The following is a 288358-nucleotide window of genomic DNA, read 5'->3' on the forward strand; positions in this document are numbered from 1 at the left end:
GAAAATAGAGCTAACTCAAAGTAGGGGATTTTAGCCATTTCTTTACATACTTGGAGAGGCTGATGAACCTAGAAGACCCCTTTGCCTGGGTAATGCATAATTTTTTTTGAGTCTCATTTCACTTGGACCTTTAGAAGTGCACCTCCCATACCATCTCCTGAAAGCTTTTATCTTCTGGGTTTGTTTTTTGTCTTTTCTTTCTTCTTTCTTTCTCCTTCTCCTTCTCCTTCTCCTTCTCCTTCTTCCTTCTTCCTTCTTCCTTCTTCTCCTTCTTCTCCTTCTTCTCCTTCTTCTCCTTCTTCTCCTTCTTCTCCTTCTTCTTCTCCTTCTTCTCCTTCTTCTCCTTCTTCTCCTTCTTCTCCTTCTTCTTCTCCTTCTTCTCCTTCTTCTCCTTCTCCTTCTTCTCCTTCTTCTCTTCTCCTTCTTCTCCTTCTTCTCCTTCTTCTTTTCTCCTTCTTCCTCTTCCTCTTCCTCTTCCTCCTCCTCCTCCTCCTCCTCCTTCTTCTTCCTCTTCTTCTTCCTTTCTTCTTCTTCCTTTCTTCTTCTTTCTTCTTTCTTCTTTCTTCTTCTTCTTCTTCTTCTTCTTCTTCTTCTTCTTCTTCTTCTTCTTCTTCTTCTTCTTCCTCTTCTTCTTCTTCCTCTTCTTCTTCTTCCTCTTCCTCTTCTTCTTCTTTCTTCTTCTTCTTCTTTCTTCTTCTTCTCCTTCTTCTCCTTCTTCTCCTTCTTCTCCTCCTTCTCCTCCTTCTCCTCCTTCTCCTCCTTCTCCTCCTTCTCCTCCTTCTCCTTCTTCCTTCTTCTCCTTCTTCTCCTTCTTCTCCTTCTTCTCCTTCTTCTTCTTCTTCCTCTTCCTCTTCCTCTTCCTCTTACTCTTCCTCTTCCTCCTCCTCCTCCTCCTCCTCCTCCTCTTCTTCTTCTTCTTCCTTTCTTCTTCTTTCTTCTTCTTCTTCTTCTTCTTCCTTCTTCCTCTTCCTCCTCCTCCTCTTCTTCTTCTTCTTCACATCAAATAACCAGGTTATGTTTTCACATGAAGCACAAATTCCCAATTAGAATTTCATTTGCTGATTTATCTTGGGACTTTTGTTTACATATTCTCTGTACAAGCATTTGAGCCCTCCCATTTTGATGGTAAAAGAATATACTGGAAAGAGAATTGGAGATGATGGCTGAATTCCCTGGATACCAAAATTTGGTGACTGCAACAAGGGCATGGAAGCTTATTCATATAGCATGCTGGGACTGTGGTATTCTGGAAGATATGGTCCTGAGTCGGGACACAAATGAGAGTGAAATGGCTCAATGATCACTCTGACATTCTGTGGAAGAGTAGGGATGGCCACAAATTTCTTGGTGGGGGCTTAAGAATGCCCTACATCCTTAAAGAAGCTGGCCCTTGGATTCTGAATGGTGGGATTATCTCAGAGAAAAATAGTGACATCCATAAACCCTTAGGATAATTCCAAAATCCCTAGAAAGTCAATTTTCTTGCCAAATGAAATATCTATGGCAAAGGTATAGCAATGTTTGTCACATGTTTGATTTAGTGCCACATGTTCACGAGTTTCACGAGCATTTCATTTTATTTAAAAAAATGGACATCTCTGAATTTTATAGAACTGTTCCTAGGAGGCTGACATGGTATATCCTGCAGTGGATTTCACCAGATTTTAAGATTTCGGTTTGTTTACCTTTTGACAAGTAACTTATTTAAAGATTCATCAAGCCTAAAGAATGTACCAAATATGAAAGCACAAAACTGTTGTTGTTGTTTTTATTTATTTTATTTATTTTTATTTTAAAATAACTTCAAGCTTTTGGAGGAGTTGCTATAGCAATGCAAAGATCTCCCATATATTTTTATTCACTAATTTCTAATATTTTCCCTCATCTACTTTGTCATCCTATTCTCTTTATAGATTCACTTTTTTCTTGAGATAAACTTTTGAGAATAACTCTTGGATATCATGCCCCTTTGCCCCAAAATACTTCCGTATCTTCTTCTTTTTTCTTTTTTTCTTCAATGTAATTCACCAAACCACAGAGTAATTACCTAATTCAGGAAAATTAACATTGACAAAATACTCGTATCCAATATACAATCCACGCACTATTTTCTCAAATTGTCCCACTGTTAGCTTTGATGGCATTTTTTCCCTGTGATCCAAAACTTAATCAAGGATCATGAATTACATTTGGTTTTCATGATTTGCTTTTTTGTTACTATTCCTTAATAACAGCAGCATAACTCATAAGCATACCTAATATACAACCAGGTTGGCTAATAACGTCTTGGTCTGGAGAGAAACTTAAGGGACATACAAAGCTCACTAAATTAATGAGAGTCAGAAAAGGGGATTAAATAACTTCAAAGAATAAATACTTCATTTCAAGATTGATTATTAATTACCATCCTTCATCATAAACTGACAAGGATTTTATACACATAGGCTGAAAAATAAATCTTCTCCCTTGGACAATTTTGAAGAAAAGCTATATGTTCCCTTGAGGACATTAGTACCCATTTCTTGTATGCATTATTGCAATATTGCCCTTTTTCATTTCATTCCCTAGTTTATTTATTTGAATATTTTCCCATAATAACAGGTTGCCAACATTCTGATGTTGTCTAGGGAGGCACCTTAATTGTAATTGGTTACAAATCCATTAGTCACTTAGAAATATTTTAAATGATTTTACTCTCAAAGTACAATTTTGGTAGGAAGATCTTGACCTTTGGAGTCAAAGAGATGTTAAATTCTGGTTCTACCACTCACTAGTGATATTATCTTAGGTCAATTAGTAAATCTTTCTCATTTAGCAATCATTCAACAGGTCATGGTGGCTGTTGATATTTGAGGAGCAATATAACGTGCTACATAATCACATGGGCCCTTGGAGCTCAGCAATCTGGTGTCGAATCACTGTTCAGCACTCACTGGCCTGGGGATTTGGGACAAAATAACCAACCTTTCTAAATTCCAGTTTGTTTATTTGTTTTTATCTGCAAGAAGGAATTAATACTGGTACTTATCTAACTGGGTTATTCTATTAAGGGAAATAATGTTTGTAAAATGCAAAAATGTAAGGTTCCTAGTATATAACAAGTACTCAATACATGTTACTGATCTACTGATGAAGGTTCTGGAATTAAGAACAATATCAATGAAGATAAAGTTTCTTTAGACACTAAAGAAAATATCTTTCTCTTGACCTTGATTTTGTATCTTCTACATGTCCTTTCTCTGTCTTCCTGTGTCCTGTTAAGCTACCCTCAGTTGGGGCCCTGTAACTATGATATACCCATCCCTCCCATCCATTTTTTTTTTTAAATCATTCCCTCAGACACAGGTGAAAATTCATTATCAGAGAAAGACCAAGGTGGAGAAAAATGTGAGCAAAAAACTTGGCTTAGAATTGAGGCTGGAAATTTAAATACATTTAATACCAAAGTGGGGTTAGTTCTAATTAAATGAACTCAACTGCCTTTCACCCCTGAGTTGCCAGTCATCATGATTAATCCTTAAGCTAATAGTCAGGGACAGCATGACTAAGAGAACAACAAACTAAGAGGCTGGTTTCAAATGCAGCATGGGAGCCCACAATGACATTGGTCACCCGGTGATTGATTCAGAGGTTCAGCCCACATGAATTCAGTGAGGATTAGGGGACTTAAAAGCACATGACTTAGCATTTGTGTTCAATGTTCAGTCATCTTGCATTCATGCAACCACAAAATGTCAGAGCTAGAAAAGAACGTAGTGTTCTTCTAGCCCAATAACTTCATTTCACGGAGACATGGAGAAATAGGGTGATGCTTGAAATATCACTAAATTATCAGTGGCAGGGTTTGGCTAAGACCCTCTGTATTTTAACTCCTAGTTCTGTCCTACTGTCTGTGTCCCATGCAGCATTGTAGATGTTTAAATTGATACTTGATTAAAGATATAATATCAAGTGCTATATTTTATTTGTTATATATTTATTCCTTTTATCTAAAAGAAGTTATGTAAAACCCACTGTTGCATTTTGTTTGCAGGTATTTTATTTATTGGAATTTAATCCTTTTGTCTAAAAAAGGGAAAACCTCCAGTGGTAGTTTTTTTAAAAAGCCTTCAAGTAATGCAAATCAGCTTCAATCCCTTGTAGAGCAGAGTGTCTTGATATAGTTACAAAAATTAAAATCCATTATATGTGTTTACTTAACAGTTATCAGAAGTCTACTGTATACAAAATACAGTGGATTGCAAAAGAAATGATGAGCATTAAGTCCTTGTTCTGGCAAACACAATTTTAGGTGCCTTAGAGAGGGTATTTGCTTCATATAAAAATAAAAGATCCTGCTCTTATAGTGATTAAATCTAGGGGAGGAGATGAGAAATATACACAAAATCATGGAACTAAAAGATCAAATGTACGAAGTATGATAAGATGGATGGAATTCCAAGTTAAGCCATAAACATTTAACAAAGAAAAATCTTGGGGTGCCTGGGTGGCTGTCGGTTAAGCATCTGCCTTCAGCTCAGGTTATGATCCCAAGGTCCTGGGATGGAGCCCCGCATCAGGTTCCCTGCTCAGTGGAGAGCCTGCTTCTCCCTCTCCCTCTGCCTGTCACTCTGACTACTTGTGTTCTCTCTCTCTCTCTCTCTGTCAAATAAATAAGTAAATGAATGAATAAATAAATAAAATCTTAAAAAAAGAAAGAAAAGAAAAATCTTAAAATGAATAGTGAATTCATTGAGGTTGGATTTTTTTCAATTAAACTCTTAATTATTTAATAATTATAGGTTTACATGCAGTTGTAAGAAATCATAAAAAGAGATCTGTTGTGCCCTTTACCCAGTTTCCCCCAATGGTAAGATCTTGCAAAACCGTAGTACAATATCACAAACCAGAGCACTGATGTCACTGCAGACAAGATACAGAAATTTCCCATCATCACATAAATCCCTTGTGCTGCTTTTATCGTCATACTTGTGTCTCTGCCACCTTCACTCCAGCCTTAACCCCTAAAATCTGTTCTCCATTTCCTTAATTTTGTCATTTCATAAATCATACAGTATGTACCCTTTGGGGAGGTTTTTTTTTTTCTCAGCATAATTCCATTGAGATTCATCCCAGTTATTGTGTGTAGTGAACTATAATACATGTAAAATATATGGCTGCATTTTACCACTTGTAATGGGAAGTGTCTTGACAGGTCCCAAGATAAATATCTTCGGAGAGTTCACTATTGTTTTTCTTTAATAATTTTGAATAGGGTTAACATGTCTTTTCATCCTCCAGCCAAGTGTGAGGACAGGAAACAATGAAAGGGTGGGTAAGGAGGAGGGGGCTCTGCTGGCAGATACTTCTGGAAGCATAACTGAATCTCCTCTGAAGTTCTGAGTCAGATTCAAGAAAAGAGAAGAAACAATTCTTTCAGCATCCATGGTGGACATTCAACAAAGGCTTGAAGGATACAGGGCAGGACACCGTGGGAGAAAGTATGTCTTGTATTCTTAGACAAAAGCAAACAGGTCGGCAGATTTTTAACACTATGTGTCTTTTTCATCCATCTCCTTTCATGAGTATTTCCCAGAAAGCCCGAGGTCCTCACCCTGCCAAACAGACTGGTTTCTTCCAGCTTCTCCCCCAACCAGATGTTAGGTTGTCTCCACATGACCCTCACTTTTTCTCCACTCCTGCAGATGCTGCATCAGGCTAAGACCATTGTGGCAGTCAGTAGTACTGCTGATCCACCCTGCAGAGTGGCAGGTGCAACCACCGCAGAATACAGTGAAATACCACGGAACCTCACCCAGCCACCCAGAACACCTCGCGGACCAACAGCACCCCCCGCCCCCACCACTGACCACTTAGTTCACTCCAGGCCCTGTTGTAGGTGCACTCAATGAACTATTTCATTGCCTCTTCTCAACAACGACATTAGACTGGAACTACTTTCTTCAACTTGTAGGGAAGAAACTAAGGCTCAGAAAATTTAACTTACATGGCTAGGAAGTAACAGCATCAAAATAGGAAGCCAGGCAGTCTCACCATATAATCCCCCCCATTCTCAAACAATAAAACTAGTACTGAGCATCAAGCCCAGTCCAGCAATCACAAACTGTGCAATATTATTAGCAACATTTAATCTTTTCCTTTGCATTAATGTTCCATGAAAAGTCATTAAGTCATTAATTTTTCAGGTTTCGAATATATATTTTTTTCTTCCTCTTTTTAACATTGAAGTCCAGACCTCTCAGACCTCTCTGTTATATTCCTATTGACCTCTGCTGGCAGAAAGATCCATAAGCTGGGGGTCTTGGTGGCAGGTAACCTCCTAAGACACAGCTGCTGGAGAGGCCCTTCCGTGTCTCTTTTATGCTCATTTTCACACAGGAGCACATGAGGAAGCTGTCTTCTCTGTCATTCAGTGAAATATTCCCCTGCTCCCCTGCGATGTTCAAACAATGGGGTCCATGACTCCAGGGTCCAAGGTCTTCTTCAGCCAAGGGGATTGATTATAGTACTTCCATAACATTTCCAGACTTTTAAGCTACTCTCAGCTGATTTTCAAAGAATTTTATTAAATCTCATCCCCTCCAACAACAAAGGACTACCAGCAGTTTTTAGTCAAATCAAGTCTTAAAGAAAAGGGTGGGAGAGGATATATTTAGATTAAAAATTTTTTTAGAATCAGGTGATAGCTAAGGGAACAATCAAGGTAGGATTGGTAAATAAGGAATGAAAGCACAAGGAGATTGTAGGCATAGATGTTGAAGGGGGAGGAAGAACTGTATTTTATTAGAATGTTGACTCTGGTGATGCTTCTTCATGACGTAAGTCAATGGTTCCCTTCACCCAGAAGCCTCCCTACCGCCCACTTATCTATCACTCTTCTAGTTAGTTGCCCCCCTCTGTATCCCTTAGCATGCTCAGTTGATCTCTCACCTAGAAATTATTGCTCCCAACTGTCACCCTCTGTTTTCCTTGCTTGCTTCACATATCAGAGGGCAAAGTCACAACCTGAAATTGGAGGCTTTGCTTTTATTTCCTATTCCTAGTTCCAGGACTGTGCTTAACACTTATTAGAAGTTCAGATAAAACTTACAGAATGAATTTGTACTCTGACACCCTGGGCTTTTGCAAGCTCTGTTTACACTTCCAGAAAGACACGTCTTCTGTGTAAGTCATATATGTTGCCTTTGCCACGACTCTGGTTTTGGCCATCGGCTCTTCCCAGTCCTCTATGTCTGGGTTTCCACTGTGTGGAAATCAGGGATGAGGGAATAGAGCCCAAGAGGGAACCAGAGTTGCTCAGCATTGCCCGGCTGCAGCTGGAGAAGAATAAGCAGATCAGAAACATGCCCTTCTTTTTTTTTTTTTTTAAGATTTTATTTATTTATTTATTAGAGAGACAGAGCACAAGCAGGAGGAGGGGCAGAGGGAGAGGGAGAAGCAGACTCCCTGCTGAGCAAGGAGCCTGATGTGGGGCTCCCTCCTGGCACTCTGGGATCATGACCTGAGCCGAAGGCAGCTGCTTAACCAACTGAGCCACCCCGCTGTGCCAGAAACCTGCCCTTAACACATGCAGGCACACTGATCCTTCCAAGACATACTACAAAGATTTTGCCCAAGAGAGGTAACTTCAGCATCACACAGACCTGCTTCAAAGAGCCCGCTCCTGCCTCTGAGGTGAATAATTGAGCTACTTTGGGCAGAATAACCATTCTAGGTTTCACTTTCTTCATCTCAGTGAGATGGGGATATGACGGTGAAAACTTTGGAAGGCTGTGAGAATCTATATAAGTAACTAACTCAGCCTGGTTTTCAGCTCACGGTCCCTGATTCATACAAGTTGGCCGGGCAGTCATTAACTACGAAATTATTCATGGCAACTCACATTTTTGCTGCATTTTATATGACATTTTCACACACTTTATTATATTTGCTTCTTGTAACATATCATGAGGTGAGCTGGGAAGATACTGTTATCCCACTGGATATTATCCGAAATCCTAACTTCTAAGAGATTCACTGACTTGTTCAAGTTCACACAGGTAAAGCGTAATGGCACAAAGATTATGCTGAAATCTGACTTTATTACTCCAGGTTCCTAGACAGCACCCTTATAACAATAATTGTTCTTTCTCTTGCCGTACGTTTAAAGTCAGAGCCTGGGGTGCCTGGGTGGCTCCGTCGTTAAGCGTCTGCATTCAACTCAGATGGTGATCCTGGGGTCCTGGGATCGAGCCCCACGTAGGGCTCTCTGCTCTGCAGGAAGCCTACCTCTCCCTCTCCCACTCCCCCTGCTTGTGTTCCCTCTCTCGCTCTCTCTCTCTCTCTCTCTGTCAAATAAATAAATAAAATCTAAAATAAATAAATAAATAAATAAATAAAGTCAGAGCCTGCTGGGGAAGCAGCTTTGGCAGAGGGCAGTAGCTCAGTACTGGGGAAAGAGTAGAAAGGAGGAAGGAAGGAGGTACTCTGCACAGAGACAGGGTGACATTTTCCCTTCACATTGCCCATAAGCAACAAAGGAGAGCTGTGTGGGGTGAGCTCTGCATGGGGAAGGGATACACGTAAGGGATACAGTGCTCAGTGTTACTGGAATGATGACATCGCTCCCTCAGGGATGCTGTTTCCCTTCACAACTCTGACCTCCGAACTCGTATTTGTTTTCGTACCATTTCTAAATAAGTAGAGCGTAGAGCAGGGTGGGTGGGAACAGTGTAAGAATAAAAGGAGCAGACTGAAGAAGCTGTCTGTACATCCATCCCACAGAGATCCCTCTCTATTTGGGGCTTGAGAAGCTGATCACAAATCCCTTCATACCTAAAAGAGGGACGGAAGCTTCAAAAGAAGGTCTGAATGGGGATGGACGTAGAACAATACGGAAATTTCTGGATCTGTCATCCAAATAAATATTAGAAGCAAAATGGCCATTATGAAAGAGCCAAAAAAAAAAAAAAAAAACCCTCCCCCAAATAGGATTTACAACAGCAAGCATTCTAAAAGGTGAAAGCCCTGAATCTTGCCAATCCCGGACCTTGGCATAACTGAAACTGAGAAATCTGTCACAGCATCTCCTCAGGCAGAAAAGGCTGAGGGTAGATGAAAATGTTTAGCTCCAACCTGCCCTTGGGATAATTGCATGTTCCGAACAACATCAAACAAAAAGGCAGCCTGCACTTTATTGGCATGAAGTGCTATTAGGTTGTCAAGAATCCTGTGATCTCCAGCTGCAAGAATAGGCACAAAATGACTCTGCAGAAGATATTAATGGATTGCAGGATATTCTCTTCATTGTTGCATTAGCATTTTTTTTTTCCCTCCAATCATTTTGAGTCACATTCTGGAGGAGAAAAACTAGGTAGGATTTTCCCATAAGGCAGATGGCGCGATTGAAAGAAAGAGTGATTTTGCTGGGCTTATAAATGTCCCATCCGATCTTCTGCTGGTTTATAAGCTTTTTTAGAATCAAACAAATGTCGGCAGCTCTGACATGATTACACCCAGCAGGTAAAAGAGAAGCACTGAAATTATGTCTCTGTAAGTCATCCACATTGCAATTAACTTTGCACAGCTTTGCTGGTTGTGACAGATTGTTTGCTGTAGATTGGAGGAAGAAGTCGGCATAAAATGACTGCAAAGTCAAAATCCTCCCTCTAGAAACAGACAGGATCATTCTGTACCTGCCATAGGCTTCTAAGTGGGAAGGAATCAAGTAAACACTTTAGCCCAGACCTACGATTATATAGATGAAGATACTGGGGGTCCTAGAGGTGAAGGGAAATGGCTGCTATCACACAACTCATTAGCGACAGCATCATTACTAGAATCCAGGATTGCTGATCTGTACGCTGGGATTTTTCCCAGTATCATTGACTTGTGGGACTTGTGCCCCGCCCCCACTCCATTTATATGTTAAGGTCCTAATCCCCTGTACCTCGAAATGTGACTGTACTTGGGGAAATGGCCTTTAAAGAGGTGATTATGTTAAAATGAGGTGAGTAGCGTGGGCCAATACGACAAGTGTCTTAATAATAAGGTATTAGGACACAGACACACACATAGGAAAGACCATGTGAGGACACATCAAGAAGGTGACTGTCTCCAAGCCAAGGAAAAAGGCCTCAGGGGAAACCCAGCGTATTGACATCTTAATCATGGACTTCGGACTCCAGAACTGAAAAAATAAATTTCTGTTGTCGAAGCCACCCAGCGTATGATACTTTGTTATGGTGGACCTAGGAAAGCCACACACAGTCCAAGGGAAACACTTACGCATCATTCTTGCTGTCAGACTTTAGAAGCACAAGCCTAACATCACAGCAATTCTCCTTTGTTATACTTCCAAAGAAGCTAGGCAACTTTTCTCTCATCCTCGAGCTTTCTCAGGAGTCAGAGAGTAATCAGTTGCAGGGGAAACCACATTATATATATCATGTCAAGCTCTCAGAGTGATTCCTTTAAAGCTCCCCCACTTACACCTTCTCACAAACAGTTTTCTCCAAACAAATCTTTCCCCTAACTCCTCCTTAATATCACCCATGCCAACCCTTTTGGTAACTGTAAGAGATTTCCATCATCATATAATTTATTTTTGGTTAGCTCTTTGCAATCTCCCCCTATGGCTTAGTTCCTCCTTTGTAATGCAATAGATACTGAATTTCAGTGATGCCGCTGAAACTTTTGTTCAATTAGATATAAAATTATATCCTTCATGACAAGAGCCTAGGTAGAAATGAAGTCAATTCACAAGGAAAAGTAAAACCAGTGGATGGAAAAGAACAGTCTAGATAGTATTATTCGCAGTCCTGAATTCAGCTATACCTGAGTAGGTTCTAGCTTGGGATAGTTCAGTTAAGTGAGCTGACCTCAAAGCCAGCATTCTTACTCTTTGCTCCCTCATTTTCAAAGTTCCCATTGAAATAAAACAAATCCCACGGATAAGGTGATTATTTTCAAGGGTTTTATTATTGATTGGTTCAGGTCCCTCATCCTGTTATGAAACTGGCCATAGTGGTCACAGCAACTGGGGGCTTGGGTGCCATGGCATGAGCCCAGAGTCTGCATTACTCAGAGGGCTGGGCAGAAATATTCCTTGGAGCACAGGAGACCCGCTGTGTGTAGAAGATTTTCTAAGGAGGGATGGATGGAGACACAAGCAGTCTGAAGTAGGGCAAATGACCAGAGCCAAGAGTCTTTGAGCTTTGACCATTGCAGATTCCCAGATTAATTTTTTTGACCCTTGAACTTCCCAATAATCCAGTGAGTCTTCATGTCTTATCAATACTTTCACTGCAGTATCTTTCATATCCAAACTTGATTCTCCATTCCTATGATCTGTTATATAAGCCTACAGACACTCTCAATAAAACTCTCACTTAGGATTCACTATATTTAAACAAGCACACTTGTTTATGCAATTTTGCATACAATTTATGGGGTTTACTTACCCTTCTAAAATCCATCTGTAGATCTTATAACTTAAGAACCTCTCTCTTATAGTTGGACCTGAGTTGGCTTTCACAATATTGATGGACATCAATATTGCGGCGAACAAGGCGAGCTGAGTTTTTGTATTGTTTATTTTTTTAAAATCTGTGTTTTATTAATTTTATTAAGGGCTTATTATGTGCCAGGAACTATGCAAAACACTGTGATTTTGCATGAGTTGCCTCATTTATTCTTACCACAACCTTCTTTTTAAAAAATATTTCATTTATTTATTTATTTATTTGAGAAAGAGAGAGAGAGATCAGGGAGAGAGGCAGGTGGAGAAGGAGAGAATCTTGAGCAGACCTAGTGCTGATAACGGAGCCCAACACAGGGCTCCATCTCACAACCCTGAGATCATGACCTGAGCTGAAATCAAGAGTCCGACACCCAACAAACTGAGCCACCCAGCGCCCCATACCACAGCCTTCTGAAGTACATACTATTTTTATTCCCACTTTACAGAAAACAGGTGTAGTGTTATGTAAAGTCACAGGCTTCGGCTGACCCTGAACTCAAACTCAGTTCAGTCTCTGAAGGATGACCTTATACTGCCTTTCTTTTTGTACCCTGTTTTCTTCTCCTGTGGCTTTGTCCCGTGAATATTTCCTCAATCCTCCAAATTAGTCAGGTGGGCTACATAATGCTGCAATAACAGAAGAACCTCCAGAGCTCTGTCTTTGCACAGCGAGGACTGATTACTCTTACACAGTCTTGGGTGGGTACTGCAGCCTCCGTACCTCCTATAGCTCCCTCTTCAGAATATGCAACCGTCAAGGTCACCACTTTAAGGGAAAAGGTAGGTGGAAAAGGAACACTAGCTTTTAACAGCCTCTGCCCAGAAGTGATATATTACATATGTAGTCTGGTTTGCAGGTTACAAAATGGTTATTAGCTTTGTAACCCTTGCCATCATCACAGGGAAATGCATTATATTTCAAAGCCAGCTCAAAGAGGTACATTTTCCTAAATATTAAGTAAGCTCAGCCATTTTTTCTGTATAATATTTCCCAATTCTCCCATCACTATAATGCACACCCATAATATACAGATAAAATTACTATCAAAAGGGCTAGAGGAGGAAAGCTTTGGTGATTCTAATTTGGAATTTATCAGCGTTCATTTCTTCTTCTTGTGGGTACCTGGTTTCTTGTGATATATGGCATCTTCAGTCAACCGCAGGGACATCTGTGTGCTTTTGCCAACTTGCTGCAAAACATAACACCTAAACCTGTGAAAAACCACTCCAACGTCCGGCATCTACACATTAAAATAACAAGATTCTATAAATCCTCCAATGCAATTTAGGAAAAAGTGAAGAATCCCTAACTATCTAACTGGACACTAATCGAAACAAGACACTGTACAAAACCCAAGAGTAAAATAAATATAGAAGCTATCAAATGGCCCTACCCTTCAGTAGAAAACACAGGATGTTAGCAAACTGCTTTCCTGGAAAATAAGTGGGAAGAGAAAGGCAAGCTGCAGCTCTGAACATCGTTTGCCCATATTAATCCTGTCAAAAATCATGGGGCGCCTGCATGGCATAGTCGGTTACGTGCCTGACTCTTGGTTTCAGCTCAGGTCATGATCTCAGGGTCATGAGATCTAGCCCCCACTCGGGCTCTGCGCTCGGTGGGGAATCTGCTTGAGATTCTCTCTCTCTCTCCCTCTGCCCCTCCCCTGCTCAAATAAATAAATAAATAAATAAATCTTTAAAAAGAAATCCTGTTAACCATGACAATCCTGTTGGGACATATACCCCCCCAACAACCATATTTTGTTTTGGCTTTATTTTTGCCTTCTCAAACATAATGAATGACAGCTGTATTTATGGAGCTATAAGCATGGCACTAGGTGGGATGTGTGTGTGTTTGTGTATGTGTGTGTGTTTTATACAATTTTTCATCATACTGGTAACATCATGAGGGGATGGAGAATATTATATAGTGAAAGGAACTGAAGCACAAGAAGGGTAAGTTAGTTCTTCAAGGTCATGTGCCTAGTAAGTTATGAAGCTGGTTTTCCAACCCGGAATTGGAATGACTTCGAAGAGTCCCCCTCACCAGGTTAAAAAAGGGGTATGCAAGACGTCCTCCAAAACCTCTTAGCATATTCCACATAGATGTGCCTGACTCTGCTCCACCTAAACCAGTCAAAATGTGGTAGGAATGAGCAATGAGACTGGAAGAACTCACAGAACCTGATAGAGAATGGTAGCTTCCAGGACCTGGAGGGTGGGGGAGATGAGAAGATATTGGTCAAAGGGTACATACTTCCAGTTATAAGATGAAGAAATTCTGGAGATCTAATGTCGAGCGTGGTGACTATTGCTAATATTGCACTGTATACCTGAAATATGCTAAGAGTGTAAATCTGCACTTTCCTCACTATACCAAAAAGGGGGGGGGTAACTATGTGAGGTGATGGATATCTTAACTAACTTGTGGTTATCATTTCACAATATATACATGTATCAAACCTTCACATTATACACCTTAAATGCATGCAGTTTTTATTTTTCAGTGATATCTTAATGAAGCTGAAAAAAAATAATGAGGAGACAGGAACTCCCAGGCTTTCTCTATTCTCATCAGAGTCCTGAATAAGAGTGTGGCCAGGTTACTAAGGATAAAACAGGGTACTCCTTCTACACTTACCTGATTTCACTCCACCAATGATAAATACTCATTTCTTCATTTGTGGGTTTGTTTGTTCATTTAACTCAACTTCTTTTTCTCTTATTGTTTGCCCTATCTGAATGCTCCTCTGTGAACCTCCTCCTCTGTCAAACTTCCACACCCAGACAGACTCACGCTCTAAAGAACCTCCCTGCCCAGTCCTCTGAACAACGAGGACTCCAGACTCACAGCACCACACCCAGCTCCCCAGCTGCTGGGACCACAGCAAGTTTGATGCAAAGACAGAGGCACAAAACCAACTGCCAATAAGACGCTTGCAAAGAATTTCTTCATCAAGAGAGTGCTTTTAATTCAGTTGAAACTTGGCAGATGAGGGAATTGGATTGGAAAGTCTGTAGGCTCGGAAGCAGGAAGCCCGGAGTTCAAATCTTGATTTCATCAGTTCTCATTGTGGGATCTTGACCAAGTTAAGATTAAAGTTGTTTCCTGTAACATGGGGATAAGGATGGTGCCCAACCCATAGGCCGAGAAGTTAAATGAGGAAGGAAAATCCTTAAAACACACGGCAAGCTGCATGCCAATCACTCTTCTAGGTGGTGGGGACACAGCGAGGAATACTGAGAAAGTCTGTGCTCTCACTCTAGGGAGGGAGGCAGAGATGATATAGCAGCAGACAAGTAAATATTATTACACCATTTTGTCTGGTTGTAAGCACTGAGAAAAAACAGAAAGCCGGATAAATGTCTGAGAGTTGCTGTGGGGTAATAGGGTCACTCTTGAGGGGACATGGCATGAGGAACCTGGGGTGACTGCTGACACACTTGCTCCCAGGGAGTGCCACCCCAGACAGGTCTTACCAGCTAGACCCCAAAACTGATGATTCCCCTGGGGAGAAGAGGAGAGAAATCCATAATCGCTATCCCAAAATAAAGTCAAAGTTTGTATCAAGTCTTCTCTGCTCTCTTTTTTCCTGTAAGAAGAAGACTCACCGAAGTCCCTGGATATGTCTGACAGGGCAATCTTGTTTAGCAGATTCCTGAGCAAACTCACTCTTCCATCTAAATTTGTTAGCCTGCAGAGCCCAGAACACTTCCAGGAGGGAAGGGGCTGGAGGCCTGGCCGACTTTGTCATCTCCCACTTGATTCCCATTCTTCGAAGTCAGAGACTCCATGTGGAAACAAACCTGAGCTACCACACTGGTAGGATCATCCTTTTAGGTTGATGGAGAAGGTAGCAGCTTCTACCATTCCCAGGTCTGGCAGCTGGGGTCAGGAAAGCCAACTTGGCCTGCTGCCCTCAAGTGACCTGCTCTTGCGGGTGAGGTAAGAAGCTCTCAAAACAGCAGTATCCAGGGTAAAGGGGTATCTGGTAGCAGTTCCCATGGGCGTCTCATGCCGCACCCACCCTGACAGCTGGCTCCTCACGAGGCTTTCTCACAAGAAGACAATGCCTCTTAATCTTCTCCCTCACTTCCTTCTTTATCTGGGGCATCCTGTCAGGGGTGTTTAGCCTTCAAGGTCCCTTTAGCGAGTCAATTAACACTTCTCCACACTGCCTGGGGCTTTTATTGTTCCACTGCCATGAAGAGACAGCCCTGGACCCATACAATTGCTTCTTGGGGCCCGGCTTCTCACCCTCTTTGCTGTGGTCCCACAACAATCACCTGTTGAATTTGCATCCCAGAGAAGGTGACAGCTCACCCATGTGTAACGAGGCTCGCTCTCTTGGTATAATACTCTTGCAGTTCAATTTTGATGTGCTGAGATTTAGACTCAACAGGACAGAGGCTTGTTTTCAAGTGTCCGCCCTCTTTCTAGTGCCTTGGTCTTGGTTTTTGTGAACTATCCCACGTGCCTCTTGATGAATCAGGGCAGGGGTGTCCGTGTGGCAAGGTGAAGGGTGAATGGCCAGGTTTGGGGAACCCTGCCTGCTCCCTCCAGCTCCAACCAGAATGTCCCCTGTATTGTCTACATACTGAGCTTCAGCAACAAGTTTTTAGCTGAAAATGCGTTATAGAAAAGTGTGAATGCTTCTGGCCTGTACTGATATCCCCCTCTCCTGTTCAACAGGCCTGAAAGTTCCAGACTGGTGTGACTCCGAGTTCCATAGAATCCTTTGCATACCAACCCTGAAACTCAAAATGGAGCCCAAGAGTTTGGCTTTACCCCAGTTTCCTTCATTCAACAGATGGTTATTAAGAAATTATTCTATTCAGGGGAAACTGAGCACGACAGGACACCTTCTGCCAACAAGACAGACTCATAGATCTGCCCTCTTTTCTGTGAACATCTTAATGCTGATTTCCAAGGAGTGGATTCTAGGCCCCCTGCCAAGAGCCCTTCATAGGTCTCTCTCAGGGGGCTTTATGGCTGTCAGACCTGCCTGGACATTGCAGCGTCCCTAAGGCATGCTCCTCATGTTGGATTCTGAAAAAACTCTCAGGGTCACTAAGAGCAACTTGTGACATTATTTAGTAAGTGTAACGCCGAGCAGGTGTTTCTCGCATCCACCAGTAGATTATGATGTTTTAAACTTTCCCATCTCTTGCAACAGAAAGATAGATCCCATAGGAGAGGTAACAAGCGGTCTCATACCACACCGAAATTAGAAGAAAAAAAAAAGGAAATAAAAAAAGAAAGGGAAAGAAGGAAAGATTTAGGGGAACTCCCCCAGGGGAGCCTACAAACATAGTGTCTGACCCTCTGGGCACAGTGGCGAACTCGAGTCTCTCACTGTCAGGAAAACAATATTCCATCCCTCTTCCTGAAGATGTCCCCAGGTTTGAACATAAAACCCAATCCAGCCCAAATGGAGTCCATCCTAAGGCGCCGGGCAGTGAGCCAATAAAGTTTCCTTTTAAGTGGCATCCCTGCCCTTGAAAACAAAAACCAAACCTGACTAATACTCACACTGTCTCTTTTTCTCTCCCAGTCTCTTCCCCTCCCCCCACACTCATAATCAAATAAGACATATCCCCATATTATGTACATACTATTTCCTCTCTCTTGCACTGCCACCAAATGTTTGATATAAACCCCTTTTCAATGTTTTGGCAGCTTCATCTCTGCATAAAAAAAAGAGACAGGGCAGAAGGTGACCTTAATCATCACAATTTACTTCTTTGTTGTCACATGCCCAAGAAAAGAAACACATTCATCCTGGGATAATTCAATACTTTGAAGAATGGCCCAGAAACACAGGTAAAGGCCTCAGTGCCTTTCCAGTCAATGTAGCTACAAGAACTAGGGTGTCCAACTCTTTTTTGGAAGAGAGCTCTAAATGCATCTCACTATTTTGGAATATGTGCAAAATACCTTAAAATGTCTCTCTTTGGATGCCTTGCTCTGGTCTGTTTTGTTTCCTTCCTGTTGTTCTCAGGGAGAACCAGTTCTTTTCTGGAGGTTTTTTTTGTTTTGTTTTGTTTTTGCCACTGATATAAAAATAAAACCAATGATAACAGCTATTGTTCATTAAATTCTGCTAAGCACATCATGGTTTCCTTTAAGCCTTGAAGCTCATGCAAAGAAGTTATTATCTCTATCTTACTGATGAAGGCTGTGGCTGGGGAGCTGGGGGTGGGAATTTGCCCAAAGTCATAGGATGTCCTAGCTGCTAGGAACGAGGGTCTTGAACTAAGCACTTCAAATCTTCACAACATCCCTAGAATAAACGCATGATTAGCAACAGTTTTGTAACTTGTCAAAGTAACAGGCTAAGTGGTAAATTCAGAGCAAAATTAAAACCTAGGTCTTTCTAACTCCCAAACAACTGTGCTCTGACTTCACCATGAAAATTCTCCTATCTCGTCAGCACAAATGTCCTGAGTTTTAGTTCAAAATACATGGTTGCTATGCACAGACCACAATAATAGATTTAGCTTTTTATGGACTTTTGGAAAAGCATTTTTCAAAACATCCTTCAGCATTTGCTGAGGTGTCTGGGTCAGGCCTTGGGCTGGGCAATGCAAGCACGACCGTGATAGAGATGCTCTAAAACTTGCCCAAGTAGTTCATTGCCTACCAGAATGGGGGGTGGGGGGAGAAGACGAAGCAGAGAGTAGATCAGAGAACAAAACACAAAGTCACACCCTTATACAGCACACATTCAGTAAAACAGAGGCGCACTAAACCCTAACACAGAGCTCCCAGCCAAAGCACTATTGACATTTTGGGCTGGATAAGTCTTTGTGGTTGGGATTGCCCTGGGCATTATAGAATGTTTAGCTGTATCTCTGAATTCTACCCACTAAATACCAGCATAATGCTCTCCTTCCCCAGATGTGACAACCAAACGTGTTTCCATACATTGCTAAATGCCCCCTGGTGATAGGAGGTAGGGTAGCCCCCAGTTTGGAATCATGGCCCTAGGGGTACACCATGCAGAGATAAGCAATGAAACCAAATTACAGGTTGTTAATAATGCTGTCTGATTTTTAAATAAGGGCTTATTCCTTGCCAAGTACTTTAGAAACCTGATTATCCTTCCATCCTCATAAAAACCTTTCGATGTGTATACGTTGTCCTGATGGCCATTTTATAGGCTAGGACTAAGACACAAAGACCTTAAGTAATTGGCCCTACCAGCTGCATAATAGTGGTTGGTAGAGCTAGGATTCGAATCCGGGCCTGTCATCTTAATCCATGCACTGAGATATGAACAGCATTTTTTAAGTCTTGCTGGCTCACTCATTTTCTTTACACGGCCACAGACTAAATATAAAACTACCGACATAGGAGAATGAATACTTCTAAGTTTACATGCAGTGTGATTCTTTTGTGGATATTCTACCTTATCCATCCTGGACCTAATTAATCTAGTTTATTTTGGATGATTCAGTTATGGGAGTCATGCCCATATATCTAGGAAAAATACTTTTTAATTCTGAAGAATAGAATCAATTTCATATCTTGGTTTATCTTTTGGCCGTCCAACCACTAACTGTGTGGAGGCCAAAAATCTCTAAAGATAATAAAATATGATTAGCTGAGACTACATATTTCCAGTTATTTTTATTGAAATGAGTTAACAACAGGAAAAACAAAAACAAACAGACCTGGACACTTCCTCTCCCTTAAATAAATACCTGCAAAGGACCCCCAGGATTAGTAGGAAGTTTTCATTTAAATTGCCAACTCTATCACTCAAATATAAGTAAATTTGCTTTAGTTATATTTTCTAGGTATTTCTCAGAAAATTCTAAGTGCAAAATTTCTTTTATGGACAGGGTTTTTAAATAGTCCATTTGCTAGGCTTAGGTAGCTAGAAGATAAGAGTGATCATTTTATGTTCATTCATTTACTCCAGCAGACTGTTAGGATCTACTTCTTGTTTTTCAATTTTTTTTGTCTATCTGTGGTCGAGTAATACATTATCCCAAATCCAGTAAGTAGAAGCACAGCAACAAAGGAATCAGAATGGTCAGTGAAGCTTTATTAAATCAATGCATTTAATTGTGGATTGTTGTCTGTGAAATCAGGACCTGAGGGGAATAAAGCCACCGGGGGTAACATTCTGAGCCAGGGTGGCTAACTCACTCATTCACAATTAGCCTGCTGCATACGAGAAAGGTCAGGGAGAATAAGGACTGTATGTCAGACCCCTGAAAGTCAAATGTACACCCTGGACACAGTGAGACCAGATGCATATCAGGTAGTGTATAGGGACTTGCAATGACTTGATTTAAAAGAGAAATCATCTGTATTGAGGACATCATTTTTATGCCTCACTCAAATTGGCCTTTGTGCCATTTTGGTGGTGATAAAGAGAACCAGATCTGTGAGTTCATGTAATAAATCTCCCCCAAGAGGCAGGGAGTTTGGCCAACTTAAAATGCAAGGCAAGTTATTTTCATGCACTTTAAAATTACACTGGGAACAAGTATTGGAAAACATTGTGCCGATCACAAATTTATGATTTCTACCTTTAATTACTACATAAAGCAAATATAAAATAAAGAACTGATCCGAATGAAATAGCACTATGTGTATTTCACAGGTTTTCACAACTCAGGTTTTCACTAATTCTGATAAGGACTTTCTCCACTCACCACAAATATGTATACCCCATATTAAAGTAGTAAGCTATTTATTTTTATTTTTTTAGATGTTATTTATTTATTTGACAGAGAGAGACACAGCAAGAGAGGGGAGTAGGAGAGGCAGAAGCAGGCTTCCCGCCGAGCAGGGAGCCTGATGCGGGGCTCGATCCCAGGACCCTGGGATCATGGCCTGAGCCGAAGGCAGATGCTTAACAACTGAGCCACCCGGGCGCCCCAAAATAATAAGCTATTTAAATTATAAGCCTAGTGCTTATGTATACACATAGCAAATAATGAGATTCTTTCTCAAACACTTTGTAACTGAGCAAACTTGCTTCTTCAATCTAATTGGGCTGATTCATAATCATCTTTTTAGAGCTATACTTAAATGCTACTTAAAAATTCTTTTTGCCTTAACTTCATAACTGCAATTAAGTCCCCATGTTACACTCTCTTAAAAGCTGCCCATTGGCAGATAGTCCAAGATGACAGAGGAGTAGGGGACCCTAGTTTCATCTGGTCCCCGGAATTCAGCTAGATAGCTATCAAATCATTCTGAACACCTGTGAACTCAATCGGAGATCTAAGAAAAGCATAGCTGCAACTCTACAAATAGGAAACAACCACCTTCTGCAAGGTAGGAGGTGCAGAGAAGTGAATCTGAGGTGATATAAGGGATGATAGACCACGGGGGGGTGGGCGGGGGGGGGGAGAGGTAGGGAGTCTCCATCAGCTGGCTACTGGCAAGTGACATAACAATGGAGCACAAAATCAGACCTTTTAGAAGTCTGCGCAGCGAGGAACGTCTGTGTCTGAAAGATGCTCAGGTGGTGACGTGGGGTGGAATCTAGGTGGGACAGTGTGTTCTCAGGATCACTGGGGTCACAGAAGGAAGAGGGTGCCTGAGTGCGGGCACAGTTCCCAGGCATCCTATAGGGGAAGTCGGCTGCAATCAGTGAACCCAGGAGTGGGCTTTCAGCTCAGGGTTGCCATAAACCTCCAACTGTGGCACGATCGTGCAACTGCTCTGCGAGCAGGGGCCCAACAAGCAGCAAAGTTGGGGAGACCCCCCTTCCTCCCACGGGAGGAGCGGCACAGGTGCTCACCAGAGTCTGCAGGGTTTGGAGAGTCAAAAAGGGGTGGTGTGCCTGAGATACAAATGCTGGGTCACAGGCCAGGTGAGCACGGAGTGCAGATGGAGACCAGACAGGAGTGATTGACTGCCTTTCCCTGAGGGCTCACTGAGGAGCGGGGCCCTGAGCTTTGGGCAGCGGTAGGGTTGGGGGCGGGGGGATTGGGAGGCTGCTATTTTCATTCTCATCCTCTAAAGCTGAGCAGAAAGCCTTCAGGGAAACAAAAGCCACATAGAGCAAACCTGAGCAGATTACTTAGCCTGGCCCCAGGCAAGGGCGGTGCAATTCTGCCTGGGGCAAGACACTGGAGCATCAAAGCAACAGGCCCCTCCCCCAGAAGATCGGCAAGAACAGCCTGCTAAGATGTTTTCCAATCATAGAGAACTGCAAAACTCCAGTGCAAGGGGAATATAGCATATAGAATTCATGTTTTTTTTCCTATGGTTCTTTAGTGTTTCAATTTTAATTTTTTTCTCATTCCTTTCTCAACCCATTTCTTATTTTATCAACTCTTTTAAATCTTTTTAAAATTTTCATTTTTACGGTAACATTCTATCCTTTCATTAAATTTAATTTTATTTTTGTGTATACATTTTTTTAAATATTTTATTTATTTATTTGACAGAGAGACATAGCGAGAGAAGGAACACAAGCAGGGGGAGTGGGAGAGGGAGAAGCAGGCCTCCCGACGAGCAGGGAGCCTGATGCAGGGCTCGATCCGAGGACCCTGGGATCATGACCTGGGCCAAAGGCAGACGCTTAATGACTGAGCCACCCAAGCGCCCCTATATAAGTTTTTCTTTCTTTACAATTTCTGGCTGCAGTTTCTTCTAACAAACAAACCAAAATACACCCAAAATCTAGTGTATGGCTTTGTTCTCTTCACCTATCTGATAATATTCTCTTTTTCTTCTTTTTTTTGTTAAAGCCTTTTTTTAATTTTCATCTTTACAGTTACATTCTATCCTTTCAATGTATTTAATTTTATTTTTGTGTATATATATATTTTTCTTTCTTTACGATTTTGAGATGTAGTTTCTTCTAAAAAATTGACCTAAATACACTCAGGATATAGTGTATTGCTCTGCTCTGTTCACCTGTCTATTTATATTCCTTCCTTTTTTTTTTTTGGTCTTTTAATTTTCATTTTTACAGTTACATTCTATCCTTTCATTATATTTAATTTTATTTTTGTACATATATAAGTTTTTCTTTCTTTACAATTTTCGGTTCTAGTTTTCTAACAAATGGAACAAAACATACACAGGATCCAGTGTATTGCTCTCTTGTGTTCACCTGTCTGATTATATTCTTTTTTTTTTTTTTCCAGTTTCAGGTCTGTTCTGATTTGTTTAGTGTATATGTCTTGGGGTCATTGTTACCATTTTAGTATTTTGTTCTCTCATTCATCTATTCCTCTCTGGATAAAATGACAAGATGGAAAAACTCACCTCAAAAAAGAGAACAAGAGGCAGTACTGACAGCCAGGGACGTAATCAGTATGGACATAAGTAAGATGCCAGAACTAGAGTTCAGAATAACGATTATAAAGACACTAGCTGGGCTTGAAAAAAGCATAGAAGACACTAGAGAATCCCTTTCTGGAGAAATAGAAGAACTAAAATCTAATCAAATTTAAATAAAAAATTCTATTAATGAGATGCAATTAAAAAATGGGGGCTCTAACTGCTAGGATAAATGAGGCAGAAGAGAGAATCAGTGATATAGAAGAGAAAATGATGTCAAATAAAGAAGCTGAGAAAAAGAGAGATAACTACTGGATCACGAGGGGAGAATTCAAGAGATAAGTGAAAACCATAAAGCAAAACAATATTAGAATAATTGGGATCCCAGAAGAGGAAAAAGAGAGAGGGGCAGAAGGTATATTGGAGCAAATTATACCAGAGAACTTCCCTAATCTGGGGAAGGGAACAGGCATTCAAGTCCAGGAGGTACAAAGAACCCCCCTCAAAATCAATAAAAAAAGATCAACACCCTGACATATAATAGTGAAACTTGCAAATCTCAGAGACACAGAGAAAATCCTGAAGGTAGCTTGGGACAAGCAGTCCATAACCTACAAGGGTATAAACATTAGATTGTCAATAGACCTATCCACAGAGGTCTGGCAGGCCAGAAAGGACCGGCATGATATATTCAGTGTGCTAAATGAGAAAATTATGCAGCCAAGAATACTTTATCCAGCTAGGATGTCATTCAAAATAGAAGGAGAGATAAAAAGCTTCCAGGACAAAAAGAAGCTAGAAGAATTTGTGATCACTAACCCACTCTGCAAGAAATATTAAAAGGAGTCCTCTAAGCAAAGAGAGAGCCCAAAAGTAACATAGACTAGAAAGGAACAGAGACAATATACAAAAACAGTGACTTTACAGGCAATACAATGGCACTAAATTCATATCTTTCAATAGTTCCTCTGAATATAAATGGGCTAAATGCCCCAATCAAAAGACACAGGGTATCAGATTGGATAAAAAAGCAAGACCCATCAGTAAACTGTCAGCAAGAGACTCATTTTAGACCCAAAGACACCTCCAGATTTAAAGTGAGGGGGTGGAAAACTATTTATCACGCTAATGGACATCAAAAGAAAGCTGGGGTGGCAATCCTTATATCAGACAAATTAGATTTTAAACCAAAGACTGTAATAAGAGATGAGGAAGGACATTATATTATAATTAAAGGGTCTATCCATTTGTTAGAAAATCTAACAACTGTAAATATTTATGACTCTAACATGGGAGCAGCCAATTATATAAGCCAATTAATAACAAAATTAAAGAAACACATTGATAATAATACAATAATAGTAGGGGACTTTAACAACCCCACTCACTGCATGGACAGATAATCTAAGCAGAAAATCAACAAGGAAACAAGGGCTTTGAATGACACACTTTGAATGACCCGATGGACTTCACAGATGTATTCAAGACATTCCATCCTGGAGCAACAGAATACATATTCTTCTCTAGTGCCCATGGAACATTCTCCAGAATAGATCACATACTGGGTCATAAATCAGGTCTCAACCAGTACCAAAAGACTGGGATCATTCCCTGAATATTTTCAGACCACAGTGCTTTGAAAATGGAACTCCATCACAAGAGGAAATTTGGAAAGAACTCAAATACATGGAGGCTAAAGAGCATCCTACTAAAGAATGAATGGGAGGAAATCAAAGAAGAATTAAAAAAACTCATGGAAACAAATGAAAATGAAAACACAACTGTCCAAAACCTTTGGGATGCAGCAAAGGTGGTCCTAAGAGGGAATTATATAGCAATACAAGCCTTTCTCAAGAAACAAGAAAGGTCTCAAATACACAACCAAACCTTACACCTAAAGGAGCTGGAGAAAGAACAGCAAAGAAAGCCTAAACCCAGCAGGAGAAGAGAAATAATAAAGATCAGAGCAGAAATCAATGAACTAGAAACCAAAAGAACAGTAGAACAGATTAACAAAACTAGGTGCTGGTTCTTTGAAAGAATTAACAAGATTGATAAACCCCTGGCCAGACTTATCAAAAAGAAGAGAGAAAGGACCCAAATAAATAAAATCATGAATGAAAGAGGTGAGATCACAACCAACACCTAAGAAATACAAACAATTATAATATATTATGAGCAACTATATGCCAACAAATTAGGCAATCTGGAAGAAATGGATGCATTCCTAGAGACGTGTAAACTACCAGAACTGAAACAGGAAAAAGAGAAAACCTGAAAAGACCCATAACCGGCAAGGAAATTGAAGCAGTAATCAAAAATCTCCCAACAAACAAGAGCCCAGGGCCAGATGGCTTCCCAGGGGAATTCCACCAAACAATTAAAGAAAATAATACCTATTCTTCCAAAGCTGTTTCAAAAAATAGAAATGGAAGGAAAATTTTCAAACTCTTTTTATAAGGCCAGCATTACCTTGATTCCCAAACCAGACAAAGACCCCACCAAAAAGAATTATAGACCAATATCCCTGATGAACATGGATGCAAAAAATCTCACCAAGATACTAGCCAACAGGATCCAACAGTCCATGCAAAAGATTATTCACCACAATCAAGTGGGATTTATTCCTGGGCTGCAAGGGTAGTTCAACATCCGCAAATCAATCAGTGTGATACAGTACATTAATAAAAGAAAGGACAAGAACCATATGATCCTCTCAATAGATGCAGAAAAAGCATTTGACAAAGTACAGCATCCTTTCTTGATCAAAACTCTTCACAGTCTAGGGATAGAAGGAACACATCTTGATATCATAAAAGCCATTTATGAAAAACCCACAACGAATATCATTCTCAATGGGGAAAAACTGAGAGCCTTTCCCCTAAGGTCAGGAACACGGCAGAGATGGCCATTATCACCACACAGTACTAGAAGTCCTAGCCTCAGCAATAAGACAACAAAAACAAATAAAAGGCATCCGAATCAGCAAAGAAGTCAAACTCTCACTCTTTGCAGATGACATGATACTCTATGTGGAAAAGCCAAAAGACTCTACCCCAAAACTGCCAGAACTCATACAGGAAATCTGCTAAGTGGCAGGATATAAAATCAATGCACAGAAATCAGTTGCATTTCTTATACTAACAATGAGACAGAAGAAAGAGAAATTAAAGAGTAGATCCCATTTACAACTGACCTAAAACCATAAGATACCTAGGAATAAACCTAACCAAAGAGGCAAGGGATCTGTACTCAGAAAAGTATGGAACACTCATGAAAGAAATTGAAGAAGACACAAAGAAATGGAAAAAGTTCCATGCTCATGGATTGGAAGAACAAATATTGTTAAAATGTCTATGCTACCTAGGACAATCTATACATTCAATGCCATCTCTATCAAAATACCATCAACTTTTTTCACAGAGCTGGAACAAATAATCCTAACATTTGTATGGAACCAGAAAAGACCCCAAATAGCTAAAGGAATGTTGAAAAAGAAAACCAAAGCTGGCAGCATCACAATTCCGGACTTCCAGCTCTATTACAAAGCTGTCATCATCAAGACAGTGTGGTACTGGCACAAAAACAGACACACAGATCAATGGAACAGAATAGAGAGCCCAGAAATGGACCCTCAACTCTATGGTCAACTCATCTTCAACAAAGAAGCAAAGAATGTCCAATGGAAAAAAGACAGTCTCTTCAACAAGTGGTGTTGGGAAAATTGGACAGCCACATGCAGAAGAATGAAACTGGACCATTTTCTTATAACATATACAAAAATAGACTCAAAATGGATGAAATACCTAAATGTGAGATAGGAATCCATCAAAATCTTAGAGGAGAACACAGGCAGCAACCTCTGTGGCCTCAGCCACTGCAACTTCTTGTTAGACACATCTCCAAAGGCAAAGGAAACAAAGGCAAATATGAACTATTGGGACTTCATCAAGATAAAAAAAAGCTTTTGCACAGCAAAAGAAACAGTCAACAAAACCAAAAGACAACTGACAGAACGGGAAAAGATATTTGCAAATGTCTTATCAGATAAAGGGCTAGTATCCAAAATCTATAAAGAACTTATCAAACTCAACACCCAAAGAACAAATGATCCAATCAAGAAATGGGCAGAAGACATGAACAGACATTTATCCAAAAAGCCAACAGACACATGAAAAAATGCTCAACATCACTCAGCGTCAGGGATATACAAATCAAAACCACAATGAGATACCACCTCACACCAGTCAGAATGGCTAATTAACAAGTCAGGAAATGACATCTGTTGGCAAGGATGTGGAGAAAGGGGAACCCTCTTATGCTTTTGGTGGGAATGCAAACTGGTGCAGCTTCTCTGGAAAACAGTATGGAGGTTCCTCATTTACCCTATGACCCAGCAATTGCACTACTGGGTATTTACCCCAAGATACAAATGTAGTGATCCAAACAGGCACCTACACCCCAATGTTTATAGCAACAATGTTAACAACAGCCAAACTATGGAAGGAACCCAGATGTCCATCGACAGATGAATGGATAAAGAAGTGGTATATATATATATATATACACACACACACACACACATATATATATTCCATTGTGCATGTAATGGAATATTATGCAGCTATCAAAACAATGAAATCTTGCCATTTGCAATGATGTGGATGGAACTAGAGGGTATTATGCTAAGTGAAATAAGTCAATCAGAAAGATAATTATTATATGATCTCATTGATATGTGGAATTTAAGAAACAAAACAGGATCATAGGGGAAAAGAAAAAAAAAAACACAAGACGAAATCAGAGAGGGAGAAAAACCATAAGAGACTCTTAATCATAGGAAACAAACAGGTTTGCTGGGGTCGGGGGGGATGAGGTAACTGGGTGATGAACATTAAGGAGGGCATGTGATATACGAGCAATGGGTATTATGTAAGACTGATGAATCACTTACCTCTACCTCTGAAACTGGTAATACCTATATGTTAATTAATTGATTTTAAATTAAAAGTATTAAAAAAAGAAAGTCAAAAAAAGCTGCACATTGTCTGCAGAGCATTTATAGTGATTTATAATTTTATATGTGCTTATTTGATATCTCTCTTCCCTATTAATGCCTTATCTACCCTTGTATCTCAAGTCTCCAACACCATAGCAGAGACTCAGTGCACATTCATGAATGAATAACAAATAAATGAGAAGTAGACATGAGAGTGACTATGTGTTCCCTACAAGAAGCAAAGAGCAGCCCCTCGTAAGCCTTTGCTGTATTTTGTTTCTCTTCCAAAAATGTCTGTGATATTTCTTCTTGTATATTTATAATAAGATTCTCTTTTCTGAAGCCAGCTGGAATGAGTCTCTGTTCCTCCCAACAGAAATGTCCTAAGTTACAGCCAGAGAATGGGGCACATTGACATAACAGTCAAAGTGAATAAAATAATAACAAGGTAACATTCTAGCAGGAAACATCAAACGAAAGAAGTAGTCCCCCTGGTATTGTTTATCGTTGCTTCATACAATCTGAAACTGAAACTCTCAACCAAATTTACTTCCTAAATTTAACCCTTTAAAACTGGCCTCTGACTCCACCTGGTGGAGATATAGAAATCTGTGGCAATGAATCCATCCAAAAGAGGAATAAAAGGCAGCAGACTTATTTCATTTCTCAACAAGAAAAGACAGAGACTCAGAAAGTCAAATAGAGGACCTTCTGGAATGTTTTGGCCCACTCAGCGTCCCTGACAATAAACAGGCTAGAACAATCATTCACCTGCTGTTCTCAGCTCAGCTCTGAGAGTCCAGGGACCTGCATGTTCCAGTGTCCCAGTCACTTGCCCCAAGATTCTGGTTAGTTTCTACCAAGAGGAAGTATGGGCAAGAGTTGGGAGAAGGGGTTTGCTTCCTGGTCCAGATTTGGGGGGCACCTTCCAGCAGCAAGAGATAGCCAACACTCCATCATCATCTGATAGCACTTTCCGGCACCCACAGCAATGAGTACCACCAACCTGCTGACTAGCAGCCTCTCAGCAGCCCCAGCACCTGGTTACGTGGTGCTTTGTTGCAGCCTCAGCACTGGCTCAGGCCGACCCCTCCTCCAGGATCCTGGGCTCCGGTGGCCCATTGCCTTCATGCATTCCTTTAGTCAGAGGGATTGTTGCTGGTCCCAGCAGCTACTTAACATAGTTACCTAAGTATAACCAATTTCCTGTATTTGATTCCTCTGTTTGAAAACCTAAAGGCTTGACCCACTTCTGTCTCAAGGCCTGAATATCCTGATTTAGATCAATTTCAGAAAATAAATGAAAATGACCTGGTAAATTAAAAGTTAATTTTTTTAAAAAACCACAGAAGAAACTCAAAGTGGCTTTTTTTTTTTTTACTTTAGAAGTTACAAATAAATTACAGTAAAGACTGGCATGTTTGTGTACATAGACATTTAACTCTTCTAAAATTTTCAACTCAGAGAAAAAAGTACACAAATGAAAAAGGAAATCTCAGATTGAAAAGAGGCTTGCAGTCACTACCTTTGTTCAAGCTTGTTATTAATTCCATTATGTCAGGATCCTCCAAACTATTCTCTCTGCTTTGAGTCTCTCCTCTTTTCAAACCATTCAGCACATTGTTATCAAAGTTATATTTCTAAAGGACAAATGCTATCACTCTCTTCCTTGACCTACTGGTCAACAAAGATTTAAAAAGTAGTTCCTTCTGGGATGTCTGGGTGGCTCAATCAGTTAAACGTCCATCTCTTGATTTTGGCTCAGATCATGATTTCAGAGTACTGAGATCAAGCCCTGCATCAGGCTCCATGCTGGGCGTACAGCCTGCTTGGGATTCTCTCTCTTCCTCTCCCTCTGCCCTTTCCCCCATCCCCTCCCCCCTCTCTCCAAAACAAAGAAAAAAAAGTAGTTACTTCAGGATTAATTAAAGAAATGAATATCGGGCGCCTGGGTGGCTCAGTTGGTTAAGCGACTGCCTTCGGCTCAGGTCATGATCCTGGAGTCCCGGGATCGAGTCCCACATCGGGCTTCCTGCTCAGCAGGGAGTCTGCTTCTCCCTCTGACCCTCTTCCCTCTCGTGCTTTCTATCTCTCATTCTCTCTCTCTCAAATAAATAAATAAAATCTTTAAAAATAAAAAAAAAAAGAAATGAATATCAAAACAGTAGCAGGTATCTGCTAACCTTTAACCTTTCCTAACAATCGTATGATTACTCAATTGCAGCAATTTTAAAAGCAATAGGCTAGATAAACAAAATAGAGAAAAATCAATGAAACCAAGGGTTGGGTCTTTGGGATAAACAACAACAACACTGACAAACCTTTGGCTAGATTGATAAAGAAAAAAAGAGACCAAACTCATATAACCAAAGTCAGAAAAGAAAAAGGGGACATTACCACAGGTTTATAGAAATAAAAAGGATTATTAAGCATACTATGAACAACTGTATACAAACTGGATAACCTAGATGGAACTGGCAAATTCTAGAAACATATTATCTACCAACACTCTATCATGAAGAAATAAAAAATATAAATAGACCTATAACTCGTAAGGAGTTTGAATCAGTAATCAGAAACCTCCTAATGAATAAAAGCCCAGAACCAGATGACTTCACAGGTGAGTTCTACCAAACGTAAAAAAAAAAAAAAATTAACATCAATCTTCCTAAAACTCTTCTAAAATATTGAAGAGGAGGGAGCACTTTCAAATGCACCTTATGAGGTCAGCGTTTCCCTCTTATGAAGACCAGACAAACACATTACAGGAAAAGGAAACAACAGACTAATATCCCTGGTGAATATTGATTTGCAAAATCTTCAAGAAAATACTAGCAAATCAAATTGGACAGCATGTTAAATGCTTTATATAATATAACCAAGTGGGATTTATTCCTAGAACAATGCAAAGCTTGTTCTACACACATAAATAAATCAATGTACTTTACCTATTAAAAGCCACATGATCATTTCAATTCATAAAAAGCATTTGACAAAATTCAACACCCTTTCATGATAAAAAACTACTTAAACTGGGCATAGAAGAAAACGACTTCATGAATGGGGGGGGAATCGGAGGGGGAGACGAACCATGAGAGACGATGGACTGTGAGAAACAAACTGAGGGTTCTAGAGCGGAGGGGGGAGGGAGGATGGGTTAGCCCGGTGATGGGTATTAAAGAGGGCATGTTCTGCATGGAGCACTGGGTGTTATACGCAAACAATGGAACGTGGATCACCACATCAAAAACTAACGATGTATGGTGACTAACATAATGTAATAAAATTAAAAAAAAAAAAGAAGAAAACGACTTCAGCATAATAAAGGCCACAGATGAAAAACTCACATCCAATATTCTACTGATTGGTGGAACACTGAAAAACTTTCCTCTGGGATCAAGAAAAAGACAAAGATGCCCACTATCACCATTTGTTTTCAACACAGTACTAGAAGATCTAGTCAGAGCAATGAGGCAAGAAAAAAGAAATAAAAGACATCCAAGTTGGGAAGGAAGAAGTGAAATTATCTCTGTTCATAGACAACTGGACTTCTATGACTCATATAACTTTATATAACTTTAGTTCATAGTAAAAAAAACAAAGATTCCACAGACGCACACAAACACACACACACACACACATACACGACTGTTAGAAGAAATAATGAATTTAGCTAAGTAGCAGGATACAAAATCAACACACAAACATGAGTTGAATTTCCATACATTAACAATGAACAATCCACACAGAAAATTAAGAAAGCAACTCCATTTAGAGTAGCATCAAAAGGGATAAAATACTTAAGGAAGTGAAGTTCATGGGCTTTTCTACCCCCACCACTGAGTTGTAGCCAGCATCTAATTTTTGGTCTTTAATACTATTGTGGACTGAAGAGGCACAGTGTCCCTTGGAGGACAGCTCTTTCCAAGCCATAGAGAAAGAAGCCAAAAGTCTATGTGGATCTGGATTATACAGTTTTTGCCAAAAATCTACTTACAATGAATTTGGATTTTTTAAAAAGTGTTTCTCACCATTTCTAAACTTAAAGTTTTGTTCCTTCCACACTCTTTCATTCATTTCTCTCTAGAAGTTGACACCCCTGATGACTCTGCCAGTCACCATGAAACACTTATAAAAACATGTGTAAATTTCCCGTGATGCAAAAAAGAAAGAAAGAAAGAACAAAAGAAAAGGAAAAAAACCTCAAAATGAGAGGACTATCAATTAGTGTTGTTGTCTATTTTAAAGTGTACCTTAGGGGCACCTGGGTGGCTCAGCCGGTTAAGCATCTGCCTTTGGCTCAGGTCATGATCTTGGGGTCCTGCAATGGAGCCCTGCACTGGAAGCCTCCTTCTCCCTCTCCCTCTGCCGCTCCCCAGCTTGTGCTTTCTCTCTCGCATACTCTCTCTCAAATAAATAAATAATATCTTTAAATAAATAAATAAAGTGTACATTATTCCTGGAAAAGTATCAAATTTCAGAAACATAAAATTTCATAAAATATATGGTCTTACGGTCTCATGACCTAAGACGGGAGTTTCATCATTGGAAAAGACTCCTCCTACATGGTGGCTCAATTTTGCATCACTTTGGATGTCTTGGGTCCTGCAATTCAACTGAGAATCAACTGTTCAAGAGCAAAGCCTGGAACTCAGCAAGTCAGAGAGAGTATTCTTTTGCTTTAGGATTTGAAAATATTATTTCCACCTTCTGGAAAAATTACTGCAATCTTGGGGAGGTAAAAACATAAGAGCAAAAATAAGAATATAAATATGAAATGAAATCACTAATTAATGCAGGTAAATGTTCTCATCATTACCTTTACAGCTACAGTTGACCCTTGAACCAAGGCAAAGGTAAGGGGCTCCAATCCTCCCTTCCACACTTACAGCACAGTCAAAAATTCTTATATAATTTTAACTCCCCCAAAACTTACCTACTAATAGCCTAGCTGTTGACCAGAAGCCTTACTGATAACACACACAGTTGGTTAACATATTCTGTATGTTATGTGTATTATATACCGTATTCTTACAATAAAGTAAGCTAGAGGGAAAGAATGTTAAGGAAATCATAAGGAAGAGAAAGTACATTTACAGTGCTGTATTGTAACAAACCCACGTAGAAGTGGACCTGCACAGTTCAAATCCGTGTTGTTCAAGGGTCAACTGTATTTTAATTTTACTGTAATATTTGTAATTGGTGTGATATTTTGTGTGTGTTCTCTCTGCTCCTTAAGTTGCTAAAGGCAGTTGAGAGAATTTCATAACTTATGTTTTGATTTTAATTAAATATTTAGGAGAGTAAAATTAAATAAGCTCATAATCATTTAAACATTTGAGATATTCTAACTTTAACTTTATAAGTTGTGATGGATTTTCTTTATAAATAGTATAGAAATATTTAGAAAGATTGTGATCACTCAATGTTTAAGTGAGTGTTAGTAACAGAAAGGTTTGAAGTTTAATGAATTAAGCACTAAACAAAGTAAAAAAGCATGCAGTTTCTATTGTGGTGTTAAGGGATCTATCAACACAGTTGACTCTGTAAATTGCCACACACTGATAGAAGTTGTGTATTATTCATTGGGTTTGGGGGAGGAACCCGTCAACATGTTAGTCTCTCCCTGCACCCACACCATTGATACCAGAAACCAACAGCCCAGTAGGCCTATAACTTCACTTTTATTTGGTTTTTAATATAGCCATGCCTTTTAAATGTTATATTTTTTGTCCTTTGCCCATCGTTGTTATGTATGTGAAGCAGATTGCAGTCATGATGATCTAAGGCCATCTTAACCAGGAATCTCTTACTGGACTTTTAAAATTGAACTGGAAATACATTTTTTATTTTTTTTATTTTTTTTATTTTTTAAAGATTTATTTATTTATTTATTTGACAGAGAGAGAGAGAGACAGTGAGAGAGGGAACACAAGCAGGGGGAGTGGGAGAGGGAGAAGCAGGCTCCCTGCGGAGCAGGGAGCCCCATGCAGGGCTCCATCCCAGGACCCTGGGATCATGACCTGAGCTGAAGGCAGTCGCTTAACAACTGGGCCACCCAGGTGTCCTTGGAAATAACGTTTTTTAGATATCTGTATTTCCTACTTAGTCCCAAGCTTTTTTAGGCTTTAACTTCTTTGTATCTGGAGGCTGTGACACATAGTAAAGTGTTCAGTAAACACATTTGAAGAAATTATGAAGACGGTAACATTTTGTGAATACTAGAAATGCTGGAGAGGACAAACAATCATGCTCATAGATTACTGATGGGTAAGTAAGTTGGTGCAGCTCTTTGGAACTGATGTCAGCCATGTCTTGTAAACGTGTTCATAAGCTTTGACTACACTTAGAGGAATCTGGCCTTAGGTAAAAATTTTTAAAAAAAGGAGGGGGGACAAAACAAAACAAAAAATAACTGGAAACAAACTGCATGTCCACCCTTGGGGAATTGGTTAAATAAATTACAGTTCACCCACTGGATGGAAAATCAACCCTCCATTAAAAATATGTCTTGAGTATCATATAGCAATATGAGAGATTATTTGTGGCCTAAGCTTTTTAAAAAACAGCATTTAAAACAATTATGACAACATTATGAAACGCATGATTAAAAACTGGCAGAAAATAACATCAAAATTGTAACAGTGTTAATTCCATCCGTCTTCCATTTCTCAATTTATATAAAACACGGTTTTGTAAATTGCTGTGCCTTCTGTCCTTAAATTTGCATCAGAATTAGATGCAGTTTTAAACTTGCTATTTCCTGCAACTACATATTTAGTTGCAGGAATTAAACAGAATATACATTTTGGAAAATGTGATGTTTAATCTAGGAACAAATTCTACTTTCGACATTTAGCTCAGAGTAAGCTTAAATCTCAGAGACCCTATTACTTTTGGTAGATCATATTTCTACAAGTTTTGTATACACGGTTAATATAAGTAAATGTTGCAACAGCTTTTTGGAAAATGAGGAGGAAGGGAAAAGAAACACAGAATTGAAACTATAATGAAATAAGGCTCAGACAGACTTAAAAATGTTAATAAGCATCCCAGCCCACGACCACCACCCAAATGAGGGTGAGGCCCTCTTAGATCTTCCAGCCCAGCTAACCTCCAATTTTTCAAATCATCACTATATTTGAAGTCAGTCATGCAGCAGTTTCAGTCTGGAAGAGAGTACTTGTAGTACGCCATAGTGTTAAGTGTTCTTTTATGACCCTGATGATGGAGATTATTTGGTGCAGCCTCAACAGTATGGGCAACTCTGAGATTCTTAGCACAAGCTCGGCAATGCAGAAGACTTCACACCTGCTCTAACTCCATTTCTTCTTGGGTTGGGGTGGTGGAGAACACATTTTCTCCAGAGACCTAATTTCATCTAGGATCCCTGTTAGTCTAAATAGACAGGGGTGATTGTGCAGAAATACATCTAGGGAGTTTGTTAAAAATATAGATTTTAGGGCTCATTCAGCAGAGATTAAGATTGAAAAGATTAAAAAGGTAGAGATTAGAAATGTATATATTTAACAAGCATTTTAAAAAAAAGAGTTATTTATTTTAGAGACAGAACATGCATGTGCATGAGCAGGGAGTAGGAGCAGAGAGAGAGAGGGAGAGAATCTTCAAGCAGATTACCCACTGAGCATGGATCCTGCACAGGACTCTCTCATGACCCTGAGATCATGACCAGAGCCAAAACCAAGAATTGGTCACTCAATAGACTGAACCACCCAGATGCCTATAACATTTCCATTCTTACTAGTAAATCTGTTGAAGGTGATATGTACATCCTATCTGTTGATCAATAGTGTCTCAAACATTTCTCAGAGTAGTCTCGTGCTATACATTGGTCATGAAAATGTTTCCAGTTCAGGGTCCTTCCCTGAACTCATCTAGAATGGTCAGACTGGATTGGATTTCCTGACTTCCCTGACCTTCAGCACCATCCTATTGACTTCATCTTTAAAGCTTTGAAAATTTGTACTGGCTCTGTCATTGTCTTGGTGAAAAATTTTAGTTCCTCTTTTTAAGAAGTATATGATAATCTATTTGTTTCCAATATACCAGACATATCACCAAATCCACACTAGTGTAGTGATTGGTCATGGTTCAGGATAAACTTGACATCTCCACTTAAGAGTGAATTCATCTGAGTCTCAGTCTTCATTTCTGAGCTGATGCCTTGTTGGCTTAAAAGAAGAAAAGATGGCAGCTCTAGATACGTCATCATTGTTTATGCTTCCTTTTCTTTTTCTTTTTTTAAACTTTTTATCCCCTGAGGGCTAAATCAATGCTCATCCATGTCAAATAAATTTGACCACTTGTAACGAATGTGGGTATCCTGATATTGTTGTTTCAGACTCTCAAAAGTTCCTTCTCCTCACCACCTACTTTTCTGGCTTTAACCTATGTCGTTGGATGATTCCTGAAAAAATCCTCACCACATATCATCATCATCATCAACATCAACATTAAGTATTTATTATACACATACTAAGTGACAGATATTTTTCTTAGGACTACAGATTTCATTTTATTACATTTCATCTTCACAATCTCATGAGGTCTGTATATTCCCCCTAATTTATAAGTAAGGAAATTCCATAGTGCCTTTTTTCCTTTCATTCCTTCATCTTCAATCTATATTGAAAATCCCCTCACAGGAAATTCCATATAGGTGCAGCCTGAGGCCTTCGGATTAATTCTTTTCTTAAAATATAGTTAATCTTCTGCTTGTGCATGTAACATATACTTGAGAAATGTGTAATACTGTTGAGTGCATATGGTGTAAGGATAATCCTACTCTCCAAAAGATAAAATATTCTAAAACTATTCAGTCAAGATATATATATATAGTATTCTTCCCCCACAGTGGATCTCCAATGGGTAGCATGTCTTAGTGTGTCACCCATATGAGAGTCAAAGAAAGTTTCTGACTGGCTGAGCCTAAGTCATATGCCTACCCTGTGGCTGCATCAGAATAGAAACAGAGAAGATGTGGCCCTTTTGGCTTCCAGAGGAGAAACTCCTTCCAAACAGGAGTTAACCGCCCCCCAGTGGCACTGTGATGGTTCATTTTCTGTGTCAGCTTGACTGGGTATTCTGGGTGTACCTATGAGGATGTTTCTGGGTGAGATTATATTTAAATTATAGACCAGGGAAAGCAGATTTCCCTCCTTGATGTGAGTGGGACTCATCCAATCAACTGAAGGCTTGACTAGAACAAAAAGCCTGGCCTTCCTGCAAGTAATGGGAACTGATGATTGCCTTGAGCTGGTTGGTTGGTTTTTTCTGCCTTCACGATAGAACCAAAACATTGGCTCTTCCTAGATCTCGAGCCCACCAACTTCCAGACAGGATTAGACCAACAGATCTTCTGGTTCTCAAGCCTGACTCAGACTGTAAATGCATCACTGGCTCTCCTAGGTCCCCAGCTTGATCACTACAGATCTTGGGACTTATCAGTTCCATAATCATGTGCGTCAACACACACACACACACACACACACACACACACACACACACACACACACACACACACACTATTGGTTCTGTTCTGTTTCTCTGGAGAACTCTGATTAATACAGGCATGGGGCTTTAACAGCAGTCAGCCAAAAAGTGTCAAATCTCCACAATAGAATTTTCCATCATTTTGAACCTGCTCTTAAACCTGTTCTTTTCCTTCTCAACTACACACCTCATGGAAGTGCTATAAATAGATCAGGGTTTACCATTTAAGTATCTTTAAAGAAGTCCATTTTTATTTCAGTTGTATTTTTACTTGCCCCACTTCAATTTTCCAATTTGCAACTTTTTAATAAAATAAGATTTTTAAACACCATAGGTTTTATTTTATCTAATTGTTTGATCCCGATTGTACCTGCATTGCCTGGGTCAAATTAAAATGCTGGGATACCGGCAGCGCCACACATTGATGGCTTGTAGTGCTCATTTTTCAACCCTATGACATTTCACTATGAACATGCTAAAGTCAAGGACTTCTGGTGCCCCGTGTCCTTTCCCGTGAGGGACTGAATTCATTCCTCCTTCCCCCACTATAAACCAAGGCTGATGGAAACTGCTATGGGGAGGGGTGGGGCATGGAGGGAGACTTTTCTCCCTCTCTCTCTCTCTCACTAATTCTGCTTCTTTACATGGAAAGCCTTCATTGTACAAATAAAAACAGAATAACAAAGAAATGGGCAGCCCTAAACAACATTAGGACGGAAGCCAAGCTGAATATTTTAACAATCATCAGGTCGTGAGGAGGGCAGGTGTGAGCAGTGAACAAATTTGAAGCCAGATTTGCTCATTACATGAAAGTTTGTCTCTAATCATACAGCCTATCATTTCAACAGCACAGTATAATAGAATATAGCATTTAATCAGAAAGTACTGATTAATATATTAAAGCAATTACTGCAGGGAGAACAGCTCATTTTAATAAAAATTAAAAAAGAGAGAGAGAGAATCAAACCACTGCCGGCCAAATTACTTACCTCCCAGGCACAAGCTACAAGAACAGCTCCATATAGCACCATTTGTCTCTAAAGCAGATGGGAATCCTGCCTCTCCTTCATTTCCAACACCATTTATGAAGAGGATCCATTTATCTCTTCACTGCAATACTGAAGTCTAGAAATGGAAATGCTAAACTTTCATTTCAAGACGTTATAATGTCTTTCTCACATCAAACCCATAGAAATCACAGAAAAAACATTTTAAAGGATATTCGGCCAGGCTGAAAGAATAAAAAGAAGACATCTCCTATAATAGACAAGAAATCGTGAGAAATCCTGGAAATACAAAAGCCCAATAGGCTGGGTTTATAAGAAAACTCATAGCACAAGAAAAGCATGAGAAAGTTCAGCAACAAAGGTGGGAACAGCACCCAGAGGATCCTACATTTCAATTTCAATGTGAGCATTCTTGTCCAGTGTGTCATGGGAAGTTTATGCTTCTCGGAATCTCAACAAAAATCAGTTGAGGAATCAAGGGGAAAAAAGCCCTAATTCTTCTGTAAGCTAAAAATCAACATGGAGGTGTTACTGGTTGTAAGGAATTCACTGATATCTAGTAGAAAGCAAGACATCTGGGGCCTGAACCTTTCTAGGAACATGGACTAAAACATGGAGCAGAGAAGCAGGAATGATTTAACCCAGTCTTGCTGTAGCTCGACTACATTATGTTATAAATGAGTATTCATGGCCCGGTGTGCTAACAGTTATTCTTGTAAATAAAATAATCAATAAGTTTATCTCATGGCACATTTTAACAAATTCGTGAATGGTGTGCCAAAAAATAACAAGTTCGGAAAGAAGTCCTTAAATTAGCACCTTCAACTAGTGAGTCTGTGCAGTCTGTAAACTTCATAGCAGATCTTACTGTTATGTCATTCATAAACTGCCCAATGATATTTTATTGGGAGTGTCTAAATATTTGCTCTCTAAATATTTGCTCTCCACTACAGTTCTTCCTAAATACCTTAAAAGAGTAAATGCAAGGAGGAGAAGATGTAAATATTATTGAAGGATGCTCCCTTGGGAAATCAGAAATTGATCTAATATCTGAATGGGCAAAAACTGTATTGATTTGGACAAAAACCCCAAAATTGTTTAAAAAGGAAATAAGCTTATATGAAACAATGTATATCCTAACACCCAACTTAAAGATGGTTTTGGGTGAGTGAACAAACATCAACGCAGAATAAAAACAATCTTTGTCGCAAAACATTGATCGAGGCAATCGAAGAAGGCAACTAATGCTTTGTGTTTTAAAATTCAAGGATGTGAACTTTTAAACACTAAATATATGTGGCATGTGGTAATCTTTACATTTTTAAATGATTTTTGACGTTTATTTTGTTTTTATGTTGCAGTCTTTCAATGCTAGTCACCAACTAATTCTGAAACTCTATTCTAAAGATCATGGAGAGTGAAATATTAACAATCTAACGAGAACTTTAAAAAAAAAAAAGCTTCGAAAGCTGCCTTGAAAACTGGGAGCTGTATCACAGTTTGAATTTCAGGAATGTCAGTGCAACAAGATTCATCCATATCAAGCGGCTGCTAGAATTCCTAACCCCAATGGAGCTCCGTGCGCCAGACCCCGCATGGAGCGCTGCATGGACTTTAATTCGACCCCCTTTCACAAAGCCTCATGGCAGAAGTGCTATTATTCTCCAAGCTTTCCTGGGGAGGACAATAAGGCTGTGAGATAGTATGTCTTTCCCTAGGTCTCCTGGTTAACTAGTGGCGGATGCCCCCCAACCTTTGGACTCTGGAGCTCATTCGCTTCACCAGGACTCCACAGCCCCTCCCTCCGTGCTGGATGGACAGCCTAGAGCCGGCACCTTGACAAGACTTGGCCTCTGGACTTCAAGAGTCAAACTCTAATGGGGTAAACAGAAGCATACATAAGCAGGAGTAATGATGATGGTGGGAAGGAGGAGGAGGAGGAATAGGCAGAAGGAGGAGCGAGGAGGAAGAGGAAGAAAATGGCGGAGGAGAAGGGGAAGGGGATGAGAAGGAAAAGAAGGTGAAGGAGAAGTTATAAACGCTAGGATAAGGCCACGTAGCCGATGCTGTGCCAAACCCGTCTAACCCAGTGGATGAGACCCGCCCCGCTCCAGTGCCACTACCCTTATTGGTTATCTGCAAGACGAGAAGACCTTTGAGACAACCTCCAAGGCTCATGTGAGGACTACATGATGAACGTCCGCGTGGTGCCCAGAGCTCGCGTTAGCTCGCGTGGTGCCCAGAGCTTGGGGAAGAGTAAGTTAGTCAAGTGGATGGAGAAGATCTGGGAAGATTCCAGCTGAGCCTTGAAACAAGACTTTTTTGAAAAACATAAACAGCAACAACAAAAAAAATCCCTAACTGTATAGTCTAGGTGCAGCCAATAAAGCACCTTCCAGACCGCAGAAGCAACCAGGAAACAAAACAACGAGCAAACCACATCTCAGCTCGGGTGTGCGGATGGATGTGTTGGAGCGAAGTTCACAGAGATTCCAAGAGACACAAAGGTACTGAAGCTGGAAATCTAAGAAACAGCTTGGTGCTAAGGGGAAAAGTGTCCTCAAGTACCTCAGTCCCTGGGGACTAATCAGGGGTTTTCCTTTACCTAAGTGAAAAATCTCTTTCTTGTCTCAGAGAATCCTGGGTTTTTTGTTTTTAATTTCAAATTTGAATTATAGGCCTATGGGACCCCAATGTGCTATACACTTCTTGCTCCTTTCCCTCTGCCTAGAGCACTAGTGTGGTTTAAAAAAAAAAAGCTGAATCAAATGTATAAAATAAAAACAGTAAAATATAAAATAAAGTAAAAATTAAAAGTAGGCTGATAGGCTGTGATGTTGGGTTTGGGGTGAGTTTGTTTGCTGTGTGTTTTCATAGTTAATTAAACGACTCTTCACAAAATCAAGCCGCATCGACAATCTCAGGAAGAAGAAGTAACCTAAAATGTCATAGGGTAATAGTTTCTGTTACTGCATTAATTAGGGTTAACCTCACATAAAACTTAAAAAAAAAAAAAAAGTTTGAGCTCCCCCTTGTGGTAGTATATTTTGAGAGCTGAACTCAAATAACGGTTTTTGGTTTTTGTTTTTTTTGGGGGGGGGCAGGAAAAGCATGAATATGCCTTAGTGAACCAAAAGAAAAATTGCAGTTGTTAAAAGAAGAAAAAAAGCAAAGCTCTGACAAATGGTTTCAGAGTGTACAAAAGAGAACTTTATGTGAAGGACTTATAGTATCAAAAATAGAGTGTATGCTGATGGCCCTTGGACAGCATCCTGCTGACAGATGGAGTGTGCATGTATGTGCTTGTGTGTGTGTGTGTGTGTGTGAATTTGTGCTAATTATTAACTTTAAAATATTTTGGTATGTGACATAAAAATTCAGGTTTCTCGATTCCCTTTTAAAAAAATCGGAAGCTCTGGAAGCCCTGGTTCTGCAATAATTAGCTAGAACTGAATAGTTAAAGCTCCCTAAAGATAAGACAGTCCTTTTTCATTCCAACATATCCCACTAAACAACTTATTGTGTTATTTTCTTGGCCTCTGTTGGAGTCTGGGTTTGTGATCCCTGTTAAAGCAGGAAGTGCATAGCAAAAAAGGCGCCAATGTCCTTGGAAGAGCCAAAAACATGGACTTAAGGGCTCTTCTGGTTCCCAGCTTTGTCACTTCCTGGCTGGGTCACTTTGGGGAAAAACAGTCCCTATCTGGAGGCCTCTGCATTCTTATCATTTCTTATACTCATCCAATCCAATTCCTCTGGGCTTTCTTTTTTCACTAAAGAGAATACGTATGTAGAGCAGGTATGGATTATACTCTACAACACTATTTTTTAAATAATGTTCATTTCTCAAAAACAAGCAAATGATGGTCACACTTCCAACTATCTAGTTCACTGTAATTTAAACTCTTTTTGTGAGGTGCCTCTCACTCCCCAAGAGGGAGTAAAAATCAAAACATTCAAAGAAGGGCCGTCTGGGTGTCCCTTTCTTATCAGCTTTGTCCCCAGCCCAGTGTCACCCTCTCTGACAAGCTCCCCTGGTCACATTTCCTTCATTTTACTTTTCTCTTGGCCATTATCAGTGGCAGATGTTGCTTTGTTCTTTCCAGTTTACTCATGTGTTTATTCGGGGTATTTGTTTGTTTTTTGTAATGGCTTATGGTCTAGATCCTTCTTATGGAAAGGGGGGATTGTGTTCAATTCTGGGTTCTGGAGCCTACTACAGTGCCTGAGGCTAACTGTCCCACAAATATTTATGTACCTTATAGGGTAGTTTCCCAACCTATACTGAAGACTGGTTGATTCTGTATAGTCTCAGATGTTATCCCCAGGGAGAATAGAAAACGGAGAAGAGCTGAGAGTCTTGGAAGTCTAGCTGATGTTATTAAGGAAGACAAAGAGCGATCACTCACAATCAAGGAGGTAACAATTCACTTTGCTGGGCTGTGCACTAGCGGGGGGAAACACTTCTCAGCAGTCAGTGTGACCCTGACCATGAACCCAATGAACCCCAAAGCTAAAAAGGATTCATTGGTTTCATCTAGGAATAACTATGTATCACTTGTGAGTCACAGATTTTTGACATTCATTTTTCATAATTTCTAACTCTGAAGTGGGTTTAAGAATTAAATAATGTTGAAAATTGGGAAGGAAATGTCTTCATTCCTAGGGCCACATGTCTTTTATTAAGTTTTCATAGTTTATCACAGATCAGCATGCATATTAACAGCAAGAAGGTAATCAGTAGCCACGTGACAAACATGTTTAAGAAAAATGAACCACAAATGCTATTGCAAAGTAATAATTTGAGTTTTTTTTAAATCATAGGCTTAGGAAATGGTATGAGTTAGTATTCAGTACTGTCATTGCCTCAAGAATACTATCTCTGTGTCCCAGAAAAGGAAGCTCTGTGATCCCCATTTATATTTCACTGGTTATAAAGCAACTTAAGGCAATACAAAAGTGTCAAAGTATATGTCTGTCAACACTTACTTCCTCCCTCTTTGCTGGGCCCCCTACATCCCCAGACAACCTGGGCAAGACACAACTCTTTGACCTGGCATGTCATTGCTTTCAAGAAACTAATTCTATTCTATTCTATTCTATTCTATTCTATTCTATTCTATTCTATTCTATTCTATTCTATTCTATTCTATTCTATTCTACTTTAGTAATCTCTACACCCAACATGGGGCTCAAACTCACAACTCCAAGATCAAGAGTCGTATGCTTGGACTGAGCCAGCCAGGCTCCCCAAGAAACTTTGATTTTTAAAAGGTTATTATTGCTGTTTAGCTAAAAATCCTTCCTTGGGTCCAAAGGAGGTATTTATTAACATTAAGATCCCAAAGCTACTGCATCCACATGGTACATACACATTAGTACCCTGCAAAGTGCCACATGTTTATGTTTGTTGATCCATAGTTTATGGATCTCTCAGGCTCATTCACCATGAAGCTTGCTCTGTACTCTTACTTTGCTCCTCCAGTCCCTTAAACCAGTATCTGAGAAGTGCCTGTCATGGATGTCTGCCGTGGAGACACCAGAACCCTTTCAAGTGGGTCATCTCCTATGGTCTGCCATATTGATCTGCCAATTGATGGTAGCGCCACAGTGGTGTCATGCTCCATTCGCAGGTGAGCAGAATGTCTCTGCTCCCTTCTAAGTGTTAGGCTTTATCCCCTGGCCACCAGCAGAGCATCACATGTACCCCACTGTCCTGGAGTCCTCCCTCTACCAGCTTGCTCCATCAGATCCAGTCTGCAGTTTCTGTCCATCTCCATTGGACTCTAATCTAATCCATTTGTATTTCTTTTCCCCACTTCCTCAAAGGCAGCATCCCCCACCCCTAACGCAAATCAACTGCTGAAATCAGATGGGTGGGAGCCGCCAGGTCTATCAGCTTATCATAAATTTCCCAGCATGGCTGAAACCCAGCTCTGTGTACAATTTAATTCAAACCATCACAAAAACTTATTTCATCAACAGAATTTTTAGAGCAGCATTTACTATCGAATAGAAAGGGAATGGAGCCACACATGGAAGCCACATGTTGTTTAGAATTTCCTAGTAGCCACATTAAAGAAAGGAAAAAGAAACAAGCGAAAGCAATTTTAGTAATTTAGTTCATTTAGCCAAAAATATGCAAAATAATATCTTTCCCACACTCAATCAAAAGGAAAAAGATATTAATGAGATATTTTGCAGTAGCTTTTCACACAGTCTTCCAAATCAGGGTGAAATTGATGTTTATAGCACATCTCAATTTCCAGCCATGTTGCAAGGGCTTAGTCATCCCATACGGCTGGTCCCTACCTGATGGGGCAGCTCTGGTTTAGAGCACAGGAAGGAATCAGAGACATCACGCTGTGCAACCCCCTTATCTTGCGAATGAGACTGAGAGAGGATGCCGCATTCCTATCAAGTTCAAACAGCTAATCAGTAGTAGAGACAGGACTAGCGCACTGGGGCCCCAATGCTCAATCACAGACATTTTCATTCATTCAATGCTGCTTATGTAGTATTTGCTAAGCCATTCTGCTACTAAAACACACCCCTCTAAAAAATACTAAGAATGTGCCAAAATAATCTGAGCGGGGTTTTTTTGTTTTTTGTTGTTTTTTGTTTGTTTGTGTGTTTTAAGTAACCTCAACACCCAACGTGGAGCTCGAACTCACCACCCTGAGACTGAGTCACATGCTTTATGGACTGAGCCAGCCTGGTGCCCCCGGACAGTTGTTTTTATTGGGTCTGTGAAAGATTGGGTTTTTCCAACTGAGTGAACCTGCTTTGCAACTGGTTTCAGATTAATAGCTCTCTGAATTCGCTCAATTAAAGTCATCCTAATTTTTCAACTAAAACATGACTGACATTTTCAAATAAAAATATTTGATTGACAAGAAAAAGGAGAATTATGGGTAATATTGACCCAACTGTTAACTATGCGCTAAACTGTGCTTCATGCTAAACAGGGCAGGGAGGTTTTCAGCAGCAGCAGCATCTCATGCAATTCCTATAGCAATTTGAACAGAGACGATTATAACCCATTTTAAAGATGAGGTAATTAGGGGCGCCTGGGTGGCTCAGTTGGTTAAGCGACTGCCTTCGGCTCAGGTCATGATCCTGGAGTCCCGGGATCGAGTCCCACATCGGCCTTCCTGCTCAGCAGGGAGTCGGCTTCTCCCTCTGACCCTCTTCCCTCTAGTGCTTTCTATCTCTCATTCTCTCTCTCTCAAATAAATAAATAAAATCTTTAAAAAAAAAAAAAAAAAAGATGAGGTAAGTGAAGCCTAGTGAGGGTAAGTAGTCAGCCTAGGTAAAAAAGTTACTAATGATAACCAGAAAAGCACATGGCCAGTGAATAATGCTCTTAGTCAGGAACAGAACTTGAACTCAAACCTTAGACTCCCTAGTCAGTGCTCTTTACCCCCCCACCCCCACCTGCCTTGCCACATTCAGCCCCCACTGTTAATCTAATAGTCTGTTGAGTTGATATGTATGGAGCCTTTTCTGTGATTCAAAGGCTGAGTATATCCACTGGGTCTTATCTATTACTTCACCAGGGACAAACATTCCCCATGGAACCAACTCATTCCATGTCCCACTGAGATCAGTTGTACTTCCAGCCAATGGCTCCTTCTGCAGTGGGCTAATTTTCTTCTGCTGAGGGTCATGCCTTAGTCACTTATGCAACTTTGAATTCCACTACAAGAATTTGTCAATTCTGAGGCCCATGCCCTTCAGACCTGTTTATCTATCTATTAACTTTTTCAGAGGTATTTTCATATCAGGCATAACAATACCACATTCACAAAACATTTCTCTTAATTAGTGTCATTCAGTTTGACCTGCCTTAATACAGAGACTCATTTCTCAAAATGTGTACTGAAGCCATTTCTTCCGTTTACTTCTATTATCAAATCTGTGCTGTATACTCATATAGGAAAAAGTTTGATCCTAAAAGGGGAAAAAAAAGCATTTTAGGATTTTAGCACTCAACTCAGTCACACTTTCTGTTTCTGTTGACTCACTGGTCCTCGTTTAGCCCATTTATATAATCCCTGCAAAATGCTAACCGTACCTGTAGGGCCTTACGCTCTAATTTATAAGCACATTACATTGCTAATTCCGTGGCTGGATTATATGATAGAGCAAGTAAGCAGGTGTCTAGAGAACAAACAGAGCAGGATTGTTTTTATTTTTTTTAGAAAGAAGCATCTGATTTCAGTATGTGTGTAAGTTTAGTATTTTAAGACTAATCTTGTTTTTATTTAAAAGTAGATATTGGGGATCACCATGATATTTTCAGTATCCCATTCCTATAAAAATTATGACCAGGCTCTGGATGATTCTCATTTCAGTAGTGTTCTCAATTACTTCACAGAGCTTATATGTATGGTCAAGCAGAAAAATTAATTATACCATAACTACAATGATTTAAAACTCCCTAAAAACAAGGATGGCAACCATGGCTGTTGCTGAGCACTGACCACATGCCAGGCATGGTGCTATGTTCTATGCAGGTTTTATCTTTTAATCCCAAGTAGAAACTTTATGGGGTAGGACTCTTATTAACCCCATTTTCAGAGATGAGAAACATGAGGTTTTGAACAATTTCCTTTAAGTCACGTGACATATAGCCATTAAAAAATGTCTTGAAGTAATTTTATGACATGGGAAAATGTTAAATAAGGAAGTAAGATAAAACTAAATATATCTTATGATCCAAAACATTTTATGAAGTCTGTGTGTATATGTGTGTGAATCTGAAGGGAAAAAATGTGCTCAAACACTAACAGCAGTTTTTCTGGATGGTAGAATTGTGTTTTGTTTTGTTTTTTTACTTTTTTATTCTATTCAAAATTTTTAAATTTGCTGTAATGAACATGTCCCTCTATTTAAGTTTTTATTTTTTTTTAAGATTTCTTTATTTATTTGGGAGAGAGAGCTCATGTGCCAGTGGGGGGAGTGGCAGAGGGAGAGGGAAAGGGAGAAGCCTTAAGTAGACTCCCTACTGAGCACAGAGCCAGATGCGGGGCTCAATCCCAGGACCTTAAGATCATGACCTGAGCCGAAATCAAGAGTCAGACACTTAACTGCCTGAGCCACCCAGGCGTCCCTATTATAAGGTTTTATAACCTAACCACAAGGATTTGTATGAAAACTTCTGGGTGTGTATGAAAAAGATGAGTGTTATATAATATCTAAGTCCTCAGAAGAGGTCAAGTATTTCTTATATATATTTTTCCATTATTCATAGTTACTAAGTCACCAAAACCCATCCTGGAAAAGGCAGCTGGACCATCCAAGGCCAAGTATCAAGGCAATCTACTGCCAGAGAACTTTGAGGAAAATAAATCTCATAAAGGGGCTTCAGAACTCCTGTCACCATCACATTATGGCATTTCTTTCTTGCAGGAAGTAAAGACAAAAAGAGCCCATGACTATAGTTCATTAAAAAAAAAATACATTCTTAAGTCTCAATGTCTGTCTTCCAAAAAAATCAAGTGCATACCTGCATTGAGAGCTGAGAACACCTGCCAATCCCATTCTTAAGTCTCTTGTTTTTGAAGCCTGCTTACTTATTCTTTGGGGATATATTTCTTGACACATAAGTTGTGGAGATGCTTTTATCCTTGTACACCAAACAAGGCCAAAGAAATTTATAACTGGATATTATATTTTTGATTCATGTGAGGAAATAAGTCATCAGACTCCCATCTCATTGGTTTCCCCCCAAAGAACTTGGTTTTCCATTGTAGGCTAAACTCCTTTGTTTGCATTCCATTCCCTAAGCATGTGATGCCAATACTGAGGTCCAGTGTTATTTGCCCATCAAAAAATCCTAGCTTTGGAAGAAGGCTGGGAAAGGTGAGGATAACATCTGGATTTTGCTTGGCATTGCACTTGATAGAGAATAAAAGATAGTAAAACTCTTTTCCAATTTCTGACAATGTACTGTAATATCTGTGTCATGGTGAAGAAAGGGACAGTCTTGCCTGAAATGGAAAGGTATCATTGATTTTCCGCAACCTTAAAATGGCTTTGTAAGTTGTAGTATCATTCTAGAAGATTCTGGAAACCAAGAAGATCAATATGTCAGGTGGTACAAAACAGTGGGAGAAAATATAAAGAGCAGGTGAGACTTGGGATACATTATGTTTGATAAACATGTGACACACAGTGCCTGATAAATATTTATCAAATGGATGATGTACCACCTCATGGTGGTTCCTGGTGATCATGTACCTAGTGTAGTCCCAGCATGTATTACAAGCCCACTTCCCCACAATCTACCCATATTCCTTGAGGAAAGGGGCTGGTAGAGCAAAGTGAATTATTGCAAGTTCCAGTAGGGTGGACTAGGTTAAAGGCAGGGTTCCAGCACTCAAGTGTAAGACAGGGAAATGGACCCCAAAATCTCTTCTTATTAACTCATCCACTGAGGAGTGAAGATAGCAAAGGCTGACCCCCTGTGGCAACTAGGGGAACTATACCTCACCATATGATAATACTTGGGTACCAAATACATTTCCAAACCTGGCCAGCATGGTTCTGGTACAGGTAGGGATCCATCAGGATAAGAATTAGGTCAAAGTATTGTTAATATGAACCCCTCGATATGGTTTAAACTATGTACTCCCCGCAGAAGCCAAAGGAGATGATTCTAACCATGTGTCAAAATGCAGTCTTTCAGTTTTCAAAATCGGTGGTGAAGCTCTTCAGAGAAGTAAATTTAGCTTCCACATGTGTTTGCCAGAATTTATTTATTTTTTATTCCCCTCAGAAAAAAAATGAAAGGTGCAGTCTGGCTGGTTGGTTTGTTCATTTGCCTTGTAAAATTTTCCCTATGGCTCTGACCATTATATATAGAAATAATGATATAGAACTAGATCATAGTGATCAGAACCTTCCCGGTACAAGGCTATTCTCAGAATAGTCCTCAGACAACTATGGAAATGGCTTTCACTCTGTCAGATGCTTCTTCATGTGGGACTGTGGAAATATTTGGGGCAGCTCTCTGGAGGCTAAAAGGGTTAAATTTTCTAAAAATGCTTAACTTAAATCAGGTGGGTATTTAGGTGCCATAAAAATCCAACATAATTTTTAGAAAGATTGAAACTTAGAATATCATGCCTGAATTCTTATACCATGAGTATTTTTTCCAAAAGTACAATTGTTTTAAGAAGTACAAACTCAATTATAGAACAAGTAAGTCATGGAGATGCAATGCACAGCATAGGGAATATAGTCAATAGTACTGTTAATAATTGTGTGTGGTGACAGATGGTAACTAGCCTGAAAAAAAAAAAAAAAAGGAAATTACCTTTAGGAGATGACATCCTTGGGGGACGGTTTGTCATCTCTCATCATCTTTGTTATGAAGTAGATCAAGAACAAGGGAGTGTCATCCACATTGTAAACTTGGCAACACATATAAACCAATTCTCTAATCTTATTACTACACAGTATAAAAATGATCCACGTAGAAATAACCATTAGCTTTATTTACTCATGGGCATTATAATCGAATGAGATGATAAGCCCTGCAGAGCAACAGATAATTCCATCTCTGATATCATAGTAACATTTTTCATGCAGATAACAGAAGTTTTTGTTTCACAGTGCAGCTGCTGCAGGTTAAATTGATTCAATTTAATTAACAAGCATTTACTCAGTGCCTACCTGTGGACAGCACTATACTTATGAGGCATACAAAAGAGTTAAAAGGTAGGATCCCTGCCCATAGGGAGCCTCCAATCTGGAGAGGAAAGATGATCCATGCATACAGGAAACAATAAATAACTGTTAAAAGTCACAGGAAAATCTGTATAGATAATAGACTCTGAATTAAAGACATTGGGCCACAAGGAAACCTATCGGGAAGTTGGAGGCCAGTCTGGAAAACTGGACCAAAGGAAGTACATCTTGAATTTGTATCATAGCAAGTGATGAGCACATGGATTGGCAGAGGAACAGGGAGATAGTTTCATGGCCAGATCAAGAGTGAAGAAGGAAAAACTCAAAAACATGGTAACAAAAACCAGCAAGTCAATTGCAGGGAATGGCAAGCAAATTGGCTTAGCTCTGGAAAAGGACACTGTGGGTGAGCAGATGTAATTAAAATCACACAACAAGCCTGGCTGAGGGCACTGATTGCAGCTCTTCGAAGTCCATTCAAACTTCAAATAAGTAATAATGCTTAAACGCATCTATAAACCAAAGCCCCCCCCCCAAAAGTGTATGTTTTTCCAACCTCAACAAAAAACCAAAGACGAATTATGGACTATTAGAATCTAAACTCAGGAGATGTGATCACTGGAGGTCATGATCAGGCAGTGCTGGAGTTGCAATCATGTACAATTGTCTTTTTTTTTTTTTAACTCACAAAAAGGTGGGTTGTCTAAAACCCATGTACCTCCTCAAGCTGAGAGACCTTCAACCCAGGGCTACTTAGCCCCTATTTCCCTTAGGATTTTTCTTTTAAAAAGCCCATTCCTTTTCATACTGAATCCAGCAGCAAATAAAATGTCTTGAGTGTATAGTTGTGGGGGCCCTGGATGGGGAGACAGAAAAAAAATGGAAAACAAGATGTTGGTTTCAAACTGTGAGTTAATGAATAATTACAATGAATACTTTATTAAGATATTTCTGAACTCTGAAGGAAAAAAATGGTGAAATATCTCTGATCCAAGGCAAAGAAAACTAAGGCAGGAGTGTACAAAACAGAAGTCCATATGAGCAAAGTATTTTTAATTAACCCAAAAGGTAAACCAGTAACCTGTATTGCTGAATCAAATCCACTCTTAAACTCAGTTTACTAGAAGAGACCCCAGGGAGATGAGTCAGGGGAGAAAGTGGCGGTGCAGGAGCAAATCCCTTCATTTGGAACAAAATGGAGATCCTCCCAGCTGAACTAGGACTGACAATGCCTTGATTGGCCAGCATGACCTTGACAATCCATGAGGGTTAGAACAGGGGAACAGCAACTTCACAATGCTTGTGTTCTTGCCCTTTACGTGAGTCATTGCTTTTAAGCAGCAAGGTGAGGAGTACTTCTGGGTCCCAGCATGTCTATGAAAGTCACTGGCCACCAGCAGTCGCAGCTGTTCGAGAGAGGGAGAGAGAGAAAAGATGAAGAAGCAAGTGACAATTTAGCTTTCATTGTGCTTAATGTTCTCAAAGAGGTGATCTGAAACCTGTATCTTCCAAATGTGCCCCACATTGCCATAATATTTAGCATTTTTATATTCAAAATATTTCTATATTTCTTATTTTTCAGGAGAGGGAAAGTGAACGTTCTTCTCTTTTTATAATACTTATTAAGTACTGCTTATGTAAATAATATAAAAATGTATTCTGTTTAAATTTTTCCAGTCAAAGAATTCCTTATCGGCCAGTGGGAATTCAGTAGGTATTTACTGGATGACTGTTATGTATAAAGTTCTGTAATAACTTCTGAGGAAACAACTATGAATAAGATAGTATCTGCTTTTACAATAGTTGTATATATTTTTAAGTACAAATTATAGGAAAATATCAAATAAATAGCATGCAATAGGATTTTATCATTACTTAAAACAATAAGCTTTAACTAGAATTCAGATCTTAGAAGTCAAAACTTTTCACTCACTATTCTAAACACTAAATCGATCATGTTAAGTTATAGTCATAATCTAGAGCAAATACAAGAGCAGTGTGGATATGTGTGACGTATCTGCTTCTAACTATGAGATGCCCAAGGGGCTCACTTCGGCTTTAAGGCCACACATAAACTGAGAGTGAAGGGATGGAAAGAGATATTCCATGAAAATGGAAACCAGAAGCAGGTGTAGCTACATTTATTTCAGACAAAATACATGTTAAGCCAAAAACGGTAACAAGAGACACAGAAGGTCATTATGTAATGACTAAAGAAGGCACAAATAAATGGAGAGATAGTTCATGTTAATGGGTTAGAAGAATTAATACTGTGAAAATGTCCATACCACCCAAAGCAATCTACAGATTCAATGCAATCCTTATCAAAATTCCAACGGCATTTTCAAAGAAATAGAAAAAAACAATCCTTATATTGGATGGAACCACAAAAATATCCTAAATAGCCAAAGCAATCTTGAGAGAGAACAAAGCTGGAGACCTCACACATCCTGATCTCAAACTCTACTGCAAAGCTATAGTAATTAAACAGTATGGTGTTGGCATCAAAACAGAAAGTAAGATCACTGGAACAGAATAGAGAAATGAGAAATAAATACATGCATATATGGCCAATTAGTTTTTGACAAGGTACTAAGGTTACACCATGAAGAACAGATATTCTCTTTAATAAATAGTGCTGGGAAAACTGGATATCCACATGCAAAAGAATGAAGATGAACCCTATCTTACAACATACACAAAAATCACCACAAAACGTAAGACCTTAAACCATAAAAGCCCTAGAAGAAAATCTAGGGAAAAATCTACTTGCCCTCGGTCTTGGCGATGATTTTTGTATTTGACACCAAAAACAAAAGCAGCAAAAGCAAAAGTAAACATTAAGCTAAAAAGCTTCTGCACAGCAGAGGAAATCATCAATAAAATGAACAGGCAACCTATGGGATGGGAGAAAATATCTGCAATTTGATAAGGGGTTAATATCCAATATAGACAAGGAAATGATACAACTCAACAACATAAAAACCAAATAACCTAGTTTGAACATGAGCAAAGGACCTGAACAGACATTTATTCAAAGAAGACATACAAATGGTCACTATTTGTACATGAAAAGATGCTCGACATCACTATCAGGGAAGTGCAAACCAAACCACAATGAGATAGCAACTCACACCATTAGGATGTCTATTATCACAAAGGCAACAGACAACCAATGGTGGCGAGGATGTGGAGAAAAGGGAACATTGTGCACTGTTGGTGGGAATGTAAACTGATACAGCCAATATGGAAAACAGTATGAAAGTTCCTCGAGAAATTAAAAATAGAACTATCATATGATCCAGCATCCTACTTCTGGATATATATCCAAGGGAAAGGAAATCACTAATTTGTATTCCCATCCTCATTGCAGCATGGGAGGATGGAAACAACGTAAGAGTCCATCTATGAAGAAATGGATAAAGAAAATGTGATATACGTATAATATCATCATAATATAATAATATAATGATATTCAGCCTTATATAAAAAAAAAAGAAAACCCTGCCATTTACAACAATGTGGCTAAACCTGCCTTTGAAGGCATTATTCGAAGTAAAATAAGTTAGACAGAGGAAGACAAACACTGCACAGTATCACTTATATGTGGAATCTGAAAACAAAAAAAGAAAAAAAAGTCAAAACTCCTGAAAACAGAGAGTAGCATGGTGGTACCCAGGAGCTTGGGGGTGGGGGAAATAGGGAGAGGTTGGTAAAAGGGTACAAATTTTCAGTCATAGGATGAATAAGGTCCGAGACTGTAATGTATAACACAGTGAACTACTGTTGACAATACCGTATTATATAATTGAAATTGGCTAAGTGGGTAGAACTTAAGTCCTTTCAACAAAAAGAAAAAGATAAATATGTGAGCTGATGGACGTGTTAATGAATTCAGTGGTGGGAGTCCTTTCATAATGGATATGCATATCAGCACGCACCTTGTACACTTAAAATATATTACAATTTTACTTGTCGAAGCTGAAAAAATTTAAATGCAATTCAAGAAACAAGTAGATTAGTGATGAAAAAAAATCTAAGTCAAGTGTAATACAAGAACATAGCACTGGAAATTTGCTGCATCCATTCCTATTGGCATTAAGGTCAGCCAACATGGAAGGAGTAGTGTTGAAAGAACCACACAGAAATGGGGCTCAGCCCTGCTCACTTCTAAACTTGGGATAAAACTTGGCCTGTAGCCATCCATATACCACTCTCCTATTCATCTGTGTGGGCTAATGAATTTATTTATTGTTTTTTCCTACTTAAACCAATTTGGGTTGAGTTTTATTACTTACAAGGCGGGGGTGCGGGGAGAGCCCTAGTAATACTAAGAGTTTTAAAGTTAAGAATGAGGGGAAAGTTTGAAAAAATTTTCCTTAAACTTCTTGGGCATCACTTTTCCATGTGGAAAACAGAGCACGTCAGGGATTTTGGCAAATTGGGGTATGCCTTACTGGAATGTTTTTAAAATTAAGGAGGTTACCAAAAAAGAGAGATTAATGACTTAGAAAAGGCTCCAGGAGATCAACAGTGGTGAGTTCAGAAGAGCCTAATGGTATCTTCCCAGTGTGTCCATCTATATATAAAAATGGTCCCAATGAGCAGGAGAGACTCTGCATTTGTGTCTGCTATTTGTTTTTTTTTTTTTCAAGATTTTATTTATTTTTTTGAGAGAGAGAAAGAGAGCATGAGTGGGTGGGGGAGAGCAGAGGGAGAAGCAGACCTGGGCCTTGATCCCAGGACCCTGAGATCATGACCTAGGCAGAAGGCAGACACTCAACCAACTGAGCCACCCAGGTGCCCCTTGTGTCAGCTATTTGTATATGACCATATGGATGTCTTCATCTTCTGTCAATTGCAAAGTCACCTTCCTATTACTACTGCCAAGTTTACATTTCTGGATTTTTCTTTCTCTTGCCTTTCCCCCACTGGAAACCAACCAAGCCTTCTGGATACAATGCCTGAGAGGGTCTCAAAAAGTGAATAGTAAAAATTGTGGAATGACTCGCTTAGGGCAATAATGCCACACCACATCAAATGCCCCATTTGGAGAGAGAGAAAAGAAAAAGAAGGAAGAGCATTTTTTTGTAGGGGAAAAAACTGTCATCATAAACATTTCTCCAACCTGCTCGGGCAGCCGCCATTTTCTTGTTGCGTATTTTGTTCTCCAAAGCTTGCTACATAATACAAAAAGGAGAAAAGAACATGAGGTTTACTGGTATTTCCTATTACTTGCCATTAATGAAGCTAATATGTTAATGAAATAAATTATATCCTACCTGTTTCATCTTCTTTTTTAGATCCAGATTTGCTGCCTTCTGGCCCTTTGCAGTAGCATTGAGATAATAAATGGTCAAGCTACATTTTAAAAAATAATAAGATTTATGGTGTTTTTTAGTTGAAGATTCTTCTTAAATTTACATTCACTAAATCATAGAACGTTGGCACTGGAGTGGACTTTAAGATATTTTCTTTTCTTTCTTTCTTTTTTTTTTTTTAGGTTTGAAGTACACAGAGGTCAAGGAGTACATTCAGGAAAGGTTACTAGGGGCATACCTGGGAAGATGGGACCCAAGGGGGTCCTCTTCCACAGCCCCGCATTCTATCTACCATACCTCACTGCCTAACTGTAGCTCCTTCTTGGAAATGTACTAACATCAGTTGAAATCATAATTAAAAGTAACATTTCAAAGTGACATAAATCTACTGAAGCATAAGGAATGTGTAGAATAAAAAATTGACCTGCTTTAAATTTCCCCCTTTGGCTTTTACAGCAAAGAATATAATTCTCATAGTCATAGTTCACTAACATGGATTTTTTTCCATAGGGTGTATTTCTCCCTTCCTCAAAAAGAAAATGTTTTATAAAGGAATATTCTTGGCTTTTAGTTGACATTTACATTTCTAGAAAGAGCGAATTCCAGCCAAACATTTGTGTAAAAATAAATATGTTCATCTTCACTTAAAGCAAAAACAAACAAACAAAATGCAGTAAAAAAAAAAAAAAGGTAACTGGCATTGCTCTTTGTTGCAAATAACTGGATACTAAACACATTTCTTCTACTCCCCAACCATGCCAGATTATATCCTTTATGAGCCATCTGGTGCTAGCAACACAATTATTGATATGGTTTAGCCGGGTTTGTTTATCTCTTATACGAGTGATGGGAGTTTGAAATTACATACATGAAAGCATTTGGTATGCTATTTGGCATGAAGTAGGTGCTCACTAAATTGTGTGTGTGTGTGTGTGTGTGTGTGTGTGTGTGTGTGTGTGTGTATTATAAGGATATTCTTAGAAAAGTGCCTGGATTTGGAGGATAAACTCAAAGACCTCACAAGTCACTCACAGTTCTGGAATTCTCTAGTCTCCAAAGGAATGAACCTGGCTACAGAGAACAAACCTGAATTCTACTCAGTTACCCAAAAACCACCCAAGCTGATTTAATATGATCCACTGGGGAAATTCAAAAGGCTTATAACATGTAACATTCTCTAATTAAAGGTAATAAAGAGCCAAGCCAATTGCATGAGCCCCATAAACTGGAAGATGAGATCTCGGGATTTGAAAAATCAAATCAGTAATAAACCGAAATGGGTTTTAAATCAGAACCTCAGAACTATAATCAGCCTTGCAGGACATCTATTTGACCTCATATTCTGCCAGCTTTTCTCTACACAGTCTGTGCCAAGGGCTGGCAAACTATAGTCTCCAGGGTAGAAATGACTCCCAGCCTGTTTTGCATGGCCCATGAACTAAGAATGGTTTTTACCTTTTTAAATGGTCATGTAAGTACTTATATAATATTCTCAATTTTGCCTTTTGACCCACACAACCTAATATATCTACGATTTGGCCCTTTAAGAAAAAATGTGCCAACCGTGGGTATAAACCACCCCTGCCAAGTGGCTTCTAGCCTTTCTGTATCTTCCCACTCATCCCAAACTCAGTGTTTGGTGCTTCAGAGGCTTAGGGGGAATAAGAGTCGGGAAATAAGACATGGGGTTTGAATTTACTTATTAGCCGCTTGATTTGGGGCAGATCTTCCAGGCGATATCAATAATGTGATTAATGAGGCCAACCTTTTCAGGTTATTGTGGAAATTAAATGATTAATGTATGGGTGGTGCCTGGGACACAGGCAATGTTAGCTCTCCAGACAGCTTATTAAATCTTTAATTGGTGGCATTAAAACAATGTTGCGCCTTTGCTTAAAAATAAAATAAATAAAAAAATCTGTCTCTCAGTAAGTTAAGACTATAGTCATAAAATCTGACATTAAGTTTTGTTGGGTTTTATTTTTTTAATATAAGATCTCATTGATACTGGAGGAACAAGATGGCAGAGGAGTAGGAGACCTAAATTTCGTTTGGTCCCAGGAACTCAGCTAGATAGGGATCAAACCATTCTGAACACCTACAAACTAAAAAGGAGATCAAAGAAAAGAATAGCAGCAACTCTCTGAACAGAAAAGCAACCACTTTCTGGAAGGTCTCTTCTGATTTGTTTAGTGTATATTTTTCTGGGGTCGTTCTTACTCTGTTAGCTTTTGTTCTCTCATTCATCTATTCTCCTCTGGACAAAATGACAAGATGGAAAAAAATCACCTCGAAAAAAAGAACAAGAGTCAGGACTGACTGCCAGGGACCTAATCAATATGGACATCAGTAAGATGTCAGAACTAGAGTTCAGAATGATGATTATAAAGATACTAGGTGGGCTTGAAAAAAGCATGGAAGATATTAGAGAAACCCTTTCTGGAGAAATAAAAGAACTAAAGTTTAACCAAGTTGAAATCAAAACGGCTATTAATGAGGTGCAATAAAAAATGGAGGCTCTAACTGCTAAGATAAATGAGGCAGAAGAGAGAATTAGTGATATGGAAGACCAAATGATGGAAAATAAAGAAGCTGAGAAAAAGAGAGATAAACAACTGCTGTATCATGAGGGCAGAATTTGAGAGATAAGTGATACCATAAGATGAAACAATATTAGAAAAATTGGGATCCCAGAAGAAGAAGAAAGAGAGAGAGGGGCAGGGAGATATATTGGAGAAAATTATAGCAGAGAACTTCCCTAATTTGAGGAAAGAAACAAGCATCAAAATCCAGGAGGCACAGAGAACCCCCCTCAAAATCAATAAAAATAGGTAAACACCCTGACATCTAATAGTAAAAGTTACAAGTCTCAAAGACAAAGAGAAAATCCTGAACGCAGCTCGGGACAAGAGATCTGTAACCTACAATGGTAGAAACATTAAATTGGCAACAGACCTATCCACAGAGACCCAGCAGGCCAGAAAGGACTGGCATGATATATTCAGAGCACTAAAGGAGAAAAATATGCAGCCAAGAGTACTATATCCAACTAGAATGTCACTGAAAATAGGAGAGATAAAAAGCTTCTAGGACAAACAAAAACTAAAGGAATTTGCAAACACGAAACCAGTCCTACAAGAAATATTGAAAGAGGTCCTCTAAGCAAAGAGAGAGCCTAAAAGTAACATAGACCAGAAAGGAACAGAGACAATATACAGTAACAGTCATCTTACAGGCAATACAATGGCACTAAATTCATCTTTCAATAGTTACCCTGAAGGTAAATGGGATAATTGACCCAATCAAAAGACACAGGCTATCAGACTGGATAAAAAAAACAAGACCCATTGATATACTGTCTGCAAGAGACTTGTTTTAGACCCAAAGACACCTCCAGATTTAAAGTGAGGCAGCGGAAAACCATTTACCATACTAATGGACACCAAAAGAAAGCTGGGGTGGCAATCCTTATATCAGACAAATTAGATTTTAAACCAAAGACTATAATAAGAGATGAGGAAGGACACTATATCCTACTTAAAGGGTCTATCCAACAAGAAGATCTAACAATTGTAAGTATCTATGCCCCTAACATGGGAGCAGCCAATTATATAAGGCAATTAATAACAAAAGCAAAGAAACACATCAACAACAACACAATAATAGTAGGGGACTTTAACCGCCCCTCACTGAAATGGACAGCTCATCTAAGCAAAAGATCAACTTTAAATGACACACTGGACCAAATGGACCTCACAGATATTAACAGAACATTCCACCCCAAAGCAACAGAATACACATTCTTCTCTAGTGCCCATGGAACATTCTCCAGAATAGATCACATCCTAGGTCACAAATCAGGTCTCAACTGGTACCAAAAGACTGGAATCATTCCCTACATCTTTTTGGACCACAATGCTTTGAAACTAGAACTCAATCACAAGAGGAAAGTCGGAAAGAACTCAAATACATAGAGGCTAAAGAGCATCCTACTAAAGAATGAATGGGTCAACCAGGAAATTAAAGAAGAATTAAAAAAATTCATGGAAACAAATGACAATGAAAAATCTTTGGGATACAGCAAAGGCTGTCCTAAGAGGAAAGTATATAGCAATACAAGCCTTTCTCAAGAAACAAGAAAGGTCTCAAATACACAACCTAACCCTACACCTAAAGGAGCTGGAGAAAGGACAGCAAATAAAGCCTAAACGCAGCAGGAGAAGAGAAATAATAAAGATCAGAGCAGAAATCAATGAAATAGAAACCAAAAGAACAGTAGAACAGATCAACGAAACTAAGATCTGGTTCTCTGAAAGAATTAATAAGATTGATAAACCCCTGGCCAGACTTATGAAAAAGGAAAGAGAAATGACCCAAATAAATAAAATCATGAATGAAAGAGGAGAGATCACAACCAACAGCAAAGAAATACAAACAATTATAAGAACATATTATGAGCAACTCTATGCCAGCAAATGAGATAATCTGGAAGAAATGGATGCATTCCTAGACATGTATACTACCAAAACTGAACCAGGAAGAAATAGAAAACCTGAACAGACCTATAACCACTAAGGAAATTGAAGCAGTCATCAAAAATCTCCCAACAAACAAGAGCCCACAGCCATATGGCTTCCTAGGGGAATTCCAGCAAACATTTAAAGAAGAATTAATACCAATCTTCTGAAACTGTTCCAAAAAATAGAAATGGAAGGAAAACTTCCAAACTCGTTTTATGAGGCCACCATTATCTTGATCCCAAAACCAAAGACCCCATCAAAAAGGAGAATTACAGACCAGTATCCCTGATGAACATGGATGCAAAAATTCTCACCAAAATACTAGCCAATAGGATCTAAGAGTACATTAAACGGATTATTCACCACAACCAAGTGGGATTTATCCCTGGGCTGCAAGGATGGTTCAACATCTGAAAATCAATCAACATGATACAATACATTAATAAAAGAAAGAAAAAGAATCATATTCTCTCAATAGATGCAGAAAAAGCGTTTGACAAAGTACAGCATCCTTTCTTGATCAAAACTCTTCAGAGTATAGGGATAGAGGGTACATACCTCAAGATCATAAAAGCCATCTATGGAAAACCCACAATGAATATCATTCTCAATCGGGAAAAACTGAGAGCTTTCCCCCTACGGTCAGGAACGCGGCAGAGATGTCCACTCTCACCACTGCTATTCAACATAGTATTAGAAGTCCTAGCCTCAGCAATCAGACAACAAAAAGAAATAAAAGGCATCCTAATCGGCAAAGAAGTCAAACTCTCACTCTTTGCAGATGAGATGATACTTTATGTGGAAAACCCAAAAGACTCCACCCCAAAACTGCTAGAACTCATACAGGAATTCAGTAAAGTGGCAGGATATAGAATCAATGCACAGAAATCAATGCCATTCCTATACACCAACAACAAGACAGAAGAGAGAGAAATTAAGGAGTCGATCCCATTTACAATTGCACCCAAAACCGTAAGATACCTAGGAATAAATCTAACCAAAGAGGCAAAGAATCTGTACTCAGAAAACTATAAAATACTCCTGAAAGAAATTCAGGAAGACACAAAGAAATGGAAAAACGCTCCATCCTCATGGATTGGAAGAACAAATATTGTGAAGATGTCAATGCTACCTAGAGCAATCTACACATTCAATGCAATCCCCATCAAAATACCATCCACTTTTTTCAAAGAAATGGAACAAATAATCCTAAAATTTGCATGGAACCAGAGAAGACTCCGAATAGCCAGAGGAATGTTGAAAAAGAAAAGCAAAGCTGGTGGCATCACAATTCCAGACTTCAAGCTCTATTACAAAGCTGTCATCATCAAGACAATATGGTACTGGCACAAAAACAGACACACAGATCAATGGGACATAATAGAGAGCCCAGAAATAGACCCTCAACTCTATGGTCAACTAATCTTCGACAAAGCAGGATATTCAGGATTCAGTCTCTTCAACGAATGGTGTTGGGAAAATTGGACAGTCACATGCAGAATGAAACTGGACCATTTTCTTACACCACACACAAAAATAGACTCCAAATGGTTGAAAGACCTCAATGTGAGACAGGAGTCCATCAAAATCCTAAAGGAGAACACAGGCAGCAACCTCTTCGACCTCAGCCGCAGTAACTTCTTAGAAACATCGCCAAAGGCAAGGGAAGCAAGGACAAAAATGAATTATTGGGACTTCATCAAGATAAAAACTTTTGCACAGCAAAAGAAACACTCAACAAGACAAAAAGATAACTGACAGAATGGGAGTAGATATTTGCAAATGACATATCAGATAAAGGGCTAGTATCCAAAATCTATAAGGGACTTATCAAATTCAACACCCAAAGAACAAATAATCCAATCAAGAAATGGGCAGAAGACATGAACAGACATTTTTCCAAAGAAGATATCCAAATGGCCAACAGGCACATGAAAAAGTGCTCAACATCGCTCGGCATCAGGGAAATCCAAATCAAAACCTCAATGAGATACCACCTCACACCAGTGAGAATGGCTAAAATTAACAAGTCAGGAAAGGACAGATGTTGGCGGGGATGTGGAGAAAGGGGAACCCTCCTACACTGTTGGTGGGAATGCAAGCTGGTGCAACCACCCTGGAAAACAGTGTGGAGGTCCTCAAACAGTTGAAAATAGACTACCATATGATCCAGCAATTGCACTACTGGGTATTTACCCCAAAGATACAAATGTAGGGATCCGAAGGGGTATGTGCACCCCGATGTTTATAGCAGCCATGTCCACAATAGCAAAACTATGGAAAGAGCCAAGATATCCATCGACAGATGAATGCATAAAGAAGATGTGGTGTGTGTGTGTATATATATATATATATATATATATATATATATATATATATATATATATAACGGAATATTATGCAGTCATCAAAAGGAATGAAATATTGCCATTTGCAATGACGTGGATGGAACTGGAGGGTATTATGCTGAGCGAAATAAGTCAATCAGAGAAAGACATGTATCATATGACCTCACTGATATGAGGAATTCTTAATCTCAGGAAACAAATTGAGCATTTCTGGAGTGGTGGGGTCGGGAGGGACGAGGTGGCTGGGTGATAGACATTGGGGAGGGTATGTGCTATGGTGAGCGCTGTGGATTGTGTAAGTCTGTTGAATCACAGATCTGTACCTCTGAAACAATACATTATAAGTTAAAAAAAAAAAAGAAGAAGATAGTAGGAAGGGAAAAACGAAGGGGGGGGGAATTGGAGGGGGAGATGAACCATGAGAGACTATGGACTCTGAGAAACAAACTGAGGGTTCTAGATGGGGGGGGGGAGGGGGGATGGGTTAGCCCAGTGATGGGTATTAAGGAGGGCACGTACTGAATGGAGCACTGGGTGTTAGATGCAAACAATGAATCATGGAACACTACATCAAAAACTAATGATGTAATGTATGGTGATTAACATAACATAATAAAATTTTTTTAAAAATCTCACTGGTACCACTAAATGGCTTTGACTTTTAAAAACCGTATAATACTTAACATGGTCCCAGAAGCCACTGTATCATGAAAACTTGGAAAAGAAAAATCACTTCAAGGGCCATCTGGTGAAATAGGCTGCATTTAGCAGGTCATTTTCCAACACATAGGGCCTGGCTATGAGATTCGGAATGTCACCCCCCGATCAAGGTTCTCTAATATATAAAAGTAATCTGCTTTACTCTTTAATTATCCCTGTGGGCTTATTAGCTCGCCCTCAGAAAAGGTGTCACGTGTAAAGAGGTTGGATTTATTGTCAACCTACTATCACCATTTTGTTATACTATACTCTTTCTAACCTAGGGAAAATGCTAACAACTTGGCCCAGAACCCAGTTCCTGTACTTCAAATCACTGGGATTTCTTTCCAGGAGATTTCCTAGTTTTACCTTTTATAAAACAAATCCCACCCTTTGCATCAGCTTTGTTTCTAAAGTGTTTCTGAGGGTGGTTTCATAGTTGCCCTCCTTGACTGAGAGACAGCAGTGGCGGTTCCAGACTTTCTATTTTGGAGGGCCTCAGGGGTTGAAAGGAAGGTCTAGGGCATTTTTTTTTTAAGCTCTTTGAAAGCAAGCATATATTTTTCCTCAGAATGTAACTTTATCTGTTCAAAAGTCAGAAGCCAGTGAAAGTTACATAGGAACAAAAGTCTCCTCCCAAGTTCTCCTTTGGATCTCACCTCTAACGTTTGAAGGGCTAGACTAAGTGACCTTTCCAAGACCCCTCTGGTCCTCTGATTCTATTACCATGGACACACACTTATTGATAGCCTTTCAGGAACAAGGACATGATAATTTTTAAGACCGCTTAAACCCTTAGCCCTAGAATATAGCTGATAGGGCCCCCAGAGGGATTATTAACTTAGAGGCTCATCATTTCTATGTGTTCCCAGCCATCTGCTTTATGGAACAAGAGGGGGGGGCCAGGACATGGCGGGAAGCTCAATGTGCTGATTAGATTTAGCATTTAGCGTTTATGTTTCCCTTGCTTTAGCTGTTTACTGATAATTATTTTGGTTACTTGGGAACAAATCTTATAATCCTAGGCAGGCAAAGACAGATGCAAATGGCTATGAATTACATCCAATAGGATCAGAATATGGCTCATGAATTTCAGCCTCTTACCACCATGTAATCAGCCCTGAATTGGGTGAGGTTACAGCACAACCCTTAGAGAGCGTGAGAAAGTAAAAAAAAAAAAAAGCTGGAACTTAAAAGGAGCCAGGCTTTCTTCATTACAAAGGCCCTTTCTATGAACGGGGAAGCACATACACCATAATCAAAATGATAGCGATGACCAGTCCAGGGTTAGAAAGCTGTCTCAAGATCTTTGCCATCCAGCTTGGGAAATCATGCTCCAGCGTTTCTCCAATGACTTCGAACATCCTATTTTTACCACTGAAAAAAAAGGGGGGGTGGGGAAAAGAAATTTATTTACAACCTACGTAAAAACCACGATTATAGCAAGAAAACAAGGAATCTTTCTCAAACACCACCTAAGTGCTCTTTCAGGTTGGGAACCTAAGGTTTAGCCACAACTCCTGGCACTTTGACCTCTTATTGTCAACGTGGGGGTGAGGTATGAGAAATGCTATCCCAACACGAACACACAGTGGAGCAGTTAGGAATTTAACCACAGCCTTAGGAAAAGACTTTTTAAAGCTGTATTTCTAAGATTTTGCTTGAAATATATTTTATAAATAGCTCATAAGTCTATGCCTCAGCCAGCTGTCCTTGTTGGGGAACACTCCCTTTGGGCTGAATAAATAGTGCTCTCAATTGTTTAATTGGCCTTAGAAATGAGCATAAGGAATAGCTTAATGGAATAAAGTCCACAAATAATCCCATATCTCTCCCATGCAATAGCTGCTATCTCATTTTCCACAGACTTCTTTCATCAGAGTTATTAATAGGTAACCACACTGAATGAGGAGGCCTTTCTGCATTTCTTGTTGACAGGCCCTAAATGACTGCTGGCTCAGTCCCACTGCTAGGAAAAGAAAATGCAAAAAGAAGGAAAATAAGCCTAAAAAGCCAAAGTCCTTAATGGGTTCGTTCTCAGCCCGTTAAGGTAAGAATCAGCTTTTATAAGCTAGAAAAATGAGAGCAGGAAGTCTGTCTTATCTTCATACGTAATATTCAGAATTATAAAGTAATACCCATCATGTCAAGCTATTTTTTCTGTATATGCATATTGATTCTACTATGAAAAGTGGTAATTCTCAGAAAAGAAGATTAGTTTACTTATCACCAAGTGGTATGTATCATCAGAATAAAGGTTGGTATAACACTTAGTATAATAGTCTGGTTTCACTTTTGTTTTTTGATTTTATACATTCTCACCTACTAAATAAACATGAGCCTCAAGTTCCAGATGAGCTTTTTTTTTTTTTTTTTTTTTGCTCCTGATCTAACTAATAATATCTTTCAAAAGACTGAGAGTAACCCCAAGTATCTAGTCAAGAGTTAGTTGCTGGACTGCCGAGGTATAAGTTTTGCTTCACAAATTACAAATCTGCACCCAGCAAAACCTGTATTAAGGGGGAATGTAGCTTGCAGATCATTCAAGATTATATCGAATTATTCCCCTAAGATTTCTTTGTCCTCATCTATTCTAATTGGCCAGGCTTTTCTCCTAGACATGGGGGATATAGCCAGAGTGAGAAGGTAGGCAAGGATGAGAGAAGGTAAGACCATCCACTCTCCCTTCTCCAGGTTGGGCTGAGACTGATGCCTGCATTTAGAATGAGGGGACTGGAATTTTACAAAATGCTCTCTACTCACAAAGGTCTTCTCTGCATCCAACCTGTCCCAAATTCAAAGCCATTAGCATCTCTGGGGATTCTCTCCTTTCCTGGTCTGGTGTCTTACCAGGAGTCCAGCTCTCTTACTTCTGTACAAACTAAAGAAGCATCTACTGATCCCCAGAAATCCTTTTTTTTCTGACAGTTTAGCCCAAGTGTGCCACTTCCCAATATTCCCAGAAGTCCTTACCAGTCTGCTGTGGTTCCACAGTCAAATGAAATGATACTGCACCTAAGTTCCTGTGGGCAGAGCTCCATCCACCCTGGATTAGAATAGTCTATGAGCAGACCTCCAGTGGACTGGGAGCTTCCCAGGACCAGAATCAGTGTCCAGTTTACTCCTACATCTCCTCTAATGCTTAGTGCATAAACAGTCATTATTCATTCATTACTTAAAATTACTGGCCAACACTACTGTGTTTAGACTCACAGAGATGAAAATATTCTATCCCCAACCTCGAGAAGCCAGCTACACTTTAAAAAAAAAAAAAAGCACATAAAGTATAATAGCAAATAAATAATATAATAGCAGCATCACAAAACAAAACATTGTTGTAAAACAAAAATATAAATATAAAAGTGTCACAATTTAATGTAAATGTGCACTTATTGTACGATCTTGGTTATTTTAAAAAGCTGCATAAAATGAAAACCAGAATACAAAATGCCAAAATGTTGAGAGTTGTTATTTAAGATCTTTGGGGTTATGAGTAGTGTTTATTTTCATGTAGAAATGTTTCTATAATTTCAAGGTTTTCTAGGATAAACACATAATACCTTTGCGGTAAGATGAAAATACATAAAAATATAATTACCGTGGTGCTAACAGGGAGAGAATGTGAGAACCTAGAGAATTATAAATTGTTCAGAATTATTAGTGAGGGGTCGGAGGAGAAACATCATGTCAGTCAATGTGGTGGAACATTTAGAGAATTTTCTTCATCTGGACACCAAATAAATAGTTTTTAAATGGTTGAACTGTTTAAGGTAAATCCACTTAATAGCCTATCGGAATAATTTTCTGGAAAATTCACCCTCCCTAGCCAGGTCTTAGGAAACCAGAGCGAGCTAGAATACCTTATCAAATTACTTTACAGAATGGGTCTTCTAAGGTATGGAAGCCACCTTACCTGAAAACATACCTGTACCTGGGAGTGATTAGCCATCACTGTGCCACCCATAAACCTACTTCAAATGCATGTTTGCTGCCCACCCAGGTACCACATAGGGTCAGACTAGACAGGCTGAGCAAACCACCCCAAACTCTGGGTCCCTAAGAAGGCCAAGCCATGAGGCTCCTATTAATACATGCTTTCTCAGCTCATTTCTAGGGCAGAGCAACCCTTTCAAGCTTTTAAGTCCAAACAAAAAAACGAAGCATACATTTTTTTGTTCCAAAATGAGGAAACTGACATGAGAAATAGACTCTTTAAATAAGATAGAGATACCCCTTTCCCAACATGCTACTGAAAATATGTATATTTTCTTGATCTCAAAATAGTGATATATATGCAGTAATTCTGCCTAAGTTTGCCAATTGGGAAACACTTGGTCAAAATCCGTATGTCTCAGATACAGACTAATTTTTTTTCATTAAATTCTTAGTAACTGTGTGTGATATAAAGAGAGGCAAGGGACTTAGGTTCAAAAGGCTAAAATTGCGTGGTCATGGTACATGTCTAGCTCAATAATATTTTTCATAGGAATGCACAGGTGTAACCATCGTCCAGCTCCATGTGCACACTGTGGGGATTCCCTTCCTTTGATACATTTTTCCGGGAAAGATCGACTTGCAACTAGAAAGTTAAAAGCGCCTCTAAAACTCAACCTGGATATTCACTTGTGTGGGTAATTTGCAATCAACTAAAGTCTTTGAACGGCTTATCTGGTGAACTCCCTGCCCTGAGATTCATTAGAGATTTATTAAGACCAAGCTCTTCTTCAAGACTGCAATTTCCTATTTAGTCTCCAGATGTCACTGTCTGCATTATTTATTTTAGCCCACAGTGTGGGGGGTGGTGAGAGATCAGGATTTGTCAACATTAGCTTCCTGAATATGACAAAAACTCCAGTGGTTTCTGCCCTATCAGCTGGCTTAACATTTTCTTTCTTTTTTTTTTCCAGTAAAGCAATAATAACTCAGACTATTATTAGAGTACAAATGCATCTTTTATACTTTGTGAGCAATGAAACTTTTGACTTTAATTTAATAACTTGCATCTGACAGCATGACGAGGAAATTATATGTGGCCATTATCAGCTCATGCTTGTATTCACGTGGCTTTTCATGTTCACATTTCTTTCACTTGGAAAGGAGAAATAAGTCAAATGCATGCTGACCAATGACTCAACAGGCAGATATTCTTGGGGGAGACTTGTGGTAGATTCTTTTTTCTTTCTCTTTCTTTCTTTCACTCTTTCTTCTTCTTCTTTTTTTTTTTTTTTTTTTTTTTAGAGAGAGAGGAGGGCAGAGGGAGAGAGAGAGAAAGAATCTAAAGCAGGCTCCACACCCAGTGCAGAGCCTGAAGCACGCAGGGCTCTATTTCATGACCCTGAGATCGCGACCTGAGCCAAATTCAAGAATCAGACACTTAACCAACTGAGCCACCCAGGTGCCCCATGGCAGATTCATTTCTAAGGCCCTATTAAGGGAATGAAATCTCAATTCCCCAGATCCTGGGGATTTTGCTTTCTTGCTAAGTGTCACAGACAGAACTTGGTCATAGAGAACTGGAGAAAAGTACATTTCAACTTGGATCACAGAGACTTCTTAACTCTTTATTACTGACTTGAGCGATTTTTCCTTGTTATTTTGGGAGACTACACATGCTGAACATCATCCTCAGTTGTTTTACTAGCATGTAGCATTGTGGATTATAAAATGTGTGACCTACTTTATATTCATAATTGTCTAATAATGATCCCATTTCTACGTAGGTCGTGGAATAATCTACTTTTAATTAATTATTTTCTATTGGGCATAACATGGCAATTGCTTCTGATTTCTGGACGTGGGGCCTAGCATCAGGAAAACTTTCACACCCCCATTAGCATAATCAAACCTTGCTCTTTGCTACCTCTTATGGCTGAAATTTATGGTCCATATTTTACCTAGGTAGAGCCCGGGCACACTCAAATCATTTTCCCTTTTATGATTCCCAAATAAGAAAATCGATGGAACTTCCCTAAGAAGCTCCATGTTACCTAATGAGCCTGAATGCCCAAAGAACCACATTTCTACAGACCAAAACGCCATTGTTTGGGAGGGGGACCCACAAAACTCATAGGAGTGACTATTCCTATCTCCACGCCTGGAAGAAAATGACACCCAGGTGGAAGTTCAAAGGCCAGAACCTGAAGGGGCCACAATCAAAAGATGGCGGGAGCGATACAATCATGTACAGGACGGGCATGGTGGACAAGAACAGGATGAGCAGAAGCATGCCCAGGTAGAAGTTATTCGATCTGGAAGCTTTGAAGACCCTGGCCTCAGGAACGTTGCAACACATCACGGCCCAGCACTGGAAGTACATGGAGGTGTGGAGTCGAAGGATATTGATTCCTGGGAGGCTGGGGGCGAAGAAGGAGCCCATCCTGGAAAGAAAAACAGGGTTCTGCTCAATTCCAGTCTTCTCTCCATAACTAAGTCACACAGCACCTGCTGATTTCACATCATGCTTGTTTGCTAAAGGCGGAAAATGGAGGGCCACTTTCAATCCACAAACGCTTTTTTATAAATAAACTTGACTGGCCAATTTCCATCTTCTGTGCACATTTTATCATCTCCCCCATTATCCAGGAATTGCCTACGTGATTCGCTCATAGCAATTATGCTGTTCACTAACTGTATCTGCTCTCATTAATAAATTTAAACTACACCGGAGAAAACAATGTATCACACGTATTAACTTCTCTCTTCTACTTCTCAGATAAACTTAAATCCCCTAATACTCAAATCACTGATTAATAAATCTGGAAATTTAACTTCTTTTTAATAAGTGCCCCTGAAAGCACTCATTCTATTCAAATAAACTGCACATCTGGATTAATTACTTTTCTCATAGCTAATTAATTTTTCCTTAATGGAAGAGAAAAAATTAAAATAAGCTTATCTTTTTTCTGATGCTATTCTTTATTAGCTATGTAGCTATTAAGGTGTTTCTGAGCTGATGTATTTATGCCCAATAGTAGTGTTTTCTCAATAGTCTATAAGAAGCTTTATGTGTTTGAGATGAAAATTCAACACATACATTTAATTTAATTTAATTTAATCTGTTTACTTGCTTACTTCAGCTTGTCCTAGAAATTCACTGCTTTGCACATCTGATTTTTAAAAACTCTTTAAATGCCACTTTTAAACAGGAAGCACTTAGGTGAGGTCACTTTTACTTGCTGGCTTAGTTGGTTATTTCAACAAAATAAATTTCAATTTTCTTTGATGAGAAAATCCATTAACATCATAAAACCATATTAATAGCAATGTATTGGTCCAAAGCCAAAAAGAGGATACATGTGTACTTATTTTAGAAGCATAAGCACAGTCCTATCTTTTAAACTGTCCCAGCTGTAATAAAACCCTCAGCACTTCTAGTTAGGGTCAGCATTTTATACTTCCTGAGTATGTAGAGTAGCTATTTTAACTAATCCAACGCAAATTTGGTATAATATGGGGTGGGGGGGGCGGCAAGGGTGAGTTAGATGAAGAAATTAGTTTCTGCTATTTCCATAACTAAAATTATGCAAGCCAGCAATAAAGGATTTCATTTAAAAGTGGAATCATGCCAAAATTTAGATCATCTTGTTGGTAGGATTTCACGCAACAGATCTGAATGATATTTTAACATATTGAATGGACCAGAGACTCTGAAGGAAGCTAAATGATTTTTTTTTTAATGGCATGAACTTCGGGTGATGATCTAGCCACATAGGTTCATCAACTGTAACACATGTACCACTGTGATTTGGGAAGCCGATAGTAGGGGAGGCTGTGCATGTCGGGGCATGCGGATATATGGGAACACTCTGTACTCTCCACTCAGTTTTTCTGTGAACCCAACACTGCTCTAAAATAGAAATTTTATGAATTAAAAAAAAAGTAAGATGATAGACTTTGGAACAACACGTGGTATCTTTGTTACAGGATAGCAAGAGAGATCCCGGAGCCTCAAGAACGTGAGCAAGTGAGCGAGTGACAGGCCCAGGTTAGGGGCCAGAACTACACAGCGCTATACTACATTCTCAAATGCCAATATTAGTAATGTGAGATGCTTGTGAATCGTTATACTTGCTCATTTCTAAAGGTCAGGCTTGGCCATGTGATTTGTTTTGGCCAACGAAATGGTCATTAAAATGAGGTGTCTTGCTACTGGATGGAGACGTTAAAAGCCCCGTATGGATTCTATTCTCATCTCTCTGCTACCTTGACCGGTGATGTTCCAGATGGACCCTATTTTGCAAGTCTAGGAATCCACGGTGAGAGTAACTTGCAAGAGCAGAGCCCTCTACCAACCCACACTGGGCATGTAGAGAAAACAAGAAGTAAACGTTTCCCTTTGGAAGCCACTAAGACTTGGGGGTTCTGGTCAACTGCTGCACAAGCTAGTTTATCCTCAGACACAATTCTGTACATCATTTAAGACCTAGTCTTGCCTAAAGCCACATATATTTTTACCTCTGTGTATACCTGCATCATTCATCTGTATTCATATACATGTATACATGTATGTATTGCCTCTATAAATACATTTCAGATTTTCAAAATAAATATTGAACAAATGGCTCAAGGAACCATAACCTAGAAAAACAGATCCCAGCACACTGATATCTGCACCTTAATGCTCATCCTGTCTTAGCTCATGACTCACTAATCAGCTCGGCTCACTAAGTCCCTTCCCCAAACTTGAGCCCGTCATCTGTCAGTTAAAGATCATTGTAATACCTTAGCCTTATAAAGTGCTTTTCTTCCAAGAAGATCAAAGCAAATGAAAGCTTCTTTTATTGAGCTCTCCTTATTACTCCAGCGACATGGTACATGTCAGGTAAATTATTCACATTTGATCAACCAAGAAAATGAGGTAGCAGACGGTGACAACCCTAACGAAAGGGTATACAAAGAGACAGTGTTGGAACAACGTCCAAACCCATCTTCTCTCTCACCATGTTCTCTGCTGCCTCTATACCCTGCTACGAGAGAGATGGGATGGGCCTTCATCATTTTAAAATACGATCGAAAAACCTATGCTGTCCATTTTTTTTAAAGATTTTATTTATTTATTTGAGAGAGAGAGAATGAGAGACTGAGAGCACGAGAAGGAAGAGGGTCAGAGGGAGAAGCAGACTCCCTGCTGAGCAGGGAGCCCGATGTGGGACTTGATCCTGGGACTCCAGGATCATGACCTGAGCCGAAGGCAGTCGCTTAACCAACTGAGCCACCCAGCGCCCCAATGCTGTCCATTTTTCAATTAAGCGTGTCATATAAAGGTTTACTGGTCATTTCACCCACTTCATGACAAAATGGATTTTACCTATAAAGTTTCACTTTAACAGCATCATTGTAAATAACCTCCATCCTCCATTAATTAGAAACCCCTAAAGCAATAAATGAATGTCTCCAGTCACAAACCAATGGAATTGAGTGCAAACTTCCCATACTCTTGTGTTTCTGTATGGCGCAACTCAAGCATCGGTTCCTCATGCCTTGTAAAATAGTAGCTTACCAGGTGTGAGTACCCTGTGGCAGGGGAGCCCTACTGCACTTAGAATACACACTCCCCACACCTCGCCCACCACACCGCACCCCCATTCTTCACTAGCTTCCTGGGAGTTTGGAAAAGACCATCTGTACCAAGGGTGGACCCGAAGGTCAAAATAATAGTTCTTCTGCTTCTGAAACTCTGGTAAGTGTATGGTTATCTCTGTACACTCAAAAAAAAAAAAAAAAAAAAAAAAAAAAAAACACCATCACTTTCTAATGTCTTCTTCAGACTAACAAGAAGCAAGACTTGACCAGTATCTATAGGATGAACACCTAGAAAGGGACAGTGCAGTGACAGTGGAGAGATCTCGATAATGGGTCCACCTATGAGAGAACGGGGGAAGATCTGGAGATACTTAAGAATCTCAACACGAGCAATAGTGGACCAAAGAGCTGCAAAATTCTAAGTGAAACCCATCAGTACAGCCATTACAACAGCTTTTCCGATCATGAAAATGAATTTCTAGGCCAATCTGTTGTCTGAGCTAGGAAAGAACAAGACACAGACCCACAGCAGATGTCAGCACAAACAACAGTCACCAGGCCTGAGGGATTTGTGGCATGCTGTAAGGGCCAGGGAGTTTTAAAACTGATACAAGGTGATGGTTTCTCATTGTTCCACATGCCATGTTAGCCATTTTCTGCTGTGACCACAGAATCCCCTCTAGAAAAGGAAAGATCCAGAACTCATAGAAGTTGCTCTCTTTACTCTCTCTGCTGGTGGTCCTAGATGGGGCCACCCTTACTTTCCTCCCGCTTGGAGAATGAAAGATGCAGTCTTTAATGACTCTCTGGACACATGAGCCATAACTTGCAAAATTTAGAAAGTGAGAGGGCAGGAATTAAATTTTTAAACATACGTGATAATGGAGAAGATCATCTTTTTAGAGCCTTTCCTTCATATGTATCGACCTAGGGAGGCACAGGAATTTGACAGGCCCCATTGCAGGACAATGGGGCCCTTGGCTATGGTCTTTATATTACTGAAGCAAGATAATTTTAACATTTGCAGAGAGGTCCAGTCTTGCAACGGTTTAATAATTCAATCCAGCTATGATTGAAGGATTTAAGTAATATATGAAGCTTGTGCAAAACTTGTACAGTTACTGGTCCTTGTACATAGGACAATGGTGTGGTCAGTGGCACAGTGCAATATTAAGCATGTGTTGGTAGGATAAAGAGGCTCAATTGTAACTGCTTGTGGGTTGGGTGTTCTTAGTTAAGACTGACAGATTTCCAAGACCACATGGTTCCCAGATGAATCACATGCTGTGATTCAATTTTTAAACTCCAAACCAGTTCTACTGTATCCGCTCGCCTTAACCTGTCAAGGTTGACAGTGAGAATGCTTTCATTTAATAAAAGATATGACAGCCCTTTGTACATCAAAAGACATAATTCTGATGTGCAAATGGCCTGTGAAACAAGTTACAAAATAAAGAGCGTATTTTTAGCTTGACCTTCCTAAAACATGTGTTTCATCTCTATGAACTACTGGATTTGGTAAAATATTATTTTTAAAAGTAGCAACGAGTTGTCTTCTAAATATACTCAATAATGACAAAATAAAATCAGTTTCTCAGAGGGGCCTTACATTAATTTGTTTCATACGTAACATGCGGTTATGGGATCATTAATGTTTCACTGTTAGACCCTGGCATCAGAGGATATAAAAGTATAAAAAGCCTTCAAATAATCTACAAAGTAGAAATAGACTCCCAGTATTTGATAAAGGAATTCTCTGCAAAACAGGCAGATGCCTTTGAGAACCAAAAGTTAAGATATGAAAAAATATATATATAATATATATATATACTGTATTATATAGTGTATATTATATGTAAAATATATATTCTATATATTCCAAGACATATATACATATATATACAATATATAGTATATATACTATAATATATAGTATACTATATATTATATAGCATACGTATTATATACATATACACATATATATTAGCTTTTCCTAGCAATTCACTTTGCAAAGGCAATTGTTGAGTTAGCCCCAGGCTGTGGACTTCTCAGACACCAGGCTACAGTGCTTTATGCCATAACAATCTTTGAGGCTTTTCTACAAGTGATACACTGTCCAACAGCTGACCTACCAGATCATGCCTTGGTTGAAGATCAGAGCGAGGACATTGCCGCTGATATCAAATTCAGTGTATGAGGGCTATGGAAGACACAGATATTCACTGGATTAGCATATCAACTGGTGAAAATTGAAAGCCAAGTGTTTCAACTTTCTGCATAGGTATGGCTAGGCTCTCAACTGCTTCCTTGCAGCAACAATAGCAGAGTAATCGATATAATAAATAATTAGCGGTAAATAAAACAATAAAGCATGCTTTCTAACATAGCAAGGCTCATTTTCTAAAGCAGTTATTCAATGTTGTGAAAATGTGGACCAGCAGGTTCTCTTTACATGGCTGGGGAAAGAGAAAATTGGAGCAATATTTTAGAAAACTTTGACCGTATAGATTAAAAGCTTAAAAAAAATCTCATTCTCTTTAACCCTGTAAGTCTACCTCTAGGAATTTGTTTTAACAAATTGATCTTAAATGTTGACAAATTTTAACAGAGATGAAACCACCAAAATGTCCAATATTGGTTAAGTAAACATAGTATATCCATACTGTAATATATATTGCACCTAATTACAATCACTGTTTGGAGAATATTTACATACACAGAGAAAACTATGACTTGATGTTAAACAACAAAAATATAAAATTAGACAGTCATTATTTTTATCTATGGAATATGAAATGACGCATAAGGAAAAGACTTCAAAATGACCAACAAAATTAATAGGTGTTATAAGTAGGCGATGGAATATGACTTTTGTTTTCTTCCTTACGTTTGCATATTTTAAAATATTTTTCAAAAAAATGTGAATTTCTTTTACAATAAAATAAATATAGAGAAATACAGTACAAGTTTGAGAAGTTATTCAACTCAATATCCAGTGTTTATCTCCTAGGTAATACCATCCCGCTTAGGGCAGCAACACAAGCCTGTCTTTTTTGGGCAGAGGGGCACCGGTGGGTGTCTGTCCCAGGGTGGCCTGTCCAAAGGCTTCCTTGTGACACATCGGGCAGCCTGGAAGGAAAGTTTCTATCAGTGGGAGTAATGCTACTTAGCAACCACAGTGGAACTGGCTCCTGTTTAAATTGAGATAGACAACAATCAGTCAGGAAACTGACTAACTGGTAGGTCACAAGAGAAAAGAAGAAAAGCAAAATATGTGGACGAAGAGCATCACGACCATGAAAGAGGGACCAAAAAAGGGGCAGGTCCCTCATCCCGTCCCAGATCCTGGCATCTGCCGGTGTGGCTTCACACCATATGGGTGCTTGTAATTACTCCCTCCTCAACACACCCACACAAACACAATGAGGCTGATCTGAGAGTGTCACCGTTCTCAAACCCAAGACCCCTCCCCCCCCCAAAAAAAATATGTGTAAGAAGATGGAACAGTTCTCTGGTTTGGAACCCCGATAAAACCTTCACAGCTTTTGGACTCTTTACCTCAAGAGTTCTTGAAGTCAGGCCTCAATGTCATCATTTTCCCAAAAGATAGCAGTACTCTGGGGAAGGATAAGGGTCATGTGCCCTGTAACAGATTCAGGGCATGAGCAGCAAGAATGGTTCAATAACAAGATAAAATGATGAGATGATACATAATGAAAGAATACATAGCCCTGTTATATTAAGCAGGACAAAGATGACCTAGATGATATACGTTGTGTTTTGCTGGTTTTCCAATGATCTAGAAGCCTAACATTCACAGGATGCGAAGAGGTACGGTTGGCAGTTTTTGTTCTAAAATCACCAATGAAAGCAATGTGTGCCTCGTGGAGAAAAGTAAACTGCTTCTAATCTCTAGAAACGTTAATTTGGAGTCTTTCTCCCGCCACGGGAGGGCTTTGCTGTGGACCACCTCTTCTCTTCCCCTGAAGCCTTGTGAGCTCACAGAACACATATGACAAATGCTCAGCTGGGTGGCCTGTACCATCTGTGGTCTTGGAACAGCTTGTCTCTGTGTCAGATCAAGAGTCAAACCTTCATCTTTGGCCTCTTTAGAATGGTGCCATGATTTAACCCACCAATCTATGTGAAATTAAAAAAAAATTCAACCTTTTAGAAGTATATTTTCTTTACCCTCACAAACATATAAGCTTCTTAAAAGCCATTTGAGATATTTTTATAACTAGGTGACTAGAAAAACACCAAAGACACACTGGGAACCCTTGTTCTCATATTGTGTTTGCAGCAGGGGCAGCCGAAGGAAAATAATTTTTTAAAAAGATTTTATTTATTTATTTGAGAAAGAGCACACATGAGCACAGGTGGAGGGAGGCAGAGGGAGAGAGGGAGAGAGGGAGAGGAAGAAGCCGACTCCCCACTGAGCAGGGAGCCCAATGCAGGACTCAATCCCAGGACCCCGGGATCATACCCTGAGCCGAAGGCAGACGCTCAACCAACTGAGCCACATAGGCGCCCCAGGAATATAATTTTTGATCCACAAATGGACCCAATGCAGAAAATGGGTATAGGGTATCCTTAGTGTACCAAACAGGTTTTTGGTCCAGACACTTGTCAGGGATTCACACCTGAGTACTGGACTTTGCCTTGCCATGTTCTGGTTGGGTGAGCTGGGCCAGTTGCTTATCTTGTCACAGATAAACTGAGGAAATGAACTAGGTCAGTGGTTGTCACACTATGGTCCATGAGCCAAATCTGGACTGCCACCTGTTTTTATAAATAAAGATTTGTTAGAATACAGCTGCATTCATTTGTTTAGGTAGTCTCTGTGGCTGTTTGGCACTAAAACAGGAAAGTTTAATGGTTGGCACAGAGACCATATTGCCCACTGAACACAAACCCCTTGTCCTCTATACTCTACTCACAGTACTTCTGACCCAGATGTACTGACTCCCCATACCAAACAATGCCCCAGTTCTCTGTGGACCTAAGCTGGATGCCCTACCATTTCCCTCAGCTCTGATACTGACTGTCCAGAGTTAGAGCAGACCCCACAGGTTAAGAACTCAGTCCCACAAGACTGCCCCACTTCAAACACCAATCACAAGTTTGGGGTGCCACCTATGCTGAGTGACTGGCTATACATCAGAGAATCCTACGACTCCCTCTTCAGGTTTGATAATTTGCTAGAATAGCTCACAGAACTCTCGAAAACACTTGATTTACTAGGCTACTGGTTTATTTAAAAAATGCAGGATAGGAATAGACAGATGCAAGAGATGCAGAGGGCAAGGTATGAGGAAAAGGGTCCTTTTCCATGTCCTCTCCCAGCACACCACCCTCCAGCACCTCAACATGTTCAGCGACCTGGTTCAGTGAACCCCATAGGTCAGGGAGTCTTATGGAGACTTCATCAGTAAGCATAATCAATAATTAACTCAGTCTCCAGCCCCGCTCCCCTCCCTGGAGGATGGGGGGATGGGGCTGAAAGTTTCAAGCTTCTAATCATGTCTTGCTCTTTCTGGTGACCATTCCCCCATCCTGAAGCGATTCAGAAGCCACCAAGCACTGCCTCATTAGAATAAGCAATGTTCCTATCACCCAGGAAAACCCAAGGAATGTAGGCCTTCTGTATCAGGAACCAGGGTCAAAGACCAAATATTAGAACAAAAGATGATCCTAGCACCTGTGTTGCTTAGACAGTTATAAAAAGATTTAGGAACTCTGGCCAGGAGATGGTAATGGAGACCAAAATATATATTTCTTATTATATCATAATATCCCACCTGCAGAAGTGCAACTGATACTATCCAGCCTTTTACAGAGAAAGTCTGCCAGCTTCTGAACTAGATCATTTCTAAGATCCTTTTCTAATCTAAAATCTGTAATTGGTTGAAAAATTAGACCCAGTTATTAAAGAATTGCTTCTCTGTAAACACTTTAGAAATGCAATTGAATACGGTATGAGTTAAACTCAGAAAATCTCCCTCTAAAAATAAAACAGAAGTAGGAAAGCAAACACACACACACACACAATAAAATTCAATGCTCATTCTTTTAGGGATGGATTTAGTAAAAACATATGAGACTATATTGTATTTTAAAGTTTTAAAAGCAATACTTTAATAATACAAGGGTAAATCATTTTGCAATACCTTTGCTTAATTGCCTCTAAAACATAAAAAAAGCTTAAAGGTAAATGAGCCTTGGGAAAAAATAGGTTTTCTTGAAAACTGAGAAATGAAATGATTCAAATGGGATGCATATAACACTAAGAGTCACTCATCCCTAATAAGCTTTTTAGGCACCAGCAAAAGAAGATCCCATTTGGATACAGGCTGAGGTCTATAATAACTTACTAATAGTCAAGGGATTGAAAATTATCTCATTTTATTTCTGGACCTTTGTTTGTGGTGGGTGAAAGTCAGTCATCTACCCATAGGGAAGACAGAAGGTTGTCGTTGGACTGAAATGCCCAGGAAAACCCATCCACTCTCTGCAAGTTTTGTTATTTGGGAAAGATCATTAACCTTTGGATATTGTGAAATATCTCAGAGAGAATTCTGTCATTGCAACATCCTGTCTGATGTACAAATCTCACTCCCCACACCTGAAATCACTCTGGGTGAATGGTTCTCAAGCATGGTCCCCATGCCAGAAGCCGCATCATCACCTGGGAACTTAGAAAAGTAAATTATCTGGGACCTGCCCCAGCTCCGATGGAATCAGAAACACTGTTTTCACATGCCTTCAGGGGATTCTGGTCTACCCTCAAATTTGAGAACCACTGATCTAGGACAAATCCTAGCTTCACCCACTAGGATGATTCAGCGACTCAGGTCTTTGCACTTCACCCCTTGTTGCCTGCAGGCAGATTCCAACAAATATTCAAGTGGAACTTCAAATCCAGACTGTGCTGTCCCTTTCCCCAAGTTGTCAATCCTTCAGGGACTACTCAAGACTTCTTACTGACCCTTTAGCTTGGCATCTTCCTGCACTGCTAAGTAATATCTTATTCCCAGCTGAAGAACATCATTTATTTCTAATTCTGTATCACAGCCCCTCCTGTAACTCCATTCTATTGCAAGCGACCTATCTAATTTTGGGGTGCTTTGAGTTACAAACACCACAGATTGGCTCATGAATTAGTCATGATTTGACAGAGTTCTTGAAATTTCTAGGGTTAAGCATCACAGTGAAAATTCAACATGACAGAAATCTGGTTGATGGCTTTGAAGTCGATTAGACATGGGTTTGAGTCATAGCTCCATCACTGACCACCTATATGTCTTTGAGCAAATTATTAAACATTCTCTAAGCCTCAGCTTACTGTAAAGTAGGAAAAAATAGTATTTACCTTAGAGCGTTGCTGCTATGAATACATGGAAAAATATATGTATTTTGTAGAAGTTCTGACCTATAATAAACACTACATAAAAATATAATATGATATAATATAATATAATATAATATAATATAATATAATATAATATAATATAATATAATATAGAACCTACTCTTATGGTCTGGCAGTCATATGCCTCTTATTTATGGATAATCTTGAGCCCCTTCATCAGAGCACAGGGAAATCTCTTATATTTTCCATTTATATAAATTTTAAAAAGACCACCTTAAAAATGTAACTTTAAACAAGATGCTGAGGTTTTAATTTGGTTGAACGTATTCTAATCCCATGCCATGTATTCAATTCTATTTCTTCTTAGGTATCTGTTACCTATTTTGTTGATAAATGACAAAGATATTGTCAACACAAATCAAGCTGAAAGTAAAGGCATTCTGTGTTGAGCTACAGCAGGAAACCCAGAGTTTACAAGAGGCTTTAGGGCAGTTATGCTGAATCTGGGTGGTTAAAATCGCTCCTGGGAGAAACCATTCCATTCCCGATGAGTCAGTGAACACTTCAGAAACATTGAGAACTGTCTGCTATGCTTGGAGAAGACTTAGGAAAGATTAACTTACGTTACATGGTCTAACAGCCTGCTCCTAGCCAGTAATTTCCTCACCTCAGTCCATCTTTATAGGTTTGTTGTGATAACACTTTAGCCATAAATTTACAGCTGGAAAAATCTACAGGGTCACTTCTAACGTAATGTACTCTGATACAACCAGTGTATAATTCAGCGTATTTAACATAATGGCTGTGTCCAGAAGGACACTTCATTGCCCTTGTTTATTTGTGAAATAAATACACAAACTGGCTACACAAACTGAGGTAACTCACTTCAATTCACGAGCCCCCAATTTTTCAGATGTGAAATAAAGGATGCATGATTGATTATGTCAAAATTCCACCCAACATTAATATTCCGTGGACTGCTACATCTGACGCTAGAGTCTGCAGAGTTCAGTTTTTACAGAAGCTGTTGTTAAGAAAAGCGAATGGATTTTTTTAAAAAAGGCATGTTCTCTAGGAATGAGAAATTCAACTTAGGGAAAGTTCTCATAAGGAAATAATCTGTGCATGCCACTATAACTTATCTGTGAAGATATTTAACTACATGAATATAAATAAATGTAACCGCAATAATTATTATAATAATTAAAAATTAGGTAAAGTTTTACTGACAGCCAATAAAAATTAAATTATAGTTCATTCATTCATAGAATATCACACTGTCATTTAAAACTGTCATAAAAGAACAGTTAACCAGGCACCTGGGTGGCTCCGTTGGTTAAGCATCTGCCTGTGGCTCAGGTCATGGTCCCAGGGTCCTGGGATCAAGCCCCACATCGGGCTCCCTACTCGGTGAGGAGTCTGCTTATCCCTCTCGCTCTGTCATTCCCCCTGCTCTTGCTCTTTCTCTCTCTCTCAAATAAACAAAATCTTTAAAAACTAAAATCAATTATTTAAAAAAAAGAATAACCTAGGGAAATGGTCACAGGTGAAAAAAGCAGGTAACCAGTCATTAAATATATACTTTTTAATAAAAAAATTTTTAAAGGGTATATTTATAAAAATCTATAATATATAAAAATCTACTGTACTTGTTTATTTACATATAAATAAACACTAATACTATCCGATTCAAATAATCAAAATAAGTAATGCCATTATGGTGAGATTACCTGCGATTCTTATTTTCATATTTAACTTACACTGGATTTTCTGGATTTTTTATAATGAGCTAGTATTATTTTGGGAACTCAGAAAAAATTTTTTTTGGTGGTGGAAATGGACACATTTTTCTTTTTGATTTCTTTGTTTTTAAAGATTTTATTTATTTATTTGACACAGAGAGAGAGATCACAAGTAGGCAGACAGGCAGGCAGAGGGAGAGGGAGAAGCAGACTCCCTGCTGAGCACAGAGCCGGATGCGGGGCTTGATCCCAGGACCCTAGGATCATGACCGGATTGGAAGGCAGACACTTAACTGACTGAGCCATCCAGGTACCCCTTCTTTTTGATTTCTTTTTTTTTAATTAATTTCTTTTTTTTTAAAGATTTTATTTATTTATTTGACAGAGAGAGACACAGTGAGAGAGGAACACAAGCAGGGGGAGTGGGAGAGGGAGAAGCAGGCTTACGGCCGAGCAGGGAGTCCGATGTGGGGCTCGATCCCAGGACCCCGGGATCATGACCTGAGCCGAAGGCAGATGCTTAACGACTGAGCCATCCAGGCGCCCCTTCTTTTTGATTTCTGAAAGGCATCTTAAAAGTATCTTCTCTGCCCATTTCAGGTTCTCCTTTACTTCATGACAGGTATTTCCGGGACTCACATTTTCAATTAGGATGTCCAGGAGAATATCAGAGAAACATTCTCATCAGCCTTTTCTGCTCTGGAACAGCCCCAGCTGAGATTTCTGCATGGAGGCCTGCCCACACTTTGCCCATACCCATTGGGCCCTGTCTTATGTTGGTCCCTCCACCAAGAATCCTTGCTTCCACTGGATCTTTGAAATTCTGATCCTTTCCCAAGACTGGCCCAAGTGCTTCTTCCTCCAACATGTCTTTGGGTCTTGGCCTTTCTGACCTCTCTCTCTCTCTCTCTCTCTTTCTCTGTGTCTTTCTTCCTCCCTCTCCCTCCCTCCCTATTTTCTTCCCTCCCTCCACCCCCAAAGTCATGTAGCCATTGGTTTCTCCTATGGCATTTACATTTTGTGCTCTGTATCGATAAGGAGAGAGCTTGCAGGATTAAAGGGCAGTAGGGAGTGTGAGGAACTAGTGGGCGAATATTCCATCTGTACAGGGCAGTGGTTTCTCACTCCAGCCAATTTCTTCCGAATGGGAATACGGATCGAATGTTGCCAGCCTTTCCAATATGTCAAGAAAAGCAAGAAATCTCTACTTTGTAAAATGTAAAAATTCTAGTTTTAAAATGTGAGCTCATTAAATAAATAAATAAATAAATAAAAACAAACGAAAACACTCTGCAAAGAAAGAAAAATATATCAGCAAGCTGAATCTAGGCAGCAAGCCCAAGTTTGCAATCTCTCCTTAGGCGGACATTTTTACATCTCTGTATCCCCTTATCACCCAGCACAGAGCTTTGCTCTTACTGATTTGCACTTAGTAGGCACTCAGCTGTGTCAGCTATCTACCGGATGGGCCAATGATAATAGGATCCGCATCAAAGTTCCACCACCCACCCTTTACTGTTTAAAATTTGTTTTGATGCTGGGATGCTTTCTGCAGAGCCTTCCAAAAGTAACATGGAAGAAAATTCTCTGTGACCTAAAACAGGAACTTGTCTTTTTTGTCCCTGTACTTTGTACTAACCCAAGAGCCCTGTCAGCACTCAATAAATAATAAATGACAGTCATTTAATTATAGCTATTATACATCCAGGTCATGTTTTATTGACTTCATATTTGAAGCAAAATTTTCTAGCACTTAGGAAGAGAGCAGTAAGGGATAAAAGGCAAGCATAAGCCAGGCAAGGGCCTCAGAGAGAAATGGCAATTTTTATGTCTGCCTCAGAAGAGCTGAATCAGACAAGGAAAATAGAAATGAAACCCAGCCAGCTGAATACCTCATAGCAGGGAATGGGAAAGCAGCGCAACATCATCCTGGATCCATAGCATTACCTCACTGGCGCTCACCAAAGAGCATTATCTAACCACTTTTGGCTCGTCCCATGGGCACTTTCAGCGAGGATGACAGAGATGACCTAATCAAAGGTATGATCTCCAAGTCAGATAGCCAGGCTGAGGATCCAGCCTGGGGTCTTGAAAACTGTTCTGAGCATAGGACTTGTCCAGAGACTAGAGGGCATGGGGCTGGGGAGAGGTCGGCAATAAAGGATACCATTTCCTTAGAGAGGAGAGAAACGTCATTGGCTTGAGATTACTAAACCAGGACAGACTCCATGAGCACTTCCCTGGAAGCAGGCAGAATTCCGCCAATAGATGGCGTTGCCTGGATGGTGCTAGAATGTAGAGGTTTAACACAGAAGCAGACAGTCAGCAGATAATGCCCACCGTGTGACAAGTATAGAGGTCAAGGCTTCTGTTTTCATAGGGTTTTCATTCTAACAGAGGGAGATAGATTATAAGCATGTTTTTAAAAGGAAATGTCAGCTAGTTATACATCATGTGAGGAAAATCAAGGAGGGTGTTGAAGGAGAGAGTCTGGAAGGCTGTATTAGATGGGAAGGTCAGAGAAGAGCTCGAAGATGGTGACATATTAGCAGAGTCCTTAATAATAAAGAAGGCATCAGCCATGCCAAATTCTAGGAATCTGCACCCCTACAGGGAAAAACAGCTAGAGCCAATGCAAGGGTCATCTTGTGTTTGAGCGTAAGAAAGAATTCTACCTGGGGCGCCTGGGTGGCTCAGTTGGTTGGGCGACTGCCTTCGGCTCAGGTCATGATCCCGGAGTCCCGGGATCGAGTCCCACATCGGGCTCCCTGCTCAGTAAGGGAGCCTGCTTCTCCCTCTGACCCTCCCCCCTCTCATGTGCTCTCTCTCTCTCATTCTCTCTCTCAAATAAATAAATAAATCTTTAAAAAAAAAAAAAAAAAGAAAGAATTCTACCATTTACGGATTTTACAAAGCAAGAACAAAAGTGGTAGAAGTTGAGCTCGGAAAGAAAGAAAGAAAGAAAGAAAAAGAAAGAAAGAAAGAAAGAAAGAAAGAAAGAAAGAAAGAAAGAAAGAAAGAAAGAAAGAAAGAAAGAGAGAAAGAGAGAGAGAGAGAGAGAAAGAAAGAGAGAAAGAAAGAGAGAAAGAAAGAGAGAAAGAAAGAGAGAAAGAAAGAGAGAAAGAGAGAAAGAGAGAGAGAGAGAGAGAGAGAGAGAGAGAGAGAGAGAGAGAAAGAAAGAAAGAAAGAAAGAAAGAAAGAAAGAAAGAAAGAAAGAAAGAAAGAAAGAAAGAAAGAAAAAGAAAGAAAGAAAGAGAAAAAAAAAACCCCACAGATCCTATAAGATATCGAAGGCCTTAGAAAGAGATTTGGAATTCATTCTAAGTACTTATTAACCACTGGAGGATTTTAAGCACACGATTACTGTCAACCCAGTACTACAACCCAACTACAGTCATAGTTCCCAAGATGACTGTTACAGTTGCAAAAGAGGGACCGTGGTCACCTGGCAATGTGGAAGACTGCAGAGTGGTGTGTGCTCTGTTGCCTCCCTTGAACTTTGGGGGGTTGTGGGGGGGGACCAGGGGCTGCACACAGAGGGTGAACTGGGAATGGAGTCAACATCAGTGGGGCTCAGAGAAACCTGGGTTCTTGCTGTGGTGCTGGAAGGATGTCAACTTGCCAGAGTTCAGGTCCACCATTGGCCAGACACCTATCAGCACCCTGGGCCTGCCTTGAAACTTCCACAGCTCCCTGCTGTGTCTCTGCTGAGCTCTTATTAGCCTGGGAGCTTTATGAAACGAGCACCATATTTACTAGATCCACTTATCATCCATTGCACTGCACAGTAACTCTCCAGGAGTCTGTTTAGTAGAATTCAAAGGAATCAATAGAACGTGCAGTTGATACTACCCATCTTATCCAGCTTCTGGAAATGTCAGAAAGCTTTATAGGGAGGGGGCTGGCTATGGGTCCCAGATTGAGTTCACCATATTCATGGACAGGTTGAGGTCCACTGCTTTAACCATCCTGTGCTCACTTTACTAGAATATCATAAACCATGACACTCAAGTCTGACACCCTTCTGAATTAAAACGGTACTCACTGGTCTTCACTTATTAACATCTAACAGGTGGTCACTCCTAAATTCTTCTTCTGGCAAAGTGTGTGCAAATGATAAACCACAAAGGAACAATCTGACAAGAGGAAAAATGAGCATCATACTTACATATCCATATTCCAAATCCCAGCACCAGCAATAATTGCAAAACCTCACAAAACATGCCCGGAGAAAGTCTCCAATGAGGATTGTGACATAAGTGGTCAGAACATCAGAAACGGTCAGCCGCACAAATTCCTGTCGAGATATTATCCAGATTAAAAACGAGCATCTCTCCCTTCAAATGACCCTAGTGTCAGCGTCAAGTTTGTTATGCTTCTGCATTGTATTAGCTTAGAAACTGCCATTAATAGTGAAAAAATAGTGAGGCATATCTAGCAAGTGAAGAATGTTTCACCCTTATTTTATTCATCTAAAAGTAATTATCTCCACTTCCAAAACCACTGTATCAAAAGTCTTCTTACCGAGAAACTTTTATAGGCATAACACAAGAAACAAAACCAGGAATATATTGACCACACATATGTTTAAAACTTTAATCTGGCAAACGGCAATGTTTATGAAGTTAAAAGATGAACTTTGAAAAGTACTGGCAGCATCCGTGATACAGGATTAGTTTTTCTAACATACTAAAAATGTTTATAAATCAGCCTGACAATAGATGGGCAATCCAATAAGGAAAGAAGCTGGCAAATGGCACAAATAAGAAATTCACAGAAGGAAATATGCAGTCAATTAAAATGTTGAAAAACATTGAAACCCCACACACAAAAGTGCAAACTAAAACAAAGAGTTGTTGCCTCACAGAAAGATAAATCTTTAAAAATCCAGGCTTCTCCTTATTGGTGAGTGTGGTGAAGTAAACACTACCATAAACTGATGGGGGAATGTTGACCCCCAACAACACTTGGTGGGAAATTTGTGGAAATCCATCACATTTTAAAGTGAGTAGAATATGATCAAGGAAATCCACTTGTAGAAAGGTGTCCCACGAAAGAATGAACACAAGTGCACAGATCTATACATGTGATTATTAAAGTAGGACTTCTTCCAGATAAAAATTGGAAACAATTCAAATATGCTCAGGAGATTAATGAAATAGAACAGTATGTCCACACAATGGAATATCATGAGCTCTTGAAAGAAAAAGAGTACAATAGTGGTTATAGATGCACAACTATGTGAACATACACTAGAAACCACTGAATTGTATATTGTAAATGGGTGGAATGTGTGGTGGATGAATCACACCTCAATAAACTTTAAAAAGTTCTAAAACGCTATGCTCTGATAAGAAACAGATCCTTAAAAATTTACAAGATAGGATATGTGGTATGAACTCATTTGTTAACAAAAATTCCTATGTATATATGCGTATATGTATACATATAGGCATAGAAAGTTCTGGAAAATTAGAAACTGGTTACCTCAGTGGTGTGGACTTAAATTTATGTGCAAAAGGATGTGTGCTGTGGATTAGAGGGAAAGTTCACTATTTCCTCGTGGAACCCCTTTGACAATAAGTGATAAATATTAGAATAGACACATAATTATAAATGTTTGTTGTGATAGTTCTCCTCTGCTCTTCCTTTTCTTTTCCTTCTCAATAATTTATGTCCTAAGACTGAAGACACTGGATATCTCATAACACATATTTTGCCAGAAATACCAGTGTTCTTCTATAATTTCTGACGTCTTTTGGTTTCTATTTCCAGCTACCTATATAATCTCCCCTCTAAAATAACTAGTGAGAAAGAATTTTCTCATGGGGCAAAGGGCATTTGACTAGCTGTCTTTAGATTAGTTTCCAGTCTCATACTTCAGAGCAATGCTTCCTGAACGCCAGATCATCGTTTAGCACCTCCATGATTCTTGATACATCCAAGTACCATATGAAATATAATTTATCTCAGATTTCTTTTAACATTAACATACTTTATTCTTAAAAAATAACCGCGACTATTGTAAATATAATCTGCTATAAATAATAGTTAACTAAAATATACCCATAACCCAAGCAAAAATTATTATAGTAAAACCTTAAAAATACAAATTTAAAAACTTAGCATTAGTTTTTACCAACCGTAGTGCCTGTGACAAGGGCTTGTAGGCTGGCAGTGTATTTTGGGAAATGGTGTCAAAGAACAGGAATGGAGGTTGGGAAGAATGAAACAGAAGGAAGGAAAGCTTTTGCCCAAGAGCATGCTAAAATCTGTCACTACTGGGGCAAGTGAGTCTTATCCTTCTGGGGACCCCACCTGGAAGACTAGAAGCTGTAGAGAATAAGCCTCAGAACTGTCCATGCCAGTGACAGAAGAGAGACATACTGATCCACCAACAACCACTCCCATTAGTCAAAGATGTCCCCATGAGGTATTAACACTCCACTTGATGACAGCAGAGAAACTTTGAAGATAAAGTGAATATGCATACAGCTGTTGAGATGCTGTCAGGTTAACAGCTGCATGCAGAACAGCTGGAGTAAAAGATGGGCCAAGAGAGTGCGAGGTTCCTGCATGATCTGAAAGTCTCTGTATAGTCCGGCTCCTGTCTAGCTCCCCATATTCTTCTGGTATGGCTCATCCCTCTTCTTCACTCCAGCCTCACTGGCTTTCATTCAGACCCTCAATCTCCATACTTCCTCAGGCCACAGGGCCTTTGCATGGGTCTTCACTGCACTCAGTCATTGTTACTTCACCTCTTGACTCAGTTTATACCAATGAATACACACCACTACAGCGTCACTGGTTTAGGAAAGTTTCACTCACCTCACTGACAAGGGCAAGCTTCCCCATAAAAAATTCTCAGATTCCATGTATTTCATTCTTGTAGTGCTTGGCTATCATTGTAAATTTGCAAATTTTGCATAATGACTTAATTAATGGCTTCGTTCCCCCACCCCAAGAAATTGTAGTTTTCACAAGAGCAGGGACCTAGCCCACCTTTGTGCCCATTGGACCTCTAGTATCCAACACGATGCCTGCCACTCAGCTTGCACTCAATAAATATGGAATGAATGGTTGAATGATAGTAAATTCCTGCAGTTATTTCTAGCCATAACTTTTCTCTTCCTGTTCTTATTCTCTTTTTCATTGCCCAGGCAACTTGAGTTCAGATTCTAATAATTAGTATCAGCCAGAGGGAGGCAATGAGGAATATTTTTTGGCTTCCACTACCTTGTCAGAAGGTAAGGTTTTAAAGTCCCCCTCAACTTCCTCAACATTCTCATCCCAATGGTTGAAATCCTACTTTTTCCTAAGCAGCGGTCTGTCATATAAAATACCAGAAAAGGATTGAATGAAGCATTATATGGAAACATAAGAAGATTTATTCACAAACCATAGGAAGAATACAAGGCTTCATAAGAGAGAATCCCCCAACAGTGGCCCAGCCCACCTCAGGGGCACCAATCCCAGTTCCTAGCGTGCTAGTCAGGATGGGAGCACAGTCTCCACACAGGCCCCCTGTGGAGCACCGCGCCCCACACCTCACAACTTTCCACTCGTGACAGTTAGTTATTAAATGCCTGGGCAGCTTTGATCAGTGAACATAAAAGTCATTAGCAGGTAACAGGAACACGACAGTCAAGGGGCATCACAAAGGACCACAGACTCTACATGTCCCATGGCAGGAGTTTAGAGAGTATGCGTTGATGCTGATTATGTTTCTAGGGACAATTCAGCACTTCAGACAGGGATGCATGGGTTAAATCTGGGCTTCTGCCGTTGACTTCCTTTAAGAGCTTGAGCAAATTATTATAGCTTTTCAGGTCACAGCCTCCTCATCTATAAAATAGAGATAGTTGTATGACTTATCTCAAAGGGTAATTTAAAAATTCAAGGAAACAGCGCTGGGCATATTATAGGCATTCAATAAATGTTAGCCACTGTTGTTCTGTTCAGTTGTTGGCTGCTTTCCCTTTCCCCAAAATGCAGACCTCAGTAGATAGCTTTAAATAGCAATCTCCCAAGGGTGGCTTTGCTGCCTAAGCAGCTACATCTTGAGATTCCCTGGAGGGGTAAAGGGGCCACCAAATTATCCTATATTCAGATCAAAGAGAGGTTTGAGTCTTATATCATCCTTGAGGAAACAAAGCAGAGGGAGGACAAGAGGAAACTTCAGGAATGTTCCTATGGAACAATGAATGAGTGTTTGGAGTGTGTCCCCAAGATGACATGCAAATCAGATGCCTTTACTGTTTCTCCCGGAGTCACTTTTTTTAAAAAGACTTTATTTATTTTACTTTAGAGAGAGAGAGAGAGAGCACGTGTGCATGAGTGGGGGGAGGGGCCAAGGGTGAGAGAGAGAGAATCTCAAGCAGACTCGGTCCTCAGTGCAGAGCCTGACTCAGGGCTGGATCTCACCACCAAGAGATCATGACCTGAGCTGAAATCAAGAGTCAGACCCTTAACTGACTGAACCACCCAGGCGCCCCTGGAGTCACTTCTTTTTTAAGTGGTTAAACAAAATGTTTCTAGGTGCATGGATATAGATATTGATCTCTTAAAGACAAAACTTTCCAGTGCTCAGGGTTTTTGTGTCCCTTGTGTTCTCCTTGTCTGCAAGGACTCTACCTCCCTCATCTACATTCTGTTCAGAACCACAACCTCTGGGTCAGCTCCTGCAGACTTTCCCACAAGCGCTGAATGCCCCCTTAGGGAAAGGAAAGTGAAAGAGAAGGGGGAAGTAAGGAGAGATGATGAAGCAAGGAGAAGCACCAAAGATGGGATTTTTTTTTTTTTTTTAAGGACAAGACAAGCAGCAAGGTCTCAAGAAGAATTAAATAAGTGACTTTTCCTTTAAGCCAGTATGTGTAGGACCAACACAGAAGCTTCTGCATAATTGGAGACATAAGTATCCTGCTCAATTGCACTGGCATTCCTACCTAATTAATCACTTTCTCTTCCCCAGAAGTGAGCAGCCTCAATCTTATCCTTGACAGTCCATTCCGTCAAGACTGTTAAAGGGTAGGTGTCATAGCCCACCTGCCAGTCTGCATTCTAGGACATACAGAAGAGAACATCCCAAACTTTCTGAGTTTGTGAAAAAAAATCCTTTTTTCCCCAATTTTTCATTTCTTTCCACTTTAGCTGAAGACTCAAGGAGCAGCCTAGATGTGATAAGACCTGTGTGAAGCACCGTGACCAGACTTCACTTCAAGGAAGGACCCTTGAAACCCAGAAACCAATGTACTCCTGTGCATTCACCTCCTGTACCTGCTGTCACAAATTACCACAAACTTCAGGGCTTAAAACAACACAAATTTATTTTCTTACAGTTCTGGAGGTCAGAAGTCTAAAATCAAGGTGTAGGCATCAGGGAGGAATCTGGGTCCCCACCTTGTTCAGCTTCTAGAGACTGCCAGCGCTCCTAGGCTCACAGCCCCTCTTTGTCCATCTATAAAGCACATCTCTCCAACTGGTTCCACTGTCACGTCTGTTTTTTCTGACTTTGACTCTTTTGTCCCTACTTGTGATTTCATTAGGTCCATCCACATAATCCAGGATAATTTTCCTTCACTTAATCCTATCAGCAAAGTCCATGTTACCATGTAAGGTAACATAGTCAGAGGGATTCCAGAGATTAGGCATGGACATCTTTGAAGGGCCATTACCCCATCTACCATACCTCTCTCCTAAGTAAAGGCAGCCTTCACTTATTTTCATTTCATTTATTATTTCACATATAATATGTTCTATAAACATATATGGAATGTGCATATCTGAAAATTGAGTATTTAATGATATGTAACTGGAAAGGGAGATGCTTATCTGGCCCCTGAAAGCATAAAAATAAAATAAAACAAAATCCTTAATCATACCATACTTTTTGGACATGTGTCTAGCATCACATACGTTGTTCTTATTTTTTTCCCCACAATTAAATATCAGTTGATTGGCTTTAGTTTGATGAGCATCTAATTGAGCATGAGGGCATCTAATGATATCCACATTTGTTTACGTTGCATCAGTTTTATAAGCCTAACACTAACTTTCAATTTTTCCTTTTAGATTATAAAAAATAAGTACACAGCAAAAAATCATTCAAATAATTCCATAAGACCACATTACTGCTGAGACTGAATGTCGTCCAATAGGCAGGCAGATGCATGATGACATATTTAAAAGTATCTGGTCCTCATCGATGAACCCAAGACCAAAATTGGTTTATGAAATGCACAGTAGCAATGTCAATTCTAATCAGATCAAATTAAAGGCTTTTCAAAATAAAAATTGGATCTGTATAGAAATAAGAGATGTAAAATAGTTTATTGTTGTTTTTCCTTATTTGGTTTCCTTTATTGGACAGAAAGCCATGTGAAACATTCTCTCTTTTCTCTGGTAAAATACTAGTAGTCTTGGACTGGGGCCGTTTACATAATCATCATGAAAACAACTAACCTAAAATAGTATTTCCTTTAACACTTAAGGGACAATTATTTGACAAAAATGGACACTGCCGAAATTAGTATTAGTGTGCACTCCCCAAAGAATCTATTTTTTTAATGGAAAACTGGTAGTAATATGTAGAGTTCCATTTAAATATTCACTGGAGCCTGTATCTAAATCTAAGTGCCTTATTATAACACAAATAAAAGATGAACCTCTCCTCACACCATTTGAAAATATCCTTTCTTTATACACAACTGTAAAAAAAAGGTGTAAAAGTAGTATTTACCTCAATAGATGGAGTGAGGACTGCATGAGAGACTACATATGAAATTCATAGCCAGCACCATAGTAAGCCTTCAGTAAATCTTTGGTATTTTTTATGAAGCAATAAAAAAAATAGGCCACACTTATGAAAGACATAATTGATTCTGCTCTTTTTTAATCCATTTATTGTCACACACTTCTGTTGGTGACATTACCTGCCCCACCATTGTTTCCCAGCAGGGTCCTCGAGGTACATCTGCAGGGTGCACAAAAAAAGGTGGCCCAGTGCTATTTCCCGTGAGTGATGCATTGTAGGCCTTGATCATGTTGGCTTCCCAGAGGGTAATATTGGCCTTCACCAGCTTCTCCTCTTCAATCTAGGATGCAAAATGATGGAAGCAAAGATGGAGACAGCACAGAGTTCAGAGGCATTTCCAGCAATCTGGAGACTGGGAATGTAACAACACATTGATGCCAAGAACAGTCCAGATACAAGACTTACCTTGTTGTTAATCTCATCCATCAAGGCAAGAATAAATACATACAAGTTGCCTAAAAGTAGAGCAAAAATGCGTCCCAGTAGCCATTTCAGAGCAATGAGGGGATGGTAGTCTTCCAATTCAGCAAATAAGTCAAACAGTGTTGGACAGAACATCCCCAGGAGGGACATGACCATGTTCATCTACAGGGAGACACAAGGAATTAACTAAGTTAATGGTATTTAAAAAATAATTGCTTTCTTCCAGGATTTTGCAAGATTTCAGCTAGATTTCCTTCATCTTTTATAAGACTGAAGAAGATTATCTTATGCACTTTTAAAATTTGATCTTAATAAGACAACAAAGAAAATATTCAACTCCCCATCTCGAGGTGTGCTTGGATATGAGCTTATGTACGTGCCAGTAATAATAGTCTGTTTCCTAGTATAATGAGGGAAGTAACTTACATCACTCTCTATCCAAAGAACACATATTGTTCTACATGGGAACTGATTGATTCTGATAAGGTGATACACTTTGCAACAAGATTTCCAAAGGAAAGGGAAAATGATCTGCTTGAGGAATGAGGTCCAAACTGGAAATACTAATTTGACAATTACCAGCATATGGGCTAGTCCAATCAGTTGGAATAAATGAGCTCCTTGAGATGGGCTCAGGACTAAATACTGAATTCTGGGGGATACACCCTATTGGGGCAAAAAAAAAAAAAAAAAGGAATGGGTTTATCAAAGAAAACAGGATATTCAGAGAAACAAAAGGAGAACACAAGTCAGGATGTTATCAAAGCCAAGGTAGGAAAGTTCCAGGAAAGAACTGGTTTATAATGCCAGTGGGGGGGCGGGGGGAGGGAGGGAAAGAGAATATGGAGAGTAGCAAATGTATGGTCCATATTTCCTGTCTGGCACCTTTATAATTATAATATTAGGCTAAATTAAATCGGGGAAAAGAATTCAGTGCATGTACTACTTTTGTGATGGGGAAAAAGCCTCCTTAAATGAAAAAAGATTTTGGGTAGCCCTGGCAAGGGCCTTTCCTAAATACCTGGTTCAAACTGTCACCACTAAACATTTCCTATTGCCATTTCTTGATTCCATGTTTTGAATGATTATAACTACCAGACTGTATTGAGAAAATAATTGTCAGTATGGTTTTTCCCATTTTTATTAAGAACATTATATGAGCATGACCAAGAGGAGATAAAAATCAGCATGGCATAATATAAAATCAGCACGATATAATTTCAGTCTAAGGTAAAAACTTGGCAGATCCTGTGCAATCTTTTATAAGGTAAATTTAAATTCTGTTTCATCAAATGTATGAAGTTATTCATGAATCCCCATTACTACCTTTGTTGGCCCTTAGGACTCAGGGTCCCCTAAAATGGTGTTAAACAGACCTTCCATAGAGTGACTCTTCTACCTAATGAAAATCAACTCCCCACCCTCTACTCTGGTTCATTTATACAAAAATATGATCAATATGAACCCTTGGACCAAAGTGGCATGGTAATTTTGACTATTATAGCAATTATCACAACTATAAGGAGAAACTTTGGCAAAAGACTTGATAAATGCTTTGAGGTTCTCCTCTGCTTTAAATAAATAAAATCCCTCTACCTAATGACTTTTTATAGGTTTCTCTGAAATGTCTGTGCTGTTATAGCCTCTTAAATGTATGGTCTCCCGTTTCCAGTATTACCACTTCTGAAATACCTGGAATGTTTTCATTTGGAGCTTTTCATTGTAAATAGGTTATATTTTGTCCAAGATATTTCTAGAAAATTCTATGCTTATACAGACTTTCTGAATCTCTTTGGAATGTTTTCGTTTGGAGCTTTTTGTTGGAAATGGGTTATATTTTGTCCAAGATATTTCTAGAAAATTCTACGCTTATACGGACTTTCTGAACCTCTTTGGTCTGAATCTCTTTGGAAATCTCTTTCTGAGGCTCTGCACAAGTTTCATTGTGGGCAGTCTACACTTCCCACAGCCTCAATCTATACATACCTTGAAAATGGCCAAGTTTAAAATGATGCCACACTATATGCCAGGACATTTTACGGAAGGGAACAGGCCCTAGTGACAACACATAATGATTTCCTTATTCTAAATACCTGAATTTCCTTACTCTCAATATCTGACTTCCTTCCTCTGACCTGCTCAGTGGGCACATATCCGGAAGACACATCACAATCCGATTTAATTCCAGGCAAGCAAAGAGCGGGCCTTCCTCATTTGACTATCTCTTGGAGGGGGAGGAAATAAGGCAAGGGGAGGAGAAGGTGGAAAGTGTGCAGTGAGGCTGCTAGGGAGAGACAGAGAGAATCCCAGACTTGCCAACAGTGGAGGAGGTAATCTGAATGTTTCTGGTGAGATAAACATAGGAACCAAGGACTCTAACATTGCTGTTTCAAAGAATTCGGGCAACAATTGGATCTTTCAGTGACAGACACAGAATCTACAGAGCAAGAAACATAGAGTCATGGAAGGAGTGTGGGCCTTGAAATCAAGATCCTTCAGTTTTAACTCACTCTACTCCACGATTCTGTGACCTGAACACACCGCCCCCTCTCCTGACACTCATTAACCGCATCTGTTAAATATACTGGTTGGAATATATGTGTTCCAATATCTTCCAACTCCAGCTTTACCATAAATTCACAAAATGAAAAACAGACAGGCAGTAGAAAGATCTGGAAATAAGACTGGAATAGAGTGGAAAATGTGAGACAGGGCAGCATGGGCGAAGATAGGAAAAATGTGGCCTTGTTTAACATTGCATCATAGAAGCATAACCCACACAATTTCAAATGTCAGGTTCTAAGCACACAGAAAGCATGCAGAGACGAACTTCATTCTTTTCCCACCACCCAAGGGTGTCAGGATCTTGCTGTGCAAATTCCTGGGATCGCTTCACAGCCCAGAAGATGAGGTATCCACTTCCTCCAAGTGTTAGAAACACGAAGAAGTTAGCAAGAAACCTCAGGAATCGGATCAAGTGGACGTTTTCTTCTACTTGGGCTGCTCTTTCCTCTATGATTGCTTCCTGCACTCAAGCAAAACAGAAAAAAAAAAGTGTATCTGAGCTACAAAAACTAGCACACACTCGGAAAATATTCTTGCAAATAGCCAATGAGGAATGAAAATGCACACTCTATCTGGGATTCCGCAAACCAGGTGGCTATCAGCAGCAAGTGAGAACAAGTGAAGGAAGGGAGAATTCTTACAAACTCTGATGGATCTAATACTAGGACAATCTTCTTTCTAAATTCTCTTCTGATAAAGTCTTTTTTTTTTTTTTTGAAGCTACAAAACAATACCTAAGAGTCATTTTGAATATTGAGCTAGCTTATTCCTGTAAATAATTAGTCAGCATTGTTCTATTATTTAGACTATCCGATTCTGATTACTAATGGTCTCCTGTTTCAAACCAATGGCGGTATTTTTATTACCAAATTTAGAGAAGAAATTGTGCTGTCGTGGGTCATCAGATATTTTCCAATCACAATCAGAACCCTGCCCGGATCCTGGTAGGCAGAAATGATGAGTTAATCTTTCTTTTAATTGTCAGGATACTTCGCTAGCTAAACCGTATGGAATGGCTCTGATTTTAGTCTTAGAAATCCAAAGGCACAGCTCCTGAAGTTGATGTGTTTACCTTAAAGTTCATGGTGATAGAATTGAATTTGTTGTCTGCTGTTTCCGGATTGCCAATCAGGTAGTCCCAGCTTGTGAATACCTTCCAGCTGAAGTTGAATGTATTGTCATCACCACCCCCATCATCCCCAATATTTTTGGTCATCCTGTAAAAACACGGAGTTTAATCTAGCCCCCCGGAAACACAAAGAAAGGGAGAGGGTAGGGAGTAGCAAAATAGTACAATTACAGGTAGCCTGGAGAAGCAATATCCTGAAAGCATGTATTTTCAAACAAAGTTTGTTCTTATGACCAGAAAATAGAAGTTTATCTTTAAATTTTGGTTTTGTTTTAATTTTTTAAACTGTTCATTTTCCAGGTCTTTCAAGATTAAAAGACTATGAAGCATTGATGATTTTTAACAATGAAACTGGTCCTATAAAAATATATATTTTTAATTTGTTTTTCCAAACTCTTTTCTTAGCATCATATACTTGTTTCTTAACCTTTTGCAGGATAAGGCTCTCTTTAAAACTCTGACGAAAACAAATGGGTCCCTCCCCAGGAAAAAAAAAAAACATGTGTATACGCTTAAACTGTTCTAGGCAGCTTTAGCTTATTTCCAGATCCCGCTGCAGCTAGGAATGAACTAACCCAGGGCAGGTCAGGAAACTCCTGCATAGATTCAACTCCCACCCAAGAATCTCTTCCCAAAGAACAGACTGAATGCATGAAATTTCTCCATACTCTATAACTCTCAAACAAAAAGCAAAGTTTTTATACAACCTTCATGCCAATGGGTTACATATATTCTAATCTATATATTTTAATATATATAAATCACTGATTAGAATATATATGTGTGTGTATATATGTACACACACACACACACACACACACACACTTTTTTTTGCTTGGAGAGCTTAAAATGCATTTACTTAAAGTTTATTTCAGTGGTTTGAGATCTATATTCCACTCCACTTCCTTTCTTTTCCCCTTATCACTATAAATAGTAAAATTAAAATTTCATATGATACATATTATAAAATGATCCCATAAGGTTTTGGTTTTTTGAATATTATAGTGATACGGAACCAAAAAGGAAAGAAGCACCATGCCATAAAGCTGAGATTATAGGTTGGCAGGCACCTCTGACATGGCCTACTATTAGCTCCACTCCTTATAGAGGTTTATATATTTTAAATGGGTTAATGGGTTACGAAAAATCACCAAAAATAATTATCCCTTATTTCAGTCTATCATTTTATGCTTTGAAATCAGGTGTTTGCCTGTATCATCATATTTGCCCCTTCTCAACAACTGAGCAAAAGGTCAAGGTAGTTAATATTATTCTCTTTTTACAGATGGGGAAGGTAAGGGTTAGAATTATGAAGTGATTTGCTGGACACTTTCCAGGAGTTAACCACGGAGGTAGGTCAAGGGCTTAGGCTCTCCGACTTCTCTCTGGTGCCCAAGCTAGGACTGTATGAGATATGTTGAATCACATAAAATGCCTTTCTGTAGGTCAAAAGGGGTTGAAATCCAAGATTCCCACTGGTTTAACCGGGGGAGAAAATTACTTATATGATTCATATGCCACCATCCATTTCTGCACTGTCACTGAGCAAAAGGGTAGGGCTTCAAATCAAAATGGATGCTTGACAGATTGAAGTTTTGAATGGAGCTTCCCCGGCAAAACTGTGGGCTGTGGCTACCAGATAAGGGAGAATGAGCTGGGCAAGCAAGTCAGGAAAAGCCAGCATGCGGGAACCGACTAGAAAGAGAGGGGAGTGCTAAAAGAAGGAAGGGAAGATCCCGAAGACAAACTGTGGGATTGTAGCACACTTTTGTTCGGGGACAGCCCTAACACCTATTAAATGTTCCATGGACAGCTCTAGCCCTTGCCCATAGAGGGGAAAAAAAATGCAACTCCCTATGGAAATTCTTCCTTTTTCAAGGAGACTGTAGATTTGAACCACTGTGTCTATGACAAGCAACCTCCGCATACCGTTTGCTTTGCTGGGAGGTTGTAGAAACCAACAGGGTCACTGTAATGGAGCCTCTGCTAAAATGAAAGTCAGGAGGAGCGAGGGGATTGAAAGGGAGGTAGGAAGCAACTCTCTAGAACCTCACAGGATAAGCCCACTACACAAGGGGGAAAAATTACAGTAAGGGCCATACTATACTAAATAGCATGTATTACATTCTTTTTTTTTTTAAGATTTTATTTATTTATTCGACAGAGAGAAAGGACAAGCAGGGGGAGTGGGAGATGGAGAAGCAGGCTCCCTGCTGAGCAAGAAGCGTGATCGGGGAGGATGACCTGGACCCTCAGGCAGAGGTTCTTTCCTGTGATGAAGCAAAAAGCCAATTCACCTTGTTCATGATCCAATAAAAGTGTCAGGACACTGATGGAGGTCTCTCAAGACTTCTAAGCTAGCTCAGAGAATTGGCTCACGGATTATGGAGATTACTCATAGCCCCACAAGCAGGTTTCTGCCCTGTCTTTAAATGGGTTGCTACACATACATTTCAGGCAGGGGGGAAATGAACTGCAGCTTCATCAGTTCTCTGATGAAATTCTTCTCTATGCTCTAATAAATGTTCTTCCAGACAGACCATGATTCTGCAGTTGATCATGATGGTCCCATTGGGGGCCATTCGTTTTCGCTGTCTTATACGGCTGATTTTTTTTTTGGTTGAGTGACTACTCTGGTTCTGTTTTGTTTTTTTAATAAGCAGAGAATAACAGATTCTGCCTATTGAGCTGATTCTGCAACTTGCAAACTTCTCTGCACACAAAAAAAGGGGGGCCAGCAGCTGTTTCCCTGGCTTGTTTGCAATATGGATTCATACCTTGAAGTTTAAAAAGGTGTATCTTCAAAATCTGCTTAAACACAGGGAAGGGGTGCAGCCCAGTGAGATGATCCAAAGGCCTGAGCTTGTGTTCAACCCTTTTGTTTGGGGAATGTCAGAGTCTAACATTAGTGTTGGTATTAAAACTACATTTTATCTCTTACAGACTCAGTATCCTCTAGATATAAAATAGAATAAAAATTACATCCAATTCTTAAATTAACTATACTATTTGATTCCAGAAATCATGGCTCGCTTCCCAAGAGACCGGTGAAACTTACGCTTTAAGGACAACCAGAAAGCTGTATCCGATGCACATGAGCCCCACCAGAAAATAGGAGAGCGGCAGCCTGAAATTCATCCATCCAATTGTTCGTTTATTGTCATAATAGCCATAAAAGAGGACGGAATATTGCGCCAAGCCCTAAAATCCAACAACAAAGCCACTTAGCAGATGCTATGAAGAGCAACTCAAAGAAAAAAGATTGACTTTTAAGAGAAACAACAAAATGGCATTAATTTTCAAACTTGGGAGTTGAGTCCTATTGTTTTTGTTTCGTAGAGCAAATGTTTCAGCTGCCACATTGATTGGCAGCCTCTTGGTTTACTCGAAATTCAGGGACTTCTAAATAGGCCAAATTTTTAACCAAATATAGGCTTGCTGAGCTGTGGAGCCATCACCGTGAAATGCCCATTGATTGAAACATCAAAACACACTTCATGGTGCCATTAGATTTACAATTTTAAGAGCTTGCTTAACATTTGGGGAGGATCTGAAACGTGCTTCCTCAAAGTGTCATGGCAAGTTTCCACCTCCAGTCACCTGAACCACCATTAGATTGATTCTCCTCGAACCACAGAGGCCGTGTCTCAGCTCACATTGAGCAAAGGTGAAGAGCAGGTGAGAGGTCATGGGAACCAAGTCTGCACAACCTTGTAGGCATCAAGACCATTAGAGCATTCTCCCAGAGCAAGCATGTTTATTTGTGCAATTACGTGTTCTTTCCTTAAAATGACCTGCCAGATAATTAGAATTACCATCTCCCAAAGCTTCCTGAGGAGCCCTCTTTATACGGGGAACATTGGCATATTCTGATGCTCTTTCCTCTGTCATGGTCTTCATCTTTCTCTCCTCGAATTCACTGTTTTTCACTCTCAGCTTTGAAGCATGTTTCCCTATTACTACATTTCCACTGCCCTGGCTTCCCTCTGACTTCCTCTCTCTGGCAATAACTTGAAATTACTGTGTTTTGTGAAGTGAGACAATAATAACTTGCCAATGCAAGGCTTCCTCTGGAGATCAAGTGAGTCACCCTTGAGTCTTAGAAAGCCCAATTGGCTACCTTTAACATCATTTATATACAGCCAGGGACTTTAAGGCCCACTACTAAAAAAGTGGGGAGGCAGGGTGGAAGAGAAAGAGGAGAAAATCCCCTGGATGTTAATTCCCAGAAGGAAGATTTAAGAGAACCAATTTAGAAAATTGCCTTAAACGGAGATCATGCCTAGCTCAAAACAGAGGCCAAAAAAGATCTGGAATAATTATTGCTTTAGAAATTTGCAGCAAGTTTATGTTTTAATACTGTGTAAGAATTAGCAGGAAAAATCTCAGAAGAAAGAAAGAAAATCTCAGAAGAGCTCATGGGCTTTGAGTAGGGTCAGGATGGAATGAGGGGGATGAAGGTAAAAACAGAAGTGTTTCCCCACACCACACCTGCCTTTGTCTGCATTTTTTTTTTTTTCAGCTCAAGAAAAAAGAAATCCATGGGGCACCTGGGTGGCTCAGTCATTAAGCGTTTGCCTTCTGCTCAGGTCATGATCCCGGGGTCCTGGGATCGAGCCTCGCATCAGGCTCCCTGCTCTGCGGGAAGCTTGCTTCTCCCTCTCTCACTCCCCCTCCTTGTGTTCTCTCTCTCGCTGTCTCTGTCAAATAAATAAATAAAATCTTAAAAAAAAAAAAAAGAAAGAAATCCTACCCAAAAGAAAAATCTGGGGCTAAAGAACTTGTAGAAACCTCAGACTGGGGAAGCACATGGGCTAATCTCATGCCCCAAATAAAAAACCACATAGGGAGGGATTGGTCAACTGCCCAAGACCCAGAAATCATCCCAGGAGAATAAACATTGGAAGGATTTCCCTCACCCAGTTCAATGACATCTTCTTGTTTCACATTCATCTAGTTAAGGACTCTGCTTCTTCTCAGCTATTTTAAATCCAGTCTCTTTCTACCGTGTCCTAAGGCTTCAGGCTGGTCTTCCTGTCCCAGAGCAACAATAACAGAGTCTGGTAAGTATAGGCACTTGCCTCCTATCTGGTTTAAAGATATCCTAAAGTGTTTATATTTTTCCCCATGAGTACAACACATATCATTTTCCAAACTCCTCTATTTTTCCCTGCAAACGACCCTCACCGCATTTCCTTGCCACTATCCCTGTGCTTGGTGATGATGCAATAACATCAATCAGGACATTTTGTTGAGCATTTAGCATTTGCCAAACACGTTCTCTCATCTCACAGAATCCTTACAAGAACCCTCTGAAGTTGCTTCTGTTAGGGGCAATGGGTTTTCCTCCACTCTTGGTGCTGCCTTGCATGAGGGCAAGACCCATAACTCTAACACTCCCAGCTTCCTTATGCTGTCCCTGGGGAGGAGAAACTTACCTGATAGCACAGCATGAAGGAAGAGATGGGGATGATGCAGGCCACCTCTCTTCTCCCTCCTGAGACAGCACACACTGTGCCCTACCCCAGGGAGCAACCTGTCCTGGGCTGGGGCGGCTGCGTAGAAAGTTCTGGCTGTGAAGCTCACTTGCCCATAGAAAGACGCCACATTCTTTCATTTCAGTTTTAACAATAATAAAAGTGGCATGTTGACCTCCATCTGTCTAATGTTTTGTCTTATTTCTGGTTAGCTCACAACCTGGTTAAACAAGGTAGGGGTGTTATCCACCATGATTCCCCTGCCCAGCAAGACTCAATAGCCTTATTCCCACTTTGCAGGTGAAGAAACTGAGTTTTAGAGAGGTTGAGTAACTTGTGCACACTCACATAGCCAGCAAGTGACAGTCTGAACTTGAACTGGGTCTGTCTGATTCAAATCCATATACTTCATAACTCTATAAGCTCTACTCCTTCTCCCATGCTTTGCCTTCCTCCCCTTGTACCATGCTAATGCCATACCTTCCCAGTGAAACAAAGAAATAAGAAACCCTACCAACTCAGCAGGGCCTTTTGACCTACCCCCCTGGACTGATCCATGGTGGTGCCAGGACCTCTCGAGAAGGACCTGAACACCCCTTCTGAAGATTTCAAAAGGCCTCATCTCCAAGTGCTTAAACATTACAACCTGACATCATTTTCTAGTTCATCATGGCAGCACCGGGATTAAAAGGCGCCTCCAACAAAACAACATGAAAGGAGAAAGTAGATAGATAACAAGCATCTGGTGCACTTGTTAGGTTCATCTGGTGTGTGCACCATTCAATGGCTGGCACTTCATAAATATTAGACAGCAACCCAGAGGGATAAGGTTCCTTTTGGGGGGAATCCTGATGATTTCACAAAGCTTTCTTCAGTTTGCCTACTACTACATGTGCGGTCAAGCGTGTAAATAAAAGAGGCACTACTGAAGAACACAATTTTAAAAAGCTTTATCCAATCCATCTTCGTAGCATATTGAAGGGTGACTTGAAACAGCCCTCCCCTCCCACCCCGCGGGCCCCCCACACTCCACACATCTTTCCCTTTCCCTTAAAACTCCAACAGCAAACATCTGGAAGTGACTAAAATAGCAATGACTCCTAGCCTAGCCAAAGTTCTATTCAGTTTCCATGTCAGTGCTCACGGCTTTCCCTGGGGGAGCACTCTCCCACCCCGAAATCTGTGACAGAGAAGTCACAGTCAGAGCCAAGTTTCAAATGAGCATGAAACATTCCCGTCCAACTCTGGGTTCCATGCTTGCACATCGTCTATTAAGAGTCTAATTTCTGTTTGAGTGCCGCAGCTGGTCTAGTTCACAGTCACCAACACATTTCCCCAAGAAAGAGAATGTTTTGATGATGTCGCTAGGAATCAACTCATGTATTTGTTTATTTAACTAACTTTTTATTGAGAATTGACTATTTGCCAAACATGATACACAGATGGAGAAAGATACCGGATGGCCGAGGACCCTAAAAGTGTTCTGCATGCCAAATGTCCTCTTCATGAGTATCTGTCACCTTAAATTATATTAGAACTCCACCCCTTTGGCGTTTCTCATGATGGCAAATAAACAGTCACTGCGAAACAAGACATTCCATCCCCAGGATGGTAAATGAGTTTCAGTGTCCTTAGCAACTCTTTTCAGTTTGTAGTAACCTCCACACCACTGTTTTGTAAAAAAAAAAAAAAAAAATCTTGAAGTCAAAACTGGTGGGAAAGGAAGATATGATTTCTGACCATGCCTGCTAAGGGCATGTGAAGGGAGAGTGGCACCACACCGTGGGATATGTTCCTACCCTTCTCTGTATTGTTAACAGTCATTTATACCTTAGCTTTAAAGAAAGTTGCAAGTCTGGATGAAAGATAGGACATGGCATCAGTTAATATCTGATAAAGCGGACAGAAGCAAGGCGTGAGAAGGCTAACAACACCCAACACAAACCTCAACTAACTTCACAAGGACGTCAACCAGCCTGGCACCTACGTGTACGCACTGAGATCCAGCTCATGGCCGCCTTCTTTCTCTCCGCCCAGACTCACCAAGCTTCCACCTCATGCTTTGATCACCATCCATTATTTCCTTTCTTTTTTGCTACAACCCAGATCTGGGAGTATGAAACTGACACCCTATGGCTCTTAGCTAGGGAGCATGTAGATTACAAAGAGGAAGACTCTTAGCTAGCCAGCATGTAGATTACAAAGAGGAAACTGGGCTGGGCCTTTAGAGAACTTCCAGTTTTGCATAGCTGGAATTAAGTACCTGTCTACAGGACTGTAGTCCTGAACTCCCACGCTCAAAAAGCCATGAAGTAGACAGTTGCTTTTAGTGCCCATCCATAGATGAGCTCCCTCATGTCTCTGCCTCCTTCCCAGAGAACTCACATTGCTGGTGCCCCACTCCCCTTTCTGGCTTGTGGATACCGTGCTCTCTCCGTCAGGGCTCCCTCTTCTTCTTTTCTTGTCCCTCCAAGAAATGGATATTTTCATGACGTAAGTACCCATGAATAAGCATTAAAGAAAAGAAATTTTTATTAAACATCTACCACGTGCCAGGCATTGTGCTAGTGCTTTACACACACAAAACCTCATTTACTTTTTAACACCAGCCTGCTAGATGGGTAGTAATACTACTATTTTACACACGACAATTAAGAGGCTCAGAGTGGTTGTCTTAATATCTCACAGGTGGTAAGCGGCAGGATTCCGACTCAGGTCTGTCTAAATCCCATGAGTTCTTTTCATTGTGTGACACTGCATTTTAAACTATGCTGGCTTCTTTTTTTTTTTTTTTAATTTTTTTATTGTTATGTTAATCACCATATATTACATCATTAGTTTTTGGCGCAGTGTTCCATGATTCATTGTTTGTGCATAACACCCAGTGCTCCATGCAGAACGTGCCCTCCTCAATGCCCATCACCAGGCTAACCCATCCCCCTACCCCCCTCCCCTCTAGAACCCTCAGTTTGTTGGCTTCTGTAAAGAGCATTTCCATTTGTCTTTTCTGTGCCACGGTCAACAACTGACACTAATGTTGGGAATTCTAGATACTATGCCCAGTGCCCAATACACATCTTATTTCCTTGGGTATCCCACAGAAACCTTGAACTCAAGACGTTCCCCCAAACCTACCTCTTCTTCCTCTCTCAGGGAGTGACATCACCAACCTATCTGTCACCTCAGTCAGAAACCTGGATATTTCATTATCTTCCCACTTTCACCTGTAAGTCACATGCAGTTACTAGCTGAATCCTGTAGTTTCTGCCTCACGGTCATATGTGACGCTGATCTCTTCTGTGTACGCCACTGCCATTCACAGGCCTCTCTTCCTCCGTCTTACACCAAGTCCAACCAAGTCCATCTCATATTCACAAAGAACCTTCTAAAGGGTAACTGACCACACTTCCATCCTACTTCAAAACTTTGTGCTCTCCACTGCCTATAGAATAAAGTCTGACTCCTTAGCAAAAGGAATGAAATTGTCCTCCTTGATTAGATCCCTTTTTGTATGACACACTCATCTTTAAGTATGCCACTCCTTCCCTAAACACCAGCTCTGCTGAAGCGCTCATGGGTATTGAGGGCATGACACCAATTCCTGCCTCCACGCCTTGGTGTGTGCAGGTTCTTCTGCTTGGAATGCTGTTCCCAGCTATCCCCCCCATTTCAGAGTCTAGTTTATTGCTACTCTTCCTTTAAAACCAGTTCAAACAACCTCTGTAAAGCCTTTACTGACCTCTAGACCCGAGCTACTTGTTACGGGGAAATGGTCATTTCCTTCAGATGCACAGAGCTCCACCTCATGAAACACTCCCCAGGCCCTCACTATCCCTCTACTCACTACCTCCCAGGGAAGGTAGAGTGACTTCTCAGATCCGTACTTTTGAATGAATTAGCTACACTTGCCTAGCCCAAATATAACTGCCTTCCTGTAGGACATAAGCTTTCCCAGGATAAGATGGACTAATTTGGAGTCCCATATCAGCAGGGCCATTTGGCTACGAGTCTCGGATTATTTCTCCCATTTGGCCCCCAGTGGTAATGAATGTGAAGTTTTGGTGCCCATCTGCCTCCCCTTTCAAACAAACTATTCAGAACTCATATGGAAAATAGTTATTGCTTTACTGGGTCCTCTCAGGTCTCCAGTAAATGGAACTCCAGTAAAGCGTCACTCAGACTCCTCCCTCCCTTATGCCTTCATGTGCCCAGGACATGTATCTGTTAGCTTGAGATTGTCACATCATAAGACAATTGTTTGTTCGCACATCCAATTAAACCAAAAGGTCTCTGTGGGCAGGGAAAATATATTAGTTATCTTTGTATTCCCAGCATCTCACATTCAATTTATGTTTGTGGAATGACTGAATGAACAGAAAAATTGCTTCTGGTGGTCATTAGCAATCCTCAGTGAGATTACGCTCTTTCAAATTATCATCTAAACCACCTTTTTCTGTTTTTCTTCTCTCTGCTCCCCATTTTAATAGAAGAGAGTAAATCATTCAAGACAGTAACATGATGATAACAATCTTATGTTGGGATTTAATGAATCAAAACACCAAGAAAGTGTCTGAGAGACATTAATACTGCCAAAACTCCTCAATTTTTTCTACTGTCTAAGTGCCTAAAACTCTTAGAAAATAAATTCTCAGTGCTATAAAATGAGCTTCTACATATAGTTTCTTCCCAAATGGGAAAAATGGTCTTTTGTTTCACAAGGTGGAGATTAAAAGCATTATCTTACGGGGCTTTGTTGTTCAATTGACTTCTGGTCTTCTAAATCTGCCTACTAGTCCTTTAAGTAATGAAAAATGAAGCATCATAAATTCATATATGAAGAGAGATGTATCTGGTTATATGGACACAGCCTGTACTTGGAATTACCTTACTTTATCTATCTTAAAAAGTTTTTGAACAAATGAAAATACAAAAAAAAAGTAGAGAAAATAAACTATTTGAAAAAAATGAAGTTCAGAAAATTTCAATCCTATATGAGCAGCATATATTTTATTTCAAACATTTAAGATCAATGAATGTAATTAATTTCAAATACAATGTATAAGTAAATAACATCTACTGGAGATACATGATGCTGGAACATGGGATAGAGTTTTTACGGAATTGTTTTCAAGTGTTTGTAACCTTAAATAATCTATTGTCACAGCAGAGGTATCAGACGGAAAATCTGGTGCCATTTGTTTGTATTATGGGATAATTTAATAGACTGTGAAGTTCTAATCTGACTCGATGGCTCAGCCTTTTATCTATGAGGTTGGCAGCTAATATTTACATATCAGCAAATTCCTACCAGGCAAATTGAGCTCTTCCAAAAAATCTTAGTCTCTCCACTTTCTGATATTTATTGACATGTGATACTCTCACGTATTGAGAGACTCTTCCTTGGTGTCCCCACATTCAATTTCCTCCTCTCTGTTCTGTTGACCTTTCTAATTTCCAAGTTTGATAATGCCACTACTCATCCACCACTTGCCTGAATTACTTTCAACTGCTCTGAGAAAAAATAAATTATCATGGCCTAGATTCTAGAGGGTCCCACACGTCGTGATACCTTTGTCAGGCCATCCACCCCGATGCCTCTTCATCTAGTTTCACTAACCTCCAGTCAGTCCCTTGAGTAGGGCAACCTTCCCCCACAACAGGTCCTTTGACTTGCTATCCCTGTTTTCTAGAATGCCTCTGCCCCCTCTCAAATTGGGAGCTGATACTGACTCCTCAGAGCCCGATTCAAATCTTACTTTCTCAGAAAAATTTCTGCTCTCCTCTACCTCCCTGTCTTAGGCTGCAAACCAGGTCAGGATCTCTGCTACATGTTCTTAATACTGTTTCCCTTTCTTCTGTAGTACTTGGCACAGTCATAGTTATGCTTATTTTTGTGATTATTTGATTACTCTACTAGACTTTGAATTTCTGAGGGCAGAGACCTAGTTGAGTTTTGCTCACCTTTGCTTAGCGCCCGCCACACTACCTGGCATCTGGCAAATGCTCAATAAGTGTTCACTAAATTAATGAAAAGAAGACTTGGTTAGGTGATCACATCCAAAGAAGGGATGCTGTCTTCATGTTACAAGTATGACATCAGGATCATAGGCATCCCAAATTTTGGCAAAAAGAAAGGTCCACTTTGGTTTGGCCAGGTGCCACTTAGGGAGATGGTGAAAACTAGAAGTGGTTGCTGAATTAAAGAAAGCACTGATAGAAATGAAGACCCCAAGGGATCAGTGTCCCAAGTCTACAGAATAAAAAGATACCAGGAAAGCTAAAAGCAGACCCAGGGATCTCTTCTATCACAAGCTATAGACATGTATAAAGAAGTCCAGGAGTAGCAGATTAAGAGGCCTATGAGTGAGAGCAGAATTTGAGACGCCGCTTCTCTTAATCAAACCTAATGAGCCCTTTTAAACCAAAGCTACCCGTACTGAACATTGAGAAAGTAAAGCAAATATGGGACCCAGGGATGAATAGCCTTTGGATGCTGCCAATCCCAGCACCACACGCCTGAGCAGCACCCACTCTGTTCAGTGAAGTCTTCTAAGGAGTCTCACCTCAGATAGAAGATCCCTCAGGAGAAGATCCCTACCCCTTTCAAACCTAGGATCTCTATTCCAGGGAAAAGCCATATGTCTGGGTGGACTTGACAATCCACAGGCTTAGCTTTGTCCCCAAGAGGCTTAGCACTCTGGCTCGGGGTCATACTTTTGCCCTCAACAAAAGATTGTTTATCATCTAGGCATTCAGTCTCTGCTGAGCCAGCCCCAGGTGAGGCTGAGACAATGGCAGAAACAAAGAGGTTATGTTGGTGTATTTGAAGCTTGTTGAAACTAAGATCAGCACAGCAGTAACAGTTCTGATCTAAAGTAGAGGAACCAAGCTCACATTTTCAGAGCCAACAGACCCCTACAGCAGCCGTACAGATGTGCCGCTCAGATAGTGTTCAGGAGACGGCCTCCAGATGCCACCACTTTGGATCAACCAGTATGGAACATAATGTGCTCGTCCTGAGACCACATCCTCCCAGGTGGCCCCTGATCCAGAATGATAAGAAATACTAGAGCCAGAGGGGGCGGAGCAAGATGGCGGAGGAGTAGAGACCTGGATTTCGTCTGGTCTCAGGAATTCAGCTGGATAGGGATCAAACCATTCTGAACACCTACGAATTCAACAGGAGATCGAAGAAAAGAATAGCAACAACTCTCTGAACAGAAAAGCGACCACTTTCTGGAAGGTAGGACGTGCGGAGAAGTGAACCTGAGGCGATATTCGGGAGGATAGATGGCGGGGGAGGGGGCCTCCGTCGGCCGCTTCTGGCAAGTGCTAGAGCCGCGGAGCACAAAATCGGAACTTTTAGAAGCCGGCTCCGCGGAGGGACATCGCTCCAGTGGCTAAGCGGGGGGTGGAACCCTCGCGGGACAGTGTGGTCTCAGGACCCTCGGGGTCACAGAAAGACCGGGGGTGCCTGAGTGCAGCAGAGCTCCCAGGGATCGGAGCGGGGAAGCCGGCTGCAGAGACGGAGTTGAAGAGCAAGCTCTCAGCTCGGGGTTGCCATAAACTGTGATCGGTGACAGTCGGGCCGCTGCTCCTCCAGCAGGGACCCAACAATCGGCAGAGCCGGGGAGACTCCCCTTCCTCCCCCGGGAGGAGCGGCGCGGGAGCACACTGCAGGGATCTGCTGGGTTTGGAGACTCCACACGGGGTCGGGTGCCAGAGATAGCAACGCTCAGTCACAGGCCGGGTGAGCACAGAGTGCGGCCGGAGACCGGGGAGACGGGAGTGACTGCTTTTCTCTGGGGGCGCACTGAGGAGCGGGGCCCCGAGTTCTCAGCTCCTCCGAGTAGAGATTGGGAGGCCACCATTTTCCCCCTGGTCCTCCAAAGCTGTACCAGAGCTTGCAGGGGACAAAAGCTCCTGAGAGCAAACCCGAGCAGCTTGCTTAGCCCAGACGGACAAGGGTAGGGCAATTTCGCCACCGGCAAAGACATTTGGGAACCACGGCAACAGGCCCCTCCCCCAGAAGATCAGCACGAACAGCCAGCAAGCCAAGACCAAGTTTACGGATCAAGGAGAATGGGAGAACTCTAGCGCTAGGGGAATACTGCAAATAGAATTCAGCTTTTTTACCGTGATTCTTTAGTCTTTCAAAGTTAATTTTTTTAACTGTTTTTTTTTTTAATTTTTCTTTTTCCCTTTTCCAACCAACACCTTATCAATCCCTTTTTAAAAAGAAACATTTTTATTTTTCATTTTTAGAGTCATATTCTCTCCCTTCATAGTAGTTACCCTTATTTTTGGCATATATATATAAGTTGTTCTCTCTTTAAAATTTTGAGATACAGTTTCTTCTAACATATCAAAATATACCCTAAATCTCTAGTGTATGACTTTTTTCTAGTCTCCTGCCTGATCACATTCTCTCCCCTCTTTTTCTTTCTTTCTTTCCTTTTTTTAAACTCCTCTTTATTTTTTCAAACACCTTCTGATCAAGTACTTTTTTAAAATTTTTTATAATTTTCATTTTTACTGTCATATTCCATCCCTTCATCGTATCAACCCTTATTTTTCTTCTTAACATATATTGCATTATTTGTTTCAGAAGTACAGATCTGTGATTCAACAGTCTTGCACAATTCACAGCGCTCACCATAGCACATACCCTCCCCGATGTCTATCACCCAGCCACCCCATCCCTCCTGCCCCCCACCACTCCAGCAACCCTCTGTTTGTTTCCTGAGATTAAGAATTCCTCATATCAGTGAGGTCATATGATACATGTCTTTCTCTGATTGACTTATTTCACTCAGCATAACCCCCTCCAGGTCCAACCACATCGTTGCAAATCAACGCTTATTTTATACATATATAAGTCTTTCTTTCTTTAAACTTTTAGGAGGCACTTTCTTCTAACAGACCAAAATACACCCAAAATCTAGTGTGTGGCACTGATCTATGGACCAGGCTGATCATATTTGATCATATTCTGTTTTTTTGTTTTGTTTTGTTCTGTTTTTGTTTGTTTTTATCTTTTTCTTTTTTTTTCTCTCTCTTTCTTTTTGCTTTCTTTCCCTTTCTTTTCCCCTGGTTTCAGGTCTTTTCTGATTTGTTTAGAGTATATTTTCTGGGGACGTTGTTAACCTGTTAGCATTTTGTTCTCTCATTCAACTATTCTCCTCTGGACAAAATGACAAGACGAAAAAAATCACCTCAACAAAAAGAACAAGAGGTAGTACCATCTGCCAGGGACCTACTCAATACGGACATTAGTACGATGTCGGACCTAGAGTTCAGAATCATGATTTTAAAGATACTAGCTGGGCTTGAAAAAAGCGTGGAAGTTATTAGATAAACCCTTTCTGGAGAAATAAAAGAACTAAAATCTAACCAAGTCGAAATCAAAAAGGCTATTAATGAGGTGCAATCAAAAATGGGGGCACTAACTGCTAGGATAAATGAGGCAGAAGAGAGAATCAGTGATATAGAAGACCAAATGATGGAAAATAAAGAAGCTGAGAAAAAGAGAGATAAACAACTACTGGATCACGAGGGCAAAATTCGAGAGATAAGCAAAACGATAAGATGAAACAACATTCAATAATTGGGATCCCAGAAGAAGAAGAAAGAGAGAGAGAGGCAGAAGGTATATTGGAGCAAATTATAGCAGAGAACTTCCCTAATGTGGGGAAGGACACAGGCATCGAAATCCAGGAGGCACAGAGAACCCCCCTCAAAACCAATAAAAATAGGTCAACACCCCGACATCTATTAGTAAAACTTACGAGTCTCAGAGACAAAGAGAAAATCTTGAAAGCAGCTCAGCAGAAGAGATATGTAACCTATAATGGTAGAAACATTAGATTGGCAACAGACCCATCCCCAGAGACCTGGCAGGCCACAAAGGACTGGCATGATATCGTCAGAGCACTAAATGAGAAAAATATGCAGTCAAGAATACTATATCCAGCTAGGCTGTCATTGAAAATAGAAGGAGAGATAAAAATCTTCCAAGACAAACAAAAACTAAAGGAATTTGCAAACACAAAACCAGCCCTCCAAGAAATATTGAAAGGGCTCCTCTAAGCAAAGAGAGAGCCTAAAAGCAGCATAGACCAGAAAGGAACACAGACAATATACAGTCACAGCCACCTTACAGGCAATACAATGGCACTAAATTCATCTCTTTCAATAGTTACCCTGAATGTAAATGGGCTAAATGCCCCAATCAAAAGACACAGGCTATCAGATTGGATTAAAAAACAAGACCCATCAATATGCTGTCTGCAAGAGACTCATTTCGGACCCAAAGACACCCCCACATTGAAAGTGAGGGGGTGGAAAACCATTTACCATGCTAACGGACACCAAAAGAAACCTGGGGTGGCAATCCTTATATCAGACAAATTAGATTTTAAACACAGACTGTAATAAGAGATGAGGAAGGACACTATATCCTACTTAAAGGGTCTATCCAACAGGAAGATCTAACAATTGTAAATATCTATGCCCCTAACATGGGAGCAGCCAATTATACAAGGCAATTACTAACAAAAGCAAAGAAACACATTGACAACAATACAATAATAGTGGGGGACTTTAACACCCCCGTGACTGAAATGGACAGATCATCTAAGCAAAAGATCAACAAGGAAATAAAGACTTTAAATGGGGGGCGGAGCAAGATGGCGGAGGAGTAGGAGACCTAGATTTTGTCTGGTCTCAGGAATTCAGCTGAATAGGGATCAAACCATTCTGAACACCTACGAACTCAACAGGAGATCGAACAGGAGAGTAGCAACAACTCTCTGAACAGAGAAGCGACCACTTACTGGAAGGTAGGACGTGCGGAGAAGTGAATCCGAGGCGATATTCGGGAGGATAGACGGCGGGGGAGGGGCCTCCGCCGGCCGCTTCTGGCAAGTGCTAGAGCCGCGGAGCACAAAATCGGACCTTTTAGAAGTCGGCTCGGCGGAGGGACATCGCTGCAGTGGCTAAGTGGGGGGTGGAATCCTCCCGGGACAGTGTGGTCTCAGGACCCTTGGGGTCACAGAGAGACCGGGGGTGCCTGAGTGCGGCAGAGCTCCCAGGTGTCGGGGCGGGGAAGCCGGCTGCAGATACGGAGCAGAGTCGCGGGCTCTCAGCTCGGGGTTGCCATAAACTGTGATCTGCAGCCCAGTCGGGGCACGACTCCCCCAGCAAGGACCCAACAAGCAGCAGATCCGGGGAGACTCCCCTTCCTTCCCGGGGAGGAGCGGTGCGGGAACGCACTGCAGGGATCTGCTGGGTTTGGAGACTCCAAGCGGGGTCGGGTGCCAGAGATAGCAACGCTCGATCACAGGCCGGGTGAGCACGGAGTGCGGCCAGAGACCGGGGACACGGGAGTGACTGCTTTTCTCTGGGGGCGCACTGAGGAGCGGGGCCCCGAGTTCTCGGCTCCTCCGGGCGGAGACTGGGAGGCCGCCATTTTCGCCCTGGTCCTCCAAAGCTGTACCGAGAGCTTGCAGGGAACAAAAGCTCCTGAGAGCAAACTGGAGCAGCTTCCTTAGCCCGGACCGACAAGGGCGGGGCAATTCCGCCTCCGGCAAAGACATTTGGAAACCACAGCAACAGGCCCCTCCCCCAGAAGATCAACACAAACAGCCAGCAAGCCAAGACCAAGTTGATCGATCAAGGAGAATAGGAGAACTCCAGCGCTAGGGGAATACTGCACATAGATTCATGGCTTCTTTTTTTTTTTTTTTTTTTTTTACCATGATTCATTATTTCATCAAAGTTAATTTTTGTTGACTTTTTTTTATTTTTCTTTTTCCCTTTTTCAACCAACATCTTATAAATCCCTTTTTTTAAAAAAAAACATTTTTTATTTTTTTTTCATTTTTAGAGTCATATTTTATCCCTTCATAGTAGTTATCCTTGTTTTTGGCATATATATATAAGTTGTTCTCTCTTTAAAATTTTGAGGTACAGTTTCTTCTAACAGATCAAAATATACCCTAAACCACTAGTGTATGGCTTTGTTCTAGTCTCCTGCCTGATCACATTCTCTCCCTTTTTCCTTTTTTTTTTTTTTCCTTAAATCTCCTTTCTTTTTTCAAACAACTTATCTTACCAAGTCCTTTTATAAAATCTTTTATAATTTTCATCTTTACAGTCATCTGCCATCCCTTCATTGTATCAACCCTTATTTTGTACATATATGTCTTTCTTCCTTTAAAATTTTAGGAGGCACTTTTTTCTAACAGACCAAAATACGCCCAAAATCTAGTGTGTGGCACTGATCTATGCACTAGCCTGATCATATTTGATCATATTCTGCCTTTTTTGAATTGTTTTGTTTTTGTTTTTATCTTTTTTTTCTTTTTTTTTTCCTTTTTCTCTTTCTTTTTTCTTTCTTTCCCTTTCTTTTCCCCTGGTTTCAGGTCTTTTCTGATTTGTATACAGTATATTTGCTGGGGACGTTGTAAACCTGTTAGCCTTTTGTTCTCTCATTCATCTATTCTCCTCTGGACAAAATGACAAGACGAAAGAAATCACCTCAGCAAAAAGAACAAGAGGTAGTACCGTCAGCCAGGGACCTACTCAATACGGACATTAGTACGATGTCGGACCTAGAGTTCAGAATCATGACTTTAAAGATACTAGCTGGGCTTGAAAAAAGCGTGGAAGTTATTAGAGAAACCCTTTCTGGAGAAATAAAAGAACTAAAATCTAACCAAATCGAAATCAAAAAGGCTATTGATGAGGTGCAATCAAAAATGGGGGCACTAAATGCTAGGATAAATGAGGCAGAAGAGAGAATCAGCGATATAGAAGACCAAATGATAGAAAATAAAGAGGCTGAGAAAAAGAGAGAGAAACAACTACAGGATCACGAGGGCAGAATTCGAGAGATAAGTGATACGATAAGACGAAACAACATTAGAATAATTGGGATCCCAGAAGAAGAAGAGAGAGAGAGAGGGGCAGAAGGTATATTGGAGCAAATTATAGCAGAGAACTTCCCTAATGTGAGGAAGGAAACAGGCATTAAAATCCAGGAGGCACAGAGAACCCCTCTCAAAATCAATAAAAATAGGTCAACACCCCGACATCTAATAGTAAAACTTACGAGTCTCAGAGACAAAGAGAAAATCCTGAAAGCAGCTCGGGAGAAGAGATATGTAACCTACAATGGTAGAAACATTAGATTGGCAACAGACCTATCCACAGAGACCTGGCAGGCCAGAAAGGACTGGCAAGATATCTTCAGAGCACTAAACGAGAAAAATATGCAGCCAAGAATACTATATCCAGCTAGGCTATCATTGAAAATAGAAGGAGAGATCAAAAGCTTCCAGAACAAACAAAAACTAAAGGAATTTGCAAACACGAAACCAGCCCTCCAAGAAATATTGAGAGGGGTCCTCTAAGCAAAGAGAGAACCTAAAAGCAGCAAAGAGCAGAAACGAACACAGACAACAGACAGTTAACAGTCACCTTACAGGTAATACAATGGCACTAAATTCATACCTTTCAATAGTTACCCTGAATGTAAATGGGCTAAATGCCCCAATCAAAAGACACAGGCTATCAGATTGGATTAAAAAACAAGACCCATCAATATGCTGTCTGCAAGAGACTCATTTTACACCCAAAGACACCCCCAGATTGAAAGTGAGGGGGTGGAAGACCATTTACCATGCTAATGGACACCAAAAGAAAGCTGGGGTGGCAATCCTTATATCAGACAAACTAGATTTTAAAACAAAGACTGTAATAAGAGATGAGGAAGGACACTATATCCTACTTAAAGGGTCTATCCAACAAGAAGATCTAACAATTGTAAATATCTATGCCCCGAACATGGGAGCAGCCAATTATATAAGGCAATTAATAACAAAAGCAAAGAAACACATTGACAACAATACAATAATAGTGGGGGACTTTAACACCCCCCTGACTGAAATGGACAGATCATCTAAGCAAAAGATCAACAAGGAAATAAAGACTTTAAATGACACACTGGACCAAATGGACTTCACAGACATATTCAGAACATTCCATCCCAAAGCAACGGAATACACATTCTTCTCTAGTGCCCATGGAACATTCTCCAGAATTGATCACATCCTAGGTCACAAATCAGGTCTCAATCGGTACCAAAAGATTGGGATCATTCCCTGCATATTTTCAGACCACAATGCTTTGAAACTAGAACTCAACCACAAGAGGAAAGTTGGAAAGAACTCAAATACATGGAGGCTAAAGAGCATCCTACTAAAGAATGAATGGGTCAACCAAGAAATTAAAGAAGAATTAAAAAAATTCATGGAAACCAATGAAAATGAAAACACAACTGTTCAAAATCTTTGGGATACAGCAAAGGCAGTCCTGAGAGGAAAGTATATAGCAATACAAGCCTTTCTCAAGAAACAAGAAAGGTCTCAAATACACAACCTAACCCTACACCTAAAGGAGCTGGAGAAAGAACAGCAAAGAAAGCCTAAACCCAGCAGGAGAAGAGAAATCATAAAGATCAGAGCAGAAATCAATGAACTAGAAACCAAAAGAACAGTAGAACAGATCAACGAAACTAGGAGCTGGTTCTTTGAAAGAATTAACAAGATTGATAAACCCCTGGCCAGACTTATCAAAAAGAAAAGAGAAATGACCCAAATCAACAAAATCATGAATGAAAGAGGAGAGATCACAAGCAACACCAAAGAAATACAAACAATTATAAGAACATATTATGAGGAACTCTATGCCAGCAAATTAGATAACCTGGAAGAAATGGGTGCATTCCTAGAGATGTATCAACTACCAAAATTGAACCAGGAAGAAATAGAAAACCTGAACAGACCTATAACCACTAAGGAAATTGAAACAGTCATCAAAAATCTCCCAAGAAACAAAAGCCCAGGGCCAGATGGCTTCCCAGGGGAATTCTATCAGACATTTCAAGAAGAATTAATACCTATTCTCCTGAAACTGTTCCAAAAAATAGAAATGGAAGGGAAACTTCCAAACTCATTTTATGAGGCCAGCATTACCTTGATCCCAAAACCAGACAAAGATCCCATCAAAAAAGAGAATTACAGACCAATATCCTTGATGAACATGGATGCAAAAATTCTCACCAAAATACTAGCCAATAGGATCCAACAGTACATTAAAAGGATTATTCACCACGACCAAGTGGGATTTATCCCTGGGCTGCAAGGCTGGTTCAACATCCGCAAATCAATCAACGTGATACAATACATTACCAAAAGAAAGAACAAGAATCATATGATCCTCTCAATAGATGCAGAAAAAGCATTTGACAAAGTACAACATCCTTTCTTGATCAAAACTCTTCGGAGTATAGGGATAGAGGGTACATACCTCAATATCATAAAAGCCATCTATGAAAAACCTACAGCGAATATCATTCTCAATGGGGAAAAGCTGAGAGCTTTCCCCCTAAGGTCAGGAACGCAGCAGGGATGTCCACTATCACCACTGCTATTCAACATAGTATTAGAAGTCCTAGCCTCAGCAATCAGACAACAAAAAGGAATCAAAGGCATCCAAATCGGCAAAGAGGAAGTCAAACTCTCACTCTTTGCAGATGAGATGATACTTTATGTGGAAAACCCAAAAGACTCCACCCCAAAACTGCTAGAACTCATACAGGAATTCAGTAAAGTGGCAGGATATAAAATCAATGCACAGAAATCAGTGGCATTCCTATACACCAACAACAAGACAGAAGAGAGAGAAATTAAGGAGTCGATCCCATTTACAATTGCACCCAAAACCATAGGATACCTAGGAATAAATCTAACCAAAGAGGCAAAGGATCTGTACTCAGAAAACTATAAAACACTCATGAAAGAAATTGAGGAAGACACAAAGAAATGGAAAAATGTTCCATGCTCATGGATTGGAAGAACAAACATTGTGAAGATGTCGATGCTACCTAGAGCAATCTACACATTCAATGCAATCCCCATCAAAATACCATTCACCTTTTTCAAAGAAATGGAACAAATAATCCTAAAATTTGTATGGAACCAGAAGAGACCCCAAATAGCCAGAGGAATGTTGAAAAAGAAAAGCAAAGCTGGCGGCATCACAATTCCGGACTTCCAGCTCTATTACAAAGCTGTCATCCTCAAGACAATATGGTACTGGCACAAAAACAGACACATAGATCAATGGAACAGAATAGAGAGCCCAGAAATGGACCCTCAACTCTATGGTCAACTCATCTTTGACAAAGCAGGAAAGAATGTCCAATGGCAAAAAGACAGTCTCTTCAACGAATGGTGTTGGGAAAATTCGACAGCCACATGCAGAAGAATGAAACTGGACCATTTCCTTACACCACACACAAAAATAGACTCCAAATGGTTGAAAGACCTAAACGTGAGACAGGAGTCCATCAGCATCCTAAAGGAGAACACAGGCAACAGCCTCTTCGACCTCAGCTGCAGAAACTTCTTCCTAGAAACATCGCCAAAGGCAAGGGAAGCAAGGGCAAAAATGAACTCTTGGGACTTCATCAAGATAAAAAGCTTTTGCACAGCAAAAGAAACAGTCACCAAAACCAAAAGACAACCGACAGAATGGGAGAAGATATTTGCAAATGACATATCAGATAAAGGGCTAGTATGCAAAATCTATAAAGAACTTATCACACTCAACACCCAAAGAACAAATAATCCAATCAAGAAATGGGCAGAAGACATGAACAGACATTTTTCCAAAGAAGACATCCAAATGGCCCACAGACACATGAAAAAGTGCTCAACATCGCTCGGCATCAGGGAAATCCAAATCAAAACCTCAATGAGATACCACCTCACACCAGTCAGAATGGCTAAAATGAACAAGTCAGGAAACGACAGATGTCGGCGGGGATGCGGAGAAAGGGGAACCCTCCTACACTGTTGGTGGGAATGCAAGCTGGTGCAACCACTCTGGAAAACAGTATGGAGGTTCCTCAAACAGTTGAAAATAGAGCTACCATACGATCCAGCAATTGCACTACTGGGTATTTACCCCAAAGATACAAATGTAGGGACCCAAAGGGGTACGTGCACCCCGATGTTTATAGCAGCAATGTCCACAATAGCCAAACTGTGGAAAGAGCCAAGATGTCCATCGACAGATGAATGGATAAAGAAGAGGTGGTATATATACACAATGGAATATTATGCAGCCATCAAAAGCAATGAGATCTTGCCATTTGCAACAACGTGGATGGAACTGGAGGGGGTTATGCCGAGTGAAATAAGTCAATCAGAGAAAGACATGTATCATATGACCTCACTGATATGAGGAATTCTTAATCTCAGGAAACAAACTGAGGGTTGCTGGAGTGGTGAGGGTTGGGAGGGATGGGGTGCCTGGGTGATAGACATTGGGGAAGGTATGTGCTATGGCGAGTGCTGTGAATTGTGCAAGACTGTTGAATCACAGATCTGTACCTCTGAAACAAATAATGCAATATATGTTAAGAAAAAGAAGAAGAAGAAGATAGCAGGAGGGGAAGAATGAAGGGGGGTAAATCGGAGGGGGAGACGAACTGAGAGACTATGGACTCTGAGAAACAAACTGAGGGTTCTAGAGGGGAGGGGGGTGGGAGGATGGGTTAGTCTGGTGATGGTATTAAAGAGGGCACGTTCTGCGTGGAGCACTGGGTGTTATGCACAAACAATGAATCATGGAACACTATATCAAAAACTAATGATGCATGGTGATTAACATAACAGTAAAAAAATTTTAAAAAAAAAGAAAGAAATACTAGAGCCAGTGATATGGGATTTGTGCAATGGACATACTTTGCTTGGAGACACACCATCAGCCTGGCCAAGACTTTTTCCAGAACTGTACTGCAGACTGAGACTCTTCCTACTCAATCTTGCCCACTTCTCTCCCTTCACAGGAATCAGGCTGGCTTTGTTAACTGGAGACTCTCCCCACCTACTCATACTCCCTCTCCCCTTCCTCATTTGTAGGTATTTTCCTCCAAAACATATCCTGCATCTAATATTGTCTTGATGTCCATTTCTTAGGAAACCTAAAATGAAGGGTATTTGCCCCTTCAAAGAAGAACTCTGTGCCTTGGTGGTGGCAATGTAAATTGGTGTAGTCACTACAGAAAATCGTATAGAGGTTCCTCAAAAAATTAGAAATAAAAATACCATATGGTCCAGTAATTCCATGGCTGGGTATTTTTCTGAAGAAAATGAAAAAGTAACTTGAAAAGATATTTGTACCCCCATGTCATTGCAGCATTATTTACAATAGCCAACATACAGAAGCAACCTAAGTGTCTGTCAATGGATGAATGGATAAAGAAAACGTGGAGTGTGTGTGTATATATATATATACATATATATATAATACATATTATATATAATGCAATATTGTTCAGCCACAAAAAAGAAGGAAATCTTGCCATTTGCAACAGTATGGAAGGACCCTGGGCATTATGCTAAGTAAAATAAGTCAGACAGAGAAAGACAAAGAATGCATAATCTCACTTGTATGTAGAATCTTAAAGAGAAAGAAAAAAACAAGCTCATAGATATAGAGAACAGATGAGTGGTTGCCAGAGGCAGGAGGTGGGGGATGGGCACAATGAGTGAAGGAAGTAAAAATGTACAGATTTCCAGCTACAAAATAAACAAGTCATGGGGATGCAATGTACAACATGGAGACTACAGTTACTAATTCTGTACTGCATATTTGAAAATTGCTAAGACAGTAAATCTTAAAAGTTCTCATCACAAGAAAAAGAATTCTGTAGCTATGTATGTTGACAGATGTTAACCAGTCTTACTGTGGTGATCATTTCACAATATATACAAATATTGAATCATTATGCTGTACACCTGAAACTAATATAATGTTGTATGTCAATTATAGCTCAGTAAAAAAGGGGGTACTCTCTGAAAATAAAGATGCATTTGAACTACTGAAATATCCCTTAAAAAAAACGTTGTTCCATATGTATATCACAAAAATATCTCTTCTGAATGTGGCCAGTACAATAAGAGATGAAGGAACTTAAGAGAACTGACATATGTCTGTGAGGAGACACTGTCGCCCTGGAAGATTATTATTTAGAAGAACTGTTGCTGCTGATAAAATCAGGAGTGGAACTGCTGTTTGAAAACATTCAGAGTGTCTGCGACAGTTTCCTCGGAGGACAGACTTCAAGGGTGATATATGACACAAGTGGGCAGGGCAGAAGGAATCAGCTTGGGGTGTGTTAGAAGTAAACGAACAATGTGACATTAAAATCAGCCCCATTTTACTTTGAATTTCAGTACCTCCTCTAATTACCTGTGCTGTGTTTGGCAAACTGACCAACCTCTCAGAGTCCCAATCCCCTCAACTATAAAAAGATTATTGGGGCTCCTGGGTGGCTCAATTGGTTAAGCATCTGCCTTCAGCTCAGGTCATGATCCCAGGGTCCTGGGATGGAGCCCTGTGTTGGGCTCCCTGCTCAGCGGGGAGCGTGCTTTTCCCTCTCTCTTTACCCCTCTCCCAGCTTGTGCGCATGCTCTCTTTCAAATAAATAAATAAAATCTTTAAAATAATTTAAAAAATAAAAAGATTATTTTTAAAGATTTTATTTATTTGTTTGTTTTTTTTTAAAGATTTTATTTATTCATGAGAGACAGAGAGACAGAGAGAGAGAGAGAGAGAAGCAGAGGGAGAAGCAGGCTCCCCGCTGAGCAGGGAGCCCCATGCGGGGCTCGATCCCAGGACCCCGGGATCATGACCCGAGCCGAAGGCAGACGCTTAACCATCTGAGCCACCCAGGCGCCCCTTATTTATTTATTTGTGACAGAGAGAGCTGGGGGGAGTGCAGTAGGAGCACAGGGAGAGGGGCAAGCAGACTCTGTGCTGAGTGTGGGGCCCAATGAGGGGCCCATCCTGGGACCCCAAGATCATGACTTCAGCAGAAATCAAGAGTCTAATGCCCAACCAACTGAGCCACCCAGGCGCCCCTATAAGAAGATTATTGATCTTCATTCTGAAGGGTTGTTTTGAAGATGAAATTTAATGTATGTGCCTACTTAACACATGATAGGTGTTAACTCTTCTCTTCTGTCCCTTCTAGGGCTTCATCCCACCAACATCTATGATGACCGGCAGAAAAGGGGAGGCAAAGTTCACTCACCATTTAACCGCACGCAATGTACAAGATGTTCACAAGCTGGAAAACAGTGCATTTCCCTTTATTCACAACTCAAATCTTTACCCGAATGATCTCACCCTCTGTTATCAACTCAAGCTACTTCCAAATACCACCTCAGCTCCTCCCTCTCTCTCACTTACAAGAATATCAAAACTGTAATCTTTTTCTCTTTATCATTCATACGTCATTCTTGTGTCTCCAAGTATTTGCCAACAAAGACATCCTCTTCTTCCTGACCTAAATCTGTTCTTCCGATTCTACTGCTTCAAATAATACCATATCTGCCAATTCAATTCATAGCACACATATTAGACAATCTCCCTATTTCTTACTATTTTAATAAAATATGTTTTCCTCCAGATTAGTAAGACCCACCAGGAGGTACTCAATAAAAGGATCAAAAATATCATGCTTTGTAAACCGTGACTTTGAGAAGCCATAAGACTGGCCAAACTGGCATATATCAAGCGGCATTTGTCTACTATTTATTAATAAGAGGGAATTTTGATGAGTTATGACATGTGGGGTTTTTTTAAAGATTTTATTTATTTATTTGAGAGAGAGAGAGAGAGAAAGCAAGCGTAAGTTGGTGCAGAGGGAGAAGCAGACTACCCACCGAGCAGGGAGCCTCACGTGGGGCTCGATCCCAGGACCCTGGGATCATGACCTGAGCCAAAGGCAGACGCTTTACTGACTGAGCCACCCAAGCGCCCCAAGTTATGATACATATTTACAAATGGCAGAGCACTGAACTCCAGAGAGATACTTTGCGGGAGGTGGGTGTCCAGAGGTAAGTCCCAAGTTTCCAACAGGAGACTCACCTCCCCACCTCCACCTCAAAGGTTTTCGGACCCTTCACATCATATAAGCTCCTCTACCACAAGAGGTCATGCTTGCATCTCTTTCACAGTGTTCTAGAAATCTTTTTCTGCTTCTCTTCACCTATATCTATATGGAATTGCTTAGCTAAGCTGGCACATTAACCTTTTTAGATGCAACAAACTAACCCATGGCTTAATTAGACTGTTCAGGCACTTGTTATCTCTGCCTCAGGCCTGAAACATGTCTTTTCCTCCTGGCATCTCTGGGCTCTTCGGAAGTGCAGAATTCTGTTTTTTGGGATCTCAAGAATATTCAGTTAATGATTTCCTCCATGATGCCATGATAGATTAAGAATACTGTGCTGTCCAGTTAGATCATCTTATAATACAGGGTGGGCACCTCTATGAGGTCACAGATCAGAGGACCAAGTAAAAAACTTGGGCAAGAGCAAATATTGAACCTACCATTCTATTTGCTAATTTGCAAATTGTGTGTTTATTATGAAAGGTGAAAATGGAATATGTTTCAACTCCTTCTCCCCATTGAGATAGCGATGGCATTGAAGGGAGTCAGTCTGTGTTCTGGAAACAGTCAGTGAGAATGTTGGAAATCAATGCAGCAGAATTACTGATGTGATACTGGGCATAGAAAGAGTACTGGATTAGGAGCCCCTCAATAGCTATAAGACCCTGGACATGCTTCTGTGACTCAGTTTCCCTCATTTTATAATGTGAAACATGGGATGGAAGAGCTCTAAAGGTACTCCTATCTCTAAAAATCTCTTATTTAATGATACATGCCAAATAATTGAGTGGTTACAGTATGCAGAAAATTAAGAAAAGCTATAAATGAATAAGATCACTTTAGTGACATTCTTATTTCTTTCTTGGCCATTTATATTCTCTTATTGCTTTAGAATTGTTTTGAGGCAGGCCAAGAACTATAAAGGAAAATGAGTATCACAGACTACTCTGGTTTCTGTCTTCCTCTATCCACCTACAAATAGTATTTCACCAAACTGAAACATGAGAGAGCTATCAAGGGCAGTCATAAAATCCTGGTAAGCCCATTTATTGCCCAAACCCTCTCCCCTGGCTTCCTCCTGTATCCACCTGTTAGAGCCTCTGGTTTGCCTCTTAGAGCCATCTTCCTCTTTTTTTTTTTTTTTTCCCTCAGCTGATTAATATCTTTCAAATCCCTAATGGACTTTCTCCCCCAACTTTTTTATTTCAGTTAGTTGAAAAATTTATAAGTGCTTAAACTTTGTTAAATATATGTTTACAAATCTAAAAACGTTTTGTTCATACTTTCAGTTCTTCTTTTCTCTGGTTTGACTGAAACATCAGAAAATGCCAATGATAACCAGACTGGAAGTTTATAATCTTGCTAATCAGAAGAGAGTGAGATGTAAAAGAAGTTTCAGGCGAGCATAGTAAAAAATTATTATTTGAAACTTAGAGAAAGGACCAGGAGAGAGAGAGAGATGAATGGGGGACAATAGAAAGGAGGAATAAAAGATAAGTAAAATCTAACTCAGAGGTTGTATCCTTCATAAATCCTAGACCTTCCCGGGCAAAACTAACAACTACTAACTCAGGGATCCCCAGTGTCTTTTTCTTTTCTTCTATTTTGCTAGTGTAGCATATAGCATGTGGTATACTAGCTGACTATCTTCTACTCTCATGAGTGCCTTGAGGTCAAGGATCATGTCACCTTTATCTTTGTAAAACCAGTGCATGTTTATACTCAATACATAAATGTTGAATTGAAATGAAAAGTGAACTGACAGGGATGACTGGAGATTCCAAATGCCACAAAATCAGGGCTGCCACCATGCCTTAGGCTTATTCTCTAGCTTGGCTTGCTTACTCAGAGACTGGGAACCTTTCCTAAAGTTTACATTTCCTGGAACTGCTCACATAAATTAATTTCTACAGCTCTTATCTCAAGGCTCTACAAATCCTCCCCTTACTCAGGATTGTCAGTCAATAAGATTCATTAAGCCTCTGTTGGTTGAATATCAAATTAAGGGCTTCAAAGAAGATGTAACAGATATGATCCCCTCTTTGGGGAGCTCACAATTTAGGGGGCTTGAAGGCAGAATTCCAAACATCTATGAAATATACCTATCAATACTATGACCGTGAAGAGTGTTTATTAGTTTTTCTCTCCTTCTTTTATTCCCCAGCCTACATAAAATCTTATTCTCATTTACTACTCTCCCAAAATTCCTTGAATTATCAATTCCCCGAAGTCTACCTTGCTACTTTCTTATCCTCTACACTTTCAAACATCTCTGATCTGGTCGTTATTTTAAAAAGAATGTGTGGAACTGAGTAGTTGCCACCGTCTTGAATCAGACTCCGAAATGATTTTTTAATGGGTAAAAATGCATCTCTGGTATAACAACTATCCCCACCCAGGGCAGCTCAAAGAGTAATACTATTCTCATACTACAGTCGAGTAATGCTCATAGGGCTACCGCAATTGAGTATACTCATTTTAGTATTATTTAGAAGTTAGAATCCAGGACTGTTTTGTATTTAACATTTAGCTTTATTTATTGAATAATTACTGAATAGTACTGAGTCTTCAGTAATACTAAATAGATTTGCTTAGGAAACAAAGAGGTTAATACAAAATGTTAAAGCTCTAATTCCCTAAGAATCCTACAAGATTTTTCAAAAAGCATACTTGCAAACTCTTCCTTTGTTCTTTTCCAAAGCCAGAGATAAAGATACTTGTTTCAAGCCTTTGATCGCTGAGTTCACCTTCATTCAGTAGTCTATATTCCCATTTAATCATGTTATCATATTCTTAAGCCAATCCTTTTCCTTTTTTTATCTCTCTCTCTCTTATGCCCTCCCTCCCTTCCTCCTTCCTTCCTTCCTTCCTTCCTTCCTTCCTTCCTTCCTTCCTTCCTCCTTACCTCCCTCCTTTCCTTCCTTCATTTCCTATTTTTTTTAGCAGGAGGTATGTATATATCTCTTAAGACTTCCAACCAGCCCCAGAGGAAGAGGCCATGGGGTTTCAGAGAGTAAGGAAAAATCTGTGCTCCTACCAACACAGCTGTGGGGAGATACTTACATTGAAGTCGTACAACACACCAAAGTTTGCCGCAGATGCCTCTTCAGCTCTGGGAACTGTTTTCCTAGGTAAACTGCCATATGGCAAACCCCAGAGGTACTATACAGAGAAGTAAAGAAAGCAGTTAATAATTGGAAACAAAGTCTGAGCCACACATGTGATCACAAATGGTTTTGTTTAAAAGCACTTCTTACACATTTTCATGGCGACTCTGTGGGTCTCCACGTGGGGTCCCATTTTCTGGGAATCGACTACTAAATCCAGAGTGAAGAACAAAGGGAGTGCTAAGAACCCTGCATGCTAAGTTCAGTGGACCACCAGCAGCTGGGCCAACCACATTGCCCAGAGGCTTGCTGAGAAGCCCCACTACCCACCACCACCTCCAAACTGATCTCTTTTGGGGGACGTCTGGAGAGGAGAAGAGAGGCCTTTGGGGGAACTATAGTGTTCAAAAAAAAAAAAACCATATTACCCACATCTTCATATGGGGTTACCTCTTAGAGGTGGGGGTGGAGGGAGATTCTCTCCTTCATGTTAAGGAAGAGAAGACTCAAGTGAATCGCTCATACAATTTGAGCATGTCAAAGAGGAGGAAAGATTGTACCCTGATTATATTTGTTTTACCACTAATTCAGGTTTGCTGCCCTGATCTTATGCTACCAGATTCAGAGAGGAGTTTTTAGGGGCAGAGCCAGCCAGCGAGGCAACTTGAATAGGGCTCTAGCAGGTGTCTTGGTGAGAACTGGAAAAAGCACCAGGGCAGGCACACGGCTTGCCGAGCAGATGTTGCTTCTTATGTAACATGAAAACTTTCCTTCCTTGGGGCTGGGGATGGAGGATGAATGTGGCTGGAAGCCTGGGTGCCAAGCTTGACTGGACAAGGGCTGGAAGTCAGCCCCTACTCCTACCCTCCATACAAGTGGCATGGGATTCATGGAAGCTTCTTGACTTCCTAGGACTGAACAGAGCAGAAGGTGGGTCTTATCCATGTTGTCTCACCCCGAAGTTGGGGGCCACAAAGGACAAAGAAGATTAAGGTCTCACGCTTGCTCAGGGATATGGGAACTTCGGGCAAAAGGGCATCTGCTTCAGAGGAATGCTGAACGAGGCTGGGTGGGAGGAGGCAGAGGAAAATGGAGCCTTGTTGCCAGGAGCAGACCAGCCCTGGCCTCTGGTGGCTCTGTAAAGTTAACACATCCTCCTTTGTTCTTTTGCTGGAGCTGGCAACCATTGCCCAGAAAACAGGATGCCCCTCAGCATCTAACACAAACCTGTAAGAAAGCATCCAAAGACAATACGCTGCTTCGTTCTAGGACTACATCCCATCAGGCACAGATCGGCTCCCTCCACTCTCTTATCAGGCATTCTGTAATCTCATATAGGTGGAGTAAGTCCAGCCACAACCTTTCATTTCCATGGCGGTTGCGTGGTGTGGGGAGACAAGAAAGCACACCTGATAGAACTCCACAGAGACCCTGAGTCTGACGCTAAGGGGCATCATAATAGCCAGTGAAGGAGTTTTGAGGTTCCTTAGAGAGATGAGCAAAAAGAAAGCTGGGGTTAATTTGAAATTGATGACATGCATTCTGCCTCATCACCTGAAAGTTTTCACTTGAGAGATGAACTATACAGGACTTCTGATCTGCATTCACTGCCTCCTGGGAGCCAGATAGCCATAGAACCTCCCGAATTACCTCAGGGATTATAAAACTAATGGATTATGTTGCAAAATCTTGGGATGAAGGGTACAATCACGGTCCTAGACCCAGAACAGCATAAAAAAAACCTCATTCTGAGATATCGGTTAAGCCCAATGAGCAATGCGTGATTCTGTTTCCACAGTTTTAAATGGGGAAAGAAAACTCTTCTATAGTCTACCTCATAAATTTGTTGTGAGGCTCAGTAAGTAAAAGAAGTGAAAGTGTTTTTGCACTATTAAAAGCTAAAACTTGTCATGACTGTAAGGAATTATTAAGATTATTATGCCCGTGGGGAGGCTTGATACAGAAACTGGCTCTGATTCAAAACCATGGGGATAACAAGTCCCTCAAAACACTTAGTTTTGGCTGTGGGCAATGCTGTCCTGAACAAATTGGCTTTGAAATAATGGCACGTGAAAAGACCCTTTGTAGCTTGAGTAAAGCCTAACCTGACTTTTGTATAAGTAAGCATCCAAGGGTCAGAGTCCTTTAACTTCTTGTGGATAAAGGCTCTAACCTCAGTCTTGCTTCTTGGCCTTAGTTGATGGACTCTCCCCACCCCACCCCACCCATCAGCTCAGGGGTTTGGCATCTTCTTCAATCTGGAAGCACTATCTGCTTTCCTCTCCTCTCTGGCCTTGATCCTAAAAGACCCCACCCCACTGTGTATGTGTACATGTGCATGGGTGGGGGGGATGTCTGGTTTACCTTACTTTACATCTGGAAAAAAATTGCTCACTTTGTGTTTCTTCAGATAGAAAAGCTAAATGTCCTGAGTTGCAGTAAGAAGCATTTCTTTCAAAGCAAACTTGGCAAAATAAATACAATTTACAAGGTGTCAAAGCCTTCCTTTTGAGCAATTAACATTTGAGCACAGGGACCACCTTGGGAATCTGATAGAAGCCATGAACCATTCCACATAAAAATGTATATTTAAACATACACATGACATTTTATATATGATTTCAGGAGGCTCATGTGCCCTTTGGAGCAAGGATTAGGATCTTTGGCCCATGGGCACCATTTTGAGGATTAACCTTGTTGCAAGCGCTATGACTCCAAGGGTGGATATCGCCAGTTAATCGTGCTGTTCTTCAGAAGAGAAAAGAAATTTTCTAGGACAGTGATCACATGAGAAACCTGTTTCAGCTTTAGTTTTGTTTTGTTTTTTGAAAGTCAGATCCTTACCTCTGGCAACATGATGAGGCTGAATGTCAGGATGAAGAGAACCATGTTTACTCCATACATCCATCTCAAGAAGAGGAAGTATGAGGCCACAGAGGAGCCAAACTGACCTATCAAAAAGAAAATGAAAATGTTGAAAGGCAGGTCAGAACCAAACGAAACAAAAGCTATGTCTTGGTGCTTTCAAAAATAAATCTGCTCATCGCAACACATTGGTCCTTTCCACATTGACAGTCTTCAGCATTCTGTTTCTATCCAGGAAGAGAAAATGTTATTGGTAATGGAAGTGTTCTCTACTATGTAGATGCAGTTGTGCAGAATGACTGTGGCCTACGCCTTTAGAGCCCATCCAGGGGAGAGCAGCCTGGGCCTTAGCAGCTAGGGTTGCTAGGTGAAAGCCCATTTTATTAACTAATAAGTTAATAACATTAAGTTGAGCAAATACCTGTAAAGTGGTTACCACAGTATCTGCCAGTCGTTAGCTACCATTATCATTATAATCACTGCACTTCTGCCTCCTTTCTCTCAGGCAACAATGCCTTTCTCAAAAGCCTTTCCCACATCCTTCAGGGACAGCTAGCCTGCAGACCCTCCTGTGCTATTTTTCTGTATCACTGGCATTTTTTAGGTATAGCGCAGAAGCTGAAGTTCATTCACTCACTCTTCACATATTTCAAGAATCTTCCCTCAGGAATTACCTTAGCTGTGAAACACAATGTCACAGACAGCGTTGCTGCCCTAATACAGCTTACGTTTTAGTGACGTATGGAAACAACAGAGAGGCAGGAATTTTAAAAATAAATAAATAAAATATATGTATTTATCATAATGTATGAGCTATATGCTATTATATAGCATATTATATGTATGTACAGTATGTGTCATATTATATATTATATATATACATCTATATGTAATATGTATATGTATATTCAAATACATTGTTTAATATCTGTGTATTATGTATGGTATATCCTATGTGCATATAGCATATATATGATATGTATGTATTATATATGATATATAAAATCACACATGATTACATTATTATAACAATTATACATGTATATAATATGTAATTATATATATAATTATAACAACTATAGATATAGTATAGATATAGATATAACAATTACATATACCAGATAGGTCCTAGAGAGAAGAAGGCAAAATACTGAGAAGGTTGCTTTCGATAAGCTCATTGAGGAAGGTGTATCAGAGAGGGTAACATTCGAGCAGAGGTCTGAAGTTGGAGGAAGAGGCAGCGAACGCTCAGGCTGGGGAAGAGCAGCTCAAGCGGAGGAAAGAGCGAGAACAAGCATCTGGAGGCAGGTGAGAGCTCAGGACAATTGAGGAAGGAACCGAAGGACTATATGGTTGGAGCCCAGTGAACAAGGGAAAGCGGTGACAGATGAGGGATGAAGAGACAAGCCAAACCACACTGTGTAGGGCCTCCTAAAGACAGGTAAAAAATGAGACTTTTATTTTAAATGTGTTGAGAAAGTCGCCAACAGGTGTTAAGCAACAGGATTGGGGGTGGGGGCGGGATGGGAAGTAGACTGACCTTTAAGGTCTCTTCAGCTTTGGAAAACAAATTGGGAGGGGACAGGCAAGAATGTGCCGTCAACATGCACGTGCCCCAGTGGAAAATGATCTGTCCAAATCATATTTATTGAGAAAAAATATTAAAAAAACAAAACAAAACAGGGGTGCCTGGGTGGCTCAGTCGAGCCCCGTGTCAGGCTCCCTGCTCAGCGGGAGGCCTGCTTCTCCCTCTCCCACTCCCCTTGCTTGTGTTCCCTCTCTCGCTGTGTCTCTCTCTGTCAAATAAATAAATAAAATCTTAAAAAAAAAAAAAAACGAAAAAACACATTATCTTAAATCAGAGAATGGAAGAGGAAGAAAGACCAGGAATTTGGAGTCTCAGGTTGAGATTTCATTGATTAACAAAAGCCCAACTTTCTTTGATTATCACTTAAAGTTCAACACCAAGGTGCAAGTTTTCTTCCCAATTCCCAGGTCCCCTTTGCAGCTGTACATCAGGCCCTTTTTCCTGACTCCTTCAGCAAAATACCTCCAGGGACCAACGGCTTTCTTGGCCCTCTGGCTTTGCAGCATCACCGGTAAGGAAACATTGTACAAAGAAGGAGGTTCGGGTGAAGCAAATTCCAGTCTCTGCTTAGTAAGATGAGGCTGAGATCACACGAGTCATGCTTCCGTTTCTGAAACTTAGTCTATTCGTTAGGAGCCACCTTGCCTCTTCCCATAACACAGTGACAATTTTTATAGAAACTTAAAAAAAAAAGTCATTGTCTAAACGGACATTTAAAAGAAATCAATTATTTTCAAGTCTGAATATTTGGATTCATTTCACTTTGCAGAGAAAGGCGGAGTCCTCCTGGATTTCTAAAAGGGTATGGTTTTGATAAACATGCCCACAGGTGCTGTAACCAGATGCACGGGTCCATCTGCGGAAAGGCTAGGCAGATCTGCCCCTCCCGGGACATCTGATCATCCACCTGGCTCCCAGTGATTCCAGATCATTTCATGGCTGTTATCTATGTTCTCTGGTAACAACTGCCCAAGGCTCGTCTCAGCCAAGTTCACTTGTCATGTTTTATTGAAGGCAGTAGACTTCCTGCTTGCTAGTCTTTACAGTTACTCATTAACTGGAGAAGGAACTTTGTCCCTAGGTATCTGGAGCAAGCTTTTCCCTGAAACACACAGGAGATCTTCTGGTGTAGAGTAGTCCCAAGCACCGGATGCTGACTCATCCTTTCCTCCTTCCCCATCCCTCCCTCCATCCTGCCCTCCTTCCCTCAGTCCCTCCCTCCCTTCCTTCCTTCTTTCCTTTCCGACCTTCCTTCTTACAGTTTTGCTCTTCTCGTTAGCACCCACAGCCCATCTTCTCTCAGCCCCCATACACAAACCCTAGCAAATGAATTTCTTAAATTGAGTACAGAGTGTAAATATACCTAAAGGCAAAAAGGAGGAGCAAATTATAATGTTTCAGAAAGTATCCCCTCCCCCATACATAATCCATATTCATTATGGATGAAATATATTTTAGACTCCAAAGCTTTCAGGCTGCATCGTTTCATAACTATTTTATTGGAAGTAGAGAAGTAACCATTAAGCAACCCCCTCCTTTCTTTCTTTCTTTCTTTTTTTTTTTTTTTATAGAATCCTAAGTCTAAAGGAAATGAATTTCAGGAAAACAGATTTCACTAAAATTAGTGATTGTACAAAAGACCCAGACACAGGTCAAAGAGACCAAGAAATCCAGAAGATATTGTTCCTTCTACAGAACACCTACCAATGGCAGAGGGCAGAGGACAGTAACAAAAGAAAGATTGTAAAGGAAAGAACACAGATCAACTGGTTGGCATCCAAGCTCCATAGGACCTTTCCCTGTCTCAACACAAATAATAAAAATAACATAAAAAAATAAAATAAAATAAAATAAAATAAATAAAAAAGGAGAACTCTTCCCTCTTCACATCCATGTATCCTAGTGGTTCTATCCGATCAGTGGTAGGTGGCTAAATCTGGCATTGACTGAAAAGAGAAACCTTCCTAAAGTGTAGCTAAGAGGTCGTAATTAAAAAGAACAGTCATTCTATGTGCTTAGTCTCTTAGATAAAATTGTTTCACTCTTGTAAAGACAGGACTAAGGAGGAGAAGTAGTAGTCGTAGTAATAATAATAGCTGACGTATCTTGCTGGTCAATTATGCATACCGTAAACTTCGCCAACATCACTCATTTTATTGCTTTTGGAACCCGATAAGGTTAAGTGTTATTAGTCCCACTGTGGATGGGGACCAAAAACCTAAACACAGCATTTGACTGAACCAAGACTTGATTAATAATAGCAATAGCTAACATTTAATGAATTTTGTTTCAGACACCTATTTTGATCTTGTGTATTAATTCCTTTAGTCATCATGGAATTCCTGCAAGAAGAGAATTCCTATACTCTCACTTTACAGAGACTTAGGCCCATGGGTTATACAACTAGTAAATGATGGAACCAGGGTTACATAGGGAGTTATGTAGGAATAGGTAGAAAATGATGGAGCCAGAGTTCTAAACTAGGCAGCCTTGATCTGTAGGTGTGACTTCAAATCCAGATCTCTCTTAACCACAGTGCTATACTGCTACCCAAGTAGAATCATAATTACACTATTTAAAAAAAAAAAACTATAGTATATGGAATACATAAGCCATGAATGTGTATGTCTGAAAAAACATAGGCATGATCCACCAATCAGCTAAGGCCATTCACATTCATAAACTGGGCTGGTGCCCAGAAATGACCAATTCTTTTTTTCTTTAATCTGACTAATAAATTCTGTTTCCATAATAATTATTAATACGGTAAAACAGAGTCCTTGGTACCTATTCAAGTGAGGCCTTTTAAGCTTATGCAATATTCTTGTTGCTGAATTTTCTTGCATTTCTTTTAAATTCAGGTTAAAGTTTCACCTCTCCATCTGGTTATTTATTATTAAGGCAAAGTAATTTGTAGTCTATCATCATGTATAATTTCCTCTTGAACAGATAGGTAATAAGACAGGCAGACAAATATGAGCATTTCTAAGTGGGAAAAGACCAATTAAATCACCTGCTGTAGAAGCACAGTATAAATACCATCTTGTTGGCTAGGACATGAAGCATAGTTGCTTTCAAACTGGTCTAGGGGAATTAAATGTCGCAAATTTGATTTGCATTTTCTGCAGCTCTTAGGCCAGTAGAGAAACATGAGGTTTAAACTCTGTTCTTAGGGTTGTCTATCTGCAGATCTTTCTGGTCTGAAAAATAGTTCTCTCACACCTATTTTGATGCCATACTTTATTATTAGGAAGAAATAGATTTCAGTTCTGAGAAAGACTTGTAATCTCCAGCTTGAAGAACATTCCATGATTTAATCCATGGTTTTGATAATAATTCTGGAGTCACAATGGATATAGATGATACTTCCTGGGAGTACAAATACACAGCTTTTTCAGCAAAATACATAATGAAAGGGAGTTAATAAAGTTCATCCTTGTGGGTAATGCTGGGGTTTTTAGCATGGCCTCTTCACAGGGCTGGCATGACAGTAAAATTCCACAGCATCCCCACGTGATGTAGAACTCCACAGCATCCTTTTGTGGCAGGAATGATCAAATCTATTTTTGATGTGAAAAAAAAAATTGGGGAGTCCTCAAGTGAGTACCTGGTCCACACTAGCAAAGGGATCCAGGCCTTACTGGAATCAAGGTGGGAAACAGCATGAGTTTTAGACTTGATTTAAGTTCCCCTCTCGATTCTGCCAATTATTAGAGCTTTATGGAAACTCAGAGAAGGCTGGTAATTCGGGACTTCTTTAAAACCACACTTACAAAAACACTTGCTCAGTATTATCTAGAGATTGAGCAGAGAATGAGGGCAAATGGATTAGAAAGACTTTGGAATGGAGCTTAGCTGCTCCTGTTTTAAACATGCCTCTGACCACAATCTGAACTTTCTTCATGATTTAATTGCTTATATTTTATGCCCTGTCTTCCCCACCCACATGCTTATTAACACAATTGGTTGTAAGATCAAGCCTCGCCTGTCTTTGTCAGCAACGCATGCCCAGTGCCTGGAAAACAGGCCTAATAATGGCAGGCACTCAGTGAGTATTTGCTCAATTAATCAGTCCAGTCAAGTTTATTTTGAAGATTAAATGAGGTATGACATGTTAGATTATTCTGACTTTCAAAAGGAATACAATAATATTTCTGAAGCTTCTGTAAGATTAAGTGGTCATTTCTGTAAGAGAAAAGACTTGGTATTATTTTAAAATATGAAATATGTATTTTATAAATAGGGTACATGTTTAATCTGCTTTTTTCTAAGATGAACTGGCATAGAAGGTAAATTATGCAGGCCTCTCTTGCTGTAAGTCTATTTTTCATTTAACTGTTTCAATTATTTATCACTCAAAAGTATAAAGAGCTTCATCTGCTTACATATAAATCTCAAACTGATTGTAACTTATAAATCATAGAATGTTGGGTTGGAAATTGCCTTGTATAGAAACCAGTAAAACCCCAAATGTGGAAACAGAGGGCCCCAGATATTGAAGGATTAGCTATACTATAGAGCCGGTCAGGGGTAAAAGGACCTCAACCTTTAGAAAACTGATTCCATGTCCCATTTCTTTTCCAATTTCCATTTAGTTAAGTTTCAAAGACCATCACAGATACATGCTCCCCCATCTTTGGTAGGGTACTTTCTATGAGATGGTTGGTCCGACCCAATGACTTTACTAATAACACTTTTAGAGAGGCTTCCTACTCTTCCAACTACTACAATCGCCCAAAAGCATATGGTGTACTGATGATTATCATTAAGATCATAATGCATTAAGTACCTTAGAGAAGCTTAAGTATGTAATTAAATAAAGAACTCATTCAAAAATAAACACATGAGAAAATGGGACACAATTCTCCAAATTGGATAATGATCAAGAAAATCTCTAACTGCTCATCCTGCCATTGCTCTGGTCAAATCTACTCTGGGACCTGATGCAAAAGAGAGAGTTTATAAAATTTTCCTTCAAGTAACAAATGAGCAAGCCACATTGAGAAAAACCATAAGCCGTGGACCCAGAGAGACTTCACCTGACATCTCAGCTCCTCTGGTAACTAATTCTGGGACCTTTATTCAACAGCAACTTGAAAATAGGAAGGCTAATGGGCACATTGCAGGCACATTCGAGAAGTGTTTGTAGGGTATCTGAGTGACACCCAAAGAGTGGTGGTTGTGGCGATTGTTGATGGAATAGAAAATAAGGATCAGTTCTTCACAGTGAGGCAAAGCACCATGAAAGGTGGAGAAATCAGGACAACCTAATCAAACATGGAATTGCATATGGGAGAGAAAATAACCCGCATCTGCTGGAATTACCCAACTGACCGTTACAAATTTCCTGGAGGAAGAGGGGAGGAAGGAAGATAACTAAAAGTATAATTGAGTGGCTCTCGATCTATCTTTCCCCTAGTAACACACATGCTGGATGGTGGTTATATTGTCACTCATTCCTGTGTGAAATTCCTGGGCAAGGAAAATCATTCCATGTGTTTCTATCCCACTCAAGATAGGCTATTGCAACACAAGTGGGCAGGACATTATTATTGAGACAAGCTAGAACCTGCTAGAACCTAGTGGACCTTCCAAATAAATAATTGCAAATGTACATTTTAACTCTCATTATTACAAATTTCTTGGGCTACATCTCAAGACCGATCAAGATTCAACCCTATCATCTCATAGATGAATAGACTGAGGCCCAGAGGGATTAAATGACTGCCTCAGAGTTGAACAGCAAATCGGCCGCAAAGCAAGAACCAAATCCAGAGTTATTTTTACACAAATTATATCAAGACCTTAATGTTCCAAATGGCTTTCTGCTCCTCAGTGCCTCTCAAGGTACCACATTTGTGCTGTACACTTGAAACTTAAGTATTCCATGGTGTCTGTTCTTTTCTGGTGGGTCTAAATTCCTTTTCCCACTTCCTAGAATGGTAGACATTTGAAGAACATCTACTCTTTAATTTTATTCGAGGCGTACTTATTAAGGTCAAGCAAACTCTAGGTCTGGTGATCCAGGAGTACACCAAACCAAACCTCTGCTTTCGTAGTCTACTGGAAGAAATAAACACAAAATAAAATGAAATGAAATTACATTTAAAAACTAAATTAAAAATACGGTATTTTAGATAGCAAGTGTTAAGGAGGAAAATAAAGCAATGACGGGGTGGTACAGGAATCTGTGGGAGGAAGTGCAATTAATTAGCTGATGTATTTTTAATTCATTGCCACTTGATAATGAGAGACAGAAGACTGTGGGTAGGCACACCTAAAACATGCCCAATCATGTCCGTGAAATATCCATCAACCGTGTTATCTCCCTATGGAGCCTCCATTTTAATTAGGCAACGCCACATTTAAGCAGCAGGAAAACCTGCCTCTCGATCTGAAAAGTCAGGGAGGAAAATCAGATCCTAGTCAAAACTCCTGGAAACCAAAACATGGCAAGACTGTGCTCAGAAATGTTTGAAATATTATCCCTTTTTCTTTACATTCCTTATTATTACATTCTTTATATATTTTTAAAACATTATTTATTACATTTACATTATTTTAAAATTTTTACTTGCCTTATTCTAAGCCTAGAGCACTGTTCTAAATAGGCTTTTGATTGCGTATATTCTCCTGACTTCTCTGTAACCTAGGAATACTGTATCAAATGAAGGCACAATATAATATTCACATAGCAAGTTCCTGGATGATGATTACTAATTCTACTTCAGATTTGAAAATAAGGCTTTAAGATTTCTTCATTCTTTTTAGACACTGTTCATTTTTATTATTGTCTAACTCTCATAAGAATATATTTTCAATGTCATATTCATTGCCAATATAAAATCGCTGCTTTCCCAGTGATATATATGACTCAGTGTCATTGGCACAATATTGACTGACTTGTATAGGACAGAAAAGGTCAGAATGAGAATATTCTGGTCTAACATAGGAAGGGAGAGTGGGGTCTCCAGTGCTGTGATTGGTAAGTGCTCGCAAATTTTCACAGTACAAAGAGAATGTAAAAAATGGTTATGTTTGTTTGTTCATTTTCTTGTTTTTAATCTTTCTAATAGTATAGAAACTGAGAAAGGCATCTCATAAGCTTATGACACAACCTTCCCATCTAATGAGATCTCATGAGCACTTACTTTCAATTGCCTTGATTTTATTTTCCCATGGGATGCAGGCGGCTTTGAAGTTTTCAAAATCACGAAGAAATTTTGCCCATTTCTGAAAAGAAAGACAAATACAACAGTAAAACTCAGCCTCTTGTTTGCCAAGAGGTTTATCCTGCATCCCCATCCCAAAATATCACAAGACAATGAGCTTGGAAAGATCTCTCTGGTGCCACGTAAGGCTTTTTGTAAAAAGAGGAAAAGAGTAGGTTTTACTTGCCTCCCTGTTCCCCACCCACCTCCACACCAATTCAATTAAAAAAAACTTTTATGGATCCCCTGTTTTATAGCAAATAGGCTGAGACAGATCTGTGTATTCTGACAGATAATAAGGGAGCAGGGACTGAGTTGGCACCTAATATTAGGCGATTGGAAAATTGTACGTGTTTAATTAAATACTCATGGCATGAAGAAATTGATGAAATATGAATAAAACATAGCTCCTGCCTTGAAGAGCTTCTTACTCTACTAGAGTAAGCTGAACATAAACAAGTAACTTCAATACAGGATGGTAAGTGTGATGACATAGGACACTTTTTATTCTGGTACGAGTAAAGCAGCTAATTAAATGGAAAGTCATGGTATCATAGAAAAGGGAGGAAGAAAAAGAATCACACATTAGTTTTTATAAAAGACCTTCCTTCCATTTTATTCCACAATGTTGGGCCATCCATGGTCAAGTGGACCACAAGAACCACATGGAAGAATGGGAATGGGGCAAATAACTTTGCGTAAGTGCACATTATGCTGGGATCACGTGTGAGATGGACAGGCATGTAGGGCCCAAATAAGACTATGAGACAAGTCTGAAGTTCAAAAGATGACCCAAACTAGAGACAACCCGAATGTCCATCTACAAGAGAATGGATTAATAAATTGTGGTACCTTCATACGATGGAATACAGCACGTTGATAAAAATGGACTAGAGCTGGCACAACATGAACGTATCTCATGAATATAACATTGCATCAAAGAAGGCAGAAACAAAAATATAAATACTATATGGTTCTTTTCATTTAAGTTATAAAAACAGACAAAATTAATCCATGATATACAACATAAATCTTTCTATTTCATACTTAAGATTTGTGAATTTTATTCACAAAACCCCATCTGTATGGAAATGCATTTAGCTTACAAGTGGGGTAACAATTGTAAAGAGGGGACAATAATGCCTACATACCTACTTTGCTTTGAGAATTAAATATGATAACTTCATAGAAGGATTCAGTTCAGTGTTTAGCATATAGTAAATGCTAAATAAATGTTCACTTCTTTTCTATATTTTCCAAGAACCTGTGTTTATATTGGTATATCTTTTGTTTTCCTTCTCATGTTCTATTCAATGTATAAGTTGATGTTCCTGATAGAGAAGAGCTATATGGCCCGAAAGCTTGTAGACATTCTGAGAAAGAAACTTTAATCCAGAACCCCTTCACTACCAGGGAATAAAAATGAGAGGGGCACAGCCTTTGCCATTTAGGGGTGAGAAAATCACACATGTAAGTCTTTTGCCATAAATCAATGTTTCTCAACTTATTTTTCATTATATCTCCTTTAAGGAGTATTTTGGGGCCTTTTCGTTTGTTTTCTGAATCATGCCCTGCCCCAAATTTTAATACCAGAGATATACTGTGTACTTACTTTATGTGTATACGTGCTTTGTACATAGAAAATGTAAGATGCTTTCCCTCTCCCCTAACAGAACCAATGTTCTCCTCCTTAAAATCAATATGGCTGCCATTAAGAATGCATGGCATCAACCAAATTGAGTTGTGAAAATGCTTACCTTGGCCATCATCATCTTAAATGCAAACCACCGCTTTCCTTTCCCTTTCCCAAGGGCTCCTTCATTTTCACTCACAAATTTTTTTGCTTCTCTGAGAAAATAAAACAAAATAAGGGGTAAGGGAGGGATAGGTTAAGAATCATAGAATAGAGATAGTGGACATTTCATTTTATTAGGTTTGCAGCCTTATTTCTTCTAGACCCTTAGCTCATGAATTTAAGCTCTATTTCAAGTTCAGGACTTGTAATAGATGTTTAAGCTTTTTAATTCTGGCCAGGAAGAATAAGATATTTTAGTCTCATTTATTATTATTAATCAGCTGGAGTCATCAAAAAGCAAGTAATTTGTTCTAAGTGTCAAAACAGAGAATACTAATTCTTTTCATTTTTACCGCATATAAAATTGAATCCAAAGTTGACTTCAGATTCGGGCAGTCAGAATGTTTATTTTTAAATATTTCCTTTCCGTTAAGCGTCTGCTTTCGGCTCAGGTCATGATCCCAGGGTCCTGGGATCGAGTCCCGCATCGGGCTCCCTGCTCCGCGGGAAGCCTGCTTTCCCCCACTCCCACTCCCCCCGCTTGTGTTCCCTCTCTCGCTGTGTCTCTCTCTGTTAAATACATAAAATCTTAAAAAAAGTTAAATTAAAATATTTTCTTTTCTTTCTTTTTTAAGGATTACTTTTTAAAAAAGTAAGTCAAAGAGTTTAGGACAAACTGACGTAGAACATACTTTATTGACCTGGTATTTAATCTCATGAAACCAATTATGACTTGGAACAGAGGAGTCATATTATGTGCAGCAAATGGGGTTGAGGGAAGAAGGGAAAGGAAAGGAATACTTTTAGCTTTACCATTCCGAAAGGGCCTCAAATATAAACTTTAACCTTATTCCCAAATAGTTACACATTACAGTTGTCACAGTACTGTCTTTGTGTGTGTGTGTGTAGAAAAGCATCAACTCAGCAGAATGGTTAATGTTAAATATACTACAATTTCGTAACTTTGGCCAATTTTGCTATTGTTGTGTGTTTGACATGCGAAAAGAATTTTAAAAAGAGAGGTGGCCCAGGCTTGTCTTGACCTTTTAGGGGCCACAGAGGGCATCACCCAGAAGAACCCAAACCTGGACTGCCTTTCCACAGCTGCAACATTGTCAGTTGGATGGCCCCTGGAATGTGTGATTTTACAGGATAAGACCCTTCAACGTATGACTATAAATAAGCTTATTAACAAACAAAGTAAATTTTGAAAAAATGAAGTCAAGAATTTTTTTTTTTTTTTTTTTGGTAAACTGTTTCTTAGCTACAGTGCTAAATTCATGATTTTATAATGCCCAGTGATCAAAACCCAACACGCACCTGCTGACTTAGCCAGTGACTCCACAGTGGCACCTCCTTACTCACCTGCACCTGAGTACCCACCCATATTCTGCCATAAAAACACAAGTGCAATGGAGTGGCAGGGACAGTATCCTCTCCTTTTGTATCTCCCACAGCACTGACCACTACTTTGAGCAGAGAAGGTGCTTAATAAACTTAAACCTTCTGGAAGTGGAGCCAAGAGGCATAATTTGAGATACATATAGACAGGGGAGCATCCAATAATTGTATTTTCCACATTAATTAATGCTCCAAAGCAAAGTCCCTCCTAAACTTTGGAATTGCACCCTTTTACATGAGTCTTCTCGGAAACTTAATGGGAAAGGGGCCTTGGGTGGCTCATTCAGTTGTGTCGGCCTTCAGCTCAGGTCATGATCCCGGAGTCCTAGGATCAAGCCCGGTGTCCAGCTCCCAGCACAGAGGGAGATCTGCTTCTCCCTCTGAGCCTCCCCTCTCTTGTGCTCCCTCTCTCACTCCCTCTCTCAAATAAATAAAGTCTCAAAAGAAAAGAAAAGAAAAGAAAAGAAAAGAAAGAAAAGAGAAGAGAAGAGAAGAGAAGAGAAGAGAAGAGAAGAGAAGAGAAAAGAAAAGAAAAGAAAAGAAAAAAGAAAAGAAAAGCGAAACTTCCTAGAGCAGACCCCTGGAAAATGGCAAGTGTTACCAGACTGGCCTTGTTGTCAAATGCCCTGACATTTGACATGACCTCTGAGCTATGAAGATTAATTTGAAAATGGTTTCTAAAACATTCTACATATTCTAAAATGTTTAATGAAGCCCTATCAAAAAGTATAAGCTGAGGACTCATGGCTGGGTTTCTCCATCCATGCAATCAAGAAAACATATCCCATTTAAGCATTAACAATATGTTCTAGAGATGATATGGCAGGAGTGAGCATGGCACCTCACAAACATTTATAAAATGTTGAACTAAACTAAAGTCGACTCTAACTTGAGTTCTAACCCCGCCTCTGTGATTTGTCTCTATGACTTTGCCCACGCTTTTGACCCTCTCTGTACACATGTTCAGGAGGGTCCTGTTTCTCAGAGGAAGGCACGCGTGCCCAGGACTCACACACATGTGAGCATGATCTGCAGTTGCCCTCGGTTACTTTGTGGCCCTTAACAGGTCAAGATTCCTCAACAAACTAGAGGGTGAGCAATGGCTTCCCTGCTTGCCCAGGGGTAGCAAGAGGGTGCCATCATAAGTGTGAAAGTGTTGGAGGGATTATTACACAGTGGATTCTCCTGTAACAGTTGTTTCAGAACTGAAAATCTGTCCTAACATGATTGATGCATTACAGAACAATTCAAGCATAGCGCAAATTCTGTGTAAAATGTTGCCACCATTTTATATCCATCTTTGTCCATGTGTCATTGATGATATTTCTGAGTATTATTCCCCTAGCCCCAGTTTCCCTATAAGCCCTGTGGTTTCCATTGCCCTATTTTGCAGTGTGGTGGGTTTTAGGAACCCATACATGGTGTCATAGTGGAACTGGCCATAATTCAATTATTTGGCATCAAGAATGTTGAAATTCCTACAACCAAGTATACATAGGAATCATCACATCACTCTATTCTAATAAACACATAGAAATAGAGAATCAAACATTCTTCCTCGTAGTAAAATCAAAATTTGTTTTTCAAATGTAAATTGCCTACATTATGGGCATATTTGCTACTCTAGATCCTTAGCAGATAATTTAAAAGACGCTCAGTTTGGTTTTTTAGAGTTACATCGCTTGCTAGATGAGTGGCCAATTAGAAAACATGACTGCTTTAAACAGCCATAAATGTAAAGAAATAGCTATTCTACTTTATATTTCTGACAAGATTTTTTAATTTTATGAACTGATGATTATGCTATAGGATCATTAAACTAGCAAGATTTAAGAGAGAGAGAGAGAGGGAAGTCAGGGTTATAACCAAATTAAAATCACCACAAAATTAATCATAAATCCATCTAATAATATAGGAACCTCTTTATATGGCACTCATAAAGTTTTTGTCAGTTATTATAAATATAATTTTCCTTGGAACAATCTAAACAAGGTTTTATCATTTGTTTCTTCAACTGACAAATTTTTCCTGATGCTAGGCATAGTTTCATATTTCTCTCCCAAGTACAACCCCACCCCACCCTCAACATACAGATTCTGACATTGATTTTCAGATAAAAGCCTGGACCTGACTCAACTCCATGTAGTCTCACGTAGAAATTTCTTCTCTTCCCTAATGTCCCACCTCCTCCATTCTCCAAAATACCTCCCCCAAGTTTCATACCAGAAGGATCCCTGAAGAGTCATTGTAGCTTCTTCTGTTTCCCATTGCCCACTCTTGCCAAAATAAGTAGAGAACTCAACTCATCAGAAGTCTAGGGGATGATGTTAAAATAAAGCCAGGGGTTACAAGGGCGGGCAGAGAATAATTTTTTTAGTGAGAACAGATTCTTGAACCTCCTAATAGGATGTTCTTGGGACATAAGGAAGCACTTTTGCAGCTTGCTGGCCTAGAAGAAGGGACATTGGATGGGAAGAAATTGGTGACTCAGTGAGAGAACATCTCTTAACACTATTTTCCAGGCTAATCTTTGCGATGAGTTGCATGATTTCAGGAAAAAAGAAAAAAAACTAGTAGCTTCCAATCCCATCCTCTCCACTAACAGATTTCTTAACCAGAAGACATCTTTCATTGTGCTATTAGAAATAAGATACAAAAAGAAACTATCCAATATGGAGATGAGCACAGACTGATGCTTATCACACTAATGTGCCCATTACAGATATCAGAATCCAAGAAAATAAAGAGCAGAGCCTTTGAAAACTAAAAAGCAAGAAAACGTCTGTGTTTTTCCTATAGGTAATTCAACTTCCTACCCATGTGTACGTATCTGGATAATTTAAAGAGATTTTTTTTTTTTGCACAGATAAAATGAATAAGATTTTGTGGATAAACTTTGAATATCCATTGGCTTCAAACCATCCAAATGTCTGACTGAAAAATGTGTGTCATTCCCTTGAATTGCATTCAACAAAAGCTGCCTGCCAAGTCTATAATCCAGGCTCCAGGTCTTGGAGCTCAAGCCAGCCCTGGTACAGTATGCACAGCTCCCTGCACTGTAACCCCAGACCCAGGGATAAATAATTGAGTGAGATCTATTTAATGGCAATAATACCTGGCCTCATAATTCATTTATCAACCCTTTGTGTTGGTAATTAGAATAATAAGGTTTCATGGGCTTTCAAGAATACTTTCACAGTTAGTTGAAGGAGCACACTTTGGCCTAACTTACAAAATAGATAATTTACCCACAACACATGATACAGTCCTGATTACACAGGGGAGTCAGGACATGCTATGCTGTCTTTGACACATTCTCAACCCAGGGAACATGTTCCCTCTTTGGGTTAAGTTAAGTTGACTCTTCTTTCCTCTTCTTTTCAGTTGGATGGTATGGTTAGGCAACCAATGTATTGCTCAAGTAAAGGAAGACATTTCAAAACTGGTCTTTAAGGCAACTGTAATCAAGACTTGTGCTCATGAACACTTCCCAGTAAAAGGGATCACAAGAATGAGAAATCTTTTCTTAGTAAACACTGTTGTTTAGAAAAAAAAAAATCAACCAATTTAAATGGACTCCAAGTCAGAACTGACTTTTCCTAAAATAGTATTGAGTAACTGAAAGGAAGTTTCAGAGGTTGGAAGCTACTCTCATGCACAGAGATTGGCAATAAGGACTATAGGCCTCCTAGATAATAGAACTCCATAATTAGACTGGTAGTGTTATTTAAAATCATCCTAATACTGGAAGTGATTTTTTTTTTTTAAGGAGATGCTGTGGCAGTGGTGGTAATGGTTGGATGCTTGGTTGCATCATCTATGAAATGGAGATACTAATAGCTCTGTCATGGGGTTGTCCTGTGTTTTATGCGAAATAATGCACGCAATAAGTTTAGTCATAACACATGTAATGTGTCGATGGCAAACAGTAAGAGCACTATAAATAGGAACTATTATTAATAGCAATAGTACTAATAGTGCTGACTTCAATTTTTATGCCTGAGTTTCCAAATGACAAAGTTGAGAAAGGAGAAGATATTTCCAGGCAAAACCTCTCAGAAAGCCAACCCATTTCCCATCAGATGATGAGATGTGGGAAGAGTGAGAATTGTGTTTGCCACTAAATGAGTGGGAGAGACCCGCATTTGAGACCCACCGTGAGGACGCCGGTGTCCAGCTTCAGAAGACCCAGTTATGCCTCAGCCTGAGAGGATGCAGGGATGAATTCCAGCCTGAGTCCTGCTCCAGACGGGCTGTGCTGCTCCAGAGAGCCTAGGTCAGCTGGGGCATCTCTGTGCTAAGAGGTAAAAAGGAGTCTCTCTCCCTTGAATACGACTACATTCTATTCAATTCTATGATCTGTGTCTTACTGAGACACAGGTTTGAATCTTGGCTCTGTCACACACTAGCTGTGTCCTCTTGGGAGAATTACAAGACTTATGGATCCCAACTGAGTATTCTTATCTGTAAAATGTGATGGGCAGCAGTAATGGTGGTAACAGCTAACATACAATAAATGCTTGCCATGTACTGGGCACTATTTATGCCCATCATCTCATTTAATCCCTACAAAATCCAGCAAGGTGGTAACTATGGTTACCCCCTTCTCAGAGATGAGAAACTGAGGATTAGATTAACGAAATTAGGGTCCAAGCTTTCCCAAAGAGTAAGTGTCCCAGCTTGTCTGGGACTGGAGCTCAGTGCTCCCAGTTTCCCCTGAATAACATCATTATCTACCTCATGTGATCGGCACAAGGACACATAAAAATAGAGAAGACATGGTACACTTAGCCATTTTTTCTAAGCATTTGAGTGTGTTTATTCTTAGCAATGGGTTAAGTGCTTTGAAAGAAATAAAAGAAACGTGGATTCTTTTCTGAAGTTTAAATGCCATTAAGAAAAATGAGATATAAGCCCATAAAATTGTTATATGACAGTGTTCAACAGCTTTAAAGTGAAAAGGGAGAGGACACTGGAGACCCAAGAGTTTGTTGAAGACGTAGATGAGAGAAGAATTAAACTGGGTATCGGAAGCACCGATAGAATTCAAGTAGGCAGAGAAAGGCATTCTAGGCATCGGTTTGTAGGAATTTTTCTAACAAAGGAGATATTTCCACCATGGAGCACATATACAAGCTCATATTCTTAGAGAGACTTACATTCAGCTCTTCAGGAGACCATTGACAGGGCTTGGCAGGCAGACCGTGCTGATTTTGCTCAGTTCATGTTCATTTGAATCAAACACATGCAATAAATTCTGAATACTGTAAACAGATGGATTTACAAGGCATTGCCTCAGAGTGAGAGGCCATTCTGCTTTGGAAGACTGGGTAAAATGATTCTGCACAATACCCGTGTGTTCATGTTTCTACCCTATGCTAAACATTTCTAAGTACTATGGAATATGTTTTCAAAATGCTGTGTTGTGATACTTAGGAGTGCTAAAAAAGAGCCTTAGTTTTCTGTTGGAACAGTGTGTTCTGCCTTTTGCTCCATGAGCGGGCAAGAAATTTCAAATGATGGCAGTTCAGTGAGCTCTGCAAATAATTGAGACTACCTAGTAAACTTGACTGCTTGCTACATGGCAAACTTAGATCTAGAGGTCTGTCCTGAGCACTTGGCAACACAACTTAGGTGAGGTCACCCACAGAGCATTCTATGTTCCTGAGTGAACTAGGCTTTCTACTCAGTTGACTTGAAGTCGTACTATTTCACTGTTCTCTTGCATAGCCTCCCTTCTAAGCTTTCCTAATGCTTGTGACCAAGCATTGGTCAAGAAACACTATAATAGGATATGCGTAATATGAAACATTAATTCATCCAGAGAGTCGTGTCTTTATGTAGATATCCCAGTATATATGTGTATGTACATGTGAAATAACATGGACATATATATACATATACATATATACACACACATATACATATATAAGCAAATTTATGCATGTATACTGTCAGCACATAATTAACAGCTATTTGAAAGAAGTGATTTATAATACTTAAAATTTCTAATTTTCAGGACTGTAGAAAGAAATTTTAGACACATTATATTGAATGTATAAAACCATTCCCCTTTCTTCCTCCCATCTAATTTGTCATGATATTCTAATATAATGTTCTCCAAACATTTACTGTAGGATATGCATTTTAATAAGGCTTAACCACTTTTATTCTACAGCAACAAGCTTATTTAAATCCCCCAAAGTAATACTCCACTTGCCATTCCTTGGTCATATACATAAAAACATCCTCAAAAATGACTTCATGGGGCACCTGCGTGGCTCAGTTGGGTAATGTCTGCCTTCATCTCAGGACATGATCTCAGGGCCCTGGACTCGAGCCCCACATGGTTGGGGAGGGCCTGCTCAGCAAGGAGCCTGCTTCTCCCTTTCCCTCCACCTCTCCTCCCTGCTCATGTTCTCTCTCTCTCTCTCTAATAAATAAAAATCTTTTTTAAAAAATGCCTTCATCATTCTCTTATTGTAAATCTGATAAAGTAAAGGGTTACTTTCAGAATTCGTACCTTACCCAAGATCTGGATGACACTTCCCCTAAACAAAAAAGATACATTTCTCAAATTAATCATATTCTGTGCTTATCCTGTACACATTTGCTTTCCTTTTATTGTTAATGTATTATGTCAAACATATTTAAAAGCATTTCTAGATAATTTGAAGTGGTAATTAGTGAATTTCTCTTCTTAATCAACTTTCAAAGATAATACATCTATGGATCGTCTAATAACAAGTTGTGAAAATTAGCTGTCACCAGTAGCTGACATTCTAAAGAACGTAAGTTAGGTAAATTGCTATTTATCAAAAATGGTTAGAGGGGAGGATAGTTTGGCAATGTGGGAAAAATGATTCAGTGTGTCTGAAGTTAAGAAGATGATAGTAACCATATTTTATCTATCTAGAAGAAAACTTTAGAACTTTCTTTTGTCTAATATTTACTTTTTATTATAATTATTATCTTACGGTGTACTGTAAAAAAAAATCCCTGTTTATTTGAACCTTGAGATTATTTGAATTCTGGATAAGCAGATATTTGTGAAAGGTAGTAAGATTGATTGCCAAGAGTCTCATGAGCAACCCTGAATATTGGCATATTTTAGACCCATTTTCCAATGACCATTAATTACTCTTCCATCAAGCATCTGGGCAGAATTGCAGGCTGATTTAATAAGGAGGGTATTTGGGATTTTGAGGTTGGTACAAGAGCCATAAATGCCTTCACAGCTCTCTAAAAGAGATGGGAGCTGGAGCCCAGTGGGCCACCTGAAAAGTTTGCAAAACCAGGGTGAAGAATAGAACACCTTCAGGTAACTCTGGTAAAATGGTACACTGTAGATAGGAAAGATTAAATAAATCATGAAAGAAATAAAGAAGAACTTTTGGTGGGCAAAAGTATATGTATCCCCAATGTTTCAGAGCTGACTTCTTTGGCAACTGAAAAAGTTTCAAGTCTCAAGGAAAAAAACAAAACAATTTTCTCATGTGGTTCCTATCGGCATCCTTTAAGGGAGAAATTCAAAATATTATTTGGAAAACATTATTAAAATTATCCATAGTGATTTTTCTAACCACTCACAATAACACAGCAAATATGAACAAGCTAAATCCAAAAAGAAAGAATTGTCAGGATCATTGTTCTTATTTAATAGGAAAGATTACTTCTTATGCAATGAAAATGATAAGAGAGGCAATTGGTACAGGTGAACTCAAATGTGAATGATAAGTCAGAAGAGATTTCAGATCCCAATCAAGACTCGATTATTGTTAAATAAAAAAATGTCCTCTTAATGTTGAATTTTAAAAGGAGAAAAAAGAAAAAAAAGGGATAAACAAAATCAGACTTTTTTTTTTTTAATCAGATTCTTAAATACAGAGAACAAATGGGTGGTTGCCAGAGGGGAAGTGGGTGGGGGATGGGTGAAATAGATAAAGGGGGTTAAGAGTTCACTTATCAGAGAGCCCAGAAATGGACCCTCAACTCTATGGCTAACTCATCTTCAACAAAGCAGGAAGGAATGTCCAACGGAAAAAAGACAGTCTCTTCAACAAATGGTGTTGGGAAAATCGGACAGCCACATGCAGAAGAATGAAACTGGACCATTTCCTTACACCACACACAAAAATAGACTCCAAATGGTTGAAAGACCTCAGTGTGAGACAGGAGTCCATCAACATCCTAAAGGAGAACACAGGCAGCAACCTCTTCGACCTCAGCCACAGAAACTTCTTCCTAGAAACATCACCAAAGGCAAGGAAAGCAAGGGCAAAAATGAACTCTTGGGACTTCATCAAGATAAAAAGCTTTTGCACAGCAAAAGAAACAGTCACCAAAACCCAAAGACAACCGACAGAATGGGAGAAAATATTTGCAAATGACATATCAAATAAAGGGCTAGTATCCAAAATCTATAAAGAACTTATCAAACTCAACACCCAAAGAACAAATAATCCAATCAAGAAATGGGCAGAAGACATGAACAGACATTTTTCCAAAGAAGACATCCAAATGGCCCACAGACACATGAAAAAGTGCTCAACATCGCTCGGCATCAGGGAAATCCAAATCAAAACCTCCATGAGATACCACCTCACACCAGTCAGAATGGCTAAAATGAACAAGTCAGGAAATGACAGATGTCGGCGGGGATGCGGAGAAAGGGGAACCCTCCTACACTGTTGGTGGGAATGCAAGCTGGTGCAACCACTCTGGAAAACAGTATGGAGGTTCCTCAAACAGTTGAAAATAGAGCTACCATACGATCCAGCAATTGCACTACTGGGTATTTACCCCAAAGATACAAATGTAGGGACCCAAAGGGGTACGTGCACCCCGATGTTTATAGCAACAATGTCCACAATAGCCAAACTGTGGAAAGAGCCAAGATGTCCATCGACAGATGAATGGATAAAGAAGAGGTGGTATATATACACAGTGGAATATTATGCAGCCATCAAAAGGAATGAGATCTTGCCATTTGCAACAACATGGATGGAACTGGAGGGTGTTATGCTGAGCAAAGTAAGTCAATCAGAGAAAGACATGTATCATATGACTTCACTGATATGAGGAATTCCTAATCTCAGGAAACAAACTGAGGGTTGCTGGAGTGGGGGCGGGGTGGGAGGGATGGGGTGGCTGGGTGATAGACATTGGGGAGAGTATGTGCTATGGTGAGAGCTGTGAATTGTGCAAGACTGCTGAATCACAGATCTGTACCTCTGAAACAAATAATGCAATATACGTTAAGGGGAAAAAAAAGAAGAAGAAGATAGCAGGAGGGGAAGAATGAAGGGGGGGAATCGGAGGGGGAGACGAACCATGAGAGACGATGGACTCTGAAAAACAAACTGAGGGTTCTAGAGGGGAGGGGGGTGGGAGGATGGGTTAGCCTGGTGATGGGTGTTAAAGAGGGCATGTTCTGCATGGAGCACTGGGTGTTATGCACAAACAATGAATCATGGAACACTACATCAAAAACTAATGATGTAATGTATGGTGATTAACATAAAAATAACAATTTAAAAAAAAGAGTTCACTTATCATGATAAGCATTGAGTAATGTAGAGAACTGTTAAATCATATGGTACACCTGAAAGTAATATAGCACTATATGGTAACTCTACTTCAATAAAAGAGAGGGAGAGAGGGAGAAGAGCAGAATAGGAGGCGAAGAGAGAAAGATTAAAACTCTGTACATACTCACAGATATGGGAGGAAATTCTAGAATACAAATGAAAGACATTTAGCAGAGTGTTACTAGCTGTGTGAAACTACTTTACGTCTGTCAATCTCAGCTTTCTCATCTGTAAAATGGGGATAACTTTCTGTTTTCAAGGTGCTTACGAGGATTAAAAAAGTTAATGTGTGAAGCATCTCCTAGCACAAGATCTGATACATAGTTGACACTAAAAAACAAAACAAAACAAAAAAAAACCTGAAGATGGTACCATCCATCTCCAAACCTCATGGTCATCGTCATCAGTAACTCATGATTTGGAAAAGAAACTGGACTTCAGAGTGTGAATCCAGATTGTAGAGCTCACTGATTTGTTAAGCTTGTAAACTTTATTAATTACTGGGGAGATACTGAAGGCCTTGAACATAAGGATGACATGTTCAAAGTGGTATTTAAAAAGAACACCCTGGCTATCGAGCATGAACACTGTTTTTGGAGTAATATAGACTTGAGTTCTGGTTAGTGAGTTTGCTGAATTATTTGAGACCATTCCATTATGCTATGGTAATGGATGGAACTCATCAGAAATATTAAGCATAGACAGTAAGAAAGCTCTTGGTTCATAATATTCAGGTGAAACTCACAGGCAGGGTAAATTTGGTGTGTCTTGACTATGTAGTCACACAGAACCCCATACTCAGGTGGGCCCAGTGCCTACTTTAATGCTCTGCCATTGGTACCTTGAAATCCTTAATAATTGAAATTCTGAATTATTTTTTTTAACAAAGGGCCTTACATTTTCATTTTCACCAGATCCTGCAAATTATGTAGCTGGTTCAGCACATAGGATGTGTTAAGTATAGCTAATAAATAAGCCTGTAGCATGTGACACATAGGCATAATTAATAAGATGTGTTCCAATACAGGTCGTGAATAAGTTAGTAACCTGTAATACCTGCCCAAGAAAGACGGAAAATAGATGGAAAATACGATGAACAAATAAGAATATTATAGTTAGAAGTGGATGGGAAGGCCAACTTATGATCCTGTCACTTTGAGACTGATTATCTGTCACCACTAAACTGACCACCCATTGGTGTCATCCAATATGTTTCTGTTCTCCTCATGTGTGTTCTGCTCAAGAAAAGCAGCTACAACTTGTAGCATTTCAACAGGCTAATTGACAAGGTACTACTATAGTCAAGCATACTTGCTCTGTGTCATTCTGATAGAGCAAATGCCTATCATTGGCCTGTCATCTTCATTCTACAGGATCCTTTGGGACATCTGTCCTCTTTTTTGTTTGTTTGGTTTTTTGTTTTGTTTTGTTTTGTTTTGTTTTGTTTTGTTTTTTAAGAGAGAAAGAGTACACGTGCAAGCTCAGGCAGTGGGAGTTAGGGGGTAGAGGGAGAGGGGGAGATAGAGAGAGAGAATCTTAAGCAGACTCCACAGTCAGCACAGAGCCCGATGTGGGGCTCGATCTCACAACCCTGAGATCATGACCTGAGCCAAAATCAAGAGTCAGACGTTTAACTGACTGAGCCATCCAGGTCCCCTGGGACCTCAGTCCTCTTAACCACACCATCAGTAGAATAAGAGAGGCAGGGCATGTGAACACTGTGAAATCCAGGATTCAAGAAGTGTGATCCTGTGGCCTACTATGCCACCCTATTTCCATTCCTTCCTGCCATGTTTATTTATCCCATCTATTTGCTCTCACTTGTCACTATACTTTAACGTGACTTAATAGACCGTGTGATTTGAGCATGTTAGTTTGCTCTACAAACCCCTCAGTCCCATGACCACTGGTAGAGCTTGCCCAGTAGTAGACTTAAAGATCTCCATCTCATCAAAGTAATTTTCTACACAAGTTCAAATCATGGGTCTACCACTTAATAGGTGTCTGAACATAAACAATTACTTATCCTCTCAGAGTGTTGGTTTTCTTACATGCAAAACCAAAGTAACAAATACCTATCTTGAAGGATGGTTGAGAGTGATAAATGAAATTATGATAGTAAAATAATAATAGCTAACATGTGTAAAATGATTATTATGTGCCAGCATCATTCTAGGTGCTTTAGATCTTAACTGATTTAATCCTCTCGATAATTCTACAAAGTAGTACTACTTTTATCCCCATTTAGTGAGAAAAAGCAAGGTTGCAGAAGTTAAGAAAATTGCCCAAGGTCGCAGCATAATGCTTAATACCTACTAGGCATTTATTAAATAATAAAAAAATTGGATGTCAGGGTGCCTGGGTGGCTCAGGCAGTTAAGTGTCAGACTCTTGGTTTCGAATCAGGTCATGATCTCAGGGTCGTGAGATCGAGCCTTGCATCAGGCTCCATGCAGCCTGCTTAAGATTCTCCCCTTCCCTCTTCCTCTGTCCCTCCCCACCCCCACTCACACATACTTTCTCTCTAAAAAATGAAAATAAAAATAAATTAAAATTAAATTAAATTTTTAAAAAAGAATAATTGGATGCCAACATTATATCTTGATCAACAAAATTCAGATGTACTGATTTCCAATAGTCTCCACTCTTTGGATGAGAAAATCAATATACATAAGGTACTTATAAAGTACAAGAATTGAAAGCTGCTGCTTTGGTTGAGTTATTGATGAAAAAGAATCCCAAATGGTTAAAGCATGTGTTAGTAGGTATGTACACATGATTAAAGGTCCTCTTGTGTGGAAGTCTTCACTCCTTCATAATGACAGATAAAGGAAAGGCCTTTGTGAAACAAAGGAGAAATCATGATTCTTACTTATAAAAATCTCAAGCTCCAAGGAAACTTGAGAGGGATGGATGGGAGCCAGGGGGCTAGTTTTCCCAGATGGCTCTGGCAAAGGAAATCAACTCTGGTCTATTCTTACTGTCCTAGAAATATTTTCGTTCCCCTGACCAAAAAAAATACAATAAAGTCAAAAACAAAACAAACAAAAAGAATACTGGAGGGTGAAGGAAGATTGAGTAAGGAAGAATATTACCTTAATGACTAGCTGACCATTAAAAGCACATGTTTAAGGTGATTGAAATCCTAAGAATTACTTTCTTGGCTTTACTGAATGTTCCATTAATAAATCACCAGGCCAAGTCAGCCAATGGACAACTCCCAGAAACACTGGGTCAGGGTGCCACAAAGCTAAGAAATTAAAGCAGTCGGTATAGCTAAGTAAACATGGTTGTTATCAAAATAAATGAATTTAAAAGGGCTTCTACCCAAGAGCCATTTCGATGCAAAAGTATACTGAAGTATTCCCATACCCTGCTCTGTAGACCCATGAAATGTGAGAACTGCTCCCTCCCCAAAATCAGCTTCTTTAAATAATCAACTGAGTGAGGGTTTTTAATTATTTCTTGTATTAATAGGCACAGAAGCATTTTTTTTCCTTCAAACAGGTGCTTTATACACAAGTACATTGTGTAGAAGAAGGAAACCGTGAAGTCTCTGCTCGAAGCTGGTGGTGTAGCCGAGCACCACTCTTAATTAACCTCTGCTCCCTTGCCCTGAAAGGATTTCACCACACCGCTGGAACTCTGAGGAAAGCAGTCTGAAAACCACCAGCCACAATCCAATCCCTTCATTGTATAAATAAATCCATGAGGCTCAGAGAGGTGAGGTTAGAGGTAGAACTTAGCCCCGAGTCCACGTCTCTTAATTTTCAATCCCCAACCTACCCTACTGGAACAAAATAAAATGGTTGCTTTTTCAGGTGTAGTCAGGCAGGCTTTAAATCTAATCCCGGTAGAATGTTCTGGTACAGTCAGGTTTGAGGTTTCAGGATGAATAATAAGTAGACCGGTTATTTTCCATCCAGGTGTTTTATATCACCTGTGGTGGTTGCTACCAGGTTAGTGCAGCCACCTATTACAGGGAGGAATGATCTATCTGGTCAACCAACTTGAGGGAAACGCATTAACAACTTAAAAATAAATTATGCCTAAAATCCTCGCTGTTGGATTTTTTTTTTTGGTTAGTTACTAATAAAACATAGAAATTGACTTTCAAATAGTTGGAAAATACACCAGGATTTCCCTTGCCCTGTCCCACCCCCTCAACATATTCTCACCCATTCAATAAACAGTTTATGGAGTAGGACGTTCTGCTTACTGAGGTTTTTCTGCTTCTCAGAATCAAAAGACATGGCCCTCAATCCTGACTGTATATCAAGGGCTTTCAGAGCAGAAAACAAAAATATGCATATTGTAGTCTGGGACAGACACATCTGCCCTCCCACCCAGAGATTATCATTCAACAGGTTTAAGGCCACATGAATGTACAAAACTGCGTTAACACACAGGAAAAGACAATGAAAAACATAGTTCCACAGCGACAGTGGAAAAGATGTAGCTTCTCCTCAGTCAGAAAAAGCCAATACTGCTGGCCTTGAAAATGCCAAGCTCCAATTCCTGAGCCGTATTTGAGAGTCCTTCGGGATTAACAACCCATTTTTAGGGCTTCGTGCCTATTATTAACTGCTTATTTTAACTGTCGTTTGGCCCTCAGCTCTGGAGATGCTCACGTTGCTAGGGGTAGATCCTCTTTCAGAATGTGGGAACTATCCCCGGGCACCACCCCACCCCGGCCCCGACAGCATCCTCAGAATAAGCTACTATTCCCAATGCTTTACTCTAAAACACATCTTGAAAGCCTGACCCTCTGTTAAATCTGTCTTAGAAGTTTCACCAGTTTTTCAGAGTGCAGAGCCAGATGGAAAGCCTTGGAACCTCGGTGCAGATCCAAACCTATGATCAAAGTATCTGCTCTAGTTATATTGAGCCTAGTGCCTTGGATTCCATATACTTAGCGAAGATTGATGACTAGAGGTAAATTCTGGGAATAACATAATCCTCAGAAAGATTCTCTCAGAGTTAGACGTCCCTGAAAGACATAAAGAGTAGGAGAAAAGCTCCCTGACTTCCATGTTGGGGCAGAGAAACCTTTACCTCTACTATAAAATATTGACCACTTGCTCTAATAATGTGATTGAAATCCATGAGGGAGAAGCTCAATACAACATTCAGAAACCCACAAAGGGAGACAGCCCGGGCACCATAGTGCCAACAGTTTCATAACAGAGGCTGAAATCAAGGGAATCAGGACGACCGTGACCACCAGCACCAGCTGTGCAGAGAATTGCAAAGCTACAAAGCAGGACCCACTTCGGGCCATGGAGAATCGTCACAAGATAGTGAGCATTACTGACAGGTGAGAAGCCATAGTTGTTTCTTCTCTGGGCCTGCATCTGTGCTTCCATTCTGCAAGCTGGCTTTGAAGCTGACGTTCTGAATCACTGTCTTGGTAACATGCCTAACTTGCTCCCTTGCTGCACGGGTAGGAGGCAGCAGACTGGAATGCATGCAAGGTTTAACCAAGTAGCATGAGCAACGGATGTGGATTGTTTGAGAACTGTGCACACTGAAAGTGAATGCCAAGTCCCAGCTGCTATTTCCTGAAGGAATGAGGGTCCAGATCCTCCATTTGTCCAGCAGAAGCTGGATGTCTGGATTTTATATATATATATATATATATATATATATATATATATATATATATATAGGCTCCATGCCCACCGTGGAACCCAATGTGGGGCTTGAACTCATGACCCTGAGATGAAGACCTGAGCTGAGATCAAGAGTCAGACACTTAACCGACTGAGCCACCCAGGCACCCCTGGATTTTTTTTAATGTGAAATCTCCTACTTTTCAATGTTTGACAACAAAGAAAAAATGTTATAAAAAAAAAATTACCCCCAAATGGTTAAAATGGCAAATTTTATGTTTTATATATATATATAAATGAAAAATGAAAAAATAATAAAAGAAAAAGAAACAAAAATCATGTGGGCCAATTAAAAACCTAACATTCAGACCTAAGACCTGGATTGAGCTGCAGACTCCCCACATTCAATCTCTGCCTAGCAATAGGTCCTGGTATTCTCTTACTGCCATCCCAATTCCTCTCTCTCCCCCCCTTCCAAAAATGGGTTCATTCCTGGACTCAGCTCAAGACTCCAGGTCCTGGAATCTGCCACAGGATTACCCTGGGTACATTTGGAAGACCTGAACGTAGTTTGGCCCCAGATTCTGCCAAATTACCAAGATGTTCTGTTCTTTGTTGGAATGTCAAAATCTGTTGCCCATCTAGACTGCTACCAATGTGTCACCGTCCCCCACGGTTCCCGAGGTTGTCCCTGGCTAGGTCTGCTTCTACCCAGCCCTGCCTGTCTCACGCTCTCTCCATCTCTCCGGTCACACTGCAGGGGACCAGGCATCATTGACTCTGTACTGAGAGGAAATAATAATTACAATTTGTGCTTCCCAGCAATGTGATATGTTCTGGCGCCGTGCTAAGTGTTTTATGTAAATTATCTCACTTTATGATGCCAATAACCCTGTAAATTAGCATAATTTCATAAGGAACCTGAATGGCAAAGAGCTACACAATTCATTCAAATTCGCACAGCTATTAAGTGAAAGGTCTGAGATTCAAACTGTAATCAGAAGCCCATTCCTGCTCCACAGCCCTACATGGGAGATAGAGAAAAGGGAGAGTGGGGGGTATTTCTATGCCTTCTGCAGGTAGAAAGGGAAGATCCACTCTTTGGCATTCTTACTCAATTTCACACCATGCTTTGAAATTTCACAGTATTACCGCTTTCCAATGTGACAATGTTCTACACACAGTTACCTGTGGTTTCCAGTTTGGGGGGACTTTATGGCCAGTAACTTTTCAAAATATATTTCGGAAGCAACATAAGGTGGTTGCCAAACTTGTATTTTGCCAAGTAAGGACATTTTTAAACCTATAATTTGGCATCATTATCACTTCACTGAATGAAAACTATTTTAACAGACACGTGCACACATACCCACACACGTGCGTATGCACACACACACACATGACTCGCTCCATGGAACCAGGCACCCTGTTTGTCTTTGCTTTCATTCATGGCTGGTGTGTCCAATGTACATGGAGTTCCCAGCCTACAACTGCAGTGTTCTAGAACTTTGCTGGGAAGACCATTGTTTGGAACTTGGAAAACTTCATTCCGCAAAACAAAATGATGCCATTATAAATGATGGCTAGGTTCCCATTTCACAGGATAGATCTAGAATCTCTTGTTTTATTTTGGATATGAGGTAACTGAGGCCCCAGAAGCTTAAGCAATGTCCTTAAATAACACCTACTTTTTTGCAAAGCTAAGATTAGAAGTGAAATATCCTCATAACTACTTCAGTTCTTTTTTTCATCACCAAAGACAATGATACTATACTATAATATTTAACATTATTAGCTCAATATCCCGGTGGAAAGACAGCTTTGGCAATTTACGACCATTTACAAAAATGCTTCTGCGGAAAAATGCAATCGGTAGCACAACTGAAAGATATAAACATGCTTGTTATCACAGACACATTCCCTCATAGTCATGCCTCACCTCCCCAACAACCTTGGCATGGAAATAAGAGTGTGATCCTCAGAAGTGATCAGAAGTGAATCTGCTCCCATTCCTCAGAAAGAATCATTTGTCTTTTCATATAGGGAGTTGGCAAATCTATGTGCCTCTGAGTGTGTTTTACTCTCACCAACACCCAACGGAAGACTGAAATTGGGTCACTGACATGTCACCATGGAATAGCTATTTAGCATAATCCTTAATTGGAATCCTGTGTACTGTTCCGTTGGCTTAATATCATCCCTGTGCTTTAAAGAGAGCTGTCACCTGATTATATCATTTGAGGCTGGGACCCTGCAGAGAAACATGAATGTGCAAGCCACACAAACGTGTAAAAGTCAAATATATTATCTCTTCAGAGAGATAGGAACGAACGTATTAAACTAAAGAAAGTCTCAGTTCAAGGAACAAATAACTAAAAGTGACCAGAGGTTATAAGACTCTGAACAATGAATTTGCTCATAGTTTTTTCAAAAATATAATCATTAGTTCAGTCTCTCTAATGATGACAATATATAAGCATCTATGTACATATATATGATGTGTTCACATACATGGCATTAACATATATATTATGCTGTATAGTGTCTATGACCATGAATATTATATATAATAATGAGTATTTTATATATGTGATATACTATAGATAGCACTATGTATAAAATATAGGTAATTCTCAGAGGATTTAAGAGATCAGCAATCAGGCAAAGTATGTTTAATTACAAAAAGTGGCATCATACTTGAGAACTTCAATTTTCTTCTCCATTTTCCAAGGCTTGCATTTGACAGTAGCAATCATTTGTTTTTTCTCATCTAACTCTGCCTTCAGTCTTTCCAATTCCTCTTCATTAATTTCTTCTTCTTCTTCCCTTTAAAAGGGAAAAAAAAAAAGTTAAGTTTTCCTTGATTTCCAAACTTAAAGAAGAATGCTATCCGATACTCGGTCAATGTGAATCAGCTTGGCTGTACATAGTGGATGCTGAGATTTATAAGCATTAGAGCTTGTATCTATGTGAATGCTGATACAGGATTTCTGGAATTATTATAACTTTAAACAATAGTGTTTACATTCTGAAGTCCTGAAACTGTTTTACGTCCACAGCCTCAAAGTCTCAGGATGAAAAAAATCTGTGGAAGATTAGTTCCAGATCTATCAACATATTTTCCTCTCTTCTTTGTTCCCTTGTACACTTTCCCCACCAATTCTTCATTTCATTGAAAAACGTTACTTTTCGATAAGGATAGTACATCAGAGGTGAAGATGTCTTTGAAGTGCCCTTACAAATTTGTTAGCCATGTCTCAAGAGAAAGAGAAAAATTGAATTAGGGGAAAATAAAAAATCTATTTCTCAAAGGTAACTTAATCTGCTAATTAAATTCAAAACTTCAGTTGATAAAATTCAACTTGAAGTATATTTGGCGGAAGTGAATCCTTTGAAGAGACCTTCAAAGGAATTTAGTTTCTCACTGAGCAAATGAGATGTATCTTTTCTCTTCTATATTCCTAGGACTGCAAAAATACCACGTAGTCTAGAATTAACAAAACAAAAAAAACTAAACATGAACAACATGATTTTAAATCGAGGAATGAAATGCCCTATTGTAACGATCAATTGTTTTAGTGATAGATTGTTTTATTTATTAAGTTATTGTCATTCAACTTCAAACTCACTTCTATACTAAATATTGTGATGCTGGAGCTGGGACTCTATAGGGGACCCTTCTGCTTTGTTGGCCGGCTCAATGGTAGGCCACCAACAGAAGATAACAAGAAGGGACTTAGGCTTTCCTTTGGCTTCCTGGGGTGGCAGATCCTCCTTAGTAATTCCTCTTCACCCCACTAACTGAAGGGCCTTCCCACAGCTGCGGGTGAATCTAGTTTGCCAACTTTTCCAACACTCACAGAACCAGCTTCATCGCCACTCCCAAAGAAACCAAATCCCTTTAGCATCACCCCCTCCTCAGTGGCTTCAGCCCCTGGCATCCTTCCTCTATGCTTCTAAGTTTAAATTTCAACCCCTTTCCACCATTCCTCCAGCCTCTGGAGTGGTAGCTTCTTCTCATACTTGCTGTCACCATGACACGTTAAGTGTTCTCTTGTCACCTTTCTAGTAACCTAGTTTACAATTATTTATACCTACTCATCAGTTCTCTGAGTAAATACTTTCTGTTCAATTAAGTGCTGAAGTTTCTTTCTCCTAACTAAACCCTGACTGACAAATTGTAATCTGACTCAGCCTTAGTCAGAAACATTGTTGCTCACTCTACTCGTCCTGACTCCACACAGTAGGACTATGGCATGGCTGCCTTTGAAAGTTCCCGCTGAGGAACAGGAGGACATAGCCATGGTTTTATGGCCCACCGTACAAAATGACTTTGCCTCCTCCGTTCTTTCCCACCAACCCAGTTTTTAATCATGTCATGAAATAAAGACTCACCTTAATTTTCTAAAATAACACTTCCTGTTGACAGTTTGATTTCTTGACCAATTCAGATATTTGGCTTAGAATAGCAATTCACAGTAAGGGAACTATGGAAGTACACTCTAAAATACAAATCTGATTGCCATTAGGTTGTTTCCTTTTTAATTATTTGATGTTTAGTATATAAAATCTTACAGCGCTGCACAACTATGACATAAAATACTTGAGAACATTTTTACTACATCTATATCCACAGTTGTTGTTTGCTTAATTTGCCAATCAGAATAATAATGTGTGTGTTGGTTTGTCATAAGAGGAAAACATATATTTTAGTAAAAATGATTGTTTTGCTTGTCAAATCACTATGTTGTACACCTGAAGCTAATGTAACATCGTGTGTCAATTATACTTCAGTTGAAAGAAAAGATTGTTTTATTAAGATTACTCAAAAAATTGTTTCCATGTAGACATAGACTAAGTCTAGATTATATAGTTAACTGTTTCATTGAAATCGTTATGGAAACTATCAAAAGGAAAAGAAAATATGTCAAGAAACTACTACAAATGGGGGTGCCTGGGGTGGCTCAGTCGTTAAGCGTCTCTGCCTTCGGCTCAGGTCATGATCCCGGGGTCCTGGGATCGAGCCCTGCATCAGGCTCTCTGCTCAGTGGGAAGCCTGCTTCTCCCTCTCCCACTCCCCCTGCTTGTGTTCCCTCTCTCGCTGTGTCTCTCTCTGTCAAATAAATAAATAAAATCTTTAAAAAAAAAGAAAAAGAAACTACTAAAATGAATTCAATTAGAAAAAAAAAAGAGCAACAAAAAGATTTCAGATAATCCAACTGCTTGATATTTTAAGTTTTTAACTTGCCCATCCTTCCAAAAAAACTCAGAGTACAGTTGACCCTAGAATAACAAGGTGCTTAGGTATGCTCACCACTGGGCAGTCGAAAATTCACATATAACTTTAGACTCTCCCAAAACTTAACTATTAATAGCCAACTGTTGACCTGAAGTCTTACCAATGACATAAAGGGTCAATTAACACATATTTTGTAGGTTATATGTATTACATACTGTATGCTTACAATAAAGTAAGCTAGAGAAAAGAAACTGTTAGAAAATCGTAAGGAAGAGAAAATACATTTACAGTACTATACTATATTTATTAAAAATAATCCATGTAAGGCAAGAATCTGCAATGGGGAAAAGATAGTCTCTTCAACAAATGATGTTGGGAAAACTGGACAGCTTCATGAAAAAGAATGAAACTGGATGACTTCCTTGTACCATACACAAAAATAAGCTCAAAATGGATTAAGGACCTAAATGTGAGGGCTGAAACCATAAAAATCCTAAAAGAGAGCAACAGAGTGATTTCCCTGACATCAGCTGTAGCAACATTTTCTAGATATGTCTCCTGAGGTAAGGGAAACAAAAGCAAAAATAAACTATTGAGACTACATCAAAATAAAAAGCTTCTGCACAGCAAAGGAAACAATCAACAAAACTAAAAGACAACCTAAGGAATGGGAGAAGATATTTGCAGATGACATAATCTGATAAAGGGTTAGTATTCAAAATATAGAGAGAACTTACACAACTCAACACCAAAAAGAAAATAATCCAATTTAAAAAAATGGGCAGAAGACACGAAGAGACATTTCTCCAAAGAAGATATGCAGATGGCCAACAGACACATAAAAAGATGCTCAACATCACTAATCATCAGGGAAATGCAAATCAAAACTATGATGAAATATAACTTCACACCTGTTTAATAGCTAAAATCAAAAACATAAACAACAAATGTTGGCGAGGATATGGAGAGAAAGGAACCCTTGTGCACTGCTGGTGGGAATGCAAGCTGGTGCAGCCACTTTGGAAAACAGTATGGAGGTTCCTCAAAAAATTAAAAATAGAACTACCGTATGATCCAGGAATTCACTACTGGGTATTTACCCAAAGAATATGAAAATACCAATTTGAAAAGATATATGCACCACCATGTTTATTGTAGCATCATTTACAAATGGCCAAATTATGGAAGCAGCCCAAGTATCCGTGGATAGATGAATGGATAAAGAAGATGTAGTACACTGGAATATTACTGAACAAGAAAAAAAGAATGAAATCTTGTCATTTGCAACAACATGGATGGATCTAGAGTTATAATGCTAAGTAAAATAAGCCAGTCAGAGAAAGAAAAATGCCATATGATTTCATTCCTGTGTGGATTTAAGAAACAAAACAAATGAAACCAAAAAGAAAAAAAGAGACCAAAAACAGACCCTTAACAATAGAGAACAAACTGGTGGTCACCAGAGGGGAGGTGGGTGGGGAGATGGGGGAAATAGGTGAAGGGGATTAGCATGAAGAGCGCTGAGTAACATACAGAATCCGTCAATTGCTGTATTGTACACCTGAAACTAATATAACACTGTATGTTAACTATACTGCAATTAAATTTTTTTTTAAAGATTTTATTTATTAATTTGACAGAGAGAGACACAGCGAGAGCAGGAACACAAGCAGGGGGAGTGGGAGAGGGAGAAGCAGGCTTCCCGCGGAGCAGGGAGCCCGATGCGGGGCTCGATCCCAGGACCCTGGGATCATGACCTGAGCCGAAGGCAGACACTTAACGACTGAGCCACCCAGGTGCCCTGCAATTAAATTTTTTTTTAAAAAAAGGAAAAAAAGTCCATGTGTATGTGGACCCATGCAGTTCAAAATCATGCTGTTCAAGGGTCAACTGTATCTACACGTAAGTGTCTTAAAGCTTTATATTAATGAATTCCTGTTAAGAAACATATCTATAACAGTATCTCATTTAATCCAGAGTCACAAAAAATTTTTAAAAAATGATCTGTTAGGTATGTGGATTTACCATGTAATCACAGCTTATTTCTTCACATGCCAATTTTTAGAAACCATTTAATGGAGATCTTCCTAACACTAATTATACACTTTCCTGCTATCTTAAATCCAGTTATTTGTGTTTAACCTATTCTATGATTCCTTAAAAGATTATATGAAATCTCTTCAATAACCCCCTTTTCTGATTATCCACATATTTATCATCCCGTATAACAAATAGTTTCGTCTTCTCTAAGACTCCAAACAACTTTGTCCTTCTTCTTTGGTGCATTTATATTGTCTTACTTCACAATAATTTGAGTCTAAGTGGCCCCTCCCTTACTTTATTATGAACTCCTAGAGAATACAGTCAATTGTGTATTCATACCCATGTCTTCCAAAGGAATTAGCCAATTAGCTTCCACAGCAGTGGAGCTGGATAAATATTAACTAAATAAATGTTTATGTACAGAATCTTTCTGGATGACAGGGTTATCATTATAAATCCAGGACTCAAAGTCCACTAACATAGAACAATGTCCTCCAAGATTAGTATGGTATGGAAAGATAAGAATAAATCCTTACGCTAAATAACCCCAGATGGGTGTATTTTTAAAGTCTTTGTTGTTAATTGCTCCAAACAGATAATGTTGTGCTACCAGGTATAGTTGTTTCCTGAGTTATCTTCAAATAGGCAGGTAATTAAAATATTACTTCTGCCAGCATATAAGGGGAATCGCTTTTCCAGGAATCACTCAAAGAAAGTGCTAATCATGTTAAAAGAATATCTCATAGAGACGCCTCATCTTCGAAAATGTAGGGCTAATCTGTGCAAGAATGGCTTTCTATCTTAAGTTTGATTTACTTAAACAACAGTTGTTGGGGGGGGAAGGCATAATGTGCTGAATTGCTCACTGCTATGAACATATTTCTTATTCACTTAAAACTGGGTCAGGAAAAGCCTGTCGTATTATTAGAAATCCTCCAAAATGTCTAACGAGGCAGAGTTTTTTAACTGTCTCCAAAGATAGTTAGCATTACAACCTTGGTTTTAGTTGGCTTCAAATGTTTTGTCAGTGCGGGGGAAATTCCCTTAGGTGTGTCACTTGAACGTTTAAGTTTAAAAAGACCATAAATCGGTTAATCTAAATAAATGTGCCCTGATTTGCCTACAACTTTTTTTCAAAATATATTTGCTGATACATTTTCTTTAAAGAAATACTTATCTTCAGAATGAACAGGAGAAAATGAATCATCAATCATCACAAATAATTTATGATACGATTTAGCTTAGTTGTCCAAATTAGAGCAGTAATTATATAATTTGAAAAACCTTTGGAGACAAAGTTCACTTTAGCCAAATTTGGCTGTGTGGAGAAGTGGGGAGGACAGGTGACAGGGGTGCTTGGGGGATTCTCAGAATGAAGACGTGAGTGGTACCCGCTAGGGGCAGACACTCTGGCACTGAGACAACATTCTCTCAGGTGCCGAGATTCAGTTGATTCATATGGTCCTATCTCTAGGGGGTTGAGCAGTTCACCTGAGAGCCTTAAGCAGACGGAGAGAGCACAGAAATTTTCATCCAACTCACCTTTTTAAAAGGACCTCTCTGAGGCACAAGTGGAGAGTAAAAGCAAATTCTGGAACACAGCCTACATCATGCACACTTCTACTGATGAAACAGCGCCATCAGCAAGCACAGGCGTTGCTAATAGGAAATATTACTACATCATAATAGTGGTAACAATAAGACATAGAACTTAAAAGTGTGAGATGATTTTTTTTGTTTTTTTTAAAAAAAAAAAAAAGCACAGGAAGACATAAAAAGGAAATAGGAAAAAAAATACCAGGGGCAAAATTTATTTATTTTTTTTAAAGATTTATTTATTTATTTATTTGAAAGAGAGAGAGAATGAGAGAGAGAGAGAGCACATGAGACGGGGAAGGGTCAGAGGGAGAAGCAGACTCCCCGCTGAGCAGGGAGCCTGATGCGGGACTCAATCCCGGGACTCCAGGATCATGACCTGAGCCGAAGGCAGTCGCTTAACCAACTGAGCCACCCAGGTGCCCTACCAGAGGCAAAATTTAAAGAAGGTGGTGTCTTGGTATTCAAAGATGGAAGAAATGAGCTTGAGATGGAGGAGAGAAAGGAAGAGGCAGAGAAAGATTTAAAAACTGAAATCAACAAAAATATGATGAAGAAACAGGCACCCCCATTTTTCTTTTATTCCTATATTTTAAAAGGAACCATCATCTATCAATGCTAAGCTTCTCTACCTGCCAAAATTTCATACAATTGTATTTAATTGCAATTTTTTATGAAAAGGAAAGTAAAAGCTAGTTGTGAACACTAGAATGTGTCATTTGGGGAGGACATCTTAGAAAGTTCCTCTCCATCCAAAGTCCTAGCAATGTTTTGGAGGAGATTCCCTCACCCCATGGTGGTTCCCCATGGCCCTACTACCTGGAAACAACAGAGAAGCTGTTCTTGTAAAACATTTCCCAGGGGTCTAGATTTTCTATTATTTGATGTGTGTCACACGCACACTTTTCTTACTGGCCTGCCATCTGCAAATTTCCAGAAAGCCAAGACTCGAAAAGTATTTTCTTGGATTTTTTTCCTAAAGGGTATTTAATATATTATTTTATACAAAGTCAGCACTCAGTGAAATGTTTGTCTGGTGGAAATGATAGATGTAGGGTTGTGTTAAAAAGGAAATGACAACCCCAATACTCCATAATATGGGCCAGCACACTTTTTTTTTTTCTGGAAAAGAACAGATAGTTGATATTTTAGGTTTTGAGAGCCACATATGGCTCTATCCCATATTTGTCTTTGGTTTTGTTTGTTTGGTTGGTTTTTGTTTTTGTTGTTGTTGTTTTTTCAAGATTTTATTTATTTATTTGACAAAGAGAGAGACAGCGAGAGAAGGAACACAAGCAGAGGGAGTGGGAGAGGGAGAAGCAGGCCTCCCGTCGAGCAGGGAGCCCGATGGGGGCTCAATCCCAGGATCACGACCTGAGTTGAAGGCAGATGCCCAACCGACTGAGCCACCCAGGCGCCCCTGTTTTGTTTTGTTTTGTTTAATCAACAACCCTTTAAAACTGTAATAATAGCTCTTGGGCTGGAATTAGCCATATTTTGCCAAACCCTGCTCTATAAGGTAAAGTGATTTGGGCTCATTTTTTAGGAATTTTCCACTTAATTTTGATAACAATGCCTATCATTAATGGAATAACTTTAACATATTTAAATGAACGCTAATATATTAATAACCTACGACCGTTTAGATCTCTCATAAGGAAATCTGTCTTAGCCCATTCTTAATACATATATTCACTTTTTAATTGTATTTAAATTTTAAAATACATTTAACTAAGTGGAATAAAATGGCAGCATTGGATTAAACCTGTCGTCTTTTTAAAAGTTGTCTTAATTACCAGTTTTAAGGCCACAGAGTGCCTGAAGGGAGTGGTCTTCTCTCAGAGTTAGGCACTTTTGAACGAGTCACAGTTTCAGTTATAGATTAGAGCTCACTTACGCTCCTCTTTTCAGCCTCCTCCTTCGCTCTTTCTCTCTGGCCTTCCTTGTTTCTTCATCCTCTGGTTCAGGTTCCGGGTCATCCTCATTGATAACATCTCTGGTCCGTTTCCTCTTCGGTCTCAAGCTCTCCCTTCGAGGTAGTTTATCTTCCTCCTCCTCTTCCTCTTCACCTAAACACAACAGTGAATGCTTCGAGGAGCAATATCGGAAAGTTCTCTCTCCCCCTGCCAAAGGTATGCTTACTGTCTTAATGACCGTTGTCACACATGAGATCACAATCCAGCAAGTCTCTACATCATGGTAAGATGCACCATGCCATATATATATTCCATAGCTTGCAATTCAAATACACTTATCTAGAATCTCATTTCTTTTGTGGTTCATCTACTCAAATATGTGAATGTGGATCCCCAAATTTTAATAATCCTTAGAAATCCAGTCTTCATTTATATGGGTTGCTAGATGACTTAGAGTTTAATATCATACCAAATGCCCTCTAAGACCAAGTTTAGAGGTTACTGATCTAACACATAAGGATTAAGTGATTAGCTACTATATGTTTACTACTACTTCTATCTTAGAACAAAGGACAGGAAGGACAAGAAAATGCAACAAACTAGAATAATTTTGAAGAAACTAACTCAGCCCTTGAGATTTCTAATTCTAATTATCTTTATTCCTGATTCTAAGATTGTTCTTCTTTTCCTAAATATTTTCCCCTTTCCTAAATGAAATTGATACTAAATATATTTATTTACATAAATACTTGCTTGATCATATCTTTATGAATAGAAATAGATAACATACAAATTTAATGTAAAACTGAGAGAAATGACATTTTATTTTATTCATCAATGCCTCATCTGTCCATAACTTCACTGGACTCTTCCAGATAGAGTAGAGAAAGAATCCAGGTCCTTCCTTCAGTTTATAACATACAATCTTACTTCACTTTCATTTTTGTGCTTCTCCTGATATTTAGAATAATCTGTTACTAAAAAATCAACTCATAGTTATCACTCTCCTCTTAAACAGAAGCTACTATAGGGACAAACTGTACTTTAATGGAAAACTATGAATTGTCCACAGTGTACCCTTTCATGTTATCTGATTCTGATTCCATGGGAGCTGTTTTATAATTTTGAAAGTTACAGATTACTAGATAGCAATGCAAAATAATCCTCATCTGTAGACATGTACATGAACACAGTCCAGTGGAGAGACAATTTTCCCTCACCAGAAAAAAAAAAATCCCACAAAACAGTCATGCCTCCATCTGCACAATCATTTCAATATCCCTGATCTATAAATGTATCTGTTCTTTGGATTTTCCTTTGAACTGGTTGCAACACCTAGAGAGTCCTCATTTGTTCATAAAATATGTTCATTCTTATGTGTGTGTGTCATAATTTTATTTATTTTTTATCTTTTTTTATTTTTTGTTTTTTACTTTTATGGGGGGGGGTAGCAGAGGTAGAGAGAGAATCTTAAGCAGGCTCCATGGCCAGCACAGAGCCCCGCCTGGGCTCCATCTCATGACCCTGGGATCATGACCTGAGCCAAAATCAAGAGTCTGAGTCTTAACCCACTGAGCCACCCAGGCACCCCTAATTATCTTTTAACATTACTTACTGAATCATTTTTTATTGATATTTCAAATCTGAGATCTAAATATTACCTATAGTACTAAAGTTCGGCTAGCAGAGAAAAACAGAAGGGTAACTTTCAAACTAGGCTTTGATAACTATACAGTGTCATCAAAACCAAGAATGATGTTCCACTTGTTAAATATGTGGCAAATGTTGTATGTTATGTGAACCCCATTCGGACATTCTGAAAATTTGCCCAGTCTTTATTAGTCACATTAGTCACCATTTATGGAAAGAACAAGCCCTTGATAAGGATCGAGAAACAATTTTCCCACAAATAACTCAAGAACTCAAACAGCCACTTAGTACTATGCATTTTAGGATATTTTGTATTAAGACTAACCTATTAAACTTGCAGTTTGACCGTGGATGAAAAGTGTTATATCCGATTTCTCTTTTACCACTTGGCAACAAAAAGGCTGTTCTTAGTGCCTTCACTGGTTTCCAAATATTCAAATTCTAAAACAAATAATCATTATTTTGCAGTTGCCGGCTAAATGCAGAGTTGCATAAAGTTTTACCGTTTGAAATGGTCTTCGTTCAGTATGGAAGGGTAGAGGAATATGCCACCACAAAATATGACTGCATGAGCTCAGGACATACCACCCCAAGCTGAGCCACTTTGTTATGTTGATTATATCCAGCTGTAGGTATTTGAATAACAGCAAATGCCTTGGGAGGTTTTTCCTGAACTCCCCTCCTCTGCCCAAACACAGATCCTCCAAGAGCAACTGAATTGTCCTAAATCCCCTCACCACGAATTTCACCCTTAGGGAAGACTGACTCATCACAAGGGAAGACCCTAGAAGTCAATACCACACCCAGACAAACTTTGTCACAATCATGCCTCCAATCTAGTCTTCAAAGGGCCCACTCACCTTTCCTAAAAATTATTTGTTCTCTTCTAACAAGGCCTATACACCCCTTCTTTTTTCCTTATTAAGATGGTATTTAAGTCTAAATTCTAAGCCACCTCATAAAGTGACTTATTTTTCCTGAAAATCTCTCATGTATACATGAGGTATTCATATTAATAAACTTCTGTTTGTTTTTTCTCTTGTTAAACTATCTTATATTACAGAGGTCCCAGCTAACAACTCAGAAGGCTAGAGGGAAAATTATTTTTCCTCCCCTCCAGTACTCAAGCCATGACATGCAGAGTCTGTGTGAGACTCTGAGCTGTTTGCATGTAAAATGCGTCAAATGACTGAAAACACTCGGCATCATGAACATTCCCCGGCTGCCATATTGTGCTCAGGTTATTACATTGATGGTGTTGACATATCCTCCAATTGAACTCTTCTTGAGATACTGCTCTTTCTTTCAGTTTTAGTAAATTCAGAGCTTTTGCTCATATAATGATCTTTCCCATGCTCCAGTCCATGAGCTGTCTGTATACAAGGGATCACACTCCAAACTCTTAAGCTAAACCTACACAAAGTAAAAACAACAGAGCAATTCAGAAATACCCATGAATTCCTTACAAATTCAGTACAAAAGAATGTGCTTATTCATTTTAATTGAAACACCTGATCAATTCAGTCAAAATGGCCAATCTGTTCTATTATAATAGATTGAGCCATAGAGAAGAGCTTTTAGGACAAAGACCTTAACAGGGAAAATAGTAGAGAAATTTTTAAAAGCAAATTTTTGTGGACTACCATCTACCTGATCATGAGTAACTTATACTTTGGGTAGAATGTGTGTGTGCCAATTAATGGAATCTAGAGTGGAGATTCCATTTGCTGGACTTGATCTCTTTTGTGAGAGCATCAAATTTTTCCACACACGTGGTAGCATGCACTCACATGTAGTAGAATAATCCAACAAGATGAGAGGACAAGTCCCCTGAATTCACTGCTATTCTACAGGAAACTCATTCCATGTGGGTCCCTCCCCACTTACTTGAACTTTCTTCTGTGTCATCTTCTTTTTCCTCCACTTGAATTTGCACTGTTGAAGGACAAATACAGCAATTCTTTAAATGACAGTATAGTGGTTAGTAATGGGATTTTATTGTTATTATTTTCATCATAAAGTTTTCTGTGTGGTTAATGCAAACATTTTTCAGCGATCTTGTCAAAAACAGCATTGTTTATTAAAGATATACAGCCATGGCATCCTAGACAGTGTTGTGCAAAGACTTCTCTGCTTCGTTGCCTTCAAAGACTTGCAAAACATATCAATTATAAGCCTGTCAGCTCAATTGAATATAACTGTTACCAAAATAAATTCCGTGTTGTAGTGAGTAGACTTGGGGTTTGCTGGGTCATTGCATTCCATAATAAATTGCATTGTTAGTAAAGCTATATCCACATGCATAAACAATGTGGTTATTAGAACCAAATTAACTTATTAAAATAGAGAACATTTTATTCTAACCAGTTACCAGTGTCAAAGAGCCTTTCAGAAAATGTCGCAAGGCTGATATTTCCTATCTCAGTGATCTCTGTAGGTCACACATGGAGACAGCCTAAATTTTCCAACATAGGATTTACCTTGACAATGTGGGAACAGGTGATTTTGCAGTTCTTCTCAAAACAAAGAACAATTTTGTCTGTGTCTTCCTCACCCCAGACTCAAGACTGTTTTTTCTTTTTAGTTTTGTTCTATTTTTGCAAAGGCATCAAAGCGTTTAAGAAAAAATTGTAATTGTCTAATAATATGTGAAAATATATTAATTGGCAGATTTTTCCACTTGTCATCTACTATCCATTCATCACAGGTCTCAGCCAGAGACAAAGCTCTGCAATTTGCCCAGGTAAAAATGAGAGTCGCCTATTTCTTTAAAACCATAGTCTAGTCACCTGTCTATAAAATAGTAACTGTATCATATTTTTACTTAAGTCGAATGAGCCTGAGTCTGAGAAAGTAAAGACGACAAAACAACGTTGCTGCCAACAGAGGCAACAACCTCTGTTTTGTTTCTGCTCACAGACCGTCAAAGGTTATTTTTCAGAACTTGACAGGCACATTGAAAACGGAACGCATGCCAAGAGTTTAAATTCCATTCACAAAGAAGATCATTGTAAAAGCACTTTTTGCCTTTAAACAGCATCTGCATAAAAATTTTTAGGATATGCAAAAATGTTATCACTCAACATCAGCCATGGAATGTGAAAATAAGTGTTCTTTTGTTCCGGGTGGGATATGTGCTTCTGTTACCGGCTGTAACTGGATCTGCACAGGACAAAGATCTTTATGTCATTACTGAGAGTCCGCAAGAGTGAAGGCAGACACTTCTAAGAAGATGTTTTGCATTTAACAATCGGCCTTGGACTTTTATTTGTAATTAATGCCACCACCAAGCTTCTTCAGTCAAGGAAGAATTCCCTAGGAAGGCATTTGAATGCTAGAAGGTTAGCCTTGGAGCAGAGTCCGATCTGTGTATATTAAGAACAGCTAAAGGACAAACAGCAAGAACTGACCCACAGCTTATTCTTTAACATCAGAGGCAAAGCAAAATCCACACAAAATACTATGCTGATTTATAACAATCAACTCACTAGACATGATGAAATGAAACAGAACAATTATTAAAGGAACAAAAATATAAGCAAATCTTTAGGAAGGATCATATGTTAAGTAAGAACAGCAGAATGAAATGTCCCTAGCCAAGGAGATGAGCAACAAATCCATTTCCTCTGATAACCAGGGGAGGAGAAAAGGCAGGGCCGTAGTCATGGATCATCTTCTCAAGTACAGGAAGGGTAGTAATAAATGGCTATTAAATAAAACCTAAAAATCTGTCAGAGGAGACATCCCTGTGGTTGCAAGTAAAGAACTAAAAAAGCACTATGGTTTCTAAGTGATGTAATGGAGAATGTTGCAGAAATAGCCCCTTCCTGCCTCTTGAGGTGACCCTCTGAAAGTGATATTCACCTATGCATGATCATCTGCACGCTCTCACTAGGTGCTTTCTTTACTCAATGGCATCCTCTTGGCAGTTGAGTTAGGGGCAATGAAACAGTTGTCTTCTTAGTTATTGTGATAATTGGATTGTTCTTGACTCAGCTCTCAGCAAAGGCATCATCAGCATCAAGAACTAAACAGCACTGTGGCCAGATTTAAGACTCCTTCAAGTGCCTCAGACCAACCTTGATTTTAATGGAACATTATTTGACCTGAAAAGCTACTGTCAGTTGTGGTCCATATCCCCTGCAACTCAAAGCGAAGCTAAAGAACCGAGCTAAGAAACCCCTCCAAGACAAAACCCTGTGCAAAAGAATACCTCAGAACATTTAAATGGGAGCTACAGACAGTCTTTTCCCTCCTCAGACAATTTTTGGGCATGGCCTGTTGCCATCCCTTCTCTCAGCAATCCCTAGTAGCTTATTCCCGATCATATGACCCCCCTCATGCTTTGGCTGCTTCCCAAGTCTATTGATTATGTCCTTTAAAAATAACCTCTCTCCTGGGGAGTGATGGGAGGATGGTGAAAGGAGAGGAGGGGGAGGTCCTGTCAAAACGTTGGAGGCAGCAAGCAAAGTCGCACTGAAGAATGCTATTTAAGAGAGGAATATGCAATCGGAGCAGATGAACGCCTAGGCAACCCAGATCCTCATTTCATGCAAATAGACCCAGTAATTAAAAACAGTAAAAGGAAACAACAGCAAAATGTCACATTTTAGAGGCATCGGAATCGTTTGGAGAAGTGGATGTTGTTCTAGGCTTTCTTTTTTAATCTATAGCACTAAAAGTTTATGGTTCTTCAGGTTCAAGGTAGCCAAGTGGCCAGAAAAGTTAAGCAGTGTTGCCTGTTCCTTTAACCCATGCTGAGCTCTTGAAGAGATGTTTGGAGCACTAGGGGATTACTCTGGAAACTGAAAAGCTTGTTTATCCAATTAGCATTTATTGTACACTCGCAAGGGAATACAGTGCAAAATACTCTGGGGAGGAAGTTTGTAGACTATAAAAGAAAATATAAGGCGTCCTTAAGGAGTCTTGCTATTTTATGCAAAAGAATGACTTTATAAATGAGATGCAAGATTAGGTACGAATATCTTATCTAGCTTCATTGGGTGGTAGCAGTGATGTATTAGTTATGTTTATTTGGCTTCTTTGTGTGTTTCTTTTCAGGGTTCTTTTTTTTTTTTTTAATGTGTGAGGAAATGTCAACTTTGGTCCTTCCCATATAAATGAGACACATGTCACCTCAGACTAAACTGCGTTGGAAGGGATAGGCATCTATGCTGTAACAAGGACATTTCTGAATCTTACCTGAAGAACCCATGCCATCAGTATGGGATGTGATGTCCATGGAATATGAAAGGAAGAAAAGAATCAAGGACAATCAGAAGGTTTTCACCCTTGGCACCTGGAAAGGTAGAGTCAGAAGAAAAAGAGATAAAAAGACTATAGGAAAAATAGTCTCGGTGGGAGGAGCTGAAGACCAGGAGTTTAATATGACATACTGGAATTGGGTTGTCTATTAAACACCCATGCTTGAGTTGAGTAGGCAGTTGGATATTTGAGTCTGGAGTTCAGAAGAGAAGTCTGGCCTGGAAATACACATTTGGGAATTATCAGCTCATTGATGCTAGTTAAAGCCACAGGACCAGGTGAGATCACCAGGTAAATGAATATAAACAAAACAGAAAAGAGAACTCCAAAATTTGAGAGGACAGGGAGAAGAAAAACCAACCAAAGACACTGAAAATGAATAATCAGTGGAGTAGGAGGAAAATAAGAAATGTGTCGTAGGCTTATAACTCAAATATAATGAGGACTAAAAATTGACCATTGGATTTTGCAGTGTGGAGGTCAATGTCGACTTTGGCAAGCAGATATTTAGTGACACGGTATAAGGAAAAGCCTGAATTTCAGTGGTTTTACAAGAGAAGGGGCAGTGAGGAATAGGAGACAGTTATTCTAGCCAAAATGTGTTTACATGCTGATGGCAGAGATCCAGTGAGAATGAGAAATTGACATAGGTTATGAAAAGATAATATTGCTCAACAGAGCCCCATAGATTCTGAATTGTTTTAGTTCACTGATGTGATTTTTGGTTTTGTTACTGAGCTGTGCGTCTCTAACTGAATCTTTGTAAAGAGATGGGGCAACTTACCCCTTGCTTATATATAGTGTTCACTGTATAGCAGTTCAAAAGAATGGGACAAAAGGTGGTGATGGAAGAAGAGAGAAAAAGAAAAATGGGGAAGAGTAAGGAGAAGAAGGGAAGAATACAACAAATAAAGGGAGATAAAAGGGCAAAAATGAGGTGAGATTACAGCAAATAAGAGGGGAAAAATATAAATATAAAGCAAAACACTGCATTTTGTCTTTGCTATGTGTTATAATTAAACACATGTGCATTCTTATACTTATGTAAATATTATAAATATGAAATTATAAATTCTAAATTCATGTACTCAATGATATTTCAAAGTTTAGAAACACCTCAAGTTAACAAAATCTAGACTGTCTTCAGCTATTTCTTCCGTCAATACTTTTTGAACAAGAATGTGAAGGTCAAAGAGCTAGATAATATGAACAAAATAAAAGTACCTTTTTTCTTAAGAGAGTATATTCCAAAGTAAAGTTTGCCTTGTTCTGTAAGGAAGAAGAGTTATGATCCCCTTACCAAAAACATGAAATCTCTTTTTTCAAGGGGAAAAAAAAAAAGAAGAGAGAAAACTGACGAGTGAAACTATGAAAAGTAAGCTATGATTTTTAGAAATATCTTTTAAATGCAGACTCCTTAGGAATAGACACTGTAAATTTTATGCTCTGAAATTTCTAGGTCTGATGCCAACCAGTAGCTGCTCAAGTTGCTAATTTTTGATTATAGTAACAATGATGATGATGGTGATGTAATTATGATCTGGAGAAAATTGTATGTATATATGTATGTATGTATGTATGTATGTATTTATAAGCTGTGTTTAAGTTATAGCCAAGAACAACATTTAGATATTTTGCTTTTCTAAAAACCAAACAGAAGGTAAACCAACCCAAATTTCAAAAAGGAATGAGTAAAGTTAGCCGTAAAGAAGAATTTCCCACCAGTGAGACACTTGGATGCTACATCAAGTCACCAAACAAACCACATTAAGGTATCCTCTCCCCTGCAGAGAATGCCCCAGCATCCTGCTTCCATTCAGTTATTGATGGGTGCAAAATAGGGAACAGAAGGCACTGTCAGCAAAATTGAATGAAAATGATGGGATGTGATTCTTCTTCCTCAAGAACAGAACCTACCCAACACATGAAATCTGATTCATTTTAAATCAGCAGCTCCCCTTATTTTTGTTACTTTTAGGGAAGGACAAGAAGATGCTTGTGACATTTGTTTATAACCTCAACACCTTCAAATGATGGAGTTAAGCATAGTAGTTGGAAGCCATTGAGTAGAGAAGATTTCTTTTGTTCCTATATCATTCAAATAATGTAAAAACCTGTAAACTATAAGACATTTACAAAATCCTTGGAGTGGGAAAAAAAAACAAACAAATTAAGATCATTACATTTGACTATCATCAAGGATTCTGGGGGAAAAGTTTATTTTGACAGGTTGGGGCTGATATTTTTTCTGCAGGTGTCAGCATCCTTCTTATCTTCCTTAAGACGATTGAGAAAATGGACCACGGAGCACATACATTCAAAACCACACTAATGAAAACTTTAAAAATAAGTGCCAAAAGGCTGGTCATATTTTCAATCATTATAATATCTTGGAGATATGAAACAGTTATTTAAAATTGCAGTGTTTATAAAATTACAAAAAATAATAATTTTGACTTTTGGTAAGACTCAACCACCCAAAAGGAGGGAGTGGGCAAGAAATTCAACTGCTATAGTCGTTGTCATTCTCCAATATTTTTCCTTCTAGATTATATTTATTTTTTTGAGGCTGTGAAGCCCTTAAGAAGTAGAGAATAAATAGCTGCTGATGTCTGCTTTGTTAAAAAACGCAATATAAAATATTGTAGTTGCCAAACAGAACAGGATGAATTCTGTGGAGAAACACATTTAACTATAAGGTCCTGGAGAGAAAATGGCCAACCCTGAGACCAGAGAGAAAAAAGGAGATTCACTCAAAATAAAAATCCTCCTTCTAACCTTTTACAATGATAATAATCTTTTTTATATACATAAGAAGGAGGGTAAGGGCATGCACACCAATTTTTTTTTTTGCACATTTTTCCTTCTGTTTTTATTGTACATGAAATTAAAATTAAACACAGGCTGAGTAGGTAGCTGGTATGTTTCCAAGTTCTACCACCCTTGAGCTGGAAGAGGAAATATAAAATGCTAAAGCATAGTTCTTCAAACAGTGAATTATATACTGGAGTATTTGTGAGAAACTGTAATTAGATATTTTATGACACCATTGGTCTACAGAAAAACAAAAACAGCTCTTATTCTATCTGGTTTGGGGCAATGGCTTTTTTTTTTTTAACTATTCATATTCAATAAATAGCTATTTACAAAGACCTTTAGAGTTCTCCGTGGTTGCGCGTGGGGGGCGGGGGGGGGGAATTAAATGGTGAGTCTTGCTTTTTCTTTGCACATTTAGAATATTCTGGGGGAGGGGACATTTCTTATTTAACCACGCTGTCATAACATATATATTCAGAGTGTGTGTTCTCACATTTCAATTACCACCATAAAGAGCAACCACTGTAAATAAGTGTGCTGAAACGAAAATACATTCTCTTGTGTGAGTTTTTGTGGCTAAAATCTTTTATAGTAATAGGATACCAAAATAACAACCAGATGAAAATAATGTGTTGTAAGCCCTTGGCAGTTACGCTTATATCCGTGGATTGCTTAGAACAAAAAGGAATCTCTTCCCTCCCCCCAAGCATTTCTGCAATATTCCAAGTCACAAAGAAGAATGCTTGTCAAGATTCAGGGGTAAACAAACAACATGAAACAAACAAAAAAGCACTAAAGAAATGTGTAACAACTAAAAGCAGAAGATTGTTCCCAGAGCATAAAGAGGCAGGAAGCAAGGCTGGCTGAACTCGGTGCGGTCTTCATCCCTCCTTCCCAGCTCCGCACAGAAGATGCTAATTACTTCTCATTAGCATATATTAACAAATGTTAATGAGTGTCTTCTAAAGAACAAAGGCAGCGAGCACTGCAACGGAAGACAGGCAGAGAAAAAGAAAATGAGTGACTTAGGAAGGCATTCGTAATTTCCTAAAATTTGGAAGGAGTGTCTTCCTGACAAAATCGTAAAAGCACCAAAAAGGATGAAATGATTTCGTTCATTTTAGTTTTTAAGGAAAATTAAAAAGGAGAAGGAAATAAAAGAAAAATCAAATCATTACCTAGAATGAATTGTTCTTTTTTTGTGCTCTCTAGCTGTTCGGGAAAAATCATATTTTATAGGATTTGCTACCCAACTAGGGATATTAATTAACATCATCATCAGTTAAGGAAAAGGAATTCTGAATTCTAGATGTAGGTGTATAAGAATTGTGACCACCCAACTACCCACTCCAATCTTTTTCCCTACAGACTCAATTTATGATTCTCAATAAGACTCAACCTGTAAGTAATGTGTACTTGGTCTATAATTTTATCAACATAGTTCACATAGAATGTGAAATATGTGTTAATTTATATCCTAAATGCAGCTGAATCATTATAATATATATTATATGGATATATTATGTATAAGTCCTTATAATAAATAAATAAGAAAATACTTTTTTAAATAATAAGTATCTAAATATATAAAATAAAATAATAAATAAATTAAATTCCTTTTAATAAATCAATAGATGGTAAATGATAGTGAGAGAGAGATAACCTACTGGTCTGTTTCTCTGGAGAACCCTAATCCAGACAGTCTTTCTATTCAAGATTACCAGAATAGAACCAAATACTAGAAACAATAACACAAGATATAACTTGACAAGTTCCAATAGAGAAATACAAGCAGAAGATCTGGTAGAGTTCATAAGACAGAGGGGGCAATCATGTTCACTAGGGAATTTTAGGATATCTGCTCTTTGTTACAGTTCTTCAAATACTTCTGAAAACAGGCAGAAGACTAACCAGGATAAATAAATGTTTCACTATCTGATTTCTTTTGGATTAATCCCAATTCTTTCAACACCATGGCCATGAAGAAGAAAGTTTGTTTCCATGAGTAGCCAAGTACTGAGAAATATGAAAAAAGAAGGTCTTTTGTTCATCTGGGTCCCTAAAACTATTGCATTCATACCATAGAACTACAAAAGACAACTCAGAGTTTTCAAGTAAGCAACTGCCTTAGTGGAAAGATCCCAAGTTAGATGAATATTTGTGTTTTGGCTCTGCTACAATTTTATGCCATCTCATAACTTTGGACAATTTATTTAAATTCTCTATGCGTTGGTAAAAGGAAGAAGCAATAACAACTATACAGAGTTGCTGTGAAAATTAAAACTATAATAAATGCATATGATGTGGGGGGCACCTTGGTGGCTTAGTCAGTTAAGCGTCAGACTCTTGATTTCAGCTCACATCATGATTTCAGGGTCATAGGATCGAACCCCATGGGGCTCTGCACTCAGCGAGGAGTCTGCTTGGGATTCTTTCTCTCCCTCTGCCCCTCCCCACCCTCTCTAAAATAAATAATCTTTTAAAAAAAAATCAAATAAATAAATAAATGCAATGTATATAATATAGTGTGCCTGGCACATAGCAAAGGTTAAAATAATCTACAAGGGCTGTTAAAATGCTTTATACATACCTACACACAAAATTTTGACAGTTTTCACCTAAAATTCTAGAAAGACAAGGAAGACACATCTACTCTGACCTTTATCTTAATATCTGAGACTCAGCAAGTAGGAAAATTGCCATAATATTCAGTTTGGGATTGTATTAAAGGCCATTTAACCAAAAGATAAAGACAAGGAATAAAATATTACCCTAAAGTCTGTCTCTTGGTACCCTTATCTTCTCCTCACCATGCTTGTTGATGATGCCAACCAACATGGAAAGTCACGCTGCTTGAGCCAAATGTCAGCTTAACCGTCCAATTCTTGCTTGTTAGCAACTGGAGGAGCAATTACAAAAGGTTGAAGTTGACTCAAAAAGGGGCATTAGTGGCCATTGTGAATAATGGTTTTTTAGTGCCACGAAAGTTATAAAATTAGTTCCATACAGAGACAAAAATCAATAGACTCTGGAATGAGAGATTTGCATGTTCTCCCTCACCTAGCTTCCAAATTCAAGAAGTGGTAGTACCCTGGCATCCAGAGGACAAATTATTACACCTGAGTGGCAAGAGAAAAAAAAAAGGTGTAGGGTGAGGAGCATGTAGTAGTTGGGGGTGGGGGTGCCAATAATTGACTTTTCTAAGTGCTTCCAGGTAATGCTAATGTTGCCAGACCTCAAATCACACTTTGGGAACCAACACTAAGAGGCATCCAGAGGGAGTGGGGAAAGTTAATCAGCATCTGCCACCTTCTTTTAGGAACCATAACTATTATGACCTAGAAATTGTTTTTCTTTGATTGTCTATCATTTTTTTAAGCATTTCAGTTATTTTTAGCTAAAGAAAAACAGCCTTTTCCAAGGGTGACAAAGTGAACTGAAGGTCAGGAGGAAGTAGGGTGTGGGCTGCTCAAAGCTCTTGCTCCAAAATCTGGAGGTGAGGAATGAAGGCCCTCCCAAGGATTCAAGGGTGATTGGCCAGCAGAGGGATGACTTTGGTGACTTTTGTCACTGGGTTGGTCTAAGTAGGCTCTAAGGTGATTTCCACCTGCCAGTCGGTTGACATGATTAAACATTATTATTCTTGGGGGCTATTAAATTAAGGAATGATGCAGGGAGCCAAGAGAGCGGCTTATTCAGTTGGATTCTGAATCACAATCAGGAAATAGTCTTTCTCTGGTGGAACCATAATTTCATTTTTCTTGGAGCGAATTCGAAGGAAGGTGAGGTCATTCTGGGGGTCGATTTCATGCACTGTGCTCCAGGCCTTCAAGATGTTGTGCATGAGGTGGGCATACTGTGTGGTGGTGGATTCTCCATGGTGCTCTTGATGGGAATGCCTTCTGTGTTCACCACGATGATGCCCTGTACTCCCTTCTGGCTCTGAAGTCGCTTCAGTGTCTCCTCCACCTCTGCCATCTCCAAACAAATGGGTAGCTCCGCGACGCCGGCACTCCCTTGATTGTCTATCTTTATGCCAATTTCATACTCTCCTGATTACGTATCATTACGATGAGCATTGGGGGGGGTCTTCCAACTTTGTCCATTCTTTTCAGATGCTTGCTTCTTCTAGGTCCTTTGCATTTCCATATAAATTTTAGGATCAGCTTGTCAACTTATGTAGAAATTTTAAAAAGCCTGGTGGGATATTGATTAGAATTGTGTTAAATCTAAAAATTAATTTGAAGAGAACTGGTATTTTGATAATGTTGAATCTTTCATTCTACAAATGAGTACATCCATTTATTTAGGGCTTTTTTAGTTTCTTTCAGCAATGTCTTGTAGTTTTTAACATGTAGGTCTTGCACTACTTTGGTCAAATTTGTTTCTAAGTGCTTTGTAATTTTTTTTCTGATACTGAAATGATATTTTTAAAACTTCAATTTCTGATTGTTGTTTTTATACATTGGTCTGTAGTTTTGTGTTCTTGGGAGTGTCTTCATTTGATTTTGGTATCGTAGTAATCCTAGTATTGGAGAAAGTTGGGGAATGAAATACTCTCTCCTCTTCCTTCTTCCACAAAAACTTGTGCAAAGTCAGAATTACTCCTTCCTTGAATATGGTAGAATTATCCATGGAAATAATCAAAGTTTGATATATTCATTGTAAGACAATTTTTTTAAGATTTGTTTATTTATTTGAGAGACAGAAAGAGGGACAGAGAGTGAGATGGGGAGGGGCAGAGGGAGAGGGACAGTCTTAAGCAGACTCTTCACTGAGAACGGAACCCAACTCAGGGCTTGATCTCACGATTCTAAGATCACGACCTGGAGCTGAAACCAAGAGTCCAACACTTAACTGATTATGCCACCCAGGTGCCCCTGTTAAGACAATTTTTAACTATAATTTCAATTTCCTTAACACATGTAAGGCTATTAAGTTCAATTTGTTTCTTCTTGAGTGAGCTGTAGTAGGTTGTCATATAAGCAATGTGTACAATGTATCTGTTATCAAATTTATTGGCCCAAGTTGTTCATAATTTTGCCTTATTATCCTTTCAGTATCTGTAGAATTTGTAGCGATGCTACATCTCTCATTGCTGTCTTAAAATTGTTATTTCTTCTTGATAAATTTCAGATCATTTTTGTCATTGGTTTATTAATTTTATTGATCTCCAAGAATATGTTTTGGTGTAATTTTCTCTATTGTTTTTCTGTTTTCTATTTACTTCAGTTCTGATCTACATCACCTACTTTCTTCTGCTTATTTTGGATTTTATTTATTCTTCTTTGGTTTCTTAAGGTAGAAACAGATCCTTTTTTCTAATATAGGCATATCATACTATTAAATACCGTTTTAGCCGCATCTCAAAATTTTGAAGCTTATGTGTTTATTTAAATTCAGTTCAAAACACTTCCTAATTTCTCTTGATTTTTTATTTGGCCCATGGTTCATTTAGAAGTATAATATTTAGTTTCCAAATATTTTGGGATTTTTCACGTATCTTTTGCTTTAGAGTTCTAATTTAATTCCATTGTAGTTAGAGAATATACTTTGTATAACTTGAATCCTTTTAATGTGTTGAGACTTATGTTTTAGAATATGATTTATCTTGCTAAATGTTCTATGTACATGTGAAGAGTGTGTATTCTGTTGCTCTTAGATGGAGTTATATAAATGCCAGTTAGTTCAAGATGGTTGACAGTATTGTGGAGGTCTTTTTTTTATATGTTTACTGACATTATTTTGCTTTTTCTATCAATTATTGTGAAAACAGTGCTGACTATAACAATAGATTTATTTATTTTTCTTTGCAGTGCTATCACTATTTGCTTTATGTATTTTGAAGTTCTGCTATTAGGTGTATAAATGTTTACATTTTTTATTTCCTATTGATAAATTTACCTCTATCACTATGAAATAATGTTATTTATTCCTGATGATATTCTTGGTTCTAAAATAAAATGTATCCGTGGCACCTGGGTGGCTCAGCTGTTAAGCGTCTGCCTTTGGCTCAGGTCATGATCCCGGGGTCCTGGGACCGAGCCCCACGTCAGGCTCCCTGTTCTGCAGGAAGCCTGCTTCTTCTCCCTCTCCCACTCCCCCTGCTTGTGTTCCCTCTCTCGCTCTCTGTCAAAATAAATAAATAAAATCTTTAAAAAATAATAAAATAAATAAAATAAAATAAAATAAAGCTTATCCAATATTAATATGACCACTTCAGCTTTCTTTTTACTAGTTTAATACAGTATGTCTTTTTCCATCCTTTTATCTTTAACTTATGTATATCTTTATACTGAAAGTGCATTTGTTATAGGCAACATATAGTTGGATACTGAAATTTTTATCTAATCTGACAATTTCTAACTTTTAATTTGGATATTTAGACCATTAATATTTAATGTGCATACCTACAAGTTTGTTTTGAAAGCTATCTTGCTATTTTTTGATTAATCTTCTAGTTTCTGCTTTTCCCTTTTTTCAGTCTTTTTTTGGATGAATTGACTTTTCCAGTATTACTATTTTATTGACTTTTATGGCCTATTATCTATAATTAGTTAAATACCACTTTACTACTTAATATGGTGCCACAGAAAATTATATAAATAGAAAATTATATAAATACCATTTCATTTATAGTGTAAAATCTTATACCAGAATGTTTTCATTTCTTCTTTTCCAGACTTTATGCTGTTGTCACACATGTTTTTAAGTTCAATAATCTTTTCTTCTGCAATGTCTAACCTTACGCTAATCCATAAAGCATATGCTTCATCTCCCACATTGCATTTTTCATCTGTGGAAGGTGAATTTTGTCTTTTTAATTTCATCTATGTCTCTACTCAATTTTTCTATTAGCCTCTTGAATACATACAACACAATTTCATAACTGTTTTCATATCAATTATATCAACAGTGTCAATTATAGGATGATTATGTTTAATTGATTTTTCTCTTAACTATGGGTATTTTCATGCTTCTCTGCATTAGTGGTAATATTTGATTGCATGATAACCATTACGAATTTTTCCTTATTGGGTGTTAGGTATTTTTATATTCCCATAAATATTCTTTAGCTTTGTTCTGATATGCATTTAAGTTACCTGGAATCAGTTTTATCATTTAAGATCTCACTTTTAAGTTGCTAGTAAGACCAAAGCAATGTTTATCCTAGGACTAATATTTTCCTATTGCTGAAGCAAACACCTTCTGAGTACTCTACATGGCATCCCACGAATTATAAGGTTTTATACTCTTGCTGGTGGGAGGAGGAAACTCCCAGACCTGTATGAGCTCTAGGGATTGTTCCCTCTAATCCTACCGGGTGGTTCATTCCCAGCCACGTGAATACACTGATCATTAGTCAATTGAAGACTCAGTAAGAACACTATGCAGATCTCCAGAACTCTCTGTCTGTTCAGCTTTCCCTTCTCTGGGACACTTCCCTGGGCATTTTAGCTGACTTAATCTCCCCAAACTCTCAGCTCTGTTTCCTCAACTCTGGCAGCTCACTAGTCTCTACTCACATCCCCCTCCCTGTACTATGATCTGGAAACCCGCTAGACAGTCAGCTGTGGCAATAAACCTCATTTATTTTCCATCTCTCAGAGGTTACTCTCCTTTGTTGTCTGAGGTATAATGTCTTGCAATTTGTTATTTCATATGTTTTGTCCATTTTTATTTGTTTCACATAAAGAGTAAATTCAGTATGTGTACTCCATCCTGACCATGAGGAATTTATTCATTCTAAATGTTTCATAAGTGTCTTAAGTTGAGTTCTTTTTTTTTTTTTTTTTCCAGTACATGAGAAAAAATATGGGTCAAGAACTCTGGCTGCCTCCTATTCCTTTCTTTTGGTTTCACACCCAATTATCTCCAGGCAATTCGACATGGAATTACCAGTTTTGAGAGAATAGTTATATCAATTTACTATGAATCCACTAAGTAGAAATAATGTTTATAAATATTTTAATGACAAGCAGAAGTGTTTACAATCTATATTGTGCAAAAAGATTATTAAAATTCTATGTATCTATATATCTCAAATAAATGCCTTATGCAAAGATAGTGGGAGGGAGGGCAGGGAGTGAGATGAAATATGCCAAAATGTTAGCAACCGTATCTGGATGGTGAGATTGTGAGATTTTCTTCCTCTTTGGATCTTTTCTTTTTAAAATTATACAATAGATGTGTATTATGTTTAAAAAGACTAACTCGTGTTTTTGTTTTTATTTTTAAGAATGAAATTTAAGGAGATAAAAAATGAGAGATAATTTTAATGGAAAGCTACAGAAAGTCAAAGATTACTGCTTAGCCATGTCTCCTAGGATCTCAGGCACTCTTTTGTTTGGTCTTGCAGCAATAAACATACCCATATGTTCCTATAATGAAGGCCGAGATTATAAAACGTCTTGAAAAAATAGGAATTGAGCAGCCAGAATTTAGCAAACAATGTTTTATTCTCACAGTGTTAGGAAGAAAGGAGCCAACTCATAAAATGTTAATAGTGCTGTCTTCGGTAATGGCTAAAATGTTCCACCTTGTAATGGAACTCAGGAAAATGCTTCTGAAACATTCTGGAAGTTTAAAGAAAATTGATGGGAGAGAGCTTTAGTTAATGAACTCTACCTTCTCTTGGTTGCCAAATTAAGAGACCTCAGTGGACTATTTGATTCTTAGGTCAGGTTCCTTCCATGATCGTTTTACAGAGAAGAGAAACAGTAAGTAGAAAGGAGGTACAGAGAATTCATCCACTAATTCACTCAGTCAACAAGAATACACTTGTGTCTATGAGACAAAGCACTAAGTATGGCTTTTTATAGTTGAAGGAGCACCGTCTTGTTCTTAGAATCAAACAGACCTGAATTCAAAACCTAGCTTGGCCACTTCAAAAAGAGTAACCACAGGCAAATTTGTAACCCCCCTGAGGATCAGATTTCATTTCAACAAATCATGAAAACAAATTATCTCATAGAAGTGATGTGATCATGAAGTAAAATAGCAGTGTTGAGCAGATGGAAGGCATTCAAATCTATATTCATCCAATAAAATCTGGGCAGCTATAAGTGAGTAAGATATTCTCTTTTCATTCCAAGAGGTCCCCAACTAGCTAGAAGACAAGATATGTGCAAATAAAACAGCTGTTGTAGGTGAAATATAATTGAGCATCCTAATATTTACTATGAAAGATAGAAGCCAAGAAAGGGAAGACATCCCAAGGAGCTGAAATGGTCAGAGCATGTAGACTTAAACTGAGTCTCTAGATGTATGAAGACTTTTTTTTAAAAATTTATGTACACAGTTTTATATATAATGCAGCATCACGTCACATAGGACATTTACTCTTGTTTCATATACTCAGATACATTCAAAATAGTTCTTAAGGCTACAAAACAGAACATGGATACATAAACAAGAATATATTCAATACTTACAAAAAGTGAGGCTATAAAGCATATAAAGTACTATTTTCCTTTCAACACTTCAAAAGATATGTATACTTTTTTTTTTTAAAGATTTTATTTATTTATTTGAGAGAGAGAGAATGAGAGATAGCACGAGAGGGAAGAGGGTCAGAGGGAGAAGCAGACTCCCCGCTGAGCAGGGAGCCCGATGCGGGACTCGATCCCGGGACTCCAGGATCATGACCTGAGCCGAAGGCAGTCGCCTAACCGACTGAGCCACCCAGGCGCCCTGTATACTTTTTTTTAACAAGTAACATCACAGATGATCACATCTTCACATGCTTTTAAATATTATTTGTACTCAGTGTAAGGTTATAGCCATTTTCATACATAAAAATTTTCCTACCACTGTAACAATGGCAATTTTTAATCCACTCAAGCCATCACTCCCATCCTATAAAAGAAAAGCTGAACAAACTGAAAATCAACTCTTCTTAGCTCTGTTGGAGAATTGAGCTTCCCAGGGAAAACCGTTGCCCCCAGAATTGGAGAGACAGACAGGCAGAAACAAAAACAGCTTACCAGGCCAGAAATGCACAAGCAGAAACCACTGTGGGAACTGTTACTAGGGCGGAAAACCGAAACTGTAATTGACAAATTATTGGATGCTCCATGTGGACAACTCTGACAGTTAAAATGAATCTCTAAAAAAGAAATAGAATCGGCCAAGAGGAAGGACAGCCCATTGAGTGATGGCTGTGTTGTTATCTCAGTTTTAAACAGATTAAGTGGATGAACCCATTTAGATGTGGTGGATTGTATAGATGCACTTGTCTTTAAAACATCCCAAGATCCGACTGTACGTGGTAGTGAAGGGATCTTAGAAGGTGTAGATGCATAAAACAAAAGGAAAACAGGAACATTGACAGATGAGCGATTTCTACAACACTGTGAACATGAGAAAAAGAAAAGAGGTTTCTGGTTCATCCGAGCCAAACAATGCAGTGAAGTGGCAACAAAGAGAGAAGGAGCTGCCTTCAGCTGCAGATCTTAGAGACCGGAGGGAGAAACATGGGGTGAAAAACCACCCTAAACTCAAAGTCAGCTCTGCCAAGTTTCCCTCGCTGGTCCATCTCACTGAGGGGCAAGTGCAGCTGGACAGACAAAGAATCCAAAAACTATGTCATCACTAGCTCTCTCACCCTTCTTTAATTTTCTTCCTAACCCCGTCACCACATGGCCTTCTGTTATCTAGTTAGTTGTTCATTGATCCACTATTTATTTTCCCCACAAGCAAGCACACTCCAGGAAGACGGGGCCTTGGTTGATCTTCAACTCTTCTTCCTTAGTGCCTGACAAAGAGTAAGCACTCAGCCAACATTTGTGACAGGAATGAGTAAATAAATGGATGGATGGATGGATGGACGAACCAAGCCATGAATGAACAAAAGGGATATCACACAGAAACTTCCTTCTAGTCTCAGACTTAGCACATTTTCCCCTGAGTCTTGGGGGCTTTGGATTAGCACAGGAAAATTTTCCAAGAGGAAGGAGTACCATGAGCAAAGTCACATGGAAGAAAGAGGCACAAGCCACAGAGAGAGTCAAGATTTGCTAGACTAAGTTAGGACTGCTTCTGTGGGGCTCTTTCATAATTTTCTTATAGAAGATCCTCTATTTTCCTTCACTGGACCTCTCAGAGCTCTCAATATCAACATACTTCTTAGTGTAGCTATTATAAATCTTTCCCCTTGAAATTTCTGATTTTTTAAATTTGCCATCTTTGGCTCTAGTGTTCATGCAGGCTGGCAGCTCTGTCCCTCAAACAGCCCATCCCTCCATCCAGAGGAGATGCAACTGCAGAGGATCAAAGTCATCGGAGGGAACCGCAGGCTGTGTTCCCTACTTCTACCCAGCATTATGCAGATCATTTTTCCTCACAGGGAAAGCAAATGTCACTCACTCATGAGTGGGATAATTTCCCCTCCTAACAATCGGTGCTGCTAGCTCACGAGGATCTAGCGCCCTCACCAACATTTGGACATAGACCAAAAGAAATTTATGGGGGAACAAAAAACTAGACAGATTTTTTTTTTTAATGAAGAAAACTACTGAAGGTTCATTAGATTAATCTCCAAGTCTGTAAACTAAAGTGGCATCATGGTGCTAGACATAACACCCAGGTCTCCTGACCCCACAGCCTGAGTCACCCACTGCCGGAGTCGTAGGTTACAAAGAGGAGCTCACAGTGACTTATTTCAGTTTACAGATGCTTCTACCCATCCCATCACAGGTCACTTGAATGCAGTGTTAAAGCACCCTGGATGTGATATTCTACCTGTGAAATATCTTTGCACTACTTTCTATTGCAACCTATTTAAATATGTCACTGAGTCTAAAAATAGACCTACTTCCTTAAGTCCTGCCTTTGCTTCCATATAACCTACAGAGGAAAATAGTACCAGAGGCCAAGCTCCTTTTCTAACGCCTCCTGCAAGCATGAGCTAAGAACAGGGAGTGAAGTCCCAGACTATAATTACCTCCTCTTATACAACCTGAAAGCAGGTCTCAGGAGGTGTCTTAAAAAACCTAGTTTCCCTCACCCATTATGCCTGCACCTATGCTTTATAGTTGGCCATTCACTCAATAAATATTTACAAGGTCTTAACTATTCTTGTTGCAGTAGGGGATATACAGTATTAAAAGTCTGCCACGTCCCTGCTTTCCCAGAGCTTCCAGGGTAATTAGTGACAGGATAATACATCCTGAGTTTCTGGAAGAGTCCTGGTTACAAATGTTTTGCAAACTATAATATTGCAAAATTTTCTATTTTTCTTTATTAAAAAAGCAAGAAAAAAAGCAAGAAAGTGTTGATTAGTAAGTGAGCACACTCTAATATTAAAAAAACAAAAAACAGAAATCCAAAACTTTTGAGTGCTATTAAACATCAAAACATAAAAGACGGGATCTGACACATGCAAAACCTTCCTAAGGAGACAGAATGGCTCCTAAAGCAGAATAAATAGCCAAAATGGTAGTATTAATAAATGTAAAAAACAAAGGGGTCAAAAGAGAAAGTGATCAGAAAAAGAGGCACAGAAAATGGGAAGTCAAAGAAGAAATAATGTTAGTGCTTATTTTTTTTTAAAGATTTTATTCATTTATTTGAGAGAGAGAGAGAACATGAGAGGGGGGAGGGTCAGAGGGAGAAGCAGACTCCCTGCTGAGCAGAGAGCCAGATGTGGGACTCGATCCCAGGACTCCAGGATCATGACCTGAGCCGAAGGCAGTCGCTTAATCAACTGAGCCACCCAGGTGCCCAATGTTAGTGCTTATTAAACATTATCCAGTTAAAGAGATACAAATCCTGGAGAAGACAAGCCATTCCAGTGTGTGTGTGTGTGTGTGTGTGTGTGTGTGTGTGTGTGTGTGTGTGTGTGTGTGTGTGTGTGTGTTTCTGCTGGCAAAACTGGAATGCTCCATCAGACCTGGCTGAAATATCCCTCAAGTCTTTTCACGGGCTCTCCAAGCAACATGTGCATTGCAATCTGCTTCCCCATGTAAATTTTCTCTAAGGCAATAATGTGTTGTCCAGCAAACACAAACCATCAGTTTAGCAACTAGCCAACTGGCCACAACAAGCTCACTTCAGTCTTGAAATTTTTCAAGCTCACAACCTAACAAAATACAATTTAATTTTATAAGTGTATTTAAAAAATTATATAAAGAAACTCACAAATTGAAAAAAAAAAGATCTGGCCAAGTATGTCAATATTTGGAAAAAATAGTCACCAGCTGTATAAAGGACATAAATAACATCCACTCCAAAGCACTTGGAGAAGAGTAATATATAAGTGATGAATATTTAATGCCACACGAAATATGAAGAGAAAGAAATTATGTCTTACTGAGGAAATCCAGAAAAACATCACAGAGGAGGTGGTTATCAACTGAGCCTTGAAGGATGGATAGGAAAATGATGAGCAAAAACTGAGAGGAGCTAAGGTGATTACTCCCAAAAAATAAAACATAGAGGTTGGAAAAACGTGTTCAATATGCCGGAAATGGAAAGTAGATCAAAGGGGTTTGATATGAATTTAAAATAAGACTAAGTTCAAATGGCAAAAGACCATGAGACACCAGACTGGGGAGTCTAAACATTACATGAGAACAATGTAAAACCAACTAAGCTTTCCGATGAAGGAGGGGACATAACGGATGATATTGTAGGAATTAGGCAAGGCTAAAAAATGAGCCAGAGCTGCAAACTGCAAAGCACTCTTTCAGCTACCAATAATTTACACTGTAGTGTGAAAATATTGTATTGATAATTTTATGAGAAACTCAGATACGTCCATGAAAGGAAGCTAAAATAAAAGGTGGAAGTCAGAGAGCTTTGGAGGACTGGATCCTAGATCACATTGTATTATCATAATATGGGGAAGGGCATGAATCCTGGGCTGTTTCACATTTTGACTGAAACTTACAAGTCCTCACCTGCAGGGTCCAGGAGACAGTTTTGCAAGAAGATCCTTGACAGGAAGGTATTAAAGACTAGAATACATTTATTTCAGAAGTGTTCCACAGGTGAGTATTACTGAGATGTATCTATATGCAAAATCTTTCATGTGGAGTCATAGAAACTCTGGAGCTCTGAAAAACTGTGTGTTTCGGGAGAGGGCAGAAAGGCAAGAAGACTTTACTTCTTTGAGTCCAATAATTTTTTAAGGTGGATAGAACTGGGGAAAGAGAGTTTATTGTATTGGTCACCGCTTCTCAAAAACCAGATGTTTAAGAACAGGAGAACTGACCTGAACGCAAGTCAGGAGGTTCAGCAAAAAGGAAATATATTTGAAGTTGAGAATTCCATTTCACAAAATCATCATATGTGAAGGCTTGGGCTTTGTAATGTTAACTTGCACACAATACTGGCTATGAAGTGCAAGAAAAACAAAACAGTGACTGTTGCTGAGAAGGCTGTTTAATTCTTTATTACTCGAAGTGTCATGGTGTGGCATAAACGAGGGACCCATTTCCAGTTAAGACTTTAAGCAGAAAATAGCATTAACATCAAAGGGGGAGAAAGGCCTCTTCGATCTACACAGTGTGTAGACCACCTTCCCCTTCAAGGAGGACATGAGGAAGAAGACAGAACATTAGTACTCAGGAGTAGAGAAGAACTTGCAGCATCATGAAGTCATTCTCACAGTTAGAAAGCAAAGATTGCGAACTCTTGGTCATAGGTTATTAGTAAGAAGAATCGCAACTAGAGATCTCAGCTAAGATCAGGCCAGGAGCAGAATGGAGCACAGAGAATGGTGGATGAGCCATACCACCCTCTAAGCAATTCCTTGGCTGTCCTGCTTAAAGGTTTAACTAGTTCCCTTAAGAGAAAGAACTGAGTATTTCTATCAAAATCTACTATGTGCCCTACTAATTATAACTATATTCACTTCAATAAGTGTAGATCATTTAATTAAAGGGTAAATATAATGCTACCTTAAATCAGGCTCCATTGGATTTCATTTTCCCAGCCCTGGATAATATTTTAGACAGATTCCATAGGTTTTATAGTTATAAGAACCACCTCACTTTGATCATTCATACCCATTTTCTGGTAGTAAGGTATTAAAATACCCAGTCCAGTCTAAGTTAAAACTGCAATCTCACAGCCTATTCAAAGATTCTCCCCTCTCCTCATTCATGCCAACAACTGAGGCCTGGAGACCTAAGTGGGGAAGGAAATGGAAGCATATCTTTGACCACTTCTCATGACCTATGCCTCCTTTTCTACTCACTATGTAGCTTCTGGTTCTTGCCTAGAATAGTAGAACGAGTATTAGAAAGACAAAAAGTTAAGTATCTTTACTCACACTTAGTGGCTACCATGTCTTCTTGTGGCCATCCATGGCCATTGCATGGGGAAATTTGTGAGTTCTTCAAAAACCATCCCTTTTGCCCTGAGGGAATCCTCACACTATGGTTTCTTGACTTGGTTAATGCATTTTCCTGAGGGCCGTTTGCAATACCCAAAGGACAGCCCAGGAGTTCACACCACACGCAGCCTCTGTATCTACATAATCCTCACCCCAGCTGGCAACCTTCTTGGGTGAAGAATCTTCAAAACCAATCTCTGTTACTTTCCACAGCATCAATTTGACCCAGGAGGAATATACGAATCCTTGCCTTGATAAATTACGGAAATGTAACTTGTTTTATCAAGACATATTCCTATTTGTGGGCAGTACATCTTGTACACTCTTAGCAGAAAATTGTCTAGGACAGAGAATGAAAACTGACTAGAAAGAAAGTCAGGGAGAAGAGAGTTAATATTTATGGAGGACCTCCTATATATAAGTAAGTTGAACTAAAAGAGGTGAAATGATTCGTTATGGAGAGTAATCATCGTTTTATTCTCCCAGTCACTCTGCTTTTATGGGAACTTTTCTACCACCTCCCCGACATTTTCTGTGAACTGTACCCTGACATAAACATACACATATGTTGTCACCCACATGGCTGAGAAAATGAAGGCTTTGGTCACTCTTGGCCTTGGCCTTACCTGTCATGTCTACTACAGGAGGGAGAAAACCATACGCAGCCAGAAAGAAGAATGAAGCATATTTCCCGGAGTGCCACATTTTCAGGTTCTATCTGAGCTTGAGACTCAATTTCATTCTTGCCTTTGGGTTCCATGAGTCACCCCCTGCTATCTTGTAGCTTGAGCTAGCTAAGCTGGAATATGTTGTCTTCAACGAAATTGCCTTTAACTAATACACCCTCTCAAGATCTAAAGGCTGCAAAGGTAACAAAGATCCAAACTCAGGCCTGCATGATTCCAACATTTGTTCCACGACCCACAATGCCAAGAGATAATACTATGATGTGCTGATAAGAACAAGTGCAGGTCTGGGATGCATAGACAGAATGCTAGCAGTCAGAATATACTCAGAACTCATCAAATTCATATCTTCTGAATGTTTCAGCTCAGCAGCTAAGGAATGGTCAGAATAAATTGAAGAATGTTCACTAGAGAGCCATAAAAGAAGATTAAAGAGTTGGAAATGAGAAAAAGCACATAGTATGTATTGCCTCTACAATTCAATCGACACTTCATATCCTCCATCCAAACATCTTTCTCATTATGGTCTTATGCTGTTTTTTAATATTTTCTGTCTTTGTCTCATTTCCCCCCAAAAGCTTCTGAGCTTCTCGACATCATGTTTTTTGTTGTATTCAATAAACAATAAATATTGTGTTAAATGAGCTAAAATTGAAGGTACACAGCCTATTCATACACCTGGGACTAAGAGAACAATTTAATAATTTGTTATGAATGTCTGCATTGATGGGAACTGACTTCTCTCCATACCATAACCAGAAGAAGAGGAAGAATTCTCACCTACTAGCATGAGATAATTAGTTAGTATTATGGATAAATTTCTCCAAATTGGAGCAATCATTGTGGAATATGTCACAGGAGGAAAAGCCTTAGAGATTCGGCTTCTTCAGAGGGGTATGTGTCATTGTCTGGGGCAATTTTGGTTTTGATCCTTTTAATTTCTCACTTAGTAAAGGTTATGGACTTCATGACTCTTCTTTAAGTCTCTCCAAGACCTATAAAGACATCAGACAAGAGTGGAATTTCATTTTTTCCCCATTAGAACATACCATGTGTATAAACCTCAAAATTATGAATACTGGCATATGGAACTCAGATACTAAAAGTTTATATCTTTAGTAAAGACCAGGCCCATGAGAACTACTCCAAAGGAGAAAGATATTTTGAAGATGTCCTCAATTATCTGCTTACATCATCTAAAAGGTTTTTTTTAAAGATTTTATTTATTTGACAGAGAGAGACACAGCGAGAGAGAAAACACAAGCAGGTAGAGTGGAAGAAGGAGAAGCAGGCTTCCCACAGAGCAGGGGGCCCAACATGGGGCTCAATCCCAGGACCCTGGGATCATGACCTGAGCCAAAGTCAGACGCTTAACGACTGAGCCTACCAGGCGCCCCTAAAAGTTTTGATAACTAGAAGGAATCCTCAAATAATTAAGTCAAAGCATACTATAAACACGGTACTGAGGTTTTGCTTCCAGCTACAGTGAAATAAGTAGGAATGAATTAACCCTCTTACCTTAAGCAACTAAAAAGCCAGACAAAATATATGAAACATTTCTTTTCAGACATTGCTGAACAGACAGCCCAAAACAGTGATCCTGGAAAGAAAGGGAGCAAATGAGATGAGCCCTGACATGGCCTGATCACTATGCCTAAGGAGTTTCTAGGCTGCAACATAGAGAGAGGGACCCAAACAGAGGCTTATGGTCTCACTGAGCTGAGGGGACATAGTTCTGTTTTCAGGGAGCCCAAAGTAGCTAGAATGTGTGAGGTGAAATACCAGAAATAAAAGAGTAGGCAGAATAATTTCTGGAGCTCACAAGAGACAGGAACAGTTGAGGTTTTCCACTAGGCAGGGAGGAGAAACCTCCTAGTTCATGGAGCATTGGTTAGAGCCCTTAGAAAGTCATTGCCTAGACCAAGTTAAATCTACTAAATCTACCCTGAGCTCACCCTAACAGAGCTGAAGATCAAATCTCAAAAGTATCTAGCTAATTTGAAGTAACTTAACTGCATCCCAGAATATAATCCGACAATATTTAAAGGAATACCAAAGAACCCAGGACCCAAAAATGTAAAATTCAACATCTCCAACAGCAAATAAAATAATCACCAGGCTGACAAAGAAGTTGGGAAATGAATACCTCCCAACCAAGAGAGCAATGAAAAGAATCAATAGACACAGAAATGCCAGAAATGTCATAGATGATAGAATTAGCACACATTAATAGTAAACCAGCAAATAAATACACTCCATGTGCTTAAGAACATGACGTGAAAAAATAAAAAATATTGTGAAAATATAAATCAAACTCTAGAGATGAAAAATAGGATATCTGAAATGACAAATACACTGGATGCAATCAACAGTGGATTTGACATTGATGAAGGTAAGAGCATCAAATTTGAAGACAGAGATTTTACCCAAAATGAAAGAAGTAAAATAGAAGATTAAAAAAAAATGGAAGAGCATCTCTGACCTGTGGGATGAAATTAAATTATCTAACAAAGATGTAATTGAAGTTCCAGAAGGGGGAGTCAGAAAAAAGTGAGGAAATAATGGCCAAAAATGTTTTAAAAATTTGATAGCAACTAGGGCACCTGGGTGGCTCAGTTAGTTGGGCATCTGACTCTTGATTTCAACTCAAGTTGTGATCTCAGGGCCATGGGATTGAGCCCGGCATCGGACTCTCCCTGGGCGGAGAGACTGCTTGGGATTCTCTCTCCCCCTTCCCTTTGCCCCTTCCCCAACTGGCCCGGGGGGTACTCTCTCTCTCTCTCTCTCTCTCTCTTAAAAAAAAAAAAAAATTTGATTGCAACTATACACCAAAGGTCCAAAAATCTCAGTGAACTCCAAACAGAAAAAGAGTTGAATAAAATTATACCAAGGCACAGCATAAACAAATTGCCAGAATGAACAGTAATAATGAGAATACCATAAAAACAGCCAGACAAAAGAGACACAAGATAAGAATGATCACAGACGTCTCATCAGAAACTATGAAAGAGAGAAACTTTTAAAGCACTTGAAAGGGAAAACAAATAAACAAAAGAAAAAGGGAAAAAATTGTCAGTCTATAATTCCATTCCCACCAAAAAATATCTTTCAAAAAATTAAGGTAAAGACTCTTTCAGACATACAAATCTTGAGAGAAGTCATTGCCCACAGACCTGTCCTACCAGACATACTAAAGGAAGTTTTCAGGCAGAAGAAGAATGATCCCAGAAGAAAAAAAAAATGCATCTGAAATATGGAAGAAAAACACTGGAAATAGCAAATATATGGGTAAATACAAAAGACTTTTTTTCTTATTTTTCCAAATTTCTTTGTAAAGATAATTGAATGTTTAAAGCAAAAATAAGAATGATAGATTGTGGTTTCTAATACATATGGAAATAAAATGTACAAAAACAGTAACATAAGATACAGGAGGGGGACATGAAATTATACTACAATTAAGTTTCTTAAAATATCTGTAAAGTGATATACCATTATTTGAAAGTACAATGTGATAAGCTAAAGATGCATATTGTAAACCTACCAAAATAGAGTAACAAAAAAAGATACAGCTAATATACCAAGAGTGGAGATAGAATGGTTTAAAAAAATACTTAATCCAGAAAAAGGTAAGAAAAGAGAATAAAGAACAAAGAAAAGATGGGACAAAAGAAAGAAAGTAGCATAAAACATTCTGAACATCATTAGTCATTAGGGAAACGCACATAAAAGTCATAGGGATGTACTACAACACACCTTCTCAAAAGGCTAAAATTAAAAAGATTTACTTGCAACATCCACTTTTCGTGAGGATGCAGATCACTAGAACTGTCATACATCGCTGGTAAAAATACAAGTGCTATAGCCACTTTGGAAAAGAATGGAGCAGTTTATTTATTTACTTATTTATTTATTTGAGAGAGAGAGCACATGCGCATGCATGCACACATGAGTGGGGGGAGGGCAGAGGAAGAGGGGGAGGTGCAGAGGGAGAGGGGGAGGGGTGAAGGGAGAAGCAGACTCCCTATGAGCAGGGAGCCTGATGTGGGGCTCCACAGGGGGCTCAGTCCCAGGACGCTGAGATCATGACCTGAGCTGAAGGCAGAGGCTTAACCAACTGAGACACCCAGGTGCCCCAAGAATTGGGCAGATTCTTATGAAGTTAATCAATCACTTGCCATACAACCCGGAAATTTCAATCCATATATTCACACAAGACTTATATTCAAATGTTCACAGCAGCTTTATGCATAATGACCCCAAATTGGAAACAATTAAAATGTTCAACAACAGGTGAATGGATAAACAAACTGTGGTACACCCATATAATGGAACGCTACTCAACAATAAAAAGAAACAAACTATTGGTATATCTAATAATGTGGGTAAATCTCAAAAGCAGTATGTTAAACGGAAGAAGCCAGGCACAAAAGAGTACCTACTGCATGATTCCATTTACATGAAATTCTAGAAAATGCATAGTAATCCATGACAAAAAAGCAGCATAGCGACTGCCTGGCTCTAGTGGTGGAGTGTAGGGGTGGTTGGGGGTGGAATGTATGGATTTATGCCAAAGAGAACTAAGGAACATTCGGGAGGAGCAGAAGTCTTGATGGTGTTGGTCATTATAGCACTATGTATATATTTGTCAAAGCTCGTTAAATTGTACCTTTTTAATGTGTACAGTTTATTGTGCATACATTGTATCTCAACAAGGCTGGTTTTTAAAATGGAATCAAAGAAGTGGAAATAAGAGTGTCAATAATTTATCATTCCCTTATCATCCGTTGGTCATCACTGATGGGCATTTCAAACCCAAGAAGTGCTGTCCATTGCAGAGAAATCCTGAAATCACAGGCCCAGTGAGAAACAAATGCATCAATGTTCCTAATTTTTAAAGGCCCTCTGTACCTTGTAAAGCAATGTTTTGATTCTGGTTTTGTTCCGACAACCGTTCAGCACTGACCCGAATATATTAATCTATAGACTCTTTGAGAAGGATGACTCTGCCACATCACATTCTTCTCAGAGCACATGAAAAGAATCAAATGCGTTGTTCGTTGAAGTGACCAAATAAATAAGTGAATGAATAGAAGGAATTTCTATGATAATTTATAACTCTAACACTTCTATATATATTATTTATCTCTTTAGGAAATGCTGTCTATTCATCTTTAAATATAGTAAGACATCATCTATATGAGCATCACAAATTTAGAACCTTGAAGAAGCTGTATAAGCAGAGCCGGGGTTTATTTTGCATTGTTGGGGATAAAAGCATCTGACCAAACAACAGTGTAACAACATGACAATGATCGCCACCCTCATTTTGCACATCATTTCAGGGTTTACAAGTGGCCTTCACAAACATTAATTCATTTAAAGCATTTAGGAGCACTATTTTTAGCAAAAGGCAGCTTCTAACTATAAATAACAGAATCTGTTCATGCACTGAAGAAAAATTTCTAAGGGCTTTTCTAGTTAACACTTTGTTAATCTGTTCTAAACAAAGACAGAGAGAGAGAGCGTGCAACATGATTACATTTTAAATTACAACCCAGAATTATCATCATCTTTACAAATGGTTAGTCTGCACTGCAAGATAGTTCTTCCCAATACACCGGTGCTCTTAATTGACCATCAGTCCTCTTCCTGGAAACTCTCCACTCCCTTAGCTTCTCTGATCTGCAGGATCTCCGGTTATCCCTCTGACCCATCCTTTCTGTTTCTTCAGTGGGCTTACCCTCCTCCAGTCACCACTAAATGTGGAAGTTGTCCCCCTGGCTACCCTCCCTTGCTATGCTATACACTCTTCCTGGGAAGTTATGTGATTCTAGGAACTTCAACTCCCAGCCAAAATCTCTATCACCAGAAAATACTTTGCAGATAATCAAGCCATACCCTCAACCAAACCTTTTCTCCCCCCAGAGTCTTTTACTTATTGGAATTTCCTTCTACTCTGCTGCTGAACCCAGAATCACAAGAGCCATTTTTGACACTCCCTCTCTCATCTTCCCACATTCATTCTCACAAAGTACTAGTATTTCCATATTCTAAATGTTTTTGGAATCCTTCCTTTCTGTGCCAGACACAAACCTCATGGACCTCATCAAATTCCTTCCAATGCTTCCTTCCTTCCTACAGCTCCAACAGCATCCCAGTCCCAACCAGTCACCTGCCCTTGGAGCACCAAGCACCCAGCAGAGTCGACCACTAGCAGGCCCAGAGTGTTAGGATCTCTGTCACTTCCAGGCTTGAATGGAACAGCACACGGAGTGTGGCATCTGGCATCTTACAGGATCTGGCATCTTACAGGAATGCGCTGTTGCCGGGGGGCGGGTAACACAACACAGTGATGGGTTGTGCTAACTCCATGAGGTGAAAACAGGAGACAGGGGGGATCAAGGCAGACCAGTTTGCCTTCCTTCATCTCTTCATGGGCTACCCATAAGCAGTTTTCTCTTGTGCCCTGTCTAGGGAAGTTCAACATGCTGAGCAATGCACCTGCCAGTTGACCTCCTATGGCCCTTCCCAGCGTGTTGAAAGTGGTAGCCATCACAGTAAGATATCACTTGTTATCCCTCCACATCTAACCATCATGGTAATTCGTCACTACATATTATATAGAGCCTAGCATGTCATAGGCACTCAATAATGGAAACAATTATTATGATACTATGATATTATGTAACCAAAATAGGCAATGCTATTGTTCTTTTAGTTTCTTATGAAGCCAGACCATTGTCTCAAAAACTGCATTCATTATGTATCAATTAATTTGTATCCATTTCGTTAAATATAAACCAAACATAACTTTCATAGACAAAGTCTGGAAGAAGAAAACCAAATGTCTACAGTAATCTATTTGTGGTGGGATTCTTTGTTTTTCTTTAATACGCTTTTCAAAAATTTACACATTTTTCTGCCACAAGATATATTCCATCCACTATCAAAATAAAATGATTAAACTTTAAAACATCCATTGTTATGAAAGCAATAAGGTTAATAAATGTTAAATAATAGCATGAATAAACAGCAAGAATAATCAATGCCATTCTTACTTGTTTAACAAAATGGTTGGCATTTAGGAGAGCTTGTGTAGCCTTATTGCAAGTTTCTGTAAGGATTATTAGATCGGAAATGAGCCTGAAAACATTATAACTACCAAAACCAGGAACTTGAGGACCCAGGTTGGAAAACCCTAAAGGGGCTGAATTCGAACATCTTAATAAGATTTAAGCACTGTCCTTATTAATGGAAAACCAATCCCACCCTATTAAAAGCCAATATGCATCTTTGGGCCATTTCTAACAGTTTCTTTGAAAATGCGTGTAGAGCCTCACAAAAGTGGTTGCTTTTGTTTTTGTTTTCTGAAAACTTTGACCTACTTTGATAATGATATTCCTAAGCCTGTCCAGATGTTTGACGTCAATAAAACAACTAAGCCTATTAAATAGGATCCTGCTCACATTCTCTAGACACAAGCCTGAAGCTCGGTGACTTTAATGGATTATTTCTAAGTGAGGTCTCTGTCTCCTCTTTCCATTTAAAGATTCAACAAGTCAGCTGAAGAAAGGACCAGGACCAGGGCCATCTGGATTCTATGGTTCTATGCCGAAAAGCAAACATGTATTTCCAGGTTATTCCCTAGTTGAAAATTCTACCCGTTTGTCTTTTGGGGACTGAAATGAGGCTGCAAACAGAGCCAATGTAAGCTCAGTAAACATCACAGAGTGACAGCCAAACATGCTGCACACTATCTCCAGGGTACTGAAAATGTACCCCTGTGACAAGTCACAGCAACCAAAAATGTGTGTCATCATATCGCTCTGCTTTTCACATACACCCCCCACAGGAGGGTTTTATGCCTCTTTTCTTCACTTTCTCTGCCTCAATTCTCTTCCCTCTCCCCTTCAGCTTTACTTACTTCAGAACTGTATTTAATTCACTAACTGCATCAGAACTGGTCCCCTTCACAAAGCTGCGCCCCCCCCCACCAATCTGACAAGAGGTCCCTTGCTGGGACACAGAACCCCCAGTTTCAGTTGTTGCTCTGAACCTCAGTGTATTTTGCTTCCCCACACTGTCTCCCCGAATGAAAGAAAGGTAAGTTTGAGCACTTACTAGTTGGTGAAACATATGTCCATTAAAGAAAAGAGATTAAAGGAAAAAATAAACCCTTTCCAATTTCTCAAGACCCAAAAGGTCTCAAACCACAGAAATATAAAAAAAGGGAAAACCCAAAGAGGGAAGAAAAATTCTGGAAAAAGTCTATTCCAAGTTCCCAATCTCTAAGGAAAGTAGAATATTCTAGAACCAGGTCTTTATTTTGAAATACCTTTCTTGGGTGGCATCGTGATGGTGTCCTGTCAGAGTGTCTTAGCAGCCAGCTGACTTAATGAAGGATGACAGGTGGAAGGGACAAATGTTTCGGGTTTGGTCCAGCACATCCACACGCTTCTGCCTGTCTCTGAAAGTGCTCCCTGGTGCCATTTCACAGTCTGAAACATAAGAAGGTACTAATTCCCTCGCCATTAAATTTTCATGAATGTTTAGTTTGCCATTTAGGGATGGAGTACTCAGGTCAAAAGGGTTGTATTTGGGGCTTGCGTTTGAAATAAAACTAAACTGATCGTGTAAGCTATATTCAAAGCAAATCTGGCTTCAGCCCAGTATGTATGTGCTAGCCTGCCTTGTTTTGAATCCCTTCCATTTTAGGGCTTTATCAGAACTACAAATACTGAGGGCAGTGTGAGTGCACTCTTACGGACTCTTACTGAGAAATACTGACCACCAAATGTACTTGGTAAAAGAAATGAGGAAATAAACAAGATACTCCTACATCTGGAGTTCGGGTGTAATAGCAAAACTATAGAGCGGTTCAACTTAGCCATCAGTCTCCAATGTGGGGAAACCTGGACACATTGTATTTATTTTCTCAACTCCTGGACAGGTGCTACTTTCTGGACACAATTTTAAAACTTTCCTCTTTATCAGAACTTCTCATTTAAAGGTGGTCAATCTTTGCTTTAAAATGATAAAAAAAGATTTCTACCGTTGAAAAGAAAGGGACAGAAAGTGCTGTAATTTAATGTCGCAAAAGAGGCTGCCTTTTTGAGAGTGAGGACACAGGCATTCTCTGGTTACTTCGGTGATAGCCACTGACCTTGGCAAAAGGAAGCAGTGTTTTGAAATGGATCCCCATGGCATATTTACACCAGAGTAGCTTTTGGCTTCACAGATGGATTGGTGCACAGATCTGAGCCTTTTTGCATATAAAGACTAGTATGCAGATTCTAGCCAAAGTAGGGATGGAGCCCTGCATGGGGCTCTCTGCTCAGCAGGGAGTCTGCTTCTCCTTATCTCCACCCCGCTTATGCTTGCATTCTGTCTCTCTCTCTCTCTGAAATAAATAAATAAAATCTTTAAAAAATAAATAAATAAATAAATAAAGATGCCCAGAATGGTTCTTCAACTTGAGAATTTATAAAGACATGAAGAAATTTTATTGTAAATCATTGGACATATAACCTAGGGTGAAAATAATATGTAATTTAATTTATATTAAATATGAATATATAAAATAACTCTAAACACTATTCTAATAAAAACCATCATAAATTTATGAGTAAAATAACAAAAGATGTTCTGCAAGTCTTGTATCCAGAAAACTGTACAAAAAAACTAAACAAAATATTAAAGACAGAAATTATAACATTAAAAATAGATGGATTCAACTACTTTAAAATAAAAAAAATTCTATTCACCAAAAGATGTTTCGAAGAAACTGAAGTAGATTTACATCTCACACAGCACTTCATGAGAGTATAAAAACAAAGAACCTCTATCTTTTGACAAGAAGACATGAACCCCAAAGGGAAAAAAAAATGACAAAAGATCTGAACAAACATTTCACACATAAATATATAAAATGGCCTGTAACCCAAGAAAAAAAACGAACAACAACGTAAAAGGTTATTTCACAAAAGAAGGAAACATATGGCCAACAGACATATGAAGAAAGGCCCTATCTTACCTAGAGAAACACAACTCAACACCACTGATGGTGTGGGTATGTTGGTCTGAAACCTTGGACTTCCTCGGGGTGAACCTGGAACAGGCCCAGGTCCACAGAGGGGCGGGAGAGAGGAGGGCACTGAAGATGGGTACATGGCAGTTTTTTTTGTTTGTTTGTTTTTTAAGATTCTATTTATTTATTCGAGAGAGAGAGCCAGCACGATCGGGGGTGGGGGTGGGGGAGAGAAGGAGCAAAGAGACAGAAGGCGACTCCTCGCTGAGCAGGGAGCCCAGCTTGGGGCTCGAGCCCAGGACCCTGGGATCATGACCTGAGCTGAAGGAAGACACTTAATGACTGAGTCACGCAGGCGCCCTGCCAAAGCCAGATGATTAACTGACTGAGCCACCCAGGAGCCCCTGTCGGTGGCAGTTTTATAAAAAACAAGGGAATGTACTTACAAGGCTTGTCTTGGGCGACCTCGAGACAAGTAAGTCTCTGTACACGCCCGCCAGAATCTTCACAGTTCATACGGAGGCCTTAATGGGGTTCAAATGGTCTCAACAATGCATTGCTCTCTCGAGGCCGTGTCCTTGAAAACAGCTCCAGCCGTGAGAATGGCGGGCAGAGTGTACATTGCAAAGATAGGGGAGGGGGAGAGGAGCCTCCAATTGCCAGGGACCAGCTGGAGGGTCAACCGGCAGTCATGTCCTCTGGATGACCTTCTCTAGCACTCCACCCCTCATGACTGGTTCTTGGGATCTGACATATTTCCCCTGTTTCACAGTGAGCCCTGAATGGTCAGCCGGGGGTTCATTCACATGGAGGTGACTCATTATACCAGAGGCAGGTACCACAGATTAAGACAATGATTCCCAAAGTAAGTAACTTTCCCCCCCGCCACACCTAAAGTCCTGTGATCGGAAGCACTGACTTTATTGAGTCTGTTAGGCTGGGGGTCAAATCATTCAGGGTGCTTGCTTGTATCCTCATGTGCTTTGATAAAGAGGATACATGAGCAGACTCCTCAGCTATGAACACACGATGTTTTGCATGGATAATGGCCCAGGTGCTTCCTTGTGAGGCAGCAATAATGGCCAAGGCCATCCTATTTCAGAGGACAGTTTTTCTCATTTGAGACATTTCAGGGTTCAGTAAGGATAGGCTTTGTCAGCTATCACGTAAGGCTTGTGGGGTGAATTTAATAAGGGCTGCTATCTGTGTTATCACGTCCTCCAGGTCAATATAGGGAAAAAAGATGGTGGCCAGATGATTGTACCAGTGGAAAACCCAGAACATGACCACTGGCCTTGAGGAGAGGGAAGTTGGCAACTCTTGCTGTTGTCAGGTGGATTTTCCTTTGTGTCCTGGGAAAATCCAGGATGCAGAAGCCCAACCCCCCAGATGAAAGCCATGGCCAAAGATTTGTGCCACACAACCACTGAGACCCAACTGGGGCTACCCAATCAATACCTGAGCAGCATGACCAGTCACTACCAAACCAGCCAATATCCTTTAATGTGACAGAATGACTGCATAGTTCTGGTGACATCCAGTCTATATCCCTGGTACAACTGGGTAGGTTCTGTTTAGAGTGGTTTTTCTGTTCTCAACATAGGAGCGCATGAGTGCTCAAAAGTTCAATACCCATATGACCCCATCCCAAATTTGAATGTAGCTACCCATGGCTCTGATGGTGGTTTTTTTAGGACCCCTCTGGTGAGCAGTTTGACAGGCTGCCTGTGTAGTCGGATTGACAGAAAAAAATACCCATGTCCAATGTTATTAGTACTGTGTGCCACAAACCAGATGTTTGGGTCAGTATTGGTAATATCATGAATTAAGAGTGCCAATCCTAGCTTGTTCTCCCTTAATGTACTGCTTTAGTGCCTTCTAATCCCCAACCTGGAAGGGAGATACCCACCATAGCAGTCCTGCAGAGCTAGAGAGGGGCAGCTGCCCACATTTCTAGCAGTTAGACTGATTCCTTTGTTGGGCATACAAGTGGACCCACCGTAGAAAGACATTTCTATCAGGTGCCCGTGACTGGATACCACAGGAGCAGCAGAAGTTTAAGGTCAAAATGACAGATACTTAGTATGAACTTGTATGGGAAGGTCTTTCCCTTCTGTAAGAATTACACCTGTGGCCTGATTATTGAAGTTAATGTTGGGGCTTGTAGCTTTAGGAACTTGACCGTGCATGTTGGTTATAGAAGGCAGCACTGTGGACAGGGGGTTGGATATGCCAGCCTAGCACCCCTGTCTTTTCCCCCTCCCTCAAAGGTGCATGTTGTATTCCAGTAGGGTGTGTTTCCATAGGTCCAGCTTGCAGCAGGACAATGGGATCCTGGTAGAGATTGAGCAATTCCTCCTCACTCAGAGATACAAGGTAACTCACCGATCAAGGTGGGATGTCCTACGGCAGATTTCAGTAGATAACATCTCTCCCTGGCGTGAAGGGGCTTGGTGTTTTCAGCAGCATGGCATATTGATCCACAGTGAGAGTCGGGGCAATGATATCTCCTGCAACTTCCATACATTTATAGTGTTGTGTGTTTGAGCAGGTGTCCGCAGTCTGGCACACAGGACAACAGGACCTACCAGTTGATCATTCTAATGTATCAAAGCCTGGGATAATACTTTAGTTTGCCCCGCCAAGGTGGTTTTAACCTATTGGTAATTTAATCTGCTGCTTTACCATGACTTTTCCTTTCTAACAAACCTGCTGCCTGCAGTTATAGGGGCAATGGAATCTTTGTTCAATGTCATGTACTTTTGCCCAGTCTTGCACATCATGACCCTTAAAATGTGACCCCTGATCACTGTCTATTCAGCAAGGGTATCCGTACATGGTACTCAGTTTCTCTAATCCCCTAATGGTGGCAGACTGGCTTGCGTGGCAACAGGGGAAAGCTTGGGTTAGGCCAAATAAGTCATACTCAGAGAGCTAGGCACATTTAGGATCCTTACTAGGAGGCAGGGGGCCAATATAATCAATTTGCCAATCCCTCACTGGTTGAGAACTCCAGTGGATGACCCCACAGACTCCTTTGGTAGTGGCCTTGGGCATTGTTCAGGTCACACAGGACACGCTGTTTGTTACTGCATTGACCAAGGCACTGTATTTCAAGGGCAAGGAAGCATCCTTGGCAATGTGTCATCCCACTTGGGCACTGCAGTGGCTACTCTTTCCACGTACCCCATCTGCTGTATCTACTAAAGGGTTAGTTACTAGGGCTTATGCCTAAGCTAAGGCATCAGCTGCCTGATTGCCAGGGTATGTCAATGCCTTATGGGCCAGAATATGGAAAAGGACGACTGCCCCAGGCTCTCACAGGCAAACCCAATGTCTTTCCACGTATGGTGCCCCTATGAGGATTCATGATCATAGACACCTTGGCTTCCCATTGTCCAAGCCATAAGGTTAATCTTTTTTTAGATAGCCCAACTATGAGTGAAAAGGGTTAATGGTCAGGGTGCGTGAGTAATCAATCACCAGCCAAGCCGCTCCAAGTCCAGCCTATTGATTGCTGTGATTCATTCCTTCTTCCAACCAGATGGTGTCAGTGTTGGGCTGAATAGTGACTGCAGTGCATGTGGGTGTCTTGCCCCTGCTAGGCCCATCTGTATACCTGGCATCAGGGGGAACTTTCATTGTCTCTCGGCAGGGGCCACCAAAGGAATAGAAGCAGGGGCGTTTGGAGGGTCTACATCCTCAAGAGTACCTGAATTTCTAGAGACAGTGGGCTGGTGGACAGGGTGCCCCTCTGCTGCAAAGAGGCATGCACTTAAAGCGGGAATTTGAGCCACAGCAGGGGGTTGACGGAACCTATGCTCAACCCATCCCTTGAGAGGAAGAAAGTTCTTACCTTGACTTGCTGTTGCTCCACGAGAGGCTTTACCTGGAGGAGTGCTGTGGACACAGCTAGGAGCTGTCCTCTATGAGACTGTATCAGGTTTCTGCCCCTTCCAAAGCTGGGACCAAAATCCTAGGGGCACTCTCTCCTGTTGTCTCTGCCATAGTGTCTTCTGGAGTCACAAATACAATGTGGGGCACAGCTGTTTGATGGGGTCATCACCTTGTTTAATTTCTTCGTAGTCCACAGTCAACTGCCATGAGCCATCTGCCTTCTTTTACCATTCATACTGGGCTAATGGAAACACTATGGGCAGGGCGTACAATACTTATTCAGTGCAGTTCTCAGGTAGCTTTTTCTATTCCTTTATACCCCCAGGCGATTTATATTGCTTGACAGCTACCACTCTTCACTGGGGTACCCACTTGGTGTTTCCCCTCAGTACTGGTTTGAATACTCTTCCCCAAAGGCAGGATTCACTGATAGAAGTTTGCAGAGTTTGACTATAGGATGTCAATGCCCATGTTCTCTGGTATTGGAGAGATAAAAACCTTGTATTCTCATGGGGGAAAGCATCCAATTTGCACTGCCAAAGGGACCTTCCTGACTATATCTGTTTGCCCTGTCTTTGAAGGCCCTGATCAGGCCACATTCACTTCAGGAATTAAAACCAAGATACCTCAGTCCACCCCCAGTACCTGGTATACCCATGCAGAAGCCAGGCATAAGACAAGACATTTATGATGTTGGGAGTCCATTGCTGATCTGGGGGAAACTGACAAATACCGGGAATGGGTAGAGGCTGTGGGAAAGACCCAAGACAGAGAGGGAACTTGGGAAGCCAACAGGCTATCACAAGCATCTGGAACAGGAGAGAAATCAGAAATAGACTCACATATATATATATGGTCAAAGCATTCTCAACAAAGGTGCAAAGACAATTTAGTGGAGAAACAATAGTCTTTTCAATAAACGGTGTTGGAACAATTGGATATACACTAAAAAAAAGAATTTCAATCTGCATCTTATACCATATACAGAAATTAACTCAAAATGGACCATAGACCCAGTGTAAAACCTAAAAACATAAAAAGTCTAGAGGAAAACATAGAAGACTATGGATTAGGCAGAAAGTTTCTGAGGTAACACCAAATGTTTAATCCATAAAATAACAGATTTATAAATTGGACTTTATTAAAATTATAAGTGTCTGCTCTTCAAAAGACCCCATTAAGACAATGAAAAGATAATCACAGACTGGGAGAAAAATTTGCAAATCATATATCTGAAAAAGGACTCATAATCAGAATAAATAATAGAATATATATAACAACCCTCAAAAGTTAATAATAAGAAAACAACCCCCCCAAAAATGTACAAAAGACTTAAATGGGTATTGCCCCAAAGAAGATAATGATAGCAAATCAGCACAAGAAGAGACACTTGATGGAGGTTCCTCAAAAAGTTGAAAATAGAGCTACCCTACAACCCAGCAATTGCACTACTGGGTATTTACCCCAAAGATACAAATGTAGTGATCCAAAGGCGCATGTGCACCTCAGTATTTATAGCAGCAATGTCCACAGTAACCAAACTATGGAAAGAGCCTAGATGTCCATCAACAGATGAATGGATAAAGAAGATGTGGCATATATATACACAACAGAATATTATGCAGCTATCAAAAAATTGAAATCTTGCCATTTGCAATGATGTGGATGGAAGTAGAGGGTATTATGCTAAGCGAAATAAGTCAATCAGAGAAAGACAATTATCATATGATCTCACTGATACGTGGAATTTGAGAAACAAGGCAGAGGATCATAGGGGAAGGGAGGGAAAAATGAAACAAGCTGAAACTGGAGGGGGAGACAAACCATAAGAGACTCTTAACCCTCTTCACCTCAGGAAACTGAGGGTTGCTGGAGTGGTGGGGGTGGGAGAGATGGGGTGGCTGGGTGATGGACATTGGGGAGGGTATGTGCTATGGGGAGCGCTGTGAATTGTGTAAGACTGATGAATCACAGACCTGGACCCCTGAAACAAATAACATATTATATGTTAATAAAAAAATAAAATAAAATAAAAAAGAAGAGACACTTGACATCATTAGTCATTAGGGAAATGCAATTAAAACCACAGTGAGATATCATTACACATTTTTTTAAAAGATTTTATTTATTTATTTGAGAGAGAGAGAGAGAATGAGAGATAGAGAGCACAAGAGGGAAGAGGGTCAGAGGGAGAAGCAGACTCCCTGCCAAGTAGGGAGCCCGATGCAGGACTCGATCCCGGGACTCCAGGATCATGACCTGAGCCGAAGGCAGTCGCTTAACCAACTGAGCCACCCAGGTGCCCCCCATTACACATTTATTAAAATGGTTAAAATTTTAAAACCTGGCTATACTGAGGGTTGGGTATGGGAAGAAACAGCACTCTCATACACAGCTGGTGGGTGTGTGAAATGGCGTATCTTTGGAAAAGAGTCTGGCAACTTCTAAAAAGTTAAAGACATTTACTATATGACCTAGCTATTCCACTCTAAGATATTTACCCGAGAGAAATAAAGGCTTATGTCCCTACAAAGACTTTACATGAATGATTACAGCAACCAAAACTGGAAATGACCCAATGTCCATCAACCAGTGAATAGAGAAACTGCGATGGATCCTTACGATGGAATGTTAATTGACAATAATAAAGAAAAAACTCCTGATACACACAACAGCATGTATATGCATCTCAAAATGATCATGCTGAGTGAAAGAAGCTAGACAGAAAAAGAGGACCTGCTGTATTATTTCATTTATGTGAAATTCTAGAAAATGCAGTGATGGTGGTAGTGTTAGTTTTCATCCATCTAAGTTTTCAAATTGTACTACTATGTGCAGTTTATCATGTATCGATTTTCTCTCAATAAAGCTATTAAAATAAAAGTCATGCATGAGTCAATAATGTTGGCGTGTTAGGAAACAAGTATCAAGATTAAGCCACTTTTGTACAATTGATATTCAAAAGAAGAGAGAGAAAGGAAGAAGGAAAGAGAAAAAGGGGAATGGATGAGGGAAGAAGAGAGGGAAGGATGGAAGGAAGGAAGAAAGGAAGGAAGGAAAAATACCTTTGAAAATCAGATAAAAACCACCCAGCTACACACAACAACATGGATAAATCTCAAATGCTTTATGCTAAGTGAAAGAAGCCTGTCTTCAAAGCCTACATGGTACATGATTCCATTTCTATGACATTCTAGAAAAAGCAAAACTATAAAGACAGAAAACATACCAGTGGTTCAGGAGCTGGAGAAACTGACCACAAAGAGGCAGAGGGAACTTTTGGTGATGATGGGACTGTCCTATATCTTGCTTGTGATAATTGTTACACAAATGTAGGTGTTTGTCAAAACTCAAAACTATATACATAAAAGAGTGATTTAATTACATATGAATTACACATGAATCATATCTCACTGAATCTGACCAAAAAGAAAAATTAGAAACTGACATCTCTTGGGTAAACTTTGGGCCACTATTCTTTTTCTCTGCCCATATTGAGTCTTTTCAAAAGTGAAATTATTTGGCAACAGAAAAAGAATATTTCATATAATTTTTTAGATTTCTAACTTTTCTTTGAAAAGACTTGACAACACTGTGAATACATCTCACATGGCAATAATCCTCTGTGGCTGAGTAGGCATCTTTTTTCTCTCTGGTCATGAGCCAATCCCTCGGTGGTGGTTTTACTTTTTATGGCATATTACCTGCCCAATCCTTAGAGACATCGGAGTTTGAGCCCCCGCCTTAAACTCACTTCAACAAACACTTTTATTGGCATAATCTGTTACCCAGGTGTGAGCAAACTTGTCTGAAGGAATGGAACAGGCAAGCATGGAATGATAAGAGATCCAGGGAGATAGAGACTGCTGGGTTCCTGTAGTTCATACAAAGATCACAAGAACATGGAGGAGAGAATTTGCAATTTAAGGCTGATGTACAGGAAATTACAGATGAGCATATGATCTGAAGGAAACAAAAATATAGCCCAAATGTGTGTGCTATTTCATCTACCTCATGGGGGATATTAGCCATCAGAATCTAAAAAGTAGGGATATTAGAATCTAAAAGTAAGCGTATTTTTTATTTTCAATAGCAAGCATAGTGGTCCATAACTGTTAGTTGGAAGGAGAATGAAGGAGACTGATAGATGAAAGATAGAAGGGGGGCCAATTGCAAAGGCACAAGGTCTATGTACACAGGACTCCAGAAATAGAAGGGCCGCATGCTTGATTTAACGGTCTACTCTTTCCATCTTGGAATTCTTAATAATTTTTGAACAAAAGGAGACCCTACATTTTCCATTCGCACTAAGCCCCACAAATTATATAGCCAGTGCTAAATCCAGGAGCTTTTGGAGCCACACTGAGCTTTCTCTAAGAAAGGACAGAAAAGAGGACAGTTTGTGACATGGTGCACCCATTTGACATGGTCACAAAGACCTAGGAGACAGAGTGGAAGACACAATTTCAAGTTATTATAGGACTTCGTCAAGGTGTGTTGACAAACCACAGCAGCAACAGATGGGCCAGACTGGAGGGTGGCAAAGAAATTATCTGGACAGTTTTGAGTTGACAGATTAGACAGACCCTGAAGCAAAAGAAAGAAAAAAAAAGAAAAGGCAAGAACAGAAGTCATGCCCACAACCTAAAAATAAATCACAAGCAGCTGGTATGGAAAAGATTGCCACTCAGGTGTCACTAGTTTTATCCACATCCACGAACATCACTGTGACCACAGTTTTGGTCCACCTTGTCTGCCAGATGAGAAGGTGGACGTGTCTAAGAAACGTCTTTAAGTTTTTCTCCAAAACCAAATCCCGACTGAAAAATACCCTGACCGGAAGGGTGATGGGAGATAGAGCCTTGTGGTCTCTGTTTCTCAAATGTTGTCTGATTTTCATCTACAAAGTGTGAGAGGCCCTGGAGTGTGTATATGAATTTTAAATGTCCTTCCCCACATTTGGGAAGCTTACCGCCATTCAAGCTGCTCAACCTCTCACTTGGCCTGGAGAGAGCGGAGGCCAAATCACGAGATGAGTGGTGACATCATGGGCCTTCTCATCACGGTTCCTTTTGCACATTCGTCAGTGACCAGACAATTGACCACCCAAATCAGGACGCTGTTGAGAGCGCTAATGTAAAGCTGGAGAGGACACAGGGACAATGGACATAAACCGTGATTCCCCCACGAATCCCCCCACTATGCCATATAGTCACCCTAATGATAAAATTATGGCGCATAACGCAGACATCCCATTAACCTTTAGTAATACCAATATACGTCATCAATAAAAATGGCGATCACAAACGCATCGTCAGACACGTTATCAAGTGCTTTTTCTGTGCCAGACACTATGCTAAACACTTAATTTTTTTTTAAATAATTTTAGATTGAAAACAACAGAAATACATTTTTTAGATGCAGGTGGACAATGCTTTTGAAAACCGGGCTATGAAATTAGTTCTTTGGTCTATTTTAAATGATTCTGATGCAAGTTGGGGTTCATTTGGGTTGTTGGAGTGAGAGATAGATAGCACCTAAAGACCTGAGAGGAACAATGAGAAAACAGTAGCCACTTTAAAATACGGACAATGGAAACAAAATTACCTTCAAAGGCAGCTTGAGTATGATACGTAATTTTAAACAAATACAGTCCTTCTTGTTTAATTAAGAAAGTATAACTTTGAGGTTAACATTAATTTATTCCCCTACGTATTAGGTAAGAATGTTTATTTTAATAACAAATGTTAAAGCAATTATATAAATTTTAAGCATATATTTCACATGAGTGACTCTGCCAGTATGTGCAAACCAGTGATGAGGTTTATAAATTACTTCATGAGGTACCTGGATAGCTCAGTCAGTTAGGCCTCCGACTTGATTTCCACTGGGCTGTGATCTCAGGGTCTTGAGATCAAGCCCCTGGATGGGCTTCGCACTCAGCAGGGAGTCTGCTGGAGATTCTCTCCCTCTGCCCTCCCCCTGCTCGCTTGCTCTCTCTCTCCTTCCCCCTCTAAAATAATAAATAAAAATCTTTAAAAAAAATTATAAATTATTTCATTGCTTTATATATATATCCAAAAACAACCTGCAGAGAAAGTCTCTGGGAAAATGTCAAATATTTTATATATATTAATTGGCTTCTTTTTTTAAAAAAAAAGATGTTATTTATTTATTTGACAGAGAGTTGGCGAGAGCAGGAACACAAGCAGGGGGAGTGGGAGAGGGAGAAGCAGGCTTCGCGCCGAGCAGGGAGCCCGATGCGGGGCTCGATCCCAGGACTCTGGCATCATGACCTGAGCCGAAGGCAGACGCTTAACGACTGAGCCACCCAGGCGCCCTATTAATTGGCTTCTAAAGATAGATATAGATGTATAGGTAGAATTATGGTATTGCTACATTACCTAATAAAAAAGCTGTAAAGTTTATTTTTCCTTTCTCAGAGGATTTTTCTAAGGAATAATTAGGTTTCTATAACTGTGAATATTTTGCAGTTCTTACAACCAGTTGCTATAAGAATTCAGGGGATTAGGTATAGTATGCAAATTTCTTATATTTATTAATTATGTGGGCCATGTTTAAAATCATGAAGTCTACTTTCTTAAACTTACAGTTAGCATCTTCTGAAATGTCTTTCCATACATTACGGAAATTCATAGCATACAAATTGCAAGCGAACCCATCAAATATTAGAATAAATTTCATTAAAATATCACCAGCCGTTATTTCCCAGGAATGAAATTCTTTATACAGCAATATAACTCTCTATATTTCCTGATTATAAAAATAAATGCATACTTATGGTAAAAAATAAAAATGGGGAAGAAAAGTATACAAATGAAAGTAAAAGTTTCATGCATAGGAGGATTATGAATTACTCCTTAATTTCTTTATGCTCTCCAGTAATTTAACTTTTATAGTAAATAGGTATCAATTTTCCGATCAAGATGAACAATGACTGTGCATTAAAGTAAAGTAAAATGCTACTTATTTGTTGAGAGTAAGAAAGAATGAGATATGGCAATGTGTTTTCTATAAATAAACCCTTGACCATTCTTAGAAAAATTGGGTTTTAGTCCTAAATCGGACATGTGGTAACTCTGTGACCTTAACCAAGTGTCCCTAGCCCTCTGGGTCAGCTAAGACAGAGGGAGACTTTCTGCCAATTCATTCTCTCTGCTCATTTATTCCTGTCTGTCCATTCATTCAGCCAATACTATTGAGAACCCATATATGCCAGGCTCTGTTCCAGCACAAGAGTGAACACACCATCTGGATTTTTATTAAGTCTTTCCAGCTCCAGGGCGCCTGGGTGGCTCAGTCATTAAGCGTCTGCCTTCAGCTCAGGTCATGATCCCAGGGTCCTGGGATCGAGTCCCACATCGGGCTCCCTGCTCGGTGGGAAGTCTGCTTCTCCCTCTTCCACTGCCCCTGCTTGTGTTCCCTCTCTCGCTGTGTCTCTCTCTTGTCAAATAAATAAAATCTTTAAAAAATATAAAAAATAAAATAAAATAAAAAAGTCTTTCCAGCTCCCCTGTGCAGATGGGTTACAAAGGGGTATGGTGAGGTGGGATGGCAGGCAGGGGCCCCTACAGTGTACTGAGTGCTGATGGTGGCCTTTGACAAGAGCAAGGGCAGTGGACACTGAGAGAGGCAGACAAGTTCAAGACATATTTGGAATTATAACAATCTTAAGACTAGCCAATGAAACAGAAGACCTGTAGGAAAGAACAAGGAAAAGAAGGATTTAAAAATAATTCCTAGGCTCCTGGGCTTCAGTTATTCGTGGAATGAAAGCAACCATTATAGTGTATGGGGAATGATAGATGATTAATGTATAAGCAAATAAATAAGATCCTTTTAGATAGAAAATCAGAGTCATAGGATAGAAAAGGATTGGAATAGTATAAGAAGATAATGCGGGAGGAGAGAAGGTATATTTTCACCAGGATACCAGGAAGGGACTTTCTGAGAAGTTGCATTTAAGTGGAGACCTAAATGAAGTCTCTAGAATGGGGGACATGATCATCATCTATACCATGTCAGACAAAACTCTGAAAATCACAGAAATTCAAAAAATTTCCTTCAGATTCCATGTCAGAATTTACTCAGTGGCTATTCCTGCTCTAGACTATATTTATTTTTTAAAAATTCAGGGGTTCCTTATTACTGTAATACCCATTCTCTTATAATTTTCCAGTTACAAAGATATTTATGCAATATCTTCTACATCCAAGAACATGGCCTGGACTACTTAAAATAAAAGGGATTTTGCTAATTACTTTCTAGGATTCTTTAGTAAAATTATTTGTTAACTTGTTTTTCAGGACAATTTTCAAGCTACGTATCTGACCCTATTGGATATTGGGTAGAAAACAGACTATGTTTGTTATTGTCAGATATCCGTGAGGCTTTCTTGGTGCTCTTTGGGAAATAAGTCTTCTAATATTGTCATAATTTAGTCTTCTATACTGATGCTAGAAGAATGATTCAGACTTGGATCATTATGACTTACTACAGAGAGATTAATTTTAAGAAATGAAGAGCTCAGAGGAATAGGGTGTTCTAACTATGAAATTGTTAAGAGCTACTACATCCCCAGTACAATGAGGAGCTTGTAGAAAACTTGCCAACAGGGGATGGAGGCAGACAGAACCAGGGGGAGGAGTCATACTTCTTGGATTATCAGGTGAAGGATGGGTTGACTAGGAAAATCTTGAGTAAGTGAAAATGGTCCAGCACTCAGAAAAAAAAGGCAAAGAAAAATTTTCCCTACAGACTTCCAATTAATAAATGGAGATAAAATATACAAATCAGCAAATCATAGTTTCACAACCATCAGAGTAATAATTAATTCAGCTAAGAGGGTGCCTGGGTGGCTCAGTCATTTAGGCATCTGTCTTCGGCTCAGGTCATGATCCCAGGGTCCTGGGATTGAGTCCCGCGTCGGGCTCCCTGCTCAGTGGGGAGTCTGCCTCTCCCTCTGCCTCTGCCATTCACCCTGCTTGTACGCTCTCTCTTGCTCTCTCTCTCAAATAAATAAATAAAATCTTAAAGGAAAAAAACGGGATCTCTATCTTAGACATCTCCACACTAGGCAATTAAAACCGGCTTTTGAAAAGAGAAAACAACAGGAATTTAAATAATCATGTCCCGGTGAAATCTCTAAACTTCAGAAAGTAGACGAACTGGTTGACGTGGGTGAGCAGCAAATGTCTAAAGTGATCCAGACCTAAGGGATTCTGAACACCATGGAGGACTGCTGATATTTGTGTCTATTTTTCCCATAATTTTTCTCATTCGTTGAGTAAACAAAAAATTTGATAGAAGTTCTAGGCTTCTTCTCTTAAGGGCAGGTTTCTCAAACATGGCCCCATTCATACATTGGACCAAAAAATTCTTTTTGTGGGTGGCTGGGCCTCTGATCTGTAGAGTATTTAGCCACATGCCTGGCCTCTGCACACCAGATGCCAATTGCACCAGCCCCCTAGTTGTGACAACCAAAATTGTCTCCAGACTTTGTCAAATGTCCCATAGGAGACAAAATCATCCCTGGCTGAGAAACACGGCTCGAGGAGAATGTGTTCCTATATACCATAGAATCAAAGAGCCACACATTGCTGGATTCTTTATGAGTGACAGAATTAAAAGCATAGGGAAGATCCGAGACAGAAAGATACAAGGGCACCAAGCCGCGAACCTCATGTCTTCTCATCTGGGCTTGTTCTCTAGTAGTGGCTTTGTGCTCCTGTTACACAACGCTCGTGTTTTCTTGCTTCGTGTTCTTATTTGGATAGGCTTCACTGAGGTCTTTTGTAATTATCCATTCCTGACAAAGAGATGCGTGTTCAGATTTGATGTTTTGAAATAGGCAAGGTATGTGGAAGGCTGAGGCTTTTCAAGTCACTGGATCGCTGTCTCTGCCTCCCCGAACACCTCACTTTCTAAAGACAAGGCATCTTTGAGGAAACAGTAGTTGAAGAAGGTTTCATTTGATGTGAGACTAGCTGTGAGGCACTGTATCCTTGGAGTGTCATTCACAAAATAAAGAGTCATACTGTTTAGTAGGTCCTGCAGCACCTAGTAATTCGTAGATGGTAGATCGTAATTTTTCATGACTTCTCTTTCTAGAAAGTCTAAGAGGCAAGTGGCTTAGGAGAGATCTCACTCAAGTCCAGCAGAGCTATGCCAAGAGAAAGTTTGCAAACACTGGGAATTTTTAAAAAATCATCATCCACTTGCTGCCCAGCCCAGCCGTATCTGTCTTCTATAGATATGAGAAGTTTACCAGACATCAGGAAACATAAAATAAAATTGGACTCTATAATACATTTTTTCTTTTTCATCAACAAAAAATATGTAGTAATACTTCTTTCATAAAAGAAAGTCACTAAAGGAAATGTGGAAAACGCATGAAAGTACAAAGAAAAAAATTATCCCTAGTACTACTACCCAAACCCAAATACCACCACTAATGTTCTGTGGATTTCTTTCCAGTTTCTTTTTTTAATGTACACGTTTAGAGAGTATAGAAGAGTGAGGGAGAAAAAAATACATATATATATATATATATATATATATATATATATATATTTCAGTACCCCACTTTTTAAGTTAGAATTGTATGAAATGCATTTTAAATGTTATTCGTAAACATAATTTTTAATGGTACATTAAGTTGCATCAAAATGATGTACCATGGCTACTTAGACAGATTCTAATGATGCACCATTAAAGGGACTTTGTTATTATAGAGTTCCAAAACTAATGCTATTGAATCCAAGGGCATAAACATTTGAAACATCTTAATATGTATTGGGTATACAAAAATTTGAATCAATTTATAGACCGGCCAGGAAAACACAAATATGCCTATCTCATCTTGTTCTTACCAATATTGGATATTTTCATTAGCTTTATTCTTTGGTTGGGTTAATTTTGTTCTTTACTTTCATAACCAATAATCCTATTTTCCCCATATATTTGTGTACTAACTGCATTTCCTCTTTGGGAAAATACTATGACTGTTGCAGTGTGTCATCAAAAGAGAGAAATCAAAAGCAGAAGGAAAATACTTATCTTATCAAGACAATTTTGAAAGTTTATGGTCATTACAAAAAGTAGAATTCCTGATTTCACCATTCTCGAGACCTTTTATTCTCATTTCTCATCACCCTGCCACCCATAACTATGATTTGCAAACAATCTGCAGCTTCTCAAATAAGCCATATACTGTCAACGCCTTGACTTTGTACATGCTGTTCCCTTATCTGGAATGTCCTTTAACGTATACCCCAATCACACACACCACACATGCACACAGAGCCTGTGGCCTTTCCCAGGCCCCAGCAGTCGCTTATCCTTACCTTTCTCATAGCCCCTGACATCCCACATCCTTATCACTAATATTCTTTTCAGACTTTCCCTCCTGCCCATGGTTTCCACAAGAGCAGGGACACCTCATCTTTGATTTCTAGATACCACCTCATTTATTATCATGCCTGAAAGAAAGTAGAAGTTCAGTAAATGGTTCTTTCCCTATGGACATTATTGTGTAATAAACGTCGTGGCCTTCTCAGTTATCCAACTCTGTCATCCCCAGTAATTGTTAGGATTTTGAGGGAGAGACTGAGTAGAAAGAATACAAGCTTCAGAGTCAGCCAAACCTAGGTTCAAACTTCCAGTTCTACCACTAACCAGTTCAGTGTCCTTGGAATAATTACCTAATATCTTTGACACTCCACTGGAATAAAGAGTGATCATAATACGTACCTTACAGGATTATTTGAATATAAATGAGGTATTGAATAGATGTAAAGAATCTGGCATATAGTAGTGGCTCTCAATAGTAGACCACTTTCTAGTTATTGTGTATTTCCATTATATGCATACTTGTATTGCATATATATTTCCTTTATAATGCATATTACTGAATTCAAAGATCTGATACCTAAGTATGTATTTTTCTTTGAATCATGAAGGCCAAGACACAAGGTCAGTTGCACTGACCATATTCCTGCTGCCTGGGCAAGAATATTCCTTTTAAGCAAATCTTAGAGAAGAATTAGTTCTAATCACAGTTGAGAAAAGTAGGCCTATATTTTCCAAAGGCAAGAGAAATCAAGTTCTCTGTAAAATAACACATGATCTAATCATCCACTGCTTAATTTTTTTCTGTTTGCCCCATTAATATTGCTGAAGGTATTTGGGGACCTCAAATTACTATAAATAAAGGCTTGCTGTCTCTGATGGCTGAAGAAAAGAACTTTTGGAACATGCTCTACTTTTCATTTCTAAAAATATATCCACTTGGGCCACACTACAGAAGTACGTAAAATCTTCCCAGTTAAAAATCGGATTTACACTGGTGGTGTGTTCAGCACAAGCACGTGTACATGCAAACACATGCACGCGTACACACACACACACACACACACACACACACACCAGAAACCCTCTGAAGCTCAGTTTCTTTTATTTATCAAACAGCCATGATTCATGTGTGCCTTCTGTGTGCCTCCCTTAGGGCTAAAAGACATTTACATCCATCTGCCAACCAGATGAACCCAGAAAAAAAGTCACAAAAAGTGCCTAAGCGAGGGTAATACAAGTATTTGTGCAGAATAAATTTGCCAAGATCTTTTTCCTCTACCTTTACCCCAAACCCCATCACAAGCTGGTTTTACATCCCACATGCCACGGTTTCCCTTCTGATGACAGCTCAGACCATCCTGCCCAGCACTTTGTGTTCTCAGCCTCATACCACACATGATTAAACGTAGAATATGAGCCTCTAGTACAGTGCACAGCATAAAAATGTGCTCAATACACAGTGTTTTCTTTCTACCTTTTCAAATCCTTCTGAGCATTCACCAGATCCTCCTCCACACCCTGTGGGGGATTCCTGCCACAGAGAGTCAAAGTTACTGCCCCAGGCAGGCCTTCTCAGATGCTGAGAAATGTCCAGGGATTTTCCATTTGGGAGGTTTCTGGCATTCTGACATATGAAGAAATGCCAAAAACGGCTTTCAAAAATAATAGATTTTAAGCTTTTGCATCTCACAAAAGAATGTTTTTAAGTACTACGGTGTACTCTACGGTGATACAAGATTACCATCGGATTTGTAAAAAGATGCTACAGCAAGTGCAGCTAAGGAATGCCGACAGGAGTTTCAAATGCATATACTACATGTCATCCTCCAAATCTGTTCATTGTGTTCTGTCCATGTGTAAAGCCCCACTTGGAAGTGACATTTGAAAAATAAATTTCAAGTCCTTTGAACTGTAAACTCTTCATTTATAAAGTCCTTACTCCCAGGCGCCTGGGTGGCTCAGTTGGCTAAGCGTCTGACTTCCACTCAGGTCATGATCTCAGGGTCCTGGGATCGAGCCCCTGTGTCAGGCTCCCTGCTCAGCGGGGAGCCTGCTTCTCCTTCTCCCTCTGCCCCTCCCCCTGCAACTTCTGTCTCTCTCTCAAATAAATAAAATCTAAAAAATTAAAAAAATAAATAAAGTCCTTACTCCTATTCTCATCATAGTGCTTGCCACCAGACATCTATGAAAACAAAACCATGAGCAAATAATAAAATAGATGGGGCAAGATTTCCCCTGAAAAGAGGTGGAAAAGAGGCTTAGGGGAGCCAAACGAGGCCATTATGGCCACATCAACTTACAGGTTGAACTGGGAAGAATTTCTCTCCACAACCCCCTGGCAACTCATTCACTGTCACTAAGGGGGCCATGACCCCCCACTTGGATAAGCAGGGTCCCACTCCAGCCCCCCAGGAGGGTGAAATGGAATGGGAGCCGTGACAAGCAGGCCATGAATTAGCAGGCTATGACTAGAATAATTTTCCCCAGACTTCTCTGGCAAAAGTAAGCTATTCCTCCTGCAGAGACGCCTCTTGAGTTTATAACTTTTAAACTGAAATGTTTTTCTGAAGTAATTACAAGGCACCAGTGAACACTGAGTAGAGGTTACTATTTTAAATGATAAACTATTTTAATTGTAAGAGAAATAAACAATGGGATATTTGAATTGCTTATAATGACAGATACACAGAGAGGCACAGAACAATATATTTATAACTGGAAAACACAGGTTAAAATATAACATTAAATATACATAAGGATATAATCTATCCATGCTCTTGTGAAATTGTAGGGTTCAAGACGAGATGTGATTGTTCTATGGGTTACTGAATAGTAGAAAAAGAATTATATGCAAACAGTATGGAAAAAGACAACATGATAGTAAGACAGCTTGGGCTTTGGTCCCCTTCTCCTCTTCTCTTCCCCCCTTAACTCTACAATCTGGATTTTGCCACTACTCCTGGGCCTACCACTCACCTACCCCAACCTCCTGGAAACTACTTTTGCCAACAATGTAAACTCATTGTTGCTAAACTCAAGGACACTTTTCATCTTTGTCTTATTTGATCTCCTGCCACAGCATTTGACTCTGTGGCAAACGCCCTTCTTTCTGGAATCACTCAGTCTTGACTTCCTTGACATCATCTCTCTTGGACGTCATCTTATCACCTGATCCACTCCTTCTCAGTCTCCTTGCAAATGCTTCTTTGTTTTTGATCCCCTCACTGTTGTTACTAAAGGTGCATCATAGGTCCTTTTTTCCTTTCTCAATGTACATTATTTCCCCAGTGACTTCATCGGTTCCAGTGACTTCAAGAGCCTTCTCCTTGCTAAAGGATGTCCTAATCTATACCACCAGGCCAAGTCTCTCTCTCCTGTGCTCCAGGCCGATCGGAGCTAACTGTTTACAGGACAACTGTATCAGTTATTTATCGCTGCACAACAAATCCCCTCAAAATAGTGGTGCAAATCCATGACAGTTGTTTTACTCCTGAATCTGGAGGTCAACTGGGCTCAGCTAGGCAGTTCTCACTGTGTCCAGGTCTCAGGAGTTGTGGTCAGACAATGGCTGGGGTTGGGATCATCTCAAAGTCTTCATTCACATGTCTGTCACCCAGGTTGGAAGACTTGATTAGCTGGAGACTTAAACTCTGGACAATTTCTCTCTATATGTATGTATGCAGTCACTCCTCTGGGTGGCCAAACTTCTAACATGACAGTTGAAAGTTCTGAAAAAGAGCTCATGTTCAGACGTGATGTCCTCGTGTTTGGAACTGATCTGACATTTACAGCCAGGTCATGTTATTCTCCTGTTGGACATAAGCAATCTCATAGAATACTGACCTCAGACAAGGTTACTCTGAGACCATAAGATAAAACAAGACCACTTCATAATGTTGTGTAAGCACAGGTAAAAATGCCACTATGACATCTATAAAATATCCAACCATAGCATTAACTCCACTTTCTGACAGCATCCAATCTGGACCAAATCTATGCTTTTTTTTTTTTTTTTTTTTTAAGATTTTATTTATTTGACAGACAGAGAGAGAGAGAGAGCACAAGCAGGGGGAGCTGCAGGCAGAAGGACAGGGAGAACCAGACTCCCTGCCAAGCAGGAAGCCCAATGTGGGGCTTGATCCCAGGACTCTGGGATCATGACCTGAGCCGAAGGCAGACATTTAACTGACTGAGCCACCCAGGTGCTCCAAATCTATGCTTTCTCAAACCTTCCCCCAATCACCCAACCAAATCCCAAATCCTATAATAGGTTCTTGCTAACACCTTCTTACTGAAACACTCCACAGTTCCCATGATGTTCATTCTTCCCTGCTGCAAGTAATAAATGCAACCTGTTTAACTGCAAAGGTGTTCCTGATGAACTTGAATTGAAGAGCACTGGCAGGTCCCAAAATAATCATCTCCAGAGAAACCAGCATGGCCTTTTCTAAACTAGCCTTGTATATCACATAGCATCATTTCTGCATGTTCTAAGGAAAAAAGATGTGATGACCAGAGAAAAGGAAGTCTGGAAAAGAGGTATGTGGATGAACTTACGGGAATGAAAATAAAGCAGATCTCACATTAATGCCCACAAAAGAGCATACACTACAGAGAAGACTCTCAATGACCATATGCACAGGATGATCCATCCCGTGACTCTTGGCTAGCCCCCTCTTCAGACATCCCAGTGCCTATGCCAGAAGCCCATAAATGGTGGTCATAGTGCTGCACTCGAGGCCACCCCCTGCTGAACGCACTTCCACTGCTGAGTTCCCAACCCGTCGGCAGCAGAGTCTGATGCCAAGCCCTTGCTATAGCACCATTCTTCGGGGAAACTAGCCAAGACACCCGATAGAATATTAATTGTATCAGAACCCAACTACCTGAGAGCAGATAGCAATTTGTCCTTACCAAAATCAACACATACTTTGGATATGCCTTCGCCTTCTCTTCCTTCCAGTGCTTCCACCAGCACCACCATCCAAGGCTACCAAGCACTACAGAATATTTGATTCATCAAATATAAATATATTTATATTATTTTATATCATTTATATTTATATTAAAAATATAAATAAATAAACTTCTCAAATCACTACGTTGTACACCTGAAACTAATGTAACATTGCATGTCAACAACACTCGAATAAAAAAGACAACTTTTCAAAGCTATGGTGTCCCTTACAATATTGCCTAAAACCAACTCACCATTTAACAACAAAGGAAGTGCGGTAACGTGCTCATTATCATGAGAGCCCAGGCTGGTGCTGGTCTGGAAAAGCAGTTCCTTGCTGCGGCTGAGTGTGGTTGAGTGGGAGTTGGTCTGCCCTTGCGGCTCCGTGCAGGGGACCAGAGGTGCTCTGTAGAAGTGGCCCCATGATTGCTGGTGGGTACAGACAGATGGAAATGCTCCGAAGAGGCCGCTGATAGAGAGAGATGGCCCGAGGGTGCAGCTCAAGTTCTTCCTTAATACTGCTAGGCTCTCACAGTCTCTGCCTGGAGGACTGCAACCTGAAAGGGTCTTCCTGCAACTACCTCATTACAGCGCCCTCTATTGATAAAACTGAACATCCAGCCCGCTGGCAAAAAAAATGCCGAGAGGGCTTAGCTACAGTAACACAGAGAAGGTGAAGAAGGATGGATTTGGAGCTCAGAGTTAATACGCCGCTAACGGGCACCTTGCAAGTTCTAACTAGAACTATGGTTCTAACTAAAGCTAAAACTATTGTTCTAACTAAAATATTGTTCTAGCTAAAACTATTATCAGCATTCACATAATTTTTTTGTGGCTCTTACGATTATGTTTGTTAGGATAAATTTTTTTTTTAAGATTTTATTTATTTGACAGAGAGAGAGATAGCGAGAGAGGGAACATAAGCAGGGGGAGTGGGAGAGGAAGCAGGCTTCCCTCCTAGAGCCCGATGCGGGGCCCGATCCCAGGACCCTGGGATCACTACCTGAGCCGAAGGCAGATGCTTAACGACTGAGCCACCCGGGTGCCCCTCGAATAAATTCTAAGAAACAGAATCACCGAGTCCAAAGATTTAAACTTTTAAAATCTTTGGATATAGAATAATAAAGCTTCTTTATCACGATGTGCAAATTTATGTTCACGCCAGTAGAATATGAATATATAAAGAATAAGCAAGGCCTGGGCAGTTCTAGGAGTTTGATATTCTGGAACAAACTCTTGACAGTTGAGTGAGCTAGCTTAGCATGACCAGCTCCTGTTCTCTACTCATGTTCTTTGGAGTCTTTCACTAAGGTAATTTTGGTTTATTTGTTTATTCAAATGGCTATCAAAGCAGAGATAAAACTAAAATTCTAATGGGGGGAAATTGTTTTTTAAATGAAACATGAGAATATCCACAAGTAATAGCTGATTCTTGAAAGAAATGTGACTCAAGAAAGCCAAAAAGCCATGTCTGCATTTTGGAATTGAAAACGGGAAATGTTCAAGATGTCCCCTCACTTCTGTCAAGGTTCTCTTCTGATACACTAACCTGCAGGGTTGCTGTGGGGATCAGTAATAACACATGTAAAGCACACAGGAGGAGACAATAAACAGGAGCTTTATTTCCTGAGAGCATTGCTCTTGTATTGCTAAAAATCCAATTGTATATATTCTTCATTTTGCCAAAGTTGTTTTCATTAAGGATGGAAACGCTTCTCGTGCCCAAGCTAAAAGTGCGTTACAATAAAATGTTAAGCCCCGATGACTATTAGTTACAGATTCGATGGTATTTCTTCCCAGCTTCTTAACGAATACCATTTGTCTTCTTTAACTGCTTTTGCTGAAATAAACTCTCAATGCAGTGAGCAGAAGTGGAAGGCAATCAGATATTACATGATCTTTGCATTTGTCTTTGGTTCCAATATACTTAATTTGCATTAGCATTTGGGCACTTACTCTGCCCATGTTGTAATAAGCCATTTGCATTGCGTCTTCATCCTAAGACTCCTTGAAGCAAGAGCCCATTTTAACAAACTATATCTAGCATTGTGCTTTGCTTTTTCCTTAAAAATCAGGTGTTGCAGAGGCGCCAGTGTGGCTCAGTCAATTAAGCATCTGCCTTCGGCTCAGGTCATGATCCCAGGGTCCTGGGATCGAGTCCATGTCCCACATGGGGCTCCCCGCTCAGTGGGGAGTCTGCTTCTCCCTCTGTGCCACCCCCTTGTACTCTCTCTCGCGCACTCAAATAAATAAATAAATAAAATCTTTTAAAAAATAAATAAATAATCAGGTCTTGCAAATACAAATGGTTTCATGTGCCAGGCATGTATCAGAAATTAATGAGGCAGGAATAATATAAAATAATAGGGAAACTGGAGAGGCATTTTTATAGAATGAAATAAAATAAAATAACATAAAATAGAATAAAACAAAACAAAACATACTCTTAGGGGAAAAAACTATAAGCTACATTAGACTATAAGACAACCTGTTTATGACATCTGTATAAATCTTGGGTGAACTGAATTAGAAGCTGAAGTAGTGCTAAGAAAAAAACTAAAAATGGATGAACCAAAGAAATCAGGACTCGGGCCCGAGCCAGAAGTCCCACTGCTTCCAGCCCCGTCTCTATAACCCCTCGCTCGCTCTGCATCCCCCTCCCGCAGCCATGACCCCACCACCTCCCCCGCCCTCCTCATATCATTCTCCCCAGTGCACTGCATTTGAGACCTTGATTTTTTTCTTACGGTAAAACTCACATAACATAAAATACCCCATTTTCACACCTTAATGTGTAAAATCCAGTGGCAATTTGTACATTCATGGTGTTTTGCAACCATAACCACTATCTAGTTCCAGAACATTTTCATCACCTCAAAAACAGACCCTACCCATTAAGCAGTCCCGCCCCACACTCCTTTTCCCAGCCCCTGGCAATGACTATTGGATTTTTGTGAGACCTTTATTTTTGCTTTCCCTTGCATGCTCAGTTCAGCCAACATCGAAAGAAAATCAGAGCAGAACTCAGGTCTGATAAGATGAGAAGACAGGGCGCCTGGGTGGCTCAGATGGTTAGGCGTCTGCCTTCGGCTCAGGTCATGATCCCAGGGTCCTGGGATAGAGTCCCACATCAGGCTCCCTGCTCCTTGGGAGCCTGCTTCTCCCTCTGCTTCTCTCTCTCTCTCTCCCTCTGTCTCTCATGAATAAGTAAATAAAATCTTAAAAAAAAAAAAAAAGATGAGAAGACAGACACAGAGTTAGGGCAGAATAAAGCTCTCTGGATGCAAAGTTAGGAAAGTTTCATTAGATAATTTCCCTATTGAGGTTTCTTTCCTGTTCCCCATTGGGTGTTTCTCCTTTTTGTGCCCTAAATCGTGGTCAATTATATTCTGTTGCCCCGCAAATACTTTTGGTTTATATTTTGAGTCAGCTGAAAATGAATTTAAAATGCCTGGTGTAAAATAAAATCTTTAAAAAATAAAATAAAATAAAAAATAATATCTTTTTTTAAAAAAAGAGGGACACCTGGGTGGCTCAGTCAGTTAAGCGTCCGCCTTCAGCCCCGGTCATGATCCCATGGTCCTGGGATCGAGTCCTGCATCAGGCTCCTTGCTCAGCGAGGAGCCTACTCCTCCCTCTGCCCGCCACTCTCCCTGATTGTGTTCTCTCTCTCTCTCACAAATAAATAAAATCTTTAAAAAAATTAAAAAGTACAAAATAAAATAGAATAAAATGCCGGGTGTAAACATTCACGCATTCCGTCGTGTGCCAAAGGACTTTCCTTGGCTGACTCAGGATTGTTGATTGATGGTCTCAATCTCCTTGGAAATCACTTGGAGACTTTTGAGAAGGATCCCCCTGCAAGGCTGAATTTCTCTGAAATGGTGAATTGCCAGCTAGTTACACAATGCATTGAAAATATCTCTTGGGGTGCAGCACAATCACTATAAATCTACACAGACCAGATCTTGAGTTTCTTGGAGGTCGATCTTTAGTCACTTATTTGTGAGGCCATGGAAAATTCACTTGTACCAAATCTGGCCATTTTTCTCTAGCTCTAGGAGATAAGCAAAAAGGTTTGTGCACACAAATATGAATACAGGTTAACTTCGAAGTAATACAAATGTAATTTTAAAAGTATAACCACATTTTCTACTTTTGAATTTTGTCTTTGCTTTGCTTGGTAAAGATGGTCTTCTTGGGCAAATCACCTCAATTTTGGGGGATCTTCTTTGCTCATCTTTAAAATTAAAAAAGTTTACCTAGATCAGTAGTTTCTTACTCAAGGTATCAAAATCTGAACACAGGTGTTGTCTCTACTCTGAAAATAATATATCTTTCCATTCATAGGCTATCATTTTTAAAAAATATTTTGATTTTTTAGTTTAATAGATTTTGTTACATTATATTGTTTATATTTAGGAAATACAAAATTATTCATGCTAACTATAGAAAATTGGAAAATAAAGAGAAGATAAAATAAAATCACCTGTAATCCTGCCACACAGATATAGTGACTATTCACATTTCACTCATTTCACTGTGTATTCATCCACTTTTCTTTCTCTGCATACTTATACCTATGTTATATTGGCCAAGCTGAAATATACTATAACCATGATATTTTATAACTTGTGTTTTTACTTAATCATGTATCTTAAACCTTTTCCTAAATCATGAATTATTTTTCTACAAGTTTTAAATGACACTCTTATATGTGAGTACATGTTATTTTTGAATATTTAGATGGTTTCCAATATTTTATTTTTTTTAACAATGCTCCTATGAACATCAGTGATGTGATTACGTTCATATCATTGTGAATTAAGAATTGTTATTTTGGGCATGCCTGGGGGGCTCATTTGGTTGAGCCTCTGACTCTTGGTTTCTGTTCAGGTCATGATCTCATGGGTTGTGAAACAGCCCTGCAAAGGGCTTCATACTCAGTGGGGAGCCTGCTTGAAAGATTCTCTCCCTCTTCCCCTCCCCCCACTCACTCTCTCATGCTCTCTCTCTCTAAAAGGAATTTTTTTTTTTAAGATTTTATTTATTTGAGGGAGAGGGAGAGCACAAGCAGGGGGAGCGGCAGGCAGAGGGAGAAGCAGGCTCCTCCCTGAACAGGGAGCCCCATGCAGGACTCGATCCCCAGGACCCCGGGATCATGACCTGAGCCAAAGGCAGATGACTGAGCCACCCAGCCACCCCAGCATTATGAATTTATAGTGATGTTTCAAATCCCAACTTATGATAATAAAGTTTTTACTAATTTCTTTAATTTTACATTTTATCTCTTTTTCTTTATTCATACTGGACAATCAAACATTTTTCATGCCCAGAAAAAAAAATGTATGAAGAGTTCTTGAAAAAGAAAACGCCCTCTTATCTCTCTAATTTTTTACTTAATCTTGCATATAATAATAACATTTAAATACATAATACAAAAGGAGATATAAGCAACTTATGATTGTAGTTCTTATATAATAAAACGAAACAACCTGACAAACTCAAAGCAAACAGGCCTACAATGCTAATAATGCTGAGTTCAACAACACTAATTTAACTTGACAGATAATAATGGCTTTCATAAAGTGGAGCCATTCCCTTCATTGTGACCATTGTACGGATTTGGGAGAAAGGGGGGCAGGTTCTTTGGAATTTGGTTCACTCATTCCCATGTGCCCTTCTTATGGTCTGATTTTTCACCCGTTAACTCTATTCAACTGACTGAAAACCACAGCAGACCAGCTTTATTCCATCATTTGGCCTCAATTACAAACTAGGTTGACCTCTGTACCCATATGTTCTTATTCAACAGTTGCAGATACATTGCTTAGTTCTAACACAGCCCCCATTGTAAGTCAGTACTCAGCTCCGAGGTTCAATCTGATGATCCTAAACATTACATACAAACCCTGGACATTATATATAATATGTGTATATATATATATATATATATATATATATATATATATATATATATGAATAAACACACATTTTCATTTTAACTTTCCCCAATGTGAAACACTGGGGAAGCAGTAGAGCTAAGATTCAAACTCAGATCTTTCTGTTCCACTAAACCGCCCAAACTAAAATAGGCCAGTGGTTTTTCAGGACTTGGGGGAAATGAAGGCACAAGTGGTTATGATGTGCTGAGAGAGGCCTGGGATCTGGATCCAGATAATTGTAGCAAGCTCTACTACAAGCCAGCCTTGTGATTTCAGCTTCCTCATCTATAATGTGAATGGGTTAGATCATGGCCCTCTATAGTTCCAAAATTCTGTGAATTTCCTATACCAAATACCCCTTTGATGAAGAGGAATGACTTATACAATATTCTCCCTTTTTGCTGTGGAGTTTCTAATTCCATGTAAACATCAACCAATGAGGTCAAAGAAGAACTGGGCAATTATTCCAAATTTGGGAAGTGTCTATTCCAAATAATTTAATACTAAAAGCATGACCATTTGATTGAAGGATATGATTAAAAAAAAAACATCTATCACACTATCTTGGAATCCTGCTAAAAGTAGAAAAGACACTTTAGAAACCACTCAGAACAACCCCTCATTTTACTGATGCAGGTTTCTGTGATTTCCCCAAGACCAAACAGCTTGTTTGTACTATAGACAGATGATTTATTACCTGGGTTATTAATATCTAACTTACCGTAATGCCCTCAAAATTATCTTCTCATATTCACCACCAAAAATATAGAGGAGGAAAGCGGTATAAAAAAGTGGTTAAGTATAGGCTGTGAAATTAAATTGCCGGGCTGCAAATTCCAACAGCAACACTTCCTGTGTAATGTTGAGACAATGACGTAACGCCTTCATACCTCAGTGTTCTCCATCTGTAAAATAAGGGTGACAATAACTGTACATACCCCCCAGTTAATCAGGAGAATTAAAATAGTAACCCATGTAAACTGTTTCGTATATTGCCTGGAACATAGGAGATAACCAATATTAGCCAGGATTTTAAAATTAAATTGTGTATGTAATACATTGGCTCAATTTGGTTGAATGTCTCTCTTGCATTTCTTTCATTCGTATTCAGGGTCAGAATTAGTCTAAACCGATCTTACAAGGATTGTCAATCTACAAATTAGACGATGACAAAAGTGCCCACTAGGAAAACAGGAGCTCTAAAATTAATTCTAAGACTAAAACAATATAGGGCAGTTTTCCTACTGCAGTACACTAAGGTCGAAGGGTTCTCTTGAAAAGCTTGCAAAAACAACTCTGATATCACATATAAGTAACATCTCATCCACTGTTCTCCAAATTTTTGTCCCCCATTAAGCAGACGATGATTTGATTTTTGCCAGTGTATGGACATGGCTTTACCATCACCATATTTAAGTGACAGTGATTAAATCCTTTAACACATTGTGTATGAATCTCAAAGGCCTTTATGACTGTTTATCTCATCTTTATGGACCTTTAAACTTAATAGCTTTGGTGGCAATAAAAAAGTGACTTCCAAAAGTCAAGCATCTCTTCAAGGCCACTGCTAGGCTGTTCGGCTGATCAAAATTATGATGTCACCCAGACACAGAACTCCATGTGTCCTTGTCTTCCACTTGTCTACCAACTGACCAACGTGTGGGGGGTGGGAGGGGTGTGGGCGGAATTTGTGTTCTCCTGTCATTAAACAAGGACATTAGTCAAACGAAGTATCAGTTCAGTTCAGGGAACACAAATGTTGCAATTTTGCTTGGGTTTAGTAGTTTGGGGATAGTACATAGGTTCATTTAAAACTCACAGTACAGTAAGTCATGTCAGAATCACCCGTTCCTCTCCTTCCCCTTCTGAAATGTTAAGGTGGCCAGTCTGAAACACAGGGCCCTGGATGATTCTAATCATAAGAACCAGCTCAGGGCCACATTCCCTGACATACCATCCCTAACCATTCATTTTTCCAACTGTCATTCTCCTTCCCTTTCCCTGCGAGTAAAATGTCCCCCCTCTCCCAACTCCTGAGACCTTCATTAATGGCCTCTCTTCTCCACTAGCCCACCCGCTGACTTGCACACAGAGACAACACACCCTCTTTCTCAGGCTCAGCTACTCATCCCCACCCCCACATACCTACCACCCACACTTACACCATGTTAATAATTATTCCTTTGGACCAAATGTAACCCTTTCACCAGGCAGTCCTTACTCTGAACTAGCAAGCCAAGGAAAAGCCAAGACACAGCCGCAGGATGCCAGACAGATACAATTTTGCTAAAAGAGGCATGAACACTTTCACTATCTATCCAAAAGACACTTAGGGGCAAAAAGAGTAAGTTAAGGTGGATTAATATGCCTAATGATTTGAGGGATGAAAAAATTTCTGAGGACACCATCACATTTCCTATAAATGCATTGTAACCCAGTTTTCTAAGAAGTACTGTAAAATAATGTTAAAACTGGAGCCAGAAAAAAAAAAAAGCTATAGAATTAATTCTGTGATTCTTTTCACTGAGTCACATTGATATGGTGAGCAAATTGACAATCTACCTAACCTTTCCAAGACCAAATTTCTCAACCTCAGGAGTGTTGGTATTTTAGAGTGGATAATTGTTCGTTGTGTAGAAAAGTTAGTGGTATCCCTGGCTTCTGCCCAGTAGATGCCAGTATCCCCCTACCTCCAGTTGAGATCATCAAAATGTCCCCAGACATTGCCAAAAATCCCCTAGGGGGCAAAATCTTCCCAGATTGAGAACCACTCTCATAGATTAGACAGAAGACTGCTTGTAGTAAAACTACAGCCTATGTAGTCCAAAAGGAAAACCCATTGCCTGGTCTTTGTAAATAAAGTTTTATTGAAACACAGTTACACTCATTTATTTACTTAACATCCATGGGTGCTTTCTCCCTAAAACAGCAGAGTCTAGGAGTGGTGACATTGTGTGATATATTGTATGACCTGCATAACCAAAAATATTTACTATCCAGTTCTTTAGAAAAAAATTTTGCCAACCTCTGCCCTAGTCTACTGGTTCCAAACATCTTTTTAGTGATGACATCTTTTTATAATGAAATCTTATATAAAACTTGTGTCAGACGGGCTCCAGATGGAACATTCAACTCGGGTAATTTGAGGAAGTGAAGCATATGCAGAATAACTTATAAAGGCAATTTCAAAGGTGTGGCAGAATATAGAGAAATCCCAAAGGGCTAAAAAAGCTGGGTGTTCTTACCACCTCTAGGCCTGAAGGGGAGAGAACGAGACGACTCTGTAGGAAGGGAACCAGAGGAATCAATGTCCCCCTCACATTTTCCCTCCCTCCAATCTCACACGTGTGTTCCCTAATGGCCAAATCCAAACCGAGGCCAGAGGACAAGATAATCCCTTGAGGGGATCCTTACAGGTCAGTCTCCCAGGTCATAGGTGGAGAGTGGACCCGGGGGACAAACAAAAGATACCCAGCATCAAGCCCTAATATCTGAAACTGATCAAAATCAAGCATCTGTGATGCTTAGTGGGGAAGGTATTAAGATCAGCACAGATTGGCCTGACTCTGACATACTCATCAAGTTGAAACAGGGATCGCAGTTTGAAAATCCTCTTCTGAATTCTCTGCTGACCTTCTCAATTCATTTGCCACCTCTCTGAAACAAAATCCCGTAGTCAGATATGTCAGTGCTGTTTTTCCCAACAAACTGCGATCCTTAAACCCACTGGCACCATTTAAACCTTTGAACCCCAGCAGGTACCAGACTCCCCCACTCCCACCCATCCCGATCCTCTGCCTTCTCTGCTCACGTCCTCAAATTGCTAAACATTGTTAGAAACATTTTCAATACGCTGATTTCTGAATCCACCTCAATGTCATCATATCGGGGCAATAATAGGAGTCTGTTTGCTCAGCTTCCCATGACTTTCAGTCCTCAACGAAAACTGAGCTCAAGGTGGCTCAGTCGTTAAGCGACTGCCTTCGGCTCAGGTCATGATCCCGGGGTCCTGGGATCGAGCCCCACATCGGGCTCCCTGCTCCGCGGGAAGCCTGCTTCTCCCTCTCCCACTCCCCCTGCTTGTGTTCTCTCTCTCGCTTTCTTTCTCTCTGTCAAATAAATAAAAAAAATCTTTAAAAAGAAAATAAAAAATGAAAACTGAGCTCAATATCTTAATCACCAAATCTGATAGCCTTTTCCTAAAACCTCATCTGCCTTAACCTCTCTGGAGCCAACAGTCTCATCCCTTGCTCTCATCCTTTCCTTCCTGACTGATTTCTTCCTTTGGCTTCCATAGCACCATATAGTCTAGGGTTTTTATCTCATACTTTGACCACCTCCTCTTTGTACCCTTTGCAGGTACTTTTTTTTTTTAATTTAAATTCAATTAACATACAGTGTGTTATTAATTTCAGAGGTAGAGTTCTGTGATTCATTAGTTGCATATAACACCCAGTGTTTATTACATCTCGTGCCCTCCTTACTGCCCATCACCCAGCTACCCCATCCCCACACCCCACTCCCCTCCAGCGACCCTCAGTTTATTTCCTAGAGTTAAGAGTCTCTTATGGTTTGGGCGCCTGGTTGGCTCAGTTGGTTAAGTAACTGCCTTCGGCTCAGGTCGTGATCCTGGAGTCCCAGGATCGAGTCCCACATCGGGCTCCCTGCTCAGCAGGGAGTCTGCTTCTCCCTCTGACCCTCTTCCCTGTCATGCTCTCTATCTCTCATTCTCTCTCTCTCAAATAAATAAATAAAATCTTTAAAAAAAAAAAAGAGTCTCATGGTTCATCTCCCTCTCTGATTTCATCTTATTTTATTTTTCCTTCCCTTCCCTGTGATCCTCTGTTTTGTTTCTTAAATTGCATATATGAGTGTAAATGATATGATAATTTTGTTTCTGATTGAGAAAACACTCTCTAGTTCTATCTACATCGTTGCAAATGGTAAGATTTCACTTTTTGATGGATGAGTACTATTCCATTGTATATATACACCACATCTTCTTTATCCATTCATCTGTTGTTGGACACCTGGGCTCCTTCCATAGTTTGGCTATCGTGAACGTTGCTGCTATAAACATTGGAGTGTGGGCACCCCTTTGGATCACTTTATTTGTATCTTTTGGGTAAATACCTAGTAGTGTAATTGCTGGGTCATAGGGTAGCTCTACTGTTAACTTTTTAAGGAAGCTCCATACCGTCTTCCAGAATGGCTATACCAGCCCCTTTACAGGTACTTCTGATTGAAGGAAAGAATTTTCTCCAAAGGACCTAATAATAAATCATGACCCCAACAGTACAATGAAAGCAAATAAAATGAGTAGTTTCAGAAGGCTATGTCTTGTAGAACACCAGTAACGTTTCTTGGAGAATTAAAAATCTTGTAAATAAGTAGTTTTCCATACAACTAGTAAATAACAAGATATCATTTCCCTCCAAACCTTCCTCCAACCTTCCTCCATTACTCATTTCTCTTAATGTTCCCATTTACTCAGATTTGAAACCTCAGACTGAGGAGAGAATGGAATTTTAGGCCTGGAAGAGAAGGTCATCTACTTCGATTTCAGCATTCTACGGATGAAAATTAACTTCCCATTGCCTTTGCCTTGGTAAGGATTCTAAGGAAATATTGCAGCCCCTCCTTTTATTAGCCATTCCTACTTGGCCTGCAAAATCTTATTATAGTGTTAACGCTCTCCTCTGTGAAGGGCTACCAGTTCTCTACAGGCTTTAGTCTGTGTGATAGTTAATTTTGCATCAGTTTAACTGGGCCACGGGCACCCAGACATCTGGTCAAACATAAACAGGGGTGTGTTGGATGGTGTTTCTGGTTTTTAATGTGTTGAATCAATAGATTACATAAAGCAGTTGCCTTCCCTAATATGGGTGGGCCTCATCCAATCAGTTAAAAGTCTAAATAGAACAAAAAAAATGCTGAATAAGAGAGAATTCTTTCCACCTGGCTACCTTGAAGCTGGGACATGGGTTGTTTTTTTTTTTTTTTCTGCCACTTGCATACTCAAATGGAAACATTGGCCCTTTCTGAGACTTGAGCCTGGCCAGCCTTCAGACTGAAACTACACCATCAGCTCCCTGGGGTCCCCAGCTTGCCAACTGCAGAGCTTGGGACTTATCAGCCTCCATAATCATGTGAGCCAATTCCTTATAATAAATCATATCATCAGCTATATATATGTATGTATGTGTGTGTATATATATGATTTATATATAGGCAGTATAAACTGCTTGAATTTGAATATTGACTCTGGCATTGACAAGTTTTGAGAACTTGGGCAATGTATTCGATTTCTGTTCTTTAGCTTTCTCATATGTAAAACGGGAGAAACATCTGCTTCACATGATTGTGAAGATTATGTGAGTTAATACATATAAAATGCTTAGACTAGGGCCTGGCACAAAGGGCATGCTGAAAAAATACTAGCTGTTTCTCCTCCTCCTCCTCATTATTATTATTCCTCCCTCGCTCCCTCCTATCTCTCCATCCTTCCTTCCTTCCCTCTCTCCCTCCCATGCTCCCCACTCAAACGGCAGTGACAGAGCGGGACCTCCTTGTAGGGCAGGAGAGGGAAAGGGAAAAAAGAGTTATACCAAAACTCCTTTTAATAGGCACACAGGGAGAAAAAACTGGGAACCCTTATACCTCAATAACTTTAGTTTCATCATAGTTGGAATTCATGATTAACCCTTGCAATCCTTGAACACCTAGCTACTTTAATTCCCACAGCTGGTTCATGAACTTCCTTTGTACATGTTTTGTGCTTTGCTGAAATTATTTCCCCCATCAGCTCATCTTACCTGCCCATCTGGTGAACTCCTCCCTGTCAAGCCTACTGATCAGGAAGTCTTCCCTACAGCAGCCCCTACTCTCACCCCTGCAGAGCGCACCTCCACGCCCTCCAAACTACCACTCTGCCCTGCACATTTCTAGTATGGTGCTTGTCACAGGGAATGGTGATACTTAATTTTTGTACCATATCTGCTGACTCCACTACTCAGTGCACTGAGGCCAAAACCCCACTTTGCATACCTACCTAGCACAGAATAGACATCCCATAAGTTCTTGTTGACTGAATAAGTCAATGGATGAATAAAATGGGAAAAAATTCCACTTTGCCCTTATTGAGTTGGAACTCCCAATAGTACACCCTGTTGGATATTTTAAACTTGGTTTTGAAAATATTGGACTAAGACTCAAAACTATTAGTCAGGATTCTCCACAGAAACAGAACCATTAAGATAGTCTAGAAAACATAAACTAAACTATACTAACGGAAAGCAGATCAGTGGTTGCCTGATAGAGAGAACTTTTTGGGGTGATAGAAATGTTCTGTATATTGATCATGGTAGTGGTTTCACAGAATATATATTTGTCAAAACTCGTTGAAGTGTACCTTTTTTAATTTATTATATTTTAAAATTCCCTACGATGTACTTTTTATCTCTGTGACTTATTTTGTAACTGGAAGTTTATACCTTTTAAATAGATAGAGTTTATTATATGTAAAACATATCCCAATAAAGTTGATTTAAATTTATTGAAACCTAAAAATCAAAACAAAACAAAAAGCCTAGGCATTTTAGCACCAGAGGCTGGCATCAACGACTATGCTAACTCCTGGAGTTTTTTATTTAGAATACACCCTAGGGCACTAATCTTCAGAACATTTACAAATTTGTTTGACAAAGAACTTCGAACGTCTCTTTAATAAAAATAACTCAACCCCAGAAAGCATAATCTCTATGATAGTCACTAAAAACATTTCAATGTCATATTTCATGAACTGATCAAAATATTTTAAGTAATATAAATACATAAATTTTTGCAGAATACATGAATTTTTATTTTTAATCCAACCGTGGTAGCCAACCTCAAAGATGACCACCAATGATTCCGTCTCCTGGAATCCATACCCTTGTATGGTCCTTTCCCACATTTTACCAGGATTGGTCAGTGTGACTAATAGAATATGCAGAAGTAATGGTCCTAAAATTAGATTGTAAAAAGACTGAATATCCCATCTTGGGTGCTCTTTCTCCCACTCCCTCCCTCCCTCTCAGATCGCTAGCTCTGGGAGAAGCCAGTGGCCATGTCATGACATGAGTTGGCTTGCCTTTGGAGAAGCCCACATGGCAGGAACTGAAATCTCAAGCTATAAGGCAGCAAGGAACCGTGAGGCCTTCCAATAGCCACATGAGTGAGCTTGGAAGGTCATCCGGCCCCAGTCAATCTGTCACATGCGATGGCAGCCCCAATCAACAGCTGACTACAACCTCATGGAAGATTGTTGTGTACTTAATTGTGTCTTCTCAAAAATTCATATTTTGAAATCCTGATTCCCATTACCTCAAAGTGTGACTGTATTTGGAGAGGGCCTTCAAAGAGGCCCTTAAATTAAAATGAGGCCATTAGGGTGGGACCTAATCTAATCTCAGTGGTATCCTCCTAAGAGGAGGTGATTTGCACTCAAAAAGAAACAGCAAGGTCGGTATGCACAGAGGGGTGGCCATGTGAAGTAGTATGGAGATGGTGGCCATCCGCAAGCCAAGGAGAAAGGCCTCAGAGAAAACCAACCCTGCCAGCACCTTGATCTTAGACTTTTAGCCCCCAGAACTGCGAGAAAATAAGCTTCTATTATTTGAGCTACTCAGTCAGTGGTAGTTTGTTATGGCAGCTTTCACAAATAAGTACAGAGACGCCAGAAACACCCAGTTAAGCTGCTCCTGGACTCTGACCCACAAAAACTGTGAGATAATAAATGATTGCTTTAAGCTGCTAAATTTGGGGGTAATTTGTTATTCAGCAATAGATAAGTAATACATCACCTAATTACTTGAATTCCTTGTGATATGGTGACAAGTGATTTGCCTTTCTAAATCTGTGTTGTGATTAAATGCCATGTTGTTTTTGGCATATGTTACAAATAATTCTTTTGTTGCCTGAACTGTCCAGAAACTATTCATTTGTGGAACCTGTTTCCATCCACATTATTTAATTTTAAAGGGAAGAAAATAGTATATAAACAATGATTAACTATACGTATTTTAGAAACAATCTATTTTACAAAATTTTCCCTCAATACTTTTGCCTCTTTTCTTTTTTTATCAAGCTATCATCAACATATAACATTGTGAACGTTTAAGGTGTACATGTATTGATTTACATACAATCAATACATACACTCATGTATTGCCATATGATTGCCACCATCGCTAACCATAGCTAACACCCTATCATGTCACATAATTATCATTTCCTTTTTGTGATGAGAACATTTAAGATCTAGTCTCCTAACAACTTACAAATACATAATACAGTTTGGTTCACTATAATCACAATGCTGTGTATTACATCCCCCACAATTTATCTTCCAAGTGCAAGTTTGTACCCTTTGACCAACATCTCCCCAATTCCCCTGTCCTCAGCTCCTGGCAACCACCATGCTACTCTCTGTTTCTACGAGTCTTGCTTTTTTAGATTCCACATATAATTGATAACATATTTGTCTTCCCCATCTGACTTACCTTTTCAGATATTTAACACAGCCTGTATAAACTCATCTTATTTTCCTCTTGAAAGGAAGTTAGTTCTCAGAAATAAAGGAAATCTCTCTATCCCCTTGTATCACTACTCATCCTACATAACTTACTAGAGGTTCTTTAAACTGTTTTTCAGTTCTGATGATGAATATTAAGGCAATACATCTATCCCCTGATTCATTTACTACCTATTCACTAGAGTATTCATTTACTTATTTATGTATTTTTTAAGTAGGCTCCACACGGGGCTTGAACTCATGATCCTGAGATCAAGACCTGAGCTGAGATCAAGAGTTGGATGCCCAACTGACTGAGCCACCCAGGTGCTCCACTCGAGTGTCTATTTAATGCCCAGTGTGTGTCAGGCACTATTTAGGCATTGAGGATACAGGAGGAAGCAAAACAGATGAAAAAGCCCTGTTCACAGAGCTTGTGGAAGGAGACAGAATAAACAAGAAAAATAAGTAAAATATATAATACTTCACTGGCTATATGATAAACAGGAAAATCACACCATCAGTGCTAGAAACATTTTAAGCCATCACTAGCTCACTTTAAACAGTGGGTAAAAATGTGAGGATGTTGGGCTGGTGAGTAAAGGAGTTTCTTTTTTTTTTTTTTTAAAGATTTATTTATTTATTTTGAGGGAGTGAGAATGAGAGAGAGAGAGAGAGCACATGAGGGGGGGAGGGTCAGAGGGAGAAGCAGGCTCCTCGCTGAGCAGGGAGCCTGATGCGGGACTCGATCCTGGGACTCCAGGATCATGACCTGAGCCGAAGGCAGTCGCTTAACCGACTGAGCCACCCAGGCGCCCAGTAAAGGAGTTTCTTATAAACAATTCCTTACTGATAATTTTTAGTAAATCTTGTAAACTTTCAGGGGTGTCGTGGTATATTCTTGTTTTAGTGTGGCTCATTTTTAAGCTAATTTTCATGGTTTGTCTCAATATGCAGTTCCTTTTTGTAGTTATGTTGAGGATTACAATGAGAGTTTATCAGCAGAAGAATTGTAGATATTGCAATGCCTTCATGTGTGAAAATTGGCATTAAATTAAAAGCATATTGGGCATTAATATTTTCTCCTTCATAATGAGATTATAATTACAGGAAACACTATTGCCAAGTGATGATGGCCCTTCCTCCCATTATATTCTGGGAAGATAGCTTTAAAATGAAGCATGACATGGCCATGGTCAGAGGAGATGTTTTATACTTAGCTTCAGAACATAGAAATATCTCTGACCTAGGGGCGCCTGGGTGGCTCAGTCAGTTAAGCTGCTGACTCTTCATTTCAGCTCAGGTCATGATCTCAGGGTCCTGGGATCGAGGCCTGTGTCAGGCTCCATGCTCAGTGGGGAGTCTACTTGAGGATTCACTCTCTCCCTCTGCCCTCCCCCCCCCCCCCGCCCCGCTCCTGTGCAATCTCTCTAAAATAAATAAATAAACCTTTAAAAAAAATTTCAGATCTAACTTATCCATGAAAAATGCTGCACATGTGTGTATGTGTGTATAAGAGAAAGAGAGAGCCAGAGAAAGAGACAGAATATTCTGGACATTATACACAACATGGTTATAGACAGAGAAAAGAGAACAGGAAAACAAGCAATAAAAAAATCCTTGGTGTGTGGTCAGGCATGAAGTTGTAGCTTGGGCCTTCAGTGACCATAGACATAAGTTAACAAGCCAATAAAGTGGGTGTCCATTTTAGATGTTCAGAGGCCAAAGCACTTAAAACAAAGTGATTTACATGGCCAAGTTCCCCAGAGTCAGGATCATACCCTTATTCCCCAAGGTGCCTTAAACATTGAGCAGAGCCATCTGTACAGTAGAAGAAATGATCTCCACAAAGTTATCAAGACCACCTCCCTACACAGTACTATAAATGCCATTGAATAAAAGAAAGTGAAAATGATCAGTAGTGGGTGGCAATCTTCTTTCCTCCCACCACCTCCCAAAACGACAAGCCTTAGACTAAACAGTAGATGCTCTTTATTTTTGTTATGAGTCAGGTTTGGCAATTTCTCTGTAATCAGAAATATTCATTGGTGAGAAAGTAAATTTCTATCTAAAGATATGAATGTTTTCACAAAAAACAACGTTCACATCAGGGAACATTAGTCACAAAACATACCAACAAAGTGCTGTCAGCATAGTTTCTGGAATGGTGGTGGGCCTGCAGGTAGGAATTCACTAACAGGAAAATCACAGCAAATCATTATCAGATATAATTCTGGGTTCAGTCTAAGTCCATCGCTTATTGGCTGAGTGACCTTGAGTTGAGTGACTTGACTTGCTCAATCCTCAGTTTCTTCATGTGTAATAATGTCACAGAGGAGGAAAATAATGTTCCCTCTGCTTTCTGAGTTCTAGCTCAGACCCCTGTAGGAAAAGACAGATGAATAGGAGAAAAACAAACAGAAGTTTATTCACATGTGTGCCTCATGATGCATGAGAGATCCCCAGGGGAAAACGAGTCACTCTCTGGAGACATTCAGAACTGGGACTTCAATACCATCTTCAGCTCGAGACAAAAGAAAGAAAGGTGTGCAGAGGCCAGTTACAGGCAAGTTATTAGGAAATGCACGAGAAACACGGATAAAACTATTAGGCAGATTTCAGCCTGGTGCCTTCCCAGTTGATAAGACTCTGTGACTGAGTCATCCTTCTCTTCCAGATACCCAGAGGAAAACACTCTTGTAAACCGAGAGTTTCTTTATAAGTGTAAATTTCTTTTACAAAAGGGTAACTTCTACTTCAGAGCTTCTCCCGTCCCTGCTGCTTCTCAAATAATCAGCTCAAAATAAAACTTATGCCCAGAGGCAGAGTTTGGGGTGGCTTATTCAGCTACCCTTCAAAAGTGCCTGCATCCTGGGGTTGCCAAGAGGATTAAGAGGGCTAATACAAATAATGAATTCACAGAGCACAGCTGGAACATGGAAAGCACCCAATAAAAGTTAGCCGTTACTATTTCTGAGCAATGGTTTTCAACGTGTGGTCCCCGGACCAGCAGCGGTAACATCACCTGGGAACTTGTCAGAAATAGAAAATGTCCCAGACCCCTGAATCAGAAATGCTGGGGCAGGATCCAACACTCTGCTTTAAGAAGTCCTGCGGGTGATTCTGATGCGCACTGAAGTTCGAGAACTATGCTTGTAGAATATAGAGTAAGACAAAACATATATTCTGCTAGAATTTATTACTAAGAATTTCTGGGTTTTTGTGAATATTTAAATGCAGGAGAGTGTTTGATTTCATTTTTTTTTTCCTAAATGACAGGAAGAAGAATTCCAGCAGTGTCTTGGAACAGTAAGATTTCTGTAGGATAGCTCTTTCCATCTTATTTTTGATTTTGCTAGATAGAATACGTCACACCACACAACCGTGTTCCAGGAGATCTATTATTAAAGTGTCTATTTTGTAAAGCTGAAGCTACAATGAAAAAGCTCATTTAAAAGAGGGAGAGCCTATGGTGTTGGTGGTCATCAAGAGATTGTACATTGGAACACAGGCCAACTGTCATTAGTCTTATTTCCATAAACGATATTGTACGATTCTAAGATTGGAGCATAGACAGGCATGCGCTGAGTCAGTTTCAGAGCCAGGTGCTGGGTGTAAAACAGGATTCTGAAGTCTATAGGTCCTATTGCTTGAATAGAGTCAGGAAGGTGTAGACACGGTTAAAGGTAAAATCGCTATTTAGAACTAAGTGTACCAAAGTGTAGATTTTTGTCACTGCCATAGAGATTTCCTTAAGTGCACATTTAGTCATGTCACTGTACAGCTTAAAAGACTTAAATGACTCGGGCGCCTGGGTGGCTCAGTTGGTTAAGCGACTGCCTTCGGCTCAGGTCATGATCCCAGGGTCCTGGGATCAAGTCCCACTTCGGGCTCCCTGCTCAGTGGGGAGCCTGCTTCTCCCTCTGACCCTCTCCCCTCTCATGCTGTTTCTCTCTCTCTCAAATAAATAAATAAAATCTTTAAAAAAAAAAAAAAAAAGACTTAAATGACTCCCTTAAACCTGGCTTGTGAGAGCCTTTGTAATCTGGCATCTGGCCGACCTGAGGCATGAACTCCAATCCTGTAGTGAACACCTCCTCCATGGAGCCTTCCCTGGCAGCCCGCCCTCCATCAGTAGGAAGTCAGCCCCTCCTAACTCGGAGCTTCCCAAGCATGGTCTGCAAACCTCTGGAAGTCATTTTTACATCACATTTAATAATTGTTTGAATGTCTGGATCTCCACAAGACTTTTACTTCACTTTTACTGACACCAAGAAGCACATTTTCATTTTTGTTTTTCCAGCTTTTGGCATAAAGCCCAGCACCAAAGAGACACTTAGTAAATTAAGACTTCCCATGGATCTAAAATGCGAGATCTGTGTGTGAGCCAAGGATCAGCCCAGGAAAACCCAGCGATCAGCCCAGGAAAACCCAGCAATCACCCGAAGCTTCTCTCCCCCTGTGGAAGGACCCGAATCTTTGAATTTCGAGAAAAAGCTCTGCCACTTCCAAGATTCAAGTATCATCCTCCTCTAGAAGATGTGATCTCCAAAGACAGAACATCTTATTTGTCACTGCTGTCTTCTGACAGACACAAAAATGCATTTCATGACGATAGTCTGACTCCAGGGCTGCCCAGGTGACTCAGTCTATTAAGCATCCGACTCTAGGTTTAGGCTCAGATCAAGATCTCAGGGTCTTGGGCTCCAGCCCCGCATTGGGTTCCATGCTGAGCACGGAGCCTGCTTAAGATTCTCTCTCTCTCCCTCTCCCTCTGCCCCTTCCCCTCTTCTAAAAAGAAAAAAAATAAAATAAAAAAGATATTCTGACCCCAAAGCTACTAACTTTGTTAGTTCATATTAGATTGAAACTCCAATTTTTTTAAATGATTTTCTTTTTTTTAAAGATTTTATTTATTTATTTATTTGAGAGAGAGAGAGCATGAGAGGGGGGAGGGTCAGAGGGAGAAGCAGACTCCCCACTGAGCGGGGAGCCCGATGTGGGACTCAATCTCTGGACTCCAGGATCATGACCTGAGCTGAAGGCAGTCGCTTAACCAAATGAGCCACCCAGGCACCCCTGAAACTCCAATTTTTATCCCAGGCTCTAAATCATGAGCTTTCTAGCTTCAAGATTTAAGTCAAAGCTGCAAAATCAACTGGTCTAGCAATTATAAAACAGCTGACCCCACATATCTCAGCCGATGGAGTGATCCTCCTGGCTCCAGAATCATGGTAATTATTTTCTTTTACCCAACCCGCTCCCCCCATCTGACTTCGCTCGGAGCCCTGCTACTATTTCACAAGTTCTCAGATGGGCATTTTAGAAGACTTTCGCTTCTCAGCTTGGCTTTGCTCTGGGCCCCTGCTATTTTACTCTTGCTAAATCATATAGCCGGAAGCATTCGGTCCGGGGTGGCTGGAACACCCAGCCAGTGGCAAATCGAGCCAGTTCCTTCCTTGGAGCACTCAATGCTTAGGAGTCCCAACACCTTGAATTAATTACGAATTGTTTGAGAATATCTTATTTGTTTGATGGCTCACGATCGTCTTGTGTCTACAGCCATGTCTCTTATGCCAAAAGATACATTTCCAGTGTTCAGGTGAATGGGAATAGTGGATAGATATGTATGGAATGACAATAACACCCCTCACCCTTTCCTACCCCCATTAAATACCCAGCTCCTCACTGTCGGCCTTGAAAAACCTATTGGCAGTTCCCTGTTGCTGATTCTGAGAGGTCTGAGGCTCCTACTTTATTTTTCTTTTTTTTTTTTAAGCATTTATTTATTTGAGAGAGAGAGTCAGAGAGAAGGCACGAGGTGGGGGTGGCAGACGCGAAGCGGGAGAGCTAGGTTCTTGTCTCACAGAAGGCAGATGCCCAACCAATTGAGCCATCCAGGCGCCCCTGAGGCTCCTCCTTTCTTGGAAACTTCTGTGATGCTCTTTAGCAATGACCAATGGAAGCTGCAGTTCTTCATCCTTGGAGGGCTCTGTAAGGACTAATTCAGGTAAAATAAATAAAGCAACTGGTTGGCATACAATACACACATTGGAAATAACCAATAAATGATAGTTATTATTGTTTTGGATTTTGGAGGCTTTATTAATTTCCTGGGGCTGCCATAACAAGTATCCCTAATTTGGGATAAACAAATCCCTAAATTGGCTTAAAATAACAGATATTTGGGGTGCCTGGGTGGCTCAGATGGTTAAGTATCTGCCTTCAGCTCAGGTCATGATCTCCGGGTCCTGGGATCCAGCCAAGCCTTGGGCTCCCTGCTCAGCGGGGAACCTCCCCACCCTCCCACCCACCCCCTGCTAGTGCTCACTTGAGCACTCTCTCTCTCTCTCCCTGTCTCTCTCAAATGAATAAATAAAATCTTTAAAAAGTAATAACATTTATCACCTCACAGTGCTGGAGGCTAAAAGTCCAGTATCAAGGTGTTGGCAGGATCATGCTTCTGAGTAAGGGACAGGTGGGGCTAGGTAGGGAGAGATAGATAGGGGGCTCTGTGATCAGGCTCACAGAAATCCCAAAAATGTGAAGATGTGGGGAAACCAGAGATAAAGGAACAAATCGGAGCACCCTACCCTAGGCGTGTGGGGTGGAGGACCACCCTGCCCTAGCCGTGTGGGGTGGGTGTCTTTATGACATCACCCGTAGCCAACGAAGAATAATCAGACCCTGAAAAGGAAGTAAGCCACTGAAGGTGTTATCCAATAGAGATGTTAAAAGGATTTAAGTTCCCTGGTTAGCTTTTTATAAAAGACCAACCCTAAAGGCCCTCCTTGGCAACCCTGTCAGGACCCCTCTCACTCTTGAGAGCTTTTTCTGTATCTTCACTTGATAAACTTCTATCGCTTTACTCACTCTCCTTTGTCTGCAAGATTCATTCTTTGACTCTGAGACAAGAACTTAGCTCTTCTACTTCACTTTCTCTGATGGCTCTAGGGAAGGATCTTTCCTTGTTTCTTCTAGCTCCTAGTGGTTGCTGACAATCCTTGGTTCCTTGGCTTCTAGATGAACCATTCCAGCCACATGATTGCCTTCTAGGTGTCTTCACATAGCCCTCCCTCTGTGCATATTTGTCTCTGTGTACAAATGTCCCTTTTTTATAAGGACTCCAGCCATACTGGATTAGGACCAATGACCTTATTTTAGCTTTATTCCCTCTATAAAAACTATATGAGAACTTCAACACACCTTTTGGGGAGGACACCATTCAATCAAGAACAGAAGAGAAGGGTAGTGGAACATGTCAACACAAAATACAACTACAAGAGTTGAGGACATGCCACTCCACACGAGGCCACTTTGATAGACTGATTATTTTGAGCTGCCTGCCCCTGAAAAACATCAAATGCAGGAAGAGGTTTTCTTCTGAACTCCCCCTCATCTGCCTAAACACGGGTCCTCTGAAAGGAAATCAATTGTCATAAATCCCCTTCCTGAGAGGTTTATTAACCAGGGAAGAAGGACTCTTGTCACAGGACAGGAGACTAGAAGTTGACGTAACATCCAGACAAGCTTTGTCACAAACTGCCACACACCCCCATCTATCCTTCCTAAGGACCTATTCATCTTTCCTAAAATCCTTTACTCTCATCTTTCCTAAAATCCTTTACTCTCTTCCAAAGAAGCCTGATCCTGTCTCCCTTTTCCCTATTAAGATGCTATTTAAGCTTGAATTCTAAGCCACCTCGGAGCGTTTCTCATTTTTCCGGGGTCTCTCCCACGTAAACATGAGGTATACATGTTAATAAACTTCCTTTGGCTTTCCTCTTGCCTTCTGTCTTTTATTACAGAGGTCTTAGCTAGAACTCACAGGGTAGAGGGAAACTTACTTTTTTCTCCCCTGCAAAGGCATCGTAACCTGCCCATTGTGGTAAAAATATAGAATGGTATTTTGCTTTTCTAATAACTGACACAATTTTGTTTCATTGGTCTCCCTTTTCTTATTGGGGAGCGGGATTCCCTAACTATATTTCATTCTAGTATTAGAATTCTTAATTCCCCTTTGGTTGTTAAACCAGTCCAACACGTTACCACCTCGGGCTCTGTGTGTCCCCCATGTGCTTCTGCTTGGGCTGGGGAGAAGGTGGTAAACCAGCTCTCCTGGAGAGAGAAAATCAAAAGGCCCCAGTCTGTAGCATTTGCTGGTGTCCACTGTGTACTGAATGTTATCTTGAATACTCCCACTATGGCTGACTCAAGCTACCCATGAACGACGGGCAAAATTCCTGAACATTTAAACTTCATCTCATGAACAGATATGAATAGTTTCCAGTATTCACTGAAGCATGGTCTCCTTTCTCACGACTGCCTTCTCCCTTTCTTCTCTCCCCATTTTCCAACCTGTGACTGCCCCCCGAAACTTCAGACAATAGGTGGGAGGGGGCAACACTGACATTTGAGAAGTTACAAGCTACTGACAGCAATTCTGACATCCCTTTTGGAAGCTATGGCTTCTCCACCACCAGCATGGCTGGGCCATCAGTCCCCTTGCATGGCAGGTGTCCACACAGGTGGGTCATCAGTCCCCTTGCATGACGGGTGGATGTGCATGTGCTGGATCATTGGAGAAATCTGAGGGGCCTTTTACTGCACTGTCTCTGATTTGGAAAATCCAGCTTTAACTTGGCCCCCTTACACCCATTCCCCCAGATCTTTCCTTGGGAGATTCAATTTACAGACTTTCTTTTTTTTAAGATTTATTTAGTTATTTTAGAGAGAGAGAGAAAGATAGGGAGAGAGAACACAAGTGGGGGAAGGGCAGAAGGAGAAGGGGACAAGCAGACTCCCCACTGAGCAGGGAGCCTGATGTGGGACTCGATCCCAGGACACCAAGATCATGACCTGAGCCAAATGCTCAACGGACTGAGCCATCCAGGCGCCCCTAATCTACAGACTTCCTAATACTGAGATCCACATACCCACTGGTCAGCTTTTTTGGAGATATCTGCAAGAAAACTTTCACCCTATCTACCTTCTTTGGCACTCACCTGATGGAGGAAAATCCTATTATCTTTGCAAATAAAATGGGAAACACAGGTGTCCTCTGGCATTCCTTCTCCTACTTAGGCCATGCCTCTCCTGCCCCTTTCTCCTTGCCAAAATAGTGTCCCTCACTCTGCTGGTCCATTATAAGCAACTTTATACAGGAGATTTTTGTCAGCACCTAAGCAAGCAGAGAGGAGGAAACATGGCTCTGGAATCCTCAAGTGCACAGGACAAGGAGAGGAACAAGTCCAAGTCCCTCTCTATCATGCAAAGAAAGTAGGGAGGAATAGTTTCTACATTATGAATTCTGCTCTCCCCCAAAAGACCCATCTTCCTCTCTCCCAGAACCCTTCAGTGTGGTTCATTGATGAAGACTGTGAAACTCATTTGGCCTTCGAGACAATAGGAAGGCCAGGATTCATCTCATGGCCTAAAACCAGGCCCTTGGCTTTGGAGAGTTCATTAAGGCTATTATCAGAGCTCTGTGTCCACCGTATTTGCTACACTTCTCAGCAACCTTTGGGAGGTAGACGAAGATGTTACTAATAATAGATAACAGAGAACAATCAACACCTCACAATGCTCCGTTACATTATTCTTCTAGTATCAAAGGGGAAAAAAAAAAGAAACAAACTTGTTTTTCATCAAAACTGACCACAATCGAATTTGTCTTCCAAGTTGGAAGAACAGAGAGAGGAAATAATTTATGTCCCTGGGAAAATAAATCTCTCTGTGGTCCCCTTTCAATTGCAGAAGCTGATGGACGAGGAGACGGAGATGGCGACAAATGGTCAGTCACCTGGGTTTGGAAAAAATGACGATCCCCAGAGCAGAGACCGAAGATAGGAGTCTACTTCCACTTCTGAGGGGGAGTCTATAGATGTCAAACAGTGCACAAAGAGATAATAAGAAAGCAACACAGCTGAGGCTGAGGATTATTTTGTTTTGTTCTGTTTCCATTTTCCATTTCAGATGTTTGCTCTGCCAGGATATAAAGCCCATCTGTGCTCTCCAACCTGTTACCCATAAATGCCCCATGAGTGTTTTTCTCATGTCATTCCAAGAAAGGGGGATGAGCATGGCATTTGGTTCAGCATGGGGTAGAGAAAAGGGACCTTGCACGGAAATGGGAGGCTGGGAACACGGAGTGGGTTCGCAACGCAGCCTGAAGGAGGAGCTAGCTCTGCACTGACATTCATCCCTGGGAAAGCGCAGAAATCCCAGAGAAGACAGAAAACAGAGGGTCTGTACTGACATCCAGGTTTCACTATCTGTACTGTTGTGATCATCATTAATGCCCATGAAGGGAGCCAAACAGAACCCACCCAACACGGATCCCAGTAACATCAAAGGCTTCTCTATCTGGATATCATCACCAGCGTGCTTTCTCTCTGCCCCTAATAAGTACTCACTTGTCTTTATCCTCAGTGCCTCGTGGGGAAAGCTTGGAAAAGGTGGCTGTTTATGCAGTTGCTGCACAAGGCGACTACCCGTCTTCAATCTTAATCTGCTGGAGGGTGACCAGCAGATGTCCTCAAGGTGGCCCTTCCCTTTCCAGAAACTGAAATGTGTCACAGAGCACGGGGATGCCACAGAGTTGAGTCCATCTGAGCCGATGTACACCACTGTGAGGTAGGCGGGCCCTGTGCCCCGCTGACCCCCTTGGCAAGGACACCTTGCCTGCCCCACGTGAAGGGCACCATGTCATCCTTTCTTCTCTGTGCAGGAAGAAAATTCAGTGGCCAGAACTCTGGCCCATCAGAGCCTTTCTCCAAAGAGGCAGCATGCGAAAGTCTTTCCTAATAGACTTGTCTGATTAAGAATCCCACATCTTGTCATCTGAGAAGGCTCCCACATGGCAGTTTGGTGATCCTGTCGCCAAGGCTCTGTAACAGGAGCAGCTAAGCCGACTGTGTTGCAGTTTGTGAAATTCGAGACCACAAATATTTACCAGGGTGGCTGGTGGCTGGTGGCCGGTGCATCTTCCGCACTCACAAAAATGAAGTAGGAACATGATCTTTTCATGCTGTCTCCCACACAGCTGTCTCACACACTGCTTTCCAGAGACTCTAGTGGTTTTTCCTTTTTTCTTTTTTTCCCCCAAATATTTCAACTGTCATTTTCTCTAGTTAGTAACGTATTTTCTTCAAGGTGGAAGGAAAGCCCTTAACGTTTGAATTCCACAAATGAGACCTACTAACATACAACTCTCAGCTACTTGAAGCTGCCCCAAAACAACTTTGTTAAATGCATATTATCCCGAGTTTCCCTGAGGAGACAGTGTAAACAATTTCTTATGAGGTGGACTTTGGTGTAGATTTCTGCTCTGTGCTTCTGACTAACTTTCTTCCTAGAAAATCTCTGCTGTTTGTCAGAAGTTGTGATACTCGGTACTTTCAATAAAGCAGTCATTTCTTATTAGGACCGGTCACTGTGTGAACTGAACAAGTAACCCGGCTTCTGTGGCTCAGTTTTCTCTTTCACAAAATCAGATTGTTGTATGATCTGCTATGGAGCCAGCTCCACCATGAATCACCACGGCATACAAACGAGGATAATTGAGCACGCCACACCTCCAACACCAATCCTCGGTATAATTGGCACATCATGAAGGCAAAGTGATGGGAAAATGAAGGGAAGGAACGGGATGAGAAAGAGGGGAGGAAGGGAAGGTAATAGGATTCGTCAGACATGAGGAAGCACTGGGCTCCCATTGCATTTGTCATTCCTATTTTCCTCTGGTGAGGAAATTGCTCCCAAAATAGGTACCCCCAATTTTGGGTGGTATACTGATAGGCTGAGGATACATGAACAGTCTTTATACTTATTAGCAATAGGTTTCTTTTGCCCACCTTTTCTAACCCCAATATCTCATATAGAAAATGTACTCAGTAACAGCCCTGATAAATATTTGTAGAGCAAATATTTAAAGCTAATGTGGAAACCATTTGATAAAAGGTTGATAAGGAAATGGAGATCAGGTGATGAATACTTGAATTCAAGAATCAGTATCATTAAAGTGGAACATCAGATATGATGTTGCTCATGGAGTGATGCAATGTGACCTAGACAACATCATATTCTTGCAAAAATCTGGACCTCGACTGGATTAAGGCTTTAGAGCTTACTTCCGGTTGATAAAGCAAATGGCAGCTGGAGGAACAAGTTAAACACCAGCTCTGGGAAATAGACAAATCCAGAATGTAGGACATTCTACAGGCTCAACTCACCAGTATTTTCCACAAGTCAATGACAAGGAGAAAAAGAGAGAGAGACACAGAGAAAGAGAGAAATTGGAGATTACTACTTTGGATCTTGATTGAATCCCAATTCGAACAGATAAATTATACAAAGACAATTGGACTGATTGGAATGTGTACTGTGTGCTAAACGACTCCAAGGACTTGTCATTTAGTCATGGATAATAGTAGTACCTATAGTTATGTAAGAAAGTCTCCATGTTTTTAGAGATGCATATCAAAATAGAATGATGCCATATTCGAGATTTGCTTAAAATACTTAACACACACACATCAAGGGAAGGGGAATCAGTGAATATTGCATGGCAAAATCTTTATAATCACGGGGTCTTGGTGATAAATATGAGGATGATATATGGATTGGGGTACATTTTGTTGTTCTCCATGCTTTAGGTTTGAAGCAGTTATCATTCTCTTCAAATGTAAATACCTTGAAGGATGTTCTGACCAGGAAGGGGCATGGTGAGCTTTTTGGGGGGCTAAAAATGCTCCCTATCTGATGTGGGTGGTAGTTACATCGATGTACACATAGGCAAAACTCATCAAACTGTACACTTAAGATCTGTGCTTTGTGTTGCATTTGTTGCTGCATTAAAATAAACTAGCTTCCATCCTTAGCAGGCAAAATTAAATTAAATAAACACCTACATGAATAATTAAACGCAATGTACATCTACTCCCTTGGTCCTATGAGATGCCTCCACTTCAGAGATTCCTGAGAATTCCAGCATCCATTGCAAAAAAAGCAATGACACTCAGTCACTGGGAATACTACCTCCATGTTTTAGAGACTAGAAAAACTTTTATTACCCAGTTTCTGGGGTGATGGGACTTGAAAAAGAGGCAATTACAAGCATTGGCCTTGAGTCATAGGCATCTGAGAGCACTTAAAAGAAGAAATGAAGGAAAAATGGATGTGTTTTTAGCCAAAGGGATAGAGGGGGGCCCGGAAGAGGGCCTAAAGGGAAAGCAACCTTAAGACGAAGCCAACACAGCCTGGGTGGTGCAGTGGGTTGAGCGTCCAACTGTTGATTTCGGCTCAGGTCATGATCTCAGGTCATGATTTCAAAGGCACATGCAAATACACATCCCACAGTCCCAGGATTGAGCCCTGTGTTAAGCTCTGCATTCAGCAGGGAGTCTGCTTCTCTCCCTCTCCCTCTGCCCTTCCCCTGCTCATTATCTCTCTCTTTCTCTCTCTTTCAAATACATAAATACATCTTTAAAAAAGAAGATGAAGCCAACAGTGTAGATAGTGAAGTGGAAAAAAATAGACAGCATTGGACCACTGGATCAACCCTCACCTGAAGGTCATTCTAATGCTGGACTTGCCAGTTTATAAGAAATAAATTCCTTTATGATTTAATCCTATTCAAATGAAAGCCACTTTCACTGATACAGAGATTCTGTTCTGTACTATGTGACCCCCAAAAATAGTCATATCTGAGTGGAAGAAGAGAGGACACCAGACTCTTGAGCCAACAATACACAGTCTGGGCAGGGGTCTATGAAGTAGCCAGATACAAAAGCTCTCTCTAATAGGGACATCATATCTGGGGAAGTGACTGACCAGAATCAACCCATTTGGTTTCATGTCCTTTAGTAAGTCTAATGGTGGTGGCAAGAATAGTTGAATTAGGGGCACCTGAGTGGCTTAGTCGGTTAAGCGCCCAGTTCTTGATCTCAGCTCAGGTCTTGAGCTCTAGGTCGTGGGATCAAGCTCATGGTCAGGCTACGTACTCAGCAGGGAGTCAGCTCGAGAGTCTCTCTCTCCCTACCCCCTCTACTTCCCCATTATAAGAGAAATTAGACACAAAGAAAAATCATAAGCGCACTCTCAGACACCCACATGTCACATTGCACTGCCCGAGTTACTACCATAATCAGTTAGTGACACCTTGCCCCTTGCAGAAGAAGGGCCCCAATGGTGAGCAAGGAAGGGAGAACATACCTGATACCCAAGCCTGACACTGCAGGGCTTACAAGACAGACGGCTAGAGATGAGCAACATCCTCACTGACTGGCTAGTTTCAAAATGCAAATCAGTCTGAGAAGCCCAGCTATATGCCTGTTCCTGTTTTTCTCTGATTCTGGCTTTGGGTGGAGACTGCTGACTTCCTTATTTCTACATGAGTCCTCTCAATAAGCCCCTCTCGATTCCGATGCTTCTCTTCTTGAAAAGTCAACACTACTTTCAATAAATATCCCATTTTCTCCAACTAGATCTCTCAAAGAGAGAGAGTCTGTCTTCCCTCTAATAAAATTTACTCTTATTTTTTAAGTGTAAGAAAGGAGTCTTTTCTCCCAGGACAGCATGGTTTAAGCCACGAGGAGCCCGGTCTGCGAGATCATAGTTGTTGCATCGCTTGATTCCACCAGATGGCGCAGTTGCCGGCTCACACACCCAGAGTCCGGCAAAACTCTCATCACGGAATAAACAGCTTCGCAAAACTCACCGCCTCTCCCCCGCTTCCTGAGAAATCGCCACTGCTTAAAACAGCTACGGTCTCCGTGACTGACATGCTGGACACTCATCAAGTGTCTCAGAGGGTTTTCCTAAGTGTAAGATATTGAGCCAAGCCCTCGGGTAGCAATGGTGTCTGAGACTGTCGTGGGTGAGATGACCATTTAGCAAATGATCACACACATAAAGGCCAACTCTGATTTATGCTACAGAAAGAAACAAAGGTACCTGGTTGTTAATGCCACACAGGACCAAGCTGGGGAGGCGGTGGGGGGGGGGGGGTGGACTCCAAAGGAGGAAAAGGAGCAAAATTATGGAAGGGGGAAGAGAAAGCATTCTCCCAAACAGAAGGAACAGCAGTTAAGAAGGCATGGAGGCTGGAAAGACTGTGGCACTTAGGAAAGACAGAGAAAAAGAGAAGCCAAAGCTTTCAAACTGAGGATAAGAGCAAAAGAAAGGAAGAGAATTGAATGATCCCGTTAGTAAGTCCTTGGCTTCAAAAAGCATTTATACAATGACCCTCAAATTTATATCTCAAACCCTTCCGTTTGAGCCCCATATATATGTCCCTACTCAACATATCCACTCAGTTCTTTCAAAGGCACATGCAAATACACATGCAGCACTGAATTCATGGTCTTCTCTGGTCTGATCAGCCCTTCCCTGAATGCCAGCGAACGGGACTTGCCCATACGTTCCATTGCAAAATTCAGCAAACAGAAAAGACTGCCTGAATCCTCCTTTACACCATCTACCACCAAATCTGTTCATTTTAGCTGCCAAATCTGACAGCTTCTCTCCAGATCAGCGATTCTCCAAAGGTGGTCTCCCAACTAGCCACATTCGCATATCCGGGGAACTTGTCAGAAATGCAAATTCTCAGGCCCCACCGCAGTCCCACTGAATCCAGGGGCCCAGAAATCTGCATGTTAGCAAGCCCTCTGGGGGGATTGGAAGTCCAGCACACTTGAAGAACCACTGTCCTAGACCCAGAGGGCCCTGTCTTGGCCGGGAACCTGTTCCATCATTTCTGATCGGGGCTGCTGCAGCACTTCCCCGCATCGAGGGAAGCCTCCGTTCGGGGTGAATCTTAACCCTGGCCAATACTGTAATCTACTGGGATGCTCTAGAAACGGATCACCGCAGAATCTCTGGGGGTGGGCCAGGTAATCGTTTGAGAGCTTCGCTTTAAAGGCCAAGACTAAGAACCACTACTCCGCTCCCTTTCGTTCCCCTCTACCGCCAGACTGATCTTTTCAAATGCAAATCTGGTCCTGCAATTACCTAAAATCAGCCAGGGTCAAGCCCACGTTCCTGCCACCTGCGAGGCTGGCTAGTGATCTGGCCCCAGCACTTAGAGCCTCGCTCACTCCGGGTTCTACCGCGCTGGCTGTCCATCTTCAGTCCGCAGCAGACTCAAGCTTTCTCCTGCCCTACCTTCAAATGTATCCCTTGCTCTCCTGCTCAAATTTGCTGTTACCCCTTTGCCCGTAACCTTCCTCGTAATCATTCTGCAATCTGAGCTCCAACGTCCCTTCCACAGGGAAGTCTTTCCCAAGCTTCTTTGTCATGGAAAGAGCGGGGTGGACAGGATACTGATTCCTCTCGCTCTGGAAAGTCTTGATCTAGGAGCTTATGGCTCATGGATTTATTTACCTTTAATTTTATACTTATTTGTGATTATTTTATTCCTGTTTTTCTTCCTCCCTGGATTGTAAACTGCAGAAGGCGGACACACGGGATGCACTAACAAATACTTACTGAATAATGGGACAACTCTTTGAGGTGGGCACTAATGAACGTTCTCGTTAATATAAGGGAAAACTGAGTCTACACAGTTTAAGCATCTTGCTAGTAAAAGGCAGGGCTGGGTTTTGAACCCAGGTCAGGGATTTTCTAACATCATAACCACCAAGCTATGCAGGGGGAGAGCTTTCCAGTGCCTGATCCGGAGCCTGAGTTTTCTTGCTCAGGATTAAGCTTTGTTTGGTCCTTGTTAGAACTGGGCTCAGCTTGAAGGCCACACAGTTATTTCCTTTCCATTGAAATCACAATCTGCTCCAAGGAAATGAAGCTTATGGCTCTCAGGGTAGAAAGGGCAAATGTGTGGGAGAAGCCAGAGATCAAACTGTCAAGTGCACTTGTTATAGAATTTTTCATGAGCTGAATTCAAATGCTATCAGTGGGGCAACTCCCCCCTTGGATTCAAAGGAGTGAGAACAAAGGATGAAGAGAAAGGCAGTTGTCAGTGCATAATCAGAGGCCAGATGGAATGGTCCAGGCCCAGGGACGTGGAGTAGATCCAGCCAAGGGCGAGGACAGAGGTCACAAGAGAAGGCAGAACAGCAGAAGCTAAGAAGCTGTTTCTCCCTCAGCGCGAGCACAGGGGGAAACATCCGATTCCCCGTGGTTTATCGGGGGGGTCCCTCCAGTTCCACCAGCTGCCCTTCCTCTTCCTGCGCCAGACTGAGTCGAAACTCCAGGAAGTCACTTTGTCTCTCTCTCATTTTCCTCCTGGGCAAAATTAGGAAGGTCATCTTAGATGACCTTGAAAGATGCTCTCAACTCTAAAATTCTGTGGCTCTCTGAACGACACTGTTAGGATTGACTCGGGAAAGGCAGAAACACAGGGGCGTATTGGTAGTGATTCTCAACATCAGAAAGATCGTGACCCTTTTATGCTACTCCTCCACCCCTACCTCATCTTATTCCAGAAGAAGGTGCTTCAGGTCAGGGCCAGCCAGCTTTGAAGTCCAAATGGAACCATGAAGTTCAAAGCAAAATGAATCCAAAGCACAGTCAATGCCACTAATATACCAACTCCCCAAATTGAGGTAAACTAAACTATTATTACAGAAACAAATATCTAACAGAGAATTTTGGTGGCCTTATTTCTTTAATAATTTAACTTGTTTGCATGAAAATGAGTGATGTCTAGTCTTAGATGATTAAATCAGAATAAGTCCAGATTGCAATTCACCTTCACATATTTAATATATATGGTATAGTTGGATCAAGACATCTTTACAAGGTTGATGTCGGCACTAGGAGTGAGTAGATATGAAGCAGGACCAGCTGAAAAACTGGAATAAAATCAGCTCTGATATGCCTGGGCTCAGAATGCTCATCCCCCAAACTGCACCTAAAGAAATCTTCCCATCTCTTCAGCCCCGTCATGGACCTGGGAAGCGGCTTTGCAACATAGGCCCCCAGATTCTGTGACCTCCCTTCTACTGAAACATGGTCTGTGTTCCTTGCCCTTAAATTCAGGTTCTAGATCTCCACGATGAACAGACTATGAAGTGACACTGTGCCAGTTGCCGGACTCAGGCTCTAAGAAACTGGCAGCGTTGAAACTGCCAGCTACCATGTTGTGAGGAAGCCAAACAGCCTCATGTAGAGGTCATGGGTAGATGGTCCAGCTGACAGCCCCAGCTGAGGTCTCAGTCTACAGCCAGCACCAACTGCCAGACATGTGAGCAATCAGGCTTTCAGAGGATCCTGGCCCCCCACTTTTCACGCTGCCCCCGATGACACCACATGGTCTGGAGATGAGCTGTTCCCATCCAGCCCCATCCAGATTTCAGCTCCAGGAACAAATTAAAGGACTGTTGTCCCCAGCCCCTAAGTTTGGGGTGGTGCGTTAGGCAGCGATAGGTGACAAGAACAGAAGCCTTCCTTGACTCCTCAGGCCAGGGCCACACCACCACGACCATCAGTGTGAGAGTCGTGAGGGCAGTTCACAGTTATTCCCTCTCTCCTCTTCTGGGTACAAGATGCAAATGCACGTCCCACCTGCTTTGAATTTAGGCATGGCCTACAGGCTACATCATGGCCAATGGAATGTGATTGGAAAAGATATGTGCCAAGTCTGGGCAGAAGCTTTAAAATCTCCTGTGCAACCCACCTGTCACAGAAATGGTGGAAACCCACTTGGAAATGAATCTCCCCTCAACCAGACTCCCTGATGGGAGCAGGATGAGCAGGGCTGCATTGCCAACCCATGTTGGACATACCGCACGAGGGACAAATTAATTCGTTGTTGGGTGAATCCACCGGGATTTTTTCAAGTTATTTGTCACCACAGCATCTGACCAGGTTTCTCAATGGCAGCACTGCTGATGTTGGGGGCTAGATAATTCTTTGTGGGGGCATGATGCCCTGTGCATTGTAGGGTGTTAGTAGCATCCCGGGTCTCCATCCACTAGATGCCAGTAACACCACCACTCCCACTTGAGGCAACCAAAAATGTCTCCAAACTTTGTTCAAGTTTCCTCAGAGGGTCCCAGTTGAGAACGGCTGACCTAGACTACTCCACTTGTTGCAACCATCACCATGCAGAGTGACCTGCCTCCTCCTCATTCTTTGGAACTCTTTCATAGACACTTCTCTATGATAGTCTTATCATTTGCCACACTGACTTACAGTAGTTCCTTGGACTTGGTCACCCTGAAGACTGTAAGGGCAAATGGAAAAGTAGGGAAGAGCTACCTAGAGCTTGAGTTTTCTGTTAGTGATGTGCCAAGTGAGGGGGTTGGAATCCACGGTCTCGCCAGCAAGGTGACCCAGTTTAGGACCACCACAAATGGCTGCACAGTACACAGACTGCACAACAGTACCTAACCACAGGGATAAGTGGTGAGTGAGATCCATCCCACTGTGTTCGCTATGCCACCTTCACACAGAAGGAGGGAGTTGTTCTCATTCATCTGTCTGAAGAAGAGCCTTTAAAACAAAACAAAACAAAACAACAACAACATAACTTCATGTCAAGGTCAGTCAGTACCTGCCCTGATCCAGGCTATGGGGGGGAATCTGGGAATAAATCCACATCAAACAAGGCAGGAAAATCAAAGCTCTCCCACCTGATGTTGACACAGGGGTTCTCTTTTCCTGAATCACAGAAAGAGATGGAAAGCTAGTTCAAGCCCCTGGACAAGAGTGAAAGAAACTCAAGTTAAGTCTGTCTAGTATGAAAAGAAATGCAGTGAAAAATTAAGTCTCCTTCCTACTACTGATCTCTGATATTCCCTCCCCAGGGCCAATCACCCTCACTAGTTTCTTCTGTGGCCTTCTAGAGAAATACTAGGCATATACAGTGACATGTATATATAGGACTCCTTCTCTCTTTATTTATTTTTTTTAAAGAGAGGTCGGAGACGGGCAGGGGGAGAGAGAGAGAGAGACTCTTAATCAGGCTCCATGCCCAGGGCGGAGCCCAGTGGAGGGCTCCATCTCACAACCCTGAGATCATGACCTGAGCCAAAATCAAGAGTCGGATGCTTAACGGACTGAGCCACCCAGGTGCCCTACCACTCTCTCTTTATTTAAAAAACACAAATGTTAGTACACCAGTGTTTGCACGATGTTTTACATCTTCTTTCTGAGCTTAAGCATACATCTTAGGCCGTGTGCCTTAGCATTACATGCCTCACTATTTTAAAGGTGCATATTTAATTTTATGGATAGACGTACTTTATATAATCCGTTCCTTACTGATGGGCATTTCAGTTGTCTCCAAGCCTTTGCTATTCCATCACTGCTTAAATAGAGACTTTTAAAATGAGTAAAATTTTTAAAAACTGCCTGCTTTGTATCAGGTTAACTTTGCCAGGATTCCCTAAAATTGGTTATTTCTCTGAATCAAGCTGGCGTCTCCATTAAATGACCCCAAATCCCTAAGCCCTAATACGTGGGCCTGTGGAACTCTTAATCTATGTAAATGAAACACCAATTAGAACTGTTTATTAAAGTTTCCATATAAAAACGCCAGCTAGACTGTATATATTAGTGCATGTTGAAATCAGCCCTTGTGTAAATTGTTTCCAAAAGCCCACAACCAGTAAGAATCACTGCCTTCGCTGTTTATGAGATTTCCCTCTGGTTCTGCTCAAGCGGCTCTTCTTGATGGCGTAAATTAGCTCCCAAAGTCAAACAGTTCAGGGTGGTGCCGTGGAAGTCCAACATGAATACAGGCAAGCCCCAGGGTGTGCCATGACTCCTCCCCCCGTCCACCTGTGCCCCCACTGCCCCATCCCTACACAACACACATCAATGATGGCTTCATTGTACCAAACTGGGTTCCCCATCAAATCACCACCATGTTCCAGCCCGACAGCAGAACAGTCTGACCCAGGAACTCCCCCACTGACATCTTTCCATGCCTATTCACTCCACCCTTCTCAATTTCAGTCAGACCAAATCCAGAGAAATTCTTTGTTGAGAAGATTTCATCCTCATGCACGCTCTCTGGCTTAGGAAAATACAGCTCATCCCCACCATCACTTTTTCCTTCCCTTGCCTTCTTGTCTTGTCTCCGCCTTTCCCCATTCGCTCTCTCTCTCTTCATTCTGACTGTCAATTCAGAAATAGCCCTGATCGTGATCAGGAGAAGAATTCAGGAAGTGCCCATGACACTTTCCTATCAAGGAAAAGGAAAAGCATATTTTTCCCAAGAAGACATCCAGATGGCCAACAGACACATGAGAAGGTGATCAGCATCACTCATCATCAGGGAAATGTAAATCAAAACCACAATGAGATATCACCTCACACCTGTCCGAATGGCTAGCATCAAAAAAATAAGAAATGGAGAAGATGTGGAGGAAGAAGAATCCTCACGCATCATTGGTGGGAATGGATATTGGTGCAGCCACCGTGGAAAACAGTATGGAGGCTCCTCAAAAAATTAACAGTTGAAGGGGAGGGGGTGGGGGGATGGGTTAGCCTGGTGATGGCTATTAAAGAGGGCACGTACTGCATGGAGCACTGGGTGTTATGCACAAACAATGAATCATGGAACACTACATCAAAAACTAATGATGTAATGTATGGTGATTAACATAACAATAAAAAAATTTAAAAGAAAAAAATTAACAGTTGAGATTCCCCAAAGTCCCTTTAAGAAAAGTGCTACCCACCTCTAGATAAACCTGTCTTCCTTGGGGAGCAATATTAATGATAATCTATTACTTATTAACAATGCTCCGCAACAACACCGTTTGGTCATTTCTCGCCATAACATAGCGACATTATGCTTTCTTCATGCAGCCTCCTTGGCTTGAAAGCCTCAATTGTAGCCTTTGAAAAACCACTTTATCTTTCAAGCCCTTGCAAAGTGAATTGTTGTTTCCCTAGTCCCCGCACATCAAGTTGTTTTTCTTGCTACTTCACACCTATTTCGTTTTGTCTTGCATTATTTGAATTTGAGAGACTGAGCCTTGTTAACACTTGTAAACCTCCCTGCCTGGAGCACATCTATCTGGCATGTGGGAAATGCACAGGAAAGGTGCCCTGGAATGAAAGAGGCTTCTGTGGGTTTGAGTTAGGAGCCGAAAGACCGTTCGCAAAGTGATCTCCCCAGCAAAATGCATTGTTTTGGGGTTTTTTGTTTTGTTTTGTTTTTAAAGATTTTATTTATTTATTTGAGAGAGAGAGAATGAGAGACAGAGAGCACCAGAGGGAAGAAGGTCAGAGGGAGAAGCTGACCCTCCCCCCACCCCCAGCAGGGAGCCCGATGCGGGACTCAATCCCAGGACTCCAAGATCATGACCTGAGCCGAAGGCAGTTGCCCAACCAACTGAGCCACCCAGGTCCCCACCAAAATGCATTGTTTTTTGAACAACTGACTTATTGGTTTATTTGTAACCCACTTTATTCCATAACAATTTCAGGCAGCCTATTCAGACTTCGGCAATTTTTTTAAATAATGGCATGTTTTATATAAACGAAAGTCAGGATCGAAGATCTATATCAAGGAGAAAGGAAGAACCCAGATATGTGGGCCATAAAAAATTGGGCTAGAAGTTTGGCTCTGGGATTCCTGGCAGCCAAACACAAAGGAAAATATGTTCAATTACATGGTTGTTATTGCCCAGGAGGAAAAAACATGCCATTGCGAGGGGGAAGCAAAAATTTCCCGGTACTTCGTTCTGAAACAAAAGCTCTTGTATAAGACTTCTCATAGGGGATGTTGAGTAGTCAGTTGACTCAGTTGGAAGTTTGGGTGCATCCCTTGTTCTTGGGACTGCTAATGGTCCTATGGTAAGAGGTAGAGGCAAAGAGGTTAAAGCGGTGAAGCTATTTTAACTGCTCTTAAAAAACAAAGATTATTAGAACATGTCTAATAAATAAAACCCATGCAAAGGCCAACAAAGCATCCTGGAAATAAGTGCAAAAATTGTTTTGTTGTTGTTACTAGTTTTGTCTGTTTGTTTGTAGTAACAATGAGGACATTTCTATTTCTGCTTTATGGAGGTTTTGAATGGGAAATTGTAGACCACTGACTAAATATTTTTGAGGTTTAGCATGGGTTTAATGAGTAGGATATTGGAAAGGGGGCATTCCATAACTTACATTTAATTATTAAGCCTTGGAGATTATTAAAATAGAAATAAATTAAGATGATGTTTCTCCTCCAAAAATCCAATATGGAAAAACTCAAGATTTTCAAAATCAAGGGCTTTATTAAATCTTGTTTTCCCCATATACACTGAGGTAGCAATTCCATAAAATCAGAATTCTATGTGGCAAATTAGCACACAACTAGAGCAGGTAGAGACTAACAGGACAGCAGGGAAAGGAATTAAAAAAGACTAGTCAACATCCTTGGAAACTTCCAAGGAGCCTGAAGTAGATCAGCTCTTAGATATTAACTAAATCCCCAGTTAATATCCAGGCTACCTATCCAAGCCAAGATCAACCGTGCTTTAAATTTCATTTTAAACATTTAGGGGAAGACAAAAACAAAAATTAAAAAACAAACAAAAAAACCCCAAGTGAATCAGCTATAAAGCCAGAACATTAAATCATAGTACAATTTTCTAAATGTGTTTTTCTTACAGTTTGCCAACTTTTAGAAATCCTTGTATGTTCATTGTTAAATATAAGATGCCATCATTCCCTCTAAATCTTTTCAACATGAAAATCGATAGCACTGTTTTGCTAATTCTATTTTCTGCCAATCATCTCCAAAATATTCTCTTGAACCCAAGATGGGAAAAAAATCAGACTTATGTACAGTGCTGTGAGCGTGAGAATGTAAAATGTGGACTTTTCACCCCCAAATAGTTTACTAATGAAAACAGCTAGACTTTTGAGTCACTCCCCATTATCAGCTTCCAGTGATAGGGTTCTGTGCTGTTTCTCAGGGAAAACAGGGGTGATGAGAAGGCAAATAAACTGCTAAGCAAAATATATCAAGAATATATTGGAAATTCGAGAAGAACTTGAAATTGAGTCGCCATGATACTTCTTGCAAGGTCACCGTATGGTGAATCCATAATTCTTTTTTTGGTAATTAAGCTGACCCAAGAGTACTCACGGCTAGGAACTCTAATCCAGGGAGAATACATTTAGAAAAGGAGAATGAAAGATATAAATGGATCTAATGCATCTCAATCTACCAACTGTAATTCCAGTTAGGATACAATCCCGTGAGTGTGCCACGGAACAGAATAACATCACCATTACAGATGTCCCAGCGATATAACCTAATATTTATTCATGGACTATTCTGGTGAGAGATGGCATTGAAGAAACAATCTGGAAAGCTAAATGTAACTGGAATGAATGAATAAACAAATAAATAAATACCCCTAAACTAAGTTCCCTTGTCAACCTTCTATTTCCCCTTATTCTATTGAACAATCATGCCTCAGCCATCCAAGGAAACTTCAGATATTTTGAACTCCAAAACGCTAATCCTTCACCAGTCCTTCACCAGTCATTATGCATTATGTATGAAGGTAGATATTGGAATAAATTCATTTCTCAAATGTCGTCTGAATAGCAAGGTAGGATGAAACTGGTATACGGAGTAATCAGACTTTTGCTGAGCAACCCGGATTTTCTGCATGTCGAGAGAGAGGCAGAGTCAGCAAGAGGTGTTTGCCATCCTGAATCTCTGGCAGAGTGGCCTGGGAGCATTTCTGTTTTGACTTGGACATCATCCAACCCTGAATGAGATTATAGTTTTGAGGAGGTGCCATGTTATCAGCAGATCCATGCTCAAGAATCTCCCCGCGCTTGATTCACTTTAAAGAGATACAGCCCAATGCTGAATGAAACTTTCCAAGTCCACTGGATGTTTTCAGTCCTTTACCTGAGAATCCAAGCTCAGAGTGGACCACCGGTAGGGATTTGCCAGCAGTGGTGGATATCATATAATGAAGAAATTAGTTGGTGTGATCAAACTTCACTCTGGGTGTGTGTGTGCATATGTGTGCACACACACATGCACACACACTCCCAAATTCAAAAAGGGTCTGGAAATCAGTGTCTTCAATGTCTTAAAATGTGCAAAGGAAGATTTAAGAGACTGAGGTAAGATAGTGCAAAACCGGAAGCTAGGTTGGATCCCCATGCTTGCTCAGATACCATGAATGTCGCTAAGGAAATGAGCAGGGTGTGCATAATAAAACTGCTAGTTGAGAAAGATATGAGTGGAACGGCACAGTGAACTGATAGTGGGGTTTCTGGGAAAGAAATATGGCAATTCTTCTGAGCAGAAACATAAGGAAAAAGAGACGAGACAATATAGCAGGGAAATACATAGTCTTAGTCTTCAGGGTGCCTCAGAATCATTTTGAGGGGCTTGCTAAAATACAGGTCTCTGGACCCTACTCGCAATGAAACTGGGTAGGTCTGAGATGGCACCCAAGTATTTGCATTTCTAATAGGTGCCAGGTCAGATTGGTTCTGTTGGCCCAGGGACCACACTTTTTCAAAGAAGAAGACTGTCGATGCTGGCAGATCGGAGGCTGAACTCCTGGGCTGCCATTGCCTGCTCGAGAGCCTTTTCAAAAATTACCCAGACTCTCTGAATATTGGTTTTCCCATCCTTAAATAAAGATAACGATGTGTACTTCATAAACGTGTTGTGAAGATGAAATGAAAGAACCCATGTAAAGCACCTGAGACCTAACAGGGACTTTACAAATACTTCTGTTTTCCCCCCTCTGAAGGCAAAGGTCGGGGAACTGGAATTGTGACCCAGGCGGGCCGCCAAGAAAAAGGACAGGGCGCTGTGTGTGCAGAACCTAGAGCGTTGTTTCTCAATCCCGGGCAGGCGTCAGAATCAACTGGGGCACCATGTAGAAGTGGAAATCTCTGGGCACATCCTCCAGGCAAAGGACCCAGCGGAGTCAATGGGCTGGCATGGTGCCTGGGTGACTCTGAGGGTGGCCAGGACTGAGCCCGGTGGCACACAGACATGAAAGCCTGATACTTCCCAGGGGGAGTCCTAGACGGCAGAGACCAAGCTGGTGGCACAGAGAACCGGAAAGACAGCATGGTGACTACAGGGGCAGTAAGAGGGTCAGTTAGGCTTGGCCAGAGAAAGCACCTTGCGGAGGAAACAGCAGAGCTGGGAAAGGATCCCTCTGAGTGCGTGCTTAGCCGACCAAACTGACTTGAACTTGAAAAAAGGCAGATGAACAGATCGTAAATAATGCCTAAATATACATGTGAAGATGATCCCTCATCCTGGAGAAAGGCTCCGCTCTGTGACCAAATGGATTCTGCTGATTTCTCAATGGGGCCAAGATAGGACAAAGTCGTGAAAAGGAACGAGAAAAATGCCAGAAGCCCTAGATCCATACACAGCAGTCCCCGAGTCAGGTCTACTCTCCCCAGATCAGTCGTGGAAAGTGGAAAATTATCCACCAGGCCACATCAACAGGAACTATGACCAGAGGAGTTTTCTATTCGGGGATACCTCCCTCATTCTCTTCTTTCCCTAGGCCCTCAGGCAGCACACAAGCGTGCTTCTCGAAACACTAGGGCAGGGAAGGGTGCAGGTGACACAGCTTCTGAGAAAACTGAAAAATGGCAAGTCTTACAACTCATCCTTGACTACGCCCAAGGCACATTAGCATACTTAGTACCTCCAGAAAGCATCCGTATTGGACATCCTTATTTCACTGAACACTTCTGCAGCATCCCTCCTGTCGCTAATTCCTGGGAACACGCAGTCGGAAACGCTGCCCTATAGCAATGTCCAATGTCGTTGGCTGCCACACCCTCTCCCTGCCCCAGGGCCAAGATCTGGAACTAGAAACATCAGTGTCCAAAGACAGAGCTGTTCAGACTCCCCAAACACTTCCCGTTTGAAAGAACACATCTCTGAGCTTTCAGATTCACAGCGTGGCCTGTGTGTGTGTCAGTTGGCTTGCATCACTGGAATGGTTAAGAAGTAGATAGTACATTTCATAACAGAGACCTACCTGCATGGCATTCTCAACCCCCTGGGGAGATCAGAACACAGACACACACATGCACACGCACACGTGCACCTGTGCGCGCGCGCACACACACACACACACACACACACACACACGGGAGCAGGGTGGAGAGAAGTTCTTAGTGTGAAAGAGAAAATGACCCAAAGTCCTTGAGAAGGAAAATAAAACTGTAAGCGATGAAGATGAAACCACAGTATGCAGGCTGGGGGTGGGCCCATCATTCAGCTCCAGCAAGCTAATACCCTACCCTCCTTGGAATTCCAGCTTGTAAATATATTTATAGCTGCTCAGACACAATATGCCGGATGCTAAAAAAAAAATCCACTTAGTCATTGTTCCTGGTGAACCAGTTTTGCAAGAGTTAACCCAATCCTTTGCACAAAGCTGAAAAAGTTTGCCCAAAGCTTTAGCGGAGAAGAGTGGTGCTCTTTGCCTAAAGGTTAGCTGATTTCAATCAGGCTGGTACAGAGACTAAGATATTATTTAGGTACAGGGTGAACTGTTTTTTATCTAACTGGACACGGAGGCATTACCCAGTGTCCTGGCTGGTCCCTGTGCTAATCGACACCTCGGTCTTTTATGCAATCGCCCCGGGAGGCCTGAGGGCTTTGGCTTCTTGCTCTTTGCTCCACCCGTCCCCTTGGGCCCAAGCACAGCCACCTGCTGAAGTGGGAGTTTCCAAATCAGTTGTGCAACTTTTCCTGTCAACTGCTCGAGTGATTAAAGAATTTTAAAGCAATTCATCTAAATGTGACTCCCCTAGGTGGTAAGCCACTTGAGGGCAGGGTCAAGGGCGGCTCTGGAATTTCTAAGAAGAGGCACAGGGGGGCAGAGATGTTACTGGAAGAGGAGTGGTCAGGGGCTGTACCGGGGGTGGGGGTGGGGTGGGGACCGGACTTGAAATGTTGGTGGCATAAAAAGCACATTGCTTATCCTTGGAGGATGTGCTATAGGAGGATTAAAAAAAAAAAAAAAAAAAAGTTTTTCTGAGAATAATTTTGATAAGATTAAGAAAAATCCCAGTTGCCCATATTACAGATTAAGAATGCCAAGGCTGGGGCGCCTGAGTGGCTCAGTCGGTTAAGCGTCTGCCTTCAGCTCAGGTCATGATCCCAGGGTCCTGGGATCGAGCCCGGCATCGGGCTCCCTGCTCAGCGGAGAGTCTGCTTCTCCCTCTCCCACTCCCCCGCTTGTGTTCCTGCTCCCGCTCTCTCAAATAAATAAACAAAATCTTAAAAAAAAAAAAAAAAAAAGAATGCCAAGGCTGCTGAGTAGAGTATGCTCCAGGAGGTGGCAATTGGAGGGGCAAGAAGAACCTGGCAGAGCCTATCAAACAACCCTTAGTGCTGGACAGGAAACAGAACTGATTCATCTCGACACCCTGGCTCTTCGCACAGTATTTGGCCCAGATCGGAGATCTGTCCATGTTTGTTGATGCTTTGCATTGGAAGGGGGGGGGGGTGCAGGGAACACCCAAGGAGAAAGAGGTCAGGGAGGAAAGAGGTAAAGGAGAAGGAAGGGAGAGGGGGAGCAGGAGGAGAGACAAGAGAGGGGAGAGGAAAGATGACACATTTGGCACACAAGCTGGGATTATTCGAGACATTTACGGGGCTTCTCGGAGTTTCAGTGTATTTTTACCCTCTTGGCCAAATGCCATAGTTGTCGGAGCTTAATACGATCACAGTTCTTGCTCTATGAAATTGGACTTCTTTTTTTTCTGGTTCTGAGACGCTTTCTAGAAGTGATTTAATACAGCCTGTTTTGACGTCTTAATGGGGATTCTGCCAGAGGCCTCCTGCTCCAGTGGCACCCTCTCTTTAAGCACAAAGGAAATCTGCCTTACTTTCGCTGACTTTTCCACCGAAAACATTTTCCTGGGGACCTTCCCCTAGCGAGTTCTTTCTGTCCTTCCCAGCTCTGGTTTAGCTGATGGGAAGAGATGTGTGAGTCCAGTTTTAATCACCCCGCCCCCTTGCCTGACTCAGAGATACCAATCAGAAACGCTTTTTTAGAGCTCTGTCATTTCCACTCTGGAGAAGAAAAATGACACAAGCTCTGGATTGGGAGGTAGCAAGGTGAACGATACAGGACAGGCCAGAGAGAGACCAGAGCAAGGACAAGGGCCGCCCTGACGGCTGCTGTGACCCCCACACCCTTCTAATATAAGGCTCCTTTGTTTCAGGGAGCGCTGCCTTCTGGGCAAGAATGAGCCAATAAAAGGCAAACCATCTGTGTACGTGCTTCTCTCAGATGTCCACAAAAATCCCCATCGTTGTTACCTTCTGGGAAGCTCAGAATGTTGTCATTGTTCCCAATTCTCATTCCAAAGATTTGCAAATTTAAGAGCATGGTATTGAGAGTTTTTAAACCTCATCCACTATTGTGGAATAATAATGTAAGCAAGACAATGCGTGTAAACCCATTGTATATGCGTGTTATTATTTATCTCTTTCTAAGTAGAGAGATGGAGGTGAAAGGGAGGTCAGGGTGGGGGCTGGGAGGGAGAGCCTGGCCCAAAGAAGTACAAGAACCTGATCGCAGTTGGCAGGGGCTCCTTTCACCACACCCAACTCCAGCCACTAAAATGGTTGCACAAGTTCCACAAGCACTGTGCTAGGTTGCAGGGACCAAACAGCACTGGTCCTGTCTTTCTAGGAGTCTAAGCTTTATGGTGGAGACAGGTAAGTGAACAGTTTCAATGAGCGCAAAGTTCTAGCAAGGGGAGGTGAACACAATGTGAGCTTTAATCCTATGTACCAACTTGACTCGTCTAAGAAATTCCCAGGTAGATGGTATGTCATTATTTCTGGGTATTCTGTGAACGTATTTCTGGAAAAAATTAGCACTTCCATTGGTAGATTGAGTAAAGAAGGCGGCCCTTCCCAGGGCAGGTGGGCATTATCCAACTTGTTGAAGGCCTCAGGAGAACAAAAAGCTGAGGAAGGGTGAATTTGCTTTGTCTGTCTGAGCTGAAATATCCATCTTCTGCCCTCAAACCTCAGCTCTCCTGGTTCCCGGGCCTTCAGACTCTGCCTGAATTACAGCACTGGCTTCCTTGGTTCGCTTCTTGGCCTCTGCCATTGCACGAGCCAATTCTTATAATAAATCTTCTCCTATGTGTCTCAATATATCCAATAGGTTCTATTTCTCCAGAAAACCCTGACTAAGACGTAGGAAGATGTGGGAGTGTATGTAGGGACGGTAGCAGGGGTGAGTGGTCAGAGAATTCTTCTCAGAGGAGTTGACTTCTAAAGGTTCACCTTTGGTGTCCCTCGTACGTCTCATGACCTCTACCTCAGAGCAAGAATGGGTCTAGAAAGTGACAAGGAAATAACCATTCTCTACCTCAGATTCACTTGGCACCGTGTGCCAGTCCAGGCTGCCTACAGTTAGCAGGTGACCTTTGACAATCCACCTGTGCATGGGTAAGGCTTCCAGTCAAGTTTCGTCAGTGATTCCTTTTTTTCTTGGAGGAAAGAGTGATGCGAAAGGTTTTTTTTTTTGGTTTCTGTCAAAGGAACCATTGCTTGCAAATGGATCATCAACTACGTCTGGGTTGCCTGAGCCTGTGGCAAAGGAAAATTTTCAACAGGAGAGCAGTGTCAAGGACCGTAGCCTCTGGGGTGGGAGCGTCTCTGTAACAATGCTCAGATAATTGCTCCGCATTTCCGTTGCCACCAAGGCGGTTCTGAGCCAAGGGTCCATCGGAACGGCAGCTCACACTGAAGCACTCAGCAGCTTGGGCACCCATTGGATGAGCATCTCTCAACACACTCTCCTATCTCTTTTTCTTCACCGTCTGTCCTGGAGAAGGTCCTGCTCTCACAGTTCTTCCTGTTCCTCTAACTGGTCCCCAATCTGTCATCTCTAAATTGCTTTGTTTCCAAGGAACACCCAGATGAAGCACAGAGCATGACCAAAGCTCAATCAAAACAGCAAAAAAGGAGAGAGCGAGAGAGAAATAGAAGAAGAGGGAAGGTCTGAAAAGTAAGCTTTTGACATAAATATCACTAAAATGCTGCAGAAACAGAAATCCTCATTAAGGGGAGTTGAAATGAGTGACATTTTTTTTTTCTGAGAAATGTTTAAGATCACTGTGAACCGTATAAAGGAGTAAAAAACCAGCCACAGCTATTACCTGCTTCCTTAATGGCTTTAAGTGAAGTATGTTCTCTTCCAAGGTCTATGCACAGGCCTTAGCAATAGCTGCCCCTTTGTCCTTCAGTCTGGGTCACCGTGGTGGGCAGAAGTGCTGGCACGGCCCGCCGATGTTATCATGTACTATGAGACCGTTCGTGGGTGGTAGAGTTTGAGGTTATGCATTCATTCTACCTCCTCTTATTCCAAAACCCCTATTTACAGAAGGACACACTGCCCGTCTGCCTACATCACCCTTCTTTATTCTGAATTAGACTTCATTTTCTGCAATCTATATTTAAATAGATAGGACATTTAAAATTCTTGGCATAGGGGTATAAGGGTGGGACAGATGTCCCCAAGGTGAAGTATCTGAGAGAAATAACAGTTGGATGGGCTAGGACTAGACACATACAAAGTGGGTAGAAGTAATGAACAGAAAATTCACGAGAGGACATCCAAACTGCCAATAAACATGTGGAAAAAAATGCCTTACTAGTTATCAAGGGAACTGTCTATTTAAACAATAATGAGATATTATAATAGTCTGGGTCCTCCAGAGAAACAGAACCAATGGCTCATGTAGTTGTGGAGGCTGAGAAGTCCCAAGCGTTGTAGTCAGCAGGCTAGAGACCCAGAAAAGCTAATAGTCAGTTCCAGCCTGAGTCAGAAGGCCTGAGAACCAGTGGTGTAACTTTTGGCCCAAAGTTGTAACTTCTAGCCCAAGTCCTATTGTGAAGGCAGAGAAGACCCATGTCCCCACTGGAAGATAGTCAGGCCTGAAGAGAGGGTTCTCTCTCATTCTTTCTTCCACAGATTGAATGAGGCTCACCCCCACTGGGGGAGGCAATTTACTAGCAATTCAGATGCTAATATCATCCAGAAACACTTTCAGGGACACACTCAGAATAGTGTTTAATCGAATATTAGGGCACCCCATGGCCCAGTCAAGTTAACACACAATATCAACCATCACAGATACTATTTCATAACCCCAAATTTTTCATGTAGAAAAAGCAAGCATTGGCAAAGAGTGAAAAGAATCAGAAGAGTATACAAATTGCTTGCGGGATTACAAGATGGTATCACCTCTGTGGAAAGCCATTTGTCAATCTCTAGTAAAGTTGAGTGTGGGCACACCCCATAGTCCCACACTGATGAAAGACTTTCATATTTACACAAGCCAGATGTTCAAGGATAGCACTATTATAGCACTATTGATAAAACTAAGAAACATGGGGTTGTGTATCATAGAGTAGATTAAAAAAAAAAGTAAACAATCCACGAAGCAATGTGGTAAATCTCAAAAATATAATGCCACATTTAAAATGAACGGAAAAATGATACATACAGTATGATACCATTAATGTAAACATTTAATGAAAATGATAGACTAATAGAAAATATCACTATATTTTTTTTCTGGGTAGATACATATGTAGAAAATTATTTCAAAAACAAACATGCATAAGGCTGATTCACACCAACTTCAGGATAGTGCAAACCTCTGGAATACAGAAAGGGAGAGAGAAAGAGTGTGTGGGTGGGGGTGGGAGGGAGAGAAAAGTCATAGCAATTGGGTGATTTGGCTGTAACTGAAATTTCACTTACAAAAAAAGGAGATTTGGCAGCATGCTGATATTCTCTTAAATCTAAGAGCTGAGTATATAGGTGTTATGTTTTTTTCTCTACTTGTATGAATATTTGAAATTTTCCAAATTAAAAATAGAGTAAATGAATTAAAAAGCAGTACTGTAGTAAGATCCCATAAAATATAATGAGTGATTAAATAAAACGATATACTCTAAAACAATCTGGGAGACTGTAGACCAAACTATTAGTACTGGTTATCTCTGGGAGAGGTCTTCAGGAGTTTTATTCTTTACTTGCTAAATTTTCCTTTTGTTTGAACTTTTGCCAAGATTGTGGATTACCTATATAATAGGAAGAACCAGCCAAAATGTTGAAAAGGGGCAGGAAAGATAAAGATGTAAGGAAATTTACATATAGGCTCTTACTCAAAAAACACCCTTGGACTCCCATCACTTGGTGTCATTTTTCCAAGAGTAGGCCAGAGGAAAGAAGGAATACGTTTATATTCTTAGAAGCCAATAACTAGCTAAACCCCAATTTTGCAATTATGCAACACCAGCTGCCATTTCTGAACATTCACAAAGAGCTAAAAAAAGGGCTCATTATGTTCCTCTGAAATCTGCTCCTTATCCTGTATTCTCTGTCTGGATGAATGTTGCCACTAGGCTCACCAAGTCCAATCAATTCTACCACCTTAATAACTTTTGTGCCCCATCCCCCACTCTTATCTCAACACCCCCACTTTAGTTCAAATCATCTCATTGCTTGGCTTTTCCTCCTGCCTTAGGGCTTAACCCTTCGACTCCACCCAGCAAACAGTACTCAGGTCAATCAACCTTTTATTTGATCATATAAATCCGTTCCTCAATTAATTATCTCTACAAAATGTGCCCACGTTTCTCATTACTGACACGATAGGATGCCAACTCTTTAGCGTGGTTTCAAAAGTCTGAAGACCATTCTGGGCTAGCTCCTGCCTACCTCCAGGCTGACCTCTTTCCAGGCACCCATCAGCCTATAAATTCTCTGCAGTTACCTGTGGTTTCCTGGACTTCACTCCGTGTCTTCTTTAAAGCCTCTATGGTTGGCTTCCTCTGCCTAGGGGAACAGTACAACGACTTTACCAGTAAACTCAGCCCAATACTTTCTTTATGAACATGTTCCTGGTTCTTACACACATGCACGTGCACGCTCCCCTGTCCATTTGGTCACAGAGCTTAGCTCTTTTCACTGCCCCCCACCCCTGCTCTTGTTTTATGGATTTAATAATTTTCCAATTATCTCTGAGTATACTGAATAGATGCTGTTGTTTTTAATTATTTCGTTTTTACATGGTGTCTGTATTTCTCAAATTCCTTCCATTTTCACAAGATCAATTTGTTTTGCTTGGATTACCTTATTCATGCTGCTGGTTTCCCAAACATGTCTGATAATTCTAACTCCCACTATTCAATTTACCTTTCAATTTCTAAATTTTTTTTTTAGAATCTCTTATCTGCTGATAACATCCCTTTCTTTCTCTTTGCTTAGAGGTTTATTTCTTTTTTTAATATTTAAGAGATTTATTAAAGCATCTATCACAAAGATGGAAACACATACAAATGAGAAACATGCAACTGTCATCTTCCACAATCAAGTTAAAATGTTATACATTTTTCCTGTTTTCATAGCTGAAAGCTTCAGATATCAGTACATTGGCACTTTTATTTCTGGGAGGTGTGGGAAAGCACAATTCATATATACAAATGTCCGGTCCACCACCTTGGGTCAGAAAACCAGCCTACCATCCTAGAATCCACTACGTCAACAAACCTTTCCTAAAAATGAAAAATACGCAAACAGATGAATTTCTCAAGACCCAAAATATTTAAGAATATAAATCAAGAATATTGTAGTTAAGCAATAATTATTTATATTAACTCTGAAGCTTGCAGGGTAAGCTTTTGCAAGGAAGAGGCTACCTCCACATCTTTGAACCACAGTGCCTCACACAGTGCTTAGCCAAGAGCATGACTCAATAAATAGTTGTTGAATGGAAAACAACATTAACAGAAGTTCTTGAAGCAATCCTCTGGCTTTCTTTTGTTGTGATCCTACCTATTCTAGAATATGGTTCTAATCCAGCTTCCTTTTTAACTGGGAGGTGGAGAAATTAGACCAAAACAAAAGTACAAGAAACATGTGCGGAGTAGAAATTCCTACTTCTCTTGTGTCGAGGAGTGTATTTTCTTGATAGGTGAAGTGTAACTGAGCCTGGGGCAGAAGGGAGCATGTTGAAGGCGGAAATTCAGTTTGGGGGTGCGAGAAGAGGCAGAGGAATGAGCGGTAAATTTGAGAAAGACAGGTGGCCACAAAATCCAAACCATTTGTATCCGGGACATCCTGAGCATTTCTCCTTTTCCCCCCAAAATTCCCAAAGAAATAATACTCAGTGTGGACCCCATACCCTCTTCTTCCCCTCTCATACTTCCACCTACTTGTAGGTTTTTAATCTCACAGACAATGCTTATAGTTCACAGATATGGAAATTTGGCCAAAGTATAAATTTAATGTATGTAATAAAACAAAATCTACTACTGGAATGTCCAGGAGATTATAATCACATTTGAGAGCCCCAAGTTAAAGTCTTGATTAATGAACAAAAATCAAGAGGCACAACTGTTTATTTGAGACAAAAGGAGGATAGAGTATCTTAGCTCTCTTTAGCTGGAGAGCTATTTCCTGGATGGTGCTAAATAGCCATTTATTCCTTCCACAGGGGGGAAGAAGGACTAGCTTTTGCTGAGTGTCAAATATCTGAAACTATTCTGAGAAAGAAGTTACAATAATGAACAAAGAAGACTCTGCTCAAAAAGTTTAAAGACTAGCAGCAAATACAGACAAGCAAATAGGGCGGTTACAAGAAGGTGTGATGTGTCCTACAATAGGGTGCCCCAGGAGTTATGAAAACATAAACAGGAACAAAGTCTTGCAGGAAGAGGTCAGGGCAGTGTTCCCGGGGTGAAGTGACATCTCTAAAATCTAAAGATTAATGCATATTATTCATGCTAAAGTTTGGGGGGAGTTATCATAGAAAAGGGAAAGAGAATCTCATAGCAGAGAGAGCAGCCATGAGGCCAGAGGAAAAAAAGGTTAAAAAAAAGTCCTACTAGGACCCCCTTACATCTGGGAAATCATCTGCGAGGTGGAGGGTAGTGAGACCTGAAAGAGGAGAAATAGGCAGGAGAACCACCAAGGGACTTATGCCCTCCCACTAGAGAGCTTGAACTTGACCATGAGGGCAGTGTGGAGGGCAAGGAAAGTGAGATGAAGCAACAAGATCTGATTTGTATTTCAGGCAGGTCTCTATGGCTGTATGGTGTGGAATGTAGTAAGAGTTGAAATTGGGTGCCTGGGTGGCTCAGTCGGTTAAGCGACTGCCTTCGGCTCAGGTCATGATCCTGGAGTCCCGGGATTGAGTCCCGCATCGGGCTCCCTGCTCAGCAGGGAGTCTGCTTCTCCCTCTGACCCAACCCCCTCTCATGCTCGCTCTCTCTCTCTCTCTCTCTCATTCTCTCAAATAAATAAATAAAAATTTAAAAAAAAGATTAAAAAAAAAAGAGTTGAAATTGATTGGCCATGTACCCGGTACATGGAGCTTGAGGAGGATTCTGTGGAGCAACCTTGGGAGAGACGAGAGTGGTCCTAGACTAAAATACTAGCAGCAGATCAGAGAGAAGTGGATGGAATCCATTTGAAAGATATGTCTGTGGCAGAATCAATAAGAGCAGGGAAAAGAACCTAAAGCCACATGCTAAGTAAGCTTCTTGTTCAGGGCCCAGGGGCAGCAAAATGGTCAGCTATTCACAGTGGGGTCTCCTTGTAGATTCTTCTTGTTTCTAACCTGTTTCGCCTTCAGTCCCCTCATTGTTGCGTCTCCCCTTTCCATAAAGGGGATATTCTCTTACCAACTCTGCTTCCCTCTCCATCTTCCCCCCTCCAGCCCAGGTGATTGGTCTCTCGTCTCACCTTCCTGCCCACCCCAAACCTACACACAGCTCAAAGCTAAGTGGCTCCTAATTTAGTTGCTTCTTGAAGCCTTCCATAGAAAAGACAATGACAGCCCTTGACTTCCCAGGAACTTCGGAAGAATTAAGGGCAGGTGAGGGATTGGAGGAGGGATTTCCAAGCAAATGATCTCTTTTAAGACCTTACCTCCACTGGGAGTCAGTCCTGTCTCTTGATTTATCCAATAATTGCACGTGGGTACGTGGACACACAGAGTGCTCAAACACACACACACACACACACACACACACACACACACACACACACATCCAAAGGACAAATATTAATTCTCAAAGATACATATTCTATGAAATGATAAGGGAAGAGCTCAACATTTTCCTAACCACCTCACAGTTTGCAAGGCATAGAGTCAGTGTTTTATTCCCTCCTCAGCTTTTGAGTTGAACTTCTTTTGTGTTGGCAGTCATAAGAAAGGACCCATTGCCAAACCTGGATAACACCTCTCCGGGTCACTTTTCTCGTGATCACTATTCGAAGCTTCGAGATTTCTTGTCCTAAAGTACTTTATGAAATTCTTCCTCAAAGTTGCTCATCATCCTCTGTTTCTGTCTGGGATAAAGAATGGTGGGTTAGTTTTACAGTTTCAGATGTATCTATCGGTCATTCTCTTCTGGCCAAATAATGGAAATTGTTTAGTGGCAGTGCAATACTGTGGAAAGGACACTCATTTAAGTAAGACCTTGCCTTAAAATGTTCACTAACCTCCTGATACTGAGTGAACTTTTCCTCTGAGCCTCAGTTTCCTCATCAATACATGACAGATGGGGGCGCCTGGGTGGCTCAGTCAGTTAAGCGGCCGGCTCTTGATTTCAGCTCTGGTCATGATCTCTGGGTCTTGAGATGGAGCCCTGCTTTGGGCTCCATGCTCAGCGGGGAGTCTCCTTGGGGATTCTCCTTCTCCTTCTGCCCCTCCCCCTGCTCCCACACTCTCTCTCTCTAAAAATAAAACAAATAAATCTTTAAAAAAAATGACAGGTAACATGGGTTAGTTTGTTTTTCATAATCAGTTTATATCGAGTGTAAATATATATGTAAAAGTAGTTGACATGTATAGTGGGTGTTTAAAAATATATGGTATTTATTTTTTATTAAAGTTAGAAATCATCTAACGCAACCATTAATTTTTGCTAATGAAGATGCTGAGGCAGAGAGGGGGTAAGATTTTCCCAGTTCCACAAAGTGGCAGAGTCAGAAATAGATGCCAAGTCTTCTGATTCTTACTCAATGTTCTTTCCATTACACCTTCTGTAGTGAGCCTGGAGTATGTGCTTAAGGAGTTGGAAGCCTTTTATTATAGAATCTGTGCCCCAAGGACATGCCCCCCCAGCCCCCAAATGTCTAGGCTAATGCCAGTTATATTCAACGTCCATGTGGTTTTGCCTTGGATGGAAAAAATTTTTTCCAGCACCACCTATCCTATTATTCTGTTTTGAAAGGGTAATCTGTCAGGTACATCAAACATTAAAAGCAGCGGGAACATTCTGAGGTTGTAGTGTGTATATTTTTCTCACCGATTAAATCTTCACTCCTCAGCTATCAGGCAGAAGGGAGGAAAAACTGTTCCCCTCCTCCCCTAAAGGGAGAAAAGCTTTTAAAACAGTTGGCAGAATCCACTATTCAAAGTGGAAAAATAAAATTTTCAAGCAACATCAGATGAGAAAGGCAAAAGAACACATGTGCTCAGGATAAAGTTTGTTTTCTGTTGGACTAAAATATTGCTGCTTCACGATTCTAAGCTATTATCATTAGAGCTAGATTGTAGCGAACAATTTTATCAACACAATTTAATGCTTTCCCTAGGTTACCGTTATCAGGAAAATAGAGTGGAAGTTTTCAGCTGATCTCATCAAATCACACAAAAAAAACCCTGACATTGGTGAAAATGCAATGTTTCTAAGTGGCAGAGAAAAGGATTGATATGCAAGACTCAAATTTTCTTCTTCACCCACAGCTGATATGTGTGACAGGAGTTATCACCAGCATTTTGATACAATCACCTAAACAATTATCATCAAGGAAGGCCTAAGCTCTTGAATGTCCTACTGGCCTCTCAAACTCAATACATTCGAATTAAAATCCAGTACCTTTCTCCCCTCCCCCAATTTATTCTTCTAGTATTCCCAATCTTAGCAAAAGCACCATCAACCCCTGAAGACATCGACTCCTTCTTTCTTCTCCTATCTTCCTCCCATCCCAAATGGTCTCTTAAGTCCATTTTTTAAAGCCCTAAAATGCCACCGCGGAATCCACTCCCACCATGTTAATTCTGACTTTTATCATCTCTTGATCTATTGGCACTTGGGTGTGATGAATTGGTCCCTGAGAGTCTGTTCTTATCAATCTCTAATCTATATTTCTTATGGCACCCAAATTGCTACTGTAGAATGTAAAGCTAATGATGGTCTAGGACTCTCTGTGGCTCCTTGTTGCCTAATAAGGCCAATTTTTCATCTGGTCTAAAAGAATTTTTTCAATTCACCCAACCCACCTTCCAGCCTCCTCTCTTTAGCAACTACCATCATGACCATGTAGTTGAAGCTTTGACCATCCCAACAAACATCCCACCCCATCATTGTTCTCTATGCCTTTATTTATTCTGTACTTTCTGCTTGTAAGTGCTACATCTGAACCCCCATTGTCTACCTGGTAACTTTCCTCTTAACCTAAAAGACTCAAATTCCACATCTCTGTCAAGTTTTCTTTGAGACTCCCCAAAGACTTAGTTGGGATTTTTCTCTTTATTTCCACACCACAGTTAATACACTGTTATGTCAATTATCTTGTTACATTATAATTATTTTTTGGTAGGGAATTCTTTGATGAGTTAGTTTGTATCCTCCTTGTATCCCCAGGTCCTAACACAATGTCTGACACAGTAAGATTCAAATGTTTGTGAATCAAACTATCTATCCCTTTTTGGGTGAAAATAAATGAGAGTGATTTTCATGTATAATCTCACTTAAATTTCCAGTTATGAGAAAAATAGATTGGTTCTCAAGCAATGTACCATGGCACAAAGGTGGGCTGCTAAATATACAAAATGTAAATTACATAAAATTATGTAAATTATGTAAGGGCATGGTTTCTGCACATCTATCAGGTAGCAAGTTGAATGGATCATATAACTGAACACAGGATAGAATAAACGTGATGCATACAAGAGCTTTAAAAGTATACTGTAATGCACAGCCAGTGACCCTCAAAGTGCCTTTTTTTTTTTTTTTAAATTAGAACCTGCACGACCTTGCTATGTGAAAGAGAGTATAGTCAGAGCAGACAGTTCATCTTAAACCAGGAGTCCATGTTCAAGGGCAACCAAGTGCATAGAATGGCAACCATGGGTGTCTTTTAGCAGTGAGAGATATTGTTAGACTGTAGACGTTGTAATTATTGTTAACTGCTTTGGGGCCTTTCAACATTTCCAATTCTGTGGTCAAAACATCCTGTATTTGAAAGCATGCCTAAAAGTTAGAGAAATGATTGAAGCAGAATTGTGGAATATTAGTTTGAAATTGACAGCCTGGATTTCAATCCCAGCTCTGAACTCACTACCTCCGTTGACCTTTGACAAGTCATGGTAGCCTTGTTGGCCCTCAGATTGGCCGGCTCTACGACAAGACAGGATCTACTTCATAAAATTGTGGGAATTAAGCTGAAAACAGAGTCTGGCTTGGAGTAAGGCCCTAGTAAATGTTACCTACTGTTGTCTGTTGACACTGTTGGTGTATTTATTTCTATGGTCAGTAGTGAGACCTACATGCTAACTTTGTTTCATCAGCCTTCCCTGCTACTGCTGTGATCTCCTAAATTTATTATTTTTAAAGATTTTATATATTTATTTATTTGAGAGAGAGAGAGAACATATACAAGTGTGTGGGGGGGGGCAGGAAGGAGCAAAGGGAGAGAAAGAAGCAGATTCAGGGCCCAGCCCAGGGACCCAGGGCCGAAGGCAGACACTTAACCGACTGAGCCACCCAGGCACCCCTGCGATGTCCTAAATTTAATAGTGTCACTTGCTTACTTCTGGTTCCTCCACTTTCCTGAAAATCTACTGTGATTCAGAGAAACAGAGCAGAAAGCTAAACACAGCTGAGTTCATGTTTCCTCTCTCTCCACAAGTTCAAGAACATAGTCCTGTATCTGATTAGAAATACCTATTTTCTGGGAAAATCAAATCTAAGCATCTCTGGCTAATAGGTTTCCCTTCAGAGGACTGGTGCAATCAGAGAGAGAAAACAATAATTATCAAGTTTACTTAGGTGGTAAAGTGGGGTTTAGTTGAGGAGATCTGGTGAAACTTGCAAAACCCCACCTGGGGAAGCAGACAGGAGATAAATACCCAGTGGGGAAAATGACAACAACTCTATCAAAGATACTTACAACTTGAGAATACATCAGGGCGAAGTTCAGGCTGATTCAGGGTATATAAGGACATGCGAGAACATTAGCTTTTATCTGACCAATGTTAAATAAAGATCAATGGCCAGAAATATTTATATACGCGTGTGGAATTCCACAGTACCTCCACGCATTGCTTCCACAATCAGACGTGTGTAATTTGACTCTTGAAAGTAGGTAGTAGTAACCTCTGACTCATGACATAATTGTTGTCATCCAATCATCGGAGTTTGACAGTTGCACATGGCAGGTATTAACACTTACCTCTTGGGGATGTTGTCATGATGAGTATTTTCAACAATGTTTCCAGTCAAGGAAAGCCAGAAACAAATGAGGGGTGGTGTCTTGTGGTTATCAGACCCAACTATTATTCCTTTTCCTGTAATTGAGGATACATCAGGCCCAGGGCCTCCTAACATACCTATTTATGAATGAATGATATTCCTCAGCCAAATAAAAGCTTTCAGACAATAGGACTCTACCCTCAATTCAGCCTGAAATCAGTATGTTCCAAAAAGAAAAGCCTCCTAAAACACATCAAGGTCTGTTTTTCTCACCCATTATCAATGACACCCGTGTCACATCTGGACACTTCTTACTGCTCACAGCATTTGACATGGTTGGCCACTACCCTCTTTCTTTAGTATTCTTTTATTTTTCTCTTCTTTTATTTATTATTATCTTTTTAAGATATCATTTATTTATTTGAGAGAGAGAGAGCAGAAGAACACGAATGGGGGGAGGGGGCAGAGGGAGAAGCAGACTCCCCGCGGAGCAGGGAGCCCAATGTGAGACATGAGCTCCATCCCAAGGACCCTGAGATCATGACCTGAGCTGAAGGCAGACGCTTAACCAACTGAACCACCCAGGCGCCAAGCGCCACCCCACCCCCTCCTTTTTAATGTATTTTTATTTAGATGGCAGGTCTTTGGGTGAATGATTTTCCTTCATCTCAATTTTCCAAAATTTAACCCTTCTTTTTTTGTGGCCACTATGTATCATATTTTTTTCCTTCAAGTTTTTATTGAAATTCCACTTAGTTAACATATAGTGTATATTAGTTTCGGGTGTAGGATTTAGTGAGTCATCGCTTCCCTACAACACCCAGTGCTCATCACAACAAGTGCACTCCTTAATCCCCATCACCTATTTCCCCCATTCCTCCACCCCCCGCCACTACACCCCACCCCTCCACCTCCCGATATATTCTTCTGGGTTTAGTGTCTGTTTTGTAGGTTCTTCCTTGTCTGTCCATTTTAGTTTGTTCCTTCTCCAGGTCTTGTTCTTTGTTTTCTGGATTCTCTGCTTCTGAACAGTATCACCCATTACTATTATGGTTTCTCATATGAGAAGCATTGGGTGAGGAAGGAGCTCCGAGTAGCACCTGGTCATCACAGAGGGTGTTGTGGAATATGTGATATCTCATTTAATTCCTTAAGAATGTGGTAAAAGGGGATCATAAAGTTTCTGGTATAAAATTCAAGTTATGCTTGTGGAAAATTCTGTCTCTCATTTTATTGTCTGTTCCAGCTTGCTCTTCATAAAGGAAATGTTTTCCTCTAAAGGAAATTAGTTAGTTTTCATGTTAGTGCCTCATATCTAAATGAAGTCCATTTTATTTATTTATTTTTTAAAGATTTTATTTATTTACCTGACAGAGAGAGAGAGAGAGAGAGAGAGACAGAGCACAAGCAGGGGGCGTGGCAGGCAGAGGGAGAGGAAGAAGCAGGCTCCCCGCTGAGCGGGGAGCCAGATGCGGAGCTCAATCCCAGGACCCCGGGATCATGACCTGAGCCGAAGGTGGCCGCTTAACCCACTGAGCCACCCAGGCGCCCCTAAATGAAGTCCATTTTAAAGAGTTATAGAATAAAAGATGCTCACCTCATTCCGTACATTGAAATGTGCTCATTTGAATTCAATAAGGTATCAAACTGAACAGTTATATGACTCTTTAGTCCTTCGGCTTTTCAAATAAGAATTCTTGTGATGGTCGAGTAGCTGCTCCCATTGGGAGAGAAAAGTGCACTTTATTCGCATTTCTTATATTCAAATGAGTGGCTGAGAAAGGAAATTACACAACTTTTCAAAATAAGGTTTAACTTATAAACACAATTTCCAAGATATTAATATTTTAACATAATTCTTTTGCATCACACACACACACACACACACAGGGTAAACATTTTAAAAAGAGATCTAGGGGCAATTGGGGGGCTCAGTCAGTTAAACATCTGACTCTTGATCTCGGTTCAGGTCATAATCTCAGGGTTGTGAGATCGAGCCCCGCTTAAGATTCTCTCTCTCCCTCTGCCCCTCCCGCCCCCACTACTGTGCTCTCTCTCTCTCGCTCTCTCTCTCCAAAATAAAATAAAGTCAAATAAAATAAAAAGAGATCTAAATATCTCTCAACAAAAGCGAGAACAGGAGGTAGGAGAAAAGTCAGCTCGGGAGGGTGTGGATTTGGATGGTTTCCCCAAAGGAGACAGGTGGTGCAGCATCTGGATGACTCTGCAATTTTGTGGAACATTTTTATACTTGCAAAGTGCTTTAGAATAACTCCTCCTGACAAGCATGTAAGCCAGATAACCATTATCATCCTAGTTTTTTCAAAAGACGAAATAGAGATCAGCGAAGCAATCTGCCCTCTTCCAAGAGAAAAATAGCAAGTGGTAGCAGATTAAACATCACTGAGCCTGAAATTCCATTTTGCTGGGTGAGCCAGCGCCCAGGACGACCCATTGGACGAGGGTGGCTCAGCAGTTGCCAAATTTCGACAGACAAAGCAGCGCACAATGTGATAGTTCATCCAGACAATTTAGGTCAGAATTCCCCCGTGACCCTGGAATCTCAAAAACAATGTAACCTGATCATGGCACAAACTCAGGATGTTACACTTAGCCTTCCGGAGGTGGGCCACCAAGATGCGAGTGCTCCTTCCAAGCGGCAGGGAAGAAGTTCCTCTCACATTTGCTTGGGCTGAGCTAAGTCACAAGAGGGATGGGGATCGCGCCAAGAGGGAGGCCTTCCCTACACAAACAGGCGAATCAGACTTGTTTCCTGTGTCTCCCGTTTGGACAACTAAAGAAGCATCTTTATTTTACACTTGGCTACCTCCATGGTGTGCTGGGGAACATCTGTACTCTCTCCGAATAAAACCCAAAATGTGATTTAATGCTTATATTTAAATAGGTTAATATTGAAATGTACGATTACATGCCACATTAAAATAATTGCTCCCAGGGACCCTGGTGGGTTCTGACCTGCTCCACACCGGCTCCGCTCCGGAAGCCCACAGCAGCAGCAGGGGCACCAGCCTAAGTGCTAGGTATCGCTCAGTGTCAGTGCAAATTAAAGAGAAACAAAGCAGCTTGTTTTTCCTCTTCAGCCTTTCTCAAACCAAAACACAGGAGGACCTGAGCCAACCGCCATGGGCAAAGCCGCCACAGGCAATGACTCACTGGAAATCTTGAATGTTTGCTAAGTAAGGTCTTCTGTAGTTTCCCAGATCAAACAGCCCAGGCCCCTCCTTCCTCGACCAGCCCTGACTCACTCGGGAGAGGGCTGAAGGCCTGTTGCCTCTGCCTGCACCCCGAGACTCACCACCTAGCTCTGGGAGACGCTTGTGTGGAGGTGGTATTGTTTGCTTTTGAGTTCTTAAGGTTAGCTTTGCGTGGTTTTTTGGTGGTTGTTGTTTAGTGGCGATAGAATGAGGGCTCCGTATCAAATATCTGGAAAGGACCGAAGGTTTTTTACACCAGCGGGGAAGTCATCACCCAGAATCCTGTTACTGCAACCTGTGAGCACCTCTGTCATTTCTTACACCAAGCTTTCTCAACCTCAGCGCTGCTGACATTTTGGACCATTTCAGTCATTGTTGTGTGTTCATGGGTCAGATCCACTTAGCTTCTGATCGACTGATTTCTCTAACTCTTCTCTTTGTGTACCTCTTGTATTCTTCCCTGAGTGTCAGACAGGGGAGGCACAATCAACACTGTCTTCGCAGGCTCTTGAACTTCAAGCCAGTTATCATTCCTAGCATGCCGAGTGATTCTTCCCGGCTCTTCATGCTTGTCCCCCGCAGACAATGACGGGCTGCATGGGCGACAGATTGTGTTTTACTAAAAGGAAACCTAGCTTTCTTAATTTACAGTCCTTCTGCTCACGGGCATGCAAGAAATTCCCAAGAGTTCTTGAGTTTCAGAATCTGGTGGCCTCCCTGTTTTGTTTTGTTTTGTTTTGTTTTCCTGTTCCTCATTCATTTTCTATCTCATAGGGCAATGATCCAGTGATTTAGGGTACATTGTCTTCCCTCTTTGTTCGGACCCATTACTCTAAATATGAGCCCTGAATTTCTTTCCTGGAAAACCCCTGCTTCTATTCAAATTCAAACCCCCATCATCTCCCATCTGGACGGAGGGAATTGTCTTCCTGCTTCTACCCTTGTTCTGCTATAATCCATAATCCATCCTTCACAGAGCTCTTATTTTTTTTTTTTAATGTAAATCAGACTATGCCACCGCTCCTCTGCTTAGAATCCTCCTGTCGCTTTCTGTTACATTTAAAATACAAATTCCTTGCCCTGGCCCATAAGGCCTCATGTCTGCCAACCCCCACCCCTCTCTGCTCTGACGACACTGGCCTCGTGGTTGTTCTCAGACATTCCAAACTCTGCCCACCTCAGGGTCTCTGCACTTGCCCTTTCTTCTGCCTGGAATGCTTCTCCCCCATGTTCCTGTGACTGCCTCCTTCTTACCATTGATGCCTCATCTCCAAGGTCAATTCTTCAGAGAAGTTTCCCCCTTATTAATGTACTTACCCCTGCCTGGACCCTGGTCACTCTGGGTCATGGTACCTGGTTTCATGGCCTTCCTAGTATTTATTGTTCCATCTTCATCTGAAGAATCCTATTTATTACCACCTTTCTTTTCCCTATTCCCCACCACAACATGTCTGGTTTTTTTTTTAAAGATTTTATTTATTTATTTGAGAGAGAGAGAATGAGAGATAGAGAGCATGAGAGGGAAGAGGGTCAGAGGGAGAAGCAGACTCCCCGCCGAGCAGGGAGCCCGACGCGGGACTCGATCCCGGGACTCCGGGATCATGACCTGAGCCGAAGGCAGTCGCTTAACCAACTGAGCCACCCAGGCGCCCCAGCATGTCTGTTTTCTTCACTACTGGATCCTTATTCCCAATATCACCCAGCAGACAGTCCATAGGTGCTCAATAAATATTTTTGAATAAATGAATGAATGATACACCTACGGAACACTTCTGCAAATAGAAGTGTTTCTATTCAAATTCAAATAGAATTTCTCCCATTCAAATTCACCCTTCACTTCCTGCCCCATCTTCGTTGTGCTATATAATAGGGCAGTCATACCCAAAACCTTGAAGTGCTCACTTGGTGACTTCAGTTTAATAACACATGCCCTATCTGACTCTAAGTGAGTCACTTAGACTTCATAAAATTTCCCAGTGACACGAGATGTCACCAAGAGTCCTGCTTCTTCTTCTTTTTTTTAACCTTAGTCATGCATTCATTTACCTGAGTAACATCATCTAGTAGTTGGGCCCAAAGCCAAAGGGACCCAAGGAAACAGAGTTACTTAGCGAACTTCACTTATTCGCATGAGATTGCTACTACCATCTACCTCACCCGGATGTTGTACAAACAAATGAGATATTATCTGTGGAGCATGTTAATCTCAATAAGAAACATTCATACATGGGAAAAGGAAGCTATTGATTTTCTGACTTTCCAACGTGTCATTTATATGCCTTTTACTAGTAATTACATTAAGAAAGGTCAACTTTTGTGCCTTTCTCATAAGTCAAGGGAAATCTAGTTGCTTAAGGCACCCAAGAGATTTCAACTCAGTGTTCAAGAATGTTCAGGAATAAAGAAGCAGAGTAAATTTCAGGAATTTCTACCTCCTTCACTCTGTGGAGACTTCAACTGTTGTCATAGACCATAGAACATCAGAGAGCAAGGAAGCCCCTTATAAATCACCTGCTCTAACCCCTTTATTTTATAGATGAGAAAGTAAAACCCGTAAAATCATGTACCAGAGTCCTCTTCAAGCTTGTAAGTGGCCAATGCCTCCCTAATGCCAACTTCCCCTACTTTCACTCCAGAGATGGTTCTGTGATAGAGGCCTTTGCTACTCACGTGCCCTTTATTCTATTATTGTCCTTTAACTTCCAAAGGTCAGGCTGCAAACCAGGAAGGGGGAGTAAAATGCTAAGATCAAGATCTCACCAAGAAAAAAGCACACCATTTTGTCCTAATATTTCCAGATTTTGGTCTTTTAGTGAGAAATAACCACTTGCGTTGAAGGTATGCAAATAGGCATCTGGAAAGAATTCAGGTCAGCGTGGTCAACATTTCAAAACCTTGGCTAACTTGGATACCAGCTCTCTGGAATGCTCAGCAAGCTGGAACAACACTGGATGCAGAAATAAGTAGTGTGGGGCAAAAATTTAAGGAAAAAAAAAGTTCACTTGAAAAGTATTTTTGGCTGGAAAGAGCTGCCCTTAATTATTCAGTAATTGAATGAGCAGTGAGCAGACCTGTGAAAAACCAAAGGGACCAAGAGACAACACCCAGTATCATGACGCTAGTCAATTCCTTGCAAGGAAAAAAAAAAAAACAAAAAGAATAGGAACTAGTGCTTATAAAATATCAAGACTTTGAGGAATTAAAAGTCAAGAGTGTGTGTGCTGTGGACCGTGAAGAAATATTGTTAGGTCTTTTCCATCCTTTTTGAGAATGCAGAGCAATTGTAAATAAAATTTTTTAAGGGACTTCCATTTGTACAAGTTAAATTCAGTTAGCTCAAAAACAGAATTCGTTTCTAGATAGCTGTCGGGTGAGACCAGTACTTAGACACACACACACACACACACACACACACACACACACACACACACACACGGCATAGGAAGGATAAATTGAGATGGCTCCATATAGAATGGGTACCATGATTTCCAATCATTATGTGTCTAGGGCCACAGAAACACAATTATCTGTAAGAGAAAAATCTAGATGAAAGTAACCAGAGTAGTTGCTATATGTTGAATCAGCTACTTCTCACCTGTTAATACAGAAGAGATAAATTTAAAATAAGCCTTTAAAATGTCAAGCTGGGGAAAAATGTATCAGTGGAAGTATAGTCAGGCTCTGATAAAATATGAACACACTACCATGGTGTAAAGTCTACTTTCTCTTCTATTTCATGCTTCATTTTATTCTTTTTTTTTTTTTTTTTTTTGGTCCTTCTAAAATCTAGCAATAGAGAAGACTAAAGAATCCATAGCTGGGCTATTTCACAAATAAATGGATTTCTTTTGTAATAGTTGAAGTTAAGTGAAATGTTTAACTCTACATTCAGTTTTCTTCATCTTGGGGTAGTTAAAGTAGCCAAAAAGCAAAAAACAAACAAACAAAAAACCCCAATAGCATGGCAACTAATATGTGAAAATGTTTTATATGTTGGAACGTTAAACTTATATTTTAAAACATGAAGAACTGAACCCTAAAAGGCTCATCGTATGCGATGTTAAGGATTATGTGTGTGTGCATATATATGTATATATGTGTGTGTATGTATATTTACACGTATATTTAATATTTACATTTGGTTTATTTTTTTTAATACTTAAATTTTAAAGTAAATCTTTATCACATATAAAAAGAAGAGCGTTGAGATTTGCTGACACTACCCCTTTTTTTAATATGATAAAGAGGACAACCATATACATCAGAACAGAAATAATCGCAATGTGCTAAAATCTAGTTATTGTTATACCTTAGTACAAACAACATAGGTGGTTAGTTGGTTGGTTTCACCAATAGCAAGCAATTCAGAGTAACTTGCACTGTGCGTTTACCAGGCCCAAGCTCAGAGCATCCCCCCACCCCCTCTTCGACTCTTTTGTTGCAGGTAATAGACAAACAGTTATATCTTAAGACACACAGCAACTGCAAGAGAACTTGTGTGGAGTAGTTTCAGGGCCTGTTGTACTCGTTTTCCATTACTGCAACAAACTACCGCAAATTAAGTGGCTTAAAATAACACAAATTTGTTATCTTACCATTCTAGAAGTCAGAAGTCCCAAGTCAAACTCACTGGGCTGAAATGAGACGTCAACAGGACTGCCTTCCTTCTGTAGCCTCCAATTTCTAGAGGCCCTTTGCTGCATTCCTGAGCTCACGGCCCCTTCCTCTATATTCCAAGCCAGAAGGAAAGTAGCATCTTTAAATCTCTCTGTGTCTTTAAATTTGACTCTGACCTCTGTTTCTATCACCGCTTCTCCTTCTCTGACTTCCCTGCCTCCCTCTTTCCTTTATCAGGGTCCTTGTGTTTACATGAAGACCACCCAGATAATCCAGGATAATCTCCCCATCCCATCCCCAAATCCTTAATTTAGTCACATCTGAAAAGTTCCTTTTGTCACTCAACCTAACATGTTCATAGTTTCCAGGGATTCAAAGGTGGGACATTTTAGGGAGGCCATTATTCTGCCTACACACTTACCATTTTTCACTCTCTCTATCCATTTCCTCAAGCTGGAGCAGCTTTCATTTCAAATCCACAAGTTACAAAAAAATCTTGCCTCACCTCTGTGTCTGGATATGGGGACTAACTGCCCTGCCTCCCTCAGTGAATTCCAGTTGAGATTCCGCCTTCATTTAAAATGTAATGTGTCTGGACTTCCTAAAGAAGAGACTGCACAATTAAATTCCTTAATGAAATACACTTTCTGATGATCAGTTTTGA

At 40.2% G+C, this 288358-nt stretch overlaps 1 protein-coding gene, 1 long non-coding RNA gene and 1 pseudogene across 2 annotated transcripts; all 3 read right to left on the minus strand.

The window, feature by feature from the left end:
• Positions 1–50945: 50945 nt before the first annotated feature.
• Positions 50946–201077, minus strand: TMC1 (transmembrane channel like 1). Its single transcript, XM_027616273.2, has 20 exons — positions 200997–201077; positions 170438–170485; positions 166882–167053; positions 158804–158932; positions 139467–139557; positions 137650–137731; positions 128890–128996; positions 126002–126100; positions 99486–99628; positions 96371–96515; positions 95564–95758; positions 92716–92895; positions 92429–92590; positions 85666–85794; positions 74516–74583; positions 68999–69238; positions 64113–64238; positions 55256–55334; positions 55102–55153; positions 50946–51379 (listed from the first exon to the last, which is right to left on the minus strand). Exons 1-20 carry the CDS (start codon positions 201010–201012, stop codon positions 51357–51359), a joined length of 2286 nt encoding a protein of 761 aa, XP_027472074.2. The 5' UTR covers positions 201013–201077; the 3' UTR covers positions 50946–51356.
• On the minus strand, positions 180291–180610 carry LOC113934753 (annotated as a pseudogene).
• A 25594-nt stretch (positions 201078–226671) lies between the features above and the next one.
• Positions 226672–240793, minus strand: LOC113934805. Its single transcript, XR_003523797.1, has 3 exons — positions 240548–240793; positions 229582–229765; positions 226672–226972 (listed from the first exon to the last, which is right to left on the minus strand). It is a non-coding gene; the product is annotated as an uncharacterized LOC113934805 (long non-coding RNA).
• Positions 240794–288358: the final 47565 nt, after the last annotated feature.

The sequence above is a fragment of the Zalophus californianus genome, chromosome 13 (assembly GCF_009762305.2).
Source record: "Zalophus californianus isolate mZalCal1 chromosome 13, mZalCal1.pri.v2, whole genome shotgun sequence".
NCBI lineage: Eukaryota > Metazoa > Chordata > Mammalia > Carnivora > Otariidae > Zalophus > Zalophus californianus.

Excerpts from the sequence above, each read along its gene's own strand:
- TMC1 (XM_027616273.2), bottom strand. Across the intron at positions 99,629-126,001 it reads GTGTGTTGTACGACTTCAAT|GGCTTGGCGCAATATTCCGT; the intron begins GTAAGTATCTCC and ends GTTGGATTTTAG. Across the intron at positions 55,154-55,255 it reads TAAAAAAGAAGATGAAACAG|CAAGCTTTGGAGAACAAAAT; the intron begins GTAGGATATAAT and ends TGTATTATGTAG.